We start from the raw sequence: 276,628 nt of genomic DNA, 5'->3' as shown, positions 1-276,628 counted from the left end.
TCATTGTGCGCTACCATTTTCTGGCATTTACATGGTGGCATTCGAATCGGCAACACGCGCGATTCTTTCCTTGAGTGTTTTTTCATGTTATTCATTGTGCGCTACCATTTCTTGGCATTTGTATGGTGGCATTTGAATCGGCAAGACGCGCAATTCTTTCCTCGTGTATAAATAATGTAAATTACTGTGAGCTACTATTCTAAGACATTTTCTTGGTAGCATTTCAAGTTGACACGTTGCATGATTTATTCCTTGAATCTACGTTGTGAGATTTCATGGTGCACAATCCTTTATGGTGTTTAATACTCATATAAAAATCTGCAATGTGCGCAATTCACTTCCCAATGTTTTTTATGAGATGAACACAACAATACCAGAGTTCTAGCTGCAATGCTGTGTGTGCCTGATATATATTCTTAAAAGGAGATTCATATGGTTGTTTAGAAATTGCTCAGAGTGTTTCCTGATTCTCATGCTAAAGAAAGTACTCAAATCTGAAAGTCCTATTTAACTTTTCCTGTTTCCTCCTCAGGCATTCGGTCATCTAAAGCCTTGTCAGTTTTAGGACTATTTTAGGGTTGTTCATGTTTTTTTTCGGAAAAGACGAAGCTTAGAGTTGTAGCATGGTACTGATTTCATGAGATATAATTTTGATGTTGTGTTTTAACCTTTTGCTTCCTACAGGTCTCCTTCTCAGCTGTTCCCGTCCTAATCCCGTTTTCCCCACTTGGACTCTCTTAGACTCTGTGATAAATCTAATCAGAGTATTGGAGCTGTCTTGTGGTGGAAGTGTTGGGAACATGCACAGACCCCGAGGATCTGGTGACTCTGACAGAATAGTGAGCCCACGAATTATTATCCTCCTGGTTTGTGTATGTTCTCAGCATGGCCACACTGGAAGAACTAGTCAAGGCTATCACCCAGCTCCAGTCAGAAGTGGTATCATCAAAGGATTTGACAAATAGTCTAGCTGAGAGGGTGAGTCAGTTACAGAATAAGGTTGAGAAGAAAGAACAAAGTCCCACAGGTGTGTCTTGGCCAGGTACTTCTTCTCAGACTTCTGGAGGTAATCCGACTAACATTTCCCTCAATGTTCCTTCAGCCATTCTTTTAGCTCCCCAGAACGCTTCTCAGGTGATCCCTTGAAAGCGCAATCTTTTCTGGTTCAAGTGGAACTTCACTTCACCTGCAGACCACATACTTTCCCCGATGCCCAGTCTAAAGTAGCTTTCTTGTTGTCATATCTGTCTGGAGATGCAGCTACCTGGGCTATTCCTCTTGTGCGTAAAAATAGTCCCCTGTTGTACAACTGGAAAAATTTTGTTCGTGAATTTGAGAGAGTTTTCAATCGTAGAACTGTAACACAGTCAGCAGATCGTGAATTATTAGACTAACGCCAAGGGAATCAGGACTTAGTGTCATATTTAGCCAACTTTAATCGGCTGGTCGCTGAGACATCCTGGCCTGAAGAAAAACAAGCAGCCTTGTTTTACAGAGGACTCAAAGAGGAGCTAAAAGACATCTTAGCGCAAATCGACCCACAACCTGCAAACTGTCAAGATTTAATAAACCTTGTCTTGAGGCTTGATCATCGTTTAAATGAACGAAAAGGAACGCGTAAAAAGACTGAAAAACATTCTTGGCATGCTCATGATAACAAAGACTCAAGAACTCCGAGAGAAAGAACGCCAGAACCGATGGAAATTGGAACCATCAGGAGACCTTTGACCAAAGATGAAAAGGACCTACGCAGAAAAAATGGGCAATGTCTCTATTGTGGGCGGAAATGTCATTTCGCCAAAGATTGTCCAATCAAAACAAAGAGCAAGCGAGGCTCAGTTCAGAAAGTTGCAACCAATGCATCAGTCGAGTCGGAAAATCTAAAGCACCCAAGTTGCAGAGAAGGGTTGCTCTTGGGTGTCACTGTGGATCCTTCACAATCCAAACATCTAAAATTGGGAATAAGAGTTCAGGTCAAGAAAAAGACCTATTTCAAGAAGGCTCTAGTCGACTCTGGGGCTACCGGAAACTTTGTTGACGCCCAATTGGTTCGTGCATGGGGGATCCCATGTATTGAAAAGAAGACCCCAGAAACCATTCAGGCAGTTGATGGAAAACTCTTGACTGGAGGTCCGATAACTCTTCAGACTGTCCCCTTGACAATCATTTGTGAAGGTAAAAATCAAAGAAAGAAACATAAAGAGGAACTCATCCTTGACGTGATCCATGCTCCCCAGTATGGGATCATCCTTGGCTTGCCATGGTTAACTCATCACAATCCAGAGATTAATTGGGCAGAACGAAAGATCGTGTTCTCATCAGTGCTATGTAAAGAACATTGTCTCCAAAGGACTCAAGAATAGGAAGTTCGCCATTCTTACATAGCTACCGCCGCAGAGAAAGAAGTTCGGTTGCCCAAACAGTATTCGTCTTAAGAAGATGTATTTGATGAGAAGGAAGCAGAGAACTTACCTCCTCATAGATCTTATGACTGTCAAATTGATCTAGTCCCAGGGGAGATACTTCCCAACTGTCGTGTGTATGCCCTGTCAGAACATGAAAATCAACATTTACGAAAATACTTGCATCAATTCTTAGAGAATGGTTTCATCCGCCCCTCTAAGTCTCCCACAGCTTCTCCTTTATTTTTTGTTCCAAAAGCGAACGGAGAGCTTCGAACTTGTATCGACTATAGGGGCATGAATAAAATCACCATCAAGAACAAATATCCTTTGCCTCTAATTCCGGTCTTACTGGAACAAGTAAAGAAAGCAAAAATCTACACGAAGCTTGATCTTCGAGGTGCTTACCATTTGGTCAGAATGAGAGAGGGTGACGAATGGAAAACGGCATTCAAAACAAGATATGGCCTTTTTGAATACACCGTCATGCCTTTTGGTCTGTGCAATGCTCCAGCAGCATTTCAATTTTTCTTAAATGACGTTCTTAGAGAGTACCTGGATATCTTTGCCATAGTTTACATTGATGACATTTTGATCTACTCAGACAATGAGAATGAACATGTTCAACATGTCAAGAAAATTTTGGCAGCCCTTCGTAAACACCATTTATATTGCAAGCTAACCAAGTGTGAGTTTCATGTTACCACAGTTGAGTTTTTAAGGGTTATCCTTACCCCTCAAGGTATGGTGATGGCAGAAAGGAAAGTAAAAGCTGTATCTGAATGGCCCATCCCAAAGACTGTTTGTGATGTACAATGTTTCCTGGGCTTTGCAAATTTTTACCGGAGGTTCATCAATCATTTCTCCCAGACAGTGGCTCCAATTACTAAGTTATTAAGAAAGAAAGAAAAATTTGTATGGTCCCCAGAAGCAGACCAAGCCTTTTCAACTTTGAAAGAAGCTTTCTCCACTGCCCCAGTCTTGACTCATCCAGATGAGGATCGACCTTTCATAGTGGAAGCTGATGCTTCAGATGTGGCGATAGGAGCAGTCTTGTCACAACGAAAAAAAGACACTGGTCAGCTTCATCCTGTAGCTTACATGTCTTGGAAGTTGAACGAAGCCGAACAGAACTATGTCATTGCTGAAAAAGAGCTTCTGGCGATTCGTGACGCCTTTAAAGAATGGAGACATCATTTGTTTGGAGCTAAATATACTGTCACAGTATATACTGATCATCGCAATCTTCAATTCATGAGTTCTGCCAGACTTTTGACTCCTCGGCAATTACGCTGGATGCTGTTTTTTGCCCAGTTTGATTTTGTGGTAACCTTCCGGCCTGGTAAAGATAATCGCAAAGCTGACGCCTTGTCCCGCCAAGAGTCTACCACATTGCCTGCAGTTCAAACCTCCAGAGCTATCATTGCTCCTGACAAGGTCCTACGTATCATTAAACAGAAGATTTCTTTGAAGACATCCGCAATTCATTCACTGTTGAAAAATGGCAGGCGTGAGCCCAAGCAGATCCGAAAAGATCAATCAAGCAAGGATTACCCTTTCACGATGCTCGTTTGTTCGTGCCCACTACCAAACTTCGCAAGATAGTGTTTCATTGGTTGCATGTTATACCTACAGCAGGTCACCCTGGTACTCCTAAAACTCTTGAATTAATCCAACGCTATTTTTGGTGGCCTACCTTAACAAAGGATGTAAAAACAATGGTAAACAACTGCGAAGTCTGTGCTCGCACTAAAACAAGTCATTCAAAACCGAAAGGGTTGTTACACCCACTCCCAACCCCAAGTCGTCCGTGGGAACACATCTCTTTAGACTTTATTACAGGTCTGCCAGTGGTTCAACAGCATTCAGTAATTCTGGTGGTAGTAGATAGTCTCACGAAATATGGACATTTCATTGCCTGTAAGAAATTATCCACCTCTAGTGAACTGGCAACTATCTTACTGAATAGAGTGGTTCGTTATCATGGACTGCCAAAAGTGATCCTCTCCGATCGGGGATCGCAATTTGCCTCCAACTTCTGGAAGACATGGTGTAAAACACTCCAAGTGACATCTACCCTATCTACTAGCCACCATCCTCAAACAGATGGTCAAACGGAGATACTAAATCAGACTTTGAAGCAATACATATGTGCTTATGCTAAAAAGGCACTTAATTCATGGACATCAATGCTCTGGTTAGCTGAGTTAGCCTACAACAACTCCTTCCACACGTCTACTGGCGTTACACCCTTCTTTGGTTTGTTTGGCTATCATCCTGACACCTTGCCCATCACAATTCCTCAAGAAAGTTCTCTCACTCCAGCTGTGTCAGAAATCATTCAACATTTGCATCAAACTCAGAAATCGATTCAACAACATTTAGAAAAAGCCAAAACAAAAAATACAAAAAGCATTATGACAAGAAACATTGTGAGGGACCGCAGTATCAACCTGGTGACAAAGTGTGGCTTTCCACAAAACATATAGACTTCAAGAAGAAGCACATGTTCAACCCCAAATTTATAGGTCCTTACACTGTTCTTCGGCAAATCAATCCTGTGACCTATAAACTACAATTGCCAAAATCATTACGGATTCATCCAGTGTTCCATACTTCCCTCTTAAAAAAGGCAGTCCAAAAGGTCCACCCTCATCCAGCTCCTGTTCTAGTACAGGGGGAAGAAGAATATGAAGTCAAGAAAGTGTTGGACTCTAAACTGAGAGGGCGTAACCTATGGTACTTAATCTCATGGAAAGGTTATGGCCCTGAAAGTAATTCATGGGTTTTCGCATCTGATGTTCATGCTCCAGTACTTGTGAGACGCTTTCATCGTCTCAATCCAGATAAACCAGGCCCTAGAGCGCGCCTGGGAGGGGGGAGTACTGTCAACACCAGGACAGTGCGCGCTCTACGGGCATCTAGAATGCAAAAACCCAACACTCGCAAGATAATGTAATTTATGCATTGTGATGATATGTTATTGTTTAACCTTTTGCATTGCAGAATTCCATCCAAAAGATTCATTTTTAAGGTGCTTATAAATACTGTACATTTGCAATGTATTGCTGCAGACATTCAGAGTGTGTTAGGGTGTGGTCCCTTCCCAGGGCCTTCTAGAGACTTTCCCTGCAACATGCCTGGGCGTGGTTCTAGGCTGGGCCAAGACTCTATAAAAGAGAGTCAGCCCAACTTCCAGTGCTCACTATTCAGAGGTCCCGGTGCAGAGCAGCAGCTTCTTCCTGAACTCCTGTCCCGGCGGACTATTTGGATTTTCCAGTCTTGTGCACTCATCTCTCATTGGTGATCACTGTTTCCAGGCGGTAAGACGGTGTTTGGACATTTCCCAACACCGTAATTGAGAATTTTCATATTCTTGATTTTAATTCTTAAATGAATAACAGATTACTTGTGTGCTGCCATTTTTTGACATTTATATGGTGGTTTGCAAATAGGGAGGACGCGCAATTTATTCCATAAAGATTTGACTTCGTTATTACATTGTTGTTCATTGCGCGCTGATATTTCTTGACATTTACATGATGTTTTACGAGTTGGCAAGACGTGCAACTCGTTTCATGAGCATTTAACTTTGTTGTTCATTGCGCGCTACCTTTTCTTGACATTTACATGGTGGCATTCGAATCGGCAAAACGAGCGATTCACTTCTCGTGTGTAATTCATGCTGTTCATTGTGCGCTACCATTTTCTGGCATTTACATGGTGGCATTCGAATCGGCAACACGCGCGATTCTTTCCTTGAGTGTTTTTTCATGTTATTCATTGTGCGCTACCATTTCTTGGCATTTGTATGGTGGCATTTGAATCGGCAAGACGCGCAATTCTTTCCTCGTGTATAAATAATGTAAATTACTGTGCGCTACTATTCTAAGACATTTTCTTGGTAGCATTTCAAGTTGACACGTTGCGTGATTTATTCCTTGAATCTACGTTGTGTGATTTCATGGTGCACAATCCTTTATGGTGTTTAATACTCATATAAAAATCAGCAATGTGCACAATTCACTTCCCAATGTTTTTTTCTGAGATGAACACAACAATACCAGAGTTCTAGATGTAATGCTGTGTGTTCCTGATATATCTTAAAAGGAGATTCATATGGTTGTTTAGAAATTGCTCAGAGTGTTTCCTGATTCTCATGCTAAAGAAAGTACTCGAATCTGAAAGCCCTATTTAACTTTTCCTGTTTCCTCCTCAGGCATTCGGTCATCTAAAGCCTGGTAAGTTTTAGGACTAATTTAGGGTTGTTCATGTTTTTTTTTCAGAAAAGACGAAGCTTAGAGTTGTAGCATGGTACTGATTTCATGAGATATAATTTTGATGTTGTGTTTTAACCTTTTGCTTCCTACAGGTCTCCTTCCCAGCTGTTCCCGTCCTAATCCCCTTTTCCCCACTTGGACTCTCTTAGACTCTGTGATAAATCTAATCAGAGTATTGGAGCTGTCTTGTGGTGGAAGTGTTGGGAACGTGCACAGACCCCGAGGATCTGGTGACTCTGACACCTCTCTCCAACTGGATCTAGATGACCAGCCCGGACCCCATCGGGGACCTCTGGACAGTCGGTTCCCCTCACCCAGTCACAGGCCACCACAGAGCTTCCCCCCTCTGGAAATACCAGCACAGCACCCACCCAGCGGGCCCATACCTCTGTCCCCAGGACACGTCAATCAGCTGTGAGTCCACCACTACAGGGAACCCAGGTTAACCCACCACCCCAATAACAACAGGGAACTGGGGGCAGTGGGCACACAGTCCAGGGGACGGAGGCCCAGGAACACAGGGGAACTGGGAGGGCTGCTGTGCGACAGGGGGCGGACAGGCCCAGGGAACCCACTCTCCATGAGGCCCTCTCCTCCATCATGGGAGCCTACCACCACTCCCAGGAGACGATGGCAACGGTACTGGCCAAGTTTCAGGAGACCCAGCACCTGCAGGAGGAACAGTATATGGGCTTCAGGGAGGAACTCAGATCCATCAGTTCCACCCTGGGCACCATCGTAGGGGTGCTGAAGGAAGTACTCAACACCAGGAGGGACACTGTGGCACTACAAGGGGCCCCTGACACTAGCCTGGACGATGAACTGCCCACCACTTCCGCTGGCACTAGTGGACAGGAGGCACAGCCACTGGACCCCCACACCAGCACCCCACCCCCTGCAGAGGGAGAACTACCTCGCAAACGGTCCCTGAGATCCAGGAACAAGACAGAGAACGATGCCAAGACCCCCGCCAAGAAATGAGACCACCCTGATTGTCATCCTTCTGTCCCACTTTGTCACCCTGTCCATCCTTAAACTGCCCCAGCTCCACTTCCTAATCCCATATGGGCAATGCACCTGTGAGACTAATAGACTGGACTCTGCCATGGACATTCCTCCGCCATCATGCCTCACCATTTTACAACCCCCACCAATATTGAGCACTTAAATAAACACCCTTAAAGCACAAAACAATCTGGAGTCTGTCTGTGATTTCGGAATACTGTATTAGCAATAACTGGCAAAAAGCTTTTTCATTGGTAATGTCAACATACCTATGTCACACAGCTCTAGTCCATGAGGAATCAAAGCAGATGTCACACAGTGGGACCCACATCTGTGAAATCGTAAGGGAAAGTGACAACTCAGTGACCATACACTGGGTGAAAACGACAAACAGTAGAGAGGCAGTAGTGTTTACGTACATGTAGTAGGCAGGTCTGTATTCTTACCTGTGTGTCACTGGAAATATTGCTGGATCACTGAGTCCCTGTTGTCCATGTCTTCTTCTTCTGCTTCCTCGTCTTCCCTGTCCACAGGCTCCACAGCTGCCACAACACTGCCATCTGGACCATCCTCCTGCAGAAAAGGCACCTGTTGTCGCTAAGTCAAGTTGTGAAGCATACAGCAGTCCACGATGATCCGGCACACCTTCTTTGGTGAGTAGAATAGGGATCCACCTGTCATATGGAGGCACCTGAACCTGGCCTTCAGGAGGCCGAAGGTCCGCTCGATCACCCTCCTAGTTCGCCCAAGGGCCTCATTGTAGCGTTCCTCTGCCCTTGTCATGGGATTCCTCACTGGGGTCAGTAGCCATGACAGGTTGGGTAACCAGAGTCACCTGCAAATGGCGAGGGACAACTGTTAGACACACACTAACCTGGAGGGATATCCCCAGACAACCATTCCCACTGACTAGCTTCTACACATGGTGCCTCTGGAGTTGACCCATCACATAAGGGATGCTGCTATTCCACAGGATGTAGGCGTCATGCACTGAGCCAGGGAACATGGCATTCACATGGGAGATGTACTGGTCGGCCAAACATACCATCTGTACATTCATCTAATGATAACTCTTCCGGTTTCTGTACACCTGTTCACTCCTGTGGGGGGGGGACCAAAGCCACATGTGTGCCATCAATGGCACCTATGATGTTGGGGATATGTCCTAGGGCATAGAAATCACCTTTCACTGTAGGCAAACCCTCCACCTGAGGGAAAATGATGTAGCTCCGCGTGTGTTTCATCAGGGTAGACAACACTCTGGACAACACGTTGGAAAACATAGGCTGGGACATCCCTGATGCTATGGCCACTATTGTTTGAAATCACCCACTTGCAAGGAAATGGAGTATGGACAGCACCTGCACTTGAGGGGGGATTCCTGTGGGATGGCGGATAGCTGACATCAGGTCTGGCTCCAACTGGGTACACAGTTCCTGGATTGTGGCACGGTCAAGCCTGTATGTGATTATCACATGTCTTTCCTCCATTGTCGACAGGTCCAGCAACGGTCGGGAAACCGGAGGATGCCGCCATCTCCTCACATGTCCCAGCGGACGGTGCCTATGAAGGACAACAGCGAGCACAGAGTCAAACAACTCAGAGGTACGTACCCACAGCATACTAAGAACACCATTCATAATCCAAAAAGTGGCCTGTATGTGTGTTGAGTCTAGGCCTAGGTATGTGTGACGCAATTAAAAATTAAGCCATGTGGGCCCCTGAAATGGCAGCTGCCTGACCACTAAAGTGGGACAATGGGATGTGAGGTAACTGCGCTGGCGTTGTACACCGTCGCAGTAGGCGGTCGAAGACTGCAGCGCAATGCTGCATTGGTTATCATTGGACCCTATGGGTCCCAGGAGCCAATGACGATGTACGCCGGCGGTGACGGTACACACCGCCGCAGACGTGACCGCCATTTTCTATCTGTTCAATCACTCGATACCTGATCTTCGACAGGAGAGGACCTACACTGCAAGTGCTGCTGTGACCTCGGTCTGGAAGAGACAAGGGCTCGAGTGTCTGGGGAAAGGGCCCCTGCCTTTACATCGGAGGAGTTGGAGAAACTCGTGGACGGGGTCCTCCTCCAGACAAACAGGTAAGTACACTGGGAGCATGCTGTATGGGCTATGCCTGTGTGGAGAGGGGCGGATGTAAGAAGGAAGGGAGGAGAGTGCGGCGTGTATGAAACGACGGTGAGTGCATGTGCCACATGGCAAGGGTAGGGATGGGGGCCAATCACTTTGACGGTGCAGTTGGTAATAACTTTCTCTTCCTCCTGTACAACTCATGTAGGTCAGCGCCCACCAGAAAAAATATATTTGGCGTGCCATCGCCAAGGACGTCCGGACCCTGGGGGTCTAGCACAGATGGAGCACCCACTGCTGGAAAAGATGGGAGAACATTCGCCGCTGGAGCAAGAAGACGGCGGAGGCTCAGCTGGAGATGGCCTTCCAACGCAGGAGGGGTGCCCGTCACACCATGACCCCCCTGATGTTCAGGATCTTGGCGGTGGCGTACCCGGAGTTGGATGGGCGCTTGAGGGCATCACAGCAGCCACAAGGGGGTGAGTACACTCGCATTCTGCTGATTTTGCGCGCAGTGGAGGTGTCTGGGTGGGGGAGGTGGTCTGTGGGTTCCCCTAGGCCAGGCAGAGTTCTGTAGGCAAGGTCCCTCCGTAAGGCAGGCCATGTGGCACCCCACTGCACCTCTGTAGAGTGCCAAGTACACCTAGTCATGCCCCTGTGTCATCCACATGTGCAGATCTCGTCCATAGCCTAGTAGGCCATTTCCCAGGAATTGAACAGTGGGACAGTGGGGCCCAAGAGCGCGGCGTAGTGCAGGGGGCTTCTGTGTCTGTCGTGTCCGCCAATGGTAGCGGTAATGCATGCACTCAACATGTCTTTCTTCTGCTGCCCCCCCCCTTTTTGTGGTCTCCCTGTTCTTGTGTGCATTAGCATCATCAGGCGGAGGAGCAGTGGCACCGGAGCACGAGGGGGCTGCATCCCACATGGCCATGGTGGGCCACACTACGGAATCGGACTTCACCAGTGGGACGGAGGATGAGGGGAGCTCCACGACGTGGACAGGAGCTGAGACCAGCGACACAGACTCGTCCTCTGATGGGAGCTCCCTTGTGGTGGCGGCAACATCTGTGCCTCCCCATCTACAGGTACAGCTGCCACCGCCCCTTCCAGCACCGCCCTCCCAGCAGCCGCTCAACCTTCACTTCGTGCCCGCTCACCCGGGAGGGTGGGCATCACCTTCGCCCCAGGCACCTCAGGCCCTGCCCCAGTCACCCCTGCTGCCCTCAGTGAGGAGGCCATTGACCTCCTCAGGTCCCTCACTGTTGGGCAGTCTACCATTTTGAATGCCATCCAGGGTGTGGAAAGGCAGTTGCAACAAACAAATGCAGTCCTGGAGGGCATTCATTCTGGTCAGGCGGCCCTTCAGCGAGCTTTTCAGACTCTGGCCTCAGCACTGATGGCAGCCCTTGTCCCTGTGTCTGGCCTCCCCCCTCCAACTTCCTCCACCCAGACCCAATCCCCTGTACCTCAGCCTATCCCAAGCACACCTACAGACCAGCATGCACACACGTCAACACACAAGGGAAGCTCTGGCAAACATAAGCACCACACATCCCACAGGCACTCACGCAAGCATCACACACATGCAGACACACCAACATCCACTGCCTCCACTGTGCCCCCTCCTCCTCGTCTCTCTCCTCCCTCACTGTCTCATCTCACACCTGCATGCACTACCTCTACAGCCACTACTACCATCACCAGCACACCCACCACCACACCCGCTCACGTGCAGTCACCGCCCCCACTACCATTCACACGTCCCCTGTGTCCTCTCCCAGTGTGTCTGTGACGCCCCCTCCCAAGATACACAAACGCAGGCACACACCCACCCAACAGCCATCCACCTCACAACAGCCTCCAGCGCATGCACCTTCACCCAAAGTCACCTAACGAACACCTCCTACAACCACAACCTCTTCCTCCACTCCCAAACCCCCTCGAGCTACCCGTCCCAGTGTGTCAAAAAAACTTTTCCTGTCCAACCTTGACCTCTTTCCCACACCTCCCCCACCCCGTCCTTCTCATATGTCCCGAACTAGCACCTCAGCCACAACATCTCCGGGACCAGTGGTGCCTGTAGTCACCGGAATCTGGAGTGCACCGGCCACCAGGGCAGCCAGTGTGGCACGGAGCCACAGCACAGACAGTCCCCACCTGTGAAGCATCAGAAGTTGGCCAGTGCCCACGGGAGAGGGGGAAGACTCCAGCCACCAAAGCCACTCCCAGGGGTATAGGTGGGAGTGTGGAGTCAGCTGCGACACCTTCCAAGCTGGGGAAGGGGCACAAGAAAGTCACCAAGTCTGGGAAGAGCAGCACGGTGGAGAAGACCTCCATCATCCCAGCTGCCCAGGAGGCCAGCACCAGCCCAGCTGCCCAGGAGGCCACCGCCGGCACCAGCCCAGCTGCCCAGGAGGCCACCGCCGGCACCAGCCCAGCTGCCCAGAAGGCCACCGCCGGCACCAGCCCAGCTGCCCAGGAGGCCACCGCCAGCACAAGCCCAGCTGCCCAGGAGGCCACCGCCAGCACAAGCCCAGCTGCCCAGGAGGCCACCGCCAGCACAAGCCCCGATGGTCCATGAAGGACCGCCAGCAGAAGCCCCGCTGGGCCATGAAGGACCGCCAGCAGAAGCCCCGCTGGGCCATGAAGGGCCACCAGCAAAAGCCCCGCTGGGCCATGAAGGACCGCCAGCACAAGCCCCGCTGGGCCATGAAGGACCGCCAGCAGAAGCCCCGCTGGGCCATGAAGGACCGCCAGCACAAGCCCTGCTGGGCCATGAAGGACCGCCAGCACAAGCCCCGCTGGGCCATGAAGGACCGCCAGCACAAGCCCTGCTGGGCCATGAAGGACCGCCAGCAGCTGAGTCACTGCAAATGGAGTCCGCCGCTCCAAGCACCGCTGAACAGGGCACCGGCGTCTCAAGCACCGCTGAACAGGCCACGCCGTCTAAAGCACCGCTGAACAGGGCACTGCCGCCTCAAGAACCGCTGAACAGGGCACTGCCGCCTCAAGAACTGCTGAACAGGGCACCACCGTCTCAAGCAATGCTGAACAGGGCACTGCCGCCTCAAGAACCGCTGAACAGGGCACCGCCGTCTCAAGCAACGCTGAACAGGGCACCGCCGCCTCAAGAACCGCTGAACAGGGCACCGGCGTCTCAAGCACCGCTGAACAGGGCACTGCTGTCTCAAGCACCGCTGAACAGGACACTGCCGCCTCAAGAACCGCTGAACAGGGCACTGCCGCCTCAAGAACCGCTGAACAGGGCACCACCGTCTCAAGCAACGCTGAACAGGGCACTGCCACCTCAAGAACCGCTGAACAGGGCACCGCCATCTCAAGCAACGATGAACAGGGCACCGCCGCCTCAAGAACCACTGAACAGGGCACCGCCGCCTCAAGAACCGCTGAACAGGGCACCGCCATCTCAAGCACCACTGAACAGGGCACCGCCGCCTCAAGAACCGCTGAACAGGGCACCGCCGTCTCAAGCAATGCTGAACAGGGCACTGCCGCCTCAAGAACCGCTGAACAGGGCACCGCCGCCTCATGCACCACTGAACAGGGCACCGCCGTCTCAAGCACCGCTGACCAGGGCACTGGCGCCACAAGAACCGCTGAACAGGGCACCGCCATCTCAAGCACCGCCGAACAGGGCACCGCCGTCTCATGCACCGCTGAACAGGGCACCGACGCTACTGAGTCCATCACGGCCAGAATGAAGCACTCTGGGCACAAGGCCCCCTCCAGAACCATTGGAGATTTACATCCACTACCTCTGTCCTTGGCAGGATGAAGCACTCTGGGCACAAAGCCCCCTCCAGAACCAGTGGAGAGATCCATCCACTACCTCTGTCCTTAGCAGGATGAAGCGCTACCTCTGTCCTTAGCAGGATGAAGCACCCTGGGCACCATGCCCCCTCCAGAACCAGTGGAGACTGTTATCCACTTGAGAGACTGTGGCTTTCCACTCCCCAGGATGGAACAGTGGGCAACCCACCCACTGTACTGTATGGACTTGAGAGACTGTGGCTTTGCACTCCCCAGGATGGAACAGTGGGCAACCCACCCACTGTTGAGACTTGAGAGACTGTGGCTTTGCACTCCCCAGGATATGGCAGTGGGCAGACCACCCACTTGTGAGACTTGAGTGACTGTGGCTTTGCACTCCCCAGGATTAAACAGTGAACATGTGGCCCTCTCGTGGATTTGGCGTTGTGCACTCAAGCGGCTGAGGTGCCCCCCCCTTTCCCTCCTCCGAGGTGCCTGTTTTCTTGCTCTCTGATGCCCCTGCAGTGTTCTCTCCGTCATGGTCGGGGATCTTGTGTGGGCCTCGCCCATACCGTGTGGGCCCAGTGTTCCATGGACTTAATTGGAGCACTACCTGGACTACAATGCTTGGTATATATTTTGTACATGGTGTATATATATTTTTGCCTACTTGCTTTTAATATATTACAATGGTTACACTCATTTTCTGTTGTCTTTGCATTCTTCCGGGGGGGTTTGGGGAGGGTAACTTTGATGTATCAAGATGCATTAGTGTGTGTGTTGTGGTGGGTGAGGGTGAAGGTGCGGGTGGGGGTGTTGAGTGTGTGTGTCCCTGTTTTTTCCCTCCCCGTGTCGTAGGTGCAGTACTCACCGTGGTCTTCGCCGCCGCCGTTCGTGCTCCTGGTAGAGGAGCAGGAAGACTATCGCAGGGAGGATTTGGAGTTCCAGGTCCATGGTGTCCTCGTTCCTCGTGGGGTGTGTAGAGGTGAGCGTTTTCCCTTCGAAGTCCTGTTTCCGCCGTGTTTTTATCCGCGGTGAATACGCCCTGGAAAAGGTGGCGGATTGGTGGGTTGTAATAGTGTGGGCGGTACATTGTCTCCCGTCTGTCTGTTGGCGGTGACCGCCGCGCTGTTTGTTTGTACCGCTGTGGCGGTCGGAGTGTTAAAGTGGCTGTTTTTGTTGCGGTTTCCGCCACGGTCGTAATTGCAAAATTTTTACCGCCGGCCTGTTGGCGGTCCTACCGCCGCTTTAACGCCGTCCGCCAGGGTTGTAACGACCACCTTAATCACTTATGGACACAGCTACTGTACATGTGTGTTTAATAGTACAACACATGTCCTTCAACACAAATATGGTCAGGTAATGGCCCCCTGATTCCAACTGGCAATGTAATGGCCCTCAGACAGAGGCCCCCTCAGGAGGACACACATGATAACAATAATGTCACTGGACAGATGTCACAGTATTATTTAGAAATCCACAGTAACACCAGGGCAATGACCGTTGAGGCATCTGCAATTACAGCAAGATAGAGAGTACCATCAGGATGGAAGGCATGAGTACACAATAAGCACATGTAAAGGTAATCAACTGTGTGCCTTTTGTAGTAAATCATGGGCATCTAGATAGGACCTATACAGCACAAGGTTCAGGGCCTTCCTAATATCATTTTTAACAAGCTATCTGTCCTGAACACCAATCAGAACTGTACTCTTCAACCACCGACTACTGACTATGTATACCCCAAGCCCTAGGTAGCAGACCCACAGATGATATCCACATCCAGTGGGTGAGAGGAGCTGCCAATTGGAGAATACATGAAATTCAGCTCTAAACTGGTCAGTCCATGGGAGAAGTGAATGCTTGAATCAGTTGCTACAACACATGTTAGGCCAGAACCACTAATACTGTATAACTAACATCCCTTCTGTTCACTACAAGAAGTCACACACAGGCACTGGACATAATAACACCATCACATTTGCCACAGGTCAGGAGGTGTAATGTCAGCTATCCACTACTGATTTTGCACTGACAAGACATGAAAGTGTCCACCTCACGTGCCTGTATGTCACTTGAAGTACTGATTGATGAGCTCAGGCCTACAGACAGCATTTGCAGGCACAGGTACCGCTGTGTCACACTCATCAGCTAGCAATGGTATCCGATGCCTCAGGGCTAGATTGTGGAGCATTCAGCAGGCAACAATGATTTGCATACCTTGTGGGAGGAGAGCATCTCCAGATAGGTCCAGACACCTGAATCTTGCCTTCAGGAGGCCGACTGTATGCTCTATTACATGCCTTTTCCTCACTGAAGTGCAGTTCCCCTAGCGTGACTAGGTACCTCACAAGTGTCAACAGTCAAGGAAAGTTTGGATAGCCAGAGTCACCTGTGAACACAGTGGTAGAACAAAACCAATTGAGGTACTGCGATTGTGCAGACTGTGATGACAGTCACATAACATTTAAAAACATAACAATGTATACTTACCAACCAGCCAGGCCCTCTCTGTGTGTAGGCGTGCCATCATGGTTGGGACATTGCTGTTCCGTATACTGTAAGAGTCATGCACTGATCCAGAAAACTTGGCAGTCACTTGGAAGATATACTGGTGTGCCAGACACACCACCTGCATGTTGATTGAGTGGTGGTTCTTCCTGTTCCTATACATCTGTTCATTGACAGTGGGAGGGACCAGGGATACATGTCTGCCATCAATGGCCCCTAACACATGAGAAATCAGTCCCATCACGTTGGCCATATCCGCTCCTTGTGGAAACCTGATGTAGCTGTCCAAGTGTTGCAAGAAAGCACACAATAGATCTCTCAATACCAGACTGAACATGGGCTGAGACATCCCTGCCGTTAAGGTGACAATATGCTGGAACGAGCCAGTGGCCAGTAAGTGTAGCACTGACAATACCTGAACGATGGGAGGTATGCAATAGGGATTGCAATTACCTGGCATCCCGTCTGGCTCCAACTGTCTACATAGATCCATGATGGTCTGGCGATTCAGACGGTAAGTCTGGACGACATGCGTGTCCTCCATGGTTGCCAGGTCTACCAGTGGATGGTACTCTGGTGGTTGTGTCATTTCCCTCATGGCAGGATTTCTAATTTGAGAAGAGAAAATGTACAATAAGTCATGCTGTTGGCACACTGTTTACTTTCAGACACCTACACATGTGTAGGGGATGCAGAGCAGTGCTGACATAAACATTACAGACCATGGAAATGCACATCAGACACCGTCATTGCAGCACATAGACTGGAATATCAGTCGGATAGGACATGTGACACATATGTATGGGTGACTGTTCAGTCCTGCACTGATGACAAATATGTGACTAAATTAACCTATTACTATCAGTTGCCTAGGTACCTCAGAGTAGCTATGCAGACTTATCCACATATATACAGGCTCAACACGTCATTTCTTCATGTTTATCCCATTATGTAACACTATCATGAAGTCACTATATTGGGTGACTTAGATTTCTGGTCGATCGGGTGTCTGACACACCTATGTAAGCACGTACATCGAGTACACGTGCCCAAAATGGCAGGCACCTGACCTACCTTTCGGGACAGCTGAAAGTGACCTAAGTCTGCCGGCAGAAGTTGTCAGGGCGGGTTGGCGGTCGCAACCGCCGTGTAACTTGTCATAGGTTAACATTGCTGCCTATGGCGGACTTGGGCCAATGGCGATGACCGCTGGCGGTGACGGTTCTGTAAATGGCGGCCATGACTGCCATTTTCGGCAGTCTTGCTCACATGACTCCTGGCACTGTTGCTAGCAAGACCTCCACTACATGAGCTGCTGTGAACTGCCTCTGGGAGCCATCACGTACTGCAGGTCATAGGGCCCCTGCCTTCACACAAGAAGAGCTGGAAAAGCTGGTGGAGGAGGTCCTACCCCTGTATGAACAGCTATATGGGGCACCAAAGCAAAAGGTGTATTGCTACATGCACTACATGCAAGGTAAACAGTGGTGCTGTGTTAGGCCAATGAAATATACGATGGACCATTGGCCTCTGCTTCCATTTTACATTGGCTCACGACTCCATCTTGTTGAGTCTGGTTCTGTGCATGAAGCACTGTTCTGTGTTTTTCCACAAGCTTCTGCAAGCTGCAGGGAGGGGTGTTTTTCTGCTCAACTTCACTCCATCTGCATGGTACAGAGGGCGCTATTTACATTCCACGAGATATCAGTTAGGACAGTGGGATGCGCCTGTACTCAAGGAGGAATGCAAGCTTCACCTTGGAGCCCTCTTCTGGGAACCTGGCCAGTTCCGAGGAGACGTCTCGAAGGGGGAACAAGGTACCGCCGATTGCACAATTTGTAAAGGAGAGGGTCTTTTTCTCGAAAAGACTCCTGAGCATTAGTAAATACTATAAAGGTCAGGAGCCCTTAGGAACTAGCTCAGGAACTCTCTTCTGGGTTGGACGCAACGACAGGAGGACTGATTGTCCCAAACGAGACTCCCTGCGCAAGTTGATTTGGGTTCCCCGGCTTGGTGTACGGCGGAGGGATGCTGAATCTCTTTTCGGTGAAGCCTTTCATTTTATAGTCATTTGGCCATATTGTGTGTTTATGTGTAGTATGCATTTATTCTTGCAGCTATTTTAAAGTTATTTTTCATGATATCACAGAGTACTTATATTCTTGCAGTTATTCTCATGTTATTTTTCATGTTATTTTAGTGTGGTCAGTTTTGCTATATGAGAACTAGTTCCATAAATAAACTTGATTATTCTACTTATTAAGGTGTTTGAGAGTGATTGTTTCACGTTGTGCCCTAAATTGTCCTGAAGTGCATAGTTCTGTTATTCTGAAGTGTCAAGCAACACATTTTGGAGTAGTCGGCAGAATTCGAAGGGGAAAAAAAATGTTTAACAAATTAAAGGCAAGCTCAAAAGCAAGTTCTCATATATCAATTCCTGACATAGAAATACCGGAGTGGGAAACTGCCCTGTATAAACTTTTAGCTCAGGAATGGTAACGTGGTGCTGGTTTATGTGAAAAATGGAGTGCATGTATGTTGAATGCAGAACCTGAAAATGTTTTAACATGTTTACAAAAAGTGTCGATCGACAAGGGGAAAGAGATTTGTACATTAGGGAGGCGAGGCTGAATTTTGCTCTCCGCGTACAAAAAGTTGCATGAAGAATGTTTACAGTTACAGAGAGACCACGGGCAGATGGAAAAAGATTTAGTATAAGCCCGAAATTCCTCTACCATGTTAGCTTGTCAGAATAAAGTGTTAAGTGATAAGCTTGAAATGTACTAGCTGGTTGCAGAGAGGACGGCAGTTAGCGTTGCTCAATATAAGCACAAAAGACGAAGAGAGAAAGTTAATAAAAAGAAGGTACATTTAGCCATCTCTCAGGCAGGGTTAGCCTTTGACCCTGAATTTTGGGATGGAAACATCTGGGACACGTCTGATTTTTCAGATGAGTCCGGGGGTGATAATTGTCAAGATGTTAGTCAGGAAAAGACAGAGCGCAGGAATGTTGTCCATGCACAGCCAATATATTAGCGAACGTTACAGCATAGCCCAGCTAACCCTGGAGGGGTGATGCTGGATGTCCTGGAGGATTACACACAGCAAGAACTAAGTGATGTGGTAGACAGATTTTGACAAAGGTCAGAAGAAACCTTGCTTACATGGATGGTGCAATTGCATGACATGGGGGGTCAGGTGGTCCAATTAGATCACGGTGACGCCCCAAGGCTTTGTATCCTAAGTACTGACCCAGGTATCCAAAATGAGTTTAGAACTTATCCAGGGAATGGTCCCATGACCAATCTGTTGGAGCTAGCGGCACGAGGGTGTGGTCTGAAGTATCCGACAGAGTCAGACTAGCCGCCGAATGATAAACCCTGGTATACTTTAAGAGATGCAGTACAGAGATTAAAGGAGGAAGGAATGAAAACAGCTATCTTTCTGGGTAACGCTCATAATTTGATGAATGGAATTTTAAATGTGTGTGTGCGAAACAGGCTGATTAGGTCAGCTCCTCCTACATATAAGCATGTCATCATGACGCTGTTGATTAATCAGACTGGTAATCCCCTGTCTCAGGTGGTAGAAGCCGTGCGTGAGTTAAGTGATTTAGGTGAGTGGACGAAGCCGGAGAGAAATTCACGGTCTGAGACGCGCACTGATAACAACAGGGTGTCAAGGTGGGACATGTTTATGGCCTTGCTGAAAGATGGGGTAGCCAGGGATGACAATGACGTCATAACCACGAAGGACATGTGGGAGAGGTACCGCAAGCACGGTTTGGGTAAGAAGGAGGGAAGCAGGAAAGGGAACAAGAAAGATTACAAACAGGTGAACCAGAGAAAGGCAGATTTTGAGGAGCGTGAGGATAAAGAGAGAGGGAAAGAAAGAGAGCCCCGCAGCAGAGAGAGATCCCTGGATGAGGGAGATTGGGAGCAAGAGCACAGAGGCTCAGAGAGAACCCGAAGCGGAGAAAGAGACCGGGAACCCACAGGTCTCGAGAGAACTCGAGACAGAGAGTGGGAGCGGGAGCTGGCAAATTCAGAGAGATTACGAGGCAGAGACAGGGAGGAGGAGTTCCCTGAGAATTACCGTAGACTATATCCAGATCTGACTTGGGCAGAGTCCGATGTGTGCAGAGTGAAAATAGACTAGGAAATAGGTCAAACTCTGGTGCAGGGATGGGCCTGCAAAGATAACAGACCAAATGTTAAAGTAGAAATTTTTTAGAAACATGGGAATGTTCAGAGAGTTCGAGCCCTTGTCGAAACCGGAGCGGAGGCCTTTTTAATTCATGGAAACCCAAGAAAATTCAATGGACAGTACTTCACCCTCACAGGATTGGGTGGAAAAGAAACCCCAGCAGTGCAGATAGTGGTCACTATGAAAATAGGGACACTCCCAAAGAGAGAATACACTGTCTTGATTGTGCCCATTCCTGAGTACATTATTGGGATTGACATTTTGAAAGGGATGACCCTACATTTGGAAGATGGATGTTATCAATTTGGTTCCAAGAGATTTCTATCAATAGCTGCGAGGGTGGGGCTGTTGAAGATTCCTCCGTTAACGCTCCCCCTGGTCACTAAGGTGTTTCAAATGAAGAAGTACAGATCAGCCAGACTATACATGACTTACTGGAGGTTGGGGTGGTAATTCCCATCACTACTGCATGGAATAATGCCCCCTGGCCTGTTTGCAAAAGTGATAACAGTTGGAGGATTTGTATTGATTATCACCAGTTGAATAAATATACCCCTCCTCTGACTGCTGCGTTCCCAGTTACCATTACTTTGATTGAAAACATTCAGAAACATAGTGGGACCTTGTATGCGGTAATTGACATTGCCAATGCTTTTTTCACTATACCAGTAGCCTCTGAGAGCCATCCCCAGCTGGCATTCTAGTGGGTGGGGCGCCAGTACACCTTTTGTAGGTTGCCCATAGGGTATTTACATAGCCCCACCATTTGTCACCGGCTGGTGGCAGAGCATTTGGATGAAGTACCAGTGGTTCCCGGGGTGCAAATCTCCCACTACATAGATAACGTGATGATCCAGGGAGAGACACAAGAACAGGTGCAGATTCAGCTAGACAGGGTGGTGGAACATTTGCAGAGTAAAGGGTAGGAGATTAACCCTGAGAAAGTGCAGGGACCGTCTCAGAGCGTCAAATGTTTGGGCATTCAGTGGAATCATGGACACAGCGAAATGTTCCAAAAGTGAAACAAAAGATTAAGGAATTTGCAGTGCCGCAAAATCGGAAAGAAGGCCAGTGCTTTATTGGACTTTTCGGGTATTGGAGACAACACATACCCCATTTGTCTCAGATTTTGGCCCCATTGTACAATGTTACACGAAAGAAGAATGCATTTGAATGGGGAGAGCAGGAGCAGCGCGCGAAGCAAAAGACGCCATTCAGCGTGCTTTGGATTTGTGTCTGATTCGGGAGGGAGACATTGAGCTGAATGTGACAGTCCAGGGACAGCATGCTAATTAGAGTTTGTGGCAGAAACAAGGAAGAAAGAGGGTGCCCATGGGGTTCTGGACAAAGAAGTTACCCAATGCTTTGAGAAGCAGCTGCTGGCTTGCTATTGGGCTCTGCTTGATACCGAGCAAATGACATTGGGACATAATGTGATTTTAAGACCTGAAATCCCCATCATGCAGTGGGTGATGAGTTCTCCTAAGACTCACAGAATTGGGCATGCGCAAGAAGCCAGCATTATAAAATGGAAATGGTATGTCCAGGTCAGGGCACGAGTGGGTCCAAAAGGAACTGCCGTTTTGCATGATCAGGTAGTGCAGGCTCCCGTGGAGAATTCAGAAATGTTGCACAATGTACCTCCAGAGTGTGAATCTCCGGCAGGATGGGGCCAGCCATTCACAGAATTATCTGCAGATGATAAAAAAACATGTGTGGTTCACTTACGGCTCAGCAAAATGGGTGGGAGCGAAAAGGCACTGGAAAGCAGTGTCTTACAATCCGGTTAGAAAGACGCTTTTGACAACTACAGGACAGGGAAAAAGTAGCCAGTTTGCTGAGCTTTACGCTGTGTATCAAGCTTTAAAACAAGAGCTACCTAGAAAATGTCACATTTATACAGATTCCAGGTCTACCGCCACTGGGTTAGCTACTTGGCTTCCCATGTGCCATGCACATCAGTACAAAATCCATAACAAAGAGGTATGGGGGAAGGAGTTATGGCAGGAGATCTGGGAAATGTTACCTCAAAGCACAGTTACTGTCTACCATGTGGATGCTCACTGTCCGACTGATACATTAGACCAATGGTTCAATTGTCTTGCAGACGATTGCGCCAAGATTCAAGAGGCTGAAGTGGAGGCGCAGAATTCTGATTTGGTGGGAATGGCTAAATGGGCACACCAGAAATGCGGACATCTTAGAGAAAAAGCTACTCACAGGTGGGCAGAGATTAGAGGGATGCAGCTTCCCCTAGATTTAATTAAAACATCAATCATTGAATGTCCCATTTGTCAGCATACACAGCACAGACCGGTCCCACAAGTGGTGAGAGCCCAGCTAGGCAGAGGTAAATTGCCAGGACAGATATGGCAGATTGATTACATTGGACCAATGTCAGTGAGCAGAGGGTGTCAATACGCCTGCACAGTGGTGGATACTTACTCTGGTTATCTCATAGCCTTTCCCTGCAAGCGCGCAACTCAACAGAGCACCTTGAAAACATTAGATCTGTTGATTCTGTACTATGGAGTGCGGCTCCAAATTCAGAGTGATAACGCCAGCCACTTCAAGGGCAGACTAGTGCAGGACTATTGTGCACAACATAACACTGAATGGATTTTTCACATACCTTATTTCCCGCAAGTAGCGGGACTGATTGAGAGAATGAATGGATTGTTGAAAGAAAAATTGCGCAAACTGTCTGATGGGACACTGAAGGGGTGGAGGGATAATTTGTAGGATGCTTTGCAAATTTTGAACAACCTACCCCTTATGAATGCTGAGACACCTCTCATGAGAATGCTCACACCTGCTTTACAGATTAATCCATTTACAGCAAGCAATGCCATTGTGTTTTGGGAAACAGCTCCAGGAGCTTTGGCCCCATATCGGGCTACACCAGAATCTGGAGGGCTTGACCTGCATGCTGTACAAATGCATCAATTGAAGCTCAGAGACATCACTCTGATTGAAACAGGGGTTGGCATTCAGATTCTCCCTGAGAATTAAGGTCTGATCGCCCCTCGATCTGGGTTTGCTCTGAGAGGCATCCAAATTTTAGGAGGAGTGATAGATGCCGACTACCAGGGTGAGTTGAAAGTCATTCTTTTGAACAGTGGAGACACAGGCCTAGTGGTGCAACCCAGTGATCGCGTTGCCCAGAATGTCATTATGCCAGTTTATGGAGGTGTTGTAAAAAAGGGGACTGCCCCAGCCCTTCTCACTGTAAGAGGCAAAGGAGGGTTTGGATCTACTGACAAGAACCCAGGGGCCAAAGTGTGGATTGAATCCCCAAATAACCCTCCTCAACCCGCTGATGTCATTGCCACTGGACTAGACAATATTCTGGTAGTCATGCGACCTGGTCAAGACAAATGGGAACATGTTCCCGCTGACAAATGTTATTTGCGAGAATGATAATAAGTGTTTTGTCTACTGTTCTTTTCAGATCATCCTATAGAGTGTCTGTGCAATGAGTGTGGTGTATGGAGCTCTTTCGGGAGGCTCCCCCGGGGAGCAGGAGGGGCTCATAGCCCAAAGATTCAGTCGTCAGCCGCAGATGCTGACGCTACTGCATCAACCGAACAACGTTTGGATTCATATGGCGCAGGAAGTGCTGAATGTTGCTCACTTCTGTATGAGTAACATGCAAATCGTTCAAGATCTGATTACCACTTGTCTGGTGGCGGTGCCCCCTCCTGCTGTGGTATTATTGCACATCTTTAATGGTACAAACCAGGATGAAATGGTGGATGTGAGTGACGTTTGTTCCCATCTGTCACTCTATGAGTACTGCAGTCATTGCCCTGAGGTGGGCAGGCAGTTGTGGAGTAACATGATATCAATACTCACGTTTAACATCTCAGATGGAGATGTGTGCTATTCACTGACCTGTGATCCTATTAAAATAGGTAAATGTGCTCAGTTTAAACTAGAGAACTCAAACAAAAACTTGACTGCTGCACAACGGACATTGTGCCACTCACGAAATGACATGACCTGTTTGAATGTAAATAATTCAATGTTCTGCCAGAATGTGGTGCCTGCTATCAGCCACACTCGAAACATTAAGGCCCATATTTATACTTTTTGACGCTAAACTGCGCTAACGCAGTTTAGCGTCAAAAAATTTAGCGCCGTCTAACGCCATTCCGAAGCGCCATGCGGGCGCCGTATTTATGGAATGGCGTTAGCCGGCGCAAGCAGACCGGCGCTGCCTGGTGTGCGTGGAAAAAAACCATGTAGACCAGGCAGCGCCGGCGTAGGGGGAAAATGGCGCTAGGGCGTCTTAAAATGGCGCAAGTCGGGTTGACGCTAAAAAATCGTCTTAACCCGATTTGCGCCATTTTTTAGACGCCCAGACGCCATTTAAATGACTCCTGTCTTAGTAAAGACAGGAGTCATGCCCCCTTGCCCAATGGCCATGCCCAGGGGACTTATGTCCCCTGGGCATGGTCATTGGGCATAGTGGCATGTAGGGGGGCACAAATAAGGCCCCCCTATGCCACCCAAAAAAAATTGAAAAATATAAAAAATTATACTTACGTGAACTTAACTGAATGTCCCTGGGGTGGGTCCCTCCATCCTTGGGTGTCCTCCTGGGGTGGGCAGGGGTGGCAGGGGGGGTCCCTGGGGGCAGGGGAGGGCACCTGTGGGCTAATTTTGAGCCCACAGGCCCCTTAACGCCTACCCTGACCCAGGCGTTAAAAAGTGGCGCAAATGCGGGGTTTTTTGACCCGCCACCTCCCGGGCGTGATTTTTGCCCGGGAGTATAAATACGACGCATTTGCGTCGCCGTCATTTTTTTAGACGGGAACGCCTTCCTTGCATCTCATTAACGCAAGGAAGGCGTTCACGCTAAAAAATGACGCTCTTTGCCCATACTTTGGCGCTAGACGCGTCTAACGCCAAAGTATAAATATGGCGTTAGTTTTGCGCCGAATTTGCGTCGAAAAAAACGACGCTAATTCGGCGCAAACGGAGTATAAATACGGGCCTAAGGCCCATATTTATACTTTTTGATGCTAAACGGCGCTAACGCAGTTTAGCGTCAAAAAATTTAGCGCCGTCTAACGCCATTCCGAAGCGCCATGCGGGCGCCGTATTTTTGGAATGGCGTTAGCCGGCGCAAGCAGACCGGCGCTGCCTGGTGTGCGTGGAAAAAAAACCACGTAGACCAGGCAGCGCCGGCGTAGGGGGAAAATGGCGCTAGAGCGTCTTAAAATGGCGCACGTCGGGTTGACGCTAAAAAATCGTCTTAACCCGATTTGCGCCATTTTTTCGACGCCCTGTCGCCATTTAAATGACTCCTGTCTTAGTAAAGACAGGAGTCATGCCCCCTTGCCCAATGGCCATGCCCAGGGGACTTATGTCCCCTGGGCATGGTCATTGGGCATAGTGGCATGTAGGGGGGCACAAATAAGGCCCACCTATGCCACCCAAAAAAAATTGAAAAATATAAAAAATTATACTTACGTGAACTTACCTGAATGTCCCTGGGGTGGGTCCCTCCATCCTTGGGTGTCCTCCTGGGTTGGGCAGGGGTGGCAGGGGGGGGGTCCCTGGGGGCAGGGGAGGGCACCTGTGGGCTCATTTTGAGCCCACAGGCCCCTTAACGCCTACCCTGACCCAGGCGTTAAAAAGTGGCGCAAATGCGGGGTTTTTTGACCCGCCACCTCCCGGGCGTGATTTTTGCCCGGGAGTATAAATACGACGCATTTGCGTCGCCGTAATTTTTTTAGACGGGAACGCCTTCCTTGCATCTCATTAACGCAAGGAAGGCGTTCACGCTAAAAAATGACGCTCTTTGCCCATACTTTGGCGCTAGACGCGTCTAACGCCAAAGTATAAATATGGCGTTAGTTTTGCGCCGAATTTGCGTCGAAAAAAACGACGCTAATTCGGCGCAAACGGAGTATAAATACGGGCCTAAGTTGCCTAAAGGTTGGCTCTTTTCATGTGGTAACATCTCTTTTACCAATATCCCAGCCAATCTAACCGGAGGGCCTTGTACCTGGACATGCTTAGGCTTTCTCATGTTTCCTATGGATACAGCTCTACACCCTCGCTATGTCAGAGACACTATTCAATTGCCTGTAGTCTGTGATTCTGAAATATCATTGCTTTCCAAAACAGAATATGTCAGTTTAGCTGTTTCTATCGTAGGGGTGCCTGGGCTCGCAGTGTATAATATCAGAATTATTAATAAACTTGCATGTTTAGTAGTTAAGAATATTGATCATACATCAGCTGCTTTAGCTGACCTGTTGTTAGATGTACAGGGAACTAGAAAAGCTGCTTTGCAGAATCGTGCTGCTCAAGCACAACCATGGCTGCAGCGATTTTGAAGGGTTGTGTTGTTTTAATTTATCCGATCACTCCGTATCAATCAACTCCCACATAGAGGCCCTGCATAAGTTAGTGAAGGGGGTGAAGGAAGATGTTGACGAGGGGTGGTGTGACTGGTTTTTTGGATGGCTGCCTGATTTAGGTCAACTGCAATATATCTTTGGTGTAATAATTATTATAATTTGCATTTTAATTTTGTTATGTTGTTGTATTCAGTGTGTGCCTAACCTTCTATCTCAGTGTCGCCCAAGCGCTTTGCCATTTCAGCTTATAGTTGGTGAATTGGCCAAATGGTCCAAGGGTGGAATGTATTGCTACATGCACTATGTGCAAGGTAAACAGCGGTGCAGTGTAAGGCCAATGAAATATACAATAGACCTTGGGCCTCTGCTTCCATTTTACATTGACTCACGACTCCATCTTGTCAAGTCTGGTTCTGTGCGTGAAGCACTGTTCTGTTTTTCCACAAGCTTCTGTAAGCTGCAGGGTGGGGTGTTTTTCTGTTCAACTTCACTCCATCTGCCTGGGACAGAGGGCGCTATTTACATTCCACGTGCTATCAGTTAGGACAGTGGGATGCGCCTGTACTTAAGGAGGAATGCAAGCTTCACTTTGGAGCCCTCTTCTGGTAACCTGGCCTGTTCCAAGGAGACGTCTCGAAGGGTGAACAAGGTACCGCTGATTGCACAATTTGTAAAGGAGGGGGTCTTTTTCTCGAAAAGACTCCTGGGCATTAGTAAATATTATAAAGGTCAGGAGCCCTTAGGAACTAGCTCAAGAACTCTCTTCTGGGTTGGACGCAACGCCAGGAGGACTGATTGTCCCGAACGAGACTCCCTGCGCAAGTGGATTTGGGTTACCCGGCTTGGTGTACGGCGGAGGGATGCAGAATCTCTTTTCGGTGAAGCCTTTAATTTTATAGTCATTTGAGCATGTTGTGTATGTGTAGTATGCATTTATTCTTGCAGCTACTTTCAAGTTATTTTTCATGATATCACAGAATGCCTATATTCTTGCAGTTATTATATCAAAGAGTGCTTATATTCTTGCAGTTATTCTCATGTTATTTTTCATGTTATTTTAGTGTGGTCAGTTTTGAAATATGAGAACTTGTCCCATAAATAAACTTGATTATTCTACTTATTAAGGTGTTTGAGAGTGATTGTTTCATGTTGTGCCCTAAATTGTCCTGAAGTGCATAGTTCTGTTATTCTGAAGTGTCAAACAACACAACAGGTGAGTCCAATGCCCTAGCCGTGTGTGATTGGTGATGTGTGTGAGGGTGAGTTGGCCATGTGAACTGTTGTTGGTGTAGATGCATGCATGTGGCATACCCTACAGGCGAGCGGGCAGTGAGGATGGGTATGTGTGCTCACCTACAGTTACAGTTGTGTTGTGTCAACTACTGTTGGTATGGTGCATGTGTACATGACTTTCTGCTTTCATCTGTGTCATCCATGCAGGTGAACGCCCATCAGAAGAAAGGGATCTGGTGTGCCATCGCCAAGCAAGTGTGGACCCTGGAGGTCCACAGCCGGCAGAGCACCCATTGTCGGAAGCGGTGGGAGGACCTGAGATGCTGGGCCTGGAAGACCGCGGAGGCCCAGCTGGGGATGTCCTCCCAACGAGGGAGTGGTGCCCATCGGACCCTGACCCTCCATTGGCCCACATTTTGGCAGTGGCCTACCCTGAGGTGGATGGGCATTTCACCGCAGCACAGCAGCCACAAGGGTGTAAGTAATGACTGTTAGACCTGGCATCCTTGGCGTGGTCCCCCTAACTTTTTGCCTCTGCTTCCCAGGTTGTTGCGGTGTGCTGGACTCTTTTGCTCTTTTTGATACTCTGGTCACTTTACCACTGCTGACAAGTGCTAAAGTTCAAGTGCTCCTGTGTAAATTATATGAGTAATTGGCTTTTCCCTAATTGGCATATTTGATTTACTAGTATGTCCCTAGTAAAGCGCACTGGAGGTGCCCGGGGCCTATAAATCAAATGCTACTAGTGGGCCTGCAGCACTGATTGTGCCACCCACATGAGTAGCCCTGTAAACATGGCTCAGACCTGCCACTGTAGTGTCTGTTTGTGCAGTTTTAAACTGCAATTTGACTTGGCAAGTGTACCCACTTGATGTTGGAAATGGGGTCTCTAATTGGCAGAGGTATATACCCTTGTCCAAGTAGGGACCACAATCCTAGTCAGGGTAAATCACACACAATCCAAATTATCCTGTGCCCACCCTCTGGTAGCTTGGCCCTGAGCAGTCAGGCTTAACTTAGAAGGCAATGTGAAAAGTATTTATGCAATAAATCATGCAATAACACAGTGAAAACACCACAAAAATACACCACAGTTTTTGAAAAATGAGATATTTATCTGAATAAATTAAGGTCAAAACTATCAAGATTTGATAATCACAAGTTGAAATATCACTTTGGTAATAACAAGAAGAGTCTTAAGTTCTTCAGGAACAGGAGGAAAGCTCAATCTAGGCCATTGGAGAGCACTTCTCAGCAGAGCCAGAGGCCAGCAAGGCAGCAGTCCTTTACAGCAAAGCAGTGCAGGTGGGTCCCTTAGGCAGTCAGGCGGCTTCTCTAGGCAGGGTACAGGTTCTGCTGCAGAGTGCCTGTCCCAAGAAGTGTCTAAGTTGGTGGGGTCAGGGGCCCAGTTTATATTTACAAAAGTGCCTTTGGAGTGCGGGAGACTTCAAAGAGTGGTTTTGAAGTGCACAAAGTCCCCTTTCAGTACAACCCTGTCTGCCAGGGTCCCAGTAGGGGGATTGGCAGTCCATTTTGTGAGAGCAGGCCACTGTCCTTAGAAATGTAAGTGTCAGGCCCTCCACCCTTCAAGCCCAGGAAGACCCATTCAGTATGCAGATGTGTGCAGGTGTGACTGAGCATCCTGTCTTTGTGGTTGTCTGGGTGAAATGCACAAGGGAGCTGTCAACCAGCCCAGACATGGATTGGAGACAGGCTGCAAGGCACAGAAGGATTTTAAGTGCAGAGAAATGCTCACTTTCTAAAAGTGGCATTTCTAAAATAGTAATATTAAACCCAACCTCACCAGTTAGCAGGATTTTGTATTATCATTCTGGCCATACTAAATATGACCCGTCTATCCCTTTCTGATCAGAACCTACCACTCAAACAGTATATGAGGGTAGCCCTAACCTATGAAAGGAGCAGGCCTCACAGCAGTGGAAAACAAATGTAGGAGTTTTCCAATACCAGGACATATAAAACACACAGGTATTTGTCCTGCCTTTTACCTACATAGCACCCTGTCCTGTGGGATATCCAGGGCCTACCTGAGGGGTGACTGATGTGTAGAAAAAGGGGAGTTTCAGGCTTGGCAAGTACTTTTAAATGCCAAGTCAAAGTGGCAGTGAAACTGCACACACAGGCCTTGCAATGGCAGGCCTGAGACATGGTTAAGGGGTTACTTATGTGGGTGGCACAATCAGTGCTGCAGTCCCACTAGTAGCATTTAATTGACAGGCCCTGGGCACACGCAAGTACACTTTACTAGGGACTTACAAATAAATTAAATATGCCAATTGGGTATGAGCCACTTTCACCATGTTTTAAGGGAGAGAACATATGCACTTTAGCACTGGTTAGCAGTGGTAAAGTGTGCAGAGTCCTAAACCCAACAAAAACAGTGTCAAAAAGTGGAAGGAGGCAGGCAGAAAGTTGGGGTGACCACCCTAAGCCTGTCTAATGCAAGGCCTAAACCTTCTCTTTTTATACACGTAGGGGTCCTCTAAGGTAGGCCCTAGGTAGCCCCATGGGCAGGGTACAGTGTATGTTAAAGTTAGGACGTGTACTCATGTGTTTTACATGTCCTAACAGTGAAATACTGCCAACTTAGGTTTTCACTGTTGAAAGGCCTATCTCTCTCATAGGCTGCCTTTAAATATCCTTAAAGTTCAGTTTCCCTTCGAGATTTGAGAGCAGATATAAATGTGGGGTTTGGTGTCTCTGAACTCACAATTTGAAAATACATCTTTTAGTGACGTTGGTTTTTAGATTGTTAGTTTGAAAATGCCACTTTTAGAAAGCAGGCATTTTCTTGCTTAAACCACTCTGTAACTCTGCCTGTTTGTAGATTCCCTGTCTGGGTCAGACTGATAGTTGGGCTGTTTGTGAATCTCCTCTAGACAGTGACACGGAAGGAGCTGGGGTGTAGCCTGCATATCCTGATGAGCCATCTGGGCGGGAGTGGAGGGAGGAGTGGTCACTTACACCTGAATGGGCTGTGCCTGCCCTCACACAATGCAGTCTCCAACCCCCTGGCGTGTGTGTCTGGGGCCTGACCAAGGCAGGATCTTGTGAACAACAGAGACTTTCCTTTGAAGTTTACCTACTTAAAAGGCAGAAAGGGGTATAAGTAGTGGACCCAAAACTCCAGACTTTATATTTCTTCAAGATCACTTCTGAATTCAAGAGGAACCTCTACCAAGGAGAAGAGCTGAAGAGCCGAGGAGGAGTACTGACTCTGTCTGTGACTGTGCTTTGTTGGGCTATCCTGCAGTTGCTGCTTCTGTCTGTGAAAAAGGACAAAGACTGGATTTTGTTGTGCATTCCAGCTTGACAAGAAGAGCTTGGACTTTGCTTGCCTCCTGTTTTGAAGTCTCAAGGGCATCAAAGACTTCCACTGCCAGCACCTGGACTCTCTGCTGAGACTCCTGCCCTGCTAATTTGTGCCCCATCCAGTCCCTGGGCCACCCGCTTTGTGGCTAAAACAAACACTCGATCTGCATCGCGGCTTGAGGAACAACGCAACACCCGCTTGTGGCTGTGGATAACGACACAAACCCCACAAAGCACGGTTTTCCAACACCGTGTGACCGTATTTCATATGCATCGTCGTTAAGCGTCAAAGCCATCGTGAACCTGCGCAGATCTGAGGTGCTCTGTCCAGAAATCGACACACCGCTCTCTTGCAAGGTAGAAAAATGATGCATCGCTTACCCGACCGGAGAAGCAACGATGCATGGCCTCCCGTGCGAGTAAGGAATAGACGCATCACTGACTACCCGTGTAGCTTTATTTTTTACGCAAGCCAGGTACTTTGTGTAAAACCAACGCTTCCATTGTTTTCTATGAAGTAAGACTCTTATTCTTTTTTAAATTCATATCTTGACTTCTGTATGTTGGCGTATTGTCATTTTGGTCTTGTGTTATTTAGATAAGTATTATCTATTTTCTAAGCTGGTGTGCTGTCCATTTATAGTGTTTACACGGTATTACTGTATGTATTGGTACACATACTTTACACATTGTCTTTGAGGTAAGCCTGACAGCTTGTGCCAACCTACCAAAAGGGTGAGCAGGGGTTGTCTTAGGAGTGTAACTCCCTTACCCTGACTAGAGTGAGGGTCCCTGCTTGAACAGAGTGCAAACTGACTGCCAATCAGAGACCCCATTTCTAACACTGACTGGTACCTGGTACTTGGCTCTGGTTGAATGCTGTTTGCTGTCTCACTGTACCTTCCGTGACAATGCAGTAGCTGACAAATGTTTCTAGACTAGTGTTAATCAGTTGGTACAACCTTGCCAGTGTATGGGATATGAAGTAGCCATCATGGTTTGCTATGTGTGAGTTATGGAATCATGTATCAAAACATAATTCTTACTACATGTGTAATTGCCCTTATGTCAAAGGCACATGTGTTACACACCCTGCTATTCCTATGCATGTGACCAGGTGTTTCAACATGCCCTTTTAGCTTATCCATGACCATCCCTCTGCATATGCCAGTTAGTGGCTCTAAGGTGTCTGATCACTCCCATCTGTGCTGATCATCTGTTGTAGCAACAGGTTGAATTACTTATTTGGTACAGGCTCCGAATATTAACTTTTACTAGTACAGGTCTGGACTCCATGTGAGGCTGCCATTTCATGTACAACACAGATATGGCCTCTCTAGGCCAGTACCTATCTGTCTTTGTCGTTGTAACTCCATTGTCTGTTTATCTCCATTCAATGGGGTATGTGAAGTTAGCAATGAAGAGACCTTCTACTTTGGGATGTGCTTTGGGTATTCGTAATAGTATTGTTTTTCCATGTGATTGACATGTGGGTATTTCATTCTGTCCCAGTGTGGGAATAATAGAGAAGGTTAGTGGATTGCCAGAGCCAGCCTTATACAATATGTGATGTCAATGGTATGTGTGCAAATGCCCTACCAATTCCTTTGTAACCTTAGTAATATGCTGCCTACATCATGTCTCAATGGTTAATTGGGGGCACACCATGTGGAGTAGGACAATCTATGTTAGCCTTGGCCTAGCTGATGTGTCCAGTCAGGTGAAGAATATGTATTGCATCACTTATGTGGTCATGAAGTGATGGTCTGGTTGTACCACTATGTCGAAAGGATGTATGTGTTGTATTGGAAGATGTTCTTAATGCAGTCATGTTGGGCCATGTGTAAATCATGTGTACATGTAATTTCCATGTGACATTTGTGTAGTCTTGAATTAGATACATGTAATCACATCAGGTATGATGTGAGTGATTTAGGTGTACTCATGTTGCCAAGTCCTGGACCTTTGACTGCATGTCGGATGGAATGGTAGGTGGCCTATGATGTCTATAGTGGCTGCCTCTAGTGTAGTTGTTGCCTATGAATGTGTGATGGGTGCTATGTAGGCCATTGTAGCTGGACATGCAATAATGAAGTGATCCGGAGTATATATATATGTTTAGTGTGTGCTGCTATTCCTCTGTGATTGTGTGAATGTCATGCCATGGCTGTTCTCCAGACATGTTTTCTACACATCAGTTGTCACCTGTATAGGAGTGCCACGTGTTGTGGCTTGATCAGTTCCGGTACCCCTGTTGGCACACATGTATGGGGGTCAGCCAACAATGTGATATGTATGGCATGTGCTGTGTGCGATGTGAATGGGGTAGCTTACACTTTCAAGGGACATTAGTAATTGAGATGAACTGGTCAGGTGTAGTTTCAGGACATGCATGATGTGTTGGGATCACTCACCTGCTCTTCCAATTGGTGATAGGAGTATGGGGAGATAGCACCAGGAATATGCATAATAGATCTTCTTCTGCAAGGGCATGAGTAGCATGTAGACATGGCTTTAAAGGTGTACAGATGGATTAATCCAGTCGTGCTAACTTACTCAAAATATGAGGTGGGTGAGAGGGATAACCTGAAGGGGTGGATAGTATTAACATGATCTTACATGATGCAGGATATGTGTAATGCCAAAGGAGATAGCCTGGCCTGGATCTGTTCAGCTGTAGTACTGCATGTTTCCATGTGTGTATGTAAGGAATGTGATAAACCGTTCTCTCCCGCTCTGTCTCTCCCTCCCTCTCCCTCTATTTGTGTGCATCAGCATCAGCTGGCGAAGTAGACCGGGCACAGGTGAGTGGGGATGCTGCTGGCCACGGGACATGGAGTGCTGCAACCAGTGACAGCAAGGGACCAAGTGGCCCAGAGGGCGAGGGGAGTGCCAAAGGGGAGACTAGATCATCATCATCTTCGGAATCCTTCTCCAGTGGACAATCCCTGATGGCGGCGGACCCATCTGGAACCACCACCTCAATACTATCTTTGTCTGCCATCCCCCTTACTACCACCGTCTTCCCTGTAGCTCCCCAACCAGTTGTCCATGCCCACTCACCCAGGAGGGTGGGCGTCTCCTTCGCCGCAGGCACTTCTGACCCAGTCAGCCCTGCTGCCCTCAGTGAGGAGGCTAGTGACCATCTGAGGTCGATCTCTGTGAGTCAGTCGACCATTGTGAATGCCATCCAGGGACTTGCAGCTCAAGTCCAACAGACCAGTGCGTTCCTGGAGGGCATTCACGGTACACTAGTTGGCCTACAGAGATCCTTTCAGGCTCTGGCCTCTGCGCTGACGGCATCCAGTCACCCTTTGTCTTCCGTCCACCCTCCATCTTTCTCTACCCAATCCCACACCCCTCTTCCCCGCCCCAGTCAGAGCACACAGACAGGCAGGCAAGCATGCATCCACCTCAACAGAAAAGGATACCGCAGTCAAAAACAAGCACCAGAAGACTCACCACCAGCACGCACACAGACTACACCCAACTGCAGACACACCAGCAGCCACTACCTGCACAGACTCCCCCACCATCCCCACCTTCACATACACTACACCTGACACACCAGCAGACACCACACCAACATTCACAGATCCAGCTACAACTCCAATCCTACCCACAGTCAGCACAATAGCAGACCCGCAGACATCCACCCCAGTCACCACATCCACAGCCACCACAATCACCGACACATCCACATGCAGCACATCCACCATACCTGCAGTCACCACCCCAAAAGACACAGCATCTCCCAGCTCCTCCAACCCCCTCTGCCCAAGGCACAAACGCCCACACTCACCGACCCAACAGACACCCAGCACCCACAAGCATTCCTCGCACACACATACACCCAAAACATCCACCAAAGCATGTCCTACAACCACTCTCTCTCCCTCCACTCCCAAACCTTTTTGCCATGACCATCCCGTGTGTCTTAGAAGTTTTTTCTCTCAGAGTTAAACCTTTCCCTTAGTCCTATCCCACCCCGTGTGACCACCAAAAGATCTGTATCCCTCCCCAAGTCCAACCCTTCCACCTCCAAGTCCTCCTCTGCAAGTACCCATGCCCCTCCCCCGCCAAGAAGTCAACCCCTCCTAAGTGTTCCTAGCCCTCCCCTAAGCCACGTCCGAAGCCCCCACCTCCGAAGCCCAAAGACCCCTGTCCCAAACCTAGGCCCAAACCCGCCCCACTGCCCCAATCCCACACTAATCCCTGAGGTGCCTGCCTGTCCCCTTTATGCCCCTACCCCTAGAGGTAATTTAGCAGTCAGGAGTCAAGTTGGGGCAGTCTGACATGCCAGCTGCGCATGTTGCACTTTCAAATTTGGGACTGACCTAAGACCTAATATATTTGTAAATACTGCTGTGTAAAATATTTTTTACATTATCTATATACATGTGGGCCAACCAGTTGTTGGTTCCAACGTTATCATCTTTGTCCTGCCTTTCATTCATCATGGCTGTTATGATCTTGCCTGCTTCATGTTGTGAGTGAGTATGTTATGTTTGTGTGGTGGTTGTGCAGCCTGTTGTGTCTGAGCTGCTTGTGTGGGTGTGTGCTTTGCATTTCTCCCACAGTGATGGCTGGGTATGATGTGTTGGGCAGGTATGTGTGTGGGATATACAATTAGGTTGCTTTGTGTAAATTGCTTGTGCTGTCTGTTGTGATCTGGAGTGTGGTATGCCCTTGTGTTGTTGTACTGGGTGTGTGTGTGATGATTGGTTTGTTTAAACCCTTGTGTGGTGGGTTTGCATGGTTTGACGTATTCCTTGTTGTATGGCTGTGTGATTGTATGTCTTGAGACAATGGTGTTGTTATGTTGTGTTGTATATATGTATTGTCAGGTGGGGGTGTGAGTTGTGACCTATTGACTGTGCGTTTGAAGTGTTGCGGTTGTTGTATAGTTTGCCAATGCTGTGTTTTGTTATGTTTGACAGTGCCGGTGCTATGTGTCTGCAGCTCAGTACGTGTTTTGGTAGTCCTTGTTGGCCGTGGTGTGTGTCCTGAGTCAGTGCGTGTGTGTATATGGCTGAGTGTGAATGTGCATGTCAGTGTAGGGGTAGTACTGTCACCCTGGCCACACGTTCCGGATGTGTATGTTGTGTGTGCGTTGCAACCTTGCTATTCTGTAACAGTGACACATAAGTGTGTGTACTCACGGTTGCTGCCGTTGTCATCGTCATTGGGCGAGCAGGAGCAGCGGGAAGACGTGTAGTTCAGGTTCCATGGCAGCTCCAGACAGGTGTGACTTCCTGAAAAATTGTGTCTCCATTTATACTGTTGGTGTCCACTAGGGTTTCTCTGGTGGTGCAACCGCGGCGGAAACCTTTGCGGTGTGCAACTTCGTAATATGTCTGGCAGTAACATGGTCCCGCTGTCCGTGGCGGTCTGATTGCACTGGCAGTGAAGGTGGTGGATTGGCTGTATTCTGTTGTGAATGAATACCGCCATGGTCATAAATTGGTGGTCTTCTCTGCCAGCCTGATGGCGGTACGACCACTACCACCAACATGGCGGTCATGGAACCGCCAACATCCTAATGACCCCCCCAGTGTGTGCCACATGTGCCACAGATTTTGAAACACTTCACTAAGGCAGGGAATCCACCTGCCCCGAGTACCCTCCTCCCCTGCAGGAAGGGAAGAGGGGTGCGTATTGCATGAACTGAAGGTCAAGCTGAGCTCCAGCTATGTTGCTTGAATGAGGTTGACGCAGCTGCAGCTTCATGAATAATTAGCTCTATTTTACACCACAGAGGCGCATGTGGAAGTGAGAGAACATGCAATAATTCATACACTCACTCCATTTTGTTCAAATACATATATTCAATATAGTTAAAAGTATTGGGACATCAGCATAGAGCCCCCAAAACCTGGACTGCATGGGGAAAACCGGCACTGTTAGGGAAAATCCAGCACAACTTGTCACCCTAACTTGGGATCTCCAAGCTTGACTATTATAACAATATGCAAAATATAACTCATCCAAAATGCTGCCCCAAGGCTTCTTCTCTGCCTTCACCCAAGAGAACGCATGGTGCAGTCCGTGCAATCACTCCACTGGTACCTATAGCTAGAAGGGCATTACTCTGGGCACTCTGCAGTGTCCACAGAGCCTCCCAAGGAAAAGGACCACTATACATACAAGTTAAATTCAAGCAATACAAACAAAACATAACAGTGTTTGCCCCACTTGTCATACGACTTTACCACTGCTTTCTCAGCTTATGTTCAGCTTACAACCCACATATTGGAAGCAACCCAACCAGCAAACAAGTTTTGATAGACAAGTAAGCTAAGAAGGACTGATCTATGGCTCGCCATGTCATTATATAGCTATGTAATCTCATATATAACATTTATGACCCACAATAATACTAAAACCATAATATTCAACTGTCAGCAGCCAATTATAACTTATACCTCCTGCATTCGCATACGACATATCAGCTATGAGGGTTGTCCAACACCAGTACTGTACAGCTTAATAAATAGACATCAGCAAATGAACGTCATAGAACAACTGAAGAGAACTGACACACAGCACTGGACGATTCAGAGGACTTTAACACAGTCCACCACTGAAGGCCATAAATATCTATACACTCTGACCGCTTCTTTATATTTTTCAATGACACACAGATATGGGATGAGAATAAAAATACCCATCCCAGCAGATCTCTCCACTTCTCTCTCAACCATACCAGCTCAGAACCTCAAATATAAACAAAATCTTAGATTGGACAATCCAGTGCAGTAACCAGCTAAGCATACTACAATTATAAAAAATATCATAAAGGGAGCTGCAGAGCTATGCAAAGATTCTAATACACTGTAACACAGAAATTGTGAATCTATTTGTCACACATCACCCACCACACTGCTTTGTGCAGCGTCCCATTACACAATAACTGCACCCCTGTTGCCCTTACACACGAGGGAAACACTTTCCCATTTTATCTCAAAACAAGCACAACACCTTTTCAAACACACACACTACATGGCATAGCTTGGTACAAATGCAGGTAAGCACTTCAAAGCCCCATGTAGGGGTTGTAAGTGCTAAAAAGGCTGCAATACAATACAGTGTCAACCGCCACTTTATAAAATATACATGTACACCACCGATAGGTAAGTAAGCAAGTATGAGCAATTTGAGAAAATATTTTGAATGCAGTTCAGTATGTTAATGTCTGTCAGTATGTTAATATCTGAAGAAAGCTAGAATTCAATGCAATATCACAAAATAAAATAAAATTATTGACCCTGCGCCATAGATCTGGGCTTAATCCATCGTTATCACGTCACAGCCCCCAGTTCGGACCCAGCTATCTGCAAATCAGTTTGACCCTGCTCCCAATGGAAGCAGTCCAGCCCGGACTGCCAAGCCAGGTCTTCCCTGGAGAGAATTCAAGCATCCTGGGACGGTTTCAGGCTATCACCCTTCATCAGCCAAGCTAGCTTGAATCCAGTGGCACAGCAAGCAAGTGACCCACGTCTGGGCATACCCTAGACACTTAGGGCGCACAAGGCAATATCACAAAATAAAATGATGGACGGAGTGTTTTCAAACACTCACCCCGCAATCACAGATCTGGGTTTAATCCATCATTATTTTGCTTGCCACATTCACCCCAGTTTGAACCCAGCTATATGCAAATCAGTCTTGACCCTGCTCCCAATAGGAGCAGTCTAGCCCGAACTGCCAAGCCGGGTCTTCCCTAGAGGGGATTCAAGCATCCTGGGACCGGTTTCAGGGTATTACCCTTCATCAGCCTGCTAGAATTCAACAGAACAATCTCCTTATAGGATACTATCTGATACATTGTGCTACTCTGCTGCCTAGTGGTTGTAGTGTCGCGTACCAGTGATGTAACTGGTACTGGGACACTATTATCAGTGGGGGTAAACTGGGTGTTCGTGTTCCCTTGCCCCACGTGTTTTTCCCCCTATGTTCTCGCCGCAATTGTTTTGGTTTTGCCCTGTTGTCGTCAGGGCATGTATAAAAATAAAGGGCGTGCCTGGGGAAAGGAAGGCAGGCGATACGGAGTGACTCAGGAGGTCGCGTCCGAGCAATTACTTGCCGCTTCACCGCCCCCAGTCACGGTTAATTAAGCAACAAGAATAGAGTGAGTGACATGTCATTATTTGGGGTACGAAGTGTCGGAAGGCGCCCACACTACATTGGCAACGAGCGGGTGTGTGATATGAATCGCCGCTCTCCCTGTGGCTGCCACTTATCTGTGCGGTGCTCGTGCCACGTAGGCTGTCGTGTGGAGGCGTTGTCTGTCTGCCACACCCTCTCTGGTTGAATATTTCCTCGCAGCAGAGGATTGCGGAGGCTCCACAATTCTCAATTGTGCTGCAGAGCAGCTCTGGGCGTGTTTATTTTCAACACGCTGACGCTGGTGGAGCCTATGACAGAGGCCCCGTCCACCACAGCCTGTTTGTCCTGCATCACACTACTATTGCTGTATTGTGCCCTTGGAAGGGGGGCCTCTGCATGAGACTGTTTTTTTTCCTTGGAGTTACCCTGTAGCTGCTGCCTTGCTGCTGACTTCTCTGTGAATGAGACTGGTTTCCCTGAAGCTTCTGATTTCTCCATCGTGAAGGTGTCTCTGTAGAGGTTACTGCTCACCTTTCAGGTCACTCTCGTGCCCATCTGAGCCTGAGGAAGCCCGGTGAGTGCCACTGGCAGTGACTTTGTACCTGTATCGCTTAGCACCAGCAGTGTTTTTTTGGTGCTGACAACAGTCCAGTGAGTGCCAGAGTTAGTATTTCGGGGCCAAGACTGTTTCTGCAAATTATAAGCATACCTGCCTGCTGCTATCATGTCAACCATACCACCCGCCGAGCATTTCATTGTGGATGGGGCCCCATCTGCCCAAGCCCCTAAGTGGAAAGAGTGGGTGGAAAGGGTTTTACTGAATTTTGAGACCACCAAGGCCAAAGGTGCTCAGAAGCGTGCCTTGATTTTGCATTTAGGAGGAAAAGATATCTACAAAATATCTAAAAACCTTATTGAAGAGGCCCCCAAAACACACACCACTTTAATTGCCACCCTAAATAGACATTTCGTGCCCATGGCCAATACAGATTATGAGCGTTTTGTTTTTAGGCAAGCCGGCCAACTAGCAGAAGAATCAATAGACTCTTTCCACAAGAGGCTGAGAGATCTGGCCGGCACATGCAGTTTCGCCGACGAAGCGGGAGAGATAAGAGAGCAAATTATTCAAGGGTGTTCGGCAATAAAACTTAGAGAACGTATCCTGGAGGAGTCCAGAAGGTCCCTACCTGACATTTTCCAGATGGGGCGCACAAAAGAGTTGTCCAAGGTCCGAGCATCTCATATGGAAGCAGCCCTACAGAGACCAATAAAAGAAGAAGCCACAAACACAGTAGCTCCAGCCACGAGCAAGACAAGATTCTGTGCAAACAAACCTGCGAAAAAGCAATGTGGGTATTGTGGTGGACCATCACACCGACAGTCCGAATGCCCAGCCAGAGGCAAAAAGTGCGCTGATTGTGGGAAGTTAAATCACTTTGTGAAAGTGTGTAGGTCAAGCAAAACTCAGACTGCAAACGCTTCCATCAACGTGTCGACAAGCCAGTCTGAACACGGTAGCAACATGGATGATGATGAAGCTGAGGTACATGTGGTTCATTCAATATTCACTATTGGAAACGATTCTCATATGTCGACAAAATTGCCAAAATGCCAAGTCCAATTAGGCATCCACGAGGTTCTGGCAGTGGTTGATACAGGTGCCTCAATCAACATTTTAGCTGCAAACGAACACTGCAAAATTACTCCATTTCCAATGCTGTCAAGAGCAAAAGTAAAAGTCTATGCCTATGGACAGACCACCCCACTGGCCCTGAGAGGAGTGTTTAACACTACCATTACCCATGAGTCTAAGACAATTCTAGCTAAGGTTTATGTGGCAGAAGAAGGACGTGGAATGTTACTGGGCTGCAAAGCTGCTGAAGACTTGGCGGTTGTCACCTTTGCACTCAGTATACACCAGGAGTTGATAACAGAGCTTTTGAGCCAGTATCAAGGAATATTTGAAGGGACTGGTTGTCTGAAGACCAAAGAGGTGCAACTACATATTGATAAGACTGTGCAACCTGTCGCCCTTCGCCATAGACGCATTGCGTTTCATCTACGACCCCAAGTAGAGAAAGAGCTGGATCACCTGGAGAAGGCGGGCACTATAGAGAGAGCGACGGGGCCCACTACGTGGGTTTCTCCTATTGTGGTTGCCCGCAAACCCAAGCAGTCTGGTGAAGTCTGCATCTGTGTGGATATGCACCTCCCTAACGTCGCTATTAAACGTGAACGACATCTGACTCCCAAGATCGATTACATTATTGGTGAACTTAGCGGGTCGTGCTGGTTTTCAAAACTTGACCTACGATCAGGGTACCATCAACTGGTATTATCAAGAGTCACGATACATCAAAACTTTTTCCACACATGTAGGGCTGAGGAGATACAGGTGTTTGAATTTTGGAATCTCCAGTGCTGCTGAATCTTTCCAATACGTGATACATGAACTAATAACTGATCTACCAGGGACCCTCAATGTCAGTGATGACATTCTGATACACACGCCTACTATCGCAGAACATCATTCCCACCTCAGAAGTGTTTTGCAGAGGATCAAAGAGTCTGCCCTGACGCTGCAATGCCGGAAGTGTGAGTTTTTGAAAAACAAAATACATTTTTTTGGATACATATTCTCAGCAGACGGCATTGCGCCTGACCCAGCGAAAGTGCATGATGTCAAAGATGCACCTCCGCCCACGTGCATAACGGAGGTTAAAAGCTTTTTGGGAATGGTGAATTACTGTGGGAGATTCATCAAGGATTTGTCAACTCTCACCCAGCCGCTCCGGAATCTGACCAATGTATCTGAGCCATGGACTTGGGGCTCGGCTGAACAGACAGCGTTCAAAGCCATCAAGAATGCTTTGTCCAGTGATACCACCCTGAGATATTTTGACCCCAGGAAAGAGACCAAGGTTGCAGTTGATGTGGGTCCAAAAGGACTAGGTGCTGTGCTGCTTCAGGAACAAGGTAGCAGAAATTGGTCCCCTGTAGCGTATGCCAGCAGATCATTGACTGAGACTGAACAAAGGTATTCTCAAATAGAAAAAGAAGCAATTGCTGTGCATTGGGGTTGTAAACACTTTCACATTTACGTCTATGGATGTCCTTTCGTGGTAACAACTGATCATAAGCCTTTGTTGCCATTGTTCAATGGCACTGCGTCAAAACCTCCTCCCAGGATAGAAAAATGGATGCTCCAATTACAGGACTACCGGTGTGGGTTGTATTGCCCAGGGTCTGAAAATCCAGCAGATTATCTATCCAGACACCCACGAGCCGCTTCAGATGAAGAAGTATATAATGGCCAAGAGACGGAGGAATACGTTAAGTATGTCTCAGAACGATCAAGACCGTTGCCTATCTCAGTCAGTGAGATAGTTGAAGCTACAGCAAGTTATGAGTGTTTCCAAAAGGCATTAGCTGCAATCCGAACCAACCAATGGTATGTGGTGAACAGACAACTGCCAAGTCTAAATTAGGATTCCCAGAGCATTCTTGAGAGTTTGTATAATGTTAGGGACGAACTTACCATAGATGTGGATGGATGTCTGCTCAGAGGATGCAGGTTGGTCGTACTGTCGTCTCTCACGGCCAGTGTGGTGCAGTTGGCTCACCGTGGACATCAAGGTATGGTCAAGACAAAGAGCCAATTGAGATCTAAAGAATGGTTTCCTCTCATTGAGGAGCAAGTGGAGGAAGTGGTATGGTTCTGTGTATGGTGCCAAGCCTCTGGAGAGCCTAGTCGAGACTGAACCCAGCCCTGATACACCATGGGTGTCAGCCAGTCTTGATTTTGGAAGCCTCCCAGATGGTCGCCACACTATGGTTGTAATTGATGTGTTAAAAGGAAATCTGTTAATAAAATAAGACAGATCAATTTGACAAAGTAATATAGGTTTAATCAATTTTCAGCTGGGAACAACAGGCAGTCTCAACATTGAGACCATGACTGAAGTTCAAAGTTCTAGTTCACAAGCAGTGGTATTTATACCATATTTATACTGTAAAAAACACAAAAAACTATGGTCACAAGTTCAGTATTGAAGTAAGCAAGAACAAGCAGTACAGATAAGATAATAGGGGAGAGGTACCTCTTGAAAAGAGCACATGCACGATTATTGGTCGCCTCATGGGTGGGTAAGTAACATTGACGTCATTCAACATCTCTATCTTTCTGTATGACAAGTAATTATATGTTACATGATGCTCACGGTAGCCCTGTCTTGTGCAAATGCTTATCTGACCATTACACAGTTCTCCTCACCAAGATATGAATGACTTGTGGTTTTTAGGACCCTTGCGCTAAGGCAGGATACACCCTTTTGTTCCACCCTGTTCGTGCTAAGTGAAGATTTTGAAAGCGACAGTTGGTGCAGCTTTAAACAAAAACTCTCATTCTAATGTGGCTTGGGCCTCTTGTGTGTTTCAGCACAGCTAACTTAACAATGCAGCATGTGTATAAGCTTCCTAAATAATAAGTATTTGTTTGTTCTAAATATGACCTGCCTTTTCTATTGAACCCACAGTCTGTCTTTTTTTTTAGCAAGTCATGTATTAAGCGTTTCACTTCTTACATTGGTTTACAACTATCCCTAGCCTAAAATGTTTGTATTGGGGTTTGGGAACTTATGTTTGTATGTATGTGATGTATATGATGTGTTCCTATTCTTCCTACATCATTCCCCCCTCTGGTTGATTATTCAACTACTTTTCCTACCTTCCCATCTACTAATGAAACTAGAGGAATCACCATATACCCACTACTCTGTCCCTCCCAATTTAGCTGTTATCCTTTTGCAACATGCTATTATTACCTGAAAAATAAGACACATCAAGAGCAACAACACAATCAATGGCAACAAGGCCTTGAACAACCCCGACATCCAGGACAGCACCCATTCGAACCAGCCCTCAAACCACCCATCAGGGGCATCCCCCTCATCGATCATTTTCTTTTGTAGATCATGCAATGTCTGAATGGCCCATTGTCCACATCATTGGCCGGCACATAAGTACAACAGGCCGTTCTAATCTTCTTACACACCCCTCCTTCAATGGCCGTCATTAAATCAAGTCATATCTGTGTTGCATTACCATCAGCCTAAGGGCTCGGAGTTCTTCCTTGATAGCATTGAACCCATCTTCGGTTGCATTTATGGTCTTCATCAATTCAAAGCGTGTGATCTACAGCCAGCGTGCAGTTGCTTTCACCTGAATAAATGGTAGGATGCTACCACAAAAAGATTTGGGCATCATTAAATAGTTTATTTTTCTGTGGAACGTCTTTCCACACTGCAGTACCAAAATATTCAGCAGCTCTTTTTGTCCGGTAATGGTGAAGCAAGGTTGTTGGACGGCTCATGGGTTAGTCATGTTACTGAGAGATGTCCACACCTGGTATCACCAGGGAGGGGGGGGGGGGTGCAAATTCACTAAGGAGCAGAGGCCATTCTGTGGAATCACGTTCTCCTGGATCCATTTTGGACCTAGTAGGCCCTGTGATACACAATGAAAATACAGGCCTGTTTCTGTTGAACACCTTACAATGTTGAATTAGCTAGGCCTTGAAGAAATGTCTATTGTGCTTGAAACGCATTATGTTGCAAGGCTTGCTAAACTGACGGCCATCACAAGACACCACCGCATGCTAGCTTGCGAAATCCTCACTGCTAAAACTACTAACGTATGCACTTATGATTCCTCTTTCTCCACATATAGATGTATCACAAGACATTTGAATCAGAGGACATTGTGCAAGCTTCTTGTCTATGATTCTAACCCTTATATGGAGCCTCACGTGTGCTATATAGAAAAAAATTAAGCATACGACAATATCAAGAACCAATGAAATGTGTTAATGTGTCTCCGGTTTAATGCTATAAAAGATCATGCATTACTTCCTTGTGCAGACTATTCGAGCTGGATTTAGGCTGCTCAGTCTCCATGTACATGTATTTCTTATTATGTCTTATTAGTTCTTATTAAAAGTAATCTAAGGAAGAGAGGCTGGTCTTGGTTTGTTTCCTGAATTGTCTGGATCTGAATTACTCCGACTTGGCTTCGACATCTGGTGGAGGATTGCGGTTGGATTTATGGTTTCGCTGGCACGGCTCCTGCCTCTCTGCGGGGGGGGGGCAATGGCGTTTTGGGCTGGGCGGGCACCCTCCGGGGCAGGATGCTGGTGCTGTCGTGAGTATCTGTAATTTCCTCGGTCCCGTCTGTTTCTGTTTACATTTATTTTTCTCTCCTCTCTCTCTCCCTCTGATAGTAGAGGGTGTTTGGCTTGTAAAGGGGGGGGTGGCGGGGTGATTTACGTCTGCATTTCTAAATGGAGTTGTGGATAATTGTACTATATGCTATTCCTATTAGCCTGCTGTTCTTTCTTGTTATGTTTGTTCTTTGTTTACGCTGGCATGCGGATGTTCCTGTCCCCCTTATTCCAGGCTCTTCTAGAGTACCTCGTTCAGACATTCAGATGATGGCCGTCAGATGGCCGTTTGCTGGAGTTTTGTGTTGATATTATCGTTTCTGCCTTATTGCGCCATTTCCTTCCCTCTTTTGTTCTCAGTGCCTAACGAATTCATGGTTCAGTAGTTGCTGTAAATATTAGCCAAGGGTTTCTGTTTATCCAGCGACGCTACATGTGTGAGACTGTTAATGGTATGGTCTCGGTACACAGAGGGAGGCGCTGTGTGGCCACAGCTTCCAACCGGAAAGGGTTGGTGCAGCATTTCCCAGCCGGAGGGACTGGGGAGGAATACTCTGGCCGGATGGGGTGGTGATTGTCCACCCCAGCAGGAAGGGCAGGTTGTGCCTGGTGACTTATTGAGTGGTAGTCGTCCACTCCAGTGGAGCAGGCAGTGGCGTGTTCTCGCATATTTTGTTTTTCCTGCTCAGATAGCGTTGAAGTGTTGTGCTCTATGGGGGTGTGATATTGATTTTATTTTTATTTTATTTTTTTCTCTCTCTCTCTCCCCTGCTGGTTACATGGAGAGTTGAGTGAGATGAATGGATGAGGTGTAGGAAAAGGGTGTTGGAGAAATAGATGGTGTGGATGAATTATGTGTTAGGATAGTAGTGAGGAAGGAGTGTGGGGTACGTAGTGATATAAAATATGTGGGGTGTACTGACATGTGTATTAACTGACTGACTTAAGCTGCTATTCTACCAGGACTCAGGAGAAGTATGCCTGCCAATACCGTTACAGTGACTGATTACTACAACTAACAGGGTCTGCCTGTGCACCACACTCTGCTGTCACCACGCACCAGCACAAAGGGTGGGAGGCATGACCATCACTTAGGGCAAGTACCTGTTTTTGTTATATTGTTATCGTATTGTCCAATATGTGATTGGGTGCACTGTTCACCATTTTTGCATTACCTGTGTGTCACCCGCCACGGATCTGGTCCGGGTTCTAATCCCATACAGCCGCACCCTACCTCAGGGCAGGAAAGCAAAGGTGTGGGATCTTTGCCTTTCTCTCTTGACCTTTCTGTCATCTTTTATTTGCTAAAAGGACGCCAGTGTACGCCGTCACCAGCACCTTGGCACTGTTTTTTTCATTCCAACTTGTGCATGCTTGCGGTGGACAAGGCTGCGTGTACTGTTGAGTGATTGCAGACAAACTCTCTGCTTCACTAATAACAAATGCAGTTGGCAGTGCTGATTTGAGTGTGGGTTTTCCTCATGTGTCATTTGACATGAGCAGCAGAGATAGCCGACTCCCTGGTGTTTCCTGGTGTGACCGAACTGTTTACGTGAAGTGGTAAGGGAAAGCAGTGACCTTTTATTTAGCTATGGGGAACCCCTTTAGCAAGGAACATTTGAACACACACCAAATCACACCCCCTAGGGATAGTCCTGCCTACCAAGTAGCCGTTAAGCAAGGACTACATGCATTAATGTTTCTTGACAAATGGCATAGACTGACGTCCAGGCAACCCGACTTACAGTTTCCAAGTAATGGCACATATGACATGAACAAGTTGTCATGCTTGAGACAAATGCTGATTCTAAAGGGACGTAAGATTCGTAACCTAGAGTGGGACTCTTTCTATTTGTGGGACTATTGCCTACGGGACCTTAGAAATACGAATGATATAAAAGCTAAAGTGTGCAAGGAATTGGTGGTGTTGAAAGACGGATTTTATTCTGAAAGACAGAGGAATGAGAAAAGGGAGGAGCGGAGGGATAAAATGCTCGATATGGTAGGAACATTCCCATGTCTTCCAGTGGTAGGTGCACCATCACAGGAACACAGTATGCAGGGAACAACAAAGGAAGAGACCGAGGACGCACTCATTGAAGACATACTGATGGGGAGGTTAGGTAATGAGAACAAAACAGTGAGTTCGGAGGAAAAAGGGCACGTTGAGCACTTAGTGACTGAGCTATCACTGGCTCAGAAGGCTGCAGCCCGTGAGCTCGCACATGGTTTAATAAAAGAGGAACTAACAAAAATGAAACTTGAACGAGTAACAGACTTTCAAATGCTGCAGGAAGTCAGAGAGGAAGTGGCCCACATTGCTCAGTAAACGAACCAGGAAAGTGACAGTTTGTTGGCGCAGGCTACAAAGAAAGGAAATGGACCAAAATTGTTGAATACACATTGGAAACAGCAGTTCCAAGATGCGTCCAGGGACAGTAGTGTTGGGACAAAGGGATTGCATGAGATAATATGGGAGGTATGTGTTTTCACACACCACACGAAGCATAACATTGATATTATGACAAGGTTTTTAGACGGAAGTCTATTTGAAAGGAGAAACAGCCTCACAGGAACACAGGCGAAAGGAAATTCACCATACCGAGTGCTTCTCCCAGCACACTAAGAAAGACTAAGGGCCATATGTACAAACACATTTTCCCATTGACACAGAATGGGAAAAACCCTTTGCTACATCTGGCCCTATGTTCCTGAAATCAGACAGAAAAAATTGTTGTGCCATACTCACAGATCTCATTGATAGAAGACAGACATTTGTGGAGGTAGAAAGAGATAACAATAGGGAATACAGAGAGGACCTACTGGCCATGGCGCGATCGGAACTGATGGCCCTAGGCCCTGAGATACACCAGATATATGCACGCTACACCAACAGCACAAGTCCCCTGCCAACAGAATACAGTTGGGACGCTTCTCAAATGAGTTTCACAGATGCAGACGTGCCATCCTCGGGTAACGATAAATTGTCTGAAAAACTGTAATATGCTTTATTAAAATTACAGAAATGGAAAGAATTGAAAGAAGGGTTAAAAGCAGCTCAGGTCCTGCAGAGCATAGAGAAAAATAAGGAAGGGACAGCACAGGTACAGACAAAGATGATGCCTGTGAGAGAAGTACCTTCATCCTCCTTAGGACAGGATGGCCATACCCCAACATACGTCTATGTACCTTGGCACAGAGCTGACCTGCTTTCCTTCACCAAAGACTTCCCAAAATTACGCGATGAGCCACACAAATGGTACACAGAATTGAATAGAATAGTGGCAGTGGGAGAAATGCTGCGGAAGGATTTGAACATGTTATTCAGTATAATAATACCACAAGATTTATGGGAGGATTGCAAGAAGGTGGTAGGATGGCCGGCAGAGGAATCGGTGAGGGGAAAAGGGGGGGCACCGGGACAAGAGGTAGAGGAAGCAAGAGAAAAGGGTGGTCATTACGACCCTGGCGGTCAGAGACCGCCAGGGGTAATGTAGCGTCCGTACCGCCAACAGGCTGGCGGTACGGAGGCCCTTATTACGACCGCGGAGGTAGCGCCGCGGTCGCACCGCCGGGGCCGGCGGTTTCCTGCCGTTTTAGCCCCAGCGGTGATAATCCGCCAGGGCAGCACTGCAAGCAGCGCTGCCCTAGGGATTATGATATCCCTACCGCCAGCCTGTTTCTGGCGGTTTGCACTGCCAGGAAGAGGCTGGCGGTAAGGGGTGTCCTGGGGCCCCTGGGTGCCCCTGCACTGCCCATGCCACTGGCATGGGCAGTGCAGGGGCCCCCTAACAGGGCCCCGGCCAGCTTTTCACTGTCTGCATAGCAGACAGTGAAAAGCGCGACGGGTGCAACTGCACCCGTCGCACGGCCGCAATACCGCCGGCTCCATTAGGAGCCGGCTCCTATGTTGCGGCCTCATCCCCGCTGGGCCGGCGGGCGCAAACTTGGTTTGCACCCGACGGCCCAGCGGGGATGTCGTGATGGGGGCTGCGGGAGTGCGGCCGCATTGGCAAGCAGCGCTGCCCTGGGGATTATGACATCCCTACCGCCAGCCTGTTTCTGGCAGTTTGCACCGCCAGGAAGAGGCTGGCGGTAAGGGGTGTCCTGGGGCCCCCTAACAGGGCCCCGGCCAGCTTTTCACTGTCTGCATAGCAGACAGTGAAAAGCCCGACGGGTGCAACTGCACCCGTCGTACGGCCGCAACACCGCCGGCTCCATTAGGAGCCGGCTCCTATGTTGCAGCCTCATCCCCGCTGGGCCGGCGGGCGCAAACTTGGTTTGCGCCCGCCAGCCCAGCGGGGATGTTGTGATGGGGGCCGTGGGAGTGCCAATGACCCCCATTGTGATGAAATACATATGAGAAAAAGTACCAGAGGAAAAGGTTGATTGGTCTAAAATAATACATACAAAACAGGAGAAGAATGAAAGTGTGACAAGTTACTATGACCGCCTTCTACAGGTCTACCAGCAGAGTAGTGGAATGAGGAACCCACTGGGTGAGGCGATGCCTGCGTTTGTGACCAACTTTGAATATGGATTACAGAAGCCTATACAAACTCATTACCAAACTTCTTTTGTGTGCTGGCAACAAGAACCCATTGACAAAGTGTTAGCAGCAGCAAGGTATTGCGCAGACTACCAAACAAATATCCAAAAGGCAGACGATGAGAAATTGAAAAAGGATAAGGTAAAACTAATGGTGGCACAAGAACGATTTTACAATAATAATCAAAGCAGGGGCAGGGTGGACGGGTAGGTACCACCTGTTTCCACTGTAACCAACAGGGACACTGGAAGGCAGATTGCCCCTTTTTAGCCAGGGGACAAAGAGGTAGAGGTCAGCAGAGACAACAACAGGGCAGTATACAACAAGGGACACAACAGTTACTACCCCCACCTTATACTAACAATGCATATGATGCAGCCACTGTAAATGACCCGGCTTGTGCGGTGTGGGGTATATGTCAAGACATACCACAGGCACCTCAGGGGGGACATGGGTTTCCATATCCACCTCCTGTGGAGATGCATTTCACAGGCCCAGTACTGTCGGTTGATCAAGAAGGTCCATATGTAGATGGAACAGTGCTAAGCAGAACTGTGCCCTTTTTAGTTGACACTGGGGCCACTAGGTCAATGCTAAAGGCCTCTGATGTACCCAACGCACCATTATCAGCAACTCAAATAACAGCCGTAGGTTTGACAGGACAACCTATGAATGAATACTTAACACAACCATTGAAATTCAAAGTAGGCCCTAATACTGTAAATCACCAATTCATTTTTGGGAGACACTGTCCAGTAAATTTGCTAGGAAGGGATCTCCTATGTAAATTACAGTGCACCATCAGCTGCTCACCTGAAGGGATCTTCCTGGAAAGCAAGGAGAATGGGATAGCATTACAGGCTTTCATGAGATGTGACTCCGGAGGCAAGGGACAAGAGCAAAGTCTCCCACAAGAGTTACAAGACTCAGTCCCCAGTGAAGTGTGGGCAAAGGGGCCAAATGATGTGGGAAGAATATAAGATTGTTCCCCAGTGCGAGTGACACTGCGCCCTGGAGTCCGTCTACCACAGGTGCCACAATACAAAATAGCCAAAGAGGGAGAGGAGGGGATAGCTCCAGTAATAGAAGAGCTTCTAAAGAAGGGAATACTGCAGGAGGTACGACACAGCCCATGCAACACTTCTATTCTCCCCGTGAAAAAGGCAACAAAAGGGCCAGATGGGTCCCCGGTATACCAATTTACTCAAGATCTTAGGGAACTGAACAAGGCAGTTATACCATCATTCCCTGTGGTTCCCAACCCAGCCACCATCATATCAAACATTCCCAGTACTGCTACGCACTTCACAGTCCTGGATCTCAGTAATGCATTTTTTTCAGTGCCTCTTCATAGGGAATCTCAGGGTCTATTCTGTTTTACGTACAAAAATAGAAAGCTAACATATACTTGTCTCCCACAGGGGTTTGTAGACAGTCCAACATTATTCTCAGACTCTTTAAGAGCAGACTTGGCATCATTGCACTTTGCAGGAGGATCAACTTTGATACTATATATTGATGATTTGTTGCTAGCCTCACCATCACGGGAAGTGTGTGTCCAGGACACCGTGGCCCTATTCTGTCACCTTGCCATAAAAGGACATAAGGTCTCCCCAAAGAAGTTGCAGTTTTGCCAATCAAAGGTGAAGTACCTAGGGCACGAACTGTCACCAGGGTCCAGGAGATTGTTGCCAGATAGGATAGCTACAATAACTCAGCACCACAGGCCACAAACACAGAAGGAGGTGAGGTCTTTCCTTGGGGTGGCAGGTTACTGCAGGCATTGGATACCAAGGCCCGTATTTATACTTTTTTAGCGCTGCATTTGCGTCGTTTTTTGACGCAAAAACGGCGCAAACTTGCAAAATACCATTGTATTTTGTAGGTTTGCGCCGTTTTGCGTCAAAAAGCGGCGCAAACTCGGCGCTAAAAAAAGTATAAATACGGGACCAAATTTCTCCCTGATTGCACAACCACTTTTGAATTTAACACACAAGGATGTGCCAGACAAAGTACCATGGTCAGAAAACTGTGAAGAGGCTTTTCAGAAACTAAAGCCCGCATTGTGCGCGGCACCAGCATTAGGCCTCCCAGATTACACCAAGGATTTCCATTTATTTTGCCATGAAAAGGGTGGTTGCTCCTTAGGGGTTTTGGCACAAAAACAAAGCACCTTCTACCGCCCAGTGGCTTACTATTCGGCTACCCTGGACCCAGGAGCAGCAGGTCTTCCCCTGTGTCTGCGGGCGGTAGCAGCGGCCGCCTTAGCAGTGGAACAATCAGAGAACATTGGCCTGGCTCATACTTTGGTGTTACATGTCCCAAACGCAACTGACACATTACTACCTACCACTAAGACCCAGCACCTGACAAATGCTCGCCTCTCACGCTATGAGTTGACACTATTGGCACCACATATAAGGATAAAGAGATGCACAACACTGAATCCCTCCTGCCTGTTGCCTACCGAAATGGATCACGATGATCCCACCATAGATCATTCTTTCCACGATTGTATTAGGGCAGTCGACACACACACCAAGGTGAGGCCAGATCTCAGAGACACCCCATTCCCTGAGGCCGAGGGTGATTTGTTTGTGGATGGTTCATGCATTAGGGACCACACTGGGATGCTACAAGCAGCCTATGCTGTGGGGACGTCCAGAAGACTACTTGAAGGAGGAAGGCTACCAAAGATTAAAAGTGCCCAGGCAGCAGAATTAGTAGCACTAATCAGAGCATGTAAATTGGCAGCAGGAAAGACAACGAATATTTACACAGACAGCCAATATGCTTTTGGGGTCACTCATGATTTCGGTCAACTGTGGGCAATGAGGGGATTTCTCACTTCAGCAGGCCAACACATACAACATGCTTCATTGATTGTTGCCTTGTTGCAAGCTCTACTACTGCCCAGAAAAGTTGCAATTGTAAAATGTGCAGCCCACACTTCTGCTAAGGACTATGGGGGTCATTCCGACCCTGGCGGTCAAAGACCGCCAGGGCCGCGAATGGAGGAAGCACCGCCAACAGGCTGGCAGTGCTTCCCTGCCCATTCTGACCGCGGCGGTAAAGCCGCGGTCAGAAAACCGGGTCTGGCGGTTTCCCGCCGGGTTTCCCGCCGGATTTCCCCCGGCTGGGCAAATCCCCCAGGGCAGCGCTGCAAGCAGCGTTGCCCAGGGGATTCTGACCCATTTCCCGCCAGCCTGTTTCTGGCGGTTTACACCGCCAGGAAGAGGCTGGCAGGAACGGGTGTCCTGGGGCCCCTGCACTGCCCATGCCACTGGCATGGGCAGTGCAGGGGCCCCCTAACAGGGCCCCAGCCTGCATTTCACTGTCTGCCTAGCAGACAGTGAAAAGCGTGACGGGTGCAACTGCACCTGTCGCACACCTGCAACACCGCTGGCTCCATTCGGAGCCGGCTTCAGTGTTGCAGGCCCCCTTCCCGCTGGGCCGGCGGGCGCTAACATTGTTAGCGCCCGCCGGCCCAGCGGGAAGGTCGGAATGGCACCAGCGGGCTTTTGACCGCGGTGCGGCCAAATGGCGGTTCCCGCCAGGCGGGTGGCAACCGCCGCCCGCCGGGGTCAGAATGACCCCCTATGTTTCTATGGGAAATGCTTTTGTTGACAAAGAGGCACGAAGAATAGCCCTCAGTGGGTGTGAGTGTGTAATGGTCCAGGTTAAACCCACCACAATAACAAAGGAGGAAAGTACATATTTTGATCCAAAATGTGTTCAACAGCAGGCTGATGGGTCAGAACTAACAGATTGGGAAAAGGGCGGTTGCAAGACAGACGGGGAGGGTGTGTGGGTGGGACCCAACAGTAAAATATGTCTACCATCCACGTTACTGTCCTCTATGGCACGCCTTTTCCATGGCCCCTCACATGTGGGTAGGGATGGAATGATACGACTGTTTTCACAATGTTGGTTTAATACCAAAGTTCGGCAATATGCAGAACATTTATGTAAGAGATGCACGGTTTGTGCATAGTACAACACGGGAAAAGGTACACCAACTGCTTCAGGCCATTTCCCACCGCCACATGGACCCTTTGAAAGCCTGCAAATGGACTTCATTGAGATGACCCCGGTATACAAGCTTATATATGTTTTGGTAGTAGTTTGTATGTTCAGCAAATGGACTGAGGAAAGCCCCACCAGGAACTGTGATGCACAAACAGTGGCTAAGTGCCTTTTAAAAGAGTTAATACCACGTTTTGGGGTACCGATTCTTTTAAGTTCAGACAATGGACCAGGATTCATTTCGCATGTTATTCAGGGTCTTTGCAAAGTGCTGGGAATAACACAAAAGTTGCTTTGCGCATACCATCCACCTGCAGCAGGGGCAGTAGAGAGGAAAAATGGGGTGTTGAAAAACAGAATAGGTAAAATATGCGCAGTGACTGAACTATCTTGGATTGATGCATTACCATTAGCGCTCCTCGCTATGAGAAGTACCCCTGATAGAGTCACAAAATTAAGTCCCCATTGGCAATAACAGATGATCTTTTGTTACAGTATTGCAGGAAGATAACAGAGACGTTACGCTGTCTTCACCGCCAGGTACTGCAGGCCCTGCCAGAAGGAGGAACGCCACCAGAACACGGACTACTGCCTGGCAACTGGGTCTGGGTCAAGGCCCACACTAGACGCCATTGCCTTCAACCACGGTGGAAAGGGCCTTACCAAGTCCTACTGACAACAGCCACAGCAGTCAAGTGTGAGGGTTTCAAATATTGGATCCACAGATCACACACACAGAGAGCAATTGGACCTGAGGTCATCCAGCCACCACCTACGGTACCCATAAAGATCACACCTGCACCGCAGGGGTACAACCTTCGATCAACAAGCAACACCAGACAACACTGACAGGGCTGCTCGTGCTGCACTCCTACAGAAGTCAGGAGGTGCAAGCGGGTCCTGAGGTGAGACTACAGGGCTGCTCGTGCTGCGCTCCTACAGGAGTCAGGAGACGCAAGCGGGTCCATCAAGGAGTTCTTCATAGACTGCTCGTGCTGCACACCTCAGGAGAAGGATGGGTGCAAGCGGGTCTTACCTGAATATCTACATATATCACGCAAGTGGTTTCAAGTGCTAGTAACCTCTGACACCACTCTGTGACGTGCCAACAAGAAGATACAGAGAATAAGAGAGTAACAGACAAGGACTAAACAGTGCAATTTGTGACACCTAGAGTATAATAATGCCTAGAAGAAGAAGAAAGGAGAAAAAGTGGCCTATGGTACTGCCATATGTACCCCGGTTCCAGCAATAATTATCACCATAATGATTATTATATATCAAGAAGAAATACGAATCCCATATCTGGACCAAGAACAGTATATCAGTAACAGTGTAAATGAAATAGGGATTACCATTGCGGTGAAACAAGAACAAGGGGAGAACTCTAGTGTGGTAGAAAGGGTGGGGAACAGGACACAGTGGATACAATTTACCAAATGGGAGGAAGATGGGAACAATTACAGGGATAATGCATTTGTGCAAATGGTGAAATTTTATAAGGAATTGGCAAATGTGTGGAATTGCTATATTTGTACACATTTGCCCACCTCTGCCCAGGGAAGGACAGATTACGCTCAGATTCCTCTTCCCCAGTATGTTTCATGTCACATAGTAAACAGCATGTTTTCAAAGGAAGTGAATGGGACTATAAAGAGAAGGCCACCTAAAAGGAAGAGGAAGGTTGGAAAAGGGAGATTAAAGCAGGGAAACAGTAGGGGGGAAGAGAAAGTAAAGGAGGAGGTAGGATAGGTGTGTGTGGACAACTAGTACCGGAAAAAGGTGAAACAGAGCTGCTGGAAGCATTCAACATAAGAAGAGATAAGGGTTATGCACAGGGGGAGAAGGACATAGATATATCACAAATGTCCCTTTCTATACATAAGGAGAAAAAGGGATCAAGGTATTTTTGATACCTCAAAGGCAGCATCCCAAGGCCAAACACAATTTATGATAAGGTGTGTCGAATGGTTACACCAGTAATGAAATGCCCTAACATACACCTCCCCAACCATAATAATAGCAGCATAAAGGTAGGAGATAGCACCTGCTCCAAATACGCTGATTTGGATAACATACGGAAGGGCCCAGAAGGTTTGTCTATAGGTCTACCAGCTCCAAGGGGAATATACATAGTATGCAGGACATCTGCATATTTTAGACTGCCTGCAGGGTGGCAGGGCTCCTGCTACCTGGCGTTCGTACTACCCCGAATGTTGCATATAACCAATTTGACCAATGCAACACTAGGGGCACCCGGAAGGGTACGAAGAAGAAGGACACCTACTTGGTTGGATAGGTTCATAGCAGTGGAAGGAATATTTGTGATGCCATTAGGGATAGCGCATTCAGAATATCAAATACACAGATTGGCAGTATTGGTAGAAACATTAGCAAGTTCTACCACAGCAGCCCTAGGTAACATTACTGAAGAACTTACAGACTTAAGAGCTGTTGTAATACAGAACAGACTTGCAATAGACATCAATTTAGCAAGAGCTGGTGGTGTATGTAACGTGATCCATCAGGAATGCTGTGTTTATATACCGGACAACAGTGGGAATGTGAGGATGGCAATAGGGAAAATAGAGGAGGTAGAAGAGGGAGCAAGGAAAGTGGCGGATGTGACAGAAATAGGAGGAATACTAAATGACATTGCAGCCTGGTTCCGTGGTTGGGGATCCTGGCTGACAGAAGTACTGGTGGTGGGTATAAGGGTGTGCCCTTCCTGTTTGACCATGTTAATGAAGAAAATGTGTCATAAGGACACTGAGCACCATCGTAAAAGAAGGCATGAGGATGAGGCCAGGGAAGATGATGCTACTGAAATGACACCTGTCCATCAGGATAATTAAACTGTCAATGAGTGTTTTCATTGGGTATCAGAGGGCGGAATGTGGAATCACGTTCTCCTGGATCCATTTTGGACCTAGTAGGCCCTGTGATACACAATGAAAATGCAGGCCTGTTTCTGTTGAACACCTTACAATGTTGAATTAGCTAGGCCTTGAAGAAATGTCTATTGTGCTTGAAACACATTATGTTGCAAGGCTTGCTAAACTGACGGCCATCACAAGACACCACCGCATGCTAGCTTTCGAATACTCACTGCTAAAAGTACTAACGTATGCATTTATGTTTCCTCTTTCTCCACATATAGATGTATCACAAGACATTTGATTCAGAGGATATTGTGCAAGCTTCTTGTCTATGATTCTAACCTGTTATATGGAGCATCACGTGTGCTATATAGAAAACAATTAATCATACGACAATATCAAGAACCAATTAAATGTGTTAATGTGTCTGCGGTTTAATGCTATAAAAAATCATGCATTCCTTCCTTGTGCAGACTGTTCGAGCTGGATTTAGGCCGCTCAGTCTCCATGCACATGTATTTCTTATTATGTCTTATTAGTTCTTATTAAAAGTAATCTAAGGAAGAGCGGCTGGTCTTGGTTTGTTTCCTGAATTGTCTGGATCTGAATTACTCCGACTTGGCTTCGACAATTCCAGTTCAGGGGTTTTTGTATGTGGAGCCAGGCCCCACACATCCAGTAGTGATCCATCTAGCTGGAGGTGCCGCCGTGCATATCAGAATTGTAGGTGGTGATGTTGCAGTTGAGGGTACTCCCCACCTTCACTGTCCCATTCCCTCTGATACAAAGAGAAAACTGTGTTAATTTCATTGCTATTCTAGGGTGTGTGGTAGTTCCTGTCCATGTATATCTCTGTATGTTCGCATCCCATATTTCCTGACATTGGCCTATTATCTTATTAAAACTTAGTGGACCTTGTGTCTCAGTGCCATTCCATAATGATATTGCCCTACATATGAATTTGGCATCAGTATGCCAAGGGTAGGTCGCTCCCCCTGCCGCTGCAGCTCCTCCAGCTCCTTCAGGTTCCTGAGTTCCTGAGACCCACTTCACAGTAAGTACCCCCCACCTCCCAGCCCCTCGCCCTGCCCCGCGCTACTCACCCTCTCTCCTGCTCCTGCTTCTTTTCTTCTTTTCCTCTTCTCTGTTCTTCCTCCTCGCTCCTCGTCTGTAATCTTCTTCTGTACTCTTCTTCTCCCCATCTTCTCTCTTCTTCTGTGTGCTTCTCTGCCTCTCCTGTCGCCTCTCTTCTTCTTCATATTCTTCTGAGGTCTTCTGCCTGTCTTCTGCCTTCTGTTCCTCGTCTTCCGTATCTTCATCTGTGATCTTCTGCTCTTCTGTGATCTTCTGCTCTTCTGTGATCTTCTGGTCTCCTGCTCTTCTGTTCTTCCGGTCCTCTGTTCTTCTGTTCTTCTGTTCTTCCGTTCTTCCGTCTTCGGTTCTTCTGTTCTTACGGTCTTCTGCTCTTCTGTCTTCTGTCTTCTATCTTCTGCCTTCGGCTCTTCTGCCTCCTCCGTCTTCTTCTCCCCGCGCCTGCCCTCCTGCTCCTGCCTCATCCCCCTCCCTCACTCGCCTCCCCCTCTCTATCACCCCTATCTAACCCGTTCGCTATCTACCTCCCTCACTCCTCCTATCTACCTATCTCTCTGTCTCTCTATCCCACTATCTAACTCCCTCACTCTCCACCTCCTCCTATCTACCTATCTCTCTATCTCTCTATTTCTCTAGCTATCGTTTTCTCTATCTATCTATTTTTCTCTATCTATTTCTATATCTCTCTCCCCCTTTCCGCCACCCCCTCTATTACCTATCTTCCTATCCTCTCACTCTACCTCTCACCCTCACCCACCTCTACAACCCCCCCTCCCCTATCTTCACAACCCTACTCCTATCTCTCTCCCTAATCTCCTAAACCTCCTAACACTCACCCCCCTCCACCCTTAAACCCCCCCAGCTCTTCTCACTCTACCTGTCCCCCCGTCCCACGCGCTTTCCCGCCGCGACCTCCTGCACGCCCCCGCCCCCCAGCTCCCATTCGCCCCCAGCTGACCCCTCCCCCCCACCTCATATGGCGCCCGCTGCGCGACAGTGGTAGCGACCCTTGACCCAAGGGTAGGTCGCTCCCCCTACCGCTGCAGCTCCTCCAGGTTCCTGAGTTCCTGAGACCCACCTCACAGTAAGTACCCCCACCTCCCAGCCCCTTGCCCTGCCCCGCGCTACTCACCCTCTCTCCTGCTTCTTTTCTTCTTTTCCTCTTCTCTGTTCTTCCTCCTCGCTCCTCGTCTGTAATCTTCTTCTGTACTCTTCTTCTCCCCATCTTCTCTCTTCTTCTGTGTGCTTCTCTGCCTCTCCTGTCGCCTCTCTTCTTCTTCATCTTCTTCTGAGGTCTTCTGCGTGTCTTCTGCCTTCTGTACCTCGTCTTCCGTATCTTCATCTGTGATCTTCTGCTCTTCTGTGATCTTCTGCTCTTCTGTGATCTTCTGGTCTCCTGCTCTTCTGTTCTTCCGGTCCTCTGTTCTTCTGTTTTTCCGGTCTTCGGTTCTTCTGTTCTTCCGGTCTTCTGCTCTTCTGTCTTCTGCCTTCGGCTCTTCTGCCTCCTCCGTCTTCTTCTCCCCGCGCCTGCCCTCCTGCTCCTGCCTCATCCCCCTCCCTCACTCGCCTCCCCCTCTCTATCACCCCTAACTAACCCGTTCGCTATCTACCTCCCTCACTCCTCCTATCTACCTATCTCTCTGTCTCTCTATCCCACTATCTAACTCCCTCACTCTCCACCTCCTCCTATCTACCTATCTCTCTATCTATCTATTTCTCTATCGTTTTCTCTATCTATCTATTTTTCTCTATCTATTTCTCTATCTCTCCCCCCCTTCCCGCCACCCCCTCTATTACCTATATTCCTATCCTCTCACTCTACCTCTCACCCTCACCCACCTCTACAACCCCCCCTCCCCTATCTTCACAACCCTACTCCTATCTCTCTCCCTAATCTCCTAAACCTCCTAACACTCACCCCCCTCCACCCTTAAACCCCCCGCCCCCAGCTCTTCTCACTCTACCTGTCCCCCCCTCCCTCGCGCTTTCCCGCCGCGACCTCCTGCACGCCCCCGCCCCCCAGCTCCCATTCGCCCCAGCTGACCCCTCCCCCCCCCTACCTCATATGGCGGCCGCTGCGCGACAGTGGTAGCGACCCTTGACCCAAAGGTAGGTCGCTCCCCCTGCTGCTGCAGCTCCTCCAGGTTCCTGAGACCCACCTCACAGTAAGTACCCCCCCACCTCCCAGCCCCTCGCCCTGCCCGCGCTACTCACCCTCTCTCCTGCTCCTGCTTCTTTTCTTCTTTTCCTCTTCTCTGTTCTTCCTCCTCGCTTGTCTGTAATCTTCTTCTGTACTCTTCTTCTCCCTGTCTTCTCTCTTCTTCTGTGTGCTTCTCTGCCTCTCCTGTCGCCTCTCTTCTTCTTCATCTTCTTCTGAGGTCTTCTGCCTGTCTTCTGCCTTCTGTTCCTCGTCTTCCGTATCTTCATCTGTGATCTTCTGCTCTTCTGTGATCTTCTGCTCTTCTGTGATCTTCTGGTCTCCTGCTCTTCTGTTCTTCCGGTCCTCTGTTCTTCTGTTCTTCTGTTCTTCCGGTCTTCGGTTCTTCTGTTCTTCCGGTCTTCTGGTCTTCTGCTCTTCTGTCTTCTATCTCCTGCCTTCGGCTCTTCTGCCTCCTCCGTCTTCTTCTCCCCGTGCCTGCCCTCCTGCTCCTGCCTCATCCCCCTCCCTCACTCGCCTCCCCCTCTCTATCACCCCTATCTAACCCGTTCGCTATCTACCTCCCTCACTCCTCCTATCTACCTATCTCTCTGTCTCTCTATCCCACTATCTAACTCCCTCACTCTCCACCTCCTCCTATCTACCTATCTCTCTATCTATCTATTTCTCTATCTATCGTTTTCTCTATCTATCTATTTTTCTCTATCTATTTCTCTATCTCTCCCCCCTTCCCGCCACCCCCTCTATTACCTATCTTCCTATCCTCTCACTCTACCTCTCACTCTCACCCACCTCTACAACCCCTCCTCCCCTATCTTCACAACCCTACTCCTATCTCTCTCCCTAATCTCCTAAACCTCCTAACACTCACCCCCCTCCACCCTTAAACCCCCCTCCCCCAGCTCTTCTCACTCTACCTGTCCCCCCCCTCCCTCGCCCTCCCCGCCGCGACCTCCTGCACGCCCCCGCCCCCCAGCTCCCATTCGCCCTCAGCTGACCCCTCCCCCCCACCTCATATGGCGGCCGAGCCGCTGGCGCACCAGTGGCGCGCCAGAGGCAAGCCCGTCTGCGCCCGTCTGCGCCCGTACGCGCCTGGCCCGCGCCCAGCGCCACGACCCCTGGTCCCCAGCTCTCCCAAGCCCCGCTGATCCGCTACGACCCCACCACCCTCCACGCCCTCAACCCAGGGCGCTCCAACACCTGCTTCCAAGGTCACCCCAAACGCACCCATGGACCCTTCACCTGCAACTCCTGCAAACGCATCTTCCACCATGCAACTACCACGACCATAAGCCCACGCGCCATCAACCACCTCAAGTGCATCCTGGTCAACGCTCGTTCCGTCCACAAGCACGCCGTTGAACTCTGGGACCTCCTGGACTCCACAGCACCGGACGTCCCCTTCATCACGGAGACCTGGATGAACGCCTCCTCTGCTCCAGACATCGCCACCGCCATCCCCGAAGGCTACAAGATCTCCAGAAAAGACCGCACCAACCAAGTTGGAGGAGGTATCGCCATCGTCTTCAAAGACTCCATCAGCGTCACCACCTCCACTGAAGACACCCCTCTCGCCGCTGAACACCTGCATTTTCAGATTCGCACCGACCCGAGGACCACCCTCAGAGGATCCCTCGTCTACCGTCCTCCCGGACCGCACGCCCCTTTCAGCGACGCCATCGCCGACTTCATCTCCCCGCACACCCTCGCCTCACCGGACTACATCCTCCTAGGCGACCTCAACTTTCATCTGGAACAAAACAACGACCCCAACACCACCACCCTGCTCGACAACCTCGCCAACCTCGGCCTCAAACAACTGGTGAACACCGCCACACACATAGCCGGACACACGCTCGACCCTATCTTCTCCGCCAGCAAACACATCTTCTTCAGCCACACCTCCGCTCTACACTGGACCGACCACAGCTGTGTCCACTTCACATTCCGACGTGACCCGCCACCTCCGCACTCAACCCATCCCTCGTCGACAGTGGAACAAGATCCCCGAAGAGCAACTCTTCTCCGCACTCGCCGCCAACCAACCCACCCTCACCACCGACCCCAACGACGCAGCCCTCAGCCTCACAAACTAGATCTCCAACTGCGCAGACAACCTTGCTCCCCTCAAACGCACGCATCGACAGACCAACACCAAAAAACCTCTCTGGTTCTCTGACACCCTCAAAGAATCAAAGAAAACCTGTCGCGCCCTCAAGAAGGCCTGGCGCAAGGACCACACCGCTGACAACATGACCGCCCTCAAGAACGCTGCCCGCGAACACCACCACCTGATCCGCGCAGCTAAAAGGAACTTTTTCACCGACAGACTGGACAAAAACAGCCACAACAGCAGAGAACTCTTCAGCATCGTCAAGGAGTTCTCCAACCCCAACGCCAACGCCGTCACGCCCTCACAGGATTTGTGCGAATCCCTCGCCACCTTCTTCCATCGCAAGATCAGCGACCTCCACTACAGCTTCGGACACCAGACCCAACCTAACACCACCGAACCCGCACCCCCGGCCATCACCCTCAACAACTTGACCCACATCAACACTGAAGAAACCAAATCCACCATGAACTCTATCCACTCTGGCGCCCCTTCGGACCCCTGCCCTCACTTCATCTTTAACAAAGCCGACGACATCATCGCCCCGGACCTCCAGGCCGTCATCAACTCTTCTTTTTCTTCTGCTACCTTCCCCGAATGCTGGAAACACGCCGAAGTCAACGCCCTACTAAAGAAACCTACGGCTGACCCGAGCGACCTGAAAAACTTCCGCCCCATCTTTCTCCTGCCTTTCCCAGCCAAGGTAATAGAGAAGACCGTCAACAAACAGCTGAGCACCTTCCTGGAAAACAACAACCTGCTCGACCCTTCACAAACCGGATTCTGAACCAACCACAGCACGGAAACCGCCCTCATCTCAGTCACAGACGACATCAGATCCCTGATGGATAATGGTGAAACAGTCGCCCTCATTCTCCTCGACCTCTCGGCTGCCTTCGACACCGTCTGTCACCGCACCCTAATCACCCGCCTCCGCTCCATCGGGATCCAAGGCCAGGCCCTGGACTGGATCGCCTCCTTCCTCTCAAACCGTTCCCAAAGAGTTTACCTCCCTCCGTTTCGCTCAGAACCCACCGAGATAATCTGCGGCGTACCTCAAGGCTCATCACTCAGCCCGACACTCTTCAATGTCTACATGACCCCCCTCGCCAACATCGTACGCAAGCATGACATCATCATCACCTCGTACGCCGACGACACCCAACTTATACTCTCCCTCACCAAGGACCCTGCCAGTGCCAAGACCAACCTACAAGAGGGTATGAAGGACGTCGCAGATTGGATGACGCTCAGCCGCCTAAAGCTGAACTCTGAAAAAACGGAAGTCCTCATCCTCGGCAACACCCCGTCCGCCTGGGACGACTCCTGGAGGCCCATGGCCCTCGGCACCGCACCGACCCCCACAGACCACGCCCGCAACCTCGGCTTCATCTTGGACCCTCTTCTCACCATGACCAAGCAAGTCAACGCCGTGTCCTCCGCCTGCTTCGTCACCCTCTGCATGCTCCGCAAGATCTTCCGCTGGATCCCCGCCGACGCTAGAAAAACCGTGACCCACGCCCTCGTCACGAGCCGCCTGGACTACGGCAACACCCTCTATGCTGGGACCACAGCCAAACTCCAAAATCGCCTGCAACGCATTCAAAACGCCTCGGCCCGCCTCATCCTCGACGTACCCCGCAACAGCCACATCTCCGCACACCTGAGACACCTGCATTGGCTCCCAGTCAGCAAAAGGATCACCTTTCGACTTCTCACCCATGCACACAAAGCCCTCCACAACAAGGGACCGGAATACCTCAACCGACGCCTCAGTTTCTACGTCCCCACCCGCCTCCTCCGTTCCTCTGGCCTCGCTCTCGCTGCCGTCCCTCGCATCCGCCGCTCCACAGCGGGTGGGAGATCTTTCTCCTTCCTGGCGGCCAAGACCTGGAACTCCCTCCCCACCAGCCTCAGGACCACCCAGGACCACTCCGCTTTCCGGAGACTCCTAAAAACCTGCCTTTTCCGAGCAGCAGTAACCCCCTCTTTCCCCTAGCGCCTTGAGACCCGCACGGGTGAGTAGCGCGCTTTATAAATGTTAATGATTTGATTTGATTTGATTTGATTTAGCATGGGTAAATACTGATCCTGTGATACTAAGAACTGGCCTGCCTGCGCAATCAGGGGGCAGGGATTTAGCTAAATAGTTACTACATTCGGATGATGGGTAAGACCTTCCAAAAATACCTTGACGTAATACCCCTTTTTCCCAATCTGGGTAGGACCTTTTTTGCCCTGCTTTGTTCATTTTTGTTATCATTCCCATTATCTCTTGTTTTCCTGTCAGGACTTGTAGGACTTTTGGGGTGGTGTCAAATCTAGTTGTGTTCACTAGTGCAGTAACAGGACTAACGTGAGTTGGTTGTAGCTGTGCTCTCATTCTGCATAAAAATAGGTGCAGGAGACAATGTTTAATGTTTGGGGATACCTCTTTTGGGAGATGCAATCTATCTACTCCAGCAGCATGGGGGATGAGAGAGCATACATAACAACTGGTGTTGGACGTGGATGTGCCTATACTATGCATGGACTGGTACCACATATTATCAAACAAAGCAGTATGGAGAGGGTGATGGCCAATATCATTATCAACAGTTCTACCCATGTGTGTAATAACTGATATAGGATCAAAAAAATAAAAATATCCAAGGGCTAAAAACATCAATATCAGTGCACCGAGGAGAAAAAACAAACATAAAATACATAACTGGAAAGAAGAATTGTCTAATATTGGAGCTTTAGAGGGAGTCTTTACTCCGGTTGCTTCTCCTGTTCTCCCCCCTCTTTTTCCTGCTCGGTGTCCAAAGGGAAGGATGGCATGGTCGGGGCCAGGAGGATGTCCTGGAGGTGGTACCATGGTTTATGGCCTTGGACTTTCATTGCTGTAGTCGTGCTGTCTGTCACTGGGAAGGGTCCATTGAATTTGCAATCCTTCCACTTCCACAAAATTGCAAATATATACTGAAGTTCCCATAGGTAATGGTGTTTGTTGATCCTTTACAGGAGATGTGAGGGCGCGCTTCTTGGCTGCAAGTGTAACCTGTTTACAGAACTTTGCAACTTTGGTTAGCTCTGGCATGTATTCATTCATTTCAGTTTGTATAACTTCAGGTGCACTCTCAGTCTCCAATTTATGCCTAGTTGATGGCACAAATGTGCTCATTGTTCTACCTGGCACTATTTGATGAGGAGTCAAATGGTGATCTGATCCTGGGGTATTTCTCAAAGCAAAGAGTGCTAATGGGAGGCAGTATAGCCATTTCTTTTTCAAAGTCACACATAGTTTACTTATTTTGTTCTTGAGGAAGCCATTAAGGCACTCCACAATTCCATTGCTTTGCGGATGATAAGCTGAGGACAATTTCTGTGTTATTTCTAACAAGGTGGTGAGGTGAGAAAAGATATTATTGACGAAGTGGGTGCCATTGTCGGATCTGATCCCCTCAGGGACACCCCACCGCGGTATTACCTCACGGATCAAAAAATTAGCAGCAGACCTGGCATCACAGTGAACACAAGATCCTGCTTCAATCCACCTTGAGAATGGGCAGACTACAACTATAAGATAGCGATAATGATTGCATCTGTCAATCATATCAATGTAATCAATGTGCAGTTCCTTAAAGGGACCTTGTGGAAGAGGTATTGTGGAAGCTATTACCTTAGAGGTGGGACTTGGTGAATACTGTTGGCACACTGTGCAGGTATGTATGTACATTGTAATCATCTCATTTAAGTTAGGGACAAACCAATTCTGACGTATTTGGAGGGACATATTGTCTATAGCAGTTTGTGAAGGAAGATGTAGCTGGTTTAGAGCTATCAGTAGCAATGCTTGAGGCATGACAGGCTTCCCTGTTGACATTTGTCTGTATATTAAATCTGTTCCTGTCTGTGTGCATCCTCTGGCTTCTCACAACTGTTTTTCATGCTCTGGGGCATTTTCTTTGATCTCTCTTATATGCAGATGAGCTGTCTCTGTGTAATGTCTGGATGCATTCAAAGGGTCTGAAGGTGTCAATGTTTCACTAGCTAACAAAACTGTGGTATGTGTGTCACTAAGAGGGCGTGTTGCTGCATCTTTGGATGCCCAATCAGCCAGGGCATTTCCACGGGACACAACATCCTGACCATTAGTGTGGGCTGCGCATTTCACTACTACAACTACATGTGGCAGTGTTAAAGCTTGTATCAAGTCCTCTAAAAGGGGGCGGTGCATGACAGGGCTTCCATCACACTTGAGAAATCCACGTCTGTTCCACTGCATAATGCTGGAATGCACTGTCGTAGTGACATAGGCTGAATCAAAGTACACTGTTATTGTTTTTATCCTTCCCAGTGTTTAAGGGCTGCAACTAAAGCTACTAATTCAGCAGCCTGGGCTGAATATTGAGATGGCAAAGTTATCTGTTCGGTTATCTGCAGTGTGTCTGAAGAGTGTTGCTGCATCGCTCTGACCACTGCAGCACCTGTATGTCTTACCCCTGTGTCCTGATCTATTGTGGAAGACCCATCCACAAAATATACAACACTACCTGGAATGGGGTCTCCTGTTGCTTGGCTACACTCATCTGGAGTATATGTGGCACAATCATGGGCATCATCGTCAGTGTCTGAAATGGGGTGTGCAAAGAAGGTAGCAGGATTGACTATGTGGCATTTAACCACCTTCAAGGATGGTAATGATAATATTATCTCGTAGCCTGATACTCTCTGTGTTGTTAGTGTTGTTTTAGCTTTCTGAATTATTGCAAACACAGCATGTTCAGCATACAGTGTCAGAGGTGCACCCATGACAATGGGGGCACTTTTCTCTACTGCAAAGGCTGCTGTGGCTAGTGCTTGTTCAGAAGGGTAATGGCTTTTCATGACAGAATCAAGTAGGCTGCTAAAATATGCAATTGGTTTGAGGCCTACTTTTGGGTGAGGACAGCCATCATCACCTGGCTGTTATAGTGGCAAAAAAGAAAAAACTCTTTGTTGTAGTCTGGTGTTCCTTAACACTGGTTCATTTGTTATCTCTGTTTTTAGCTTACTGAAGGTTTGTTCCATCTCCGTAGTCCATGTTATCCTGTCTTTCTGTGTTTTCACCTGTTTGTTAGATGCAAGCAGTGGGGCTATTAAAGTATGGTAGTCAAAAACCCATTGTCTGACATAATTACATAAGCCTAGGAACTTCTACATTCTTTTCACAGTCTCAGGCTCTGTCATCTGCTGAATGGATTCTGCTCTCCCGGGCATAATTCGGCAGCCTGATGCTGACAGTAGTTGCCCCAAGTATTGAACTTCTTCCTGGCAGTACTGTAATTTGTCCCTGTCCACCTTGTAACCTCTTTGAGCAAGGGTGCACAACAGGGACACAGTGTCCTTTCTACACTGCTCCTCTGCTAGACTACAGATCAGTAGGTCATCGACATACTGCAACACTGTGCTGTCACATTGAAAATTGGTGAGGTCATTCTTAACCATCCTGTTAATGACACTAGGGGACTCACAGTACCCTTGAGGTAATCAGGAATTAAGGTACTGTTAACTGCGATAGGAAAATGCAGTCAAATAGTGACTGTCTTGGTGCAGGAGAATGCTGAAAAATACATACACAGTAATTCTTAATTTCATACTAGGGCAAACAAAATACTACTAGTCATGTGCCTCTGGATTCATAGAGGGGACAACTTTTCACTATTTGCAACTACAAATTGTGACTTCCAGACTTAAGGTCTAGGTTAGGTTGACTTGAGTGTTCTTTAGAACATAAACTGATTGCTCAGCCCCAAGTCCAACACTACTCTTGACCACTTTTGACTACTTAGTCAAGCTCCCTGTATCTTCCGGACTTACCACCGGGATCCCTTAATATTGGATCAATTCATACACAATCTTGCATGCAAACACCAAAATTATATACATTACAGTGTCAAAATTGTAAATGTCTTTATAAAAATAAAAGGACCAGCCCTCTGTCACGGTTTCGGGCGGGTCTGATCAGGACTTTGGTTGGGACACCCCATGAGGTCACCGAATAGCCTAAAGAGGTAGTATCCTGGGGCAGAGGAGCAGCTAAAGGCATACACGGAAAGGACAGCTATGGATAGGCACAGGAAAGTAAAAGCAAAGCAACCCTTGTGTGAGGAAACAGATTACTAAGGGACATACACGCTGGGTTTGTACACAGAGTAAGGCGCAGAAACTCCCACAGTGACAGGGAATGTCAATGCCTCTGTGCAGTTTGCTCTTACAGATAGTCACCCTGCCAGCCCCATAGAAAGGAGGCAGCAGAAATGATTCTGTCTCTGGACCCTAGAGCACAAACAAGGAAAGTACTTACATACACAAGACACGCTCTTGTGGGTCCAGCTGGAAACACAGTGGCGATTCCTGAGAAAACAGCAATAGCACACTGTCACTGTTAGGCACGAAAGACAACGTATAACACTGGACAAGGATGGGGGCTGGAATTGCCTCCTGGAAACCAGGAGCCAACCCCAGTACAAAGGACGACACTTATACACTGGTAAAGACTGATAGAACACTTACCAGACACAAAGAACCAAGAAGAAACAGAAACAGAAGGGAACAAACTAAGAGGCAGAGGCAAGAACTAGGAACAGGCTCAGGCTGAAGTAAAGGCAGGACTAGGGCTTGAAAACAGGGCGCTAACTTCTGGCTGGAACAAACAGAGATAGGACTGGGAAACTGAGAGCAGGCTCTGGCTGAAACAGGCAAGGACAGGACTGGAATACAGGGAGTTGGAATGAGTAGTAAACAGGACTGGGAAACAGAGAGCAGGTTCAGGCTGAAACAAGGCAGGAGCAGGGCAGAGAAACAGGGAGCAGGCTCTGGAAGAAACAAACAGGTACAAGGCTAAGAAGTAGGGAGCAGACTCTGGCTGGAACAATCAGGAACAGGGCAGAGAAACAGGATCAAGGTGGAACAGCACAGGAACAAAACTGGAACACCATCCGACAAGGGGTCTGTAACACAAAGGAATCGAACTCCAATGCACGACGGGGATCTTGAGGAAATGGCTGCTTATAAGCAGTTCCAAGCTGGGCTGCACAGCAGAGGTCTCAGGTGTGTGTAGTTTCAGACACTTGCAAGTCCTGGAGGAGAGGATCCGGTGAAAAGGAGCAAATGGATTTCTCCCATAGAAAACAATGGGAAACAGAATCCGGGTTTTCCTGACTACCAAGCTGTGCATTATGGGATTTGCAGTCCCAGGAAGCAAATGTAGTACTACACAAGTGTACCATGGAGAAAAGAGAAACAAGCAGGAGTCAGCAAGGGACTCTAGATAAGTGTTTAAGGTGATTCCCAGGCTTCCAACAGTCCCCTTACAGCGCCCCCTAGAAATGGGACGACAGAGTCATAACAGTATACCCCTTCCCACCAGTCTGCTCAAGAAGAGAAGGCGATTCTTCGGCTGAAAAAAGTTGAAGAGGAAAAGCCACAGCAAGAAAATCCAACACCAACCTTGGTTGATAAGTTTACAGTCCTGCCACAGATGAATCATCCAATGAGCAAAGCATGTATTAATACCCATATGGGCTCTGATGTCTTTCCTCTTTATTGTTCGAGTGATACGGGAGGAGTGCATGGAGTTGGTTTCTGGTGAAGTGGATTCAGGAGCAAGGAGATCTGGAATTGCATCATGGGTGGTATTCTTTAGGACTTTAGTTTCCTGTTCAGTACTGTCTTCTTTGGAGGACATAATTGGCGTATTAGTAAGGTCTGTAACTCCTTCCGACAAGCAGGATGTCTGTTTCTGCAGCAGTATTTGCATTGATTGTGGTCTGAGGCTTGCAAAGCATAGAAACTTGGGAGACATGGGTAACTGGTGTTCTCAAGGTGAACATGAAAAAGTCAGAATTTAATTTTCTTTAGTTTTGGATGACTTCGGATTATCAATCACAGGATCAACAAGAGTTTTTAAGTCTTTAGAAATTGGATTAACATCTGAAAATGTAGAAGTGCCACAAGCTAATTCGTTAGGGTGATCTTCAGACAAGACTGGGATTTCTTCATTGCAAGTGCTCTGTGGTGTGTTCGTGGTAGCAGAAATGGTTTCTTTGCAAGGCGTTTCTACTACAGGTAGTTGATCTTCAAATCTGTTAACATTGAAAGGTTGTTCTTTGGAAAGAAATAGAACTGGAGACTCTTCAGAAATCACCTTTACACTGTTACCTACATTTTCAGCTCTAGCCTTTAAATTGATGATGGTTTCTTGCAATAAAACACTAAGAACAGTACTTATCATCAGATCTTCGAATACAAGATTCAAATTCAAGTCTTTAGTTTTAGTGGGAAATATTACATCTTTCAGTACTTGAGTTTCAGATTGCTGGTTTTCAGGAGTCTTTAATTTCAGGGACACAGCAGGTGACATTGGTGTGGCTGGTTTAACATCAAGATCAGATACCGGTAGATCAAAGATCTGTTCTTCAGTAACCGTTGAGCTGGAAACAGGATACACAGTGGCAAGCGACAGTAAGTCAGGATCGGTGGTTGAGGCTGCAACTGTGTCCTGTTCTAGGAGATGGCTCTCATTTCTTATGACAGGCTGTTTAGTTTCAGATTGCTGGCTTTCTTCCTTGTCTGAAATCTCCACGTTTTGCTTTGACACAGAAGAGATTTTTAAACTTTCTGGGAAGTCCATTACATTCTTAGTAATTGCGGGTATTTCTTCACGGTCAGAAAAATCCATTAGTTCACTTGAAACAGTAACTGTCTCTTCATTATCTGAAAATTCTATGATATTGTTTGAAAGGGCAGGAGTATCCCCACAGTCTGAAAATTCTGGTGTGTGCGCCATTTGAACAGCACTATCTGCAGGTTTGTTCACGGCAAGGCAGGAACCACTGTCATCACTAGACTCAGATTCTTCAACACTGTTGCACAACTTGCCATTAATCTCCAGTAAAGTCATATCTTGGTTTCTTAAGGTGCAGCTATTGGAGTCTGCATCAGAACTCTCTTCTTCCTTTGGCTTTATTTGTTCTGCTACAGGGGCTGAGACACTTCCTTCTGAAGACTCCGATCCATCCTTTGAATCAAGAGGTGTCAAATCTCTCAGAGATGTCAGAGATTCAATCAACGGTACAGGAATTTTCACTGGAGAACCACAGGCTGAGAGAGAGTCTGAAGAAGAGGCTGATATATTTATAACTGGAGCAGTCTTTTGACATTCATTCATAGCAGGGAAAATCTGCTCTATAGTAGTCTTTGGAGAAGCACATGAGGTAGCATACTGTTCTTTAAGCCAAAGCTGGTGATCATTTTCTTTTTTCAGGTTTTCAAATTGCCTTGCAGTAGTTTCCATCAGCTGCTCTGTTACTTCGTCTACCTTCCAGATAAACAGAATGTCTGGTTCTGACAACAGTGAAATATGCATTGATGAAAAGAGCCCACGTGCACGATTTCTTGTGTATGTTACAACATATTCATCATAGAAGTCCAATATCTGCCTTTTAATCTGCCAAAACTGCTCTTTTAGTGTGTGTATGTCCATATTGTTATCAAACCCACTCAGAATAGAGAAGGGTTTAGCAGAGCTTTTAAGGATTGAGACTGGTATATTATCATCCAGTTTGGGAAGAGCCCAAGCCTTTTGAGTGGAACTAAGGAATCCCACAGTCTTTACTGATCCCTTTGATACAGGTTCTATCCTGCTGACTTGAAAGCACTGAGGGACTGGTAGATCCTTACACGAGTCAGCACAACACTTAGGAATTGAGACTGATGTACTATCATCCAATTTGGGAGGAGCACAAGCCATTTGAGTTGCACTAAGGAATCCCACAGTTTTTACTGATCCATTAGATACAGCATCTAGCCTGCTGACTTGATAGCTCTGAGGGACTGAAAGGTCTTTATAAGAGTCAGCACTGCACTTTGAATTCTGAGGAACTGGCCTAGATGGGCTGAAGCACTCAACAGAAAACAAGGGAATCCCTAGTGTGGCTTCTTGAACAGTGTCAGGGTTCTTTGTTTTGACAGAGTCCTGGAAGTGAATTTGGGATGCACTAGCATGAGGCAAGGAATTAACCAGGGTTTCTTGAGAGTAAATGTCTTGTGCAGAAGTAGCAAAAGCACTTTCACTGTTAGGAACATTCTTACTGGCTTCAGCTAATAGATACTACAAAAACTCATTACGTCCTTGTAATTCTTCTACAGACAGGGACTGGGGGTCATAGTCACAAATAACATAATTGTCTATCATTGAAAGATTAGCAAGCCACTCAGTGTAGTACTGAACTTGCAGGTTATGGTTTTCTTTAACAAGTCTATCCTTTAAACTAAGGCCTTTTTTAGAGGTCTTCAGAGAATGTATAGGTTTAGAAAGGGGTGTCTTAACATGATAGGAAAGCCCTTTAGGTCTGTGTGTGCCTTTGCTGCCTGGGGAGCTTGAAATTTTTGGGTCGTGCATTCTGTCACGGTTTCGGGCTGGTCTGATCAGGACTTTGGTTGGGACACCCCTTGAGGTCACCGAATATCCTAAAGAGGTAGTATCTTGGGGCAGAGGAGCAGCTAAAGGCATACACGGAAAGGACAGCTATGGATAGGCACAGGAAAGTAAAAGCAAAGCAACCCTTGTGTGAACAAACAGGAAACAGATTACAAAGGGACAAACACGCTGGGTTTGTATACAGAGTAAGGCGCAGAAACTCCCACAGTGACAGGGAATGTCAATGCCTCTGTGCAGTTTGCTCTTACAGATAGTCACCCTGCCAGCCCCATAGAAAGGAGGCAGCAGAAATGTTTCTGTCGCTGGACCCTAGAGCACAAACAAGGAAAGTACTTACATACACAAGACACGCTCTTGTGGGTCCAGCTGGAAACACAGTGGCGATTCCTGAGAAAACAGCAATAGCACACTGTCACTGTTAGGCACGAAAGACAACGTATAACACTGGACAAGGATGGGGGCTGGAATTGCCTCCTGAAAACCAGGAGCCAGCCCCAGTACAAAGGAGGACACTTATACACTGGTGAAGACTGATAGAACACTTACCAGACACAAAGAACCAAGAAGAAACAGAAACAGAAGGGAACAAACTAAGAGGCAGAGGCAAGAACTAGGAACAGGCTCAGGCTGAAGTAAAGGCAGGACTAGGACTTGAAAACAGGGCGCTAACTTCTGGCTGGAACAAACAGAGATAGGAGTGGGAAACTGAGAGCAGGCTCTGGCTGGAACAGGCAAGGACAGGACTGGAATACAGGGAGTTGGAATGAGTAGTAAACAGGACTGGGAAACAGAGAGCAGGTTCAGGCTGAAACAAGGCAGGAGCAGGGCAGAGAAACAGGGAGCAGGCTCTGGAAGAAACAAACAGGTACAAGGCTAAGAAGTATGGAGCAGACTCTGGCTGGAACAATCAGGAACAGGGCAGAGAAACAGGATCAAGCTGGAAGAGCACAGGGACAAAACTGGAACACCATCCGACAAGGGGTCTGTAACACAAAGGAATCGAACTCCAATGCACGACAGGGATCTTGAGGAAATGGCTGCTTATAAGCAGTTCCAAGCTGGGCTGCACAGGAGAGGTCTCAGGTGTGTGTAGTTTCAGACACTTGCAAGTCCTGGAGGAGAGGATCCGGTGAAAAGGAGCAAATGGATTTCTCCCATAGAAAACAATGGGAAACAGAATCCGGGTTTTCCTGACTACCAAGCTGTGCATTATGGGATTTGCAGTCCCAGGAAGCAAATGTAGTACTACACAAGTGTACCATGGAGAAAAGAGAAACAAACAGGAGTCAGCAAGGGACTCTAGATAAGTGTTTAAGGTGATTCCCAGGCTTCCAACAGTCCCCTTACAGAGCCCCCTAGAAATGGGACGACAGAGTCGTAACAAGCTCGTACTTTGTCCACCTTAATGCCAAACACCTGAATCCCATCTGTCCCCATAAAATCAGAGATTTTGACTTAAATGTTGGCATCTCCCTTACCTCTTTAAAAAGTGCGCAAATCGCCTCGTGGAGACAGGCAGGGCCCCCAGTCCAGCAGTTGGTGAGATCAAAGTAAAGCTCCTGGCTTAGCTGGCCAATATGTTAGAAGGAAATCTGTTAATAAAATAAGACAGATCAATTTGACAAAGTAATATAGGGTTAATCGATTTTCAGCTGGGAACAAAGGCAGTCTCAAAATGGAGGCCATGACTGAAGTTCAAAGTTCCAGTTCACAAGCAGTGGTATTTATACTGTAAAAAACACAAAAAACTATGGTCACAAGTTCAGTATTGACGTAAGCAAGAACAAGCAGTACAGATAAGATAATAGGGGAGAGGTACCTCTTAAAAAGAGCACACGCACGATTATTGGTCGCCTCAGGGGTGGGTAAGTAACATTGACGTCATTCAACATCTCTTTTTGCACGACAAGTGATTATATGTTACATGATGCTCACGGTAGCCCTGCCTTGTGCAAATGCTTATCTGACCCTTACACAGTTCTCCTCACCAAGATATGAATGACTTGTGGTTTTTAGGACCCTTGCGCTAAGGCAGGATACACCCTTTTGTTCTACCCTGTTCGTGCTAAGTGAAGATTTTGAAAGCGACAGTTGGTGCAGCTTTAAAGAAAAACTCAAATTCTAATGTGGCTTGGGCCTCTTGTGTGTTTCAGCACAGCTAACTTAACAATGCAGCATGTGTATGAGTTTCCTAAATAATAAGTGTTTGTTTGTCCTAAATATGACCTGCCTTTTCTATTGAACCCACAGTCTGTCTTTTTTTTTAGCAAGTCATGTATTAAGCCTTTCACTACTTACATTGGTGTACAACTATCCCTAGCCTAAAATGTTTGTATTGGGGTTTGGGAACTTATGTTTGTATGTATGTGATGTATATGATGTGTTCCTATTCGTCCTACATCATTCCCCCCTCTGGTTGATTATTCAACTACTTTTCCTACCTTCCCATCTACTAATGAAACTAGGAGAATCACCACATACCCACTACTCTGTCCCTCCCAATTTAGCTGTTATCCTTTTGCAACATGCTATTATTACCTGAAAAATAAGACACATCAAGAGCACCAACACGATCAAAGGCAAAAAGGCCTTGAACAACCCCGACATCCAGGACGGCACCCATTCGAACCAGCCGTCAAACCACCCATCAGGGGCACCCCCTTCATCGATCATTTTCTTTTGTAGATCATGCAATGTCTGAATGGCCCATTGTCCGCATCATTGGCCGGCACATAAGTACAACAGCCCATTCTAATCTTCTTACACACCCCTCCTTCCATGGCCATCATTAAATCAAGTACTTATCTGTGTTGCATTACCATCAGCCTAAGGGCTCGGAGTTCTTCCTTGATAGCATTGAACCCATCTTCGGTTGCATTTATGGTCTTCATCAATTCAAAGCGTGTGATCTACAGCCAGCGTGCAGTTGCTTTCGCCTAAATAAATGGTAGGATGCTACCAAAAAAGATTTGGGCATCATTAAATAGTCTATGTTTCTGTGGAACGTCTTTCCACACTGCAGTACCAAAATACTCAGCAGTTCTTTTTGTCCAGTAACGGTGAAGCAAGGTTGTTGGACAGCTCATGGGATGGTCATGTAACTGAGAGATGTCCACACCTGGTATCACCAGGGAGGGGGGGTGCAAATTCACTAAGGAGCAGAGGCCATTCCAGTTTGGGGTTTTTTGTATGTGGAGCCAGGCCCCACACATCCAGTAGTGATCCATCAGGCTGGAGGTGCTGCCCTTCATATCAGCATTGTAGGTGGTGATGTTGCAGTTGAGGGTACTCCCCACCTTCACTGACCCATTCCCTCTGAAACAAAGAGAAAACTGTGTTAATTTAATTGCTATTCTAGGGTGTATGGTAGTTCCTGTCCATGTATATCTCTGTATGTTCCCATCCCATATTTCCTGACATTGGCCTATTATCTTATTAAAACTTAGTGGACCTTGTGTGTCAGTGCCATTCCATAATGATATTGCCCTACATATGACTTTGGCCTCGGTATGCCATTTATCATGGGCAAATACTGATCCTGTGAACCTGTGTGTGCGCAATTAGGGGGCAGGGGTTTAGCTACATAGTTACTACATTCAGATGATGGGTAAGACCTTTCAAAAATACCTTGATGTAATACCCCTTTTTCCCAATCTGGGTGAGACCTTTTTTTGCCTTGCTTTCTTAATTTTTGATATCTCTTCCATTATCTCTTGTTTTCCTGTCAGGACTTGTAGGACTTCTGGGGTGGTGTCAAATCTAGTTGTGTTCACTAGTGCAGTAACAGGACTAAAGTGAGTTGGTTGTAGCTGTGCTCTCATTCTGCATAAAAATAGGTGCAGGAGACAATGTGTAATGTTTGGGGATACCTCTTTTGGGAGATGCAATCTATTTACTCCATCCTACCGGCTCTCACAGCTGAAATGGTGATATCTTGTATGGAGAAGATTGTAGCCACCCATGGTCTCATCGCTGAAGTTAAAACCGACAATGGCCTGCCTTTTCAGAGTCGAGAAATGGCTGAGTACTTTAAGAACACTGGCATTCAACATTGTCGGATCACGCCCCATTGGCCTCAAGCCAATGGGGAAGTAGAGCGTTTCATGAGGACCCTAAACAAAGTGATTGGCATCGCTCATACGAGTGGTCAGACTAGCGACTATGCCATTTATTCCTTTTTACGCAACTATCGCCAGACCCCTCCCTCTACTACTAACCGAGTTCCTGGACATGTAGTTCTCGGGCAGGTAATAGTTGATTCCATCCCACATCACTGGTGCTGGGTCCCGCCAACTCTAAACGGAGACCAAGTCTTTGAGTGACGGTTGGCAACCAACAACTATGCCAGTCGCAGGAGACGTGCTGTAAGCTCTGACCTCAAAGCTGGTGATAAAGTGCTGCTGAAAGAAATATCGTCTAGCAGTAAATTCTGAATGCCTTTTGGTACGGTTCCTTGGACTGTCATCCGTTGGAACGGATCCTCTGTTGTGGCACAGCGTGGAGCTGTTGTTGTCACCCGTAACATATCCCTATTCAAGAGATTCTGTCCTCCGGCCAGTGACGCTCAAAACCCAGGCTCCCCAATTCTGAATGACGATGTGGAGTCCATACATGGTGGAGATGCTGGTAGTGATCCCTGTTTGCCTGTCGCGGATGATACAGGGCAGGCCCCTGTCCATGATGACGTCTCCTGTAGAGACTCTATTCAGAGCCCTGTTCTCGTAAGGTCAAGTGCTACCAAATACAATTTGCGCAGCAACCCAACTTCTTCTATAAGGCTGCGTGACCATCTCGTTGATGGGTGACTTGTGTACGATTGTATGTGTTGTTTCTTCGTTTTAATTTTTTGGAGGAATGTAGTGTTGCGTACCAGTGATGTAACTGGTACTGGGACACTCCCATCAGTGGGGGTAAACTGGGTGTTTGTGTTCCCTTGCCAGACGTGTTTTTCCCTCTATGTTCTTGCCGCAATTGTTTTGGTTTTGCCCTGATGTCGTCAGGGCATATATAAAAATAAAGGAAGACAGGCGATACGGAGCGACTCAGGAGGTCGCGTACAAGCAATTACTCGCTGCTTCACCGCCCCGGTTAATTAAGCAACAAGAATAGAATGAGCACTGTGTCATCATTTGGTGTCTGGAGTATCGGAAGGTGCACAGTGGTCATGGCCTTGCCCTTGGAAGGACGAAACCTTAACTAGTCCCCGAATTCAAAAGGAGAAACCTTACTTATGTTAATAATCCTACCGCTGATGTTTATTTAGATCAGCCTGAGGGTTCACTAGGACCCCAGATTTCTGAAACTGGATGAGTAGTTGTGTGTCCTTCCCACTCGTACTTAATCACTGGAAAACCACTCTAAAAGCATTACCCATCCTCTGTTATATACTTGTTTAGGAGAACTGTGGATCTCTCTCCGAAGTTTCCGCCAATCGGAGCTCTCCAGTCACTATGCTCATCCCTCTTGATTGAGGAGCCCAATCAGACTTTCTTAACGGGTTAAATTGTCAAGCTTAGCCATCCAATCTTTCGAGAGGCTGTTTCTACACTAGGGCGTCCTTTGTACTGATTGGCTAATAGTCACGGCAGTTCGCCCAATCGGAGAATCTCAATGATGAATATTGAATTTCGGATGCCTGGGCGTGGGATGACGCAGCGGGTTTTCTTCTCGTACACTTTTCTGCGAGATCCTCCCAAGTTCTGATATACATATATTTGTGTGTAACTGAAGGAGACGTGTCATCTACGCCAGTCACGAACGCTGACGCCCAGCAGGACTTAAGTCGTGAGTGTAGTGTGTAAAGGGAAGGCGTGTTTATTGGTACCGCTCACGTACTTCAGCTGCGCGGTCACTCTTTACCCGACGAACAGTAATACTCTCCGGTGTGTTACCCATTGGCGAAGCGGGATTGATGCAGCACACTTGAACATCCGAGGCTAGATCTAAGAGGGGGACAGCAGCTGGCGGTTCTCGGTGGGATTTAAGATGCCGCAGCCCAAGTCTCGAAAGGTCGCCATTCTAGGCTACCGTTCCGTGGGTGAGTACAGCGCGCGTGGCCACAGCCCGGGAGGACGAGTTGGTTGGAGTCGGCTTGTGACGCAAGACGTGGCCGCTAGGCGGATTGTGACGCAAGGAATTGACAGGCGGATTGCGACACTGAGGGGGCCACAGGCCGATTCTAGTGTAGTGGGGTGGGCATGAGCCGCGTTCTGGTACACAGTGAAGCACCCCAAAATGCATTTGACAGTTTACGCCCAGTTGAGGTAGCGAAGTGGTTCTTTCCAGCTGTCACCGACGGTTGAGGTGTCAAAGCGGTTCCAGCTGTCACTGGTGTCTCCTCCCGCAGGCTGCCTCGAATTGCCTTTTCTGTGCACATTATTTTGCAAGCGGCAGCAGCGTGTTTTAGCCGCCCACGCGTTTACACCGACACGCGCTACCATCGCGTTGTAGTATGTCTTCTGTATAAAACCACACGTAAATGCCCCATCACGTAGAGAGATGGCCGTAACTGAGGTGAAGTAAATGGGTGAAGGGCGGCGTGCCCACTACTCTGGTACGTTTGTAAACGTAAGTCCTTGGGCCACAACACTGAAGCGTTTAGCTTCTGACTGACTTCCTCGTGTACCGGCCATCTCTCCTCACTTCCAGCCGCCGCCATGGGAGCCACCATTTTGCTTATTTCTTCGAAAGGAGGAGTGCTTGAGCATATCACCAAACAGTGAATGTTGGGGCACGAAATAGCAGTATTTTTCACATAAGAATTGCCTTTTTTCCCCCAAAGTTAGCGTTTGTCTAATTATGAAATGGATCTGTCCTGCGTTTGTTCATGGGCTCATGTCCCATTTAAAAAACGTTATTTCTTTTCTCTTCAACTATATGCCTCCACTAAGGGGGCATTAGTTGTATGGTGTAGTCAGGCACCAACGCAAATATATGTTTATGTGTGTGTATATATACACACACACATTATTAACTTTATACTATATTGCTCATATCGACAATTGGATTTGAAAAGAGCGGCATTTGCGAAAGAGGCAGGGAGCAATTTTGTCCACAGTGCATTTCTTTGTAACTTGCCACTTAAACTGTTTATTTTCAACCATACTTTGGGATTACACTTTACCATATGCACGATGTTCCTTTATTCATTACCTTAAATCCCTATTCTAAATTTGGTATAAATACTAAAGGGGGACGGGACGCCAAAGTCCATTATATGAATTGAAAATGTAACATTCATAGTATGGTCTCCATTTTGTCTCCATGGCAGTTGCTGTTATAGTTCCGTACCCTTACTTGATGTTATGTATTGAGTTTAAATAGTACAGATGATATCTACAACAAAGTTTTCCCATTGTACAACTCTATTTAAGTATACCGGTGGTATTTCTATAGTGCAAGCCTCGCAAAAAGGCTGCAAATTGCTGTACATGGTAAAAGAGCAGCCTAAAGTCAGTGAGTAATAGGAGAAAGCTGGGCTGTGGACTGTTAATGAATTGTGATGTACTGCTCTTTCAAGACTTTTCTAAAATGTAGTAGTTTTGGGGGTGGTCCTGATGGATACAGGGATGTTGTTCCAGATCATGGGTGCATAGATGGAGAAGGCCCGACTCTTTTTTTTTTTTTTTTTTTCCGGATTTCTTGGTCTGATGGTGTTCTAGATGCTGGTGTGCTGAGAACCACCAGAGAGGGTGAGCTTATCTGCAAGATAAGCAGGAGTGCTGGTCGTGATGGCTTTTTAAACAATGCCGCTGGTTTTGAAGATGGCACTGACTAGCTAGAGAAGCCAGTGACTTCTCATTGGGATGAGTGATGTGATTATTTTGCAATCAGTCCTGACATGAGATGTGCTGCTGCATATAGGATGTCCTTAAGTAACGCCAGTGTGGAGTCTAGGAGGCTATGCAGTAGGGCGTTACCTCTTCCCAGATGCAAGTATACAAGAGATGAACAGCAGTTCTAAAATAGATTCCTGGAATACATTTTCTCTTTCTGAAGAAGAGAGCTGGTATGAGCCTTTTTTGTTGTTGCTTTTGGCAGTCTGTTCCTTGAAAGTCAGGTAGGTGTGCAGCGTAAATGTAAGTGACTTGGCATTCAGTGAAAGTAGAAGTGCGAAGCAGTCAAGGTTCATGTCCTTGATCTAAGTTTGTACTGTATTCTGTTTGATGTGCTTAACACATAATAGGAATTCTGTCTAGTTTGGGTGGAGCTTTATGTTGGTGCTAGACATCCAGGTCTGGATTATGTTTAAGCGTTGGTTAAGGCGTTTGATGTCTGAAGCAGAGAAGACTTTCAAGTGGAGTTGTATATCATCGGAATTTCGGTCAATCTTGATGCTGCGATCTATGAGTAGAACTCACCACCAAGCATCTCCATATAAAGGTTGAAGATGACGTGAAAGTATTAAACCGTGGGGGACTCCACCAGTGATGAGGATCTTTTGTAACCTGGAGGTGGAAAGGTAGGAGGAGAACCAAAGAAGGACATTGCAGGTAAATTCCATTTGAGGCTGGTGTATAGGAGGGCGGGATGGTTGTGTTGATGGCAGCTATTTACAGCAGTATCAGGAGGCATGGAGCATCTTCATCTTTGGTCAAGAGGTCATCGTCTACGATGTATAAGGTAGCAGTCTCTTAAGGTAATAGGTCAATGTTTAATATAATTTATTTACAAAATATTGTCCCAAAAAATCCTCATTGCATTGAGGGATCTTACACACAAATACTTAAATCTTGGTTTGTGGCTGTGATACGTGTAGATTCCCACTTTTTGTGCAGTGATCAGATTAGCATGAAAAACATATTGGTATTGTTTTGCAAGGCTATGATTGACTAGGTTGTTGACCTTCAAGTAAGAGACTTTTGTTCCATTATAGGTTTGGCATTGGACCACAAAATAACAATGTGGGCAAATCACTTCGTTTTCACAAGCCTAAAATTTCACACCTGTGTAGTGTAAAATAAATATGTGGTGAAATTGATCATATTATTAGGTCTTTTGTTCCGGTTATTAAGTTATACCCCCTACTGATCTATTTAACCGTTCAGCTGTGCATAGTATAATGTGCTGTGTTGTTACTGTGGTCGGTGACTACATGTTCTCAACTGTCGTGATTGGAGGTCATTTGTCTCTGGTGTCCTGTGGCCTGTCCCACTACTGTACAAACTGGTCTGAGTAATTCCCTTCCACACTTGACTCTTAAGGTAGTGAGGACGAGCAGTTCAAGGCATCTCAGGGAGGCAGTGTGGGGGATGGGGTAGATACTCTGGACTTAAACAAGACACACACAGTATGCTAGTTTCCAACCTAATGCATTTCTTTTAAGAAAAACTGAAGTATGTTACTCATACTACAACTCAATATTATACAAAAGGAAAATGCATTACTACAAGGAATGTGTACTTACACATGCTACAGTGGTTTCTATACAGACAGAAACTTTATATTTTAAACACAGATGTGCAGTGGTGGTTTCCTGCATTCTTTGACTTGCAGGTCAGCCTGCCCCCCACCAAAATCTGATGATTCTCAGTGTTCTGTTCAGGCATTAGCATTACCTGAGGTGGATGGCTCTTAGGACCTCCAAGCGCCGGTTGGCAGTCTTCAACCACACAATGCAAGCAGCAACGACTTCAGCCCCCACTCCTCCTGTACATGTCAGGATGATGGAAACCGCAATGATAAAGGCACACTAATCGGACAAGTTCAGCACTTTTGGATGGGTGATTCCTTCTGGTCTAAGGAGCAGGGTTGTGGTCCTGAGGGTACATCAAAAGGCAGAGTCGTCTTATGTCCACTGATCTTCTTCATCTGTAGCAACCATTTGAGCATGTACATTGGAGAGTCACAGCTGATCTTGGAAAAACATTGAGGCCCGAAGCCTCTCGGGTGAATTCTGGAAACATTTTCCACTGTTGTCTACTTGTTTCTGACCACTTCTCTTTGGATTTGGAAGCGCATGTTTTCTTTCTTGGGCAGACAAGATGCTCCTTCTGACTCTCACAGCAGACAAGCTCCCAAGTAGGAGGCAGACTCGCAGCTCACTAGGATGATGCATAAGCTTGAAGTGATGTCCCCTTCCCTCTGGGAGACTGGCTGTGAGCGATACTTGCTCTGGATAACAGCAGCTTCCAGTACGCTGCAAAACACTTCCATCCGTAGTCAGTGAAGAATCCTTGAACTGGAATGAAGTATGAACGTTTTATTCCCACTTTTATGCACAATTTCTACACAAGTGGTTTGAATCCAGTATCTAAACTCCAGGAACGGATTTGATGTGGTTCCTTTTCACATTTTGTTTTTTGGCTGGCTGCAGAGTAGACAGTCTTTGTGTGAGATGATGGCTTTCCTAGTAGGCTTGCTTCCAGTAGGGGTACCCATAACATGAGCACAAAAAGTGCAAATCTGTGCACCTGGCTACTATCAGCTTTCCTGGATGGGCCAGCCAAGGGGAGGACCAGGTCCTCTCCAGAAACTTCTCTCTCTAAGAAGTGAATCTGCTGACTCGCCCGTCAATGATCCATACTTGGCCAAATGGCAGCACTGAGGAAATACTAATAGGCAATCCTCTGCTAAAACTAACCATAGAATTTCTAAAGGCAGCCCTATGTTCCGTGTCTGGGGATGCACCCTTCATTTGAGGGATGCAGGCAGTACACCTTCAGAGTCTGAGCAGCTGTATCCCAACCTCTGTTTTGTGCTGGGTAAAACCAAGGGAAATCCAAAATTGATCCCACTGGTTTCAGCGTTCACACACTTGCAAACATTATAGAGCCCTGCTAACATTCACCATACATACACATGCAGGGAGATCGGCATAAGATCTGGTCATGACACCTAAGCAGAACTTTACATAAGCAGGCCTGTAGTCCTCACACTCTTACCGTGGACAGGTAGAAAGGTCTATCTAATACTATGAATTCAAAAACTCTATTCTCTGACCACTGTTTACCGTACATGTTACTAATGACATGGGCAGTAGACTTGTCCACTAGAGAGTACACACTTCTATTTCTTCTTGACTTAAGAGCAAAGCCCTAGGTCTCGTGGGCAGTTTCTGGCCTATGCCTCACTATGCACACAGAAATTCATGCGTGCTGGGGCCAGAACAAAATCAGGGTACCCGTTTCAAATCCAGTCTGGTCATCAGGGCAGTGGTGCAAGCCAGTTTACCATGTAGGGGACATTCCCGTCCTGATTATACAGTACTGATTTTTCTTGAACACTGCCACCTTTTAAGGAATTCCCAAAATGTGGCAGCTACATTTGATTGTCTGATAGGTGGCTTTCACATTGGTGATTTTCTTTTTTAGAGCATTATCATAAAGGACTTGGGCTGAGAGAGAATCTTCAGGATAAGATTGTTTTTAGTGAAAAAGAACCAATGTGAGATCAGCTGATTATACCGTAGCTGCTCTCCATACAACCCTGGTAGGTTTTTAGTGTTAGAAGTACCTTGAATAAGCTTCACATTAAGATATTCATTATTGGTGTTGTAGTACATATCATGGAGCAAAACTACTTATAGTAGATAAGGCTGATCAAACCTTTCAAATACTAACAAAGCCATCTACACAAATGGGCCTAATTTAGTCAACTTTGCAAACAGTCAAATTAAGCAGCACTCCTGCATTGTATCAATCCTTTCTGTGATATCGCTTATCATAGACCTCTCTTTGTTTAAAACGTTCGGGAACATAATCCTGTGATTTGCAAAGAAAAAGCAATTCATCCTTTATTTTTGAGACCATTGATTACTCTTGACAGGACAGTAATGCAACTTTTTGGTCACATACTGTTTACACATTTAAAATTATGAAGCTTATGCTTCTAGTTCTGTAACATTTTTTTTTTATATTGGGTAACAGTTTTAACTGCTGTGTATCAGACACCTTATGGTTAAGCCCTGATTCTCATCTTGACCCCCCCCCCTTAACTTCCAAGCGTTGGAAACGTATTCAATCACTTCATAAGCCTCTGAATCACCCCTCCCCCATTACCAATAGAAATTGAAAAAATGATCTTGTGGGTATTTTTCTGGGGCTCTGAAACCGTGGAGCACACATTCTCTGTGATACAGATTTTATACTTGTAAAGTGCAGTCAGAAATGACGCCTTGTCCAGACTGTTCCACTCTGGTTTTATTTTCTCTAACACAAATTTACCATTTGAAAACTCGGGGAAGCAGGACAGCCTAAACCCAGCAAAAGTTGTGATTAAAATCATGAGTTGATTTTCTTATCCTTTATCTCTAAGTTCCCTGTGGCAGGATGAGGGGGATAGTCTGTATTACATGTTCCCTCACTCACTGTTCATGGCCCAAGCTTCTGCACGACTGACCAGACTCCAGCCTGTGCTTCCCATGTCCCTTAGCAGGTCAACCCTTTTCTGTAGCCAGAAATGTTTGGGCTCAGTATTGCCTTAAGTTTTGTGCACATGGGTCAGCAGTCCCACAAAGGACAATAAGGCAACACATCTAACTGTCTAACAAACCTGGGACCAGAACCCAGCCTCACTACACAACAGTAATTTTAGAGGAATGTTTACAAATGCTTTGAGGTTTGCTAGGAATAGAAACATTTTCACACTGAAATATGCACAGTCAAATGGGTAATGAGATCTGCCACGTCATATATTGGAAAAAGCTTTAATGATCTCAACTTATTTTTTTTTTGTTCATTCCTTCAGTCTTTTTTAACATGCAACACTGTCACCCATATGGGTATCTGGGCTCTGAGGTTGCTGCACCTGCATTAAAAAGCCAGGTCATGTGTTGCTTTCTGAAGTCTGCCAGGGAGAGTGCTCAGGGGTGTGAAATCTAATAAAATATCTTCTTGTCCATGGGGCAGGTTGCTTCTTAAATCTACTTGTCCTGTAAAATAATCTACTTGTCCCATTTGTGCCATGTAGTGCGGCCACAAATTATGGCAGCAATTATGTAAGAGCTCTGAATATAGTCTCTCTGATTATGCCAGGGCTACTACTATAGTAGGGCTTGAATACTTGCAGTTTCAATCCCTACAAAAGCAATTTCCTTATTTTGCCACCCCTCTATAGATCTACATACTGGTGCTAGAGGAAGCAGTACGCACTAGTTACAGGGCTGGAATGCCTTTGAGTCTGCAAACCTACTAACTTGCATGATTTAAGGATTTTCACCAGCTCTTCCCTAATCTTTTTCCATAATGAGAAAGTTAGGAAATTTACTCAAAACAATTGCAGATTTAGAAGTTCTTCCTTGGGAAGCTATTATCACAGACAAATCTACTGGCCCACTTGCTCATCAGGTCACCCCTTCTGGAAAATTAACAAAAATGGTGTTCTAATGAGTTGAAAAGTGGAGGGACAATTAATGATGCCTTTAAATCTTGTTCTTATGTCACATGCCTCTGTGTTCCCAGGCAGAGGTCAAAAGGCAGTTTGTCTTGCAATAAATTTTCGTTCTGAGTGTAGATTTCCATAACTTTATAAGCTGAATTGCTGACCTGCTGTTTAGAGTGTAAAATAAAAGGTTATGGGGTTTTAGGTTTTTCCTAACACACTTTTAAATGACTAAGTCAACTGTGCAAACATTTCAACATTTTTCAGTAGTTGTGAAAGCCTTTTTTTTTTTTTATACATTTGTTTGATGAAAAAAATATTTTAATAGGGTGAGAACAAATCAGAACACTTCACATGTTGCTGTGCAAAGGATATGTTTTCTGAAACCCATTTTTCGCAGAATGTTAATACACTACATAGTTTTATCAGTAAAGCTGCAAGTTAATGGAATGGTTTTTCGACTTTTCTTGGAAATTTACAGTGTGTAGATGACAATATGCTACCACATCGTGGTTTAGTAATATATTTATTAAAAGTGAGTGTTTAAACAAACTGAGAAACACTCCTTCACGGATGGCAATGCGGTTAGTAAACTGCAAGACGTCATGGGTCACGTGTATGTGACCCCTATATGTGGGCTAGATTCTTGTGATACATGCAGCAAATCTTAGTCTCCTTAAACAAGAGGGTTTTTTTGTACTGTAGAAATGCTGAGCTTACATATTTGAAGGTGCAATCCTATATGAGAATGAAGAAAAAGGCGACTCTGTAAACCGTGTGCCTGGGATCACACAATTTGAGATGTTTACTGGTCAAAGACACTAGAGTTAAGTTGAGTAAATTGAGTTACTCAACCTGCAGGTCTAGTAACATTTTCATGATTTTTCGAGGCCTGCTGTGCGATATAACATCTGTAGAGATGTACTGCTGGGAGATGCTCTGCTAACAAATACATTTTGCTCAGCTTTATCCCAACTTGGAAATAGTTAAATGCTGGATGGAAAGAGGCCAGCAATTCAGTTTGAAGGGAAGATGCACATTCTGCAGCACTCCTTCCTCTAGCACTCATAAGCACAGAATTCTTTACACACCATTGAGCAGAATTAAAAAAGTTTATCCTCATCATGAGGCAGTTTTTCCAATATTATTTGGGGCACCCATCTGTATAAAAACATTTACCACAGGGATCTACTGTAACTCATTTGTACTAGAAAACTAAACGGTGTGTTTAGCCAGTGTGATCTTGCAGTACCCCACCACAGAAATGGATAACCATATACCTTGATTATTTTAGGCTCAACAGAATGATTATGGCAGTTGTTGGAGAGGAACAGCGTGCCACATTGTGGTCAAGTATGCAATTTGGTCATTCAGTTAAATGTCCAGTGCTAAGTGTCCTTTTGTCATGATAAAGCCCACAGATGTGGGTGAAGCGTTGACTGGAAAGTGGTTGATACCCATTTATTGTATTTTTTATTTTATTTTTATTTATTTTTTTGCCCTGGAGCAGTGGTTCTTCGTGCTCAGAAGACCTCTGTGGGACCAAGAGGCCCACTCAGAAGGTATGCAGCTGTTTTACAAAATTGAATAATGTTAAAATTTAATAGTTTAAAATGAAGAATATACAAATAAAGAACCAAAATTGAAAATATGAAAACATTTTATATATTTGTGAATTACACAAACTATTTCAATATTTGAGTATTTGTGTGTACTTGTTTTTTGTATTTTTGTGTATTGTATTTGAGGTTCAAATCATAGAAATTGCTTAAGCCAGGGTTCCTCAGCTTCCATTAATGATTCATTGTGGGTCTCTAGATTCCAGTAATGATTCACTGGGTGTTCCCAGAAGTTGAAATGTTAAGAACTGCAGCACTGGAGTATTTTATGCACATTGTCTGTGTAGATAAGGTTTGTAACTTGTCGCAACTTGTTTTCTACGATCAGCACTAGAAAGTTTTTTCAACTGAGGGTTATTCGTTTTCTGCTTGAAATTTTCTATCAGGTGGAACGCAACTCCTTCAGAGGAAAGCTAAAACGTGGGCATCATTTTGGGATTAAAACTGTAATTAAATTCATCACAAATGTTTTTATTCTGTCCTTTTGTTCCTAATCTTTGTGGCTTCCACCTATTTTTGCAGTTGATGGGTGGAAACAGGTGTGAAACCCATAGGTGATCTCAAACAGCTACACATTTCTGAAAAGTAGACCTAATTCTGAATTCAGCAAGGTTTTATTTGTGTAGATCTGAGTTTTCCCTAAGAAACGTATTGTTGAAATACATATTGAAAAGGAGTTGGACTATAATAACTCTTTGTGATAGCATTTTCATCTGAACCTTTTTTTCCTTGTCAGATTTACAAAAGCAATATACTGTTACCTCCGACAGACCCTTCCTGTTGCAGGGATATCTATATAAAGTTTGTATGTTCTCCAAACACATACAATATAATAACTACTTGTGACAACATTATCAGCTGTAACTTTTTTTTGTCAGTGATAGACCCTTCTGGTTGCGCTGATACATAGTTTGTAGATTCTCCAGAAACACACAATACTAAGAGCTGTGCTGTGTCTTTAAAGCTATTTTTCATTTTGTATAGATTGTAAAGCAATTCATATGGTAAAATACATTGAATAAAAATGCCTGTACAAGGCAGAGGTATTGGAGAATACCCTGAACCTGGGAATGACGATGGGGGAAAAGATTTCCTGTTTGAAGGAGAAGTCAGCTTATGTTCTGTAATGATAGACTTTAACTGCATCTGATCTCCAGGATTAGGATGTGTTTTCCCAGGTCGAGTGGTGGTGTTCCCACGAAGAACCAGTTGAGGGAAAAGAATGCATGGGGGGGAGGGACCTTTACTAGTTCCCTCTATGTCTTCTGTGGACTGGTGCTTATGTTGTTGCAAATTTGTTGTATTGCCTTTGTGAAAGGGTAAATGCATGAGTGAGTCAGTGGATGGGCGAACTAATGCATGAGGGTAAATATGAGTGGCAAGGCATATATGATGTTTTGAATGTTTACAATCACTTGTCAGATTTGGGAGAGGGGAAAACCAGCTTTTAACAATCATGCAAGATGAACCGAGAGTTTGGAGGAAGGTAAAAAGCAAGTTTGGAAGCCCCTCTGGTGCTTTAACTAGATGTAAGCCCATTGCTGAAGAAAAGCAATAAATGAGATCCCATCAACTGTTAAATTATCTTCTCATGTTTTGATAAAATAACTTTTTTATTGACCTGGCTGACTTTTATCAAACATAATCAAAAATAAAGTTTTGCTCGGCAAGGCAATAGCAGCAGACCCGAAAGCTGACCTTCGAGCTGTAGGCCCAGCTGTGGTCCCAGGAGGTGAGATTCAAGCAGTTTAGACTACCAGTACCCCATGTTTAATTACATGGTTTGGTATTTTACCAGCTGGTTTTGCCAGTTGGATCAATAAAGCCTATTGGATAGAATGTAACGTTAGCCTTTGTTCTCTCAAAGGGGCAAATGTCTGTACCAGTTAACCCCAAATTGGGGTTATAATGGCAACATTCTAATTTTTGCAGGTAATTCATCTTGTCGTGTTACCAAGTGCTCTTTCGTGTAAGAATATATATTGGGTGCTTTAAGCATTTGTAGGTAACAACTGAAGTGCCATGAGTGTTTACTAACTAGAAGGGACCCCTGATGTCCTAACTCTACTGTCTTAAAATGCCCATGGCTTTAATAGTGTTAACTGTTTTGCTGAATTTGAAACTCTTTTTTTATTACAGGAGACTTGGCTCCAGAATTGCCCCTTGATTCCTAATTATATGGTCCTAGACATAACTGCTTTTCATAACCATCTTTCTCATTTGTCTGCTGACATAAGTTTGTGTTAAGGTGGCTATATTTGTTGAATTGGTGGTGGTGCTCAGCGGCTTTGCCGGATCGCTACTCTAACTCACAGGAAAGTGAGGTTGTCCGGTTATTACTGTTAAATCTGCATGTCTCTCCAAATCGTGTAGGAACCATTGAGTAGCCGGTAAACTGTTTAAATGGTGATCAGGCACTAGTATGCCTCTTATTCAGAGGTCACCTTAATGTTGGCAGGCAATTCTAACAAACTTTGTGTTGCCCGAATTTGATAACATTATGGAAGACATTCTATCTGATTTTAACGTTCGTTAAGCACAGTTCCAACAGGCTGAGGAATGGAAATATTGTTTCCTATCAGAGATGCTATAATTGGCTACGTCAGGTCTGCCCAATTGTGTTTTACTTTAGACAGACCAGCCGAGACTGCTTTTAGAAATGGTGTGCAGTGAATTCCGATTGACTCTATATGTCTGTGCCTTTATTTTAATTCAGTGATTTTGCTAGTTTTATTGTTAGAAAAATTGAGGGTTGTCATCATTGGCCCCTGCAGATATTAAGGCCCCTAGACCAGCACGTGTGCAACAGGCCAGCATTCATAATGGAGTATCCTCAGCAAATGGGCACTAGGTTTGGGTAGTCATTTGACTGCTCTCAAATAGATTGGGATGTGAAATGTGAAACTCTGGTGTCCTTCACACACTGAAGCGTTTGAGTGATTTTACACATTTATTTCAAGGGTTCTACCTTGTTTACCGATACCATGGCAGCTGTCTCTTCATGATAAAAATCCTCTGAATTATACGAATAAAAAAATCTTAATCATGATTTGAGAAGACTGGACTAGTTTTTGTTCACAGTTACGTTGTTATCCACCACCTGGACAAGCACGCCGCTGCCCTGCTGCTGGTTAATAGCCGAAAGGCATTGCTGTCTCGGCCTCAGCCCTAGAGCCTCTTGTTCGATCCTGCAGCCTGGGTGATTGCTGTTTCTATTGCCCACAAGGTCACCTGTTACCATGCGCTTTTCGCTATCACATTTTGCTTTACTTTGCCTTGGTCTTTAATTGTTTATTCCATGTTGTAACTGCTCGTTTTACCTGGCGTTTCCCACATTGTCTGAGCTATTACTATGCCCAATCTGTATTTGTTAGTCCACATTTGTAACTGCTTTTTTTTTCTTTTTTTTTTTTTTAAAGTCCATAATAGCAGTTACAATTATTTGCCCTGGTATTGCTCTCATTTTCGCTTTTGTCACTTTTCTGTAATTGTCAGTATTTTATTGTAATCTTTTGCATTGTTAATCGTTTTTCTGCCTACTTCTCACTGCCGCCTTTTCCTCCCGCCTCCCTACTAGCCCCTCCCAGGACTACTTATGGAGGCTGCTGTGCGCAGTAGGTGTGCCAAAGGCAAGCCCATCTGCACCCATCTGTGCTTGGAGCACAGCAAGCATCAGGAACCCAGAGGGCCACCTCTGCCCACCCTTCAGTACCCCACAGCGGAATTCCATGCTCTGGACCGCAGATGCCACAACATCTGCTGCATCGCCTCCCCTGATCAACCAAAGGTCCCTTCTCCTTCCAACGCTGCTGCTTCTGCTGCAACACAGAACTGCCCACCCACACAGGAACCCTTGCCACACCCACCCAGAAGACCGCAAACACACAAATTACTAAAGTGCAGTCTGCTCAATGCACAATCCCACTGCAAACACTCCATGGAAATCTGGGACACCATCACCACCATCTTCACTGACATGATCTTCATCACCGGGACCTGACTCAACCTCTCCTCAATCCTCAGCTTCGCCACCACAACACCTGACGGATACAAGATGATACACTAAGTCCTCGCAAACAAACTCTGGGGAGGCATCGCCATCACCCACAAGGAAAGTATCCAATGCATCGCCACCGAATATGAGTCCACACTAATCATAGAACGCCTCCACTTCCCACTCCTAACAGACGCCAAGATGACCATCAGAGGCACCCTCGCCTACAGACCCTTTGGACCTTGACCCGCATTCTGCAACGCCATCTCCTACTTCATCCCCTCCTAGCTATCGACTCCAAACACTACATACTACTTAGAGACCTCAACTTCCACCTTGCCGTCCTTGATGATGCCAACTCCACCAATATCCTGGACAGCATGAGCAATAGTGGCCTCACCCAACTAGTTACCGACCCCAATCCAGCAACAGTCAAGTACAGCCACATCACCAAACTCACCTGGACCGACCACGGTATGGTCCACTTCACAACCACTAGCTCCCAGGACACCCACCACCAAGCCCTGCAGCTCCTCTTGCCACAGCTGGACGAGGATGACCGAAACCCTGTGGACACATGCCCTCAACATCATCCAGCACGAAGCAATGTCGTTCCTGGAGCAGGCAGTGCAGAACCTATCCGACTGGATCACTAAATTTTGCAGACCTAGTTGCCCCTATGAATCCAGGAAATACCAACAAAGTCTCAACACAAGCTAGCTGGTATACCCCGGAACTGGGAACCATCAAGCACAACTGCAAACAACTAGAGAAGAAATGGCACACCACCAAAAAGCTCTCGGACAGAACTGCCTACAAATCAGCTGTCAACCAATACCACCAACCTATCGAGGAAACCAAAAAAGCAGCTCTCACGAACCTCATTGCAACAAGCGCTAATCACACAGGGAGGAACTCTTCAACAAAGTCTGGGAAATTCTCCTCCCCTTTAGCCACCAAGAATACTATTCGCTGTTCACAAGACGTCTGAGACACCCTGTTGAACAACTTCCACAGCAAGATAAGAGACTATCTACAACAATTTCGACCAACCCATGCTCACCTGCCACTCTATCACTATTTGTACCCTGCTCACCACACAGACAACCTCAATTATCATGTTCTCCATCCACTCTGGAGCACGCTCCCACCCCTTCACCAATTTTTCAACCTCGAGACATAGGAAATTGGCGCAGAACTCGCCAACATCCTTAAAGCCTCTATCACCATGGCGACCTTCTATGAACAGTAGAAACATGCTGAGGTCAGATCCCTCCTGAAGAAACCCTTCATAGACTGCAGCAAGCTCAAGAATTATCGCCCCATCTCACTGCTCCTGTACCTCATCAAAGTCCTTGAAGGCCTTGAACCACCAGCATACCGAACATCTGGAGAAAACACAACCTGCTCGACACCTCCCAATCTGGCTTCCAAGCCAGCCACAGCACTGGGCGCCTTGATCGCAGCCACCAGCGACATTACAACCCTCCTTGATCGCAGTGAGACAGCAGCCCTGATCCTTCTCGATCTATCAGCGGCTTTGAAAGCACCCAGGTTCCAAAGCCTGAGCTCCAGCTGATGCAGCAGCGGTCAGTGTTATGCCCGATGTTAAGTCAAGAGCTGCATTATCCACAAAGGGCAGCTCATAGACTGCGTCCTGTAGCAAACTCACCCCAGCGCGCATGTCTGTAATGAGCCCTCAGCGAGAACATCAACATATCAGCATCCAAAGAAAGTAAGCGCCGGGTAGAAAGACAAACATTTAGTGCACATTCAAAAAGGCACCATAGTCATTGAAGCACGGGCTGCACACAATCCAAAACTGGTCTGAATGACAGAGACCAGTTGCACTCCAGTTCTTCCAGGAGTGGTGCTCTGAAATACTGCATCATGCGTTCACGACAGTTGCACTGGTGGAAGCGCTTTCAGTCCTTCTTGTTGTGATGGGACAGCCATTGCGAATAAAAAAATAGCAAGATGTCACCTATTGTAGCCAAAGTAATTAGAAATCCCCTGAAAATACTCTAAAATATTGAGTGTATGGCTGAAGGTATTAAGCTAAATATAGAGAAAAGGGTATTAACGAAACCAGAGCCAATAGCCTTAAAGAAATTTACAACCCCAGTAGTACTAGACGCGCAAAAAATTCATCCTACAAGCTCACCAAAGTGTCTCGGACAGTTTGTATTTAAAAGGGACTGTATTTCTGCTTATGACCTCGCCACTTGGAGCGCATAGGTCTCGTGTGCAGATGTCTGCGCCGCATTATTATTATTATTTTTTAACAATAAAGCCTTTAGTCTTTTACATTAGAAGTAGCAATGTGAGACCAAATATCTGCTACTTTTGTCGGCGGTGTAGGGGGGAAAAAGAACATTACTGCAACAGGTAACACTTTGAGAGCCAGAAACGACTTAAGCAACTCCGGCCCGCATCAGCTCTCGCTGTTAAGGAGCACATGGCTTCCATTAGAGAGCACCTATAACGCAGGACTAATCAAGGGGACTGGAACTCCCTTCAGATAGCAAGCTAAATTCGCTGCCGAAGTGTTACACGCCCCCTTGCAAGGACAGCTGTCTACAAACCATTGAATGGCTCACAGAAGTCTTGCATTCACTGTCGCTGAAAAAGACCTCTTTCATGCCATTGAAACATTTGTGTGAAAAGGGAAGCTCCCACACCTCGTGTAAGTAACTATCTCCTAGCATTTTGTATCTGCCTGCTGCAATATTTCAAGGACGTGAATTGCAGTGTTGAAATAGGCAGATTAGCCACATGTATTAATCATTCAGCAAATGATATTTCAGCCACACTAAAAGGCAACTTTTCTAACTTCTCGATGTTTAGCATAACATAAGTTGCTTCCTTTTTTGGCCATTACTTCTTGTTGTATCAGATTGAATGCAGAAAATATATCCCTCGCGCTGACATGTTGCCAGGAAATGCAACCAGATTTCAGGGTCTCTAGTGTCCTACTCAGCTTGCATGATGGACCTTAGCTGACGCTGTCCATGTCTTAAAAATGACATGTCACTTTGTACAATGTCTATCGTAGATGAAACTGTGTTGTTTAAAGTGTATATGCGGTGGGACAAGGTGTTAATCCTATTTATCTACAATAGCCAAAGCTTTCTGTAACTTTTCCTGATCTGTTTGCCGTAACTGGACAGCAGCTTCTTGTTGAGAAAGTTTCCAAATTTCATTATAAACTGCGTATAAGACGTGCTTTTTTAACGTTGTCTTCTGGGGCCTAACAAGAAATCCTGAAGTCTGTGTTATTAGACAGGAGCCTGAGGTGTTCTTTAACATCATCTAGTGAGGAACCTTTTAACTATTGCTGGCATAATTTCCCTACGCTTTGTTGTTACTATACCCGAATGTTCTGATGACACATAGCGAGGGTCTGTTCTATTCATTCTAAAAACCCCTGTTGAGTTAACAAAACATGCATTCCAACCATTTGTGTCCACTTGCCACAATAACCACCCACCAGGACACAAAAGTGATGTGGTGTTCTATTTTGGACCCACCTATCGAGCTGATCTTCAGTTGCATTAATATATTTTTGCCATTTATAAAATTTAGCAGGGCCAGGTATACTGGGCAAATTCATATCCTTAATTTTCACCAAGCTTAAACAACGTTTCTGTTGTACTGTTTCATTTATAAATATCATTTGAAAAGGCATCAGGCATGCTCTAAATAAAGCTTCATTTCCCCTTATCTGTCAATTTCTAGTTACCCATACACTTTTTAAATCAGCCGACTTTAGTCAATATTCATAGCCTTCTATAGCCAACCAGGAAACAAAGGAATCAGAATAAATCATTTTTGTAACAGTTAATAAGATATGTTGTATTTCCATCACTAGCAATTTACAATAATACGACAAAATAAAATATGCTAACTTTTCAGAGTATGTTTTCGAACTCCCCATTGGCGGAGTTGAACATTGTTCCCAATGTGTGTAATTAAAAATAGTCTTTGGGGTACTTGCTCTGTGAATGTAATGATGTCCATAATAATTATAACAGAACATATCTCCATTCTTTTCTTTCGATTGATAAACATCTTCACTTTCAAATACAGTGAAATATTCTAATTCAGATAGGATAGAATCAACTGTTTTTACATCCCAATCATGAGAAACAGCTCCAGGTGTTATCACGTCATTCGTTGAAAGTTTAAATACATATGGAATTTGAATAACCTCCGTTGGGCCATATATATTGAAAGGTACTTTATCCCATACAATCACATCAGGATATGGTATGGCGTAAATGTTCACTAGGGACAAGTCTCTGCGGACCTTATGGGAGGAAAAATGTGGTTTTAGGACATCATCCATCAGTTCAACTGTAGAGCGTTCAGGAAGGTAATGACCTTGTATTAATAGGAAAAAGACAATGACAAACCCCATCCAAAGAAGGAAGGCAAGTATAGTTATAAGAGCCACAGATAGTTCCTTGGGAGAATGAAAGAGTTACTTTTGAGCCAGTTTATCAGCTTACATGCTAATGGCAAAAAATGGGGGTCAACAAGGAGTGATATGGCGCTCCTACCTCTATATATAAAGCCACATAAATATCATACTGTACGGTGCCAAATACTGGGGTTGCACCCTCCAAACACCCCTAAAAAAGTAACCCAATGTTACCTATAATAAAATAAACAGTATTAGCACACATACAAATAGTGTTATGATCTGTAAATATCAGAATAGTTATACACAAAATAATATAGACTCTCAAATAAAGGACATATATTAGTATAACAAAAGTTACAGTCACAAAGATTCCATCCAAAAAAATAAACTGTTTTTCATCTCGATCCAGGTAAACATAATCCGATTCCAAAAAATTATTCTTAAATGAGTATCTATCGTATCGTCCCCCTATCAGAATTGCATAAATTAAATCCCAAAAGTTCATCCAATTCCAAAGTAAGCGTAATCAGATTCACAGTTCAATCCTGAGTAAATGTCCATCCCATCGTCCCGCTGTCAACACGTGTTTCATCCTGGGAGTGCCCACGGATTTCTTCAGGACCTCCTACAACAGTATTGTACATGTATTCTTAAATTGTGTTATGTCATGACAGAAAATTTACATCATTATTTGAATATGTGTGTCGTGAGAACCCAAAAATTATCAATAAAATTCATTACACCCCATACTGTGTATTCTTTTGTGAATATTATAAAAGTAAATAAATATATTGTTATGAGTGACCAAAAACAATATTGTGATCAGGCAAACTGTCCAATGGTGTTCACACGTGACCCTCAACCTCCTACTAACCATCAATAACTCTTATATTAAATTGATATCATATTCCTACCTTAAACTACTTATTCCACTCGTATAATTGTTGGAATATCTCTTGTAATCTGTTATTATTATAAGGTCTCCTATTGACGTGAAATACAATATAAAAAACATTTACCAAAAAGGGCGCTTGCTAACATATTAATCGATGTCTACGGTTGGGTACTACTAGCGCTTACCGCTATTAAATAAGATGCCGTCGTCACGCGAGTACGCTGCTCCGACAAATGTCCATTATCTAGCAATCGCGGCGCCTCTGCTGCCCGCGTTAAATACTTAACTCTAATCTAGAAATAGAAGACGGACAACATCGTAAGAGCGTCCGTGTGTTTCCCAATAGAAATAAATAAAAGACTTCCGTCTTTGGCAAATTCGCCTTATTATGAAAACATAAATATCGGGGCTCCATATTATTTTAAAATTGCAAACTATCATTCTGATTACCAAATATTATATTATAGCCATCTAATAATTTCCATATTAGCAAAATGGGTTAATATAGCCCATCATTTTCTACAATCCCCGAATGAAATTATGCGATTATCGCTGTATTTTTAGATTTTACATATGTGAAATCCATATTATATTGTTATTAATATTATATACCAATATATTGAACCTGACATAGAATTAATAATTATATAATATATTATTCTATATTAGTGAAGTCGCCCAACCATATCTAATATATAGTATTATCAAATTGTTATTCAAGTTTCTCCCAAGAAATACTCCATTTCATGGTCGGTATTTAGACCTTGCTCTACAGCTCTAAACTTCAAAATCCAGTAGGACTCCTTTCTCCTTAAGGCTAATTCTCTATTCCCACCACATGGGTTAGCTGCACAATGATCAAAACCAAAGAATTTAAACACTTTATATTTTGCCTGTGCTTGGCAATTCTTGATATGTAAAGCTATAGGGTAACGTTCATCTTCTAAATTGATTGCCCTCCAGTGTTCTGAAATTCTGACCTTTAATGGACGTATCGTGCTGCCAATATAGATCTTATCACACTTGCATATGATCATGTATATCACAAATTTTGTATTGCAATCAATATGTGATTTAATAGACACTAGATTACCATAATAGTCAACAAATTCCGTCTTAGGCTGCCATGCCCATTTGCAGACTGTGCAAGAGACACATTTGAAAAAACCTAAATTATGCTTCCCTAACCAATCTAAGTTCTTTCTCTCCAATGGGTAACTTGGACTCAATATATTGTTAAGGGTATTCCCCCTCCTATAAGCAACATCAGGTCTATTACCAATGTGCTTCTTAAGTATATCATCCTGGGTTAGTATCGACCAGTATTTTTTCATACTCCTAACCAATCTCTTCGATTTCTCAGTGTAATCTAAAATGACCCTAACCTTACGAACCTCATCTTTATCTTGAGAATCACCCTCTTGTGCAGCCCTGCTCAGTGTCTGTTCACGTGATATTCTCTTAACTTTATATATTGATTTCTTAATGATTTTCTCGGAGTATCCCCTGGTTAGAAATCTACGTCCCATATTATCAATTTCCTGGAGAAAGTCACTATGTTTGCTACAGTTTCTCCGTGCTCTAATCATTTCTCCAAGTGGTATTGCCTCAATCTGATACTGTGGATGAGCACTGGTGGAATGCAGTATATTGTTACATGATGTTGGTTTGCGATACAACCTACTCTCTATTTTATTATTTTCCACAAACAGTTCAACGTCCAAAAATTCCAAACATGTCTCACTATGTTTATATGTAAACTTAATATTCACATCATTGCTGTTTAAATATCTGCAAAAATCCTCCATCCTTGGGATGATATGGAGACAAATAATACAGTTGGACCCCTAACAAAGCCATGGTACCCCTGAATGCCTTTGGGGCAGAAGCAGGTCCCTGGGGGGTCTGAGTGGAAAGCCGCAACTGCATATGTGCCTATAAAGAAATTTTGAGCGTTGGCCATACTCCTAGAAATCTCGAGCATGAGTCAACAGCGACTAGGGTGTATTTGTATGCACCATCAAATGTCAGGGGACCACAATAGTGCAGGTATACACTTTGTAGTGTTTTATTGGAAATTATGAAGAGTGTCTGCTGTGGGTGTTTGACCGTGGACTCTTTTATTTGCTGACAGATGTCACAGCAAAGGACATACTGCTTGGTCTGTTTGTATAGACCTGGCCACCAATAATGTGCTTGTAATAGTGAAATAGTAGCTGCCACACCAGCATGGGCAGAAGCAACTCCCTCATGCACTGCTTTAATCAACTCAGTTCTTTGATTTTGGCTGGGGATCACACAATCACCCACCCCTGGTTTTTGTTACTAGGGCAGTATTGAGGCTAGATATGCGGTAGGAATATTTGGCCTTTGGCACGGGCCTGCCGTCAGCCGAAGCTTTCACAGAAGCCAGTGTTTCATCATCCAATATAGTCTGTGAACGAGTTATTGCAGCAACAGAAGCCGTAGATACTGCTAACTTGGCCGCTTCATCATACAAGGCGTTGCTGGTAACGTATATTCCAACATGTTAATGTCCCAATGTATGAACTACATGGGCATTGGGTAGCGTTTCTTTCAGAACCGCTACTTTCCCCCACAGTAGTCTGTGTGTGATGGCATTACCTTTTGAATCTCTGAACCTATTCTGACGCCAGTGATGCAGATATTCATTGAATAAATCGACACAGTAATACATATCTCAGAATATTAATGTTAACTGTCCTGGATCTATGTGTTACCCTGCCATCTACAGAGCCTTGAGCTCTGCAAGTTGTGCAGTGCAGTCCCCTAAGGTCTGCATGTAAATGTGTTGTTATTGGAATTCACCATCTTTCATGTAACCACTCATGACCGCGCAGGCAGTGGAGTATTGATGTTTAGTGACTACTGCAGGTTGGACTGAGCCATCAGTATACATAATTGTTTGATGGTTCAAATAGGCATTGTGTTTGCTGGAACTGGGTATTCTAGTTCGTATTGTAGGAATTCTTGAGTTTGTAATTTTGGGTCGAAAACATAGCCAACATCAGTGACTGTTGGAGACATTAGAGAGTATCTAAATAACGAGCTACTACAATCTACCTGTAGGAAGGATAATCCTCAGGTATAATATCACTATAGATAATGATTATCTGAGTGTTGTATGTCGAGGACAAACAAGGGCATGAGGAAGACAGTACAGCAGCACATAGAATAAAAAATGAACATATTCTATCCATATAAAATAGTTTTATTTAATGGATTTACACAATGTCGAAACACATGAAAGTCAACTACAAAAAAGAACAATCGACAATATACCTAAGTCAGACATACCGCAATCACACAGGGCTAAAAATGGCCTAAAGAATGAAACCGACAAAATTACAAAAACAAGGGACTCAAATGGTCCTGATATGACAAGGGTGGTGCAATCAATGAAAAAGAGGAAAGAAATACAAATCTGACAGGGTTAAAATAACAGTCTATACTCTGATACTAACTGGATGTATAATAGAAAAAAAGACGAATAATAGTAATGGAGTTATGCGAACGATAAAATACAGTAGGGACAGAGAGCCTACGCGCGTTTCGGTGTTCCTCTGTTATTGAGGTCACCTTCATCAGGGTTGTTCCAAATATTACAATTTAATGTTAGTTTAGTCCTTGCAGCCGAACGTCCTGGTCATCACTTATGTCCAATTCTGGATATATATGGAACATATAGACGAGATATCTAATGAAGGGAAATATATATACATATAATGTTTGTGCTCCAAAAATCCTCAACACTGTTTTTTATCTAACAAACAGACAAAGAAAAAATGTATTTATCTAAATATGTGTGGACCCATATTTGGTCCTTACTTAGCCATGCGATACACTATTTATAGGCTAATCATGTGAAAGTGAGTTAATTCCCCAATACCGATAATATTGTGAGAATAATTGTTGGCCGGCAACTATTAAGATGATAGAGGGATCTAGAATAAGCGAAGAAATGAAAAGTTAGCCTAGTGTATAAATGAGAGATCTGATTGTTCCCAAGTTGAAACAAAGTACACCCAAGTGAATGGTGAGATTAGTTACGGTAAAGATCGTGTATATTATTATTTTGTGTGTGTAATACCTGTGGTATCATCTTGGAATTAAGACTATTCCATTTTCCAAGGAAATACGTCCATGTAAGCTTTGTTGTCAATAAGGGTAGAAAAAATGTTCCGAATGGAAAGAAAAAGCTCTAATCAATATGGGCAATCCAAAGCGTAAGATGACACTACAGATGTAGAGAGCTCAGGGTAGGGATAAATAAGACAATAGCCAGCATGGGAGAAATTCTCTATACATATGGGCTGAAAATCACCTGTAATACAGCTGAGCAGGACAGACAAATAGGTTTCGGTGTAAGGTGTTTGTAGAGCCTCCATGCTAGTATTAAGTCTGATGAAAATTCCCAGGCGTATACTTCAATAGAGCGGCTAGTTGAAATTGAAGAAGATAAAACAAGTTCTAACAATACGGCCCGTTCTATTAGAAAGAAATGCTATTAGTGTGAAAAGATGTCGAATGAGTTCTTAAATTCAACTAATATATTTAATGCTCTTACCTGAGAGTCGAATGGCTTGGCGTGAGAAAATTAGTGGCGGCGCCCGACAACAGTTCTCGGTTATGTGCTCACGTTAATTAGTTGACTTCCGGAGAGAGCTAAAACGGGCGCTAAGAAGATAAGGTAAAGGTCCAAAACAGCCGCCATGTTGGACTGGTTAAAATTGAAGAACTTAACTTGGAAAAAAGGACAGCAAGCGCAATAATTGCCGTAAAGGCCTGATATAAGTAAAAAATGATGTATTGGGGGCGTGGAGGCTAAGTTTTACGTCCTGTGGTTAAAGTGATGTGTCTGATGGTTGCAGTCTGGATACCTTCAGACATTCATCAACGGAGGGGCAATGGAGAAAAAGGGCCTAATGGTCGGCATATTGGAGGAAACCGAGTTCCATGCTACATTCTTACATAGAGGAATTTTGACCCATACCAGGACCTAGAACAACAATGCAGAGTTGCGATCAATCTAATTTCATTTTATATCTCAAGAATGAAAGAAAATCTCGGAAAATATTAATAAGCGATTTAAAGATAGAACATCTTTATAAGCTGTTACTAGAAGGTCTTCATAATCTAAAAGCATAGGAGGAAGGAACAGCTAAAAGTAGTGATACAAAGAGAGAGAGATATTGTTTGGAATAAGGTATCACTTTAAAGAGGCAAAGAAATAAGAAATGTGAGACCAATTATGTAATGGCATTTTCCCAGGGGACGTATTCGTTTAACCCTTTTTCGCAGCTGTCCAAGACAAAAATCCAGTACACTTCTCGTTTTTTCCTGATTTTATTGTCCTCCATAGGTCCTGATTTCTTAATTTTTTCCAAAATGGTCCATGTAAGATCTTTGACTTTGTGTCCGTACTTTTTCCAATGTTGGACTAGTGGAGCACCCTCTTTATCATTACGTATGTTGGACATATGTTCCAGAATTTTACTTTGACTTCTCTCCCTGTTTCGCCCACATATAGTAGAGGACATGGGCAGCTGATCAAATAAAGGCAATTGGCTGTTCTGCAATTGGTCATGTCAGTAAGTTTATAGTTTCTTTGTTTTCATTGAAAGGAATCACTTACTATCGCTGTGGGGCATACCTTGCAGTTACCACATTTGTGGTTACCCTTGATAGGTTGGTTGCCGCAGATGGATTTCTGTCAGAAATCTTCATTTTTCGGTAGAGAAGCTGTAACTAATTTATTAGAGATATTATGGTTTTTCCTAAAGGCCAGAAGCGGGCGATCCAATGGTACCTGGTTGGGATTACTGTTAAGGATGCTCCAGTTACAAAGAATAATCTTTCAAATTTTTTCATTTAGATTGGAATGTTGACTACACAGACCATCTGAGACTTAGGGTTTTTATTCTGTTTTGCAAACATGGTGGTCCTGCTATAGTACTTGGCTCTTTTGTAGGAATCTCTAATGAGTCTTCTCGGATACCCTCGCAAAAATGAGTTTTTTGTTGCAAGATGTCCGCATGATGTTCAAAATCTCGCAGGCTGGAACAGTTTCTACGGATACGAAGAAACTAACTAAAGGGTATCCCTTGTTTCTGGCTAGTAGGATGGAAGCTGTCAAAGTGAAGTATGGTATTTTTGGCTGTAGGTTTAGTAAACATCTCGAGTTGGAGATTGTTATGGCCAATCCAGATATCTAAAAACTCTACCTTTTCTCGGTTGGTATGGAAGGTAAATTTTAGATTATGATCACACACGTTGATCCACTGACTAAATTCATTAAGATGTTATTCTTGGCCTGTCAAGATGAAGAAAATGTCATCTATATAACGCGACTCCCCGTACCGATATGTTCATTTTTTATTCTATGTGCTGCTGTACTGTCTTCCTCATGCCCTTGTTTGTTCAAACCACCAGGAAAAGGCTGGCCCTTGTTTGTCCTTGACATACAACACTCCGATTATCATTATCTATAGTAATAATATACCAGAGGATTATCCTTCCTACAGGTAGATTGTAGTAGCTCGTTATTTAGATACTCTCTCTATAGTAGCTTTCGCCGTACGAGCTACGCTCATCCAATCAGGGAACCCCCTTTGGCTTTCTCCCACTGTTGGAGACATTGCCCGTTGAATCCAATGTGGATGTAGTTAGCATTAGGAGCGCTGGCTTTAGCAGCGGCCTCAAGGGCTAGAATTGGATATAACAATGATGCGTTTCCTCTGGGCCAGAGGTCTCTTTAATGACCGCCATCTGAACAGCAGTCAGAATTTTATTTGTGTAAGCAATCCATTGTTCAGCTGTGGAATACAAAAGTGATTTGTATTGTATGTAATAGGGACTATATTACCCTCATTGAACTTTACGTAGGTGAACCTAATTGCACCAGCAGTTACTCTGATGAGCAAATGTGTTTTTTGTTAGCTCTTGTGTGTGAGTGTTTAGCTGAAAGCATGTCTTCTAGTAGTGCTCTTAGAATGCGTGTGTTAGACTGTCCAATATTTACTTCAAAAGGCAGGGCGTAAGTCATACAATTGTTTAATGCATTATGCATAATCTGGAATGTAAGTTCTGCCAAAGTTTAAAAACCCCAACAGTGACTGGAGGTTTTTGATGGTGTTTGGTGGCTGCAATTGTGTGCAAATTTCAAAAAATTGGGGCGCTATGCTCTTGCCTTAATCTTATAGTTTGTATCCCAAAAATAGGACACTAAGAAAGGCCTTTTTTTTTTTTTTTTTTTTAATTAGCCTAATTCGTCAAATCCCACTTCAATGCGGCCCGCCCATCTTACATGTTGAACAAGATAATCATCTGTAAGGTAGATATCATCTACGTAGGGCAGTGCCTCAGGGTCCATGTCGTGTAGAATTGAAGTAACACAAGCTGAAAACAATCCTGGACTGTTTTATACCCTTGTGGGAGTCGGCAAAATGTTTCCTGTAAGTCTATGTGCTAAAACTTGTTAAATCCCTACAAATATCAAAGGTTGTTTTGTATTTTTTGCACACTATCTTGTTAATAAGTGCTGTACTGTGTGCATTTGGAATGGCAAATGTGCATGTGACTATTTAAATGTCTGTAGTTTAAGACTATCCTATATGAATGATCTGGTTTAGCGACGGGGAACAACGGGTTGTCCATTGGTGGGACACTGGGTTCAGTTACACCCTGGTACTCTAGATGTGTGCGGATTTCCCTCACGGGTGCCCTAGCTTCGTGCTTTATTGGATATTGGAGTTGACGTGGTGATTGGAATGTGATTGGAATGTAATTGGTATCATGTGGTAGGGGGAATCTTTATCCGACCCTACATGGTTGTGAGATAATGCAGGTTCCTGCGCCTTTGCCCAGTCACTGGCGTAAGCCTCCCTGAGCTCTCTGGGAGCAAGGGGCGAGAAAGAGGGTTAAGTACCTCTTCCTCAAATGAGAGACCATGGACAAATTCTGATGCCCAATCTAAAATATCATAGATGGTGGTTACGCGATCCCAAAAGATAGCGTCTAATGTGCGCTCAGTGTCTCTTTCTGATAGTATTTTTAGTTTATACACCCTATCGGCTGTGGAGACTGGCAGGTCCGCAGTCTCGACCTATGAAAAGTCATTGATTGCTTTCACCTCCAGGTGCTTTTGAAGAATCCTGCAAACTGTTGTGACGTCTGCTGCGCTGTAAAGCAGGGCCAGTGCTCACTTCCGGTTCTTCAGTAAAGCTCTCATCCTGAGTGGCATTTCATGTAGGCATTGCTGCCACTTTTACCTTGTTGAATTGAGGTTTTTGTTGGGGAAATTCCTCTTCTTTCTTAACAGAAACTTTTGACGAGTTTTTTGACTCCTTTCTCTGTTTCATGTACTCAGTTCGCTGTTCTGACCGCCTACCTGTCTCACTACGTTTATCCAGTGAGTCCTGAAAGGTAGGAGATTGGCATGTATCAGTATATTGATATCAAGAGTTTGTATATTTACGTTATCTCCATTTCTAAGATTATAGCAGTTTTAATGGGTCTACGAATGCGGAGAGTCTCCCCTTTCTGTTTCTATGTTTTTGTTTCTGTTTATCCCAGCGTTTTTTCGAACCCTCAAGTGCTTGCGTGGTAGAATCCTTATTGGATTTACCCTGTAATTATGGTTTAATAGGCCTGGCTTCCAGACTATCTCGACCAATACTTGAGTCGATCTTAGCGATAATCTTTGGCAGCTTGCATTCTTGATCCTGTACAGGAACGTCCTTCATGCGCATTTCCAGTGCAACTGCTTCCCCTTTAAGATTGCTTAATATTTTTCAAGATACAGTGGCAAAATTGTCATTAATTGCATCCTCAAACCCAGGGCCGTAATAGCCCCATGTTCATCTTGAATTTGGTTTAACACTTCCAGAAGCTTGCCAAGTGTTGGTGTACCATGTGCGCTAGTACAGAAAGTGGCAAATACCGTGCCCCAAGTATTGCAGTTATCTACTTTGGGAACCCTCCCAAATGGCAAGCACATAGTGAGAATTCTCTGTTCATTCTGCAGTCCCGTAAGGGGGGGGGGGGGGGGGGGAGAGAGAATTGCTTCCAGTGCATTTATTTTGTGAGCTAACCAAAAGGTTATTTCTTCTCATTTGGGGCGTACCTAACCCATGATCGGTGTACAGTCACAAGGTTCATGCCTGGTGTGACTGTATGTGGTTGCACTGAGGCAGCACGTGCTGGGTTAGTGTTAAATGTTTGCATTACAAACTGTATTAAAAGTCTGTATATTGCGGTTAGTTCAGCGTACAAGCGGTGAACCTCAGCTACTGCTAAGGTGGGCGCATCAGGATGCGGTGCATATGTGGCCAATAAAGGCCAAGTAGGACCATCGTTGGTCAGAGGACGTAACATGTAGCATTGTGTAGGGTAGGCGCCATCAAGCCAATTATTATGGTCTTGATAAGGTATCTCTAAGTATGCATAAGCTCTGTATTGTGCAAGTATGTTAACAGGTGCATATTGATGAAATGTATTAGTGTTTCCATCGACTGCTGGAAAGGTGACCCAAGAGTAGAATACTTAAGTTCTGTAGGCTGAATGAGCCTCAGCTACAAATGTTACAGGATATTAGCTAAAAATTGTATTGTATTACCAAACTTAATGTAGTGCTTAAAGAGAAACTGTTTTTCACAGAGCACAGGCTAAGTGCAGGTATTGCTTTTTCCACATGTGTTCTTTGACTTGCTAAAAAGTGAGCCACAGGTGTATTTATACCATCTTAACTATCGCAGAAATGAAAAATACATTTAAAATGTTGCTTGACATTGTTGGATCATTAACACCTTATTAATTTTGTCATAAGGTGTATTTTTGTTTCTGCAAGAGAATATTTGAAATGTGTACTTATGTGGAAAATATTTTGCACTGTAAACCAGCCTGCAGCTCATGGTAAATGAAAGACTTGGTGCTTTTACTGCTACTTCATGACCTTTCCATTCTCCAAATCTGGAGAGAAAAAATTGTTTGATCAGAATATAGCCTGCTGAAGAGTGTTAATTCCAGGAAGCGGTGAACCGCGTTTGTTGGAATAAGGCTTGCAGACTAGTTACATTTTTAGATCTCTGCTTGTTGGCAATCTATTACCAGTTTCCAGTACATATCACATGTGTGGAGTGGTTTATGGGTCAGACTCTTCCTCATAATTTGAAGGTGCGTTTGTCATTCTTCACAGTGCATGATTGTGACCACCTTCCTGCTTCTTGTGCTTTTCCCTCTCAGCAGCATTTCGGTCTGTGTTTTATTTGGATACTTTATCCTTTCACTGTGGACTTCAGGTGCTGTTGGTGGGGATTATGGTTGTATGTGAGAAGGGGCTTCAGGTGGACTATTGTCTCACCCTCCCTGCCCTCGCACTGCCGTTCACCCCAGTCACCGACCCATCCCAGCATCCTTCTGATTATTATTATTTTTTTCTTTTCTTTTTAACTTTGAGCTCTGCCCCTCTATCCGGCACCCATCTTGATGGCTGCTTGTAACTAGCACATGCACGAAGGTAATTTCTGAATGGGTTTGTTTTATTTTTAACAAATCTGGTTCGAAGTTGCCGCTGAGAATGCGCACATCCGCAGCACCTTTCTTTTGAATGAATGCCTTTCAAAGATAGTTGCTGTAGATGAAAGCATATCTGCAGGGGGACATATATGAATACCCTTTGTTTTTTTACAAACCTGATTCAAAATAATCACTGCAGATGCATGTGCATTGAGGCTGCTATCTAATAAAAAAAAAAAAATGGGCAAAGACCTATTGATTTGCTTGTCCCTGTTATTTAGACATATTCTTCACTTCCTGCATTGTTAATAAGTTGCTGGGGAGGCGAGTGAAATATTACATCTATTTTTGAGAAGCATTAGGTATAGGTTTCCTGCAACCAGGCGGCTTGCCTATTTTGAACTTATAGTCGACTTGCAACCTACCCATTGCTTAGCAATGGCTTTGTCCTATCCATTTGCTTGCTTATTCGATTGCTTGCCTTCCCTTTCTTGTTTTATTTCCCTCCCCTGGAGCATAGCAACTTTATGATCCTTTTTTATTGGCTGACTTTTATCCTTCCATTGCTCACATTTAGGGAATTGCTTTTTTAAAATCTTTTTCATTCAGAACTCCATGGGAGTGCCAGTGTTTCCCATAATCGCCCAATATCCCCCCCCGCCCCCCCTCCAAACCCATCCTTAGGTCTACAGGCACAGCAACAAGGCAACAAGAATATTTTTTCTTGGTGCCACTGAAGAGCAGATGTAAGGGTTGTTTTTGTTTTATCTCTTGCATTCCATGCATTGTAAGAAAGCACACAAAGGTTTATATGCCACTGGGGAAAGGTATGTTGCTGCATGTACTCAACTAGTGCCTGAGGCAGGTGTACTCAGCATGACACTTCTCCTGAGGGTCCATAAATCTGCTCCCTGGACTGCTAAAGTGTGAGCAAATGGCTAAATCCTGTGGGAAGTAAATTAGGCCTTGGCAAATGTTTCACTTTACATTCTGACACTTCCTTCTTATTTTTAAATTGGGTACAGAGTTTCTGGAATGAAAAGTATTTTAAAAATAAACCAGGCCATTCGTATATTGAATTAGACTTTTCTTTCTTTACTGTTTTGAAATATAATAAATGCATTTGCTTTTCCTTCACTATTTTGAAATGGTTTTTCTTTTACTTTATTTTACATTTATAGAATCACGTTGGCTAAGCCAACGGCTCAACACTTGCTTTATGAAGGCGAGAGCTATCGGCTTTGCTAATTAACATTTAAAAAATATATATATTTTATTAAACCATCTTTGGTATATAGTGATTTATTTCATTGTCATCTCGGATGCTTTCTCCTAGTGTGCGTTACTGCTAAGTGATTTTCAGTTTTCATATTGCATTTGGATGGTAGATTTGCCATGTTGCTACCATAAGGTGGACAGAAAGTAACCAAGAAAACTTTACAGATTTGTTTTTTTCTTAGGGCAATATATGTCTGTTAATTGTTTCTTTTTTTTTTTTTTTTTTAATAGGTAAATCCTCGTTGACTATTCAGTTTGTTGAAGGCCAGTTTGTTGACTCTTATGATCCAACAATTGAAAACAGTAAGTGCTTTTGATTTAATACTTGCATGCTTCCATAGAACTGCAGCAACAGAAGCCAATTTTTTTTTTTTTTTTAGTTCTTGTAGTATAAATATTGAAAATATCTCACGGAAGCCAGTATCTATATTTCTACCAGTTTTGATCCCCTCATAACTTTTCATAGGTCAGTGATGGTAAAAACACACTTAGTCAAACTGATGTTCAGAGTTGATTGTCAAGTCTTTCAGGTAAAATATCATAGTGTTAGCTAGAAATAAAAATAAATCTTGCTTGAGTGACTAAACCCAGGTTTTATTCACTGTTTCACTTGAAAAAAACATCCAGCAACTCGTTGTGTAGGTGGGCCAAGAGACCTTGACACAAAAGGTTCTGCAGTACTACATGGAGAGATGAGAAATAGGGGTAGCTGTGGGATTTGGGGCTGTGCTCTGCCGCTGTAGGAGGCTGGACTGGCTTGTAGTGAGTACCAAGGGGTACTTACACCTTACACCTTGCACCAGGCATCCCTTATTAGTGTATAGGGTGTCTAGCAGCTTAGGCTGATAGATAATGGTAGCTTAGCAGAGCAGCTTAGGCTGAACTAGGAGACGAGTGAAGCTCCTACAGTACCACTAGTGTCATATACACAATATCATAAGAAAACACAATACACAGATATACTAAAAATAAAGGTACTTTATTTTTATGACAATATGCCAAAAGTATCTGTGAGTACCCTCAGTATGAGGATAGCAAATATACACAAGATATATGTACACAATACCAAAAATATGCAGTATAGTATTTGTACAATGTTGCACTGTTTTCTATGTATAGTTACAATAGGATGCAATGGGGACACATAGGGATAGGGGCAACACAAACCATATACTCCAAAAGTGGAATGCGAACCACAAATGGACCCCAAACCTATGTGACCTTGTAGAGGGTCGCTGGGACTGTAAGAAAACAGTGAGGGTTAGAAAAATAGCCCACCCCAAGACCCTGAAAAGTGAGTGCAAAGTGCGCTAAGGTTCCCCAAAGAGCACAGAAGTCGTGATAGGGGAATTCTGCAGGAAAGACCAAAACCAGCAATGCAACAACGATGGATTTCCAGACGAAGGTACCTGTGGAACAAGGGGACCAATTCCAAAAGTCACGATCAAGTCGAGAGTGGTCAGATGCCCAGGAAATGCCAGCTGTGGATGCAAAGAAGCTGCTACTGGACTGTAGAAGCTGAGGATTCTGCAAGAACGACAAGGGCTAGAAACTTCCCCTTTGGAGGATGGATGTCCCACGCCGTGGAGAGTCGTGCAGAAGTGTTTTCCTGAAGAAAGACCGCAAACAAGCCTTGCTAGCTGCAAGTCGTGCGGTTAGGGTTTTTGGATGCTGCTGTGGCTCAGGAGGGACCAGGATGTCGCCAATTGTGTCGGGGGACAGAGGGGGCGCCCAGCAAGACAAGGAGCAGAAGTGCCGGAACAGGCACTACGAAGTGGAGTGAAACGGTGCTCACCCGAAGTTGCACAAAGGAGTCCCACGCCGCCGGAGGACAACTCAGGAGGTCGTGCAATGCAGGTTAGAGTGCCGTGGACCCAGGCTTGGCTGTGCACAGAGGATTCCCTCGGAAAGTGCACAGGAGCCGGAGTAGCTGCAAAACACGCGGTTCCCAGCAATGCAGTCTGGCGTGGGGAGGCAAGGACTTACCTCCACCAAACTTGGACTGAAGTCACTGGACTGTGGGAGTCACTTGGACAGAGTTGCTGGATTCAAGGGACCTCGCTCGTCGTGCTGAGAGGAGACCCAGAGGACCGGTGATGCAGTTCTTTGGTGCCTGCGGTTGCAGGGGGACGATTCCGTCGACCCACGGGAGATTTCTTCGGAGCTTCTAGTGCAGAGAGGAGGCAGACTACCCCCACAGCATGCACCACCAGGAAAGCAGTCGAGAAGGCGGCAGGATCAGCGTTACAGAGTTGCAGTAGTCGTCTTCGCTACTTTGTTGCAGTTTTGCAGGCTTCCAGCGCGGTCAGCAGTCGATTCCTTGGCAGAAGGTGAAGAGCGAGATGCAGAGGAACTCGGATGAGCTCTTGCATTCGTTATCTAAGGAATTCCCCAAAGCAGAGACCCTAAATAGCCAGAAAAGAGGGTTTGGCTACTTAGGAGAGAGGATAGGCTAGCAACACCTGAAGGAGCCTATCAGAAGGAGTCTCTGACATCACCTGCTGGCCCTGGCCACTCAGAGCAGTCCAGTGTGCCAGCAGCACCTCTGTTTCCAAGATGGCAGAGGTCTGGAGCACACTGGAGGAGCTCTGGGCACCTCCCAGGGGAGGTGCAGGTCAGGGGAGTGGTCACTCCCCTTTCCTTTGTCCCGTTTCGCGCCAGAGCAGGGCTGAGGGGTCCCTGAACCGGTGTAGACTGGCTTATGCAGAAATGGGCACCATCTGTGCCCATGAAAGCATTTCCAGAGGCTGGGGGAGGCTACTCCTCCCCTGCCTTAACACCTTATTCCAAAGGGAGAGGGTGTAACACCCTCTCTCCGAGGAAGTCCTTTGTTCTGCCTTCCTGGGCCAAGCCTGGCTGGACCCCAGGAGGGCAGAAACCTGTCTGAGGGGTTGGCAGCAGCAGCAGCTGCAGTGAAACCCCTGAAAAGGCAGTTTGGCAGTACCCGGGTCTGTGCTACAGACCCGTGGGATCATGGGATTGGGCCAACAATGCCAGGATGGCATAGAGGGGGTAATTCCATGATCATAGACATGTTACATGGCCATATTCGGAGTTACCATTGTGAAGCTACACATAGGTATTGACCTATGTGTAGTGCACGCGTGTAATGGTGTCCCCGCACTCACAAAGTCTGGGGAATTTGCCCTGAACAATGTGGGGGCACCTTGGCTAGTGCCAGGGTGCCCACACACTAAGTAACTTAGCACCCAACCTTTACCAGGTAAAGGTTAGACATATAGGTGACTTATAAGTTACTTAAGTGCAGTGTAAAATGGCTGTGAAATAACGTGGACGTTATTTCACTCAGGCTGCAGTGGCAGGCCTGTGTAAGAATTGTCAGAGCTCCCTATGGGTGGCAAAAGAAATGCTGCAGCCCATAGGGATCTCCTGGAACCCCTATACCCTGGGTACCTCAGTACCATATACTAGGGAATTATAAGGGTGTTCCAGTATGCCAATGTAAATTGGTGAAATTGGTCACTAGCCTGTTAGCGACAATTTGTAAAGAGAGAGCATAACCACTGAGGTTCTGGTTAGCAGAGCCTCAGTGAGACAGTTAGGCATCACACAGGGAACACATACCTATAGGTCACAAACTTATGAGCACTGGGGTCCTGGCTAGCAGGGTCCCAGTGACACATAACAAACATACTGAAAACATAGGGTTTTCACTATGAGCACTGGGCCCTGGCTAGCAGGATCCCAGTGAGACAGTGAAAACACCCTGACATACACTCACAAACAGGCCAAAAGTGGGGGGTAACAAGGCTAGGAAGAGGCTACTTTCTCATAGCCGCCAGTCATGGAAACCCACCATCCACACACAATTTTTTGAAAAGTAGGCCATAAGGGGATTTGTGGGTGGCTGTGCATTGAGTAAATCCCACAATGTTTTCTTACCACAGTGCCCTGCAAACCTCAATCCTTGCCTTGTATTCATACATTTCTGTGATGGAAGCTTCTGGAATCCACAACATTCCTGACACCCAGCTTTGTCCCTCCTGTGCCAATAAAAACACTGCACCACTTGTATGGTTAGGCCTTGTGCCTGCTGCAGGAATCAAACAGGTCTATAGGAGTCCCCACGCAAGGGTTCCTATTGACCTTGGCTTGGTCCATTCCTGTCGCAGGCACTAGGCCCAACCACAAAGTATGCTCGACGTTTTTATCAGCACGATTGGGGTAAATCTGGGTGGTAGCAGTTTTATTCATTTTCCTGATCCCTGTGCCACAACACTTCAGGTCAGCTGTAGTTTGCTTCAGGCATTTTATTCTACTTTTTTTCTTTGTATTTGCAGTAGTGCTTGCTCCATTCATAGCACGCATTTTATTTAGCATCATTTCTCACTAGGTGTTCTGTCATTTTGTCATGAAGACCTGCAACATTGGTGTGCAATCTGTCCAAAGACACTTTATCTGTGAGAATTGTAGCTATTCCTGGTATAGAAATAATCCAAGGTGCACAAACATTTGCTTTCTTAAAGAAAGCCAAAGTGATTCCTTAACATCATTCAGTCTCCTTATCAAATCTTTGTTCATTTGTTCTTTTTCTATTGAGTGGTATTTCAAACTATTGTTATATACATTGCTTGAGAAGGATGAATTCTAGACTTTATTTGTATGTATGAAAGAAAACAATCGCAGAACACATGGGTTTATAGTTGGGTTTGCAAATGGTTGACGTTACTGGCATCCACAATATTACAATGGTGGGTGTCTTAGTACCTTCATTCAGCTGCAGATTGTCATATTTCTCTTGTGAGTGGGTATTAGATATACAGTGTTTATTATTCTATTTCCATTCCTCCATATGCTTTGCAGGGTGACCATATCTTTCGCGTTTCTTTAAGCATTCCTGCCCCTTATACACATTTTTGTCTGTCAGCATACACTAATTTAGGTCCTCTTTCCTCAGCCCCGATTGAAAGAGTATCGTGTTGTATCTGTTTAAATTGATTTCTTTTCAGATGTCTAGGATATAGAGTTTTGTGTTGGCTGATATTTCAGCTGCTACCATACCATCAGGATGCAATTTCGCCCCTCCCCAGAAGGGCATCAGGGAAGAACAATCCCTCTGTGAATGCCGATAACTGCTTAACTGTCCACAAAGGTTTGTAGGGTACTCAGTCTTGGCCAGAAGTATTCTGGTTGGATAAGCTCAATGCAGGAGCTTTAGTTGGATGAGTCTGAATCCTGCTCTTATTCTGACTTCTTGTGGGGAGCAAATCACACTTTCCCACTCCCATTCTTGGAATATTCCAGCATCTTTTCCCTTTGGTACTTTAAATTCACCAGTGGATGAACCTCGTTCGCAATCTCTTTATATATGAGAGCTATTGTATAGAGTTCATGTAGTACCTGTCTTCCAGTGTAGTTGAGTCCACTAGGGTTGGCCCTGGTGGCACATGGGTGGCAATAGCATGTCTCAACTGCAGTTATTTGAATGTCCGTCATATCACATTCCATCTGTAGTTGCCTCCAAGAAAGTTTTTATCCTCCCCCCCCCCCCCCCCCCCCAAGACGTCCTCCATTTTACTGATTTCTACTGTGTTCGGTTTGTGTAGTCTTCCAACCTTTCCTCCTGCCTCCTTCAACTTGTCACTGCCCACAGTGGTTTTTCCTCTTGTGATAGTGTTTCCTGTTTAAGATATTAAGTGACCTTGTCCTAGACTTTCACTGCAGCAAAAACATGCAAACAACGACTCCCTGTGTTTCTTTCAATACTGGGTGGTAAAGTAGCCCATGGCTCCATTGAATGTCTGTCTATTCTGAAGGATGGTTTCTCCAGAGTTGTAAAGACCAAGTCCTGACTCCATTCAACTGTGAGGCCTAGCAGTATTTTTGCTTTTCAGGAAGCGCCCCCTAGTCAGTTTGTCTGGGCTATTGGAAGTTCTCCTTCGTCCCATAGGAGTTCTTGGAATACGGATTCTACTTTTTTTTTTAAATGTCCTTCGGAACAGAGTACGGTGTGTTTTGGAGGTCTTATTGTTTTAAATATACAAATTCCTCTGGGACCAGGTATGGTGTGTTTTGGAGGGTGTAGACTTATTTTGGCAGCTTGACTATTTAAAACTATGCAGGCTGTCCCAGGTGGGACAGGGCCCACTAGTAAGAAACCGCGTCCCTGAATCAGTCAAGGAGCGTAAACAATTTTTGCATGAAAAACTACTCCCTGTCCCTTGTAAATTAGATGCTTAAATATTTAAAATATTGTAGTTCAATTGTGAATGAGCAGCCCAAGATGTCTGTCCAAGGCCAACCCAAAAGCAAGTATTGCATCGGGTCCCCTTCCCCACCGTGCCCACCCCATCACTCCCCATTGACATGGAAGCCCCAGTAGCTTACAGAAATTTTAAATACGTGGAATACTTCTTATTGTTGGTTTCTGCTCAGCCAGATATAGTAGGACATAATCCACGTACATTGAGATTCTCAAGTCCCAGATATCATACCACCTCAAACACCTTACAACGCCGTCCTGTCTTATCCAACATGCAGTGGCTTGATTGCCAAGGTGAGCATCATTTAGGACAGAGGGCACACCTGTCTCGTCCCTCTCGGTAGAACAAAAGGGTCCTGACAGCATCCTGTTAACTCCAATGAAGAGGAGCCTTAGCCATTTCATATGATTAGGTCAGAAAGCTATAGTTTCCAGCATTGCAAACATATATTCCCATTCTAGGGTGTCAAATGCCTTAGCGCCGTTCAATGACAGCACTGCTGTCAGCACTTTGAGGGCTCTAGTATCCTCTAAGCAACAAAATAGACTGGCCCGATTAAGTTGTGTACTTCTTCTTGGCATACAGGCCATCTGATTGGGGTGTTGATTGTGGCTGTGTCCTTTTTTAAATCTAGTTGCCACTGTCTTTAGTAGTATTTTGGTCTCAATGTTTAACAATGCGAAAGGTCTATATGACTCGCATATGATGCCTGTATTCTAAATCACTTCTTCATTCAATGATTTCTATAAGTCAGTCAGTCAAAAGAACTTTACTTCAAAAGCCCCAAAAGCACAGCAACAATAAATAATTGCACAGAATCAAATCAAATATATACAGTACATATGAAGATAAAATAATAAAATTAAATAAAATGTAAGTATGCTCCCAGAGTAAGTTAATACATTCTTGCTAAAACCATTATACAGATAGAAGTTTCCCTCTGACAATCCAACTTGCCCCAAGGAATTTTGCAACAGCAATCAGTGGCATAGGGCGAGTGTCTGATCTAAGAATTCGGAGAGCTAAGTCGGATCTGCGAACTCCCTGCAGTCTACAAGCCGGGGCCAGCCGTTTCCTTCGTGAGGCAGTGTATGCAGGGCAGACAAATAGGACGGGAGGGAGGTTTTCAATGGGTGCTTTACAAGCTGGACAGATGGTTGTTTCATCATGTGACCAACAAATAGTCTTAATGGCAGGGTGCCAATACGGAATTGGAAGTACAACTTCCTTTCTCTTTGCACTGTGATTATGTCCCAGAAAGCCTCATATTTGCACATCTCTTTTAGGTTGGCGAAGTCACACGATAGTGTAGAGTGAAGAGCAACCCTCATGTCTTGAGAGTCTACCATATGCCAGTACAATTTTTGAGGTCACTTTTTGAAGGGAAGGAAGTAGTGGTTGGGGAGTCCCAGAGTTCTCTAAGCCCAAGAGAGTAAAGTAGTCCCTTGATGTGTCTTAACCAGGGGATACTATGAGAGTGGTCAGCTTCGAAGATGACCTGCAGGGCTATAGTAAAGGAGGCAAGCTCCAGGGTGGTCCAAAGACGCTGCCAAAACAAGAGGGGATGTAGGCGGGCTTTGTGGTCAATGCGTTTCATGCCTAGATCTTTAAAAAGGGGGAACAGTGGAGCACTTGGCGGGAGGGACACTAGATTTCTTAAGAAATTATTTTCAAAATTCTTTATTTCTTGGGCTTTGGCATGGTCCCAAAGTTCAGCCCCTTAGAGGGCTGAACTTACTGCCTTGGTTTCATATATCCGGATTGCAGGGCGTATTGGTTTAGTATGTGAGAGATTAAAGTTCTTTATTAAGACCCCCACTGTTTGCTTTAATTTCTTTGCTTGCTTTGCAATGTGCGATTTCCAATACATTTTTTTTTCAGTTAACATTGTGCCTTGGTAACTAAAAATGCCAACCTTTTCAAGTGGAGTTCCCTCGAGAGTAAACTTTCCTCTAAATGATCTGTGTGGATTAAGTGTCATCAATTTCGTTTTAGAAGCATTGATTTCAAGTCCCTGTGTGGAGCAAAATTCCTCAAAACACACAAGGGGTTTACGTAATCCACATGGGGTCTTGGACATCAAGAGTGTGTCGTCTACAAAGAGCAGGACCGGAATTTTCTGTGTGCCTAGCAATGGTGCGTCAGCCTCAAGTCTGAGTAAAGAGGGGACAATATCATTTATGTACAGGGAGAACAGGGTGGGGGCAAGGACACACCCTTGCTGCCCACCCCTTGACACCTGAATTCTGTCAGTTAGCTGCCCCTTATCGTTCCACATGACACTTGCATTATTACCCTCATGGAGCCGAGTTAGTAATACAAGAATGTGCTTGGGGATTCCCATTAGGGAAAGAACTTCCCACAACTTGTTACGGGGTACTAAATCGAATGGGGATATCAAGTCCACAAAAGCAACATACAGGTTCCCTTTATCAATAAAGACTGTTTTCCAGTATAAGAGCAGAAAACTGAGGGCTTGCTCAGTGGTAGATTTTTTTTCCGAAAACTTGCCTGGAGGGGACTAAGGATGTCTTGTTCCGTCATCCAGTCTTTAATCTTGCCCAGAAGGCAATGACCGAACACTTTCTGCACACAGTCTATTCAGCTAATTGGCCTATAATTACTGGGGAGGCTTCTTTCGCCCTTTTTGAAACTTGGGACAACAATGGCCCCCTTCCAAGACTCCGGGATTGGCGCCCTAGATGCTATTGCATTCGCTATGATGGTGATATATCTTGCTTCACAAAAAATAGGGACAAGGAGGTTAACTAATCCAGTGTACGGCCTCCTATGTCATGTCAATCAAATCAAAAAAGGTACACTGTTCCAAAAAGAGTGACACCAGCAGTAAGAGTGGTTCCCTTATAAGCAAGTGCCCTCAAGTTTCATCATTGGGCTTGCTCCAGGCCAGACTGGTGCTGCAACATCTGACGGGACCCACATTGGGGTCACTGAACCAGACTACTGTGCAAACCAACAGCACGGAGAAGTGGAGAGAAAAATAAGGTCAAAATTGACTCAGCTCCCCTAAGGTGAATTCCTTTAATTGAAATCAAAGGGAGTTGGTCAAGATTAAAAACAGGAATGCAAGTATAGGGGAGTAATGACCCTTTTCCTCGTATACCAGTGGTTGAGAAACTCTATTCCCTATGCCACTCTAATAGTCAACATGTTTTGCGCCGACCTCGTCCATACATATCTCATGGCGCTTCTTCAGGACTGAAACAAATCTTCTCCAACAAAAACAGATGCAGTGGTCTATAAAGAAGGTAATGATGGCATAGTCTCTACTCATTCAGCTGTCCAGTGAGTAATTTTTCAGATGAATCAACCAATCAATTTTGTGGCTTGGTCTTTTATTAAGTCAGGCGAGTAGACAATTAGTCATAATTGCTGCTGGAACTGGAGATTATGTTCTCTCGTATCCCGTGCGTAGCACTCTCCTGACTTAATAAAAGTCCGGGGTCCAGGCGCGTCCTGCGCCGCGAAGTGCCCCCACGCACTATATAACGCTCGTTAGTCTGGTCAAGTGGATGCAGGTGCTGGCAAAATGGCCACCTTACAGGGGCCACAAAACAGTCTGGGATATGTAGTCCCTTTCAGAGTTCCAGGGGAGTCCCACGCCGCGAAGTGCCTCCACGCGCTATCTAGTGCTTGTTGGTCTGGTTAAGTGGATGCAGGTGCTGGTAAGATGGCTGCCTCCTGGGGCCACTAAGCAGTCTGGGATATGTAGTCCCTTTCAGAGTTCCAGGCGTCAAAGGCTAATGGTGAAATGCACTATTACCCAGTGAGAATACTAAATCCAAATCACATGAATCTGCCCCAGTGCGTTTTGGATCTAATTGGAGATTGATTGTGCACTCGGGGACTATAATCTTGCCAGGAACAGCTACAATTGTCAAACAATGATTTCTGTTCATACTCTAAAATACCTTAGTTCAGCCTCCTTTAGCCATTGGCTCTAGAACTTTCAACTTGGAGATTGTCATATCTCAGGTCAGACCACAGGAGGTTTTTAATCTCACCTTTTTTCCTTCTGCCATTTTGGGTGTAGCCTCCTGCCTCAATTTTAATGCACGAGGGAGCACTTAGTCTAAAAATTACAATCTCATTAAACACTTAATTCCTTATATCACTCATGCATTGGATCCATGAACTAATCTATTTTTTTGGTCTGGGAGTGAAAGTGTGTTTTTTCTATTACACAATAACATTTAAATAAACTTTGTAAGTATATCAGAATTGGGAATGCACAAACGAAGTAAATTTTTTATTTTTTATATATATATATTTTTTTTTAAATCTGAGGGATGTTGGAAACAAATACTTTAATATGGAGAAATTGAATCATTAAGCATGGTGATGCAATTTCCACACATCTTCGTCTCTGCACTGTATAGTTTTATTGGTTAAAAACAGTATGTCTGTGCAAATATATTGGTCATTTCAATTGAAATGTGTTGTCTGTAATGGCAATGGTGTGCTACCACACCGTGAATATTCCACTTTACTCTGCACCGCTCCACACCAAAACAGTCTAATCTGCACACTGAACCACTTCACTGCACTCTGAACCTCTCCACTCTACCCCACTTCATGCTATGCCTCTCTGCCCTTTACCACTTCATTCAATGCCTTTCACTCTTCGCCACTGCACTCTACACCACTTCAGTCTAGGCCACATCAATCTACTCTATACAACTACACTCTACGCTACTGTACTCTATGCCACTTTGCACCACTGCACTGTACGCCTCTGCACTCTGTGACAATACACTCTACACCAGTGCACTTTACTCTCAACTCTATGCCCATGCATTCTATGCCAGTCCAATGTACGTCACTCTAATCTACACTGCACTCTACCATTGTACTCTACACCACTTTTCCCTATCCCATTGTACCCTGTGCTGGTCTATGCAACTGCACTCTAATCTGCAACACTCCACTACTCCACTTCACTCTACTGTGAAACAATCTACTCTGCCACTCTACGACACTTCACTGAATGCCCCTGCACGCTACGCCAGTGCACTCTACACAACTGCACTCTATGCCACTGCACTTCACTCTGCATCACTGTACTCTGCCTCTCTACTGCACTTTACTCTGCATCACTGTACTCTGCCTCTACTCTACTGCTCCACACGGACTCTCAACACTGCACCCTCTGCCACTGAACTCTACCCCACTCTATTCTATACTACTCCACTCTGACACCACATTCTGTGACACTATAGTCTACACCACTCTATGCTACTCTGCCACTCTACACCACTACACTCTGCCACTCGACTACACCGGTCTACTCCGTTCCCCTCCAGTGTACGTCGCTGCATTGTGCGCAGCTTCTTCCAATGTCACTGCACTCTACGACACTATACTCTGCAGCACTCTATGCCAGTGCACTCTCTATCAGTCCGCTCTGCTCTGCCACTCCACTGCATGCTGCTCTATGCAACTCCGCACTGTGCCACTCCGATACACAATACTCTCTGCCACTCCACTATAGTCTTTGCTATTCCACTCTACAACGCTCCATGCCACTCTCCTCTACACCACTAACTTTTAGCAATGCTGAACAGCAGGCACGCTAGTGAACAACATGGCTGTAACACATTGGCAAAGGCAATAGCTCTTGCATAAGCAAGACCTGTTGGCTTTGCCAATGCTTGTTTTGATTTGCTTTTGCCACTGCTTTTATGTGAACGTAAAAGGTATTGGCTTTGCGAGTGCTAGTTGGGTCTCTATAAATCTTTTGCTTTTCAGTCCGTTCGAAAATTCTCATAGAGGTTGGGCTGACTTGTCTTGGGATGGCTCTGCCTTTTCTTTCACAGAGGCAAACCAACAGGGGAGTAATCCAGTTTTGGAGGGTAGGTCCACTTAGCCAGTCACAGTAGTATTGAAGTAGGCATTGTACATTTTTTACAAATGGCAGACTTTGATCCTGACTGTAAGTTTTAACCGTTTGCAACCAGCAAATTGAAACAAAGAAGATTATGAAGGTCTGGCTACTAAGAGGTGCAGAATTGTAAAAGGGTAATCTTGTGTATTCACCATAACCTTTATACATTTTTTACCGGAATTTAAGGGTGTACGTTTTCACATTCTCCATATAATGCAGTTTGCCACATTACTATTTTATTAAATATCCTGTGTTGGAGTCTGAAGTAGTGCTAGACCTGGCATCTTTTGGCGTGTTTACACTGTCTTTGTGCCTTCGGACCTCCTGTTTTTATGGTATGCTTGACTCTGTTTTTGCTGGTTTATTGTCCCTGCGCACTTCACCACTGCTGATCAATGCTAAAGTGCAAGTGTTCCTTATGGAAATTGTATCGGTGATTGGTCTATCCATGATTGGCATATTTGATTTAATGGTAAGTCCTTCGTAAAGTGCAATCGAGGTGCCCAGGACCTGTAAATCAAATGCTGCTAGTGGGTCTGCAGCACTGGTTGTGCTACCCACATGAGTAGCCCTGTGAACATGGCTCAGACCTGCCACTGCAGTGACTGTGTGTGCAGTTTTGAAGTGCCAATTTGACCTGGCAAGTGTGCCCACTTGCCAGGCCCAAACCTTACCTTATACTACATGTAAGGCACCCCAAAGTAGGCCCCATGTAGCCCCATGGGCAGGATGCAGTGTATTTAGAAGGTAGGGCATATGTTTTACATGTCCTAATAGTGAAATACAGCCAAACTCAGTTTTCACTGTTGCAAGGCCTATCTCTCTTATAGGTTAACATGGGGGCTGGTTTTAAATAACTTAGGTGCTGTTTCCCTTTCGGAGCAGATAATTATGGAGTTTGGGGTCTCTGATCTCACATTTTAAAAACCCATCTTTTTGTAAAGTTGGTTTTTAAATTGTCTGTTTGAAAATGCCACTTTTTAGAAATTGGGCATTCTCTTGCTTAAACCATTCTGTGCCTTTGCCTTCTTGTGTATTCCACGTCTGGGTCAGACTGACAGTTGGGCTTTTGTGAGTTCCCTCTAGACAGTGACACAAAAGGAGCTAGTGTGTAGCCTGCATATCCTGATAGGCCTTGTGAGCTAGAATGGGGAGGGAGGATCCAACGCTTAAACCTGAAAGAGCTGTTACTGTCCTCACACAATGCAGTCTCCAACCCCCTGGTGTGTGTCTGGAGCCAGGCCTAGGCAAGAAAGGATTTTGCCAACAGAGACTTCCTGCCCGTTGCTTTACTGGTGACGGCCGAGCTGCTCCAGTGGTAAAGGAGAACAGAGTAGAGGCGCATGGTGCACAGGGTTCCGGGCAGCGCTGCAACAGATGGACTTTGTGGCGCGCGAGGAGGCACGATAGCCCCCTAATCTTTGCCTTCGGAGAAGATATCAGTAAGATGGAGAAGCAAATTCACAACTTGGAACGAAGAGCGGAGGACAAAGAAAATGGATCAAGAAGAAATAATATCCTCTTGATTGGCCTACCCGAGCGCATAGGAAAGAACAACATGGTGGAGTTTCTGGAGCGCTAGCTTAGGGAGGCCGTGGCAGAGGACGGACTCTTACACTTCTTTGCACTAGAAAAAGGGCACAGGGTCCCGGTGCGCCCTCCCCCTGCGGTAGCTTCACCAAGGCCGTTTATAGCGCATCTGCTGCACTGTAGGGTCCAAGATTATTTGCTGAGGAAGAACAGTGACTGCACAGTGGAAAATAGCACAGTCCGCATTTTCTTAGACTTTTCGCGAGAAGTGCAGAAACAAAGGGCTATCTTCAGGGAGGCTAAACAAAGACTACGGCAAATGGGAATGCAATATGGGATGATGTTCCCGGCCCGATTGAGGGTGATGACCAAAGAAAGGACGCAATTCTTCAACCCAGACATAAACTGAACCACAGACCATCAGCCCCTTCAAACAGAGAGGTGCAAGAGGAATGCCAAAAAGTCATGGAAGCAGTGGCTTCCCTATTTGGTCCGGGCCTCTGCCCCACTCCAACGATGGGCGAGGAGATTGATCAGTCTGGATCAGATCGAGACTCAGACATCACACGCACATCTGAAGAGAAAGAAAGGTGACACTAGGGACGTCTGACTGCATCGTCTGATTCCCTCACTCCTAGATCCCTGGGGAAAACGTATCAACACCATAAAGATGCTAAGACATGACCAGGAGATCTCCTTTTGGAGCAGAGAGACTGTTGGGGAGGCATTGGATGGTGGGGTGGCGGGGGGCTGGTAAGGTGGCACACTCATGAGAAAAAGAAGCGGAGAGGGGATACAGGCGATACGGCACCATCCTCTAAACAAACTAGAGGATCTTTCCCAGATTCGTGAGACTAGTTGATTTCATTTTTGGGTTTGGATGAGTGGTAATTGCCCTTTTGCCCTTGGGAAGGGGAGTTGGGCCGTTAATTGTTGGGTCGGTTAGAAGTGGGAAAATGAGTCACATGATTTGTTTAAAAAAACAAACAGCAAACGTGAGGTGGAGAGAGGCCCACATGAAGGAATTTGGGTGGAAGGGGTGGATGCAGGGGTGCTCGGGATCGGGCTACATTAGAAACCTACATTAATTTCATGGAATGTCTGTGGTTTACACACACTGGCTAAAAGGTATTAGGTTTTCCTCATACTTTCAGAGAGGAGCTCAGGTGGCAATGCTACAAGAAACGCATTTAACACAGTCGGAAGGAAAGGCTATACAGAAACGATGGAGGGGTCGGTATACTTTACCACTTACTCAGCTTATGCCACTGGGGGCGCTGATTTAGGTATGGGCTGCGGTTTTGTTTCTAACACTGGACAGTTTAATTGACCCAGATGGGTGGTACGTGGCTGTGCGGGGGAAGTTAGAGGGCCGGGAGCTAGTCTTGGTTAATGTCTACGTGGACCAATCCCACACCCCACTGAACGACTCCTCGATAACAAGGGTAGCACGACAATTCACAACCTGGCAATCACATTGGAGCCTGGTAGATGCATGGCGTAGGCTATACCCGAATGCCCGGTACTACTTGTATTTTTCCCCACTTACATGAACAACACGTATGTCTGGACTTGTTTATTTTCACCCCAAATGTGTTCTCATACATATATAATGCTGAATATCTGTCCCGCACCATTTCAGATCACCCCCTGACCCCGTTTTGCTATCATTGAAGTGGGGCCCTACCCTACCTCGCATGCCCACATGATAATTAAAACCAGAATCACTGGAGGGTACACAATATCAGGGGGTTTGTGAGACCGCATATTGCCCAGTTCTTCATGGAAACTATGCCACAGCTAGCAGCCCTTTGATCAAATTGGATGCTTTTAAGGTGGTGCTGAGGGGGAGGTGTATAGCGGGCTCGGTGGGAGTGCAACGGACATTAATTAGACACAATAGAGGCAGAAGACAAAATGAGAGGAAGAACAAAATAGACCAGATCATCAGCATAGAATATTAGAATTAAGAGACTGTGGCAGAACATTTTGAACGACTCCATTGTTTTGATTATAAGAATTACATAGCAAAGGATTATGCAGAGAGAGATTAGGTGGGCTGCATGCTGGCATGGGTGGCATCACCGACCAAGAGAGGAATGATTAGTATGGAGGTAAAAACGGAAACAGGGAGTAGTCTTTACAAACAGGAGGAGATTAATGCTCACTTCTTGTCCTATTATGAGAGGCTATATAAAAACGCCCTTCAATATGACGAGGAGGCCACCAAAACATACTTGGACTAGATGCCACTTGCCATACTTACATCGGAGATATCAGAGCAGCTGGGGGGAGTCATTACGCTGCAGAAGATGGGAAGGGCCATTAAGGACTTAGCTAGGGGCAAGACACCGGGGACTGATGGCCTCCTAGTGGAGTTTTATGCCTTGTGTGCTGACCTGTTGGCCCCAAGATTGGAAGCCTTCTATAAGGCCGCAAAGGAGGGGGGGCTATTGCAGGCAACAAAGGAGGCAGTAGTAATACCCCTCCTAATCCCGGCAAAGACCCGACCGAATGCAGGCGTACAGACCATTGTCCATGCTGAATCTGGGCTATAAGATTCTTAGTAAGATCCTAGCGATGAGACTCCTCCCTCATATGACGCACTTCATACACCCGGACCAAGTAGGCTTTGTCCCAGGATGGAATACTGCTGGTAACATATGCCGACTACTGGCGGTCATGAGAGACCTTTCCTATGATGAGATGACTGAAGGTGTGCTAGCTGTGGATATTGAAAAGGCATTTGATAGTCTTGAATAGTGCTTTCTCTATTCGGTGTTGTCAAAGATGCTATTGGGAAATGAATATATTGCATGGGTACGGCTGCTCTACACTGCCCCAACAGCTAGAGTCCGTACCGGTCGGACAATATCAGATAGATATGCAGTTGAAGGGGGCACCAGGCAGGGTTTCCAACTGTCCCCGCTGTTGTTTGCGATAGCCGTTGACCATTGGCAGCCATGGCTCGCAGGGAGACAGGGGCCAAGGGATAAGAACAGGCGGGGCGTGGCACGCATAGCCCTGTATGCCGACGATCTGCTAATTTTTTGAGGAATCTGCAGAGGGATCTACCGAGGGCCCAACTCAAGTTGTCCAAGTTCGGAGCCATGTCGGGACTCTGACTAAGCTGGCAGATGACCCGCTTATCCCCCCCTGGGGTCCGCAGGGACGGCCCCCTTGGAGTTTGGTGCATTATTATGGAAACCATGCTGTCTTTCATACTTGGGGGGTTAAAATATATCTTGATCCCACAGGACATCCTTGATGGAAATGTGGGGCAGGCCGTGTGATCCAGCCAAGCAAGTATGGCCTTCTAGCAGACATTGCCCCTGTCATTGGCTGGTAAGGTGGCGCTCCTCAAGATAGTAGTCTTGCAAAGATTGCTGTACTACTGTACTAACAGTGTTACCAGTGTGGATACCCAGGGCAATCTTCAATTAATTAGATATCCTAGTAACACAATTCCTATGGGGAAATGGGTGGCTCTCGCTAAACTATGGAGACAATTGGCAGATGGGGGGCTGTCTGTCCCTGACTTTGAGGCTTATTACCTCACAGCATAACTCCAATGGTTCACACAATGGCTGGCAAGTAGACAGGACCCCGGGCCAGTGGTGAAGCCATTCACCCCTCCACTGATGAGATTGGTAGAAGTCTTTCTAGGATTCCGATGTACCAGGGGGTAGACTCACCTGAACTGAAAACTCATGCAATGCTGGACAAGCTATTTACATAAGTCCAAGACAAAGGCTCCCTGCTCTCCGGATCTCCCTCTGTTCTTGCTAGTACTGCCACATATGGGTAATTGGGAGGGGTTACATTCCTGGTATTCAGCGGGAGTGTTAACCATTGGCAGCCTTTTTAAAGCCAGTACATCGATCCGGTTCGAAGATCTCAGAGCAGAGTTTGACGTACTGGGTGGGGGGGGGGTCATTTTCTGTTACATGCCTTGGTCGCTGCAGGCATTAGCAGTCGCTGGCGTGCGGGATTAGCTGAGCCCCAAACACAGACCACTTGTACCAATCTAGCGGCTTCCAAAGGCATGGTAAATGCTGTCACAAACTTATATAATAGAATACGAACTGATACAACCCTCCCATTAGACTCGCTGAGGCTTAAATGGGAACAGGATTCGGGAACCTGCATCTCCGATAAGTCTTGTGAAATTATACTGGAAGAACCCCTAAAGTTTAAAGAAAGCTAGATTTAAGTTAATAAACTTTTACATATTACATTGGGCATACTTGACGCCAGATCAGATGAACAGACATTTCAATGCGGAAGGAGCGGAATGCCCAAGATGTTGAGTACTAGGAGCGGAATTTAAATACGTGTTCTGGGACTGCCCACAGATCAGGACATTCTGGGGAGAGGTAACACAGAAGTTGGCAGGTACGATAGATAGGATAGTCCCTTGCACATTGGGCTGTTGTTTACTTGGATGGTTTCCACATAATTCTAAGACGAAGGTAACCAGCAGATTCCTAAACCTGGCATATATTCTAACCAAGAGGGAAATTGCCATGAAATGGAAGAATCCAATCGGCCCGAAGGGAACTAGTTGGTACAGGGAACTAGAAAGATGGGCTGTCAGTGAAGGGGCTGCCCTTTTCAGGGAGGCCAAGAGGGGGGATGAGACCCCCTAGACATGGCAAAAGCATGTCAATCTCTAGTAGAAAATATAAGGGAGATGACCCAGAATGCCCCGGACCCTGAATAGAGGCTGCTCAGGCCCGACCACCTCCCAATTGGAAATAAGGATCCAACCTGACCAAGGTAATCTATCCACATGAAAGCGGGACACAGAAGGCCTCATCACACTCTACACTTTATGCAAGTTCAACATGACTCATCAGGGAAGGGGGGGAGTTGGGGAGAATAGAGGGTGGGGGGGTAACAGACATTCATTAGATAACTGGCAGGGTACAATATCACTAAAGAAGGATGAACAAACAAAATATGCAAGCTGGAAAATATATGTAGACCTGTTAATGTGTGAATACTTACATGTCATATTTGCTAATAAACAGTTTGTTTATAAAGAAAAAAAAGACAGGTTTGTTGTGTATCCTGCTTGTAAAGTTTCTCCAAGGGCTTGGAGTAGAGCTGGCCTCCTTCAGGAAGTCTCAGGGATATCAGACTTCAGCTTCATCTGCCTACAGCACTGGGAACTGTATGTTTTGTGCTGCAACAGAAGGAAAAACCACTGCAACGCCGTCAACTATGCCGCTGACTGCACCGTGACCTGATGACGCCACATGGAGCCGTGCCCCACGTCGCACTGCAACCCTGGTCTCACCGACGCCACCTGACGCAGTCATCGAGCCGCTGCTTGCACCGTAACCTGTGGGCCCAGCACACCGCATCGCCTTGCTCACACCACAGCCTTAGCGTCCCTGACGCCGCTCCACACTGACGACGCAGCTACCTGCACCGTGGTCTAGGGACACTGCTCGTGAGGTACACGAAGCACCGTCCCGCACCGCAGCCTCGGTCCACTTACTCCAGCGCCATCGACCCCAGTGTAGTCAAGAGAGATGCCCCGGTCTGCACCGTGACCCAGGGGTGTTGCAAGGAGCCCGCCCGCACCGCCGCCTTGGGCCTACTGTCAAAAACACTTCAGCAACGACGACACCACTGCCTACACTGTGACCTGGTGACATCGACCCGCTGTCTGCACCATGACCTGTGGGCACAGCACGTCACATCGTCCCGCTTCGCACTGCAGCCCCAACGCCATCCACGGCAGCACTCCTGACTTCGTCATCAACCCTATTAGAAATGGGGTCTCTAGTTGGCAGAGGTATACACCCTTGTCCAAGTAGGGACCACAATCCTAGTCGTGGTAAGTCACACACAATCCAAATTATCCTGTGCCCACCCTCTGGTAGCTTGACACTGAGCAGTCAGGCTTAACTTAGAGGGCGGTGTGTAAAGTATTTGTGCAATAAACCATGCTATAACACAGTGAAAAACACCACAAAAATATACCACACAAGTTTAGAAAAATATGATATTTATCTAGTTAAATGAAGGTAAAAAAGATAGATTTAATATGTACAAGTTGAAAATATCACTTTTGTAAGATTAAAAAGAGTCTTGGATCCGAAAAACCAACAGTTGTCTCTTGTACGCACAAAGTACCTGGTTTGCGTCAAAATTATCACTCACGGAGACCGCAGAGGAGGAGATGAGTGGAAAAATAAGGCGTGCTTCAGATTTTCCTACGCGGCACAGACGATGCGTTGTTTCTTTCCACGCTGCAAGGGGCTTTGCAGCGATTTCCGACACTCAGTCTTGGGTCCTCTTTGCGATGCTGGGATCTTTTGATGCCCATGGACCATGCTGGGAAAATCCTGGGCATACGGGACGAAGGCACAGGCATTGTCGATCAAGTGGGTGATGCTTTAAATTTTTGGTTGCACAGCAGGCGCTGCATCGATTCTTCACTCAGGAAGTCTGGCTGCATCGTTCCGGCTCGGCTGTGCGTTGATCCGGTATGGCCTTACGTCGAATTTCCGGTCACAGCGCAGGTGCTGCTTTGAATCTTCACTTGGGAAGACTGCCTGCGTCGTTCCGGTTCGGCTGTGCAGTGATTTTCTTGTCACAAGGCAAGCTGTGCGTAGTTTCCCGCAGGCTCTGCATTGTTTTTAGTGCACAAGGAATTTCTACAAGAGGTAAAGTATTTTTGGCCCTGACACTTCAGAAAACATGAGGACAAGCTCAATCGAAGCCCTTTGAGAGAACTTCTCAGCAAAGCCAGAGTCCAGCAAGGCAGCAGGGCAACAGCAAGGCAGCAGTCCTTCACAGCAGAACAGTCCAGGTGATTCCTTTGTGCAGCCAGGCAGTTCCTCTTGACAGATTGCAGGATCTGGTCCAGAAGTGTATGATTTGGTGGGTTCAGGGACCTAGTTTATATACTCAAAAATGCCTTTGAAGCGGTGGAGACTTTAAAGAGTGATTTTTGAAGTGCACAAGGTCCCCTTTCAGTATAGTTCTGTCTGCCAGGGTCTCATTAGGGGGTTCACCAGTCCATTGTATGCGGGCAGGCCACTAGCCTTTGAAATGTAAGTGTCAGGCCCTCCACCCTTCCAGCCCAGGAAGACCGATTCATTATGCAGATAAGTGCAGGTGTGACTGAGTATCTAGTGTTTGTGGTTGTCTGGGTGAAATACACAAGGGAGCTGTCAACCAGCCTAGCCCAGACGTGGATTGGAGACAGGCTCTAAGGCACAGATGGATTTTAAGTGCAGAGAAATGGTCACTTTATAAAAGTGACATTTCTAAAATAGTAATATAAAATCCAACCTCACCAATAAGCAGGATTTTCTATTACCATTCTGGCCACATTAAACAGTGTATGAGGGTAGCCCTAATGCTAGCCTATGAAAGGAGCATCCTCTCAGCTGTGGAAAACGAATTTCGGAGTTTTCCACTACCAGGACAGATAAAACACACAGGTTTTTGTCTTGCCTTTTACCTACATAGCACCCTGCCCTATGGGGTACTTAGGGCCTATTTTAGAGGTGACATATGTAGAAAAAGGGGAGTTTAAGGCTTGGCAAGTACTTTTAAATGCCAAGTCAAAGTGGCAGTGAAACTGCACACACAGGCCTTGCAATGGCAGGCCTGAGACATGGTTATGGGGCTACTTATGTGGGTGGCACAAGCAGTGCTGCAGGCCCACTAGTAGCATTCAATTTACAGGCCCTTGGCACATGTAGGGCACTTTACAAGGTCTTACAAGTAAATGAAATATGCCAATTGGGTATGAGCCAATGTTACCATGTTTGAAGGGAGAGAGCTTATGCACTTTAGCACTGGTTAGCAGTGGTAAACTGCGCAGAGTCCTAAAACCAGCAAAAACAGTGTTAGAGAAGTGGAGGAAAGCAGGCAAAAAGTTGGGGGCTGACCACCCTAAGGCAATCCGGTCTAACAAGCCTGGAGTTCGATCTGCAGCTCGTGTTGTTCAGGACGCCTTGATAGCCCCAGACGGAGCTTCGACTTCAAGAAGCTGTATTTTTTTATTTAATTCTTTTAAAATTCATATCTCTATTAGTGTATGTTGGATTTTCGTCGTTTTGGGTCTTGTTTTACACAGATAAATATTGGCTATTGTTCTAAAACCTAGTGTGGTGTACTTTTTGTAGTGTTTCCACTGTATTACTGTGTTATTTGCAAACACCTTACACATTGCTTATGAGATAAGCCTGACTACTCGTGCCAAGCTTACCAAGGGGTGAGCAGGCATTATCTAAGTTGGGACTAGAGTCAGGGTCCCTACTTGGACAGAGTGCAAACCGACTGCCAACTAGAGACCCCATTTCTAACATTTGGCCAAAAGCTAGCAGATGCCATCTGATTGACACCCCCCTAAAAAAAAAAAAAAAAAATTGATTTTAAAAAATTGGGATGGGGTGGTAGACCAACAATGGATAGGGGATTGGGGTTATAAGTGAACGCAGATAAGCAGCCAGAGGTAGGGTGGGGTGAGCAATGGTTGATGGGATTTACAAAGAAAATGAGCATGGGATGGAAGCACTGGTTGAGCTTATGGGAGCGACAGAGCTGAACCGAGATTCCTAGGGGAGGCATGAGTGTGAAGTGGGAAACACCAAACATTGGGGAAGTGGAAAGAGACAGAAATAACATGTTTTCTAATGTAGTACCAAAAGCAAAAGAAAAAAAATAGTTTTGTTATTCTAAGCTCTGGAAGAATACAAGTCGCCCAATCAAGAGGATGGTAACTAAGCTATTCTCCTGGGAGGGTGTGACTCAAAAATATTCTACTAAGCAGATGAAGGATATTGGTACGAACTCCATACAATAATAAGCAATATGCTGACCTAAAGCCCACTGTAAGCATGTTTATTTTCTGATAGATGCTTCTAACTGCAAATTCCTCACCTTAGAATATTCCCCAGGTGTCAAACTGCGTCGTAAACCCCCCCCCCCCCCAAACAAAACAACAACTATTATTATATGTTCCACATAAACCAGCTGGGACGGTAGAATACAGAAAATACCTTGCAATGACAAACTCAAAACATTAACGCGAATCGAGCACAGGTAGTCATCCTCCCATCAGCCCCCAGGAGCCCAAAAGCATATAGTGTAAATCTGATGGCCCTGATCACATCATAAAGCTCAATAATTCCTGACCTGGTCTTCTAGGTGTGCTTGAGGAGTGCGTACCGGAGGCGGCACTATACCACTGTAATCGGCTCATATAATCTCAGTTGGTTTTTTGACCACCTTTACTGACCTTTTTGTGTTTTTTTTTTTTTTTTTTAGGTGTTGCTCTAAGTACGCTAGTTACATGCCCCCAAAACCTACGGGTACCAAACCTTATGGGGAATGTCACAGAAAACTGTCTATTTCTGATCCCCACTTGGTCTTTCTTTTGTGCCGGAGATAGGACCTCGACTCCAGGGCCTGCGCCGATATTTAGGAGCGAGCCATGAAGCTCCGCACGGCAAAAGGGCATTACATTGTTCCTTGTCATGAGGGAGATCTTGGGCCAGGTCACGGAGCCTGTCTTGTGAACAGTAATTTTTTTTTTAAAGTCAAGTCATTATAATCGAAGTTGAGTAAGTGTAAGAAGCACAAAATGAAGTTGAAGCGTTCTTACACCTCCTCCTTCCTCAACCTCGTGTTTCTAGGCCCCACAACCGCATTCCTTCTATGCAGCCAGAGGCCGGGTCTGCTCCTCCCCTCCCTGAATGCCCTTGAGCCGAGCAGTCCCTGTCCAAATTAGAGACTCCATCTTTGGGCCACTGACTCTCTGGTGTGTCTTTGGGCGCCAGGGCACTGAAAGGTGCCCTAGCTGGGAATACCACTGGTAAGTCTGCTTCTGACTCCATCTGGGTCCTATGGACCTCCCTCGGATCTGGACGTGATTCGAGGGAGAGCTCTGTGCCAAAACATGTCCTCCCGATGCCACACCCAACTTGGCTGGAGCCACCAGATGATGCCTAAACTCTGTCTGACACAGACATGGAAGCCCAGACCACGTCAACTGTCTGGTTCAGAGAAGCTGCCCTTGACAGACCCAGTGGGGACTTGTATTTTGGGAGGGGGAGGGTAGAGGTGGTGACGATGACCGCTACTAGTTCCATGACCCATCTGAAGAAGTGGCCCACACCTAGATGGGGACAACTGGTATGAGGAGCTTGGAGATGAAAGTGGACTGGACGCATGTCCAGACTATAGCCTGGTCTCATGTCCTGTAACTTCCATGAACGAAGGGGCATCCTTCGCCGTGGTGTTAAGGAGGATGGCAAAGGTCCTTGATCTGCATCTCCCTTCCATCCAGGTCAAGGCCAGTGTCTTGACAGTGGTGCCTCAACCAGGGCTGTCCTCTGCGGAGTCCCTGCTTCCTTTCATTGAAACTCATTGGCCTCCTCCTGGGTGCTTAGACAAAGCTCTGTACAGGTTTACCAGTGCACAAGATGATTGCCTGACTCTGTCCTGCCCTTAGGCACCCAGCTTTCCTCAGCCAGCACTCCATACAGATAGCCTTGTGGTGCAGGCCTTGACTGCTAGAATCAATCCCACCATGCTCCCTACCACTCCTCTGGACAGAGACTCCACAAGCTGGACTACTCTGGGAACATAATTTTCTTTCCCATCAGCCTAGCATTGCAGTCAGTGAACACTGCATGCCTCTTGGGCTAGTAAACTCACACTTTGTGGGACGCTGTTTTGCAAGGGCTGCCATTGGGCTCTGAGGAGTCCTGAGCCATACTCAACCAGGCCATTTTTGGTGGCTGGGACACAGAAAAGTTTACCATTGGTGTGGATTGGACACCACCGATTTACAGCGCCATTGCCTCTAAATTAGTACTTAGCCACCACTCCTGGCGAAGGTCAACTGGCTTCTCTGAGGCACTACAGTTGGTTTTGATAGACATGTCCTCTGATAGCTCTTGCCTGTTCAGCGATAAGGCCAGTAAAATGCTTGAGCTCTTTAAGGAGAGTCATGTCACCACCAAGTCATTGGGATCCTCCCCGGTGCTGTGCCAACTGTACTCCTCCTTTCGTCTCTTTCTGGAATGCACTTCTGAGTTTAAAAAATACATTTATTGTTATTATTACTTCACCATGAGGTTCCTGAGAGACGAAATTAGTAGACTGGAAGCACACGTTCAAAAGTAGTCGCAGCAATGAAAGCAAAATATATCAAAGTACTTCTCAGTTGCAATGTACACAGCAAATACATGTGATTATATTATAGCATAACTTCAAAGCATAAAAGTCAAAATTCATCACTGTAGGGCAAGGCTGTAGGGCCTATATTCAGCTTCATCTTTCTGGGGCTTCAAGTTGATGACTCCGTTCAACTGCAAGAAAGAGATTTTCTACCCAAATGGGAGACAGGCAACTGACATCTAGTTCCTGTCTGAAGTCAAGATAGATTCCATCTAACCCTGCTGTAGTCCAGAGTCATCCTTAAAAGCAAACTCGGTGTGAGAACCGAAGAAACTTGGAGAATGGCCAATTCTCCTGAGCCTCACTCGTTCTCAGACTGGATTGAGAGGTAAACACAAAATCTACGTGCTCTTATCAGCTAAGGTCTGGTGTGAAAAACACAGCTTGGTCTACCATGTGGAAAAACACAGCTTGTAAAAACATAGCTCATCTGCAATGTCTCAACTGCAATGTCTAACTCCACGTTAAAGCCAATAGGCAGCTGACCTAAATACCACATGTAATGTCTAATGTCATGTCAAAGCCAATAGGCAGCTAAACTGAATACAGAATGTAAGGGCGAACTCCATGTTAAAGCCAATAGGCAGCTTAACTGAACACAACATGTAATGGCTAATGCAATGTCAAAGCCAATAGGCAGCTAAACTGAACACATGTAATGTGCTACTGGTGAACATTGAGCAACAAATATGCGCAGTGGTGGAACACAAAGTCATTGGTCAAACAGAATTAATAGCATCACATTCCACCCTATGACCAATGAATTTTTGTGTCATACCTCTTATTTCAAACAAAAACAAAAGTATCAACACAACAAAACAAAAAAAACATTATAAGCAAATCAGATTTGAATGATAAAAGCAATCACTGTAAAGCAATGGAAGTAGATTAACATATTGATCTCATAACCTTTCACATCAGATACATCTACACAGAAAAGACTGAAACTTATATACTCTGATTGAACAGTATCTCTAAAATAGCAATTTGATGTAGCATGAGTTCTACTCATGTAAAGGTACACGGTCCACCTGAAAGGTTTGCTGGAATGTAAGCGAAAGTTAGAGTTCCACACGAAAAAACAGACAGTTAACTGTTAAGGTTGCTTAGTTCCAGTGGAAGAATGCAATCTAACAAGTTGAACTTGAACTGAAGGCGCCATTTGCGCAAAATGGATCCATGGGGCCTGTACTTTAATCAGTCAGGTTCAGGTTGGGGGTTCGGTCCCTCCCCCGACCCCACACGCACACACCCGAAAGGAGACCACACAGTACACTCGTGGTCAGTGGCGAAACGTGGTAGGATCTGCAAAAGAAAAAAAGTATGACATTTCTTGCAAATAACATTTGTCATCTGAAATGTGCCCTTATTCTTCCTTCCCCTCTTTTATAATCAGCAGGACGTTTTTGGGGCCCTCTGTTATAATTTCTGCAGGTTCTGGAGGGTCATTTGGGGATTCAACCCACACCTTAGCACTGAGGTTTTTATCTGCTGCACCACAGCTCCCTTTCCTTGCACTGTCAGAAGGCCTGAGGCAGACTCCTTCTTTACCAAACCTCCGTTCACTGCACTTTTGACAAGTTGGGCAATTTTGTCTCCAATCTGTATGAATGAATCAGATTCTTTTCTAGTTATCAGCATAATTGATTTCTCCTTGGTAATCTGCAGCAATCACTCCCCCTAAAACCTGATCAATTTGCCGTATCTGTACTGCTATCTTTCTACTCTCCAACTGATCTTTGACTGTTTGTGGGACAGATCTCTCTTGTGTGTGCTGAACAGTTTTTATCAAATCTAGGGGAATGTGCATCTCTTTGATCTCTGCCCACCTGTAAGTGGTTTTTTCTCCCAGATGTCTACATTTCTTGTGCACCCACTTAGCCATCCCCACTAAGTCAGAATTCTGGGTGGACACTTCAGACTCTGAATTTTTCTCTTTAACATCTGCAAGGAAATTGAACCAGTTATGTACAAGCCATGTGGAAAACCAAACGGCTAAACTATTGGCAGTGAACCAAGAATCAGTGTAATAATGACACATCTCAAACAGCTCTTGCTTTAAAGTCTGACACACATTGAACAAATCTGAATCAATAGTCAAACAAACATGCTTTTTATCCTCAGGGGACACGAATTCAAATGGTGCACTCAATTTCACTGGTGACTCTTTTACCTGTGGTACTCCCTGCACTCTCTCCACATCCTGAAAAGGGGCTTGTGACACCTGTTCATGTAGGGCTGCAGTGACTCTAGCCCTGTTTTACATGTACCAGATCCAGTGTATGAAACTAGCCTCCTGTGCCTGTCCTAAACTGTGAGATTTAGGTGAACTCATCACCCACTGATAAGTCAAAAGCTTACTCCAAAGTTCCAGGGGCAATCTTGTCCTCCCCTGTTCCTGATTTACATGTAAATCAGTGTTTCTCTCTTGCACTGCGCAGAAACCTAAAGTCTGAATTATTTCATTTGCCAAATCAAAAGCGCGCAGCTGCTCATGGTTTTTTTCTAGTTACTTTATACCAAAGTGTTAAGATTTCACTCAAATGAGGGCTATACTGTTTCCAAAAATCAAACAAGCTCATGAAACTCGGTGTCTCTTGCTTAGTGCAAATAGTAAGAAACTCTAAAATCTTTTATTTTACTTGTGACAACATCTGTCTGTTTTCTGGGTTCCACTGAATTTCCAGTAACTGTACATTTTGCGACAGTAGTTCTGCCTTGTCCGAATTAATTTTTCTTTGCAGAACCGGTCTGTAAATAACATTCTGAGCTCTGTTCTCAGTATTATCTGTTAAGGAATGCTCTTCAACTGCCAAAAACGGTGTGGTGTTTTGCTCTATGCTCTGCTCACATGGAGGCTCAGACTGGCCCACAGCTGTTTTAACCCCCTCATTACTGGAATGGGAAAAGCCAGATTTTTCTAAAACAGCAGTTGTATAGATTTCAGCATTATCTTGCATTAATATGTTCTGGCTAATTTGCTCACGTAAATTCTGATTTTCATTTTCTAACTGCCTACATCTCTCCTGCATTTTTCTGTAAGCAGATAAAAGTATCCAAACCCTTCTGTCAAGAACAAAAGGAACATCATTTCTTTCAAAAGGCACATTTTCTAAATATGCTTTATCACAGCACTCATCGCAAGACTCGCACAGTCCTGATAAACAAGAAAACATGTTTCTCACAGCACCATAAGGCAGTTTAACTTCACATGCATTTTCAAACATGGTCTGCCGTGCTTCTTTAATTCTCTAAACAAAAAAAACAAAAAACTATTCCACTTTTAAATCGTGCACTTACAAACTCCAATTTGACTCCCAAAACTGACGACTTCGCCAAAATGTTCTGCTTTCCTGCTCTTATCTCATAACCGAGCTTACAGAACCTCTCTGGAATGCTTCTGAGTTTAAAGAAGACATTTATTGTTATTATTACTTCACCACGAGGTTCCTGAGAGATGAAATTAGTAGATTGGAAGCACACGTTCAAAAGTAGTCGCAGCAATGAAAGCAAAATATATCAAAGTACTTCTCAGTTGCAATGTACACAGCAAATACATGTGATTATATTATAGCATAACTTCAAAGCAAAGCATAAAAGTCAAAATTCATCACCGTAGGGCAAGGCTGTATGGCCTATATTCAGCTTCACCTTTCTGGGGCTTCAAGTTGATGACTCAGTTAAACTGCAAGAAAGAGATTTTCTACCCAAACGGGAGACAGGCAGCTGGCGTCTAGTTCCTGTCTGAAGTCAAGATAGATTCCATCTAACCCTGCTGTAGTCCAGAGTCATCCTTAAAAGAAAACTCAGTGTGAGAACCGAAGAAACTTGGAGAGTGGCCAATTCTTTCGAGCCTCACTCGTTCTCAGACTGGATTGAGGGGTAAACACAAAATCTACGTGCTCTTATCAGCTAAGGTCTGGTGTGAAAAACACAGCTTGGTCTACCATGTGGAAAAACACAGCTTGGAAAAAAACAGCTCATCTGCAGTGTCTCAACTGCAATGTCTAACTCCATGTTAAAGCCAATAGGCAGCTAACCTGAATACCAAATGTAATGTCTAATGTCATGTCCAAACCAATAGGCAGCTAAACTGAATACAGAATGTAATGGCTAACCCCATGTCAAAGCCAATAGGCAGCTAAACTGAACACAACATGTAATGTGCTACTGGTGAACATTGAGCAACAAATGTGCGCAGTGGTGAAACACAAATTCATTGGTCAAACACAATTAATAGCATCACACCCACCCTTTCATGGCTCACTTAAATGACGTGGGACTCAAAGCTTGCATATTGTCCAATATCCCACACCTCCGGCAGCCCTTTACCATGCCCTTGATACAAGTCATTCTGATGGCAGCAGGGTCCGGCACAACCTGCCTGGATGACAAGCATTATCAAATAAGTGAATGCTTCAGATTGTCCAACAGGGTTATATCCTTCCACATCTGAAACCCACTCCGCTCTGTCTTCCCCCACCCACCACCTGTTTCATATCGGCTGATGGAGGATCACCTCTCCTTGCTTTGTCAGGTGGTTTAGGCTGTTTTGGACATAGGATCCATCAAGAGGGTCCCTACATCAGAAATAGGTCATGGTTGCTACTCCTGCTACCTTTTAATGCCAAAAATGGACTGAGGCCTCTTCACTATCATTGATCTTTGCCCTCTCAATGCCCTCCTATGAAAGGAGAGATTCAGAATGCTCACACTGGCCCAGGTTTTGTCTGTCCTGGATCACAGAGACCCAGTAGTAGCGTTCATCTTCCAGGATGTGTATTTTCACATTCCCGTCCTACAGGCCCACCGGTTTTAACTGTGGTTCATGGTGGGCCAGGAGCATTTCCAGTACTCTGTGCTCCCTTTTGGTCTCACCAGTGTCCTTTGGGTATTCACGAAAGTGATGGCGGTCATTGCAGTACTTGTTTGGAATTCAAGGGTCTCTGTCTTCCCCTTTCCTCAACGACTGATGCTTGCGCTTGCCTTGCGTGGTCATCACCCACCTCCAGACAACGGAGAACATCCCGAACTCCCTGAGATTCGCTGTCAACATGCCAAATTCACAGCGACTACTTCCCAAAAGCTCCCTTTTTCCTGAGCCATTCAGGACACACAGTTCTACATTTATCCTCTGGAGTGGAGAGTCCAGGACATTTGGATTATCATCCTGATGTTTTAGCCTCTGTTTTGGAATTTCGTGAAACTGACTTTGAGGCTACTTGGCTTGATGGCCTTCTCATACTGTTGCTGAGATGGCACATGTGGCCTTTGCAGTGGGATCTGAAGCCCCAGTGGGCACAGCACCAGATGAATCTCACGGTCTAGAGTTCGGAGGAAACAGCAAAAAACCTGCAGTGTTTTTTGCCGAACCATGATTTGGTCAGAGGCAGACCCCTCTCCCTTCCCGTCCCATAGCTGACGGTGACTGATTCATCACTTCTGGGTTGGGTGGCCACCTGGGAGAGGTAGAGATAAGAGGACTCTGGTCTCTGGTGGAGAGACTGCTCCATATCAATCTTCTGAGCCGAGGGCCATCCACTTGGCATTAAATCTTTTTTAAAACCACCAACGGAAGGTTGGTGAAGTTACTCATGGACACCACCACCATCATGTGGTATTGCAAAAACTAGGCAGAGTGGGTTGTGTATCCTGTGCCAGGAAGCCTGGCACCTTTGAACATGGCTGAAATGTTAGTACATCTTCATTGTCATCCAACACCAGCCTGGAACTCTGAACGTCAGGGCAGACTAAGTCGACCCTTAATGCTTTGCAAATCACGAATGGGGTCTGTATCCAGAGGCGGTGTGAGGTCTCTTCTGAGAATGGGGAGAACCTAGGCTCGATATTTTTGCAGCCAGCAGAGAACGTGCAATATCTTCAGTTTTGGGCGCCAAGGATTGCAAAGTGACTCTCTTGGAGACTCATTCGGTTTATAGTGAAACTTTAAACTCCTGTATGCCTTTCCACTGATACCACTCCTACACAAGCTCTCAAGAAAATCAGAATCGACCGGGCCCCAGTCACCTTTTGTGGTTCAGGATTGGGCGCCGAGTGTGTGGTATCCAAAACTCCTGGGTATACACAGTTGTTCTCTGATCAGGCTGCCCCTTTTGGGAAGATATCCGGTTGTAGGGGCAGGGTCTTGCCCCCGATCCTGCACACACTCCACTTTCTTGCTTGCAGATTGAGCAGCAACAGCTGAGTGTTTTTAATATTCCGTCTGAAATCTGCGATGTTATTCTGGCATCCAGCCATCCTTAACAAAGACCTCATTTGTCTGCTGATGCAGACAAGTTTGTGGCTTGGTGCTTCCCACCGACAAGCTGACCCACTTTCTGCCTCTCTTGTCAGAGATGCTGTTGTTTGTGTTGGCTTTAGCCTACCAAGGCTTTGCCCTGGGCACTGCTAAGGGTTAACTCTGCCAATTCAGCTTTTTTCGGTTGCAAAATCAGCGTTTTCAGTTTCATGTTGTGACACGTTTTCTCAAGGGCTAAAAGCATCTACTCCCACCTGACCCTTTTGTTATGCCACAGTGGAACCTTACTTTGGTCTTAATATTTCTTATGTTTTCTCTCTTTGAACCCTTGCACAGCTACGTTTGAGGGCTTGACATTTAAGACAGTTACATCGGCTAAAAGGGTGAGCATCGTTAAGCACTTTCAGTAAAACCCACATACAACAGTTTCTACCCAAACTGTTTTTTTTCTCCAGACTTATGCCTCCTTCCTGCTGAAGGTGGTGACCCCCTTCCATATCAGTCAAAGCATCACGCTGCTGACGTTTTTCGCTCCGCCTCATCCTTCCAAGGAAGAGGATAGACTCCATTGTTTGGGCCTAAAAGGAACCTGAAATAAGAACACGGACTCTTCCGAAGGTGATTGTTCTTCTGTTTATTTAAGATAGAAGTACGGAAAACATCCCAGCCTGCCGATCTGCTCCCGGTCTCCCTTCACTCCTTCAACCGTCACAGTCACCTTGGTTACACCCTCAAGGTTCTCGGCAAGCGCATTCTAAGTATAGAATGCCACACATCTCACTCTCATCAAACAAAAACATCAGAAAATAAGTCATATAAGAAATTAAACAACTATTAAGAATATCAGAGTACAGAATTAGATCATTAGAACATCTAAGTACAGAATTAAATTGCAGCAATACCTGCTATACAAAGTCATCTAGAATTTTAGGGCGTCTCATAATCCTTGAACTTTTCCTTATTACCCTGTGATCCTCATCATCACCCCCTTCCTCCAACATCATTTCTCACAGACTTCTCCCCACATCCAGTTTCGATTTACACAACTCTTCCAACGTTCCACACCTTATGATCTTCAGTCCTTACAGCATTTCCCATGACCTTTGCACTTGAGGGATGCAGAAAACTTTGAATGATCCTTTGAAAGACCAAGACGAGGACTTCTCACTCTGACAAGATCTCCTACCCGAATCACTATTTTCTTTGCCGATCAAACCAAATCTTCCTTTCAGCGACCTTCTTGAGTTCCCTCTCACATTTTTGCTGATCATTACTCAAGAATTCTGATTTTGAGCCCACTTTGTCATTTACCCACGAAGGGCACATCAGAGTGTTTGGCTTTCTTCTCCTGAACAACTCATATTGGTGAAAACCCAGTAATCGTATGTGGGGTTAGTCGATAATTCTTAACCTTTCACAATAACTCTTCCTTCCAACACTTATTATTTACCACCGCCATTTGGATAGTTTCCTTCAGTACCCTATTTAGCCTCTCCACCATGCCATTTGTTTCTGGATGGTAAAGAGAAGCTTTCTTGTGCTTAATACCCCTGTCACTCAGATACTGTTCCATGCTCTGCGAAACATGCTGCACACCATTATCTGTGAGGATACAAGAAGGAAACCCTTCCCTGTCAAAAACTTGTTAAAGAAAATTTGACATCACGCGTTTCTATAGTAGTAGCAATCCCAGTTTCAGGCCATCTCGCAAACATATACACTAACACCAACACATATTTGATAGTGCTGGAATGTTTGATTGGACCCAAAATATCATATTAAATTTCTTGCCAAGGCTCTTTTGGCAATTCTCTCACTTCCATTGGTTGAACCCTACAGGTTAATGCTTTATCAGCTCTAGAACACTCCACACACTCTAACACTGTGCTCAATGTGAACATCCATCCCTGGCCACCAATACATGAGTCTCAACCTTTCCTTGGTTTTAGAGATTCCAGGGTGACTCATGAGCCATAGACATTAATTCATCTCTCAACTTTCTTGGTGGAATAAGCCTAGTCCCTCTCAATACCAAATCACCATGTGAGGATAATTCATCCCTGACTCTCCAGAACTCACTTAATCGCTGATCATTCTTCTCAGTACCGTCCCATCCTTTTCTGATCTTCTCGACAACCTGTTGTAAAACCTCATCACCAATCAACTCTGCCAGCCACTTGCTTTCTTTGATTATCCCTTTTCTTCTCTGATCTCACACACACACACATCAAAATCATCATCATCACGCATAAACTCATCCTTAGGTCCCAAATCATCATCAGTAACCAATCTTGAACAACAATCAGCAATGTTATTCTTCGCCCCGGGTATATACTGGACTCCAAGATTAAATTCCTGTAGTGCCACCACCCACTTTCTAATCCTGCCATATACAGCATCCAAACACTTTTTCTCAAAAATGTATTTCAAAGGTTTATCATCTGTTCTTACCAGACACTTATTACCCCAGATGAACTTCCTCAGCTTATTCACCGCCCAAAACACAGCTAATGCTTCTTTCTCAATTACAGAATAATTTAACTCTGCTCCCCTTAAACACCTTGATATGAAAAGTATGGTTCTCTCAACCCCATCATGTTTGCATCAAACCAGCACCAAGCCCCTTTGCACTAGCATCTGACATAATTACAGTATCTTGCCCAGGTTCAAAACTCTGCAAGCTAGAGGCAAACCTCAAGCTTTGTTTCATATCCACAAACTCAGTTTCACATTCCTTGCTCCATTGAAAGGTGACACCTTTCCTCACAAGTTCTCTCATAGATTTCGTTTTATCTGCCAAACTGTCAACGAACCTGCTGTAAAATTCAGCTACTTCTTCCTTTGATGAAGGACTCGCAAGATTGAGAATTGTCTATTAAGTCTTTCTTTTGTTCAGTACCTCTGGAGGAAATCCTGTGACCAAGATAGTCAATCTCATCAAGGTTAAATTTACAGTTTTCCGCCTTCAACGTTCGACCACTCTCCTTCAATTTCCTCAGAACCTCCCGTACTCTCTCGTTGTTTTGCTCTTCGTCCTTGCCATACACTAAAATATCATCTTGATATATCTTGATTCCTCAAACTCCCTTAAGTACTCTTTCCATGGCACGTTGAAATACAGAAGCAGCTGAAGCAAGACCAAAAGGCATACAGATAAAATTATAAGTACCAAACAGAGTAACGAATGCCGTTAAATCTTGAGAATCTTTATGCAACTTTATCTGATGATATGCAGAAGTCAAATCTATAGAAGAGAAACGTTGAAAAACAAGGAAACCTTATTAGAAATATCCCAATGTATTAAAATGGCTGCTAAGCATGGTGAAAACACTTCCTGCTTGAAGCCAAATCCTCCAGGAAGTTGCACTTGTACGTAGATGCACTTCAAACCTCATGTGACTCAGTCACTGAAGTGCCGGAAAAGGATCCAGTTGAATGCACATAAAGGAGATCACGTGTCGGTAAGTTTTCTTAAACGTGCTCATATTGAGGCAGTACTTGCGTTGAGAAGGTGCAGTAAGGAGGCAGAACGCGGCAGATCGCACACTTTTCTCAAGCGTGCTCGCGCTACCAACTGTAAGAAAGAAAGGCAGTAAACAGGTCCTGCACCAAGGTGAGGATTCCTGACTGCGACTTCCTGTAATGTGTGGTATCATCAAAATAGAAATGAGTCGATAGAATGTCACAAAGAAAAACTCAGCAAAACACACAATACGAGTTGGAGTGTCTTTATCTGTGTTACTCCCTGGTTCTTCGTCCCTTGTCGCCTCGAAGAGAAGAACACGGAGACTCTTCAGAAGATGATCGTTCTTCTGTTTATTTAAGATATAAGTACGGAAAGCACCCCAGCTTGCCGATCTGCTTCCGGTCTCCCTTCACTCCTTCAGCCGTCGCCGTCACCTTGGTTACACCCCAAGGTGCTTCCAAAGCGCATTCTAAGTATAGAATGCCACAGAGCCCTCTCCCTTTACATCAATGTACCTTTTACATCATTTGCAACAAACACAGGGTGGATGATCAACTCTTCATTGGGATCGCTGGAGGAATAATAGACATGTTGGTTCAGAAATGGACCATTTTGGATTGATTGTACTCTGCATTAATATCAGCTACTTATTAACTAAGAAGCAGCCTCCTGAAGAATTGTTGGACACATTCCACCAGAACCAAGGCTGATACTACTGCGTTAGTACACAAAGTGCCTATCCTGGACATCTGTCAGGTTACTATGTGGGTTTCCCTCCACATGTTCATGAAACACTAATGCCTGGAGGACAAGCTGGTCTGTTGAGATGGGCATGACTGTTCGGTTCGCCAGGACTTTTTGGTTTAAGCCAGTTTGCAGACCCATCTCATTGCTTTAGTAGCCATTCTGAAGTGAGGAATCTGTTGTTAGAAGGCTCTCAGATGAACAAGTTACTTAGCTTCAGTAATGTTTTTTTTCTAGTAGAGAGACCAGCAATTAACTGGAGATTCCTCACCAACCCTCCCATTCTGCAAACTGGGCTCTTCACCTAAAGGATCCCATTAGACTCTGCACAATGGTTACAAAGTATTCTGACGTGGCTTTACATTTTTGGTGCGGAAATAGTCACAAAAGAAACCAATATCAGCGTGCTGGGGTAGCACCTATATAGGCAACGCGTACATCACTTATATTGCGGACAGTGCTGATGCAGAGCCACCGATGCAATGCCAAGGTACTGCTCAAGATTTTCCAGATCCAGTCTGACACCTATTAATATTCTAAGTGAGGGGGTCTGTGGTTAGATAGTCTCTACCAGAAAAAGCGTTACTGAAAGTAAGCAACACTATCCAAAATAGGTCTTTCGACAGCAGCTAAAGCTTGCCGTGAGTAGTAAAATGTGTTTGGAATGTGTCCTGGTTGAATCCACTTAGCACAACAAAAAACATTTCTTGCAGTGTCAGTGTTCTAAGCATTTAATGTTTTTTGTTGATTTTTATTATGTTGACTGAGAAGAAACCCAGGTCTACAGATACCTTGATTTACTAGAAAACATTTCAAGACCAAAATGTTCTTACTCCATATCAGTGTTGTCTTTGTAAAGAGTGCTGGGAGAGTTGCTGGATTATTTGAATCTTGTACTTGGCTGTTCAGTGTTCTACTTCTGTGCGGATGGTATTTATAGAGCTTGCCTGTGCAGAAAACACTGCACTGGGAATTCCATTTCAAGTGCTGGGTTATTAACTGAATGCGCTCCTACAGTGCCTGTTCCATTCTGTTTCAAGGTCGAGCTTTTATTCAAGTTAGATAGTGCTGAGCACCGTAAACACCCCATATTTGTGCTGGTGAATCGTTCGTAAGGCGGTAAGGTGTAAATTACTGAGAGCAGCCAGTTGCAAGCAGAAACGTTGCAACTGAAATTATCAATTTGCATGAAATACACAACGTCAGGCCGAAGGACCTAAATAAAAGATAAAATGCATGCACAGTGTCGTTGTTGGTGTCAGTTGCGATCAATCACATGAGCACCTAACCATAATTCCAGACATCGCATAGGAAAATGAGTCGGCAACTGTCCTGGAACCAAATAAATTCATCTTCAGAAATTCACTTTAAATGTAAACTCTTTAAAGAACAGACTTGGTTTTCTCCACACTATATAGGGGATTATTCTGCCCCTTCAGGTTTACAAATGGAAGGGTGGAATCTTGCTTTTCTTTTCTCCAGCGCAAATGCTCCACTCCATCGCATCCCAACCTCCCCCCCCCCCCCCCCCCCCCCAAAAAAAAAAGAATCTTACATTCTGCATACCTGCAAATAAGAGATCTGGCTCTTTTGCCTGATATGAATGCTGACCAACTATTAAGGCTTTTAGTGTTGTTCGTTTATTGCAGTTTGACAGTGTACATTCCGCTTAACGTCGTATACATCCAAAATTTGGGAAGAAGTGAGTTTTCGTTTGACATCACAGAGTGGTCGTCCCTGGCAGTAATGTCGGCCATATACCATGAAAAGATCCAACGCTTCATTTGTGCTGTCTGCCTTGCATGTACTATACATACTGATAACATTTTTCTCCTCCAGGTTCATGTGATGTTTTTATTGTAGGATGTCAAAACACTGCTTGCATGGCCCTACTACACATCAATTGACTTTCTACTTTCTAGTGCTTGTTCCCAACGGATGGCATCAGGGTTTTGGTTGCATAGGTCCTATTTTATTGCAGTAGTATGTCCTGGCTTATGAGCGCCACTCCTGGTTGGTCTGTGCTTATTGTCTAAATGACACGTTTCATCAGCTTATTGTTCGTGTCTATTGTCTTTTTAGATGCTGCCTCTTTAAATCTTGAGTACCTATGGTCAAGCACCCCAGCTATGTGTACTGTTATTGATGTGTTTCCTTTTTTGGGATTGTGCCTAGTTTATTTGCTTCCTTAAGTGCGCTTCAAGAATTTGTACCATTGTAGTGAGGATGATAGTCAAACCTAAGTTGAGTAAATCTTTTCATGGTCCATTTCTAGCTCCCCAACAACCCTGTCTCCTTCCACCTTATACCTGTTTCTATTCTTTGCATGACATTTCATATACATTGTGTTATGGGGATAAATACTCGAAGACTCTTAAGTGTTCATATAGGCTGTCCTGGTATCTGGTTTATTTCAGCCTTCATGCTGGTGACAGTCTTAACTTGATCAAGAAACTTTCCTGAAGTTCTGGTCGACTTTGCAGCTTTGGCACACCTTTACTTAAAACACCGGTCATAATTAATCATTATTGTATGTTTTTCTGTTGCTTCAAACCCAAAGCATGGAATTCTTGTCGTGGGTCCATTTTAGTTTGTTGCTTGGGCTCAGTGATAGCTGAGCTTAGGCTTGCGGCCTCTGCCCTTTTTTGTCCAGTATTCATGTTCAGTTTTATTAATTTTAATTTTGCTTCTTTAGTGGGATTGTTTTAATTCCATTAGCAACTGCTGTTCTGAGGAGGCACCATTATCAGTCCTATGGATGACATACTTTGCATCATGTTTTTTCCTCTGAACTACAAGAACAGAATACGAGGCACATACAATAATATTTTGTATTGCCGGCTCAAAGACTGCGTAAATAGTCCAGCACTTAGGTACATACCTGCGTCAGTTTTCTGTGCATGAACATAAACATATGCTCTTTAAAAAACATTTTGTAGGACAGAAGGCATTAAAGGGGATTACCCTTGATGAGGGATGCCCATCTTGGTGAGTTACATTTTTGGGGAAAAAAAGCAGACTGTAGTGGCCCAGTAGCAAATGGGGCGGGAGGGCGTAATCCTATAGAGTAAGACATTAGGAATTTAAAAACCGGATGGGGAGGAGGGGGCAGGTGAGTGACAGAAAAGCAGAAGCAGGCGAACAAATACATTTCACGTGCAAAACAGCACAACTGAGATGAGGGATGGGTGTGACAGCAACGTAGGATGTGGAGGTAAATGAAAGTGTAAAAAAAAAATTAAAAAAAAATGAGCATGGAGGTGCAGTGAGAAAAGCAATGGACGAGCTGGGGTTGCAGAACGTGGAGGCAACAGTAGGATGGAAGAAGTAGCAAACAATGGAAACCGCAAGAAAATACAAGGATTCATTGGTTGGGACAAAGTTTGGTGGGGTTAAAAACAAAAAACGGGATGGTGAGAGGTAGGGAAGCAACATTTGGGGATGGGAGAGAAGCACAGAGTTACACGGGAGGTGGGAGTATGAATTGGGTAGCGTCACCTTGGGGAGAGGTTGAGAGCGCAAGAAGGCACATGAACACCACACTTCAAGAGATGGAGAGAGCAAAAAGGCAAATGCACACTACACTTCAGTGGAGTGCTAAAAACAAAAGGAACATTAATTCCCTAAATGGGAGTAGTGGGTGGATAAAAGTCATTGAAACAAAATGATAGCAAAGAAGCTATGCACCAAGGGAGGGACATACACAGAAGACGAGGGAAAAGTCATCAAATAAGAAGCAAGCAAATTAGATTGACAAGAAAACCAACTAACAATGAGCAGTGAGCTGACCCAAAGCCCACTCTAAGTATTGGCATCGCACACAATGTTTTTCAACAACCATGCAGGGAGACATAAAGAGAACTCAAATCATGGCTGATAAATAATCACTTTTCTTCATCTTGTTCATGCTCTCTACATTAAAAGTATGGAACCATGCATTTATCTGCACAGGATAAGAGTCGTATTTGAAGTGTCCATGCACTTTTACCTCTGTATTGTTATTTTGTTCTGTGTTTATTTATCTAACCTAGTTTCGGTTCATAGTGTCAGTTTCGTACTGGACATGTTTATTTTCAGAACTTTGACTTGTTACTTTTACTATGGTTCCTTGTGCTGTGTATATTCTTTGTAAAGATCCTCATTGGCGTAGCACTGCATTACACAGCACTTGCACAAATTCATTTGTTGGGGTCCTCGAAGACTCTGGCGTATTGCCTCAGCAGTCTTAATACATTTGGGAACGGGAGATAAGAAATTGTGTTTCTGGTTGTCTGAGGTTGTTTAACCTGCAAATGAATTGTCTTGTCTAGTTTGACTTCTTCCGCTTGGTCAGTCAGGTGTTGGTTATCAGGTCCTTGTTACTTTTTTTGTTTACTTCTCATAGGATCCTTTAGATTCGGAAGCAGGGACTAGTTCTTATTAGCTTAGCTTAATTTAGCCCCCTACTTCCTGAGTAGTATGATTATTTGAGTGGTATCCAAATTCTTTATTTTCTCATTGTGTCCTCTGGTCCTACCAAGCACAACTATGTGGTCGGTCTGTCTCTTTTCTTTTGTGTGTGTTTTGGCAAACCAACATCTGAGCAGTTCCGACTTCTGAAATGTTGTTTTGAAGCAGGAAGTTTTAAAAGCTTGCTATTACCAGGGACCTTTTGAATATCCTATATATGTACAGCCATGTATGTGGTGGGCTACGCATGAATGTTTCATGTAGTACTGACAAGAATTTAATCCAATGTATGCAAAGACTCCTAATTAGTTTTAGTTGGATTTTGTATAGAAAGATTAAGAAAATAGCCTGTCTCAACTTAATTTGCTCCCCTAGGGAAAAAAACTTATAAGAATGACTAATGTAAGTTGTCGAGGGCCTGACTCTTGGCAGATTTACAGAATAACATCATACTACGTAAAAGTTTCATTTTTATTAATTGTTTTACAGTTTAGACGTGGATGTCTCAAATCTAGTGTTTCTGGACTTAAATCATCCCCACATGCTTTTATAACCTCCAGAAACTTCACAATTTTATGGGTAAGGAGGGACTGATTAGATTCGTAGGTACAGTTTAGTTTATGCAGTGATTGTTCTGTACCTAGATATGACCTCTTTCATCCTTTTGTTCTTGATCGTTTCCCCCAGGCATGTCCATACATAATTTCACTCTTTAAAAAAAAAAAAAAAAAGAAATATCGACCTATAGAATAGCTGTTGAAAATGACCATTTATGCAGGATTATCCCCAAATGACTTGCCTCTCACCTCCTGTTTTGACTGTGTGCTGCATTTTGTTTTTGCTGGCTTTAGGACTCTGGGCACTTTATCACTGCTGACCACTGCTAAAATGCAAGTGCTCTCATCTAAATTGTACTTATGATTGGTTTCGCTGTGATTGGCATATTTGATTTTCTAATAAGTCCCTAGTACGGTGTGCTATGTGTGCCCAGGGCCTGTAAATCAAATGCTACTAGTGGGCCTGCAGCACTGATTGTGCTATGCACATACGTAGCCCTTTAAACATACCTCAGGCCTTGCGCTGCTGTGTCTGTGTATGCAGCTTTAAACTGCCATTTCGATCTGGCAAGTGGATCCACGTGCCCGTCCCAAACCTTCCCTTTTACTACATTTAAGTCACCCCTAAAGTAGGCTCAGGGCAGCCCCATGGGCAGGGTGCAGTGTATTGAAAAGGTAGGATGTGTATTGGTATGTTTTACATATCCTGATAATGAAATACTGCTGCATGTGTTTTTTGCTATTGTGAGGCCTATCTCTCCCATTGGGTAACATGGGGTTTGCCTTGAAATATCTTTTAAGTATAGTTTCCCATTGCGAGCAGATAGAGATATGGTTATGGAGTTTAGGGTCTCGGAACTCAGTTTAAGAATGCATCTTTTGGTGAAGTTGGTTTTTCAATATTGAGTTTGAAACTGGCCCTTTCTGAAAATGGACATAAACCATTCTGTGCCTCTGCCTGTCTGCTGAATACATGTCTGGGTCAGGATGACAGGTGGACTGTTTGTGCATTCACTCTAGACAGTCACACAAAGGGAGCGGAGATGTGCCCTGCATATCTTGATGGCCCATCAAAAGGCTTGTTGGTTTTCCTGAGCTAGTCTGCTGGATTCATTGCTGACATTTGCATCTGAATAGGGCTGTGCCTGTCCTCACACAAAGCAGTCCCCAACCCCACTGGAGTGTCAGGGGCCAGGGCAGGGAAAGGCAGCGTCTTATGCACTACAAAGACTTGTCTTTGAAGTTTTCCTACTTTAAAGACAGAATTGGGTATAAGTACTGGACTTCAGACACCATGTAGTCAGAACACTTGTGGACTGAGGAAATTCTGCCAGGAAGAGGAGCTGGATGCTATAGGAGGATCTGCCACTCTGCCTGTTGCTTTGTTATGCTGATCTGCTACTTGCTGCTTCGGTCCTGGGAGTGAAAGGACTGGACTAGGCTTTCTACATCCTGCTTCCAAAGGTTCTCCAAGGGCTTGGACTTAGATGTCCCCGAGACTTTTTAACAGGTGGCAAGCTAAGACTTCACCTACCAGTGCCTGGGCTCTCGCTGAGAGTTCTGACTTGCCAAGTGGTGCCAAATTCAGATCCTGGGCCCTTGGGAGTGAGTTCTGGTGCAACAAAGAAGAAACTAGTGCATCAACTTCAGAATAGGTGCTGCTCTCTGACCCAGTGCCGCTGCCTGCACCGGAGCAATGGTCCCCGCTGAGTGCAACGACTGTGACCTACAGCACAGGCCCAACACAGCCGCAGCGCCTCCGAAGTCCTGCCACGGTCATCAGCAACCGTAGCACCCAACTCTGCTGCAGTACCTGTGGCTATGTGGTGTGCTCGCAACACCACAAAGACAACGCCTCATGTCTTAACCTGCTGGATTCATCGATCCCCGCCTTGCCATATGGAACCCACTCCTCTCTGCCAACGCTGAATCACCTCCTCTGGAACAGGAAAGAACATCACTTGCCTAGCAGTAAGGAACTGACGCCGCACCAACTCCAGCGACGCCTCACCTCCCGACTCCGTGCAATGTCTGTTTCCTCATAGTTTTTCAATGTACTTTAATCAAGGTCTACTTTACTCCGTAGGCGGACCGTGCTTCCTTGTGAGTGACACATTACCTTTGGAAGCGACTCCGTCAAGCTGTGTGGATACCCCAGTTGAGGCTATTATGTTTCTGAGTGCTATACTACATTTAATCTTTGAAAATTCATGTGTTGTATATGTTGAATGTTTGTTGTTTTTGGTCTTGTGTTACTCAAATATTTGATATTTTTCAAAACTGGTTTGAAGTACTTTTGTGGTGTTTGTGTGTAAATACTTTACACATTGTCTCTGAGATTAGCATACCTGCTTGTACCAAGCTACCAAGGGGGGTGAGCAGGGGTTATCATAGCTGTGTGACTCCCTAACCCTGACTAGAGTGAGAGTCACTACGTGGACAGGGTGCAAACCACTGCCAACTACAGATCCCATTTCTAACATGAGCTGTGTGGAAAATTGGGGTGTTAAGCATGGACTGGCCAGTTTGCTGTAGAGGAGTGCCCGTCCTCCTGTTTAAAATGCTCAGAGAATGTTCCAGTGTGCTGTTTTGCAGCTTGGAGGCCTTGTTAGTTTGAAAGAAGGGTTGAAGTACCAAGTATGTTTTCCTGTGCTTGAGACTCATGTCATATGTACCATCTGATGCCCTATATGATTTGGATTTTGCTCAAACATAGGGTTTCAGGTTGTGTTTGATTGCTGGGCTTTTGTCATGTGTAGCTACTTCCCCACACGGCCAGGCTAGTACTTTTCTAGCTGTTCATGGCAGCCTATCCGTGGTCGTGGATTTTCAGGCCTTTCACTCTTTCAGGAATCTTCCTGTCTGCTCTCCGTTTATAAAGCCATGAGTCTGAGGAAAATAAGAGGTGATGGATGGGATGTTGGAATATTCTCAGCCACTGGTAATTACTCAGGGCCTCATCCCTCCCCTGTACATTGAAATGACTGGATAGTTGGCAGGATAACTGAGCTGTCTCCCCTGAAGGAATATGGAATATGTTTCACCCTGAAGCAGGTACCTGTCCAGTCTACTAGTAATCTGTTTTATTGCCCCCCTCAGTGCCACAGGCCCAATTGTCATGGAGAACTTTGAGACAGTGGTGCTTCGTTCGGCGACCAGTTGCTCGGCCTGACCCACACTTTCTAAAATTGGAGAGTGGCACTCTTCTCCTTTCCACATTTGCCTGACAGAAACAGTGTAACAAGTAACGATGCTAACCAGGTGAGCACAAGGGAGAATGAAAAATTTCCTAGCTGTCGTAACAGAAAGTTTCAGTTCTATTAAGGCCTCAGGGGCGAGGATTAGGCATTTTTCTTTTTCATTTCACTCCAGCAGCCATTAAAAGGTACAACATTTCCCATGAAACATAGGGAAAGAAAACGTCAGCCAGTTCACCAATCCCAGCGCTTCATCTGGGTAAATTCCTGTGAGTGTTTCTAACCCCCCTCTTTATTCCTGCGACACAGGTTCTGAACTTCATATACTCTTCTTTTGTTTATTTGAATCTGACACTGCGAAATAAAAAGATCCCATAAAACTCCTGGCAACGACTTCATAGAAAAATGTACTCTGTACAGATAGCCTTAATGAAGAAGTGCAAACAAAGAAAATTGCTAGGGTCACTTTAAATAGCTTTTTAGAAACAGTTACTTACTTTATAACGCAGATTCATTGGGTGGGAAGATAAAACTTTAGTCAAGGGAGGGTTAATCCTCGTCCTTAATAGAATTGAAACTTTCCGTTACAATAGCTAGGGAATTTTTCGTTCTATATTGGGACCGGAGGCGAGGATTAGGCAAGTTTAAAGCTTGTCAATGACCAAGATTAGAAACCAGCTTGAAGTAGTACCTTTTAAAGGTAGAGTCCGAGGATCTGCTGCATTTAGAATTTCTTCTAAACGCACCCCCCAGAAAAAATGTTTTGGAAGCCATAGTTTCACGCACAGAATGAGCTCTGAAACGAGACCTGTCAATTTCAGCTTCTTGCATGACCTCTCAAACCCAGCTTAGTTCTCCTGGAGATATGGAAAGAAATCCCTTCAGGGCTGTAGACTCTACCGGGTAAATACCATGCTCTCACATCCGATTCCCTACAACATGATATCGAACAAAGCAGAGTAGCCGGTTTGGCAGAGATCTGTTTCCTAGACAGATACCTGTTGGACAGCCAGGATTTAAACTCCAACACCTTATTCACATCCCACAGAGTAGAATAGAGAGGCTCAGGAGGATAGGACAAACGAATACCCCTTATAAGTTTGCACACCTACGGATGCTCGCCTACCGACAAATGACCTGCTGATATTGCCGATCTGAACGTATTAATAGTTTTGTAAGCTAGGCCCTCTGAAGCCAAGGAGGCTAAGAAATTCAAGACACAGACAACTCCTGGCCCCCATCGTATCCATCTGCCGTTCATGACACCAAGTGCCCTATCTTGACCAGGCAGACTGGTATCTTTTGTGGGTACTCTCTGCTCAAGCTTTTGATAGTAAGGAGTCAGCTTCTGCTGAAATTCCTGGGACCTGCCTAGTTCCCTGTAATCCGCCACGCCATCAGACGGAGGGAACCTAATTGAATCTGGGGATGCCAATTCTCTTGCGGATCCTCAAGATGATCTTGAGACGGGGGTAGACCGATTGGAAAATCCCCAGAAAGTTCCATCGGAACTGGAAACCAGTCTTGAGACCTTCAGATCGGGGTTTCCACTGCCACGTTTGCTTGTTGTCTCCTGACTTGGGATGATAACCTCGTTATCATGGAAAATGGAGGTAATGCAAACCCTCTTTCCAAGCTCCAATCCTGGAGAGACGCATATGCTGCCATTGCCCTGGGATCTGGACGCCAGCTGCAATATCTCTACAGCTGGTTGTTCAGTCGAGAGGCAAAAAGGCTGCTGGAGAACAGACCCCAAAGATTCTGGATTGCTTGGAAGACTGGTGGTTGGAGTTTTGAAAGACTGTTGTCCTGCCAATGATGGGTGTGCCAATCCGCGACCTGTTTGGAAACCCCCAGGAGATGCTCTGTTGTCAACAAAATCTGGTTGCTCAGACAATAATCCCAAAGACTGCAAGCCAAGTCTGATAGAATCTTTGACTTTGTGCTGCCCAGATGGTTGATGTAGCGAACTGTAGCTACATTGTCCATCTTGAGCAAGCACAACATCTGGCCTTGCCCTTGGTCCAGGATCTTACTGTGAAGGACCCTGTCATCAACTCCTGACAATTTAAATGCAGAGCTTGTTCTGCGGAAGACCATTTTCCTTTGTGGAGATGAAACGTCTTTAAGCGTTGCAGGGCTCAATAGTGGAGGGGCCCTGGGAAGATGGCCTGAATCGAGGAAGACAGCAGACCCACTATCCTGGCCAACTGCCACAAAGTTATCATGGGTTTGGACACAGAGCGTCTAAGTTCTTGTTTGATCTTGGAAAGTTTGGACGTCAGAAGGCTCAAGGTGTCCTTGGCCGAATCCAACAAGAACCCCATAAATTGAATGTGCTGGGACAGGGAAAGAACGGACTTCTTTTCGTTGATCACAAACCCCAAGGACTCTAACAGGTCGATAGTCAGCAATTAAAGGGAGAGACGGATAGGGCATTAATTCAGAATTAATATGTCGTCCGAATAGACTATTAATCTGATCCCTAAAGCTTGCAGATGTTCCACCAACACACCAATGGTCTCACCACCTTGTTGAAACACCAACGAGCAGAAGATAAACCGAAAGGAAGAGTCAAACTTGAATATCTGACATCGCCATTGAAACTGGAGGAAACTTGTATGTGGAGGAGAAATCCGCACTGCGAGTTATGCATCTTTGAAGTACAATCTGTCCATCCAGTCCTTGGTTTGCCACAAATCCCTGAGAAGATTGATCCCCTCCATCTTGAATTCCCGTAGATTGATGACCGGTTGATAACCTCCATCCCTCTTCTCTACCAGGGATATGTTGCTGAGGAAACCCCTGGGGTGAATCTGCGTTGGAACAATTACTCCTTTGTGCAAGAGACTGGAGATTTCCTCGTCTATCAACGACGTGATCGGGATTGAAAAGAAGTGGTTTGGGACGGCAGGGCTAGTAGGGGGACTCATAGAACTCTACCTGGAACCCCCCGATCGTCTGTAAAAACCAGGCATCCGAGGTTAAGACGTCCCACCTGTCGGAGAAAAAAACTGTCTGCCCTCTATCCGGATGCCCTCGGAGTCCCGAACACTCACCTTGTGGGGAAGCTAAAGCAGCGTTTCCTCTTCCTCTAGCCCCTCGCCAGCATGGATAGGTTCTCGTTTGGTAGAAGGTTCTGAACTTGGATGGGTCTTGCCACTGACCCCTGCAGGACTATGCACCTTTGTAGGAGGCTTGGTGATAAGTGCGGCCAGCTGAGCGCCCCCTGCCACGAACTGCTTCGGCAAAAACATGAGGCCTAAAAATGTGTTTAATTGACATTTGAGCCTTGTCAAAGGAGCTGAAACTGTTAACAAATGTGCTCTCTTCCTTTAGGAAAGGATCGCCAAATAGGTTGCCTTCTGCAATAGGGCGTATGTCTGAGGTGAAGAGTTCCCCAAACTTCTGGTCTGTTTTTATTAGGAGGGATCTATGTCACTCTGTGGAACTTGTGCAATTCCCATTTCCCAAGAATATGATCTCTCTGTAAAACCAGATGGAAATCTCCCCCTAATCTGGGGAGATTAGGGTGCCGGAGGCCTTGGCGTCCTCCACCATGTCAGTGATTTTTGCTAACTGGCCAATGGTATCCAACAACTTATCCTGACATGACCGCCAGGACCTATCGATACCTTCCTTTGGATCTCTAATAAACTTTGTCAGAAAGGTCCTCATTTACGCATCTACCTCTGGGTGTGAGGGCCACCTTCCCTTCCCTTCCATGACTGGTCTGGGACATTTTGCTTTTAGACCGGTCCGAACCTCTTTATCTAGGGGTTTACTCAATCTAGATGCTACATAGGGCGCCACCTTCGGGGCTGGCGTCCATTCTGCCGAGTGAGGATACATCAGCTCATCTGGGTTTAACGTATCCCCGCGGATTCCTGAGGCAAGGTCCCAGGGTTGGTAGGCCCTGCAGAAAGATTGTCCCCAGAGGGACACCAGGGTCTGTTGGAATCCCTGTCCCTATCAGAGGTATGAGGGGAATAATGGTGCCAGTCGTCAAGGTCCCCAGGGTTCTGGGCGTCAAACATTCAAGGGGGACCACCAAGTGACCAATCTCAAGGGATATGGAGCTAGAGTCCTGGGAATCGATAAAGGCCTTCTTGAGGTGCTCAAACAAGTCCAAATCTACCCCAGTTTCTTCCTTGGGGTCTGAGACTGAATGGGATGGCTTCCCAGGAGGTAAGGGGGGCAGAGACCCTTGTGTTTCATCCCTCGAGCTGAGGGGTTTTAAGCACTGGGCCTGAAGTTGCTGGATTTTCCTCTCCAGAGGGGCAACCTCTTGTGAAACCGCCTTAGATACTGAGACATCCATTATTTGGCAATAGCAGTCATCTATAGGAAGGTAAGTAACTTCCCCTTCCTCTCAATAATTCCTCAACTCCTCCCTCCATTCTTAAATTATAAAGATAGTGTAAATCACTGTCTTTGAAAATTAGGGGAATCCCCTATTATAATATATCCCTTACAGGGTTAATTGCAGTGACCTTTATGGTCTGGGACTAATACTCACTGATGATCTGAGGAAAATAAAGCTGTCTGTGCGTGTCCCACTTTATGTAGAAAAACCTAACCATGAGAACAGGTTTTCAGCTCCAGACAGTTGCTCTCCTTTGTAATATTGAGAAGGCTTACTGATTAAATCTGCCCCTGAGCATATAAGGCCATGCGTGCTTCACCAAACCTCAGGACAGGTGAATGACGTGCCAGCCGTGCGCGAGTATAGACGGGCAGCGCATGTAGAAGTATAGTGCGGTTCCCCTAGCAATCGGAAGACCGCACCGTGCCGGGACTCAGTAATGTAAAACGCGGCCACGAAGGGGTGAACTCTCCAGCAGCCGCTATGTCAGTAGAGCAAATCAAAGCAAATGAAGGTGCGAACGCTCAGGCGGCCGCGAGTATAGGGGAAGTTACTGTAAAAAACAGTAGCCCACACTAAATACAGCTGATAACAGTGCAAGCGACGCGTCAAAACTATACATTATATATGTCAAAATATCTATAACCTTCAATTCGATAATAAAAAGGCACTTATCTTTAGCTGCTGGAGCAGCGAAGAAAGAGGAGGATGGAACGTCCTTGCAGGAACTTACCTGGATGTAAGCGATGGGATTGGTGGACTGACTGTTTATTTTCCCTATCTTTTGTGTGAAATGTTTTGTTGTAGTTGTGCCTTTTAATGGCTGCTGGAGTGGAATAAAGGTGAAAGAAATGCCTAATCCTCAGCCTCCGGTCCTGACATGGAATCAAGTAGTTGAACTCCAACCTCAGTCGTCCTTCATTTCCAACTGTGTGGTGTGCCCAGGAATGTCTCCTGTTTGTGATGATCTCCTGTGGCCTGTGAAAGTGTAGGCACTGCTTGCAGCACCACTTAGTGTGTGATTATAAGAGCAGTGACAGTTTCTCTCTTCGAATGTATTCCACATTCTATCCAGAGATCTGAGCTGATCCAGGTTTTCATCCATCTCCTCCAGTGACAGTACCTTTACTTGAAGAACTTTACAGTTGATGCTCTCAAGGAGAACCAGAATTCCCATGAAGCCAGTTGTTACTCGGGCAGGCTTCCGCTGTCTGGCAATTGGTATGAACTGTGCTTGATATACTACAATGTATATTGTTGTGTCCCACTGCAGACCTGCTAACCAGAGGCCACATCTTGCAGCTCCTGGTTTCACCCAGCAGCAATCTCCAGCCGAAGACAGTTCACAGCATTGATCAGACACAGGAACACTGCTAAACTGTTAAAGTTCTCTGCTTAGCCTTTATAAAGCTAATTGTGGCAGCTAAGACGTTATTTTAAAGTGACCCCATCATTGTAACTTCCAGCAGAAGCAGAGCTCTATTAAAGGATATGAAGCTCTGGATCAACATCACTGTAGACAAGCCTCTCGAACACTCCAGTGAAAAAACTACTGCCATGCACATTATCTTCAAGGAGAAGATTGGCAATTTTGGAAAACTGACAATACAGAATAAGTGGCTGTACCATCCGTGGTACTTCCACACAGCACAATGAACTGATGAGTCCTGGACCGCGTAAAGCTCCATAACTCACTGAAGCCTAAATCTTGTGAAAACCTTTTTCTGCATCAAAACCCATCACCGTCTGTGTTCAATCAAGTCTACCTCTAATCCAAGGCACCCTCCAAAACACATCACAAACCAAAAAAATCCTGTTTATGTTGAGGTCCTTTTACCCACCTACAGCTCCTTGATGTCATTAATAAAAATGCTGTCTCCACCAAGTTTTGTGAGATGGACATGACAATGCTTTAAGGCTACCAGTCACTTTAGAAGTCGCAACAGAGTCCACCATGATCACGGTGGTAGACGACACACATTTAAATTGCAGAGAGCAGTAGTCCCTGTCTCCTCTTTTGCACCATAGCTCTGCAGCTTTCCACCCCGCCCGCCTCAAGGCTCTTCTTAGCAGCTTTTGCTTTAACATGGGCTTTAAAGACATAATTTTGTAGTGGTTCATTTCCTTCCTAGACAACAGATTCCATTACATCCAGATCTTCTCAAGGTCTGAGTTTATCCTTTTAGGTTCCATTATAGCCCAAGTCTCCATAATTTCCCCAGTGATCTCCAATCTAAAATTCTCAACCCCTAGCAGTTCTCTGGCAGAGAAGAACAAAGATCTACCAAAATGCATGTGATACAAACTGTATACAAAAATTACAAAGGCTTCTGATTGCCACTGAATGAATACCCCTCCACTGTCCAAGCCTGGATGTTGGACATCTGTCTGGATGTGGACCTCCTCAAAAGCAACTTTGCGCTTAGTGACAGTAAGGAAGAACAAATTCCTGAATGCCTCATTGCAGTGAACCTTGAATAGATTCCTTCCCTGATTGTCACTTGTTATCAAATTACTAGAATTACATGGTAAAATCAGCCTCTGTTTCAAACCTTGAATTTCAAAGATGGCACAGCTCACTCCGTTTTTATTTTTGTTCTGCTAGAGCATTCAAATACACATTTTTCAGTGTCTTACAATATAAAATGTACTTATACATAAAAACTCAACATATAGTCAGTTACATAATTCAGAAAAATACTCAACAAAAGCCCTCTGTCTGAATAAACGCATGATTGATCATAACATCTACAATGGGATATCCAACTTTTGAATACTATAATTTTTCTCTAAAAACGTACACGAGATGCATAGGAGCCTATCCTGTTAAATATAATAATATACTCGAGATGCATTGGAGAGCCTATCATGCTAATTCTAAAAAACAAAAAAAACAAAAAAAAATATATATATATGTATATATATATATGCATCTCTTCTACATCAAATCAAACAATTTATAAATCGAGAGTTTCCAGCAAAATAAAATGCACTGCTCTTCTTTTACAATTTATAATGGTAACTTTTTTTTAATATATACTAAAAAGCATCAGCTGCAATCATGATTGTTACTTCATTATTTTAACTGCTCCCATATAAATCTTAACCTACTTTTCAGCCCAGATGAGCACTTGGCTATTTAAAACCTAATCTATCATATATGTATTAGCAGCCAAGACCTAATTATATCCCTTTGTATAAAAATAAGATGGCCGTCGTTTATTGGAAACGGGTCACTGGACATAACTGATATGCATCAGGCATTATTAAGGGTTACCTCATGTAATCCTGTCAGTGGTGCACTAGGCCTAAACTAATTTGACATCCCACAATACCAGGTTCACAGCGGTACCCTTATGCATAGCAGAGCCTAAATCTAAGGGTTGCTTATTTGTCTGCCCTTGAGCAATAAAATGCCACCACTAGCAAACCCGATCCGAACTAACACGAAAACCCCATTGCTATATCTTCGACCATGTTACCCATAGATGGAACACTGAGCTAAAAAATATTCATCTGATCCAGCCATATGCAAGTCAGTCTTGACTCCCCTCCTGTGTTCAGCATTCTGTTTTCATTTGTTGCCCTAAGTGGGAAAGGTATGCCCAGACATTGGTCCCGGGCTCACTGTGCCACTGGATTCAAGCTAGCCAGGCTGATGAAGTGTGATACCACGAAACTGGTCCCAGGATACTTGTTTCTGGTCCAGAGAGCGCCTGGCATTTTGGAGTGCACCGTTCCCATGGGGAGCCTGGTCAAGACTGATTTGTGTATGGCTGGGTACAAACTGGGGTGTCACGGTGGGCAAAAAAATGATGATTTTGGACGTGGCCCGAGCAATTGCCGGTGTCTGATATTTATTTATTCAGGCATTCCATCCATCACCTTGTTTTCCACTTGAACCATACAGCGTCTCATCTCTTGTACAGCGAGTCAGATACATGATTTGAATGATGGGGTTAGAACTCCATCTTAATCATTCAAGAGGAGCTTGACGTGGGGAAAAAACATCCCAAAATTGTTGCACTTACATCTGGATTGAAGCAATGTCCTGCTTGCCCATTTCCCATACTTTTTTTATTTTATTTTTTTACATCCTTGCCTTTCACCACCTGAAGAGGGCTCTTCATCCTACATCACAACTGTCACCACCACCATTTAAAAAGCCCCAACTGTTATGGTCCTTTTATTCGCAGTGGCATTACTGTAAGGCATTGGTCTTAAAACATGTTGATGCTATGGTCACCCTGATGTTAAAAAGAAAAAATAACAATTCATTGTGGCAGTGTTTATCTGTGTCTAAACATATGGCCAATTGGGTCTTTCTAAAGTGTAAAAGTATCCACAGTGTGTATCTTTGTACTCTGAGTTTGAGGCCCTCGCACACCTACGCCTACACCCAGCCTGGATATGAATGACGAAATAGATAATGACCGCCAATTACATAGTGGCGAACTGCTGCTCTATTTTTTTTTTTTTTTTCTTTCAGAAAAAAACAAAGCCTGGTTATCTGCATAATGCTTTGCCAGTGCCTGCTGGTGCCCCTCTTGGGATCTTAAAGAATCCCCTCAACCAATGGAGATCCTATCCCTAAGTTGGAAGAACCACAACAAAGTGGAAGAACTAAGAAGAAAATACCTGAAATAAGTGGAGCGGAGGGACTCATTTTAATATATGCTAACCCTGGAGAACGGCAGTTACAGGAAAGTAACTCATTTCTTATGTCTGATGTTGGGGACCCTAGGTCAGAGGTCACAAAGGCCTGACCTTGTAGACAGAAACAATGTTCATGAAACTCCCCATTTGCATTGACCTACCTGTTTCATCTGCTCCCATGTATCTGGAGCTTGATGTGTCATGCATTGTCGCAACTTCAGTAGTCATACTTTTATAGCTTTTACTGTAAGTGCTGTGTTCTTTTTCACACTGTATTGCCTGTATTTTGTAGTGCAAGTATTGTCTGTATTTTTGGTTATTTATATAAATATTTTTATTAACTTTTCTAGTTTTCCTCATTTTTCAGCATTTACTAAATTGATCTCAGTTAATGGGCAAGATTACCATCTTCAACTGGTAGACACTGCTGGACAAGTAAGAAATGTTTTGTTAACATGTGAAAAGTTGTGTATCATTTTGTGTGTGTGTATATATATATATATATATATATATATATATATATATATATATATATATGTGTGTGTGTTTACATTTATTGCAAGAAAGTTGTATATCAAAATTTTCTGAAGGTGCTTCCCTCACTTTTGTTCGAGATGGGAAGAAGGACAAACCACTCTGGAGCTCTAATTGCTTAGCCAATTTATTGAATAAGGCAGAAGAAATGAATATTCACATATTTAAACAGTGAAGACACTTGATTCAAACACTAATCCGTGAAAAAAAAACTAAAATGTGTATAATGATGTAGATTTCTTATTTCATCATACAGTTCGTTTCTAACAATAACAATTTAAATTAAATCATTCTGATGACCTAATTATAACGGGATGGTTTTGTGTGACTAATAACCACCTCTGAAGTTACCACTTAGTTACAATTTCTGGCATACAGATAGAAAACAGACCTTCTTCATCATATGGTTCTTTAACAAAGGCAAATTGGATTTTCATAGTTTATACGGAGGTTGGCTGTACATGAATTTGTTTAAATAGTATTAACCACCTCTGGATTTACCACTTGGTGGTAATGCCAGCATAGAGGTAGAAAACAGACCTTAATACATAATCTGTAGTCTCAATTGTCCATGATTTGTTGTTTCGTATTATGATCTTAAAACATATTTCCTTTTAGTGTTGTTTATATTGCTCTTCAGACATCGCTGCCTTTAAAATTCATATGTGCTAGGGAAAAGTTGGTTTGCAATAGATCAAATTATGTTGCAACTCCAATTATGTTATGTTTGCAATTAGAAAATATCCAAGTTACTACACAGTTAATTACGACTACAGCCTCTATTTTGTAATAAAATACAATCACCTATCATCTAGTAAAGCTCTCAACTTAAGGCTGTAATGGCCACATCATTCAGCCTTTTTTACACTTGTTGATGTACTTCAGCACAACAGAAATAGTTTCACAGTTCAACACAGCCACATCATAAACGCCTTAAAAGGGAAAATAAAATGATGGAAATTGTTATATCCATTCAATCTTGTGTTATAAATTGTATGCTAATTAGAGATACATTTACCCCAAATTCCTTTAAAAACGCTTTCTGAGTAGCTATTGATGACAAAACCGGGTCCAAAAAGCTTGCTGTTCAATATTAAAGGGTATTACAAATGTACATGTAATTCTTTTTCTACGTGAATTCCTCCAGGCATCCTGGTTCTATTATGTACCTGGACTCCTTTCAGTGGAGAGCCAGTCTTCTATCAGCTCTTCCTGGATTCTTGTGGATACAGTCAATAGCAAAATATTTTACTGATTGCCAATCGCTGTTTTGTGATCATGTCTTGCTTTGTCATGGCTCTCATATGGTCAAGTATACTTTTCTTTACAGGCAGAGCTGTGCTTCCCATATCAAGTTTTATGCATGGACACAGTACGCCATAAACAACAAAATCCGCTTTGCATTTAATCTTTTATTGAATGTTGTGTTTCTGTCAGATCTTAGCCTGTTAGCACTTTTTAATAAGGGAGGTGATATATATATATTTTTTTTTTTTTATTATTAAAAAACTGACTATAATGTTAAGGAAGGATGCTGATCAGAAACTGATAACTGCCGCAAATAAATCCATGGTAGAGCACATGTGTGCCTTTTGAAAAATATTTTGACGCATAAGCAGAGAAATTCCAAAGGCAAAAAATGATGACGACACTGGGCACATCCTCGCCTTTGCAAGAAAATTCAAGGCATGGTTACCACTTGCCATGTCTTTATAAGGCTGAACCTCTAGAAAGATCCTTGCCCTAACAGCTCTACATTCACTATTGTGCTATTCTTTGGATGTTGGTTTGTTATCAAATAGGAATGCTTTGCCACAACATGAAGCAGTTCTGTACATGCAGTAGTCTGGGGACCCATGATCGGACACAGATCTAGAAGAAAGTTTCAAGTAGTGGCCTTCGAGTTTCTATTCATCACCATTTGGCGTTCTGTGAATTTGCCTGATAACAAGGCTTTTATTTTGACTTCTTTCATGGTCCTCTAGTTCAGTGTGATGCACTATAGGATACCATGTAAAAATCAAAAATAAGTTAAAAAAAAAAAAAAAAAACATTCCAAATCCAAAGATGACAAAGTAACCTTTTGAGCAAACAGTAATTTCTTTAAATCAGCACCCTTGTTATGTGATGAGATGTGTGAAAAATGTGTCCCATATGTTTGCTTTGAACTCTTCTATTCTGGACAACAGTATCGGCCAAACCTATTGCTTTCTTACAATGGAGCTTGCATTGGTTCTTGATAAGTCCTTGGGTTGCCCATATACCTAAGAGTCTTGTGGAGATTGGCCTGTATGGATAAGCTGCATTAAAAAAAAGTCTTCCAAGTGCATGATAAGGGCCAGTTTCATTGACAAAGTTAAAAGTGAAGGATTTTGTGCTATCAATACTTCATCCCTAAATTCAGAATATTTTTATCATTCTGAAAATCTAACTTTGGTGAAATCTAATCGAGATCGAACTCATGACCCGTCTATCTAAGGTACCTGTACATCAGATTTCAGCCTGGAAACCCCCCACCAATATTGCTTACTGTAAGATGGTTATCAGTCAGTTTAAGTACCTGCCTTTGTAACTGTGGCGCCATTAAGGACAAACACATTTTCTCTTTTTATTGCCCTGTTTACGTTCATCTAAGGAAGTAGGTTAAAACCATTGTTGTGCATTGCAACTTAATTGAAGTCAAACATTCAAATTCTCCAATCCATTCATGGGAACACTTTTTTACAGTATATGGTGGGAACAGCAATATACTTGGCGAACATACTTTCAGCCTTGCACAGTGCTAGATGGCATGTAAAACTAGTGTAGTGCAAGGCCCAAACAAAACTGGGGGGGGGGGGGTCGTCTGGGTTGGGTAATTGGGTGCACAGTGTGCACTCATAGTTTTGTAGGACTTCTGTCCATTCACTTGTTTAACATCATATCTTGGTGGTGGCTGCATACTGAGTTTTTCTGAATCTTTAGCATGACCAGACCTTTAACTTTGTGCCTGTAGAGTGTGGTCTACTAACCTCCTTTGTGGAAAGTTACATTTTAAAGTCCTGCTGCTGACAGTCTGTGCTCGTTTGTGTGGTGAATGTGTAGCACATGTATGGTATATGACCCCTCAATTCGTATGGCCCAAGGTAGAGGATGTGTATTTCTTGCGTTCCTGTGGCAGTGGACATAAACACTGAAGTGTGGATGTATAGAGAGACAGCCATCCGTAGATATTATTGGAGGACCCTGTTAGCAGAAAGCTGCTGGGTCGATGTCCCTGAACACTGTGAATTGATAGACTGTAAGGATGAGGGATGTGTTTGCGGTTTCTGATGCTCAGGGTGAGGAAGTTCTAGGTGGGGCCTATACGTTTATGTGCGCTTGATTACTGCTTCAGGAATGCTGATGAGAGCAGATATCTCACACTTCGTTGTGCCTTTTGTTCTAGAGCTTTGAGCCAGCATTGTCACCTCCTTCTATGAGAGTGTTAACTATGCACAAAGGCGGTGACTAAGAAGAGCTCGAATAGGAAAAGGTTGAAAACATATGGTGAAAGGATAGAGCCTCTAGGAATGGCACATTTGACTGATTCAAATGCATCTAATTTTACAAATTGATCTTGAGGACAGGAACAGCTGAAACCAGTCTTTTAAAAACAGCGGGCTGATCTGTGAGGACAACAAAAGTCTAAGAGGAGAACATTTCTGCTGCAGGAACATATGTGGGATGACACCAAATTTAGTTAAAACTCTTTGTACTGTTCATTTGTGTATGTAAATATTGGGGGTACTTAGGAGTGAACTGTGCCTAGTCCATGCCTATACCCATACTAGTGGTTTTTAGCCTGTGGTCCGGGGACCACTGGGGAAGGGAGGCGGGGTGGGGGGTGCGGCTGTGAAGCCAAGTGTATATAAATAAAGAAGCTAAATGTAAAATTGAAAATTTGAAAACCTTTAAATGTGATGAAATCTGAATTTAGAAGCTATAAATTAGTAGATAGTGTCCTCACACTGATTGAGTCATGGAAACAGTGCTATTGCATCAACCAGAATATAGTATGAACAATGAGTGGCCTCAGTTGAAATTAGTAGAACTCCAACCTTCCCATTCAAGATTCCGCTTTTATTTATATTTGTTTGTGAATTGAATAAAATGTCATCATCTGTATATTTGATGACTGATTGTTTCTATTTTTATGCATTTTTGCTTAGGCAGGGTTCACTAGCTTCCAGTAATTACTTTGTTTTGGCACCCAGATTCTAATAATGATTCGCTAAGGGGCTCTGTATCCCAGTATGATTAAGTGGAGGTCTGTACAACCACTGCAATAGATTTTGGAAAACTTCCATAACAGGGAAGGGGGTTCCAAGATGGTAGAACCTCATTGAATAGTGCAGATAAGATTACAACCTGTTACTGAGAACCTTAATTGTGCTGGGTAGTAGTCACTTTGCTGTGAGATTAAAGTATTTCTTTTAACAAAAAAATATACATTGGACGGACCAACACATTTATTTTACCTGCTATTTGACTGAGTTCAGAGCTTTTGTCCCCAAGTCTTACCTCCATGTTTGACTAGTCACCCTTCCTAGCCTGCAAATCAGTTGTGGGATGGATGTACTTGGCCCAGTGTCTAGAGCCATGGTAGGACGGACCCCAGTGCACCATAGCAAACCACCTTAACCACCAGTTGGGTCCCAGTAGCCACAGTCTGTGCCCCTTCAACAGGGTTTAACACCAAATATACAGAAATCGCCAAAAATGCAAAACTACTGCTTAGCTAGCTCTAGATTTTCCAAGTGTTGTTCAGTTTAAAATAATATTCAAATGGGAAAAATAATATAAAGCGACAGCAGAGTTAACATAATGTTTTGTTTTATTTTATTTTTTTATTTTATTTGTGACAGGTGCTGGGATCAGGCATCTGGACCAAATCCTGGGCCGTTTCAACATGTTTTTTAATAAGTTTTTTTCACTAACTTTAGTTTTACTAGACTTATTTTGCAGGCTTGATTGATGCATGACGCATAGCAGATTTTTCCAGCATTTCCACTATTTTCTTCTCGGAGACTATTTGTAAAATGTCCCAGTGGTAGATGACAAAAAAAGCTATGAACCATCCTCATGCTTTTTGTGTGGCCTTCTTGCGAAACTACCACACTGTAAGAATGATAATTCTCAAAAAATGTTAGAGACCATCTAGGATCGTGTACGTATCTTGACGGGGAGCAACGATGTAAGGAAATGAGTTTTACCATGAAAACTACCAGTTATTTCTCTTTTCAACCTCTGTTTTTTTTTTTTTTTATCTCTGCAGCAGTGTGTGGGATCCCTTATTGAAATCTTATAGTAATGCCCTAGGTTAATAACAAAAAAAATGACTGTAACCTCCAACTACTGTAAGGGGCTCTGAGCAGAAACTTGTACGAATATGCTTGTGGGCACTTGCAGGCTGAGCGAGAGACTGTTGTCCGATTGGAATCTGTGCATAGGTAGGACTGACACAGCTGGGGCACATACTAAATGTTAACTGTGTAATCCACAACCAGAGAAACTGCACCATTCCTCCAGCTAAGATGGATCATGTGCAATGTTTTCACTGTTTAGTTTTTTGAATTGTGCTTTACCGTAATTTCAGAAAGGCCTCAGAGTGCCTGCTTTCTCCATAAATTACCGGGGCCAAAATCCAAAAGAGATATATATATTTTTTTTAACACATATCTGATTTCCTTAACATACTTTATAATTTATCAGTTATCTGAGCCAGCCCTTTAATGAGATTTTTCTTTTCAGCTGAGTACCATGTGGTAGGTCAAAGTTCCAGGAAACCATAGGGCCTTTTCAGGGGGAGTACACATCTCCTGCTGGAGGATGGGAACGGGGTAGTAATCGCCATAGGCATTATCCTATACTCTCTTGCTAATCCATGGATGGGTTCCCATAAGGCTTGACAGAAGGGCCCAGGCATTGGTTTATACTTTTTCTTTCCAAGATTGGGTGCCTTTGAAGTGTGCTGGAAAGGAACAAGAGGGAGATGTATCTAGGGTGCAGCACTAGGGTGGGGCAGACATTGTTTTGGTTCCTGCTGTTGAAACTAGTGGATGAAGGGCTGACATGACACTACCAGGTTAGCTCAGTGCCCTACCAATCACTTGAAATTCCACCTCCGTTTTTAAGCCCCAACACTGCCGCCCCAAGTTTGGAAGGATCTTGGAAAGAAAGGGCCAGTACAACAGATGGACCCCCATAAGGAGTCTGGAAAATTTTAGCTTATAATGTGGACTTTGTGGATTTTCTCCAGAGTATGTCCCATCTGCTCCCTGAGACTCCCATTGCTGGAGAGTAGAGAGAGAGAAGGAGGATGTTTCCTGTACATTGGTTGGGCTATCCTTGTTTGTAGGTACCTTAGGAGTGGTACTAAAGAGTCTTTGCATGCAGTCACCCTGCAGGTGACAAATTGCCCTGGTGACAAGGAATGTAGGAGAAGAGTGGTCTGCTCTGGAGGGTATTTGGGGTGCTTCCAAGAACACACCAGGTAAGATCCTCAGCTGTAGGCAGGAGGGCAGTTCTAGGACCCTATAACTAAGCTGCTGATAAAAAGAAGCAGCAAACCGGTGCCTTGGTGTGACTGAAGTAACAAAATGAGGGTTTGTAAAGTGCACGCTCACCCAGAAGGGTATTGTCACATAGGCTCTCATTATTCTAATGAAACTATTGTATTTGAGCGGCAGAATCGCCTGCAGGGTGGGGAGACTGAGACTAACCCACTACAGATGACACCTGTCGACCTAATCAGAGTTTTTGCTCAGACTAACTAGCAGCGCCTCATCTCTACCCAAGAGCAGGGATGATTGGGCAGCCGAATGCATGACACAATTGATTCCTCAGGGAAATCGTGGTCACTCGGATCACATCCGTTTCTCTCATTTACATTAGTCTCTCATATGCAAGGACAGTCAGAGGCAGTGTATGTTTCAATAAGGTTTTAATAAAGCAACTGCATCTTAGATAATAAAGCATGTACTGGAATGACCAGGACGACAAAGCATGACAGGATTAAAATTGTGACAAGGAGAGTAAAGCATAGAAATAACGCTGCTATGTTGTCACTAGAGTCAATAGACTAATTCCTTCCTAGGCTATATTAGAGCACAGCATGTTAAGCTCTAGTTCGGCCCTTCAGGTTCCCCTGGGAAGACCTTATCCCCCATACCTGAACAAAGACCTGAAATCTGCATAAGCAGCTGTAGCGAAGCGTTCAGCAGTGAGCATACAGTCGTGGTCATCTGGCTGCAATCTCCCTCTAACGTGTTTTGGACAGAGAAGTGTTTTTATATTAAAACATCTGATGTTCTGATAAAATGCCCCTACGTAAGGATGTCTGTTTCTATGAATACCAGACACAAAATGTTACCATGTTTTACCGGCAACCTATCTTACTGCAGCCTTGAGAGAAGCACAGAGTGAAAGAAATGACTTGTTTAACAATGCAGTGCTGACCTAGGGAAAGAACAGCTAGATAGAGAAAATAAAACAAGACCGCAAATGTGGCTATTGTTCAAATAACAAACAAAGCAGAATAAAATATATCTAGGTTAAAGTGCACAGCTGCAGGCCTAATGTGTTAAAATAACGTGCATGGAGCTAAAACTAAAATGGTTACACAACAGTATCTTGGCACTGAATAACAGATGTTTATTGTTACCCAACTGAATGGTACTAATTTTATCGACCTCCGAAGGATGGAAGACTGAGTGGACCCATTGGGATTCGAACATGTGCCCGGATATGGGCCCTTACAGTGTATACAGTGGTATAGCCTTCTGTGGCTTGCTGTAAGGCTATAATAAGCAATCTGTGCTTGGTCCGATCTCCACACAAAAGAAAAAGATGTGAATCCAGCTTGTGCTGGCCAATTAGGAAGCAACAAAGAAGAGTCACAATGAAACCAGTGAATGGTAAGTGATTTGCAGTCTCCAAGCTCTTTATAGAAAACAATACCCCTTGCAGTGACAGCGCATGCGTTGTCGGCAGCCGAGACCTAAAAAAGTGAAAGAGAGCCTTGGGCATCCTCAGCAGCATCCGAGTGCACCCTAAGCTTCTGTGATCTGAAAGAAATTAATTTGGTTGTTTCCCAGTGGGTGCCCACAGGGGACCATGGCACTCACCTGTTAACCATACTGATGAGCATCTGCTTGGGAGCAGCGGTGCACCCCCAGCAAGCCTCCAGGTGAGATGTATTTTTACCAGAAGTCTCCCAGTAGGGGGGGAAGTGAGAGCCCATGTAGAGCAGGGACCCACAGCCAACAAGCGTTTATGGCTGTGTGGTTAGACCCTGGGGTAGCAGATTTCTTGTGTTGTGGGATCATAAGTAGGTGCTAGATGTTTAAACAAAGAATGTTTATGTTAAAATATACACGGAAGGTTACAACCGTAACTCACTTCTACCAGAATAGTCAGTGGCATATAGGCATTTACAATTAAAGAACCCTTCCTGCTTTTCTAAGATGACTTTGTCTTTCTTCGAACAAACCCAGAATATATCCCGAAGGTTCCTTCTTATTTCCATTTGAACGAGCCAGTCATATTGTGGCCATATTTTTTCCAAATCCGTCTACCCCACCTCAAAGAACTCTTCACACACTGGACATCAATCGGTGTTTGAAATGTTATCTTTACCGCACTAAACACTTCTGCAGGACAGATCAACTGCTAGTCTCTTATAGTCAAGGACGTGTGGGAACAGCAGTAAGAAAGACTACAGTAGCTCGATGGATTTTGTCAACCATCTAGTTTTGCCACTCTAAAGCTGGCAAACCTCTGACCAGACCACCTGAAGCACACTCTACTCTGGATAACTGCAGTTACAGGTAAGTAACATGTTTTCTTACTGAAAACTGGGAAGGTGGGGATTTTTAAAACAGCAAACGTTTTGCTGATGACACTTTTAGGAAGCAAACAGACTTTCTTGCACGACACGTTTTTTCAATTTTACCCCACAGCACCCAATAATTAGCTATATATTACCTATTTTACGGTCCGCTCAATGGGAATCCATAACGCTCTGATCCCCATGATGTTGGTGGAAAAAAAGAAGCAAATTTGGCATTGATACCGTATGTGGAAAAAGGTTATGAAGGCCTTAGCTCGAAGTTCTCCACGTACCCAAACTAGCTTTAGCAATGCCAATTGGTCTGGCTGTGAAGGAATGTTATATGGTAATGTGATGCATTTCAGGTAGGTAAGGAATGGACATGTATTTGTGACGAAGAAAAGAACTGCAGAATAATATTTTGTAGGTTAAAAGGCCAAGTGAAGGTTGCACTATCGAGCCAGCCATAAAAATCTATTTAGGTTAAAGACTTTCCTCCTCCCATTTGTGCTGCTGCCAGTGACTATCATCATAAATTAGCTGGTTAGCTAAGACACTTAAATAGTTTTCCAGTGCTGTGTGTGTCCCTATAAGTTCAAGCTCAGCCAGATGGATAAACAAAAAGATCACAGTTGCGTGGAGAGCAAGCACTTTTTTTGTGGAAGCACACAAATTCTTCCCAATCAAAGCATGTACTCCTGGCCCCCAACATGAGGGCCGAACTAAAAGCTCCTCTAGTGTTCCTCACATAGTTGTCTGGCGACAGCTATGCTGTCAAGCCAGACCATAAAAAGGGTTCAGCACTAGGGTGAGAAAAAACAGCAGTTAAAGGATAAAAGAACTAGTGATATTATCAAACAATCATATGTTTTGTTTACATCCGTATATGGATGGAAATGTTTGTAACAGCAGAAAGGAGTGAAGGTGCCTTCTGGTGGTATGGGTCACTTTGTAAATATTATGCATATTTTTCCTGGTAACTGAATGGGGATTGGTAGGCCTCTCTTGTGGATATAAGTGTGGATTTCCCCATGTAAGAGCAAAAGGTTGGTTACCAGATATAAAGTGCAGCCATCTTTTCAGCAGTTTCGTGCGCTTACTGTGCCTCCATTCCTTTGAGATGGGAACCCTAAATTCTGTGTTCTGTAATATAAAACAACTCTTGTATGGTGCTAGCTGGTTGTGGGATGGTGGGAACTTCTCACTAGAATGTAATTTAAAATGGGCTTTAATCGTACAAAGTGGCGAAAATTTAATTATCTGAGAATCATTATTTGAAAGGTTAACAACACAGTATATAGAGTAGATAGGCACACTTTGGAAGCATTTTAAAGATGCCCAGCTTTCATTTATGAAATGTAGTTTGACGTTGAAAACTGGTTTGTAATTTCAATCAATTTCTTTCTACAGGATGAATATTCCATTTTCCCTCAGACTTATTCTATAGACATTAATGGTTACATACTTGTGTATTCTGTCACATCAGTCAAAAGGTAGGTTTCCTTTTTTCTTTCCATCTTTTTATATATCTTCAGTCGGAACAAATATAGAAAGTGTCGGTTGACTGCCCTTGGTCCCTCACTGCAGGAACCAAGTTAACACTATTTTTTCATAGGCCTTTATAAGTTGCATAACATAAACATAGGGTTCCCTGGATTTAATCCTATTTAGTAATGTTCTGAGATGTAAACCATGAGCTAATCTGTAACTACATTTTCCTGGGCTGTCCAGAAGTACAAATGATGGTAACTCTGTTTGTAAAACTACAGTTTAAAGTTTGATGCTCAGTCTACTTTTTGGTTACCAACTGTTTTATCTTTGTTTTTTGTGTGAAATGATTTTAAATGTGGATTTCTTGGTCATAAAAACTGATTTTAATGAATTCTGCCTGCTGACCCTCATTGCCTTATGGATCTTATTGGTGCTATATGCTAGGTGTTGTATGAGGGCCCTTCAGTGGTTTCTAAGACAACATTGGCAACCACATCCATGGAGTCTTTTTGCTCAAATGCTGATATTGAACTCTGTCCTCCTGGACTTGATCAGCTGGCCGCAGACTATGCTTGTGTATTCTTGCCAGTCCTACCTCTTTCAAAGGTCTTGTAGAGTGTCAAAGGATCAGGCACCATTGAACTGATAACCATAGATTTGATGAGAAAGATTTTGTACAATGGTCTGTTGGATGTGAACATTGGGCCCACTCTTCTTTTGCCACACAGGTTTGACCTAACGTCTTAGAAAAATGGTTGGTTCCTCCTCTGCAATCCCGACTGCTTATGTGGAGATTGCGTGGTGCCAGCTAGAGACCTTCTGTTTGCTGTCTGGAGCTGGAAGGTCATCCTGAATGCCAGTAAACCTACCACACAATCCATATATACTGTCTGCTGGCCAATGTTTGAAGTGTGAGTTTGGAAGCTCTGAACCCTTTTTGGTCCCACCTTTTCAATGTCCTATGCTTAGCACTAGTCAATTAACCCGGGAAGCTGTGCAAAATGTGTTCCTTGGTGCAAGTCTGAGGTGTTTCATTCCCTTCCAGCCTCATCAAACCTTCCCTAAGACTTTGTTGTTCTAACCATCACACAGATCACTCCGTTTTTGTTGTTGTTGCTTACTCTAATAACTTCAAATTAATAATTTGCATGTGCCCTATGCCTTTCCTTCTAATTGAGGGTTGTAATGTGCCTTCCTCTTCTGCTAACTCTGTACCCTTTCACAGTTCTTTCCTCGACTCCTACCAAGGAAAAAGAGATGACATAGGTTGTGCCAAAGTCATGCTGTATCTTATTACACTGACAAGCCTGGACAGAGTGGGAAATCCGCTTTTAGTGGTCTTTGATGGAGCTAGGAAAGGAAAGGAAAGCACCAAATTTAAAGTTTCATGAAAGATCACCTTAAGGATAAAGAAATGTTATGCATTGGTTCAGGAACAATCTCTGTCTGGTGTCCCTGAGAATTCCATGTGGACAGGGACAGCTTCTGCTGCCATCTTTAGGAGCTTTCCAGTTGCAATTGTTTCTGCTGTCTTGTCCATATTGTAAAAGTACTTACTGTTACGCTGTGCATGATTCTATAGGGCTTGGAAAAATTAGAAGGAATAGTCAACAGCACCACATATTGCTGGATGTCATCACACCAACAGGGTGGATGGAGCCGCGAATGAAGTAGAATGGCACCGTGTGCTAGTGCAGAACAGCTATTGCTCGGTAAAACTGTTTTCTGTATCCAGTCTGGCACGTGGAGGGTATAAGGTTTTTGATGTCCAGAAAGATATAGTATCTACCAGAAATATTGCTGCAGAATATATTTAACTTTTTTATTTTAGCAGGTTATGACTCGCCTGTCAAGACTGCTTAGTTTGGAAACTTGTTCAATTATCTGATGGGCTGAATCTGTATTCCATTGTGTGCATAGATGGCTCTGAGTTTCTTTTGAATATGCTTTCGGAATGTAAAGACATGATTAATACTCTTGTTCCCTCGAAGGCTTGAGGGTAGGCAGGTTCTTCGAAACCTATATCCATGGGAGCCACAGATGCTTCCTAACGTCTTTGTGGGAATGATTGGAGGAGCACTAGCTCATCACCAATTGGAGCAGGCGACTTCAATTTTTCTTTTAAAAACATGGGCAGGTGAAGAAGCCTTAGTGTCGCAGTCATTTGCAAACTCTGTATTGGTCATTTGCAGGTTTTTGCTAATGGCCACAGGTGGCACAGTCCTTAAAGTGATTTCTTCCCCTCTAGAGATGGGTATCTGCCATGATGTGACAAATCTTTTCCTTGGGCCAAATAGAAAAAAAAACTTCAACAACTCACTGCAAAGCGTAGTTGAAGCTGAGGCTGGTCCTTAATCAGAGGGAATGGGAATAAAACAAATTCTGAAGTAAATCCGTCTTCTGGGAGAAAAGAGCTCTTTTGGGGATCTTTATATCTATAACTAGACTAGGGTACTTTGCTCGATGTGCCACAGCACCGAAGATATCAATCACTGATGAGACCTATCAAGCCTAAAACCAGTCTGGGTTTGCTTATGTTCCTTCTGCAGGTTCCTTGCCTGGCAGTAGGGATGGGCTTATTACTGATTTGCCTGTGGTGTGCCTCTATGTTGAGTAGCACAGTGGGTGAAAAATAATGGGTTGGAATATTGCCCAGATGATGGCCAGTGGTTTAGACTACTTGTAAGCTTTCCCTTCATCAGCTTTTGCGTGATTACAGGTGAACATTTTAGAGCAATTAAGAAGCAGATAGGCTCAAAGCCTCATTTGAGGGGTGTGACCAGTGGCACGTTGCCTCCTTTTGGATACAAGGTTCCAAGAGCTTGATGTACCACATGGTGCTCTAAGTCTTTTGACTGTGCTTTCCATCCTAGCAGTGCGTACAAATGCATACCTCCTAATTGAGTGGTATTGGTCCTATTAATTGGCAGTCTACCACTTGACCAGTACCAGTAGATGTTCAGAAATAATGACGGCATCTGGAGTCCATAAATGCCAAGATTTGAACATTCCATCCTGTGGTGAAGTTCAGGCTAAGATGCTTTTCTTCAGTGACTTCGCAGGCAAGAACACACCAATAGTTTCCTAATTGATAAACATTCGTATTGCATGGTTAAGCCTGAAGAACTGCTTTTCTCAAATAAATAATTTTTAGAAATGCATTATCAACGGAAGCAGTGAGGGAGACTGGAAAGCTTTTTTTTATTTTTTTCTGTAGCTGCAAAGAAAAATGAAAAATGTGGCTCGTAGGTTAACAACATTAACTGAGTTCTGCACAAACTATCTTTGAAGGAAACCAGCAGCTTTGCATAACCCAGTATGCACTGAACTGACAGCTTCCTCATGTTCCTTTTTCTTGCCTGTGCTGACTGAAGTCTCAGAACACATCAGGGTTACAACCTTCCTTTTTTCCCTGAGGTTTCTTCTTCAGAAAATATTTTTCAAAGCTTCATTGGTCTTTTCTTTTAGGTAAATTGATCTTTCCTGTTTTTGTAACACCTTCAGGCTATGTTTACATCAAAGTGCCTTCTCTTTTGGCAAAGCGTCCTTCTTTTAGGGGAAGAGGGTTGCATTTGACCCACATGCCCTAGATATGACTTTTTTTTACTTTTGTCTCATACTGTCAAATAATGTATTTTTGTTAATTAAAAAAAAAAAGAGCCTTCAAGGACTAGGAGGGAATTTGTTTGAGAGGTAAATTGAAGGAACACTGGCTGGAGGAGGAAAGAAAAAACACAGAAAAGAGTCTCTTTACTGCTCTCGCTTTCTTCCATTGGAAGGACGTTTATAGAGAGATCCAAGGAGATGAAATGCTGTAGACACCATCATCGGTGCACACTCTCAATACTCACTGTAGCATTGATTGACATGGAGACAATTAGTACCGATACACTTCCCATCCATCAAAGGGTTTGAGGGTGACGCCAACACCTTGGGACCTAAGCAATAGTTTGGCTGTAACATTGTCAACTATGTTGGCACCTTTGTCAGGACCACCACCTAGGATGGAGATGAAAGCAACATAGATGGTAGAACAAGTGATGACTGCAGCAGTTCATAGATAGACATCTACACACTCAACAGCTGCAACTCCTTGACACTTGTTGCCATTAAAACTTCATATATCTGCACAGAGAAGGTCTTCCAACTCCATTGGCTCTTACATCAATGTCTAGACATTCTACAGCATCTGTTCACTCTGTCTTCGATCCATTCTGCAGCTGCCATGCCCTTGAAACAACCTTTTTTGTTTCCAAAGAGACCAAGGTTGCTCATTTCAGCAGATCATCATCTGCAGGTCCCTTTTCAGCTAGTAAAATGATCACCAATCACTGATCCTCCGAATAAATACTGACTTTTTACTACTCCAGCATCAACATCACCTTTACCATTGATTCTGAGGACTCTAGTATCAACCACACCTCCTCAACCTCCTAAAAGACATAAGCATATTAGAACACCATCTATGTCCCTGAGCGCATTCGGGGCTTCCGTGCCCAGCCGCGGCCTGGTCGGCCTGACCACAGATGTCGTCGAAGCCTCATGGACCGGACCCCCTTCCGTTTCTGTCCAGAGTGCCACGCGATGTATCCATACACAGACCAGCATTGGGTCTGTAATCTGTGCCTGTCACTGGAGCACAGAGAAGATACTTGCGAGGCCTGCAAGTCCTTTCAGTCGAAAAAGACCTTGAGAGATCGGAGGGCGAGGCGCATGCAGATGGCGTCAAAATCATCGAACACCTCGACGTCGAAGAGGAGGAGATGGCTATCTCCATCCAGGGATCCGAACCGGATGACTCCGACGGAGACCGACTGCCTACAGCAGGCCAAAAAGTGAGTACGCCTGCCCCGACCCAACCCCAAAGTCAACCGAAAAAACATAAGGCCTCGGGAGCACCACTTCCTGAAGGCCATGGCTCGACCCATAAAAAAAGCGGTGACCAAGCAACACCTTAGGCACGAAAAAGGCCAAAATCATGCCAAAGTCTTCCAACTCGAGCCGAGAACCCAGCGTCTAAAAAAAAGTCGACATCGTCTTGTCGAATCAACTAAGCCTCAAAAGCCTTTCAGAGCCGAGGCCAACCATCACCATGGGCATTTCGGTGCAGAGAAAACCGGCTTAGGAGTCGAAAAAGACCTCTTACACAGACGAACATGGGCTCTCCAAACAACTAAAGGAGTGGCACAGTTTTGAAGAGGAGCTGGACATGGAAGTGTTTGACCAAACGCAGGCACGGATACAGATCCATAAGAATACTGGAAAGATCCAAACTGCCCCTCCTCTCAAATTCAAGAGAAAGCTCGCTTTTCAACCACAGAGACTGAGACTGATCAGCTAAAGTGGCTATGGAGAAATCACCAACTCGCCATTTTTCGCCGGAACTTTCTCCGCTGCATTCACCACAAAGGACAGGGTCACCAATTGGCACACCCACTGCACAGTCACCCACACATACTGTGCAAACGCAAGATGACATAGACCCCTGGGACCTCTACGATCCTCCTGTCTCAGACAATAGCCCTGAGTGCTACCCCTCAAAACCATCTCCACCGGAGGATAGCACCTCGTACACCCAGGTCTTGGCCAGGACTGCTGCATTTCATAATGTTAGTATGCATTCTGAGCCATTGGAGGATGACTTCCTCTTCAATACCCTGGCCTCCACGTATGCATCATACCAGAGCCTGCCTATGCTACCAGGCATGCTTAAGCATGCACAGCAAGTGTTTCAAGAGCCCGTAAAGGGAAGAGCCATCACACCGCGGGTGGAAAAACAGTGCAAACCACCCCTGTCGGACCCAGTGTTTATTACGCAACAGCTCCCACCGGACTCTGTAGTGGTTGGTGCAGCAAGGAAACGGGCAAATTCACAATCATCGGGAGATGCACCACCTCCGGATAAAGAGAGTTGCAAATTTGATACAACGGGAAAGAGAGTGGCATCGCTAGCTGCCAACCAATGGCGTAATGCAAATTCACAAGACCTCCTCGCCCGTTACGACCGAGCTCACTGGGATGAAATGAGTGACATCTTCCAGCATCTACTTAAAGAGTATCAAAAACGGGCTCAACAGGTGGTAGAGGAAGGGCAAGCAATTTCGAACAATCAAATTCGTTCGGTATTGGATTCTGCTGACACTGCCGCAAGAACTGTGAACACAGCAGTCACAATTAGAAGACATGCTTGGTTACGATCCTCAGGATTCAAACCTGAGATACAGGAGGCAGTATTGAACATGCCATTTAACCAGCAACAACTGTCTGGGCCACAAGGGGACACAGCCATCGAAAAGATGAAGAAAGACACTGACACGGCCAAAGCCATGGGCGCACTCTACTCGTCCCAGTATAGAGGGACATTTAGGAAACCGCAATTTAGGGGAGGTTTCAGACAGCAACCTTCAGAGGCATCCACCTCTCCAGCAAAACCCACCTACCAATCCCAATATCAGAGAGGGGGGTTTTGCGGATCCTTCACGTGCCAATTCCCAAGATCAAGGGGAAAGTTTCAGCCCACCAAGCAGGCCCCTAACAACAAACAGTGACTTAACTGTCACCCTTCCCCAACACACATCACCAGTAGGGGGAAGACTAACATTTTACCACAAACATTGGTCAGACATAACCACGGACACATGGGTCCTATCAATCATCCAACATGGTTACTGCATAGAATTCACACATTTCCCTCCAGATATTCCCCCAAGAGTGCACAAACTGTCGGCACAACATCTATACATGTTCCAAATAGAGGTACAAGCACTATTAACAAAACAAGCCATAGAACTAGTACCTCACCAGCAAAAAGGAACTGGGGTTTATTCCCTATATTTCCTTATTCCCAAAAAAGACAAAACACTACGACCAATTTTAGATCTCAGGACATTAAACCTTTTCATCAAATCAGAGCACTTCCACATGGTCACACTACAAGATGTAGTCCCTTTACTAAAACATGGAGAATACATGGCAGCACTGGATCTAAAAGATGCGTATTTTCATATACCCATCCATCCATCTCACAGAAAATACCTCAGATTTGTCATACAGGGCAAACATTACCAATTCAAGGTACTGCCCTTCGGGATAACAACAGCACCCAGAGTATTTACAAAATGCCTCTCTGTAGTAGCAGCTCATATAAGGAGACATCACATGCACGTATACCCATATCTAGACGATTGGCTAATAAAAGCCAACACTCAACACCAGCGTCAAAATCACATGCAGTATGTAATGGATACCCTACACAGACTAGGCTTCTCTATAAATTACCAAAAATCTCACTTACAGCCATCCCAACTACAGCAACACTCAACACACAAAGAGCAATTGCCACTCCAAGCCCGCAGAGAGTTCAATCATTTCAAACTATGGTGTCAAACATATATCCAAATCACCATTACACAGTCAAATTTGTTATGAAACTCCTAGGCATGATGGCATAATGCATAGCTATTGTCCCAAACGTGCAGCTACACATGCGGCCCTTACAACAGTGCCTAGCAAAACAATGGACGCAGGCACAGGGTCAACTTCAGGATCTAGTGTTGATAGACCGCCAAACACACTATTCCCTTCAGTGGTGGAACCCTGTACATTTAAACAAAGGGCGGCCATTTCAAGACCCTGTGCCTCACGCCATTCTCACAACAGATGCTTCAATGATTGGGTGGGGAGCATACCTCAACAATCACAATATACAAGGACAATGGGACAATCAACAAAGACAACTACACATAAGTCACTTGGAACTGCTAGCGGTCTCCCTAGCACGAAAACCTTTTCAACCCCTTCTAGTTCACAAACACATTCTTGTCAAAACAGACAATATGACAACAATGTACTACCTAAACAAACAGGGGGGGGGGACACTCGTCACAACTATGCCTCCTAGCACAAAAGATTTGGCATTGGGCAATTCACAACAACATTCGTCTGATAGCGCAATATATACCAGGCATTCACAATCAGTTAGCCGACAATCTCAGTCGAGATCACCAGCAAACTCACTAGTGGGAAATACATCCCCAGATTCTACAAGAATACTTTCACCACTGGGGAACACCAGACATAGATCTGTTCGCAACAAAACGCAAAATGCCAAAACTTCGCATCCAGGTACCCACACCCTCAGTCCAAGGGCAATGCTCTATGGATCAATTGGTCAGGGTAATTTGCTTACGCTTTTCCCCCTCTCCCACTCATTCCTTTCCTAGTCAACAAACCGAGTCAAAACAAACTCAAACTAATACTCATAGCACCAACGTGGGCTCGTCAACCGTGGTACACCACACTGTTGGACCTCTCAGTAGTACCTCACATCAAACTCCCAAACAGACCAGATCTGTTAACACAACAGATCAGACACCCCAATCCAGCATCGCTCAACCTAGCAATCTGGCGCCTGAAGTCTTAGAATCTAAACCTTTCAAATGAGTGTATGGAAGTCATTAAACAGGCAAGAAAACCAATAAAAGGCATTGTTATGCTAATAAATGGAAAAGGTTTGTTTTCTACTGCCAAGCAAACCAAATCACACCGTTAGATGCCTCCATACAAAACATTGTGAGTTATTTACTACACCTACAAAAAGCAAATCTCACTTTTTCTTCCATCAGAATTCATCTCACTGCAATCTCTGCTTACCTGCAGATTAAACATACAAAGTCACTTTTTAGAATACCAGTTATTAAAGCCTTTATGGAAGGACTAAAAAGGATCATACCTCCAAGAACCCCACCAGTGCCCTCGTGGAATCTTAATATTGTACTTACACGACTCCTGGGGCCACCTTTTGAACACATGCATTCTTGCCAAATCCAATTCTTAACTTGGAAGGTAGCTTTTCTAATAGCCATCACTTCACTACGAAGAGTTAGCGAAATACAAGTGTTCACTATCGAAGAACCCTTTATACAAGTACATAGAGTGGTTCTCCACACAAATTCAAGATTTCTGCCATAAGTAATTTCACCATTTCATTTAAACCAAACTGTGGAGCTCCCAGTCTTCTTCCCACAGCCAGACTCAGTAGCAGAAAGAGCACTGCATACATTAGACATAGAGAGAACTAAGGTATTATATAGACAGAACAAAACCATTTTGTAAAACTAAACAATTGTTTGTTGCTTTCCAAAAACCCCGTGCTGGTAACCCTATATCCAAACAGGGCATAGCCAGATGGATAGTCAAATGCATAAAAACCTGTTACCTCAAAACTAAAAGAGAGCTACTCATTACACCAAAGGCGCACTCCACAAGAAAGAAAGGAGCAACAATGGCCTTTCTAGGTAACATACCAATGACTGAGATTTGTAAGGCAGCCACTTGGTCTACACCTCATACGTTTACCAAACACTACTGTGTAGATGTGTTAGCAACACAACAAGCCCCAGTAGGACAGTGTAAGGAAATGGCTCCCAGTTGCAGTTACCCCTCTCCTGATACTGATGCTGACATGACTGAGAAGTGTGCTGGGACCCTGCTAACCAGGCCCCAACACCAGTGTTTTCACCTAAAATGTACCATTGTTTCCAAAATTGGCACACAGATAAGTCCCTTGTAAAAGGTACCAGTGGTACCAAGGGCCCTGTGACCAGGGAAGGTCCCTAAGGGCTGCAGCATATGTTGTGCCACCCTAAGGGACCCCTCACCTAGCACATGCACACTGCCATTGAAGATTGTGTGTGTTGGTGGGAAGAAAAAGGCAAATTCGGCATGGCATCCCCCTCAGGATGCCATGCACACAAAATGCTGCCTGTGGGATAGGTAAGTCACCCCTCCAGCAGGCCTTACAGCCCTAAGGCAGGGTGCACCATACCACAGGTGAGGGCATAGCTGCATGAGCATTATGCCCCTACAGTGTCTAAGTCTATTCTTAGACATTGTAAATACAGTTTGGCCATATTAAGTATATGGTCTGAGAGTTTGTCAAAAACGAACTCCACAGCTCCATAATGGCTACACTGAATACTGGGATGTTTGGTGTCAAACTTCTCAGAATAATAAACCCGCACTAATGCCAGTGTTGGAATTATGAAACATTGCACACAGAGGGCATCTTAGAGATGTCCCCTGTATTTTACCCAATTGTTCAGTGCAGGACTGACTGGTCTGTGCCAGCCTGCTGCTGAGAGACGAGTTTCTGACCCCATGTGGTGAGGGTCTTGCTCTCGGAGGACAGAAACAAAAGCCTGCTCTGGATGGAGGTGCTTCGCACCTCCCCCCTGCATGAACTGTAACTCCTAGCAGTGAGCCTCAAAGGCTCAGGCTTCGTGTTACTATGCCCCAGGGCACTCCAGCTAGTTGAGATGCCCGCCCCCTGGACACATCCCCCACTTTTGGCAGCAAGTCCAGGGGACATAATGAGAAAAACAAGGAGGAGTCACCCCCGCAGTCAGGACAGCCCCTAAGGTGTCCTGAGCTGAAGTGACTCTTACTTTTAGAAATCCTCCTTCTACAAGAAGGAGGATTTCCCCAATAGGATTAGGTTGTGCCCCCCTCCCCACAGTGAGGAGGCACAAAGAGGGTGTAGCCACCCTCAAGGGCAGTAGCCATTGGCTACTGCCCTCCCAGACCTAAACACACCCCTAAATGTAGTATTTAGGGGCACCCAAGAACCCAGGAAATCCGATTCCTGCAACCTTAACAAGAAGAAGGACTGCTGACCTGAAGCCCTGCAGTGAAGACTGAGACGACAACTGCTTTGGCCCCAGCCCTACGGCCTGTCTCCCAACTTCGAAGAAAACTGCAACAGCTGCGCATCCAACAGGGACCAGCGACCTCTGAAGCCTCAGAGGACTGCCCTGCAACCAAGGACCAAGAAACTCCTGAGAACAGCGGCCCTATGCAACTTTCTGCAACAAAGAAACAACTTTAAAGACTTCACGTTTCCCACCGGAAGCGTGAGACTTTCCACTCTGCACCCGACGCCCCGGCTCGACCTGTGGAAAACCAACACCTCAGGGAGGACTCCCTGCGACTACGAGCCTGTGAGTAACCAGAGACAACCCCCCCTGAGCCCCCTCAGCGACACCTTCAGATGGAATCCAGAGGCTCCCCCTGACCGCGACTGCCTGTAACAAGGGACCGAAGCCTGGAACCAACATTGTGTTCCTCATTTATTGCCTGTGTGTGTACAACAAATGCTTAACACTACCCTCTGATAAGCCTACTGCTCGACCACACTACCACAAAATAGAGCATTAGAATTATCTCTTTTTGCTACTTTCTTACCTCCAAGGGGAACCCTTGGACTCTGTGCACACTATTTCTCACTTTGAAATAGTATATACAGAGTCAACTTCCTACAGAGACAGGCTGTACTAAGAACATTATTTCAAACGACTTCAACTCCTACAGGCTGACCAGCGCTTTGGGGAGGATTACTGCTTTGTAGTCTATGCACAGCATGTGTATCTGCAGCTACACATGCCATCGAACGGAAAATGTCACTTACCCAGTGTACATTTGTTAGTGGCATGTTCCGCTGCAGATTCACATGCTCCCTCCCACCTCCCCAGGAGCCTGTAGCCGTTTGAGTTGCACTTAGAAATTGTATATATGTAAATAAACATTCCTTTAGCACAAACTATGTACATTCATATCTATTCTATTGCATGGACATCTTTAGTATTCTCATTCTACCACTCCTACCTCACCCTATGTGGGAAAACAATCTAAGATGGAGTTGATGCCCATGCGCAATGGAGCCGAAAGGGAGGAGTCACTCGGTCCCGTGACTCGAAAAGACTTCTTCGAAGAAAAACAACTTGTAACACTCAGAGCCCAACACTAGATGGCAGGAACAGTGCACAGCATGTGAAGCTGCAGCGGAACATGCCACGAACAGATGTACACTGTGTAAGTTACATTTTCCATATATCTGATGAACAAGGCCCAGTTTTTCTTAGGGAGGAAGCAAAACCCAACTCTGATGCGGTCCACAAGAAACATTGTTCTCCAATAACGTGGCACCTCCGTTAAAAAAAAAAAAAAAAAAAAAGCAAGATACTCTGCACTTATTCATATACAATGGAGCTTTATGGGATTTATTACATAACTTAACAGATGATTTGCCGAGTTATAGGAGAGTAGATTTCCTTGAAATTCTCAAAGGACGACTTGTTCCAAAGCAAGTTGTCAGTGCAGCCATTGGATGTTCATCATTGCTTTTTCTCACCTCTCTGGAGTTGGAGATTCAACAGAATATAATGAATCTGCTGTGTTCAGGCTCCATCATCTTTGTCCTCATGCAGGTGAGGAAATGGTGAGAATGAAGGAGTCAGAGACTCCAAAGGAGTTGGTCTCTATCAAAGGAAACACATTTATTGGTCCCTGTTTCGCTGCAGAGACACCAGGCAATATCCTAGACAGAGGGTTCTATCCCCTTAATAGCCTTATCCCCAATCATGAGGTCATCAACAACTGCATTAGCTCTAGTATACCAGGTGATCAGTCCCATAGGTACTCCAGAGCAGCCAAATCTTGATCACAAAGCAATGAGCAGTGAGCCTAATACTTCAACTGCTCTGTTTCCCTTTCCCATGGGAGAGAGTGTAACAAAGCACATTGAAGAGTGACAGACATCACAACAGACAGATTATTCAGGGCGGTTACAATATTTTGTTCAAATCTCCACCACCCTACCAAAAACAGCTTAAAAAAACCCAACTGCAGTACCTCCAGGGGGAGATATTATTGCTTCTCAAAAAGCAGGATATAGAACCATTTCCTCTCTCACAACGGTAAAAAACATTAACCCTGGTTCAAATGTTGATCCATCTGGGAGCATCTTTCAATACCATCAAAGGACTGTCTCCTTCAGAGGAATGAATGTACTCTGTTTTTCAAAAATATCACCTGCTATTACATGTTACAAAACTAACAGTGGGGACGGTTCCTTCCATGCCAGGATCTGTGGCTTTTTGATTATTTCTGGTTCCCAACATCCACTGTAAATGAGACCTCTACAACACTGCTTGCAAGATCAGTAAATACAATAACCGAATCTAATTTAATGAACAAACTTACTGTCTCTTCAGTGGTGGCTCAACAAGAGAAATCTTCTCAAAGGATCTTTTAATGAAGACTATAGTGAATGATGCTTCTCTCACTGGATGGGAAGCTAATGTTCAGTGGTCTCCACAACAACAGGTTGTTTCACATCAGGGCCTTAAAACTTCAGACAGTCCACATTCCCCTCACAGCTTTCTAACCAGCACTATCCACAAACGGGAGGAACCTGATTAAGAATGCACAAGCATGTATACATCCATCCATAACCTAACTCCCCTTCAGCATCATCAAATAGCGTAGCCTGCTTATCTATTCTACCCTTTGTCCGTGTTTCTGTTCTGTGAAAGAGGTCATTACTTTCAAAGGGTTTCTGTGCACATTCAGCATGAGGTAGTAATGCAACGGCTTTCAGAATTTTGCACCTACATCAAATATGGGAGAGAAATACATGCATGGTCTTTTGTAATCATCCTGTTGCTGGATGAATATCGCAAGAACACACCCTTCGGGCTCATGAACAAAACGTGAAAGACTTAAGCGTAATCATGCAGATAAATACTGTTATTAAACCCCAGAGCAAGAGATTTGCTAAGAATTTGCCAAATGGCAAGGAAGCTGCGTTCATGGTCTGTTGTCCAAAGCAATGTCTCTGGTGTGCCCTTGTGGGTAAGGGCCAATAATGGCTTTGCTAATAGTGAAAATGAGAAATCCAATGGTGGCAGTAGCCAATCATTCCTGAAATGAGATGCACCGGTTTTTATCTGTTCAGAGGGGGCATACCCAAAATGTATTTTTTGCGCTGTCTGTCCAATTGTCTCCATCCTTTCCACAAAAGATGTCCCAGGTAGAAACCCTCTTGTTGAACAAATTGTAACTTATCAGTAGTCACCATGTGTCTCGTGGCAGCCAAGAAATTCAGTCAATTTACATTATCTGTTGTGCACTGTTCTCTAGCAGTGCTGGACAATAACAAATCTTTTCTTATGATGCATCAATACATACCTTGTTAACGTATCAATTTTTATTTTATTTTCAAATACCAAACTGTCAATATACCCTTTACCAGCCAGTGTGAAACAGTAATAATTGCACAGCTGATCTCAGCATTAGTTCTAATTCAGTCATTTTGTCTAGTGCTTCGGAAAATGTCTGCCTGTCTGCACTTTCTGCATTCTGATCAGTATTTTGTTCTCCCTGTCTTTCCGTTAACTGTTCTTGTTGTTGTGTCAAATGTACTACTTTAAATCCTGAATGAGGTGGTGTAGTTGGACAAGTTAGTAATGCCTTTCCCATAAATTCGCCACTTGCGTCTTCTAACAGGGATATTATTGATTTTGTATCTTGTCCCTTTTGTACAAAATCTCTTTACTGCCAGATCCTATTCTAGACAGGCTGCATCATGTACCTCTTTCATCATCTCCCTTTCGTACTTGCTTTCCCAAAAGTATCTCTTGATTCCATCCACTGTCCCCCTCTTGCATAATCTTTCCATGCATGAAATGCTTCCCACTTTAACAACCATACCTTCTTTCCTTTCTTGTCACATTCTCTCAAACAGTCTTCTAAATGACCTGTTCTACTTTCCTCAAAAGACGTCCATTTTGGCCATTGTCTGTATGGGTCTTTGCTGTTGATGTAAACCCAATTGTCTAAATACAGAGCCATGTGGTAACCCTTCTTTTTAACCACATACAATGTTCTACTACCTTGTGGTAGTAGAGAATTGTCACATCTTAGTTTTGTTAAATCACTTAAACATTTAATAAAAACATTTTGAGAAGACAACCCATTGCACTGTAACAACAATTGTTTTATACTACAGTTTCAAGTTTAGCTAGATCTTATTTGCAACCTGTACCTGTTTCCGTGATGTCGGAACTACCTTCGACCTTCTATACCAGGGAACTTCAACCCCTCCCAGGATAAGAATAGGGACTCTAAGCCTATTTGAAGTATGGACTGAAACCCCACCTCAGACAAGGGACTCTAAGCCTCCGTCTCCTTTATAAAGTCATTCTGAACCAACAAACCTTCATGTGGAACCTAGTTTTGCTTTATGCACCATGGACCTAGTCCTCTAAGTTTAAGCCTGCAACATAACCCTACTTACTCACATCATACCATGCTGGTGAGCCTTCCCTCTGCATTGGCTGAGACTGGTCTCGCACAGAGGCTTTCTGCACCATTTGGATATACAACAAAATACCTTACGGAAGTTGGTACCCATGTTGTAATGTGATCACAGTTCAACATTGCACATAGCATAAAGCACTCAAATGAAGGGCAAAAATATATCTTTTCAATCCGTGTCAATCCATGAGGTAAGAACAATCAATTGATCCACATTGATGGTCTGAATACAAAGTCTTGTAAAAGTTCAGTCGTCACACCTCTAGGCATTTCAAATTTCTTCATTGCTCAGCAATTTTCCATACACACAAAGACCCCTGAATCCAAATTCAGGGGCTACAAAATTATGTACATTCATAAACACATCATTAAAACCTTCTTACTTAAAATAGCATTTAAGTTTATTATCACACATCAAAATAATCAAAACTATTTGATAAACATTTTATAGATATCAGTTTTTTAAAAACTTATTTTATAATAAAGTTAAACCTAAACTACTACCTCCGAGAACAAAATCGCTATTTTAACAGTGTACCTATAAAATTCCATAACCATCAACCCATGTCCCAGTGGTGTTAGGTCAACGACCATTACTAAGTGTTTATAAAGTATACTTCGTACCACCATGGAAAATAAATTCATGCAAAATAAGGGTAAAATGCAAAAGTACTACTTACTATCAGAAATAAACCTTGTTTAAGTCAGTCATAGCTGAGGTGCTTCAAATTTAGTAATCCAAAAATCACTGTTAAAAGGCAAAAAATCCTAACTTATGTTTCTAGCACGAAACAGTCAATAATTGTATTTATTTCATAGTTTGGTGATCACCCATAACACAGAAACAAATTATTTTATTTCGGCCTCATATCATCATGAAACTTAACATGTAAAAACAACACACTTTTAAATCCTGTACCAATACTAAAGACCATCAAACATGTCACACAGTACATTTCAACAGCTCTCTCAAAATAGCACAGTACGTGGGACAAGAAAGGAATACCACTGAAACTTCAGTTAAAGCAGCAATAACGTCTTGCACAAAATTATATATGCTAATCTCCTACTTTATTCATCCAACTGTTCTCTTCCCACCGTCTTAACATGGTTCATCAGGAAGCAGTCATAAACACCACTCACTATTGTGAAACTTCTAAGAAGTCTGTACGTTTCTCCGGAGTGCAAATTGCTGACTAATTTACAATCACCCTACCCCAGCTCACACGCTAAGACCAAGAGTGACGAATATTATACCCATGCGTTCATGAGACAGCATTACACAGGCACCAACCTCTTGTTTATATAAAATCAACTAGCCCGTTTCCACCTACTTCATAAGTGAATGGCATCCCATTTGCCAGGGTGAAGGCGCTTTGCTGTGATTCTGAATGGCCTGTAAAAGCAAACACCAACATCTGACTCTAGAACAACTGCCTTTCTTATCTTGCATACTTCAAGCGGTGAATTGGAGTGTCAATCAGAAAACTCCCTGGGCAAGAAACGAAGTAGATGCCAGCCTAACAGCAGATCAGTCTTCGTAATGTGACTGTAGCCATACAGTCTTGAAATCTGTCGTAATAAGTTAAAATTGACAAAACCTAGTGCATTCCTCTCAACTCTATGATGGCTCTTGCCAACACAATCTAAAGACTGCATTCACAAATCATTCAACAATGCATTTTTAAGCGCCATCTTGAAATGATTTCATTAGAACTAGATTCCACACCAAGTAATTGATTATAACTAGAGTCTGGATTAAATTATTCCTGCCTTCTCTCAAACACAAAGCACATAAATTCCAGTACTGCTTTATTATACACTACACATAAGCCAGTGCTCAATGCAAATGATGATTCAAATAATAATCCAGAAATAGTTCTTGTTCTTCCATAAGGTGTAGTGTCTCACTCTAATCTTTCAGGTTCAGAACAGTACGGCCCCTTCATGAAAATGGCATTAAAAACAAAACATATTGTTACCCCGTAATTTCTTCCATAAAAACCACCTACCAAGAACAATCCTGATACTGCATAGACTGCATTAGACATGCGCAATAAACTTGGGTACAATATAGCAGTCAAATCTGATGTAATATCTTACTGCGTTTCTTCCGGCATGATTTTAAATAAACACATAAGGTCTTATTATGATTTTGGTGGACGGAAAAGCTCGCCCGCCGAAATCCCGATGGGTAGTTTGCCGCCATTCGGAGCTGTCTCCCCGCTGGGCTCATTACAAGGTTCCTGCTGGGTCAGCGGCGGAAACCTCAGTTTCTGCCCTCTCGCCCAGTGGGCAACTGCCTACAGCATCGTCTCCGGCTCGTAATAGAGCCAGCAGCCATGCTGTAGCACGCAGGGTGCACTAGCATCCTCGCAATGTTCACTGGTGCTGGCCATGCCAAGTCCATGGGCAGTTCTCCACCAGCCTTTTCATGGTGGTGTTACTGCCATAAAATCACTGGTGGAGAGCAAAGCCATAGCATCCCCAGGACAGCACTGCTTGCAGCACTACCCTGGCAGATTAGGACTGCCACGTCCGCCGGGACGACTAATCCTGGTGGTGCTGGCGGTCGGACAGTGGTGCTTAATATGGCGCTCAGACTGCCACATTTGCGGCGGTCCGACTGCCAGGTTTGTAATGAGGCCCATAGTGTCCAAAACCTGGCTTCATAAGGACATTCAGCAAATTTAAATACATACTCCATAAAGTATCCATAAGGTACAGAATGTTGAAAATACGAGGCTATGATGAGAAGGTCCTAAAGGGCAGGAGTCTCAGCAGAGAGTCCAGGTGCTGGCAGAGGAAGCCTTTGATGGCTCTGAGACTTCAGCAACAGAAGGAAAGCTCATTTCAGGCCCTCGGAGATTCTTCTCCAAGCAGAAATGCACAACAAAGTCCAGTCTTTGTCCTCTTTAACAGGCAGAAGCAGCAACTGCAGGATAGCCCAACAAAGCACAGTCACAGGCAGGGGCAGCACTTCTTCTCAGCTCTTCTCCTTGGCAGAGGTCCCTCTTGGTTCCAGAAATGATCTAAATTCTGGGGTTTTGGGTCCACTACTTATACCCCTTTCTGCCTTTGAAGAAAGTCTCTGTTCACAAGATCCTGCCTTGCCCAGGCCGGGCCTCAGACACACACCAGGGGGCTGGAGACTGCTTTGTGTGAGGGCAGGTAAAGCCCATTCAGGTGTAAGTGACCACTCCTCTCTCCACTCCAGCTCAGATGGCTCATCAAGATATGCAGGCTACACCCCTGCTCCCCTTTGTGTCACTTTCAAGAGGGGATTCACAAACAGCCCTACTGTCAGTCTGTCACAGACAGGGAATTCACAAACCGGCAGAGTCACGGGATGGTTTAAGCAAGAAAATGCCTACTTTCTAAACATGGTATTTTCAAACTAACAATCTAAAACCCAGCTTCACTAAAAGATGTATTTTTAAGTTGAGTTTAGAGACACCAAACTCCAAATTTCGATCTGCTCTCAAAGGGAATCTGCACTTTAAAAATATTTAAAGGCAGCCCCCACGTTAACCTTTGAGAGAGTTAGGCCTTGCAACAGTGAAAAACAAGTTTGGCAGTATTTCACTGTTGGGACTTATTAAACACATCAGTACACGTCCCACCTTTAACATGCACTGCACCCTCCTCATGGGGCTACCTAGGGCCTACCCCAGAGGTGCCTTATGTATAAAAAGGAAAGGGTTAGGCCTGGAAAGTGGGTACACTTGCCAAGTTGAATGTTTACAGGGCTACTAATGTGGGGGTGGCACAACCAGTGCTGCAGGCACACTAGTAGCATTTTACTTACAGGCCCTGGGCACGGCTAGTGCACTTTTCTTCAGCCCTAATAGTAAATCAAATGTGCCAATCGCAGAAAGCCAATTACACATACATTTTACACAGGAGCACTTGCACTTTAGCACTGGTCAGCAGTGGTAAAGTGCCCAGAGTACCAAAAACAGAGTCCAGAACACAGTCAAAACATGGGAAGCAGAGGCAAAAAACAGACAGGGGAGACGATGCCACGGATGTCAGGTCTAACAGAGAGCAGTTGGGGATGGTGATATTAGAAGTCTGATCTTTCAGCAATTGAAGGAAATTCAATCTACTAATTTGACATTTTCGTGTCATGGCATAGATAAAATTGATGCTATCACCAGAGGGGGATATCGAGAATTCCCCCTTTGTCAGAATGAGACCAAATGGATATCTAGATTAAGGTCGCTGGCAGGGGTCTCAATACTTACAATGAACTGCATTATTGTCTGTAGATATAACTCAGTTCTGTCCATTTGTAGGGCTGGTGTGTTCTGAGTGTAGTCTGTACTGTTGGGTCTATGGTACTTAATTAAGTGCTTTGTACCTTCTGGCTACTTTCTAAGGTATGTAGTTGAATTTACTGAATGTCCTTGTGAAATCAGGTTTTTGTCTTTTTATGTGTTTAACATCACGCTGGAAAAGACCTGGTTAAGATATCAAATCAGATTTGACTGCTATATTGTACCCTAATTTACTGCACATTTTTAATACATTATGCAGTATCAGGATTATTCTTGGCAGGTGGTTGTTTATTGGTGAAATTCTATTTTAACAAAATTTGTTTTCTTAATGGCATATTCATGAAGGGCCTGTACTGTTCTGGACCTACAAGATGAGAGTGAGAGACACTACAACTTACTGAAGAACAAGAACTATTTATGCATGATTATTCAAATACTATTATTTGCATTGGTCACTGGCTTATGTGTAGTGTATAATCAAGCGGATACTGGAATTTATTTGTTTTGTTTGAGGGAAAGCTGGGATAATTTAATCTAGACTCCAGTCACAATCAATTTCGTGGTGTGGAACTCTGTTCTAATGAAATCCCTCCAAGATGGAGCTTAAAAATGCATTGTTGAATGTAGATTGAATGGAGCCTTTAGATTATATTGGCAATGGCCGCCACAGTGTTGAGAGGAATGCACTGTTTTGTCAGTTTTAACGTATTACAACAAATTTCAAGAGTCGTATGGCTAGTGTTGCAATACAAAAAGATTGATATGCTGTTAAGCTGGCATCTAGTTTGTTTGCCGTTCAGGTAGTATTTTGAATGACACAGCAGTATGGCGCTTGAGTTATGAGAGATAAGGAAGGTAGTTTTTCAGAGTCAGGTGTTGATGTTTGCTGTGACTCTGAGTGACCTATAAAAGCAAAGTGGGTGCATTTGAAAATTCCTTTGATATGTGAGGACGCCATCAACCTGGTGAACGGGATGCCATTCACTTATGAAGTAAGTAGAATCATGCTAGTTGATTTTACATGACCAAGAAGTTGTTGCTTTTGTGATGCTTTCGCTTAAATGTGTGGGTATGATATACATGTCACTCTTGGTGTTATCGAGTGAGCTGGGGTATTGTGATTGTAACTTATTTGGTTGGTAATTAGCACGCCGGAGAACTGTCTATAGACTTCTAAGAGGTTTCATTAGAATGTGTCGTGTTTATTACTTTGTTTCCTGACGAACTATGATGAAATTGAACAGTTGGTGGGAAGGGAAAAATGTTGACGAATTACGAGAGTGATTAGTATACATAATTTTTATGCAAGAAGTTATTGCTGCTTTAATTGAAGTTTTATTGGTATTCCTTGTCCTATGCACAATGTTATTGTGAGAGAGCTGTTGAAATGTACTGTGTGACATGTTTGATGGTCTTTATTCTTGGTACAGGGATTTAAAGGTGTTATTTTACATGTGATAAGTATCATGATGATATGAGGCTGAAAGAAAATGGTTTCTTTCTATGGTATGGATGCTCACCAAACTATGAATTAAGCAAAATGATTGACTGTAGCTTGTGATAAAAACATGATTGATTTAGGAATTTTTGCTTTCGAATGGGGGTTTTGGTAATACTGAATTTGAAGCACCTCAGCTGTGATGGACTTAGTCAAGGTTTATTTCCGATAGTAAGTAGTACTTTTGCAGTTTACCTGTATTTTGCATAAAGTTATTTTCCATGGTGGTAACGAGGTGTACTTCACAAACACTTGGTGATGGTTGTTATCCTAACACTACTGGGACATGGGTTGATAGTTATAGAATTGTATAGGTTCAATGTTCTGATGGTGATTTTGTCCTCCAAGCTAATTGTTTGGTTTTCATTTTATTATAAAATATATTAAACTATGAAATATTTATAAAAATAGTTTTCCTTTAGCTTAGTGTAATGTGTGGTAACAATAATGTACTTAAGTGCAATTTTAAGTAAGATTTTAATGGTGTTTATGTATGTATATAATTTTGTAGTCCCTGGAGAAGTCCCTGAATTTGGGGCGAAACGTGTTGGCTGGGTCCTTCTGTGTATGGAAAATTGTTTCCTAAGAAAGTTATTTGAAATGCCTGGATGTGTGACGATTGGACTTTTACATGACTTTGAATTGAGACCATAGATGTGGATCAATTAATTGTTCTTAACTCAAGGATTGATATTGATTTGAAAATATATATTTTTACCCTCCCATCCTTTTGGTTTATGCCAAGTGTATTTAGGTTGATCGGCGGTTAGACCCATGGGACTGAGCATAAAAATTAACAGACTTTAGGTTGCTGACCTGTGTGATGTGTGAGTTCCATAGCTGCCTTTTTGTCTGGAACAGTTCAAATTTAAATACTTTTATACTGCAGTTTCCAGTCTACCACCTCCCACTTGCAGACATTCTTGTGAACCCCATGTTCCTCCCTTGAAGAGTCAGCCAGCCCCCAGAGAACTGACGTGTGTTTCAGGTACCTACTGTGAACACAGGCACAACACCCATTCCTGCCCTCCACCAAAGACCCAGTCAGGCTGGGCTTACCTGATTCACAATGGCTGAGCAAGACTGTAGAAGACACCAAGCCTCATTCTTTGGATGTAGTTAATGGAATCGTGCGTCTCAGACGAACTCCTTCGTCTGAGCTGCTGGGAAAGAAATCTGATCCAGCAGACACATTTCTTAAGTCAGCTGGAATCCCCAGGCCCTCAACCTTGGAACAAAAGTCCAGCTGGATCTCCGATCAGTACAGTCAGACACTGCACCATTTGTGAAAGCACAATTTCTAAAGACAGTCGTGCATAGCCGTGCTATAATAAAAGGCAAAATGTATTTGCCCAACTGTAGTGTGAACTTGCGCTGATCAACTGGCAAGAGTTCTGCCAGGCTGGAGTTACATTGAGCCTTTTATCCATGAGTAAATACATAAGAGTACATTAGAAGAGCTAAATCATCTACTAGCATCTGCAAGGTCACTCTTATTGGGCACTTGAAAGCACCAATTTCGGCAGTTATGCGGCTTGGCAATAAATCTGTTGCCTACAGCTAATTAGCTTTCTTAGTGTTCTAGGCCCCAGGGCCACAATCAAGCATTCCTAGAATAAAGCAGCTTTTACGTGCCAGTCCTGGCATTCTTTCAGTAATTGGACAGGGAGTAGAAACTTTTTTCAGTCGAATGGGCTCACCCACGTTTTGTACCTGCATCCTGATAATTGCAAGTGAGTAATGAAACTTTACAGGCTTCTGCCTAAACTGCTAATGGTAAAACAACCCCCAAGCAGATACGTAATGAAGGGTCAGTCTCAGAATGTTCAAAGTTCAAGGAATTATTTATTCATACTTGAGCACAATTATCTCCATCTCCAAAGTCCTGGTTGAAGAGAAAAAATATTTCTTCCAATGTTGCATATCTGGGCTAAGCCCACATCTAGTCTGCACCTGCGTTTAAGCAAGAGACCATCAGAAAGTGGAAACTCACAAGTTTCCAAGCAGAGTTTTTTTTAAACATGAGCATATTACAAAAAGGCACTCTTGAAACAGACATAAAATGGAGAACCAGTTTAAAAATGGTTGAACTATGGTACGTATATATTTTTATGCTTTGACAAGAACTCTGTTAGAGGCTCAGGTTAGTGTGGCTGTGGTATGTCGACTAGAAACCTCTCTCTTCAGGCATTACATTTATCAGGTTTTCAAAATCACCAGATAGACGTTATCAACAGACAGTTCTACGAAAATCAAGAATGATAATGGCAACAGTATTTTACTGTCTGCCTTTCAGAAGTGGAAATTCCCAGAAATAGACTTATTTGCAACCTGCCAAAATGCCCAAACTACATATTCAGCATGTTGGCCAACAATCAGTGGGTAATGCTGTTTTGATGATCTGGTCTAACCAATTTCTGCTTGCTTTTCTTCTAATACCGTTCATAATGTTAATGAACAAAAGTTCCAACAGTCATTGAGATAGTGAAGGCTCCGGATAGCTGAGAAAATGATGGTTTCTATAGCTATTTCACCCCTCTCTCAAACTCCCGAAGAGGCTACATTCCAACCACAGTCTACTGTTCAGGATGGGAGGGATCATCCTCCACCCCAATGCACAGTCCTTGAATTGGGCAGCCTGGCTGCTGAGAGCATACATTATGGACAGTTAAATTTACCACAGGACTGTATAAATAATTCTCAAAGAAGTAAGAGACCATCTAACAGGACTTAGTATCCATTCAAACTGAGAAGATTTGTGATTTGATGCCTTAACAAAAATCATAACAAGGAAAATGTAATACTTCCTTACATATTGCTCTTGGCAAACTTCAATTTTCTTTGATTAAAAGGGCACCTGGCTGCTGTAACGGCTTATCGAAAAGACCCAAACCAAAGATCTTTCCTAGCAATCCCAGCAAAGAGTTTTTGGAAGGATTTAAAAAATATATATATCCTTGAATCAGAAGGTCTGATCCCCTTTGGGAGTTAAGTCTAGTTCTCTCCAAGCTCATGGCGCCTCCTTTTCAGTTTATTCATAACTCCACATTGCAGCATCTTGTGTCAAAATGTACTTTCTTAATTGCAGTTACATTGGCAAGGAGTCTGTGGTATAGGCCTTATGGTCCACTGAACACTACCATATATTCCACTACAACAGAGTAATTTCAAGGACACCCCCTCTTTTCTGCCCAAAGTTGTCAGATTTTCATGTAAATCAAACTGTTTTGTTTCCTCCTTTTTTTTTTTTTGTCCAATCCTCACTGTCCAATGAAAAGAACTCTTCAATCACTAAATCTACAAAGAGACCTAAAGTTTTATTTGGACGAAATAAAAACGATCTAGAAGATGAGTCACTCTCTTTGTAAATTATGGTCCCCTCTGAACGGAATTAGCATTCTCCTAACAGACTATTGTTTTTTGGATTGCATCCTGTATGAAGTGTTATTACCTGTTTTCAAATAAGCCTTTATCTGGTAAAGCCAAAGCAAACTCCACTAGAGGAAAAGCAGTGTTTGCCGATTTGGGTCAAGAATGTTTCCCCATTTAGAAATTTGCAAGGCAGCAACTTAGAAATCAATTCATCTGTTCACCAGACATTGTCTGGCTAAAGGTTCCTGAGCTGATACTTTAGTATATCAGGCAACTTTGAATAATTTAGTTAGCCTACTCAAAGATCATTTAGTTGTTCTGCATGCCTTACCTATGTATTTTGTTTCTTGCATTGACAAGCATGAAGCTGGCATATGCGTGCTACTCTTTTCCATGAGAGGTTGCCCTTCTCCCTGGGGGCAAAACTCAGCTGTCATGTCCTCATGTGCTTTGAAGCATTTTACCACACACAATTTAGGGGAGTCGGCAAAACCCGGGTATGAAATTATCATAGTGTTGGACTTGGTCTGCCTACTGACTGTAAAAGTGACCCCTTCCGTGGTGAATATTATACCTGTAATGCCATGGGCCCCCATGTCCGACATCTTTTTGCATGGTACAAGGCATAAGAGCATGGCCAGTTTTGCAGAAACCTCCTTCCACGACAACAGCCTTTTGGGTTACCAGGACAAAAAGAGATAAATGGACCTGATTTACATAACCGAGAGTAGAATACCTAACCTCCGTGAGCAGTGAGAGGCAAACCCCACAAAGCAATCTTCTCGCAAAAGGATATTCTCCCATTGGTGTCCCATCAATCAGGGCATGTCCCTCTGATCTAGCAGAATGGAAGGGGTATACCAACCTGTAAGCCAGTCCATCTTCTGCCAGGTTGGACAGAAAATTGAGGACTATATCTGCAACCACTGGATCCATACCCAGTCACACACACCAACCCATCCATCTAGTCAAAGTTGATTTTAAAGTGCTTTACTGCTGTCTGCCTATGCCTCGGAGAGGAGGACCTCAGCCTGCCGTAAAAGTCCTGGGATTTTCCTGCATTCCCTGTAATCTGCCACACCATCAGGCAGAGGGATCTATCCAGCACCATCTGATGCGGCCATCTTGAGATTCTGTCTCCAGCTGAAGATCCTGACCACTTGGTGATCCAGATGTAAGCAAAGCAGTCCATTGAAAAGGGGCCCCATTTGTCTTAGATGGCTGGGGACACCTAAGGGTTCAGGATCCACAGACTTGTGTCCTGGAAGTGTCTGGAATTCCAATCAGCCACTTGGTTTGCTTGCCTGCGTAGATACTTGGTCATGGCAGAGGTATGATAGCAGTAGTGCCAGAAGCTCTTTGTAAGTACTGAGAGAGTTATGAAATTTGTTCCTCCGACATAGTGGATCGTCAAACAGTCCATTTTCAGAAGGAGACCGGATTGAATTCTGTCCCTGGTCCTGCACCAGACTGCAAAGTAGCCGGAGAGAAGTTCCAGGCAGTTGATATGTAACTTCTGTTTGTTGTGACCATTTTCCTTCTGGTCCAGTTCAGCCATCCATTTGAGAAGGCACCAGACCTCCCTGAGGAGGTGAATACCCTGCATCTTGAAGTTGGGATATATCAGCCACTCGCGGAACTCCCGGAGGTTGACCACCAGGCGCTGCCCTCCGTTGCTCTTCTTGAACAGAAACGGATTGCTCATGAACCAGTTGTGGTGAAACGTGGCCAAGCATATGGCCTTTTTGTGTAAAACAACTGCAATCTATGCATCTGTTAGAGCAGAGGCATACACTGAGAACGTGATGGGATGAGTCCGGTTCACCTTGTGGTGGTGGGGGCGGGACCTTGAAACTTGTTTTGGAGTGCTCTGTACGACCCATGCGTCTGTTGCAATTGTCACCCATGTATGGAAAAAAGTTTCCAGACATCCCCTACTTTTTGTTAGGAAGAAGGGTGAACACTTACTGTTAGGTGAAGTCTGGCTGGTGTGCCCTCTGAAACCATTTCTGGCATGGGGTTTATGGCCTCTTGATGGGAAGACTTTTTCAAAACAAAATTGGCTGTGCTCGGAGCCCTGTCCCCTGGAAGGAAATCGTGAAGAGAACCTGTCAGCTGAGAGGCCCCTACTGCGGAAGCCCTGTTAATGGAGGCCTCCGCTTTGCCCAGGGAGGTGAACGTTGCCACAAACTTTCCCAGCTAATAAATGGGTTGCCAAAAAGGTCGCCCGGGTCAATTCCCAGCGTTCTGAAGAGGTGAGATTCCCCCAACTTAGTCTACCTTAATCCATAAAGATTGGCATCTTTCTGTACATAATGTGAAGCTGGCATTACTGAAATATATGACCGCTTGTGGTGCCCATCCAGAATGTACATCCACGGAATTTAAGGTCTCTGGAGCCTTTCAGATTGCAGGCGCATCACTCCCCAATATGACACTGTGAGGAGCCCAGTAATTTAGGAGAGACCTGAGGCCTCAATGTTTAAGAACCCAAATCCAGGGGCACAACACCATTAAGTTACTGAGCGTTCATATTGCCTGGTACGGTGTCCTGCATGGCCACTGAAGAAAATTAGTCTCCAAAGTCTTGCTCGGAGGATTGAAAGACTGGCGCTGCTGGAACCAGAGGACCTCACTGTTGCAGAGTCCCGCAAAGAGGGAAACAAGAGCTCGAAGAGCGTTCCTGTGGGTGCTAGAGCTACGAGGTAAGGAGGGAAAACATTGTACAGTCAGCAGTACATTTTTGGATGTTGTGGCATGGCTAATTGCTACACTAAATGCTGGTTTATAATTATAAATATATTAATGTAGTTTTCTACAGGAAAACATTTTGTTAAAGTTGGGCTATCACAGTCTTATGGAAGTGTCACCAGACTATTCAACATTGAGATGACCACCTCAGTCGGTAGAATATTCAAAGTGTTATTGGGTCCCTGCACGTAGATCGGACTATTCTGCATTTATGGCTCCAGGATTACATGTAAGTAACATGTCCTGCTTCACTGTAGCATCTTTAATCGATTAAGTTTACACTATCTAGCAGCTTGCAGTTCAATTTACATTTCCCATTAGAAAAATGTCCCACCATTGTCAGAAGAAAATTCAGAAATAAGACTTGTGACAGAAACAGGAAACACAAATAACTCTTGGCTTTGACCTCAGAATGACCTACATTATTGATTTCCGTGCTTTTAGGAAAAAAAAATTTTTCACTTAAGAAGGCATGCTTTGCTGGGTACATGTGAATCTAAGATAAATTCTCAAATGTCCTCCCATTGTTAAAAGTAAGTAACTTCTGCAGCACGACTCTTAAGGAATAAGTAAACTATCAATATTGATATAGCGGCACCAATGAAGGAGCACTATTTACAGCATGTGAGTTCAGTCATCTAAACTTTCCCCTTCTCTCTTCTCTCAGACTCCCAGGGGGTAAAAAAGGCACGCCGCTCAAGTAACACACCAATTTCAGCACCCTATTAGGCTAATCAGAGAATAGAATTCATGAATTGGGATTGAATGAATAACCAGGCATGCCCGAAACTTTAACAGTCAACTACTGGGTACAAAACATAATTAGGTTTGATCGTTACCTGGAGTGCCTCAGAAACCTCCAGAAAATCAGCCTACGAGGAAAAAAATAAAGTAACTCTCCAGATTGTTCTTACAAGGCAGTTAAAAAGAGCATAACCATTGGAAGATCAGATTTTTTTTCTGGACCACCGTTTACTAAAGTTCCTTCAGAAACCAGCATTCATAATGAGGAATAGACGATAATTATGTTTTCTTGAAAATGTGGTTTCTTGTGAATATCAGCCAGTTCTTGGCGATGTGGTAATGCAGAGTCAAATTCAGCACTTAATTCCCTCAGATTTCGTTTTCAGGGAATGAAAGAAAATCCCTTTATAATGTTTGCCCTATAGCTTGCATTATAGCCTGTAAGGGGAAGAGATGGGTAGGAGGAACCAGCCACCCTTCCCACTCTGATCAGTTTTCATCAGACACTGTAGGTGATATCCCTGTAGTCAGTGGTGGCGACTAGTAGTTTTGCACTGCAATGATTGCAGTAGTGACTTGTTCAGAAAAGGTGTTGGAAACTATGTCCGCCACATGGAGGGTCATTAAAGGTTGGCCCTGCAGAAAGGAGGTAGGATAGTAAAATAAACTACCTACAAGCCCATAGCAAAATTCCTAGAGGAAGGTTTGAGAATGTTAAGGACCAGTGCTCAAAATGGATCTAATGACTTTTCAGTAAATGATAAAAATACAGTGGTCTTCTCTGGGGAATTAGCATAAGAAACTTAAATCAGTTTCAGTTATGTTATGCCTTTATGTCACTGATGCCTAGACATCCTTTATTTGGATGAAATTGCTCTGCTCAGTTGCGTTCAGCTGCCTCCACTAAAGACAGGAACTCCACAGATTCTAGAATTAGAAATTATTCTGCAGCATATTCTGAGGCAGCAAGCAAACTGTGCTGACAGCCACCCTCTAGGAAGAAGTTAAGGACATGGCATATAAATAATGTAAACTGATGGTCCACCTCCTTAACCCCTTCGCTGCCAGGCCTTTTCCCCCTCCTGTGCCAGGCCTTTTTTTGCCTATTTGGGGCAGCTCGCGCTTAGGCCCTTATAACTTTTTGTCCACATAAGCTAACCAAGCCAAATTTGCGTCCTTTTTTTCCAACATCCTAGGGATTCTAGAGGTACCCAGACTTTGTGAGTTCCCCTGAAGGAGGCCAAGAAATTAGCCAAAATACAGTGAAAATTTCTTTTTTTCAAAAAAATGGGAAAAAGTGGCTGCAGAAGAAGGCTTGTGGTTTTCCCCCTGAAAATGGCATCAACAAAGGGGTTGCGGTGCTAAACTCACCAGCTTCCCAGCTTTCAGGAACAGGCAGACTTGAATCAGAAAACCCAGTTTTTCAACACAAATGTGGCATTTTACTGGGACATAGCCCATTTTTAAATGTTTTTGTGCTTTCAGCCACCTTCCAGTCAGTGACGGAAATGGGCATGAAACCAATGCTGGATCCCAGAAACCTAAACATTTCTGAAAAGTAGACAAAATTGTGAATTCAGCAAGGTGTCATTTGTGTAGATCCTACAAGGGTTTCCTACAGAAAATAACAACTGAAAAAGAAAAATATTGAAATTGAGGTGAAAAAAACATCAATTTTTCTCTACGTTTTACTCTGTAACTTTTTCCTGCAATGTCAGATTTTCGAAAGCAATATACCGTTACGTCTGCTGGACTCCTGGTTGCGGGGATATATAGGGCTTGTAGGTTCATCAAGAACACTAGTTACCCAGAGCCAATAAATGAGCTGCACCCTGCAGTGCTTTTTCATTCTATACCGGGTATACAGCAATTCATTTGCCGAAATATAAAGAGTAAAAAATAGCTATCAAGAAAACCTTTGTATTTCCAAAAAGGGCACAAGATAAGGTGTTGAGGAGCAGTGGTTATTTGCACATCTCTGAATTCTGGGATGACCATACTAGCATGTGAATTACAGGGCATTTCTCAAATAGATGTCTTTTTTACACACTCTCATATATTTGGAAGGAAAAAATGTAGAGAAAAACAAGGGGCAATAACACTTGTTTTGCTAATCTATGTTCCCCCAAGTCTCCCGATAAAAATTATACCTCACTTGTGTGGGTAGGCCTAGCGCCCGCGACAGGAAACGTCCCAAAACACAACGTGGACACATCCCATTTTTTGAAAGAAAACAGAGGTGTTTTTTTGCAAAGTGCCTACCTGTAGATTTTGGCCTCTAGCTCAGCCGGCACCTAGGGAAACCTACCAAACCTGTGCATTTTTGAAAACTAGAGACCTAGGGGAATCCAAGATGGGGTGACTTGTGGGGGCTCTGACCAGGTTTTGTTACCCAGAATCCTTTGCAAACCTCAATTTGGCTAAAAAAACCCACATTTTCCTCACATTTTGGTGACAGAAAGTTCTGGAATCAGAGAGGAGCCACAAATTTCCTTCCACCCAGCGTTCCCCCAAGTCTCCCGATAAAAATGATACCTCACTTGTGTGGGTAGGACTAGCGGCCACGAAAGGAAATGGCCCAAAACACAACGTGGACACATCACATTTTTTCATAGAAAACAGTGCCTACCTGTGGATTTTGGCCTGTAGCTCAGCAGGCACCTGGGGAAACCTAGCAAACCAGCGCATTTTTGAAAACTAGAAAGCCAGGGGAATCCAAGATGGGGTGACTTGTGGGGCTCTGACCAGGTTATGTTACCCAGAATCCTTTGCAAACATCAAAATTTGGCCCAAAAAACACTTTGTCCTCTCATTTCGGTGACAGAAAGTTCTGGAATCTGAGAGGAGCCACAAATTTCCTTCCACCCAGCGTTCCCCTAAGTCTCTCGATAAAAATGTTACCTCACTTCTGTGGGTAGGCCTAGCGCCCACAAAAGGAAATGGCCCAAAACACAACGTGGACACAACATATTTTTTCACAGAAAACAGAGGTGTTTTTGCAAAGTGCCTACCTGTGGATTTTGGTCTCTAGCTCAGCCGGCCCCAGGGGGTGGGGGCAGAAATGGCCTGAAATAAATTTGACCCCCCACCTCCCCAAACCCCCCCTGCCCGGGAGCGACCCTTGCCTACGGGGTCGCTCCCCCTTCGTAACATTGGCACCCAAAAAAAAAAATCCCTGGTGCCTAGTGGTTTCTTGCCCCCCCCCCAATCAGCGCGCGCTCGTGCGCTGACGTCACGGGGGTGGGGGATGGAAGGGGAAGGGCTTCCCCTTCCATCCCCGCCTTGGGGGGGTGGGTGGGGTGCACAGGTGGGTGCTCGCTAGCGCTCCCCCCAGTTCCCGTGCCTTGGACGAGGTCACCTCGTCCAAGGCACACGGGAACTGTAGCCTTGGACGAGGTCACCACGTCCAAGGCACAGAACGGGTTAAGGCAGTGCCAGCGGAATGTAAAGGAGTGGGGAGTCTCTCAGCTGGACATGACAGAGGAAAAACTAGTCATCCGAATGCAGATGTTTGCAAACTTCAAGGTTGGTTAAAAGATCTTGGCATGGAGCTGGGCACCTTTACTTTGAAGTGGAATATATTTAACCCAGGTTTGTTGAAGACAGGAATACACTGTCCACTTATGCTCCTTGTAAATTGGATTCTGCATTGTTACAGGTTAAGTCAGGGGGAAGGCCTTGAAAGGTGGCCAAGAATAAACAATGTGCATGTTCTGGAGTTCCTGAAACCTAGATTAAGAACATGAAAGGGGTATTAGAGCATCTTATTTAGGTCCAAACGGGTGACAGATTAGAATATAATCACTGGAGTGAGTACACCGTTCACTTACATCAAGAGCAGCACCAGGCAGCCATTGCTGCTAATCACCACGTCATCTGCATTATATGTACTGAAATGCAGACCTATGGCTGACTAGGAAGAAAGTCGAGATGTTACATAAGGATTCCAAAATGCTTTTGTAGAGTTCAAAGGCAAAGCTTTTGGTGAAAGGTGCAGGTTTCTGTACAGAAATGTCCTTAATATATTAAGCCCTAGCAAGAACAGTGGAAAAAGAAAAGAAGGATAGGATGGCATATTTCTTCAGTTCGGGGACAGGACTGAATTGATTGGGGCACTGTAAGGTCTGTGGTAAAATAACCAGAGACGTTTACTCCAGGGACTGCCGCATTTAAATAGAACTTTTACAGTAGATGCATTGCATAAAATGTGACCAGTGAAAATGGGCTATGAGGCCCAAATTTATGGAGGGTGTTATATTTTTAGGGTACTTAAATCGGGTTCCAACAATTTCTGACAAAAGATTCAGCATAAACATTTAGCAGCAATTTGTAACCTGGCTGGTTGAGGTCTGGATAATTTGGCAAAATGTCTACATCAGAATCAGAGAAGAGGCCTGTAAGAGAGAGGGGCATTGCAGATTTACTTAACAGTAGGAGGGCTCTCAGGCAAGTGGTGAGAAATCGAATAGCTGTTGGCTGGAGCTTGAACATTAGCCTGCACTTGTTCTTTTTATGGTTGGATGGCAGTATATTTAAGGTAGCCACTGAAAGTAATTGGTATTTTACTAAGGAACTGTGTCTTAGTACGGTCCTTACATGGAAATGTGTGCAGGTTATATACCTAAGCCAAATCTGGCTAAGCATTAGTTGACGCAAGTGGCTATAACACAGTGCCAGATAACATGGCCATCACCTAACTGAAGGTGTGTGAGGGGGCATTGATTGGGCAGTGTTGTGGAAATGAGGGTTGAATGTTCATTACGAGTAAGGCAGTCACTAGCCCATCAGGTTAGGTATTTCAATGGATATTGTTTAGTTTACTAGTGATCTGCATATATCAGTTATGTTGTACAGTCTTTTTTGTGAAAACAATTGTATTTTCAAGATATATTTTGAATTTCTGAATGAACTTCCTAATTTTCATGTAGTGTCTAGGAAATTGAGTTTCTTCCTTGTTTGATTTTTCTTGTCTTAATGTCATGCAGTAAAATGTTGCAAATGATCTCTGCAAATTACAGGTTATTACAGATGTTCTCAGTTTAGTATGAGTTCCCTTCCTCACCCGACCCCCAGCTCCCTAAGTTAACTCATTTATTTTGATTTTCTTCTGTAGTTTTGAAGTGATTAAAGTTATCCATGAGAAGCTCTTGGATATGGTTGGAAAAGTACAGTAAGTGTTGTACATTTTTTATATAAATACATGAATTTTACTTAAGATTTGTTATTTTTATTCCCTAAAAATGCATTCTTCTTTTGTAACAGAATCCCCATCATGTTGGTTGGAAATAAAAAGGACTTGCACATGGAACGGTAAGTATTTTGTGGCAGAATTCCACACCTTTCTCCTTTCTGGTCCAAGTTGAAGATCAAACTTACTTAGAATAAACAAAAAAATCAGGTTTCAGTTCGAGCTTCCAAAAAGTCAGGATAACACAATTGTTTTACCTTCATTACAAGTAGTAAAAATGTGTTATTGACAGCATTTCCTCACAACTAACAATTTCCAAATATCTGATAAAGACTTCTAGTTGCAGATTCCTTACCTTAGAATTTCCCCAGGTGTCCGACTGGATCTGGAGATTTTTCTTGGAGCAGTACCGTTGCATGACGTCAGGTGGTGTGGGTCGACTTTGCCACTGGCACTGTGACCGCCCATTGTGATGACGTCGTGGTGGTATATAGGTGGCGCTGTGACACCAGTTCATTTCTTTCCACGCCAGCCAGGTTCCGAGAAGAGCTAACCTCTGTCATTTTTTTGACTGACTTTTCAAAGTTTTGTTGACTTTTTTTGACCAACTGGTGCATCAACAAGTTGTCCCGGACGACTGAATTCAAGCTGTGTGACTCCTTTCACCGCATGATGTCGGTGCGTGATCCGCACCTTGTGTGCTTGTGATGTCTGGAGCGCGACCATGACCCGAAGTCATGTTCTGAGAGCCAGGCCATGAGCCCAAAGGTTTTGAGGGGGCATCCATAAAGCTCATTGCGGCCTGGTGCTCTGTTCTGCATCACACTTGGTCTCGCTTGAGAGGAGGGTCACAAGACCACTTGTGGACCCATCATCAGTTGTCCTCGTCTCACTCCAAATCGTTGGACATTCGGATCACAAGAAGTCATCAACGCGGGAGAAGTGTCGTCACTCTAGGCCTCAGTCCTCAGAGCCTGCTTCTGGGTCGGCTGCATGCCTCCTTGAGTTCCTGGGAGCCGGAGCCACCCCTGCCCAACTTGTTTTTTTCAGAGGCCATGTGCTTCATATTTGGGCAGTTGACCTTCCTTTGATGCCTTCGGACCCAGTGGGTTGGTGGTGGCCCCCTCGGGTTCCGCGCTGGCAGCTTTGGCCTCAGCGGGCACCCCAGGATCTGTTACAGGATCCGCACCGATGCGGTGCTGCCATCTCGACCTTCCTTACGCTGGTACAGAAATTGATGCACCTGACATCGGTCGGGCCCACGATTGACGTCCACCCCTTACCGGAACAATGTCACCGGATGTTGATTCAAACTTTGATGGGGACTTTGCTCCCCAGGTTGGAGTCTGGCCCTTATGCCTGTGGGTACATAGAGAGTATTGAGGGATTACTGGACCCTTTGGAATACCAGCTAGATGACCCTGGCCCTGAGGTGGACTGGGCTGGTCTTGACACCTCCCCTGACTCTAGCATGCTTTCTTCCCCACCGTGGCTACGGAGGAGGGAGCTCATATTCACTGGTGGTGAGAAGAGTGGCTGAGGTCCTAGGCTGCGAGCTACCTTCGGTTGCTGCCAGGACTAACCTCCTGACTGAGTTACTTCTGCCTGGGTCTTCTGAACCCATTTTGCCCTTCAGTGAAGCCCTCACTGATGTCTTGCTGGGGGACATGGTCTAAACCCATCACAGGGGCTCCTGTCAACAGGACAATCGCCTGCCGCCATAGGCCTGTGCCTAACAACCCTAAATTCCTTACCCAACATCCTACGCCTGAGAGTTTGGTCATCCAGGCTTCTTCCTCTTCTGGCACATTCCCTTCCTCATCCCCAGGTAGGGAATCTAAATGACAGGACTAACATGGGAAGAAGTTGCGGTCTGAGCCTTTTGGGACGCTTCTCCCATACTTTATAGGATACGGTCAGGTACATGCTTTCACTGGCCCCCGGAAGAGGCCCAGGCATTCTCTCCCAAGCTGTTACTGATGGGAGAGATGCAGCCAAGTTCAAAATTCGTTGTGGGTTGGACATGACCAACTCACTAGGCAGATAGTTTGCAGTGGCTTTAAGGCACCACGCTTCGTTGAGGACATCTGGCTTTTCAGGGGATGTCCTGCAATCACTTATGGACATGCCCTTCAATGGCACCCATCTCTTCGGTGACAAAGTTGACTCGGTGCTTGAGCCCTTTAAGGAGTCCCGGGCTACGGCTTGATCCCTTGGCCTCACAGCTGTTCCTCGCCCCCCATGTGTCCACTTTTTGCTCCTTTCATGGCTACTGAAGGGGCACTCGACCAAGTCCATTTCCCTCCAGCCATCGTGCTGCGCATGCTGCCCAGCCTCTGTGCAGATGAGGATACAGGATCCAATGTTTCTATGGATCAGGGAGCCAGCTGTCTGGACCCCGCCCAGGCTCCCCAGACCCCTCAGTCCCCTAGCTTCCTCTGCTGCAGCATCTAAACTGTCCTAGTCCGGTGCTCCATCATGGACCGGTTGGAGGCAGGATTCGCAGACACCCGCTCCACTCAGGAATCCATCACGATGGACAGGTGGGTTTTGCAAATCGTCTAGACTAGCTACCCCCTCCCCTGCGAGACAACCCCTTGGGCCATGCCACTATCCTACGATCAGATGATGGAGGATTACTTGGCACTTTTCCGTGAGGAAGTTACGGCTCTCTTGGCCAAGGGAGCCATAGAGAGGGTCCCTGTGCCAGAAGTAGGTCGTGGTTGTTATTGCCTCTACCTTCTTGTGCGCAGAAAAGACAAGGGCCTCCAGACTATCCTAGACCTCTGGTCCCTCAGTCTCTTCCGCAGAAAGGAGAAATTCAAAATGCTTATTCTGGCTGAGGTCCTATCTGACCCTGGACCCAGGAGACTGGATGGTAACGTTAGACATGCAGGACGCCTAATTTCACGTTCCCATCCTGCCTGCCCACAGGTGTTACTTGCGGTTCATAATCGGTCATGAACCCCTCAGGTATTCACAAAAGTGATGGCGGTGGTCACAGCTCATCTATGCCAGCTAGGGGTTTCAGTCTTCCCCAACCTCGACGACAGGCTGTAGAAGGTGGGCTTTCCCCAGGCTGTCGTCTCCCACCTCCAGACTATGGCAAACCTCCTACATTTGCTGGGGTTCACTATGAACGTGCCAAAGTCACACCTGACTCCCCCATGAGACACTTATCATTGGAGCTGTTTTGGACACTGTGCAGTTTTGGGGCCTGCCTCCCAAGCGGGGAGTCAAGGATATTCAGGCAATGATACAGATGTTGCAGCCTCTGTCCTGGATTTCAGTGAGAATTAGTCTGAGGCTGCTGGGCCTCATGGCCTCCTGCATCCTGCTGGTGACACATGCCAGATGGCATATATGGGCTCTTGGGTGGGACCCGAGTTGCAGTGGGCACAGCATCAGGGGAATGTCTCCGACATGGTACAAATCTCGGAGGGATGGGGCAGCCACATGGAAAAGGTGGAGATCAACGGCGTCTGGTCTCCTGCGGAGTCCAGGCTCAACATCAATATTCTGGAGCTCAGGGCCATCAGGCTTGCATTGAAAGCATTCCTTCCATCGCTCAAAGGGAAAGTGGTGCAGGTGTTCACGGACAACAACACCGCCATGTGGTACTGCACCAAGCAGGGCATGGTGGGGTCACAGACCCTTTGTCAAGATGCTCTGTGCCTCTGGATGTGGCTGGAACATCAGGCATATCCCTTGTGGTTTAACATCTGGCGGGCTCTCTGAGCGCCAGAGCAGACAAACTCACCCATCTGCATGGTCGACGAAAGGCGTCTCCATCCGCAAGGTCTCTTTCAGGAGTGGGGAGAGCCTTGGTTAGATCTGCTTGCCTCTGCAGAGAATGCACAATATCAGCTGTTTTGCACCTTGGAGTTTCCAAGGCAGCACTCGCTTAGCGACGCTTTTCATCTCGAGTGGAACTCAGGCCTTCTATATGCCTTTCCGCCAATACCACTTCTGCCCAGAGTTCTCAAGAAGAGCGAGAATGACTGGGCCCCAAGTCATTCTTGTGGCCCTAGACTGGGGACGAAGAGAATGGTATCCCAAGCTTCTGAGTACGGCCATCAATCCTCCACTCAAACTGCCTCTTCAGTAGGATCTTTTTGCAGCAGCAGCGGATGGTTTTCCACCCGAACCTGTCCAGTTTCTGCTTTCTTGCGTGGAGATTGAGCAGCGGCAGATGATAACATTAGACTTTGGGTGGAAGGTCAAACTATCTTGGCAGCCAGCAGTCCCTGCACCAAAACAGTATATGCCTGTTGTTGGAATAAATTTGTGGCATGGTGTACCAACCAGTCTGTGGATCCCCTTTCTGCACCTCTGTCTGAGGTTCTTTGGTTTGTACTTTCTCTTGCCCAGCAGGTCTCTGCTTTGGGCACCCTTAAGGGTTATCTGTGCCATCTCTGCTTTCCTCATACTACCTGATCAACCCTCCTTGTTTAAATCTTCCATTGTTGGGAGATTCCGCAAAGGTCTTAACCACATGTCTTCACCTACCGCGTTCATAATGCCCCAGTGGGAATTGAACTTGGTACTCACTTTCCTCATGTGCGCTCCTTTTGAGCCTCTTCATAACTGTCCTCTGCGGCTTCCCACTTTAAAAACAGCCTTCTTTGTTGCCATCACCTCCACACGTCGAGTGAGTGAGCTACAAGCTCTTTCTTTGAAGCCGTCCTTTATCTCTGTCCATCCTGACGAAGTGTTGCTTCGTCCCAGGGCCTCTTTCCTACCTAAAGTGGTCACACCTGTTCATGTTGGCCAGTCCATTACCTTGCCTACTTTTTACGTACCCCGATATCCTTTTCAGGAAGAGGAGAGACTCCTCTGTCTGTATCCAAAGATCACCAGGATCAGTGTTCTTCATGGCTGCGCGCCTCTGGCGTGGAATGTTGTGAAAAGAACTGACGTCAGTGTGCCAGGATAATGCCTACATACGACTGACATCACGTCAACCGCAACACCAACGACACAAGGGTACTGTTTGAAGAAAAATCTATGGATCCAGTCTGATGCCTGGGGGAAATGATAAGGTATTGTTTGTTTTTGCCAATAACTTTTGAATCGTTTGACAAGTCCTCACAAAACTTTTAAAACTAATTTGCCACTCACTTCAGGTACTGTCTTGTAAGTTTCGGGGTGATCCGTCAAGCAGGGCGAGGAAAAAAGGGGGGGGTTCCAAAACAGATTTTCACCATGCAATTTCCCATAGGGATTTTGAAGACAATTACAGCCCGAACCGCTGGGTGGAATTACACCAAATTTGGCCGAAGGCTAGTTCTTGGTCCAGAAAGTGTGCTTTTTGTAATTCAGTGTAAATCTGTTCAGTAGTTTTTGAGCTATTAAGTGAAAAACACATTTGTGGATCTAGGGATGCGGATCAGACAGTCCCCATGCTGAAATCCCATTGGCTGCCAACACGTGCCCCCCCCTCTCCTGGCCGGTTATGGCCCCGGGGACTTTGTGCAAACAAAGTGAGGGGGACCGCTAAGGCTCTGGGGCTCTGAAAAAACCTCCTAAAGTCACTGGGGGGGGGGGGGGACAAAAGCTACAGGGACATCATAGTTAGGTTCTGAATTTACATACAAAACAAATAGGATTAGAACGGCTATCATTCGCTTTTTCAAGTATCTATAATTTGTGCCCTACGGTACCTATAACTCGCACCCTCGACATGCACAGCTAGTTACTCCATATATTTCATCAATCATGGCATCTTTGAAGCATCATTGATATCACTACAACATTTGCAATAAAATTATTGATGAAAACACTGGGCATGGCGGGGGCATGAGGTTATAGTTAACGTATCTATAGTTACTTGAAATAACTCTAACAGCTATGGTTTTGTGAGTATAAATTCATGACCTAATTATAACGTCCCTGTAACCTTTGGTTTTTTTCAGTGGAAAAAGTAATATATATATATATATATATATAGAGGACTGTTGCGTTAATGAATCACAGGCCTCCCATATACCATTCAGCCCTGTCAGTGAAAGCAGTCTTTTTCTTTTCTGCTCTAGCAAGGATCCTGGAGCAATGAGCTTGGATTTTCTTCTTCAAACATCCTTTCTACACCTCATTTTCATACTGATAATTCTATCAGATTGGAATTGGAGAATTTTATAACAGTGCTTCTGTGTGCCAAGAGGTGGAGCTGGGCAGCTCTGCTCTAGCTTCATAGCACCCCAGAAGTGATAGAACAAAGTCACATATAAGTGCCACATCTGTTCCTTTTTGTCCCTTTCAATGTTGAGCCAAAGGTCCTCCCCAACCTTCTCAGCCTTCTGACAACTGTTAAAAATGACCGTCTAACAGTGTGATGGGGAACAGTGTCTACACTAAAAACTACAGGATTGAAACCTGGCCACAACTTGAGGAATCAGATTGTGGTCACAGACACTTTTGGTGTCTGGACTCGGGACATGACTCGAAGTTGTGTGATAAATGCATCCTGATGCATCTGAAGGCAATTTGGGACCATGAGGCGAATTTGTTTATCGCCAAACACAAGAATTAGTAGTCTTCACCCAAGTTATCGGCATGTTCCTGGGGCTGTTCATTCGAGCGCTCCACCTCCCACTTGAAATCTTCCTGGAAGTCCAAGCATAATAAAGCAAAGTGAGACTCCACTCCTTCCTGCCCCTCTGACCTCAAAGAGAAAGTACGAAGGTGTCAGTGTTTAAGTTGAACAGATTCCTTTTTTTCCAGATCTGCCCTGCGTTTCCTGGGCAGTTGGCAACCCAGTTGCAGTAAGAGGTGTTCAGCGAGGCCAAGCTGCAAATCTTAGTGCACTTCTGGCTCCCTGTAGTACCCCTTCTGGCCTGCCGGACCTCTTTCCCTATAATTGGCCATCTACTGGAACAATGGCCATGGACACTACTGTCTCGAGAGTCTGAACGAACTTTGGCATATTAGAAATATGTCCTTAAGAATATTCTTATTTTGACCGACTGGACATTATATAGCCCTGAAGAAGCCCTATGCTAAAGGGCGAAACGCGTTGGCTGTCATTACAATGCTGTAACAAGATCTTTGTGGAAATATCCTTTGGAATTGGAAGGAAACAATAACAATAATAAAGAAGATTTGTTTCATCCTTACCATAGGAGAATTGGACTTTCTGTATTTTATATCTAAACAACTGGTGGTGCACCGCCATTATAGTTTTCATTATTTGGGTTTCTTGTACACATTAAGCCTGTTTTGCAGCAGGAGCTATGGTTGTGTTGCACACTACTGATACTTTGATGGACTGCCTTTTTCACCCTTGTTGTGGATAGTTGGGAACTTAGAGGGATTGGTGCGTTTCTTATGAGTCTGCTGCATTCCCTTTTGTTTGTACAATTTCCCCATCAGTTTTGAAAAGATTGGTGCTAATCTGTGGGACTGGCATGCTGACAGCAACACCTTGACAGCCAGTGATGCAGCAGACCGCACACAGGCCAGCAAGGGCAGAAGTCCTCCAGATTCCATTTACATTGTTACAGAGGCCAACAAACTATTTTAGTGTGTCCTCATACCCAACTGGCGGGAAGCAGGATTCAACAATTTCCTCCCAGTTTGATAATCTATTACTTTTGACAGATACGTCTTGTTACGAAAAGGCCTATGCCCTACAATTTCTTTCCTCACTACCCAAAAATCCTCAAGCACCAGAACTAATTTTGTAAGACCATCTGTCTATCCTAGTGCAGGAAGTAAGTTTGTTGCTATCAATGGATGTGTTAAGTGATATTACCAGACTGAGATAAAGGCAGGTTTGTTATTCCTGCTATATTTTCATCTCGAAAAAGGATAGTGGCCTCAGGCTTGTCCTTGACTTCCCACTTATGAATCCCTCCCTGCAGAAGGACAACTTCAAAATTCTTCTTCTGGCTCTGATCCTTTTTGTCGTAGGCCCTGGAGCATAAAATGCATTCTTGGAGGACTCATATTGTCACACCTATGGTAGCTGTGGTTCAAGATGGTCAGAGTGTTTTCAGTTTGCCATGTACCCTTTGGGTCACTGCCCATTTTAGGACCAGCGGGGATCACCCTGGCTGAATCTTTTCACCACAATCAAGAACTGTGTTAACAACTTAGTGCGTTGGAGTTCCTGCTGCATCAGGTGTTCTGTGATGTGCACCTTCCATCTCCAACCTCCCCTGCCCAGAGTCTTCTCCTGCCCTGAGTTCTGAAGATCAAGAACGACAGGGCCCAAGTCATCCTTGTTGCTCTGGATTGGGCCAGGAGAAGAGTGCGTTGTATCCAGAGCTGTTGAGCATGAACATCCGTCCATGCTTATACCAGGCTGCCACTTCAGGAAGATTTCCTATCTCGCCAACAGTGTACAAGCCTCTTTCAAAACGTCCACAACTTAAATCTCCATGCATGGCTATTTAGTACCAGCAATTGACTACATTCAGTTAACCATCTAAAGTGATGGATGCCCTCCTTGCTACCCCACCATGGAATTCATCTACAGTTGGCACTAAAGCAAGTTTGCAACTGGTGTCGTGCCTGGGACACTGATCCTTCACAACCCAAGCTGTTGGAGGCCCTACATTTATTTTGTCTTTAGCCCAGCGATGACTTGCAGTGGCCACGATAAAAGGTTGTCCGCTCTTTTAGCCTTTTTTTTATTTATTTTTTTACATTTGCCAGACCAACATTTCTTGTTTAAATCACCTGTTGTGATCACTTAGTAAAGAATTGACATAAGCATTCCCTGCCCCAACCATTTATGATGCCAAGGAGGACCTTAATCTTTATCTTGACATTCTTCATATGTGGGCCTTTCAAGTCCATCTTCCTGATCCACCTCAGTTCATTGTGTGACTGAACTGCATGCATTTTCAGTACAACCACCACGTTTCCAGATAACTTGATGCTGAGGATTTAGGCAACTTCCTTAGAAACAATTGACACTACATTCTCTGTTGTGCAATTGATCACTTTACTGGTGTTCTGTTTCACCTCACCCTTTGAAAGAGGAGGAGAGGCTCAGTCGGTTAGACCCAGAAGAGTTTTAAAAGTTTTTTCTTTTTGTGTTGATCGTACCAAGGACCATCAAGTGGAAGCTCATCTCTTTTTGGGGATTCTGGAGCAGCAAAGAGTGTAAAAAATGACCTTATCAAGTTGGACAATCTTCTACATCAACTTTTTCTGTGCTGCCAACAAACAACTACCGTAAGTGCTAATGTCCCATTCCACCATTACATTTGCATTTGAGGTACCTTTCTTGATAACTGGCATACTGTGACATGGGCGTCTTTTCATATGTTCATGAAGCACTTCTGCCTCGACAGGGAAGGTCCTGTGGAACAGGCGCTTTTCACCCTCTTGGTTCTTCAAGACGTTATTTGATCTCACTCCTTTGGGAGGTATTGCTTTGGTATCTGTTCAAAGTTGAGGAATGTGCAGTTTAAAGTATCTATCTGGGTGTCTTTTTGGTGAATATTCTATCTAACCGCAGACTCCTTACTACCCTCTCAATGCCCCGTTCTGTAGTGTGGCCTCTTGTGACCTCTACAGATGTCCTGTGTTAGTGATAACCACACTGTTGGCAACAATTGTTCATGAAGTCAGCACGCAGAATGGCACTTAAGTGCAGCTTTTCTTCTTCACTTCAGGGGCAATATGGAACCTCAAGGTGCCACCTATCGGTGTGCGAGAGCACTGCTCCACAATTCTCTGGATCGGGTCTGGTACTTGTGGGCTATTGTAAGGTGAGAAATCTGCGGTTAGATAGAATACCCACCAGAAGGAGCATTACCAAAGTTAAGTAACTTGTTAGTTTGTAGCGTGTGTGGCTATAGATGAACATGTTCTGCATACTCCCACATCTAGTGATGGGCACAGACATTTGCAGGGTTATATATTTTTTTCTTTGAAGAGATCTTTGCGTCTCATGATGGACTGTGACTCCTCCCTTAGTAGATAATGCGCAAGGCACAGACTCAATGTCAATTTTTCTTTTTTTTTTGGGGAGAGTGGGGCCACTGCACCTGGCTTCTACGTATACAGGCAGGGATCCAAGATTTGGCAGGTTTAACACATGTTTTGGGGCCAGGCTGTTAATTCAAAGCTGATTATCCAGAAGAACCAGTCTGCATTCAACAACTCCTATCACGATCTTGGTCTGACGCTCTCTGAAGTATGACATAATCTGTCCCATGCCGAAGGAGGACCATGCGCCACCCTCACTGACCTTCGACATCAGACAATGTGATTCTTATACGGATGATGGGATGGATGTCAATCAAAACTGCATAGGCCAAGAACTTGTGGTCAGACAGTCATGGCATCTGCAGTTTGGAGTTTGGGGAAAGGCAATATGATGCCTCCTGCGAATCTTGTCTTCTAATCCCTGCCCCTGGTATAGCTCTATAAAATTAAAAAAAATGTGTCCAGAGATTTTCATTTTGATTTGTGTTTTTGGATCATTAGAGAAGTAATTTATCTTGGATAGACATTGCTGATCCGGGACAGATTTTTCTGGATGACATTTTTAAAAATGATGGATGTATTGCAGTGATGATGTAATATTTCAGGAACCAGAGCCCTATATATTTCTTATTGGTGTCAGAACATAGGTTTTGGGGATCAAGTACTCTTACAGATACAGAAGCTAACTCTTCAGGGCAACCCTTCTGCCATTTTCCAAAATGACGGCTATAATAGAGGAAGAAGAGACATATATAGAAATGAAACCAACAATAGTTTTTAATCCTTTTATGTATACACCAAACATTTTATGATCTGAATAAAAAAAGAAAAATGTTTATCACTCCTGTTTCAGTTACATTTTCATAGTTCACTTTATTTGTTTCGACACTCACTTTCGGTACATTTCAGAATGTTCAAGAGTGTATCGACAGGGACATATTTGTGTAGCACAGATTTTGCAAGCACATGTAAGTTCTGTGGGTAGCGGCTTTAGAAATTTTGCAGGTTTTAGCACCCCATCAAAATCTTCCCAACCAAATCCACATGGATCTTTCTGTACATATGCATGATCTAAAACATTTACACATATTCTGATCAAATAGAACGCTCTTTTAATGTGTCCACGCACAGAACGACGTCGGTGGAAGGTCACTTAGCTGGACTGATCTCTTGAAGTCACTGTAACGAAGATTGTCAAATGTGTGACAGAACTCATTCTCCACACACAAAGTATTTTTCTACGTTTTTAAAGTCACATTCTTCTGACCCAGCAAATCCTTTTAGACACTTCAGAGGTTCATCTGTAAAACTCTAAGCTTTGTTCCAATTTCTTTCTTTGGGTCATCACCCGTAACATATGTGCTTTGATAAGAACATTGGGCATCTTTGGGTCAAGTTTCTTGTGCAGAATATGAAGCAGGATTGTGTTTCTTCTTGCCTGTTCCATAACATATCCATATCTCTGACAATCCTTGACTTACGTACATTGCAACAAATCTAAGTAGCACAATAATATCTGTCATTTGACAGTACAATGACTCGATTGGAACCATTTCAAACAGCCTACTCAACATGTAGCACAACACAAAGGTCAGTCAGCTTCCTCCAATTTGCTGTTAAGTTCTTGATCAGAATGGCCCATACCTTTTGACTATATCTCTGCAGGCACCAATTCCTCATTGACAATCATTCCACTTACAGTAATTGGAAATTCAGTGTTCACTGAAGTATCAGCAATGTTTTGACAAGTTAACATCTCCAAGTTCATCTTGTTTGATGTTGATGACCAGAATTTATCAAGTTGCATGGTTATAGGTGTTACATTTTTGATGCAGGCAAGGTCAATTATTCCACTTGTAGATATTTGTTTGTTCTGTCACATTCTTTGACAGATAGTTCAAGATAATTGCCAAAGACGATGTGCAGTTCTTGCAAGGTGGACTCTGCCTTTGATATCTGTAGAACAGTCTGAACAACCGCTCCAAAGTTTTGCATGGATGAAATATTGACCATTGGCAATTGTGATGCATAGTCCACAACAACAGCAGTTTTCAACAAGGACACCTTTTCGAATTGAAATTCTTCAGATGAAATTTCTTTCAAGCCCTTGCTTCACTGGTTTGGCTGCAGCATCTCCATCAAATAATTTTTGTTGGGAGAAGCTCATGCAACATAATGTCTTGATAAATTCACCCCTTCCTTTTGCTACACCCATCTCTGTGTGCTTACGAAAGTTGTTTTTTTGTAACCTGTATTTTAGTGTGCTGGTTTGACAAAACTCCTTCTATAGCAATTAAAGTTTGAAAGTTTAGCTTTAGTGACTGTCAAACAGCTTTTCCTCTTTCAGTACACATCACTCCTGCTTCAGTTCTGCGTATAATTTTGTCCATGTTCTAGGTCATCTAGTAGGCATGTCTTTATATCGTTATCCACATATTGTTTTGTCACAAAGTTGTGTAGTCGCACAGGATCAGTCATTTCAAAGGGGTTTCCTTGCTGCTGCATGAAATGAAGAAGGCTGTCAACATGTTTATTAAAACATTCCCCTCTCTTTTCCAGATGTTCACGGTGAGGAGCAGTTTCACAATGGTCCATTAATTTTGAATTTGTCATCTCTCTGAAAACATTGCAAATAGAAACGACTTCATGGTAAACTAGCTGCCATTGAGCAACATATTCACTTTTACATGACTGACCAACAGTTCCCTTGGAGCTTTTCTGTGATTTCTGGATTGCCTGTTTTCAGTTTCATATCTGGAGCCACAGCATTGAACATTCTCTCTTTCTTGCACCACAAAGTACCTTTGGATGAATTTTCTGTAGACGTATGGTTTTTCCTCCACTCTTTCCAGATACCAGGACCCATATCTCAGGTAGATTATGCAATTGAATTCGCAAAACACAATAATCAGTGACTCCACAGTACTCACGTGCATTTCCCAGTCACCTTCCTGATCAGCATGTACCAAGTTTTTCACTAGTGCTATCATGTGTGAAACATTTCCCCAGTACTTGCAAAGTTGTGATATCTGATAGAGACTTCTAGCTGCAGATTCCTTACCTTAGAATTTCCTGGCATCAGCTTGGAATCCGGAACTATTGCAGAGCAATACCCTTGCGAGCACCGCATGGCGTCATCTGCGATGTCACGGTCACCTATAAAAGCACCACCCAGGCACGCGTACGTCCGTTCTTTTTCCTTGTGTGCCGGTTAAAGATCAGCAGATCTGGAACAGAGTTACCCTCTGTCTTTTTTTGACCAGACTCTTCCGACCTTTCGGTTGAGATTTATTGTGTCTGTGCGAGGATGACCTTGAGCAAGACAAGATTCAAGCTGTGTGGCGCCTGCCATCGCGCCATGTCTGTTACTGATCCACACCAGGTATATCTCTGGTGCTTAGACAGAGACCACGACTCGAAGACGTGTTTCTACTGCCAGGCCATGGCTCCAAAAACTTTGAGGGCGTGGTCCCTGAAGCTAATGGTGGCCCGGCGGGCACAGCAACTCAGATCCTGGTCCCGTTCAAGGAGGTGGTCACAGGACCACTCCAGGAGCCCCAAGTCCTCTTTGTCTCACTCGAGGTCCTCAGGACAATCGGGGAAGAGGCACAGGAAGAAGTCTTCGTCCAAGCGGACTTCAACTTCACGCTACCCGTTGTTCCTACTTTTAAATATGTTATGTGGTTTGGTTTTAATTACAGTACTGTAGCTTTCCATAGCAAAAATGCTGTTTCAGCTGGTCTATCCAAAACTTATCATGGTGTGACCAAACTGTTCAACAGACGGGTGCCTACCGCCATCAGTAGAGTGTGTGTATGTGCGTGTTTGTGTGTAGACATAAATTCAAACGTTAAATTAGTGTTTAGGTTTTGAAATAATTTTAAAGGTAATGTAAGAAAAAACACTGAAATTAGCCGAGTAAAATTTAGCAAGCTAACTATAACTTGAAACACCCCCCACCCCACCAAACATGCATTGCTTATGATCTCTCATATTAAAATGCTTGTGACATGTTCAAATATACCCAAAAGCAACTGAACAGATTTGTACCAAATCAAAAATGTACACCTTCTGGGTACAGATGTAGCTTTCAGTCAAATTTGATGTAATTTCTCTCAGCCTTTTTTCTGAATCGTTCAGTATTCCTATGGAAAATTGCATGGAGAAAATGTGTTTGCCCCCCCTCTTTTTCTGGCCTCTGCTTGACGGATCACCCTAAATCTTTCCAGGAAGTAGCTGTGGTGGATGAGACTTTGCAAAGTTTTGTGGAAATTCTTGCAGACAGTGCCAAAATGATTAGCAAACCAAAAAATCCTTTTCTTATGGAAACATGGTCTCCCAGCTCCCGCCTGGGGTTCCCACTCACAAGCTGGACTATGCTACATTTTTTTACTTTGTTGAAAATACCTACAATGTAGAGCTAACATTACTAGTGATATTTCCTTCTATAACTTTTATAGAAGCGTGTTAATTTTCTTTCAACTCTAGGGTAATCAGCTATGAGGAAGGAAAAGCTGTGGCAGAGTCATGGAATGCTGCTTTTTTGGAATCGTCTGCTAAAGAGAATCAGGTACTCAAAGATATTAAATGTCTAGTAAATGAACATATTTTTACTTCTGTTTCTTTGTTGAGAAGTGCCAAACAGGAAAGTGAACATTTCTTTGCTAACCACATTAAGTTTAATTTTGAGCCAGAAATTCTACTTGTTTTTAAAGTGGGTTAAAATTTGAAACATATATGATTACTATTTCACTAGGAATGTTGTGTATTTTTACCACCAGAGATTAGATACATAGGATTACAGGACATTTAAACACTGCCTTTCCAGCAGCAGGTTTGCACATATCAATCCTTGCTCATAGGACATACCCTACACGATTTACATTAGTTGTGCTTCTGCTGCATGCCTGTTATTGGTCACCTGACTTTCCATGTAGTTGCTGTTATGTGCTAGATCATGCCAATTACAAAGGGTTTTAAAACTCTCAACAGGTGACTGTAACTAGACCACAGATGTACTTTTTGTCTCTCTCCCTCAGTTCTCTCTCTTGGAAAATCTTTATTAATTGTCATAAACACTGAATACGCCTGGCCGTGCTCACAATATGTCTTTCAAATATGCTCATAACCTCTTCAAGAGGATGCAGAAATAAAAAAAACATGCAGGCTACCTATTGGATGAATTTCCTGTTTAGTTTTTTTAAAAAGAGACCAATTAACCTTAAAATCAAAAATGCCGGTAGTGAAAAACAGCCTTTCAAAAACCAGTTATAAAGTGGAACAAAGAGAAGGTGGAGTATGTAGTCAGGTGGACAAGAATCTACTTAAAAGTGGCACTGTTCCTTTTAGGGAGCCAGTAACCCCATCATGCCCTGCACTAGCATTCACTTCATTTTTTCCACATCCTGTTGTGAGGATTTCTGAGCCATAGGCTATTCTATTTTTGTCTTGTTTGGTAGGATAGTCATTCTAAATCTTTTTTTGCACTCTAGTATTTAATTGGTAGTGTTGTCCTTCATTGTTCCTGGCTTATTTCTGTGACTGTCTTCAGCATTTTACAGACGCCTCCTTCGAGAAGAAGGCAAAAAATAAACCTGCAGTGAGCTTTTCAAGTTTGCACATCTCGAGTGTGATTGTTTTTTTGTGTGTTTTTTTGCCAAACAATATCACTTAGGACATGTAAGAATGCAGAGACGATGTGCCTCTGTGGCAGACCAGAAATTTGGAGTGCCAAGGCACCTAAAAGGAGGGGTAACAGAAGTCTGAGGAATGTGGGTAAGAGGCTCCTTTAACCAACAGGCGTTCAGCCTCCAGTATGGAGCTGCTGCTCCATTCCCCTCTTATCCTCTGCACTAGAAGCCCATATTGGTAAAGTGGACGAAATCTGCTCCATCCACGTCAAGATCCCAACAACAATCATGCCAGTCTTTGAGACAAACTGCAGATCACTGTGATAAATGCACTCATCCAGTCCTGATTAAACTACGACATTTCAATCTATTTTGCAGTCCTGATTAGCTTGTTTGTTCCCATCAACTCTTTTGGAATCTACCAACTAGTGTAGTGACAGACTCGAAGCTCACATTACCCTCATTCTCCAGTCCATGTTTGCCTGCTGATTCACTCTAGAGTCATCATTAAAGCCATGCCCATAATACGTAAACACAACCCCAAATCACCATAATTTTTATCTCCCACAGTCCCTCTTCATTGCCACTTTTGCGTCTGTAGGTTTGCCAATCTATAACTGCTAGATCTAACAAGATTGTTCAGATTCGTTCATCGTCAGGGCCTTCTCCGTCTCAACTGCTAAATACTGTAATACTTTACCCCTCACCTCTTGGGCTAAACAAAAGCTTCTGCATTTCAGGCATGTGTTAAAAGCTTGACTTCCTAATCAGTAGATCTTTTCTCGCTCTCGCACTCACTCCACTCCTTTTCTAGCTGTTCACCAATGTTCTGTGCCCTCGAGCACCAGGAGGCTGTACATTGTTCTCTACAAATAATATAGCATATTACATTACTTAGAAGTAAAATTTCACTGTTACAATTAGGCATTCAAGCTTCCACATGAAGGTAGCTACTCCTGGAACCGTCTCACCATAAAGATTGTCAAAGAAAATGCAATATGGCGCATGGAGGACATATTTGTTCTCCATAGACTCTTCCTTAGAAGTTGAAGTGCCAGAAAGCATATTAAGAAGTGTTCTTTCCACCTTGGAAACCTTACATGCTTCATCTCCTTCAAGACAGAAAACTCTAGCGGTTGAGACTGACTTCTAGCAGTGCTTCAGACTCATTAGGAACCTCTCTCGTGATTATACTACCTGAGAGCCATCACAGGAAGTCCACTACCTCTAAAAGGAATTAGGCATGATACCGTACTTCAGCGTGGTAACCATATATATATATATATATATATATATATATATATATATATATATATATATATATATATATATATATATATATAATCATCTGATGAATATGCACTTCAGGAAATGGGCAGGTACCTGATCCATCCTCATGCAAGATGCCATAAATTCATGATGAATGTCAGGCCTACCCCACCTCCGATAGTGACACTAATGGGTACTTCCATGACTACAGATAAACAGCCATACTCGCATGTTGACTCCATGTAGAACGTCTCTAGTTGATTATCCAAATACCTGTAAGTAACGTTGGCGAAGGAACTACCAACATCTAATAGTCTTCTGACTGCCCCTCAGCTCAGAGCACCCACTTACTATTAAAGCACTGCACCTTTTTTTTTTCTTCTTTTTTTTTTATTACTACTAAGTCAACGTTCCTTTTTTTTTTTTCTTCAAAGTACCTTTAAAGTTACAGTGTAACTACTTAGCCTAACTAAGAACTACAATCCTCTGGTGATCTACTACTGGGTGTAGTTTCCACAATCAGACTCCACCTTTGCCACAGAAAGGTGGGCCACGGGGGGGTAAGGGTGGGGGGTAGACTTCCATTACATATATGGGCCAGTATCCCACAGCAACTTCCCAAGGCAGTAAGGCAGGTATTGGAACTTTGGTCTGCGACAAGCAGAGGCTTTGGCTGGTATGGATAACTCACTAGGGACACTCTGAATCCTTCTAGGGACATCACACCTTCATGCATGGCCCCCACCAAGAGCAGAGGATGGAACAGGATTGGAATTTCTACATCAGGCGATATTACTGAGGCAGTTATGTGGTTTCCTTTAAGGAACTACAGTTCTCACTTGAACTGCGCAGGTAACAGTTGTTTTGCTATCTTCAACTCCAACATGCTATTCATTCGTATGTCAAGAATTTGACTGAACTTCCTGAATATAGCCCCCTAGAATCCTGACTGTCCAATTAAATAGGCTCCAAACAGATTACTGCCTTAGTTGCAAGATACAAATGGGAGGTTTTCTCTACACCATATGGTCATGTCTTGTACTCGAGTACTACTGTGTGGAGTGCTGTCGACCTTCAGAAAAGTGGAGCGCTTCTCGACAAACCATGAATCCAAACTCATGTTACTACACATCACCGAAGACCTTGGTTCAAATAGATATAAAATGGCCTGCCTTCAAATGGGGCTCTTGGTGGCTAAGAGAAACATCGACAGAGAATGGAGAAATGTTGCTCATCCATCTCTTAAGTCATTGGCTAAATGACTAGACCACTGCATGCTCCTTTAACAGCATGTTTATGTATCCAGTCTTTTCCCAAATAAGCATCCCAAGATTTGGTCCAACTGGTAAGAACATAGGGCTATTAATATCTGGAGTGGAGAAGCCAAAGGAGCATGGGAGATGGGGGGCATTCCTGTATAATCGTATAATATGTAACTGAAGATGCTGTTCATCTAAGCATTGAAGAATGTATACCTATATATTTCCTTTTATACGATAAGGGAGTGAAGGGGGAATGCCAGAGAGGACCTTTTTGTATTGTATGAATCTGAAAAGTCCATAAAAATCTATTATTTTAAAATAGAAATGCAAACATCTGAGAAAGATCTCTCTCTAGATTGGATCATCTGGTTTCTATAACTGTCATTGCAGCCAGACAGATGCATGCTGTTTCTCTTAAACATGGTCCACTGAATAAAGAGAGCACATATGCAAGCTCCATGTAAGTGGCAAGTGCAACAGCTTTTTTGGGCAGCAATGCGTTGTAGCCCAAGAGCTCCCTGGATGCGGGGTATAACAGTAATGCAGTGGAAGGTATACCAGGAGAGGGAAAATCCTGTCAGCCTGCTTCATGGAAGAGACCGCTAGAAGACTTGTGCATTCTGGACCTGAAGTAATGCTATTAAAGCCTCAGAATAGTTAACAAAATTGTATCCTGGTTTAAAAGCCAAATGGCTGCCATTTGGCGTCTTTTAGTTAGGTGTTCCTTCAGTCTGCAGACCTTCGTTCAAGTGGGAACTCACTAATTATTCTAAATCTCCAGTATTGGCTCTTCCATAGATTCACATGCATGACTCATTCCCCGTCGTTAAAGTGGGAGTCCCTTGGTACCATAATAAAGCAGTATATATCACTACTGTAGGCTTTAATGGCAATGAAAAAGTCAGTTTAGTAGCCTACCTATGTCCTTTTTAACAAAGGACCAAACTTGAGCTATAATCGATCAGGCAACAGCACCCTCTAGAATGCTCCCAACAGGGGCTGACCACTCAGATTTTCTAGTGCACGTTGTGTGAAGGCAGTCTTCCTGAGCTCTGCTCAGTTTCTTTAACTATTACTTTTTGGATCATCCAAAATTATATTTCATGTTTCATTTCACAGACCCTGACACTAATATGTCAGAGTAGCAGAAAACAAAGTAAAGGACTTTAAAATGTTTAACCTTCTCCTCAAAACCTCACGTTCTGAGAGATGAGGCTATTATTGGGACTACAGTAAAGTAAATCTGTCACTTATGATGACAGTGAGTTTCTTCACCTCACAGGAGAGGTCAAAGGGAGAGGTCACGCCAAGGCTCCCAAAAGGTGCTCATAAAAGCCATAAAGACATACCATGAGCCTTCTTAAGTATGTCCCAAAGAGCTAAAATTGGAAAAAAACGTCCTCGGAGTCAGAACCTCAATACCCTCTTCAACCCTGACACTTAATCATGCAGATCCTCATTACCTGACAATGGGGCGTCTACAGCAAAACTGCCATCAAAATCGTTAACATTTATGATGACAACGTTGACAACCATAACTGTCTATTATTGCATCACCTATGACAGCCTCGTCTTTGATGGCACATAGTCTACAACGGCCTCATCTGTGACAGTCGTTGACAATGGTCGTCTACAACGGCCTCATCTACAATGGTTGTCTACGAAGGCCTTGTCTACAACTGCATCATCTACATCGGCCTCGTCTGTGACAGCATCCTCTCCTACAGTCTCCTCTACGACAAACATTGTCAACATCAACCTAGTAGTCGACATCTGCCTCGTCATTGACGTTCTCGATGACAATACAAACGACTACGAAATACATAATCGTCAACAAGAACAAAACTCACATAATCCAGAAAAACTTAATGTCAAGAATTAAGGGGACTAATATGAGCAAGTCTACGACAGTCAGCAATTTATGGAGAGGCACCATGTGGAGCAATTTCACCACTTAGATCGGTTTCCAACTTCAAAGCATGGGTCAGGTCCATTTAACTCTAGTACTAGATCTTCATGGCATGTTACACCCACAACTGGTCGATTCCCCCCCCCACCAGATGGTTTTTGGTGGTTTCCATACCCTTTGGGAACAAGCAGCCAAACGCTTCCAACTTCCACTAGCAGGCAAGCAATCTGTATGTTTTTCTTTATGATTTTAAATAAAAAAGCTGTGGGACCTATTCCAATTGTTGATATATCCAGAAGGAGTTAAAATCATGGAAAACCCGGTCACTCATAACCCCGCCTAACCAACAAGGAAGGTTCTTAACTATGTCTGGGGCTACGGTACGGGCTGCCAATTCACTGTCAATATGGGGGTAGGTATAACCACCAAATATGGAAGACAAAAAGGACAAAATAAAGATTCTACAAGGGAGGAGGCGGGGGCAAAACATCCAGATCAGACAGAATAGATCGCGCTATGGATGTAGCTTCAATAGGATTCCCACAACTGGTAGGGTCAGTGGTCCTTCATGACCAAGGTTGGTTCATGGCCTCAACATTTAGAATCTGAGGTGCAAATATATCTAATATTTTTACCTTACCATGCCGACGCACTGTTTGGCAAGCACGTTGACTGTGCCTTGCAATCAGTCAAGACTGACTGACAACACAAGATTATTTGGCACATTACAATTTTGAAAGAAACATAGTTTTACAGTGACCCGCGAAAGAGACACTTATCCGTATCTAGGAGGATACCAGAGGTATCAGACTTACCAACCCTCTAAGTAGCTCTTAGGCTAGCTTACCTCCTGTGACAACGTTCTGGTACTGTTTACGCCGTCCTGTGGGAAAAATAATTCCAAAATGTTGTCATCTATGGCGGAAAATAACATCGGACATATAAGTCCTGGATCTCATCACATTTAGTTAGTTGTTAGAGTTCATCCAGATTCCTCCCATTACTCCACCAAAATGAGGGTGCCCACCACATCTCCATCTGCTTCAGAAGAGAGTGCTAGATATGCTAACCACAGTCTCAGCAAGGAACGGGCTACTAGTCTCGTTCTCTTCATAGGCACGATAACAGAGGAGTGGCAATCCATCATAGACCTGTGGAAATTAAACCAGTATTTCCAGAAACAATCCTTTTACTTGGTCACTCTTTCTGACGCCACAGGACAGCTCTGAATTTACAGGATTCATACTTCCCCATTCCCAACTACATATCAAAGTTCTCCCATTTGTCTGAATTTTTTTTTTTTTTTTTTTTCAGGAAGGATGGTCATCACGTATTCTCCTACTTTGACAACTGGTTGATAAAAGCACCAACAGCATTTCAAACGTCCAAGGCTACAGAGGCTTGCCTAAAGGTGGTTCACAAACTAGGTCTCCTTGTGTATTATCAAAGATCCTCCTTCAAGAAGATTCTGTTCCTTTGCCGGTACACTGATACAAGACAAAGACTTTCTATCCCAAGACAAGCAATGAAGACTCTATGAACTGGCTTTGGAAAGGAAAAAAAATCACTGTATCTGTTCAATTAGCTTTTGGGCATTATTTTTAGTCCGCGATCAGTATAATCCCTATTGCATGCCTGAAAATGAAAGCCTTATAGGAACAGCTACAAAAGCAATTGATTCAAACAAAATAATCATTCAAAGGCCTGGTGAATTTCACACAGGTTTGATGAAAGCTGTAGCCTGGTGGTTCCAGACCTCCCATCTGTCGGGATCTTGGGGCCAGATGTATCAAAACGTTTTGCACTCGCAAACGGTGCGAATCGGTAAATTCGGCCGTTTGCGAGTGCAAAACAGTGGTCTGCGATGCATGAAATGCATTCGCAGACCACAAATAAGAACTCGCTAAATTTGCGATTTCTTGCGTTGCGACCTGGAAATTGCGAGTTGCAATTTGCGATTTGCAATTTCCAGGTCGCAAGGCTATGCTGGAAAAAATCGCAAATTGCGATTTTTTCCAAAAATGTCATTTTGCACTTGCAAAATACCATGAAATGCAACCAGGTGGCAACCTGGTGCAAAATTAAAAAATGCAGTAAAACTGCATTTTTAAATTTAACATGTAAAGCACACATGCCCTTTTGGCATGTGTGTACCTTACATGTTAAAAAAAAATAATAATAATTGGGGTGCAGGAGAGGGGGGCCTTAGGCCCCCAGCACCCTGGCCTTTTGCATTTCCAAAATTGCGATTTCTGCAGAAATCGCAATTTTGGAAATGCAAAAATTTTGCAGCTATGGGCCAACAGGCCCATAGCTGCGAATGGGGCCGGTATCGCAATTTGCGATTCGGTAATAGCATTTGCAATTTTTTAAGAAATCGCTATTACCGATTCGCAAATGTGATACATGGCCCTTTGCAAGTCGGTAATAGCGATTTCTTAAAAATCGCTATTACCGAATCGCAGTGGGCGTGATGATACATCTGGCCCTTAGTTTCTTACCTCAAATACCGAACTTTGTAATGAGTACTGGTGCTTCCCTGGAGAGCTGGGGCAGAACCTGCGAAATCAAGGAAAGTGGTCTCTGCTGCAGATACACATATACATCAGTCGCCTGGAGCTCAAAGTCATCTACTCAGTCTCCAGGCTTTCCTGCCAATTATAGCAGAGTCTTCAGTGTTAGTTTGCACGGACAATAGCACCAGCATGAAATATGTGAATTAACAAAGTGGCACAAGATTACCGGTGATATCCAAAGAAGATCAGGAAATCTGGAGCTGGCTAACAACACAAAGAATAACTCTTTAGGCCCATATTCCCAGGACTAGAAATCTCTTAGCAGACATGCTAAGCAGAACTGGAAACAGCCTCCACGAATGGATCAGTCTGCTCTAAGAATGATTTCTCGCTGTGGGGGCAAACTGGCTCTAGATCTCTTTGCAACAAACGAAAACTGCAAATGGCTGTTCTATACAAGTTGACATCCACATCCAGGATCGTGGAGGAATGTCTTTCGACAGATGGTCTGAGATCTCTGCCTAAGTTCCCCCCCTCCTCCCCCCGCTTTACCTTTTTTAATACCAAAGGTCCTCAGCAAGAGAAAAGCGGAGCAGTGTTGTCTCATCCTGGAAGCCCATGCAGGATTGAATCACAGAGCTTCTCCTGCTATCGGAATACAACCACATTCACCTACTAACATCTTGTAAACTTTCGGTGATGAACTAAGGCCAGGTTCTCATCCTGACTCGACCTCTCTTGTGTGCATGGTTCCTAAATTCCATGAATTCAGAGATCTCAATATTCCTCAAGACTGGAGATGTATTCTTTCCAAGTCATGGCCTAAGCCACAATAAAGATATATAAACGATAATGGAAAGATTTCTGCATATGGTGCCAGAAATCAAACCTACATCCTTTACTTGCATAATCTGGCACATAACTACCCTGGCTCCTCTCAATAGCTCAGTCACTGTTGGTACATGCGTCCGTTAAGGAATGTCTTGCAATATCAAGATATAGATGCTCATCACATTTTCTCTCTTTCTGCCGTTGCAGAATCATCAAACAGTTCATAAAAGAACTAGTCACAGTTTTCCTCCAGGAAGGGCTCCTTCCCCAGACTAACACCTGAACGTAGTTCTAGTTCGATGGCATCTGTCGCTGTAGATACGCATGTTTTGCAATAGCTCGCCATCTGGTGTTGGGCCGGAGTGTTACAAGTTGTTTTTCTTCGAAGAAGTCTTTCGAGTCACGGGACCGAGTGACTCCTCCTTTTGTCTCCATTGCGCATGGGCGTCGACTCCATCTTCGATTGTTTTTTTTCCGCCATCGGGTTCGGACGTGTTCCTGTCGCTCCGAGTTTCGGAACGGAAAGATAGCTAATTTCGGAAGACTTTCGTCGGTATTGTTGCGTTCGGGATCGGCGTAGTTAGATTCAACACCGCATCGAAGATCGAAGAGCTCCGGTGCCCTTCGGGGTAGTTTTTCGATCCCCCGTCGGGCCTGGTCGGCCCGACCGCGTGCTGAAGAACGCCGATGGAACGGACCCCGTTCCGTTTCTGCCCCAAATGCCACAATAAATACCCCTATACAGACCAGCACTTGGTCTGTAACCTGTGCCTGTCACCTGAGCACAGTGAAGACACCTGTGAGGCCTGTCATGCGTTCCGGTCCCGAAAAACACTCCGAGACCGTCGAGCCAGAAGACTTCAGATGGCGTCCGCGCCGACAGCCCACCGAGAGTACGAGGAACAAGGAGAGGAAGGTACCTTCTCGATCCAAGACTCAGACTCCGAAGGATTCGACGATACACAAACCGTGAGTAAGACGTCGAAAACCACACAGAGGAAGATTTACAAGGCCCAGGGGACGCCACTGCCATCAGGCCATGGCTCCACCCATAAATTCGGTGACCGACCCTCGGCACCGAAAAAGGCCCAAACAGTGCCGAGATCGTCCGACTCCGGTCGAGACACCGGCACGCAGCCTTCTCGGGACCGAGAAAGTGCTGGAGACAAGCCTCGACACCGAGAGGCCGGTGTGGACACGGCTCGACGCCGAGACAGCGGCACCGAAGAAGATCGACGCCGAGAGGTTTCGGCCCCGAAAAAGAAAAAAAGTCACCTCGGAGCCGAAAAAACACGCAGACAGGGTTTCGGTGCCGAAACAAACTGCAAGCGACCCAGCTTCAGGCTCTTATACAGAAGAGCACTCGCTGACCTCCCAAATGCAAAAGCATAGGTTTGAGGAAGAGCTACAATCAACTGATGTGGACCATACGCAAAAGCGTATTTTCCTACAGCAGGGGACAGGAAAAATAAGCATCCTTCCCCCCATTAGAAGAAAGAGAAGGTTGGAGTTCCAAACTGAACAGACACCACAACCAAAAGTGGTGAAAAGAGTTACCCCACCACCCTCTCCTCCGCCCGTGATTAACGTCTCACCAGCACAAACTCCATCACACTCCCCAGCTCACACCACCATAAGCCAGGGTGACCAAGATCAAGACGCATGGGACCTATACGACGCCCCAGTGTCGGATAACAGTCCGGAGGCATACCCTACGAAGCCATCTCCACCAGAGGACAGCACCGCGTATTCTCAAGTGGTGGCTAGAGCAGCACAATTTCACAACGTAAGCCTCCACTCAGAACAGGTCGAAGATGATTTTTTATTCAACACACTCTCCTCCACCCACAGCTCATACCAAAGCCTGCCTATGCTCCCTGGTATGCTCCGGCACGCAAAAGAAATCTTTAAGGAGCCGGTCAAAAGTAGGGCAATCACACCAAGGGTGGAAAAAAAGTATAAGGCGCCTCCTACAGACCCAATTTTCATCACTACACAGCTGCCACCAGACTCTGTCGTTGTAGTAGCAGCTAGGAAAAGGGCCAACTCCCACACATCTGGAGATGCACCACCCCCAGATAAAGAAAGCCGCAAGTTCGATGCAGCTGGTAAGAGAGTCGCAGCACAAGCTGCAAACCAGTGGCGCATCGCGAACTCCCAGGCACTACTTGCGCGCTATGACAGAGCCCACTGGGACGAGATGCAACATCTCATTGAACATCTGCCCAAGGACTTACAAAATAGGGCAAAACAAGTGGTTGAGGAGGGACAGACCATTTCCAACAACCAGATCCGCTCCTCCATGGACGCTGCAGATACAGCTGCACGGACAATTAATACATCTGTAACTATCAGAAGGCATGCATGGCTTCGAACGTCTGGATTTAAACCAGAGATTCAACAAGCAGTTCTCAATATGCCTTTTAACGAAAAAGAACTGTTCGGTCCAGAAGTGGACACAGCGATTGAGAAACTCAAAAAAGATACGGACACTGCCAAAGCCATGGGCGCACTCTACTCCCCGCAGAGCAGAGGGAATTACAGCACATTCCGTAAAACACCCTTTCGAGGGGGGTTTCGGGGTCAGAGCACACAAGCCAGCACCTCACAAGCAACACCGTCCAGTTACCAGGGACAGTATAGAGGAGGTTTTCGGGGACAATATAGAGGAGGGCAATTCCCTAGGAATAGAGGAAGATTTCAGAGCCCCAAAACCCCTACTACTAAACAGTGACTCACATGTCACTTACCCCCTCCACACAACACCAGTGGGGGGAAGAATAAGTCATTATTACAAAGCATGGGAGGAAATCACTACAGACACTTGGGTTCTAGCAATTATCCAACATGGTTATTGCATAGAATTTCTACAATTCCCTCCAAACATACCACCAAAAGCACAAAATTTGACAACACACCATTCCAATCTCCTGGAGATAGAAGTGCAGGCACTATTGCAAAAGAATGCAATTGAATTAGTGCCAAACACACAAATAAACACAGGAGTTTACTCACTGTACTTTCTGATACCAAAGAAGGACAAAACGCTGAGACCAATCCTAGACCTCAGAGTAGTGAACACTTTCATCAAATCAGACCACTTTCACATGGTCACACTACAAGAAGTATTGCCATTGCTAAAACTACACGACTACATGGCAACTTTAGACCTCAAGGATGCTTATTTCCATATACCAATACACCCATCGCACAGGAAATACCTAAGGTTTGTATTCAAGGGAATACATTACCAATTCAAGGTACTGCCTTTCGGATTAACAACCGCACCAAGAGTCTTTACCAAATGTCTAGCGGTAGTCGCTGCACACATAAGAAGGCAGCAAATACATGTGTTCCCATATCTAGACGACTGGCTAATCAAGGCCCATTCGTTAATGGAGTGCTCAAATCACACAAATCATATCATACAAACCCTCTTCAAACTAGGGTTCACCGTCAATTTCACAAAATCCAAAATTCTGCTGCGCAAGGTACAACAATACCTGGGAGCCATAATAGACACATCAAAAGGAGTAGCCACTCCAAGTCCACAAAGAATTCAAAATTTCAACACCATCATACAACGCATGTATCCAACACAAAGAATACAAGCAAAGATGATATTACAACTCCTAGGCATGATGTCTTCATGCATAGCCATTGTCCCAAACGCAAGACTGCACATGAGGCCCTTACAACAGTGCCTAGCATCACAATGGTCACAAGCACAGGGTCACCTTCTAGATCTGGTGTTAATAGACCGCCAAACTTACCTCTCGCTTCTGTGGTGGAACAACATAAATTTAAACAAAGGGCGGCCTTTCCAAGACCCAGTGCCACAATACGTAATAACAACAGATGCTTCCATGACAGGGTGGGGAGCACACCTCGATCAACACAGCATACAAGGACAATGGAACGTTCATCAAACAAAACTGCATATAAATCACCTAGAACTTCTAGCAGTTTTTCAAGCACTAAAAGCTTTCCAACCAATAATAGTTCACAAATACATTCTCGTCAAAACAGACAACATGACAACAATGTATTATCTAAACAAGCAAGGGGGGACGCACTCCACGCAGTTAAGCCTGCTAGCACAAAAGATTTGGCGTTGGGCAATTCACAACCAAATTCGCCTAATAGCACAATTTATACCAGGGATCCAAAATCAACTCGCAGACAATCTCTCTCGAGATCACCAACAGGTCCACGAATGGGAAATTCACCCCCAAATTCTGAACACTTATTTCAAACTCTTGGGAACACCTCAGATAGACTTGTTTGCGACAAAGGAGAACGCAAAATGCCAAAACTTCGCATCCAGATACCCACACAAACAGTCCCAAGGCAATGCCCTATGGATGAACTGGTCAGGGATATTTGCTTACGCTTTTCCTCCTCTTCCTCTCCTTCCTTACCTGGTAAACAAACTCAGTCAAAACAAACTCAAACTCATATTAATAGCACCAACTTGGGCAAGGCAACCCTGGTACACAACGCTGCTAGACCTATCAGTAGTACCCTGCATCAAATTGCCCAACAGTCCAGATCTGTTGACACAGCACAACCAAAAGATCAGACACCCAGATCCAGCATCGCTGAATCTAGCAATCTGGCTCCTGAAATCCTAGAATTCGGGCACTTACAACTTACCCAAGAATGTATGGAAGTCATAAAACAAGCCAGAAGGCCATCCACCAGGCACTTCTATGCAAGTAAATGGAAGAGGTTTGTTTGCTACTGCCATATTAATCAAATACAACCATTACACACAACTCCAGAACATGTAGTGGGTTACTTGCTTCACTTACAAAAATCTAACCTGGCTTTCTCTTCCATTAAAATACACCTTGCAGCAATATCTGCATACCTGCAGACTACCTATTCAACTTCCCTATATAAGATACCAGTCATTAAAGCATTCATGGAGGGCCTTAGGAGAATTATACCACCAAGAACACCACCTGTTCCTTCATGGAACTTAAATGTTGTCCTAACTAGACTTATGGGTCCACCTTTTGAACCCATGCACTCCTGCGAAATACAGTTCCTAACCTGGAAGGTGGCATTTCTCATCGCCATTACTTCCCTAAGAAGAGTAAGCGAGATTCAGGCGTTTACAATACAGGAACCTTTTATACAACTACACAAGAATAAGGTCGTCCTAAGGACCAATCCTAAATTTTTGCCAAAGGTTATTTCACCGTTCCATCTAAATCAAACAGTGGAACTTCCAGTGTTCTTTCCACAGCCAGATACCGTAGCTGAAAGGGCACTACATACATTAGATGTCAAAAGAGCATTGATGTATTACATTGACAGAACAAAAAACATCAGAAAGACTAAACAACTATTCATTGCATTTCAAAAACCTCATGCAGGAAACCCAATATCAAAACAAGGTATAGCCAGATGGATAGTTAAATGCATCCAAATCTGCTACCTTAAAGCTAAACGACAGCTGCCCATTACACCAAGGGCACACTCAACCAGAAAGAAAGGTGCTACCATGGCCTTTCTAGGAAACATCCCAATGCAAGAAATATGTAAGGCAGCCACATGGTCTACGCCTCACACATTCACCAAGCACTACTGTGTAGACGTGTTATCCGCACAAGCCACAGTAGGTCAAGCCGTATTAAGAACATTATTTCAGACTACTTCCACTCCTACAGGCTGATCCACCGCTTTTGGGGAGATAACTGCTTACTAGTCTATGCAAAACATGCGTATCTACAGCGACAGATGCCATCGAACTGAAAATGTCACTTACCCAGTGTACATCTGTTCGTGGCATCAGTCGCAGTAGATTCGCATGTGCCCACCCGCCTCCCCGGGAGCCTGTAGCAGTTTGGAAGTTACCTTCAACTATTTATATATGTATCATCTCAACCTTAAATAGGTGCATACTTAGTCACTCCATTGCATGGGCACTATTACTACAATTCAACTCCTACCTCACCCTCTGCGGGGAAAAACAATCGAAGATGGAGTCGACGCCCATGCGCAATGGAGACAAAAGGAGGAGTCACTCGGTCCCGTGACTCGAAAGACTTCTTCGAAGAAAAACAACTTGTAACACTCCGGCCCAACACCAGATGGCGAGCTATTGCAAAACATGCGAATCTACTGCGACTGATGCCACGAACAGATGTACACTGGGTAAGTGACATTTTCATTTCAACTCATGAAGAGTTCTTTTGAACCCATTCACAGAGCACACCTCTGATTTCTCACATGGAAGGTCACCATGTTTCTAGCGCTCACTCCGCCCAGGAGGGTAGGGGAGATAAAAGGCTTTCTCAACTCAGAAACCTTCCTGCACCTTACGGGCAATTTAGTACTTCTCACAACCAATCCAAGATTTATTTCTAAGGTTCCTTCCCTCAATTATACTATAATATTTTGTACTTTCTTCCCAAATCCAACTTCACAAGCTGAGAGGTCTATTCATATGCTAGGTATCAAATGATATCTAAAATTCTACTTACATCGCACTAAACAACTCATGAGAACTGACCAACCGTTGGACTCTGATGGACACACTCGTAAGGATGCTTCAGTCACGATGGTAACCATCTCTCAGTGAACTTCAGCTGCAGTCCACTTCTGCCACCCAAACACTAGCAAGCCCCTCAAAGAGAAAACTGGGGTGCACTCAATTAGGGCAGTTTCCACCTCAACTACTTTCTTTTGCGAATTGCCTTTGGAGAAGATATGCTGCAACTTGGAAAAGTGTGCATATAATTCATGCAGCATTAGTACCTGGAATCAGCACAGTGTAGTGATGCAGCTGTTGAACAGGTTTTACTACACCACACTCTTTTCGTTCCATGTCTTTATGTACTTATGTTGATGTATGATATATATATATATTTATTAAATTGCATAGGGATATTATGTGTATTTTCTACCCACCATCCACTGTTTGCACTAATATGTTAAGATATGCAACAAGTACAGCAACTGCTCGATATTCTGATTCAAGCATGTGACTCTATGAAAAATCCAATACGGGAGAAGAAAATAAGTTACTTACCTGGAACTGCACTTCTCCAATATTGGTTCCGGTCATAGATTCACATACAACCCACCTTCCTTCCCGGAGAGGCCCCACTTATAGCACAGGACTATTTATTCCAACTTGTGCTTGAAAATCTGAGGGACTCAGCCTCTGTTGTGATTATTCTAGAGGGTGCTGTCGTCTGGTTATAGTTCAGGTTTGGCCCTTTTTAAAAAATAAAAATGATATAGGCTATTAAATTGACTTTCATTGCCATTAAAGCCTATGGTAGTGATAAACACTGCTTTATTATGGTACCATGTGACTCCCACTTTAATGACGGGGAATGATACAAGCATGTGAATCCATAAAAGATACCAACATTGGAGACTGCAGTTACAGCTAAGTAACTTATTTTCTACTGTTTTTTTTTTTCCCCATTGGAGCCAGTAAGCTCATTGAGATTTTCCTCTAGTACCTCTTTTCGAAAATATCTCTGTGTTATCACTTGGGTTCATTGGGACTCTGAGATTCAAGCATTGTTCTAATTAATCATATATGAGAACAAGATTGTCATGAGAAATACACCAAAGTAGTTCTAGATTTCTGTATGAATCAGTCTTTGCTTAACGTTTTCACAATCTAGGATACAAACAGTTGTCAGCAAGTGTTGTTTCCTCCTCCATAAAACCCAAGACTTCTGACAAACAAAACACCTAATTGTCTATAGAGGTCATAAATCAGTGAAAATGGGGCCAACTATTCAATTTCTAGGTGGGTGGTTATTTGAAAACAAAAAGTTAACATCCCCTTTTTGAAAGACGGAACACTCTTTCAAGGGAATACTGGTACTACAGTCCATTGGAGGAATATTCCAATGTAATAGTTGCAGGCAGACTTCTTCGAAAGTCTTTGCCTCCAAAGCTGCCTCCAAGGCTGCTTTGCCTCCAAAGCTGCTTGCCTACTACTCTACTCTGTGTGTTAGGCTACCAGTAAAGGTCCCATAATGGAGATCGAAAAGATGCTAGTTTTCATTTAAATAATCTTTACTCAGTAGTGCATCTCAGTCACCCGTAATAGGTATTGTAGAATGTTTGTTCATTTGATGTCATCTGGGATTTTGAGATCTATTGTGCCATCATTAACCTAATGATATGATAAGGGTTTGTTTTGATTAATTAAAATCATTGCAGTAATTTTAATGCATAATAATAACAACAAAACGATGAGTGAAAATACCCCTTTAAGCAAAGGACCAGATCACCAAACTACAAACTTACTTTCTTTAGTAGAAAATCGGTGCAAATCCTTCAAGTAACATGTGCAAATAGACTGAAATATAAATTAAACATGTTCCTTTTCTATATTTGATTGGCATGTGACTTTAAAGGGCCTAGTTTTAAATTAGTTTAGTCATAAATGCAACATTGCTATGAACATTGTAACTATAGCCAACTAATCTTCTCCCAGGGGTCCTTTATAAGCCTTTGTCAAAGCAGATCCCAAAAGTGCATTGTGCATATACAAACAAATCCTAACATTGCCTAACAGAATCATAGACCATAGTAAATCATGTGACAACGGCGTTTCGTAAGGCCTTGAACACTACATCTGCTCGTTTAAAACAATCATCTGCTGATAAAAACATGTACAAAACATTCAGAATAGAAATTGGGAAAATGTGTTATAGTGCATGGCGCTAAATGATTCTTATTAGTCAGCCCTGTGGTGACTAGTCATTACTGATCAGTAAAATATATGAAAACATTCACAAAACGTGTGCAAATTTACTAAGGTGCATAGGCTAAATGATTCTCTTTGTGGAACTCTCAAATAAAATAAAACTCTGAAGATAATTCAGTGGCCCTTATGAATACCTAATTGGTAGGCTTCATTAATCAGCAGTATTCCCTTGTAGCGAGACATAGCAGGTTAAAATATTTTATTTCGGCTTCAGCCCAAAAATCAACAAATCAACCATTTAATATTTTTCATTTTTAGGGTCGAGTGCACAAGCGCTCAGGCCTGTTGTAATATCTCTCTGGGCTTTTAACCCCACCCACTCTTGCTGTTACTGTTTTTTGCTATTCTTTGCATTTTTGCTTCATTTTTATTGGTGCCTTTTGTCAAATGACCGTCCTTTGTGTTCGGAGTTCCCTTCCAGGCCATTTCACTAAGTGAACATTTTTGTCGGCCGTCACACTACCTCATGCTTCCTCCTGTTACAGTATATGATGGCTCCTCCTCCGGCTTCGGTTTGCCTTTCATACCAGCCGCAATCCTTTCTAGATATTCCTGCAGAGAGCCAATAACTCTTACGCTCACGGCGGCCGTGGCGCTTTGAATTGGCTTGCTTCTGTCAACTGTTTGACTTTTCATTTTCAATCTATGTGGCAAGAAAAGTCCAGTTAGGAATTTACAACGCTAATAGCTCTAACTCCAGCAAACGCGAGACCCTTTGCAATGCAAATGCTTGTTAAATGTGGTCTGTAAATGTTGCTGCATTATTGTATGCAATTACTTGAGACTTGCAAACCATTTCAATGTCACTTTTGCAAGGTCGGGGCATGCACATTATTTTGCTTAATGGACTTGTATTCAAGAGCATCCAGATGGATAAAGAAGGTGATGAATGTTTTTTAAATGTTGCCTTCACATTATCATGGTAGTAGCTGTTTGATACTTCTAATGGCGTTGGCACTAGGTGTTAAGACCACAAAGTTCAGGCAATCTTGGATGCTCTGTTTCCTCTCATGAATCGTGTATGACTGTCGAGGCAGTGTAGCTCCCTTTCTGGCATTTGTCTCCTAAGTGGCTAAAAAAAAAAGGATACATTCCACTTCTGGGCGCTCTTCAGGAAAAGTGGTTAGGACTTTCAAGTAAAGCTCACGTTTTGTCACATGGCGTTGTAAGAGACTCTTTATCTGAATGTGTGTTGTTGTTTTCAAAATCATTTATAATGAGCTTGATGGTATCAACTTTTAAGTCATCTTGTTTCGATATTTCTCATGTCAAATCAAAGTACAAGCCTTTTGGACAATCTCAGCCCCCTTTTTAAAGCAGTAGTCCACAAAGCTTTTCTGTATAGTGACCGATCTGCATTGCACAGCCCAGAATAAAACCCAGGACTGAAAAATGGTATTGAGCAGAAGTGACCAATTCAGAAAGAGCCCTATTTAAAGGGCAATACATTGCATTATGACCGTGCAGCAAACTTTATAACTTTCAAAAGCATTGCCAAATCTATAAACAATTGATCAAAATGTGATTTGAATTTACTATACTTCTTCCTTGCCTCAAATAATTCTATCTTGTCTTGAAGAAACTATGCTTAAATAAATGTTACCAAATCGAATCATACACCCACAGAGCTATGTGATGCAATTGTGAACTTCTTTGAGAATAAAGACAATACCAGTTGCTTCAGAATTATAAAAATAAATTAAAAGCTTCGTCCGCTTGCACATCAATTAAAAATCATGCTGGGGACGACTGCTCATAAAGCTACTCTCCATCGTTTAGTCCGTTATGTTATTATGGGTTAACAAAGTGCCACAAAAATTAATCTCACAAAGTGGCCAATAAGGAATTAGCACTATTTCCAACACTTGCAACTGATTTTAAGTGCTAGCCTGTAATGAAAGATGTCTATGCTTGTCTGAAAGGGGCCTCTAATTAGGCCTCTCTTAAAGTTAACATCTTACCAGTTTATGCAATTTTCCATCTTGTGTTTTTCTTTGGTATAGTTTGAGAAACTCACATTTTAATACAGCCAGGACTGGTTACACCCTACCTGATGGACTTGATTCACTTACCTCGGCTATGGTAGCTGACCAGAGTTTTAAGCTGGTTGTCATATGTTGGGTGCACCAGACATTTTGAGTCTATTGACTAATTTCCGCACCGTTGATCATACCATTCTTATTAGGACACTTTGAATGTCTGCTTCAATGATATGGCTGTGGAATAAAGATAAGTATTATGACTGGAAGAACCTACTATTTGAATCCAGTCTATACAATTTGACAGTAGAGTTGGACATCCATTGTCTTAGATATATATGGTCTCCCTCTTGTCAAATTGACTAGCTTGTTCAGGTTCCAGTAGGAGAACTATGCAGGTGACTCAGTTTTTACTAAACATTCAGTCGTCTGCAGAAAAGATTAAGATAAACATCATTTTTATATCTGATGTATACTTTTAACTTTAGATTCCTCACCTCCTGGTGCCAGCCTGGATCTGGATGATTTTTTAGTGTAGACCCTGCACGCAGGTAGGTGGTGTCCTGCAGCTCCTCATAGACTCTTCTCTGTCAAGCAAGCCTGTGTCCGATCTTTCCTTCTCCCCTTCGTACGCGGAACCGGAGCAAACTATTTTTTCTCATCAGTTGACGCTCCATTTCCTGAAAAATCTCTCCACAGTGTAAGGGAAATGTCACCTGCCAAGGCCACAGGCTTTAAGCCTTGTATGGACTGTCACAAAGAAATTCCTATGACGGATGCCCACAAGTTATTCCTCTGGTGTATTGGTCCCGCCACTACTCCTATTGATGTGGGGAAGTGTGCCTTGATCAGTCTGAAGGTGATCTGGGACCGTGAAGCCAAGTTGTACATCTCCGAAAATCTCCAGTAATCACGTAAAAGCCTCTCCCACTGGAAGTCTAGGACTTGAACCTCGATCCGTTCTCGGAGTCCGTCCTGCAGCACATCTTTTTTGCACTCCAAGTCTTTGGGAAAGTCCAAGTGGGCCTCATCGCAGTTCCACCACTCTCCCGCTGAGAAGTCATGAGGTCATCAAGGTGCTCTGCGGCCTCGTTCTCAGTCTCCCACTAAGGAATCACTTACACAACTGATTCCTATGCAAGCAGGTATTGGATTTCATCACATATGATCATACTTTTGTCCAGATTCTGCTGACCACCACCAAAAGGAGTGCACCTGCCTCATTGCCATCACTTTCAGAAATAGATGTTAGCCATGCTGTGCAAAGGAGCAATAGAGAAAATCCCTCATTCTCAAAAAGGAATGGGTTTCTACTCTTGTAGTAGCCTAATTAAAAAAGAAATCGGGGAATTGGTGAACCATTTTAGATCTCAGAAGATTGAACAAGTCCCTGAAAAAGCCTTTTAGTATGATAACCCTTCAAGATATCCTGCATCTTCTCAATCATGGAGATTACATGGCAACCTTAGATCTACAGGATGCTTATTTTGATATCCCATTAATCAGAAACTTAGCAAATCTCCCATATTCAGGGTAGCCGGCACACCCTGTCAATTCAAAGCCCTAGCGTTTGGTCTCGCATCGCCATTTGCATCTTTACAGTGAGTCTAGCCCCAGTGGCACCCCACCTATAGCAAAGAAGAGGTGTCCAAGTATTTCTGTACATCGAGGATTGGCTCACAAAAGCTCCATCTGCCCTCCAAGTATGGAGAGCTACAAGGGCTTGTTTACAATTGTTTCAGACTTTGGGCTTAACTGGCAACTATCAGAAGTCACTTCATCAACGCGGATATTATTCCTGGGTGCAATTCTGGACGCACTCGGACCATGCATTCTTATCAACAGAAAGGCAGAAAAGATTCATGATGTTGGCACACAAAATCTTGAAGAGAAAGTCTGTTTCAATTTGATTTTCAAATCACTTCTTGGGATGATGTAATTGGCCATCTTACTAGTGCCGTTCACCTGTCTGAGAATGAGGCCTCTTCTTGAAGAATTAGACAAGTGTGGGATTCAAATAGAAGGCTTATTCAATATCAAGATTACACCAGCTGTGAAGAAGGCTCTACCTTAGTGGACAGAGTCCATCAATCTTATCAGGGGTAATGTTCTCATCCCAAATACTTGAATGTCCACAAAAGCTTCCCTAGAAGGTAGGGGGGCTCATTTATAGGAACACCAAATAAGCGGAAAATGGACTACAAGTCAAAGGAAAATGCATATCAATTTTCTAGAGCTCAAAGCAATTTAGTTTGCCCGCCAGGCTTTTGTGCCGAGAATACTAGGATCATCGGTGCCAATAGACAAGGACAACACAACCAGTATGCACTACATAAACAAACGGGGGCACAAGATCTCTGCTCCTTTCGAAAGAGAGGCAGAGAATTTGGAAATGGGCTTTGACACATCTAATAACATTAAGAGCAGAACATCTGCCAGGGTTGAACAGCAGTTGAGCAGATATATTGCACAGGATTAAAAACAGCTGCTGTGAATGGGAGCTAAATCAGTCCGTTATGAACAAGATCTTCCTACAATGGGGCTACACTTAGCTGCTTGGCTGCTGAACACCATGAATTTACAGTGATGGGGTATCCCTCAAGACTGCAAAGATATTCTTGCAAGAGCCACAGCTGATAGCACTAACAAAACGTACATATTGAAATGGAAGTGTTTTTGCTTATGGTGCCAAAAGTCAAAATTTCACCCTATCTTGGCACATGAGCAGCAAATCTTGCCTTACCTGCTATCATTGGCCAGATCGGGCCTATTTCATTCTTCTATAAAAGTGCACTTAGCTGCAATTTCCAGATAAAGGCGTACATCTTGATCTCCACCATTATGATCTGATAGAACCATTAAGCAATTTCTTAAAGGTTTATTCAGAGCCTGTCCTCTGATAGTCTCCTTCTCCAACCTGACAACTTAACACAGTACTGGCCCAGTTGATGAAGAGCCCTTTTGAACCTATTTATAAGACACAGATCAAATTATTAACATGGAAAGTGGCATTGATACTAGCCCTGAGATCAGTCAGAAGAGTGGGTGAAATGCAAGTGTTCACAATCAAGGAGCCTTTCTTGCAGTTCCAAGATGATGCTGTGGTTCTAAGGACTAACCCCAGGTTCATCCCCAAAGTTCCTACAGATTTTCATCTAAATTAACCTATTGTACTAAAACCATTTGTCCTGAGACCTCAGCAGAAAAATAACACATACTGAATTTAAAAAGACGTCTAAAGTTTTATTTGCATCGTGCTAAGCAGTTCATAAACGCAGATCAACTGCTAGTAGCATACGGAAACCATGATATGGGTGGTCCGGTTTCCAAGGCAGGCATCGCTGGATGGATATTGGTGGCTATTCAGTTCTTCCATTCTGAGGCTGGTAGGCTTTTGTCGGGAAAGGTCAAAGTACATTCCAATATGGCAGTATCTACATCAACAGCCCTGTTCGCCCTAGTGCCTATTGAAAGCATATGCTGCACAGGCATACATTCATGCAACATTATTGCCTGGAATCGTCTGTTCTCAGACCCTCTTCTGGAGAGGTATTGCTTTGGTATCTATTCTAAAGTAAGGAATTTGCAGCTAAAAGTCTCTATCAGATTAACAAGTTACCTACCTTCACCTAACACCTCATCTGGTAGTGACTCAATCTAGCTGCAGATTCCATACCCAACCCTTTATGCTCCCTGCTCTGTTAACGGATTTATCCTTACAGGGTAACCCTCATGAGGTCCTTAGTGCCTGCACTCTGATAGATCAGCAACCTTTGTGGCTCAGTGCTTCCAACATGGAAAGTTTACGAAAAGTAACTGAGTGCACTGGCGTGGTGCCTTTTTTGGAACCATGCACGTCACTTCCAGCACAGCCAAAGCGGAGCTGAATTACGCCACCTTCTGGTGCGCTGATGACCTGCTCAAAGTTTCCAGATCCAATTTGACACCTAGTATTTCTTCGAAGGTAAGGAGTTTACAGCTAAATACTTTCTACCAAATAACACGTTACTGAAGGTAAGAAACATTTTCATCTGCACCTTATAACTTTCCACTTCACAAATAATTTGTCTGTGACACTGTACAACAACTACAAATCCACAGGTTTATAATCTATTGTGAACCGAATCTTTGGCTTTTGTCACTGATTGGCTTTAAGCCAGGGCCCACTTAGAAACGTGTTTCTGCAAGCTTCACCATGTGTGTTCACCCTTTACCTTGTTTAGGTAGGACATACTCCCTACATATGCATCTTTACTGGTAGGTAAACCGTGACCATAACTTTTGCAATGCACATCCTAGTTTGGAACTAGCAAGTCGATTCGGTGCACCCATAGTTACACCCAGTAGTTGATCGCTGTATGTGACTCTGGGCTCCCCGCTCCGCCGCACAGCACCATCCTCACCGTTCTCCTCTTTGTCTTTACCCTGCCGCTGCGTCCCCTGGGCCCCTCCCGCCTCCCCCCTCCTTTTCTCACCGTTCTCCTCTTTGTCTTTCCCCTGCCGCTGCGGCCCCTCCCGCCTCCCCCCTACTTTTCTCGCCATTCTCCTCTTTGTCTTTTCCCGCCGCTGTGTCCCCTGCGGCCCCACCCCCCCAGCCCTTCCATTGGACAGGCCCCCCGCCTCCCAGCTGCCACTCCCACCCTCCCCTCCTATTATGGCAGACGCGGCTCGACAAATGCAAGCCCGTCCGCGCCCAGCGCCAGAACCCCTGGCCCTCCCCGACACACCTACTCCCCCCTCACCCTCCACTCTCTCAACCCAGGCCCCCGTCCCACATGCACCACATCTTGCCCCACACACACTCATGGCCCCTTCACCTGCTACACCTGCCACTTCTCCTGCTCGTCATCCCTCACACCACACACCAACCATAGCGACCCCACCTTCAACAAACACAACACCCCCAACACAAGACTCACCCAACCTGCCCTTACCAACCAACCCCGCAGCACACCAGCCCACAACCAGAACACACCCCGCAACAGACCAACGCCACCCACCACAACCACCTGAGAACTGCCTGCTCCTCAACATCCGCTTCCTTCACAAACATGCCATAGAACTCTGGGGCCTCATCACCTCACACTCACCTGACATCGCCTTCCTCACAGAAACCTGGACCAACCGCTCCTCAGAACCCGACATAGCCATAGCCACCCCCAAGGGATACAAACTCCAACTAAAAGACCACCTCAACAGGACAGGCGGGGGCATCGCCATCCTACACAGAGACACCATCAAAGTCACCACCAGCTCCCAAGACACTATCGGAAAACACTGAACACTTGCACTTCCTCATCCACATCAACAACTCCTCCACCCTCAGAGGTACACTAATCTACAGACCACCCGAACCACGCCCCACCTTCTGCGACACCATCGCCGACAGCATCAGCCCGTACGCCCTCACCTCCACAGACTACATCACCCTCGGTGATTTCAACTTTCACTTAGAAAACCCACACAACCACAACACTACCTCCCTCATAGACAACCTCGGACTCAAACAACTGGTCACCGCACCCACCCATTCAGCAGGACACACGCTGGACGCAATCTTCACCTCAAGCCAACTGACCACCGCTGCGTCCACTTCTCCTTCACCAAACCCTCCACACACTACCATCAACACACCACACCCTACCGCATGTGAGACAAGATACGCACAGAACGACTAAACTCCCAACTGGCCCACAAACCACTACCCCCACCCCCCCACCCCCCAACACCAACGACCCCAATGCAGGAGCACACAACCTCTCCAAATGGATCACTACCTGCGCAGACACACAACCCCCCCTCAGAAAACACATCACCACCTGCAACATCAAGAACGCCCCATGGTTCACCCCGGAACTCCAAGACTCCAAGCGCAAATGCCGCCAAGCTGAGAAAATATGGAGACTAGAACCCTCCTCAACCAACTTCTCCACCCTCAAAACCACCATTCAACCCATCACCAACTCATACGCACCGCCAAAAGAGATCACTACAAGACACGCCTTGACAACAACTCCAAAAACAGCAAAGAACTCTTCACCATCATCAATGAACTTGCCAAACCCAAAGCCAACAACATAGACCCCACACACACACACACACAGCCCCTATGTGACGCCCTTTCCAACAACTTCCACAAAATCCTGGACATCCACAACAGCTTCACATCACACACACCCACCACACATACCCCTCACTCACCCAACTCAACCCCCACCCAAGACCCCCCCACCACACTATCCACATGGACCCCTACCACACCCGAAGAAACCGAAAAAACCATGAACTCCATCCACTCCGGTTCCCCCTCCGACCCCTGTCCACTCCGCATCTACAACAAAGCTAGCCCTACCATCGCCCCCATACTCTACAACATAATCAACTCCTCTTTCGACTCCACCACCTACCCAGACCCCTGGAAGCACACTGAAATCACTGCTCTCCTAAAAAAAAAAAATCCCAAGCCGACCCGGAGATCCTCTCCAACTACCGCCCCATCTCCCTCCTCCCTTTCCCCGCCAAGGTTGCAGAGAAACTAGTCAACACCCGCCTATCCCACTTCCTTAAAGCAACCAACATCCTTGACCCCTCACAATCTGGGTTCCGCAAGAACCACAGCACAGAAACCGCCCTCATCGCATGCACTGACAACATCAGGACCAAAGTCGACAAAGGCGAGACCGTCGCACTCATCCTCCTAGACCTCTCCGCAGCTTTTGACACAGTCTGCCACCACACACTCCGCACACGCCTCCACAACATAGGAATCCGCCACAAAGCCTTAGACTGGCTCACCTCATTCCTCACCCACCGAACCCAGAGAGTCCGCCTTCCACCCTTCCACTCCAACACTACCAAGATCACCTGCGGAGTCCCCCAAGGGTCCTCCCTCAGCCCCACACTCTTCAACATCTACATGATCCCCCTAGCCAACATTCTCCGAGCACACGGAATCACTATCCTTTCCTATGCAGATGACACCCAACTCATCCTCTCCCTCACCCGCAACCCCACCAACGCCAAAACCAACCTAAACGCCGCTCTCCTAGACACTGCCAACTGGATGACCACTAACCACCTCAAGCTCAACTCAAACAAAACCGAAATCATCATCTTCGGCCCCAACAAAACCACATGGGACGACTCCTGGTGGCCCACCGCCCTAGGTCCCGCACCCACCCACGCACGCAACCTCGGCATCATCCTCGACCCCTAACCCTCTACATGATACAGCAAATCAATGCTCTAACCTCCTCCTGCTTCCACACTCTTATAAAAAAAAAAAAAAAAAAAAATGTTCAAATGGATCCCCCCAGAAAGACAGTCACCCACGCACTCATCAGCAGCAGACTGGACTATGGCAATGCCCTCTACGCCGGCACCACACTCAAACGCAAACTCCAAAGAATCCAGAACACAGCTGCGCGCCTCGTCCTTGGCCTCCCCCGCCACGAACGAATCTCGCCACACCTCAAATCCCTTCACTGGCTCCCCATAGACAAGAGAATCCCATTCAAGATCCTCATCCACGCACACAAATCCCTCTACAACACCGGCCCAACCTACCTCAATGAAAGGGTAAACTTCCACACGCAGCCTCCCATCAGCCGACCTCGCCCTAGCCACAGTCCCCCGCATCCAGCACACCACCACAGGAGGCAGTTCTTTCTCCTACCTCGCCCCCAAAACCTGGAACTCCCTCCCAACTGACCTTCGCAAAACCAAACACCTACTGGTCTTCAGAAAGAACCTCAAGACTTGGCTGTTCGACCAGTGACCCTCCCTGGCCTCCCCCCAGCGCCTTGAGACCCTCACGGGTGAGTAGCACGCTCTACAAATTTCTTTGATTGATTTAGTACCAATTTTATTGCTTAAAATTGGTTAAGGCTTTAAGGAGTTATGTGAATAACAGTATCATGGATGATGCCATCAGTGATGCACTTAAACATGTCACGAGTTATATAATAAGTAGTGCACAACAAGAGTGCAAGCTTTAGTTCAGTGAATTTCAGTGATGTTGGGTAATAACCATGTTTGCATTGTAACTGATTTTTATTTTCAGTGGATTTCTGGATTTTATTTTTTTAATGTTACCATATGTGACGATATTATCAAAATCAACTATAACATAACCTTAACCTTTGTTTGTTTTTCTGTGTGTGTATATATATTTAGAAATAAGGCGAGTGGGCTGCCTGCCCAGGCACCTGGCGTGACCTCTACCCCGAAAGCCCCAACATTCTCTCTGACTCTCTAGGGCCTAGAACATCCATTTCCTCCCCCTCCCCTCACCCCCCCCTACAATGGCAAGCAAGGGGAAATTAGCCTTATTTTTTGTGTAGTTTTGGCATATGGGCATACAGAGAGATGGTTATTCACAGTATCCATTCACTTGCCATGGTGAGTGGCCTCATTCTTTTAGCTTTGTCATTTGGCAACCAGGGAACCGTATAAACCCTGGGCATTTCTGAAACCTAGAGACCTAGACGACTCCAGGGTAGTGTGACTTGCATGTGTGTGTCTTGCTACGTTTACTTACCCGTAATGGCTTGCAAAGATCAAACTTTGGCTAAAATTAGATACTCATCACAGTTCTGCGACAAAGTTCTCTCTGGATCCACAGAATTCAGATTACCCACCATTCCCACACTTAACCTGATAAAAATGTTTTCCCACTTGTGTGACTGTGCCTATTGCCTGCGACCGGAACAGACCAAACCAGTGGCTGTGTGAAGACCATGTTGACTTCATATTTACACAATTTTCATCAATTCTGTCGCTGGCGATAGGCTCTCCCACACAAGTGGGGTGCCGTTTTTTTGTTTGAAAAAGCTTTTTTACATACCACGTTTTCCCATTTTTCCAAATCTAAATTTTGCTATATATATATTTTTTTTTTCTCAAGGGCAATCCACAAACCATAGTACCCATTTGAATCCTCCACCTGTGGAAGTAAAAGGGACACAATGTGGACTCTATATCTACTGTGGGAACAAATCTGCAGCTTAAGTTGCCGCAAACATAACAAAAATGGGCTTAACATTGGAGGTGGAAAAGCCTCAGCGGCTAAAGGGTTAAAGCCGTAGGTTCAGTCTTCAGTCTTGTATAGCTCCAGTTAACATGGATGCAATTCTTTGTTTTCTACCCTTAATTTCCTTTAAAAAAAAATGTGAAAGAACTTTTTTTTTTTTTTTTTTTTTTTAATAAATGGAATTGCCCATTCTAGCCTTCACACAAGATGTGGCCTTTTCTAAAGAAAGGCAAAGTATATAACTTTCTATTAAAAGTGATCTGCGATCATTCATGTGGGCAGGGCTATTCAGTACCTAATGATTTTCGTGGAGATTCCTGCTCAAAGGACTGGGGTTACAGGTAGCAACCACCCTGGATATAGGAACAGCTGTACTGCTACCCTTTAGAGCTCTTGAAGGCATAGGTATGTTAATAGTCACAAATAGATCCTTCTGTATTACGGAGTCCATCTCAGAGATGACAAGCAATAGTTAAGTGTTCCCCTTTTGTTAAACCTGTCTCCATACAATTGATGGAAACCTAAGTGGATGACTGCAGTAGTAAGAAAGTCTTTGACTCCAGTGAGAGTGCCACATAGTTCGCTAATTGGATTTAAGTGGGTTGGCTTCCAACGAACCAGGATAAGTTTAGGCCAGGCAGCTGTAAAGGTTCCAAACTAAGATCTCTCCATCCTGGACTTATGTTTTTCTTAAGTGTGTATTCGCAGCTGTCCAATTGACAGTTGGCACGAGTCATCAGGTGACATTTTATTTTGAATAGCTGCCAGGTATTGTAATTTTTGGGCCTCGGATAATTCATTTGGTTTTAATCTTGTGGAGAACTGATATGCTAGGGTTGGGAAGACAAGGGAGCAGAAAGAAATCCGAAGGGTGTCACTAATGATTTCTGAGAAAACAAAAGGACTGAAAAGGGGTTATTCAGTGCTAGTTCGGTGTCCCTAAAAACAATGCTGGGAAGCTTCTTGATGGTCTCCAGTCTGTTTTCAGCCTCTAAGAATTAGATTAGTGGTGTTTGGAATTAGTAGACCGCTTTAAAGTATTAGTGCACAGACTGATGCCATTCAGCTATTGTTAAATTCAAGCAAGATTTGAGACTACCACTTACTCTGTATTTCAGTGGAAGAACTGCGTATGCTTGAACTCGGTGAGAATGATGCATCTGCAAAGTCTGGTAATCGTTTATCCGCTATCCCCTTCTAAAATGGCAGTTGTACAGAGGAGAGCTAGGCAGAGCGTGGAGAAGTGTGGCACAGTGGTTAGATCGGCAGACCCTGATGCAGAGATCTGGCTGGGACCAGGGTTCAATTCCTGCCTCAGCAGGTCTTGGGCTGAATTCCCTTGGACCAGATAATTCTCGCCACAATGCCTAATCTAATTAATGGGTCCCACTCGGTAACTCTGGGCAATAGCTTGCTTAATCTCCACAATGGCCCTGACAGCGCTTGGATGCCTGGTTTCACCCTGGGGGTTGCTCAGGAGTGGGCGCCTCACAGGGAAAAGCCATGAGGGGTTCCACTGCGGTATGCGTACAGCGCCTTGAGACCCTAACGGGTGAGTAGTGTGCTATACAAGTGCAAAGTTTAAAGTTTACAGTTTACAGCGTAAAAAAAGTGTGACAAATTTTTGCTTTGGAGAACGAAGGAGTGCATATGCAGAAAGGAAGAAGTTAGTACTTTACCTCACATCGCTAAAGTGGATAATGCATAGGATAGAGACCAAGAATTCTAAATGCATTAGACCAGAACAGTCCAATTAAGCGCCAGAAACTTCCCCCGTTCACAGCTGTATTCTTGGAAGTCAGTTTGGGTTTGCAGAGTTTAGAGTTGGTTCTTGCTTGTCTGACAGTTCTCCCGAAATTAAGTAATTATTCACCATGTTTGCTAATACCTGTGTATCTGTGAATGTAGGTAATGTGTAACTATCTGCAGGCTTAATTAGTCCTTTAATGAGGTTACGGCTAAATACATTTTGGATCTTTAATTCTTAGAAACTGAAGGTATGTTAAATAAACTGTTATGATGACATAATTCGAATTACTGCAAAACTATGCTTGTATCTCACTGCAAAAAATCTGAGTTGCACAAATTGTAATCCGTTATCTGAAAAAAGTGTCCTCTACTTTCTGTTGTACTAACAATGTTTTCTTCTAACTTTCTACAGACCGCAGTTGAAGTTTTTAAGAGGATAATTTTAGAAGCTGAAAAAATTGATGGTGGTGGCGCACAGGGAAAGTCTTCTTGCACTGTAATGTGAACCCACCACTAAACTCAAGGACACTGGGCTATCACTCTACTTGAAGAAGCTAATTACCCGTTCTCCTTAATGACTAACTGCTTTCTTTTCTCTTAACCTGAATTGTAGGGATGGTCAGGCTTTTTTTCACCAAGTTTTGTCCAAACTGACTATTCTGTACAAACAGCTTCTAGGCCTCGTTCAAATTTTAAGCAATCATATTTTCAATTTGTACATCACATTTCCTAATATTATGGCCAAGAATTTTACTGGCATGAATTTTTCCGTGTAGTTTGTTATAATAATGTAATCATCAAAATGGATCATATTGTTATTTCTCTTTACTTAACTAGACTTGAATATTGGTGTTTCCTTAATTGTTCATTGTACACTTGTAAATAAAACAACTGCAGACCTTGCCTTGGTGTTTGGCTTTAAGGATCTACAATTGGTCGAATATATGGGCACGTACTGGTTGTCATGCTACAATTGTGGCTAATTGTTGTTGCTTCTATAGATTATGCTGCACCTTAATTATAAACATCTGCTTTTGCAAATTACCTTAAATGAAACCTTATGTTTGTATCAGGGTTGCAGGTCCTCTACCCTTTTATTAACTAGAGGTCACACAATTACACTTCCTTTCGGCTTCTTTCCTATTTCACTGTTGTGCGTGAATCCTGCCAACTAGCTGTGGGACCAAAGTCTCTTAAAATTTAAGCCAAGTGTTTTGTCCCGCCCCCTGCATATGTGAATGCCCTGGTTGTGTTTCTTTTATTTCTTTTATTTGCAGAGCATTTGGACATTTATTTCTGCTGAACAGTGTAAATCTGACCATGCTTCTCTAGAGATGAGCAACCTCCTAATGCAGATTATTTCTATGTTTGCACTTTTCGCTCCCTTTTTCCTTTAGAATGTGTAGCTTGTGCTTAAAGCAACTGTGTCCTCTCATTTACTGTTGGCATTAGCTGTCACATATAACCTCTGCATCTCTTGTGTGGTAAATATTCATCAGTTGCACAGGGCAAGGTGATCAAAAGCCAGGCCTGCAGGGTGGCCCTGGAGCCAAATCACCAACAGATTGTTCTACAGAGGCTGGTTTCACTGCCTGTCCACACTTGCTGTCTGAGGGGCCCATGCAGCTTGGAGAAAGCCCTGTGGCTCTCGACTGGTCCGAATGACCTGCGGCCAAAGTTTATACCCAAAAGTCCCCCAGGAGACTGTTGCCTACGTGTATTGAACACTGCCAACTAAAGGCACAGGGGGGCTCATTGCCCTGATTTGGTGGTTGGTTCTTGAACACTGTACCCCTTCCCCCTCCCACCCCCCAGACTTCAGGATGAGCCAGATTCTGCAGCTGCGCACCATTTTTGAGCATGGTGGTTGGGCTGGTAGTAACAAGGGTGAGGCTAACAGTGATGGTTCCACTGCTGGCCGGGATCCTGGATTGCCTTTGCTCAACCTTCCCTTTATTCATTGTGGAGGTGCTCCCACACTCGACCTCCTGGCTCATCATTGCTGCATTTGCCTGCTTTGGAGTCCATTGATACCCTGAATCCGCCACCCTCTACATTGGGCTAGTTTACTGAGCGGAGTGATGGAGTTGCACCAGTGACCTGCACACCAGTACCTGTATAACTATGGGGCTGCAGTGACTGTTCCTGGTTCTTGAGGCCTCTTGCCCTGTGGTGTTGCCATTGACAGACGGTTTGCAGAGCATTTGGACAACTAGGCACAGTGGTGAATGGCCGCAAACCTAGGTAAGACCTCCACTATTCCCACTGTGGTGATAGCTTGGTTTTTAGAGCTGCAGAGGCCAGATAATGTCATCAATCAAGGCTTCCAGTGTGGCAGTCCATGCAAAGATTGAGGTGGTCGCAGGGCATTGGCCTAATGTGAGTGGACCTCCATAAAGTGACAGAACGCTTCCTGGCCACGGAACAAGATATCTCGAAGCTACAGAGGGAGGTTGTCTCTCTGCTGGCATGGCTGAGCGACCTCTCGATTAGGGTGGCTGCTTTGGAGGCTGTAGCCCAGGACACGGAGGACTGCTACCTTAGCTGCAATCTATGTTTTGTAGGCCTTCCTACAAAAGAGCTTCTTCTTGAGCGATGGATTGAGACGATTCCCTCAGCCCAGTTATCCCCTTCTTTGTGGTTGAGAAAGCCCATCGTACCTTGGCTACGAGGCCCACGCCCAAAAATATAAACACATTACGATAGCAAACCTACTTAACTATAGAGACAGATGCCATACTACATGGGTTCAGGCAAGCTGGGGACCCAAATTGGAGAACCATGTGATTCACATATTTCTGAGTTACACGAGGCAAGTGCAGCAGATGCGCATGAGGGGGGAGGGGCTGACACAAATGTTGAAAGTTGTGGGTCTGCACTACATGCTCTTCTACCCAGCAACAATTAAAGTGGTACACAATGACCGCTCACATTTCTTCACCACGAGGCATTGTGGGACTGGTTGGAGATTCGGGATGATGGTCTGAAACTGGTCCCAGGATGCTTGTTTCCGGTCCAGGGAGGACCTGGCCTGGCAGTTCGGGCTGGACTGTTCCCATGAGAAACAGGGTCAAGACCGATTTGCATATGGCTGGGTCTAAACTGGGGTAGCATGGTGAGCAAAAGAACGATGGATTAAACCCAGATCTGTGACTGGTGTGAATGTTTGATTGGTTCCACATTCAGTCCATCATTTGTGTTTTGCTTTGCTTTTGCCACCATAAGTGTCCAGGTATGCCCAGACGTGGGTCCCGGGCTCACTATGCCACTGGATTCAAGCTAGCCTGGCTAATGAAAGGTAAAACCCTGAAACTGGTCCCAGGATGCTTGTTTCCAGTCCAGGGAGGACCTGGCCTGGCAGTTTGGGCTGGACTGTTCCCATGAGGAACAGGGTCAAGACTGATATGCATATGGCTGGGTCTAAACTGCGGTGGCATGGTGAGCAAAAGAACGATGGATTAAACCCAGATCTGTGACTGGGGGTGAATGTTTTATTGATTCCGCATTCCATCCATCATTTGTGTTTTGCTTTGCGGATTCCTGCACCAACCCCCTGTGGATCTGGAAATTGGACAGAGTACGAGAGGCCTGAGGCAAGTGGGAAAGCACAAATGGCAGGGAGGCAGGGCCTCTCAATCCTCCTGCTGAGTGGTGGTCCGGCAGGATGGGATGCTGTATCTGATGCAGCAGCGATTGGAGAGGGAGGCACCGAGGGCGCTTGTGGAGGTGGTGATTCCAACTTTGACGAAAGTGCTGCGGTTGTGGAGGAGGAAACCCCAGAGCTAGGAGAAACCGGAGGTTGTGACTGACTCCCCTGCAATGTTGCTCCTGCTCCTGGTGCTGACTTGCCACTCTTGTTGTTCCGAGGTTGGTGCTTTGGCCTGATGTGTTACTGCATGACACAGAACTAGGAGGGGTCCCTGGAGATCTCACTGCGGCAAACTGATAAACTGGACAACGTTATGAGTAAGATGTGCGGAGCTGGGTGACACGTCATAGAAGAGATTCTAATTTTTGAGTGTTTATTACAGCTCGTTTTGGACAGCAGAGTTATTGTGCAAAAGTATGGGAAGCCGGTTGTGCGCTCTGGAAGGGTGTGCACGAGATGAGTGTTGAGTGTGTGATTGGGGTGGTGGGGATGTGACCTGGGGCAGCATCTATGGTTGCGGTCACTAGGTGCAGTCTCTCCGCCACTATTACTGAAGCTGCAGCTTGTTTGCTGGCATGAGGGGAATCTTTGGTGGTTTAGTGTTAACAGTGGAGTAGGGAATCTTTGTCGGGATGGTATAGTAGGGTTGAAATTATTGGGCAGGCGCATGCTGTTTTACTGTGTTTACCCAATGATTAGGAATGGGTGTTTTGTTTCTGTTATGGTTCCTTCAAGCAGCAGCAGTGATGTGGATGATAGAGTAGTTGCAATCCTGGGTGGGGATTTGGGTGGATAGACACTTGCAAACTATGAACATCGAAGGCTGCCCAATTTACAATAATGACATTGAATGTTCGTGGGCTCAACTCATTTGCAAAGTGATATAGGGTACAAACCTTCCTCCATTGCCAGATCATACATCTCACACTATTACAAGGGACACATTTGATGGAGGGTGAGATTAGGAAAGTTCAAAAGAAATGGAGGGGGCTGTTGTACACCTCCACATACTCTGTGCCCATGGAGTCTTGATATGGGTGGCCCCTCTGGTCCCATTCCAGGTTCGGGGTATAAGGCTGATTTTGAAGGGAGGTATCTTCTACTACTTGAGTCAAAATGGGGAGCACCCTGTCTTCCATTCCCGCATTTGTGACCCCAAGGCATCATGGTAAATGCAGTCATTAGCATGAATTTGAATAGAGTTTTGAAAGTTTTTCACCATAAGTTGGTGCGGCGAGTGCCGTATCTTCGGACACGTGTTTCTGGCTATTTGGCCGTCATCAGCGTAGAGCAACCTGTAGCTGGCGGGGTTGCTTGAAATGCTGCCTTGAAAGTATTCACAGATTTAAGTACCACTCAAGAAGGCGCACAGGTGCTTCACCCGAGCTCGTCAGCTCAGAGGCTCACGGGAGCCTTAATTACAACAGTCAAAATGGGGAGCACCCTGTCTTCCATTCCAGCATTTGTGACCCCCCAAGGCATCATGGTAAATGCAGTCATTAGCACGAATTTGAATAGAGTTTTGAAAGTTTTTCACCATAAGTTGGTGCGGCGAGTGCCGTATCTTCGGACACATGTTTCTGGCTATTTGGCCGTCATCAGGGACACATTTGATGGAGGGTGAGATTAGGAAAACTCAAAAGAAATGGAGGGGGCTGTTGTACACCTCCACATTCGGGATTCAGGGGTATAAGGCTGATTTTGAAGGGAGGTATCTTCTACTACTTGGCCTGTTGAACGGCAGGGAGGTGTGCCTCTTAAATGTATATGCACCCAATACAGATAGGATGTTCTATCTTAACATAGAGCACAAGCTCCTCCCCTATGTTAGGATCCCCCTGTTGTGGGCGGGGAAATATAACAGTTTTCATGATTGGAGTTGGGATCGAGATACCACACAAAACCTACTATGGTGTCTTCTCTAGGCAGTGTGATGGAGAGTTTGCGCTGTTTGGATGTCTGATGCACAACGCACCCTGCGGCCAAGGAATTTACCTGCTATGACTCGGACCATACCGCTTATAGCTGCCTTTAATTCTCGGTGTCAGAGGACCTAGCCCCTGAAATAGTAGAGGTTCAGATACTGGGCAGATTCTTATCAGATCATGCACCGGTGCTTATGGAGTGGGGTGTATGTGGAGTTCAACCCAGAGTGTTGATACGGCTTTTGCACCCAGGGACAATTGGGGACTCCCAGTTCCATGAGTAGCATAAGACTGTGGCTATTGAGTTCTTTGCAACCAGCTGGTCGACATTAACACGAAGAGTGGTGGAGTGGCATGCTCTGGAAGTCATAACACAGGGAAATGTTTGTCCCACATATGTAGTGCCAAATGTTGCGTGGAGTCACAGTTGACCGGTGAGGAAAAGCTGCTGGCAGAGCTCCAAAGGGATGCTCATATTCTGGGGGAGGGATGTGCGGCACTATTGACAGCCCAGAAGACGGGTGGGAGAGGCCTGGGATAGACTGGACTGACTAGTTAGGCAGGACTTTCACCAGTTACTCCATAAAGAGGGAGACTAATGAAGGTGCCTCCTTGCATGATTACTTAAGAGGAAAGCCTGTAGCCAGTGATCCTGTTGCTGATGCATGAGGAAGGAACTGTGGCTGGGACGCAGATGGGCATCAATCACCTCCCATGGGAGCACCTGCAGACCATCTAGAAGGAGGATGAGGGTGGCTGGCTGGTGGGGGCAGTTGGCTTCCTGGAGGGAATGGTGCCGCTTCAACTTGTGCCTGAAAAGGCAGAGAGACTGGAGGGGGAGGTCAGAGTGGAGAAACTGCAGGAGGTGTTCCAGGAGATAACGTGCTCTAAACCGGCGGGCCCAGATGGGCTCCCTGTGTAGTACTATCTGGCATTTTCTGACTTACTCATCCCCCAATTGTTGGAAACTCATCGAGGCGCTGAGCTGCGGGCTACTGCCACAGCCTATGCACAAAGTTCAGATATTTGTTACCTAAGCCTGGACGGGACCCTGCAGACCCAGGCTCCTAGGGACCCCAGTCTGTGCTTGTGGTTGATAGTAAAAGACTCACAAAAGCTCTTGTGGCCAGACTGTGTGGAGTGATTACCCACCTGGTGCATGGGGATCAGTGCTGCTTTATGCCAGGCAGGGGGACACAGATGAACATAGGTAGGGTAACTCATGTCTTACACTCCTTGGCAGACCAGGACATTGAGCCAGCATTGGTTGCTCTAGACATTGAGAAAGCGTTTGACACGCTCGATTGGGAGTACCACTTTCGGAGGTTTTTTGGAGGATCAGACTGGGACCAATATTTCTGTCTTCGATGCAACTACCTTCCGCAGGGCCTGTTGCACAACAGGGGTGCCATCTGTCACCACATCTATTTGCCCTGGTGATGGAGCCACTGGCAGTTCGGCTACACCTCGATATGACTGAGTGGGGTGTTGAAGTGGGGGCATCACTTGTGGTTTGGCTTTACGTGGATGACTCACTTGTTTATATCACACCCATGGAAAGGTCGGTTGAGGTGATCCTGCAGATCATGAGCGATTTCGGCTCGATGTCCAGTCTGCAGGTCAACAAGCAGAAGACTATATGGTTCCTGCTGGTGCCTGTGGATCCTACTGTTCTCCCTGTGACTGAGCTCAGATGGGAGAAAAGCCATTTCTTAGTGTCTGGGTTACAGGTAACAAATACCCCAGAGGCCCACTACTGCCTCAATGTGGGCAGAGTCCTAGAGGGCCTGGAGGCATGGATCCAGTTCTGGGTGCGCCTGCATCTGTCATAATGGGCAGAGTTGCCCTGTGAAAAATTATGATCTTCCTCCCTCCATGTTTGTACACCCTGCAGAATGCTGAGTATAATCCAAAATCCACGTTTACCAAATTGAATACTTGTGGTGTTGCTTGTGTGGGTGGGTAAAATAAGCAGAGTAAATTTAGATATTCTAATGCTGGGGGGCCCGGACCTACAGTTATATTACTTTGTGAGTATTTTACAATACACAGCACAGTGGTGTGCAGAAGGTCCAAATGAGGAGAAGGCCCTACTAGGAGAGTGGGATGAGAGTGTGCATCTCCCTCACTGCCTTCCGCAGGGGGCAGGCATTTCAAGCATTTACCCATTTATTGTACGTCCGGTGATGCTAGCCTGGGAGCACGTGGCTAGGCGAGTATTATGCCAAGCTCCTTATGTTAGGTTATTGCCTCTCAGATGGCTGCAGGGCATACAGTCTGTGATGGAACTGCCACAGTAGTTTGAGGGAGGGTTCACTGCAACATGACAAAAGGATCAGGGTAGATGGGCTGGTGACCTGTCCGAGCCACTCTAAGAGCATTTAGAGGAAAGGTTTTGCTTAAGTTAGAGGTGGCTAGCAACGCACGGTTCAAGCTTGTCCAGTTTCATTTGTTGCAACACACGTACCTGACCCCACAACGCTTACATAAGATTAAAAGTTCCAGCTCTTAGGCTTGCCCCAGGTGCAGCTCGGCTCCAGCTTCCTTCCTCTACATGATTTGGGCCTATGGTAATTGGCAGGACTTATGCGAGGTCATACAGGCCCTTCGAGAGTTGATTTGGGTGCCAGTGGAGGCTTCGGTCAACTACTGCTTGCTGGGAGTGCTCCCGACCCCTAAGCTTGGGACCAAGATGGGACATAGATTGGCCTTTATGGGCTTGGTGCTGGCCAAGCATCATGTGGCTATCCATTGGACACAGACCAGGGCACCGACATCCCGGAGGTGGATGTTGGGTCTGCACAAAGGGGGCAGGGGGGTGGCAGAGTGGAGCCGGCTACGCGTAGTGGCCACGGATGAAAGTGCTGAACAGGATTTGGAACTCTGGGGAGACATGTTGGACAAACTGGCAGAAACCGCTACCAGTGGACGGTTCCCCAAGAGTTTCCTGGAGACCAGGACAGGGGACCCCTCTGGTGGAGGTTTCAGGGAGCTCTGTCACAGATTAAAATGGAAGATGTGAGCGTTGTTAAGTGTATCTCAAGTAGTGGTGGCCACTTGGTTGGGGCATGGGGGTAGTTTGCATTGTTCTATGTTCTATATGTAATGATTGTTATAATATGCACAGTTCCAATTGTTACTTTCTTCTGCTGCTGCTGCACTGATTTTCTAGATGAGTACAAATACTCCTGTTCTACTTTATACTACTGACTGGCAGAGTGGGAATGCAAGAGACCATAAAGCTGGCAGACAGGTGGGAATAAGGCCTGGACTGCCACCACCACCTGGGTCAGCTGTACTGACTACATGTGTCTTGTATTGTACTGTTTTTATTTCAATAACCTGTTTAAAACAAATAAAATAATAGTGCAGTACAGCTTTTCTGCCACTCGCTATTGAGAGGCCGAGACCAGGTTTAAGTCCTTCTTTCAGGGGCCTATAGGGAAAACGTATCATTTCTTAACAAGCACAGCTTAGTTTGCCTCTGATTCTTTGAGACTGCTGTGGAGTTGTTTCCCTGTACCGCAGCATTCCTGCACTGTCCTGCAAGCCACAGCAGGGGGCCAAACTAGTTCCTGTCCAGACACGGCCTTGCAGTTAGACATTTTTTCACCCAATAAAATCCTTCCTATTGTATCTGGGGGGGTCCTCATAATGTCTAGGTCGTTATGACTCCTTATATGGCCACAGTAGTTCTGTGCCTCCTGTTTAACCTGGAATGGCAGCTATCCTTGCTGCTGGAGTGGATCAGTGCTTTCATCGTCCTTCCCTCATTTCTGCAATCCCAAGGTCAACTAGCAAAAAATGCAATCCCAAAGTCAAATAGCAAAAAAAATATAGAAAATTGAGAGAGAATTGAAGCTCATCTGTAGAATTAGTGATGCTAAAAAACATTCTAGGAGTAGAAGGTAGAGAGGTTATTAAACACTTTGCTTGTTCATTGCTGTATGAGAGGACAAAGTCGGCAAATATGACTCCGCAATAAGGATGCTAGATGCCAAGTATGAAAAGGGAAGGAATGAGGCTATACAATGACAGAAATGTGTAGGCAGAACAGATGCCTGAAGAACCTGTGGAGGGCTAAATAGCAGTACTGAGAGTATTGGCGGCTTCATTTAACTTTTATTAATTTCATGATTGAAACGCTGAGCGACTATTTTGATCAACGTTATTAAGACAATACAGGAAAGCATGTTGAGAAAAGGTTTAACACTGGAAAAAGCCATTGTGATTGCTAAACATACTTAACACGTGTCCCACGGCATTAAACTGAGGTAGACAAGAAGGAAAAGGGCAACATGCAATGTATTTAGACTATTGTGTGTGATTTGAAAGAGGAGCTCATGAGCCTCCTTGAAGAGAAAAGGGGAAGAGTGCACTGCGGGGCAAAGAAATACAATTGACAAGTCTTGTTCATCAGGCAAACAGATGTGCAGAGAATGCAATCGGAGGGGATATGTGCACAGGTAAAACGAATAAGGGTTACAGCTTGAGTGCTGGTGTGAACACTAAACAGGTGATATTCCTAGAACTGACCCAATACTTTCCAGTCATCAGGACATGTCATGCTAATACTTAGTGCTCTTAAAAGGATTCATGGATATATCGGTGTTGTCCCTCACAGACACAACTTTCCATCGTCCTTACCCAACAGATGCACAGCACTTATAATTTCCCCCCATGGATACAACTGCTCTCCCCTTGCAAACAAATGCAAAGGGCAGTCTACGACGTCTCCCTCTCACCTGCAAACACAAACCTATATAGGGCATGTTGTCCATCTCCGTCTTAGACACAGTTATACTCCTCTGCGCATGCAGTGCACTGTGTGGTTTTGCGTTAAAGGATCTTAATTTATAGTCCTAAACACTAGAATAATTCTGCTTTCTCTACCTGGACGTTGTGTATCAGTTGTCCGTTTAAAAATCAGAGTGCTAGTGTTCATCTGTCCTCCCGAGCCACACCTTATAACAACCTATCAAAGGCTCAGTTTTTCCCCCCTAAGAAAATTATGATTAAAATTATGTAACCGTTTCAAGCCCACACAACATCATTTAATGTGTAGGAAGGTCTGTAATTGTATGAAATATAAAAAAAGGGCAGCCTGATATGTTTCCATTGTAAGATGAGAAAAGGGTCCTGTCCCTTTGAGACCAGGAGGCTCCTCTACCCTTAATGAACTCTACTGGCAGTTACCTCAGTGAGCCAGTTCAATTTTGTTTGGCTTGTGAGCAGGACCCACAGAGCACATGGAAAATGGCACACCTATCTTTGACAAAAAAAATTTTAAATGATTTTTACACTTTCAGGTTACATCCTTGTTGAGTGAAGCCCTTTTTTCTGATTTCTAACAGAATTGTGTCCACAAAAGGTGCATTATCTTTGATACCTGCCCATTATGTGGTGTTTACAATAGGCTGTTTCAGACCCACACAAGGTCTGTGTGGTGTTTTTGTTTTCCAAGATCTCACTTGGTGAAGGACTGTGTAATCTGTTAAAAGATCATAAACGTCACACGAGTTCTCCATCACCATCCAAGAGGTTAACATTTAACTCCTAGCTCCTCCAAAATTAATAGTCATGACAGCCACCCCTTCCCTAACAACTGTTCCCTTGGCTTCATCACCATTTCCTCCACATTTTCTGCAAATAACGCCACTGGAACGAGGTCTAGATACACTTAGATCTTCCAGCTCGAGCATGCCAAAGAAGAGAATAGGGTGCTTTTCAAAGCCTCCTCAATCTGCATCACAACCACTTTCTCTTGATCCTCAACCACTGCTGTTCAGACCAATAAAATCAAATATGCCTTGCAAGGAAACTCTTAGGTCTTCTTACAACTATGTCCTATCAAAACAGTGTTTCAACTTACTTTTGTGTCTCTGCTAACAAAAAGAAACCTCTGCCGTCTTCTTGAAGATACTAAGTTTTCTTTCATTAGACCCCTAAAAAGAAGACTGTTGATTTGTCAAGATTCAGATCACTTTCCTCAGCCTCAGGTGGCACGAACTGTTACTACACACCATCACCACCACAACAGTATTTGTGATTCTAGAAACCCTACAATCAGAGTAGTTCTGAAACTCTTCTGCTTTTAGTTCTTGGACTGCTTGATATAGCAGAAGATACATTTCTGACCCCTGTCACTATCAAAGTGGCAAAACAAAGATTGCTTTAAAAAATAAGACGCCACTGTATGATCCTGACTGCTTAAAGTCAGTACCTTAGCGCTATTCTGTGATCGTGACCTCAATAAGGAGACATACTTCTATTCCAGAAACCGCAGCTCCACCAGAACGTGAAAGCAAACACATTGATTCCGTGGGATGGAAATTGTGTGACAGCTGCTACGTATCTAAATACAAACAATGCTAGTGCTACTGATTTCCTTTGATTGCTACCAAAGGGAAATATATGAAGACATGCAATACTTCACAGATCTACCAAAGCCCAGAAGCAAGTCTTCACTGAGATGTTGCAGGAGAATTCTGGTGGCTAATCAGTGCCTTAGTGCTGCAGCTGACTCAGCAGAGTTGGCAGCTACTGTATATTTTCTTGGCATCATAATTCATAGAACATCCTTGCTCAGACTCAAAACTCTGAAAACAGAGGTCCAAGTAAAAATCATGAATCTCCCCTTTTCAGGAACATCTCTATTTGGTCAGCATACTGAGTAGGAAATGCTGAAAAGACATAACAAAGCAGAGACTCTGAAAACAGTGGACCTTGAGAAAGAAAAAGGTTTTTCATACTACAATACTGGGCTAGTGCTATTAGATATGAATAACGTAGGGTTGAAGCCCTGCACTGACTGTTCCTTATAACCACAGCAATAACAGTACTGAGGATCAGAGGTACTCTTGCCAGAAGGGACCTTCCAAGCCAGAAAACGCTTCAATAAAGTGTTTCCTCTAGAGACAGACACTCCTCAGGCATGAGACAGTGACAATTTAGTAACCAGTTTCAGAGTTTTATCTGTCCAGGGCTTATGCACCCTGAGGAAAACCGCCAATACAATACTGAGACAAGTAGTCAATAGCTATGGCATCATGTAAATGCATTGTCCCAAGTATAAGGTTGCACTTGAGACCTCTGCAACAATATTTAGAGAACCAGTGGTGCCAGAGGAAGAACAATTGGGATAACAGCTAGATCTTGACTCCAGTAGAAAAACGATTGCTTGCATTCTGGCACAAAAGGCATGATTTGATTTGCTCATTGCAGTACCTTTTTTCATTTTTCTTTTTTAGAAAGAACTTCCCTCTCAGGTTATCGTAATAAATGCCTCATTTGAGGGATGGGGAGCTCGTTTCCAAGACCTGACAGTTATGGGGTGATGGGCGGGCAGGGAAGCCTTGTACCATGCAAACACTCTTGAACTCAGGGCTGTCATCTAACTCTCAAAGCCTTTATCTAGGCATGGGTGGAAAAATTCATTCCACTTGCGGAGTTTGTGGAATTCGGGCATTCTGCACTACACAGAGTAATGTAGAGTTCCCAAATTCCACCATCCGGACCATGGCGGACTTTTTTTTTTTATCCATTAGTGCACACGAGAATTGTTTTTGGCACGTGCTGGTGAGCGCCATGATACTCTCAGGATGTTTGCGAGCACACAAGGTTTCCCTCCTGCTCGCGCGGCTTCTGGCTGCGACAGTGCCACTAAAGTACCACTGATGAAGGCGAGAGACCGCGGGTGCACCTCAAGCAGTTTTTCTCCGCGAGAAGCAGCTGAATCTACTTGAAACGCTAATAGTGTATTTTCTACTCCAATTGACAGTTCAAGTTTTTTAGTGTGAGAAGGCTTTTTTTTTTTTTTTTACTTTTTTTTCCAACAGGAAGAAAGTGCCATAGAGACTCAAACTTCCCAGTGCTTTGTCCATCTCCTGGTCACTTTTCAGTTGGATTTCGAGGTGGAAGGATCACTCTTTGTCTGCTGCATCTATACCACTGGATTAAGGACTTTGTTTTTGTGATTTTTTTTTAGGTCAGGGATGGCATTGGATTAAATTATTTATTTTAATTTTTTTGCACTTGGCAAGCAGGGGAGAACATTGAAATATGCTCCATTTGCCATTCGAGTGTTCGATGTAAGCCTGGTTCATACTGGAGGCCAAACAACCCGTATTAAAAATCATCATGCAGTCTGGTGGAAGGAGCATCTTTAAAAAATTGCTGCATGTGATGGTGGTGAAGGTGAGGAGAGCAAAGAATCATCAACTCCAATCATGGTGGGAGGTGATGCGTAAGAAGAGGGTGACATCCTTACACAAAGCAACCCTGTCCCCAGCAGTGCGCTGCATCACACGCCTCACCAATGTTAAAATGGAACAAGAGTTAGATGGAGACACCACAGCATACAGTGACTGCCCCAAGACACACATTGTGTCTACCACCTCCTACTTGGAAGTCACCTGCGTCAGTGGCCTCAGAAAAGAAGAACATTCAGGCTACTATTACAGGATTGTTTAGGCAGGAGGGGCCCTACAACTGCAGTCACCCCACAGTACGTTTGTACAATGGGACATTGGCAAAAATGTTAGCGCTGGACCACCTCCCTTTTTCTTTTGTGGAAGGAGTCGGATTATTAGAATGTGTGGCACCATCTGCCTGAAACAGAAGGTTTCAAGTCGGAACCATTTTGCCAGAGTTGCTGTTCACACTATCCACCTGATGACATACATGTGTGCCAGTGTGCATTGACTTGGTTTCAAGTGGCAGGCAGAGGGGAATGCAAAAGAAGGCCAAATGGAAAAAGAAAGTGGCAGCACCAGTGACCATTGAGTGGATGTTCCAGGAGTTTCTGGATAACCCAAAAGAGGTCTATGTAGAACAAAACTATTGGTATACTGTTACGCGAAGATGCGTCAATGGCCAGTGCTCAGCAGGCTGGCAATAAAGTATCTGGCTTGTCCGATAGCCAATGTGTCTGCTGAGCATGTGTTCAGTTCTGCTGGCACAGTTGTCACAGTGAGAAGGACCTGTGTCTCATCTCAAAACGTGGAGATATTGACCATGATCAAAATGAACCAACATTTCATACCACACAATTATACTGTTCCTGAAACAGCACAGGAGAAGGAGGAGGATGATAGGTCAGACGTAGGTGTGTTAGCTGACTAACTTCTGGGCAAACCACCTGAGTTTGAGAAGGAACTCTATTATCCTGACTTAGTTCGCCACCATAGTACTTTTCCATTATCGTCTAACTTCTTTCTTTGCCCAAAAAAACAAACAAAAAAACATATATATATAATTGTGCCTTATTTATGCTGCCCCACCATTTCTAGTCACAGGTATGGCCGGATTGGAGTTGGACCAGTGTGCAGTGAAGAAGCCTCCTCTTCCCTTCAGGACATTGGAAACAGTGCCTGCCTCCATCCCTTGCCTATCCTTTTTTTGCATCACCTAGCAGGGCTGCCCCAGAAGACCATTGATTTATTGGACTGACAAATTCTTTTGTGTTGTTTGCATCAAAGAGGAGGTATTGAGTGACTCTGAGTGATGATTTATGTGATGGCAGACAGGGAGGATGTTCAACCTTATTTCGATGATTTGCAATTTTTGGGACCTGATGGGTGATCATTTTCCTGAGGTCATTGGCCCTTTCAAACTTAGCAAAATTTACCTGCAGGGTTGTCTCTTTTTTTATAGCTCTTCAGAGACCAAACCAGTCACTTGCGTTAAAAAACACAAATCTACACAAGATACTCCAATTCATTTTCCCTACTTGTTCTTCAATAGCAGTGCACTACCGGTCTATCTCGCTCGGGTAGGGCCTGGGACTGAGTTACTCAGAGTCAAAAGGAGGATTGAAAGACTCAGGATGGGACCTTTTCAAAAGCCAGAAGAAGGAAATTATCGACTTAAAGGGGAAACCACGGTGATTATGATGACTAAGGCCCAGTACTCAGCTCTGTGGAATGGAGAGAGGTGTGTTGATTTGGGAAATGCTGCTCAATGTGTGTGTTGCACTGCTGGCAAATGTGAAACTCCTCTTGTTTTTGCTCTGCCTCTAAGTCCTCTTGGCACACTCCTCATGAAGCTTACCTTCCTTCTGTCCTTCTCCTTACAATACAGTTTCTGTTTTACAATCCGCCAGCCTTCTCCTCCTGCACAAATGAAAGGTGAAAGCTGAGCTCAACACTCCTGCTTACCTACTGCACCGCTTCAGTCAGGCACCCAAGAGGGATGGTCATTCCAATGAGAATGCAGACGCTCCTCCCAATTTGACAGTAGTGAATCAGTTTTCTTTTAACAATCATTTTTTTTTTACAACTGGGTAGGTTCATGTCACTCCTCCATTTTTATATTTTTCAAACCTAAATGACAGGACATTTAGATATTTAATATTACCTTGGGTCTCTGAGTCTGAAGGACTGTTTGCAATGCATTAAACTGAACTGTGTCATACTCATGTGTTCATTTCCTTCCACAACAGATTGATGATGATGTGCTGCTCATCACCCTGATTAATTTTGTTGTTGTCAAATGTTTTTCTTTGTCACATCTTTTTCTAAATCCCCTTTCCCATCCATTCATCAAACCCCTAAGCCTCGTCCCCCTGGCTGTGTTATTTATTTATTTGTTAAATCATTTACACCAAATGGATCACATACTTGGCAGTACAGATGTTGTTAAAAGTGAAAATAATTCACTGCGGGATCGTCTATTACCTGAGCAATAGCCCACACCAGCCCCACTTTTCCAACAATGCATAAAAGACCATCATTTCAGTAATCTTTTCCTGACTCGAGGATTTCATAACTTTGGTGTTCATTAAATTCCATGCTCCCCACTGCTAAGAATAATTTATTATTGCTAGTTTTTGTTATAAAATATGTTATTATTTGTTGTCATGATGGTAGTAGTCTGGTCTCAGTCTTTCTAAAGCTATGATATAAATTTATATAACCCACCAACTGTGTTTTTCTTTCAGTGTAGTTGCCTGTGATGAATAATCCTTTTGATTAATCCTGCAGTTGAAGCTCACCTAGGTGGGAATGGGACCTTGCTTGTGATGCCTTCCATGTTAGCGCAGTACCTCTAGCATTAAAAAGGCAACTTGGGAAACCCTCTAGTAAGGTTTTGGAAGATTGAGAGAGGTAGCAGCCATTGCTTCATCTAGTCGGGTAAGAGAACTATGGAGTGAAGTGAACTAGTTTAGTTGGCAATTAAGTAACTCCTACTGCAGATATGTATTAGTATTTGTTTATCTATGTTGCTGTAGGCAATATAGGGAATGGCAGCATACACCATAATGGTCAATATCATTAGAGATGTAGTAGGATCAGGGTATAACTATCTGGCCTACATTGTGTGAGTAGCTGATTAAAAAACAGTCTGAATGAAAAGGCATCCGTGCAAAGTTAAAGTAAAATATAACAAACTTCTTCTGGCATAAAGTATAATAGAATGTTTCCCTTTATTCAACAACAACAAAGTCCAAACAACAAAAGTAAACTCGCCCTCTCTACCCACAACAGGCCCACCTCTCCCCCTAAACAATATCGCCCCAACCAATGTCCAAAAGTAAATGCCCAAGTTAAAGTCCAAATCAAAGTCCAAAAGAAATTGCTTTGCCTAATTCCTACTGTCTCCACCCACAAGGGCTCAGAAGAGGGCATTCTCTAGGCACTCTCAGTAGTTCTTGTAACTGGGTTTCGAGGTCTGCCATCCAGCGGCCAAAGCGCACCAGCTGACGCAGCGATGTAATAGGCGGTCTGGAGACAACAATGGGGGTATGAATGTGGGTGGCTGCTAGCTGGAGGTGGCGCTGACTATGGTGATGCCTGGAGGATAAAGGTACAGGTGGCTGGCTGGAGGAACTGGGGCCTGGGAAAGGGGCATGTGCTTCACCCTTCTCCAGCCCTTGATATTCTGCCCAGGTGGCCTCCAAACTCTGCTGCTGCAAACGGGCTGCTATCTCCTGCTGGATCGGTGGTGGTGATGGACCAGCAGGAGTAGCTATATCAAGAAAGAAAAAATAATAGTAAAAAAGACCAATTGTAAACAATGCTTTGTGCAAACAGTTGTTTAAAATTATATAGTGGCACAGTAGCAGTACACTGCGGGTCCCCTCTGACAATTGGAATTTTTGATGTGATTAGGAGTGTACCAGGGACACGATTTTACCCACACATGCCTCATATAAAAGCACTGACTGTCTGAAAGGATTTAAAACAGCATAATCCCAGATATTTATACTCCCGGGCAAAAATCACGCCCGGGAGTGGGCGGGGCAAAAAACCCCGCATTTGCGCCTCTTTTTAACGCCTGGGTCAGGGCAGGCGTTAAGGGACCTGTGGGCTCAAAATGAGCCCACAGCTGCCCTCCCATGCCCCCAGGGACCCCCCCTGCCACCCTTGCCCACCCCAGGAGGACACCCAAGGATGGAGGGACCCATCCCAGGGACATTCAGGTAAGTTCAGGTAAGTATAATTTTTTTTTTTTAATATTTTTTTTTTGGCATAGGGGGGCCTGATTTGTGCCCCCCTACAAGCCACAATGCCCAATGACCATGCCCAGGGGACATAAGTCCCCTGGGCATGGCCATTGGGCGAGGGGGCATGACTCCTGTCTTTACTAAGACAGGAGTCATGTAAATGGCGTCTGGGCGTTGTTAAAAATGGCGCATATCGGGTGGAGGCGATTTTTTTGCCTCTACCTGACTTGCCCCATTTTAAGACGCCCTAACGCCATTTTCCCCAACGCCGGCGCTGCCTGGTGTACGTGGTTTTTTTCCACGCACACCAGGCAGCGCCGGTCTGCTAGCGCCGGCTAACGCCATTCAATAAATACGGCGCCCGCATGGCGCTTCAGAATGGCGTTAGCCGGCGCTAATCTTTTTGGCGCAAAACTGCGATAGAGCAGTTTTGCGTCAAAAAGTATAAATATGGCCCTTTGTGTGTAAAAAGAGAAATAACTCTCATTAATAAGTGAGGTATCATCCACTGGGGGACTACAAGTATTCTATTCTATTCTTGTTCTGCTGAATGAATAGAGGCATGCTAGCTAGTGCATCAGGCTCCTCTCTGCAGTCTGCAACAGGGGCACTTGCAATGGACAATTATCTTACTTTGATTCCAAAGGCCCTGTTCTTCTTCAAATGCCTTGCAATTGTACCCCGACTCCAAAGAGGCATGTGAATAATATACTTTGCACACGTCATGCATAAAATGCGGATAATAGATATTCTGTCTGCTGTAAGTAGATGGTGGAGAAAACGGTGCAGTGCAGTACAGGGAAAGGAACTGGACATATTAATTATATTGAGCACATTAACCACACGGTATCCCATCTGCAAAACATAAAATCAAAGGCACTTAATCCCACATCACTTCCTGGCCACACCCTCAAACACATATTTATTTCAAATAAATGAATTCTCCTGTCAGTAAGGAAAGGAAATTTGACTAACTCTACTGCAGGGTAAGTGAGAAGGAAAAGGCCAGGAAGGTAGAGGTTTTGCTATAGAATAGTGGAGTGTCACTCATCATCGTGTGCCTAAGCTTTGTCAGCCAGTGTAGTTGAAGGTTAACAAATGTAAAAAGGGAAAAATGTGAAGAGGCATAAATCCATTATCGAAACCATTAAATATATGGACCACTTGGCCAGAAAAATGTGGCATGTGCCAAGAATGGATTTTTCTTTTTTTTTTTTGGCAGGCTGGGACAGAAAATAGGAAAGAATAAATGAGTGAAGTACTAGGAGGTGACTGAGTGGGAACTGGGAGGGAAGGGAAACACCTTGTTTTTGTTTTGGTTTGCAGTGCAATGGAAACTTTGTACATGCTGCATTATTTGAAGTAGACTCACATTGCACAGCCAACACTGCTGAGCCAAATTTTCAACTGTGCTGCAGTTAGGTCATGGCTCATGGGTCGCCAAATGCCACGGGCAGGGAGGTCATCAATGATGGCTGGTGGGATATTCCTTGCTTAATAAATATAGTGGGTAAACTAGAAATAGTCAACTAAGCAAGAAGATTTACCACCGTCCCTCCATACTCTCCCTTCAACCCGGCACTGGTGGTCTGTGTGGCTACAAAAAACATTACATATTTTAGATCCAGCCATGCCTCCCCTTATTTTTATTTTTTTATAAACAAAATACAACTGCAATACATCAATACCGTTTAGTTGGTAGCATCTTGTCTTCGATCGAAAAAATATCACTTTGGGCATTTCGTTGGTTGACAATGTTAGAAAAGTCGGGTGGTCAAGCCAAACAAAAACATTTCTTAGTGGAGGGGCAGGGATATGATGATGACGGTGAGTCATTTGAAGTGCATTGAAGGGATAGAATAAATTGGTCAATGAAGGACATATGGTTTTGGTTTGCAAATGCAAAGGGACTGTCCTCATACTACTTTTCTGCCATGCTGCACTGTCATCGAATCTGCTGGTATACTGAATAATATGGGGGGGTCACCATAATCGTGGCTACTCTATCGTCATTTTACCGTTTGAGCATGAGCAAAAAAAAAGGAAGTCTTCTCAACAAACAAGGGTAGGATAGCTTGCTTGGGTCTGCAAACTCTGCAATCTTCACAGAAAAATACCTAATCTATTCTCAGTCTTACAGTACCAGTCCACAGCATACATAAGGTAAGGGAGAGGGAGAGCGTAGTAACAAAGTAGAAGAAAGCTACAGATTAGTACAGACAGGAGAAAGTCAGGTACAGAAACGAAGTATGGGAAAAAGTATAATGCAGGGATAACAAAAATTAACAAACATTAAATAGAAAGAAGAGGATTTGAAACAAAGATTCACAGTATAAAAAACAAGGAAACATTCTAAATGGGGAAAGGTAAAAGTTAGGGGAATAAATAATATTAACAGGAGAACTTAATGGGGTCAGCAGAGCCATCGGCCATGGTGCTGGTGGTGGCAGTGGTACTTCTACCCACTGCAGGACTGGTGATTGCAGCCTCGGCCTAACGCTCTTATGCCCTCTTTTTACCCTTGGGTTCTAATGTAAGAAATAAAGAAAATAACAAAAATAAAAAAGGGGTACAGTTCATCTAGAAAATACTAGAAAAGTAACGTATTGACATTGTACTTTTCTCAATCAGGTTGCCTATATTACTAGTATAGAGTTAATTTATTCCTAATTTCCTAAGCCCTATTCCAAATTTCCTACATTTGGAACTACTAATGCATTACAACATGTGATCTTTGCTTCTCACCCACCTTTGATGAGTCAACTCAGTTTCAGATTGGACTTTAACTAAGAGACTGACATCAATACACATCCCAGATAGAATGGAAATCCAAGCAGATTTCCTCAGTTGGTCTGACAGTGTCTCACAAATTCACGCTGGATAATGAAGTTTTAGATAACATTTTCAAAGACTGAGAAGAGTCTTCTGTAGATTTCTTTGCAACAGCAAAAACCAAAAAAACAAAGACTTCACATCCAGATTACTAGAAGGTTTCTCTAGAGAATGCATCTTAATAAATTGTCCAAGGTTTAGACCTTTCCACCAATTCCAGTAATTCTATCTATGAGACTGAAACTCTTAGAGCATCCAACAAAGATTATCCTAATAGTGCCAGGTTGCTGATACAGTGTTGGTAACTAGACTTACACCAAATGTTCACAGAACTACACAAGAGGCTTCATACACACCAGACTTAGGGACAAATCTGACCCTTGCATCATTGAGTGTGGCTGCATGGTTTCTAGAGACAGATTGTTCGGTCATTTAAATCTCCCACTGGCATGTATAGAGATATTGAAAGAAGCAAAACGTCCATCCACAAGGTTATGATACTCCTTGCAGTGGGTAAGGTCCTATATTTGATGTCAAGATAAAGGACACAATCCAATTTACTTTCAGAAGCAAATGATTTTGCCTTATTTGATTCATTTAGCCCAAGCATAGATTCATTATCTCTCAATAAAGGTTTATGTAGTCACTGTTATAGATTACAGAACATCTACAAATCAACAGTCATTTTTTAGACTGCCAACCGTCAAAGACTACCTACAAGGGCTTGAAGTGTTTCTTCCAATTAGACATCCTGCTCCACCATGACAGGTGAACATTGTTCTATAAAAGTTGATGAGCTTGCCATCTAAAGTGTCTAAAGACAGTTCTTTTTATTAGCTGTTACGGCCATTCCAATTATTAGGGTATTGCCGGCCCTATCTTTTGTAGAATAAAGCCCTGCACTGTTTTCCATTCTAACACAAGTGGTAATGGGAACCCGTCCTTCATTCCTCGAGAAAGAAGTTTCAGACCTTGATATTAACCAGAGTATTAATCTGGTTACTTTCTTTCATAATCCTTCAGACCTTCAGAATGTGCCCTACATTTTAGATATTTTAAGGGTTGGTTGTTTATGTCTGGATTAGACAAGGCATGGCCACATGCAAGCATTTGATAGCTAGACTGATAGCATAATGTAATACAGGCTACCATCAGTAAGCAAACAAACCTCCACCTGGCAAACCTAAGGCTTATCTCATTCTACCATAGAAAAGGCAGGTACTACAGCTTGAATCAGACCTATCCAAATAGCTGACATATGTAAAGCAGCTACATGAAAATCAGTACACACATTTACAAGACATTATTTCTGGGATCCGGACTAGATACTAGAAAAGCCAGGAAACCCACCGAAATATCTCCAAACAGAGTCTCTCTTTCACTGTATCATTCTATGTATGCTTAAACTTGGTGTTTTTCTGTATTTTCTTCCTGGTGCCCAGCAGCTGTTTTCTGAAGGAAGATATTAGCTTGCTATTCTTTTCTAGTGGTTATGACTATCAGTGAAGATCCTGCAATGCAGAAAAAAAAGTTACTCACTTGTAGTCCTGCTTAGGCTTTGTTTGAATTTTAATTGAAGTTCTAAACAATGCACCTCCTTCCCCGGCTGGGTAAAGCTGGGCATTGGAAAGATAATAAGAAATTTAAAAAATCTTGCTTACCTGATTTACTGTAAATCGAATTGTCTCTCTGAGCTAACAGCCAGTAGAGTGCGTTATGGGTAGAAAATCCTTCTGGTCTTGTTGAAACACAGGGTGCTTTTCTCACCTTTTAGTGAAACCCATTCAGGTTACATTCCTTCCCTTTTTTTTTTTACATTTTCACATGTTGCTGCATTTTAAATTCTACAGTTCATGCGTGAATCTGTTATTTCAGATTCATCATAATTTTATCAGGAGAAAAATTATCCCCTGACTGTCTATTACAGAGTGTGGCTCATCTTGAAGATGATGGGCACTGACACATCCTGGGTGATTTTCGTTTAAATGGACAGCACATCTATGAGAAGTGCTTTCGGGTCCATGCAGTTAGTGCAGAATTATTCTTGTGTTTATGACTTCAGATGTAGCACCTCACTTGGCTCCAAACACTGGTGTGAAATTAAAAAAAAAAAAAAGTCTAGGTCACATCGGGGCACAACTGCACAATTTCTTTTTCACACATGCAGATGCACAGAACTGGCTTCTGGCCGTTTTACACACAACTCTTCACCTATCTCGCACAAACAGATCCATAGGACTGATGAATCTTTGTCTGATACAATCCAGCTTCTCGTTCTCATTCTCAGTAAAATGTAATATCAGTGTTTGGGGTAAGGTATGGTGACCAATATGTGGCAAGGCACTTCATTACTCTGGCATGCTGAGTGAGTCAGGCTGAGGCGTGAATGAGGCAGACTGACAAACCCATTGGACAGGCATGCTAAACAGGTTCGGGCAACTCATAAATGTTTATTATTTAAGTCTATAGTCATCCACACTACTACTACTTTAGACGGTATTTGTATTTCCAATTCATTAAATTATGTCTTTTTCAAAGCTTTTGATATAATTTGTAAGAGTTAACAGATACAGCCAAAGTCAACACATACAGCCAACACGTGTTGTGACCAGCCATATCCTCAGCGCTGCAAAATGTCAGAAAACACTATTTAACACCACTTTAGAAGCACTGGTAGGGTTTCCTGTTAAAACTGATTATAACTGATAAAATATCACTAAATGGACTGTCTGCTTTTCAGTACAAACTGGAAAACAGTGGATTTTGTTGCACTTGCACTGCATTGTCACCAGAGGCTCCTAAAGCAGTAAGGGCACATTTTCCACTTTTGAGTACTTTACTGTTATGGATTCTCCCACCATAACTCATTTGGGCCATGGTAAGCCACTTAATATGACCATTCACAAAGTGCCCAGACCCCTGGACTTCCACAATCTACTTCCGCTTTTGCTTCAGGACCATGGTTCACCCCAAGACTTCAAATCAAAGTTCACTGCACAGTGCTTTTGGGGTTGAGAGGTTTGCAGCTGAACTGTGAGCAGGGTCTCAGTCCAAGGCATGAGGTACCACCATGATGCCATCCTACCTTGATGCCACCCTTCTTCAGTGTGCAGGATGGTGCTTTGCTTTCTGAAAGCTCAGGTGTCAAGATTGTGGCACCAAAGATAACTGTGCACACACACACACCTCTAAAATCAATGTTGGATAGTGATCTTCCTCTGGCGTCCCTGGGGTCTGCATTTCTCTGCTGGCAGGAAGCTACTTGTAAGAGGGTGGAAGATCTCTGATTAAGAGGGTATCATGGACTTTACTCTACTCCAGACTGACTATGGCCTTCCCTCTTTGTCATATTGACAATAACTAGCGATCTGCCATTGGGTAATGCAGCCCCATATACAACCTTACGCCAGCCGACTTCTTACACCATTTGATAAATGGCTCTTTACACGCCAATCTGACAAACTGATTTTCTCAGACATCTACACATTCCTACTCACTTGTATCAACCCCACAAAAACTCCAGCACAGGGTAGATGAGAACAGGAATGAGAGTGTGAATTCATCCCCCAGGAATGCATCCCCCAGCACTATGGTAGGACCTTTCTCTTACACCCATTGCAATTTCACCTGCAACACCTCAGATGCTGCTGCCACCACCTCCAAACAACTGATGCACGCCGCCAACACCCCACACCGTCTGCCATGCTCTTCAACATCTGATCCCTGGGGAAACCCTCCACTGAAATCTGGGACCTCCTCAACAGCAAAACACCCGACCTTCTCTTCCTGACAAACATGCCTCAACCTAACCTCCAACCCGGACATCGCCACAGCTTTCCTGCCTGTCTAGAAAATCAGACACCAGGACCAAACCCACAAACTAGGTGGAGGGCTCCCGATCATCTACAAAAACATGGTTGACTGCTCTACCTCCACAGACTCTGACACCAACCTCATGAAACACCTCCACTTCAAAATATGAACAGATTACAATGCCACCCTGAGGGGAACCCTCGCCTACTGTCCTCCGGGCACCATAGCAGAATTTTACAACCGTTCCAGACTTCATCGCTCCCCTGTCCATCAGATCAACCAATGAGATCCTCCTCTGGGACCTCAATTTCCATCTGGAAGACACCCCAGACCCCAACTCTGCGGCTCTCCTCAACAACCTCTGACTCACCCATCTCGTCCAAGGACCAGCCAACACAGGGCACACCCTCAACACTATTTTCTCTTTCAACAGCAAGATCACCACCACCTTCAGAACTCCATTCAAATGGTTCGACCATTACATTATAGATTTCAAGGTACCCGTCTACCAGGCCACCCCACCAGAAAAACCCAAAGCGCCATCAAGACACTGGGGCAAAATATCTGAAGAAAACAGGACCAAGACCCCACAGGAACGCCCATACACCCACACTGGGAGCCTCTATGTCAACACCAAGCTCTTCAATAAATGGCTCACCAACCGCATTGCATGATCCACATACAAAACCACCCTCAACCTCTACCACCAACAAGTACGAGATGCAAAGAAAAAGGCCCTAACTCTCAAACTCAAAGCTAGCCCCAACAACGCCAAACAACTCTTCACCACGGTCAAGGATTCCAGCATAACCTCATCCCATCCTAAGCACTCTGCAGCAACCTCTAAAAAGTTCTTCGAACAGAAAATTGTCAAGATATACAACACATTAGACCCACAGCCTACTGATACAAATGCCCAGTAGGACACCTCTCTCATTGCCAAACAGCAGCTAAGCAACTAGAAGCTCCTCTTGAATGAAGACACTGTCGTAGTTGGACTCTCGCTCCTAAGAGAGACTGCTGGTTTAGGGATGACAACACTTTTGTTTGTAGGTGACTAAGCCGCTCCTACTATAAAGTCTCAACTGTCAGCCCAGCCCTTCCAGCTCACAAGCAGTACCTCACCAAAAACCTACACAGTAAAAGGTGATTTCAGTAAAAGCTCGAGTGCTCATAAATGAAATAGGCAGGTAGGTGAGGAAAATAATTAAAAGGTTCTTGTAAGAGCTCATTTAAGGGCTGGGTACATAGAAGAGAATTAGGGGCAGAAAAGAATATAATTAAGAAAGACAACAGGAATGAGTGAGGAAAGGACAAAATTAAAAGGCCAATTTTATACACAAACTGGAAAATTACTACCCCCATGATTTTTTATGGTGAAAACATGGAAAAGCTGAAAACCACTACTTTTTATAATTTGTGAATGCACAGAAAAAAACACCAGAATTCACAAGAAATAGAAATTGAAAAGAGGAAAGTCTAAGCATAGGTTATATATAAAATTTACTATGCTTAATTTCCTTAAAAATATCTTAAAATCTTACACATGGATGAAACGCTGCGAAGCCGCTAACAATGCATTGCTATCTTCCCATTATTTATATCAGTGGTTCTCAACCTTTTGAGTTCTGGGTACCCCCACTTTATCATTACTGAAACACAGGGCACCCAATGAATCTTTATTAGAATACGGGGACCCAACACTGAGTCTTTCCTTGCAGGTGGGGACCAAGGCCTAAGCATTGTTGATGATTTGAACAGCAAAACAATACACAAAAATACAG

General features: G+C 44.7%; 1 protein-coding gene across 1 annotated transcript; it reads left to right on the top strand.

The window, feature by feature from the left end:
• Nucleotides 1–78,465: 78,465 nt before the first annotated feature.
• On the top strand, nt 78,466–251,083 carry RHEB (Ras homolog, mTORC1 binding). The gene is made up of 8 exons (XM_069211096.1): nt 78,466–78,853; nt 109,116–109,187; nt 161,819–161,886; nt 172,247–172,329; nt 205,239–205,295; nt 205,388–205,435; nt 219,744–219,825; nt 250,593–251,083. The coding sequence occupies exons 1-8, from the start codon at nt 78,802–78,804 to the stop codon at nt 250,683–250,685; spliced, it is 555 nt and encodes a 184-aa protein (XP_069067197.1). The 5' UTR covers nt 78,466–78,801; the 3' UTR covers nt 250,686–251,083.
• The last annotated feature ends 25,545 nt before the right edge of the window (nt 251,084–276,628 follow it).

Source organism: Pleurodeles waltl, chromosome 10, assembly GCF_031143425.1.
Source record: "Pleurodeles waltl isolate 20211129_DDA chromosome 10, aPleWal1.hap1.20221129, whole genome shotgun sequence".
In the NCBI taxonomy this organism is placed as follows: Eukaryota; Metazoa; Chordata; class Amphibia; order Caudata; family Salamandridae; genus Pleurodeles; species Pleurodeles waltl.
The sequence above is the reverse complement of the archived record's forward strand: the minus strand, read 5'-3'. Positions and strand labels throughout refer to the sequence as shown.

Excerpts from the sequence above, each read along its gene's own strand:
- RHEB (XM_069211096.1), top strand. The coding sequence starts at position 78,802 with ATGCCGCAGCCCAAGTCTCGAAAGGTCGCCATTCTAGGCTACCGTTCC. Across the intron at positions 161,887-172,246 it reads TGGTAGACACTGCTGGACAA|GATGAATATTCCATTTTCCC; the intron begins GTAAGAAATGTT and ends TTCTTTCTACAG. Across the intron at positions 219,826-250,592 it reads CGTCTGCTAAAGAGAATCAG|ACCGCAGTTGAAGTTTTTAA; the intron begins GTACTCAAAGAT and ends AACTTTCTACAG.